General features: G+C 46.4%; 4 protein-coding genes, 2 long non-coding RNA genes and 2 pseudogenes across 23 annotated transcripts in view; 5 read left to right on the forward strand and 3 right to left on the reverse strand.

Moving 5' to 3' along the window:
• Window positions 1–17,442, forward strand: part of Laptm4a (lysosomal protein transmembrane 4 alpha) — a 23,819-nt gene extending 6,377 nt beyond the window's left edge. The window contains exons 2-7 of the mRNA XM_004839042.3: window positions 10,654–10,774; window positions 12,668–12,744; window positions 12,839–12,961; window positions 15,052–15,147; window positions 15,627–15,725; window positions 16,832–17,442. Of these exons, the coding sequence (XP_004839099.1) occupies window positions 10,654–10,774; window positions 12,668–12,744; window positions 12,839–12,961; window positions 15,052–15,147; window positions 15,627–15,725; window positions 16,832–16,906 (591 nt within the window). The 3' untranslated portion in view covers window positions 16,907–17,442. The remainder of the gene's footprint in view (window positions 1–10,653; window positions 10,775–12,667; window positions 12,745–12,838; window positions 12,962–15,051; window positions 15,148–15,626; window positions 15,726–16,831) is intronic.
• LOC147827087 (nuclear cap-binding protein subunit 2 pseudogene) lies at window positions 4,001–4,882 on the reverse strand (annotated as a pseudogene).
• A 23,335-nt stretch (window positions 17,443–40,777) lies between the features above and the next one.
• Matn3 (matrilin 3) lies at window positions 40,778–58,686 on the forward strand. Its single transcript, XM_021253889.2, has 8 exons — window positions 40,778–40,931; window positions 44,919–45,485; window positions 48,379–48,504; window positions 49,189–49,314; window positions 50,501–50,626; window positions 54,020–54,145; window positions 56,527–56,637; window positions 57,670–58,686. The coding sequence occupies exons 1-8, from the start codon at window positions 40,778–40,780 to the stop codon at window positions 57,723–57,725; spliced, it is 1,392 nt and encodes a 463-aa protein (XP_021109548.2). The 3' UTR covers window positions 57,726–58,686.
• Window positions 58,687–59,821: 1,135 nt separating this feature from the next.
• On the forward strand, window positions 59,822–156,410 carry Wdr35 (WD repeat domain 35). Of its 18 annotated transcripts, none has more exons than XM_087216653.1 (29): window positions 61,170–61,326; window positions 61,843–61,960; window positions 75,442–75,513; window positions 84,813–84,905; window positions 89,366–89,494; window positions 91,372–91,505; window positions 92,323–92,488; window positions 92,609–92,754; window positions 96,219–96,344; window positions 97,619–97,804; window positions 98,529–98,561; window positions 99,054–99,114; window positions 105,635–105,779; window positions 108,612–108,681; window positions 111,937–111,990; window positions 113,542–113,651; window positions 114,091–114,301; window positions 117,850–117,930; window positions 122,018–122,154; window positions 122,453–122,656; window positions 123,749–123,895; window positions 124,637–124,769; window positions 127,372–127,482; window positions 128,441–128,605; window positions 129,142–129,282; window positions 129,798–129,954; window positions 133,306–133,546; window positions 133,881–134,037; window positions 134,443–134,570. In XM_087216653.1, exons 1-28 carry the CDS (start codon window positions 61,303–61,305, stop codon window positions 134,029–134,031), a joined length of 3,546 nt encoding a protein of 1,181 aa, XP_087072779.1. In that variant the 5' UTR covers window positions 61,170–61,302; the 3' UTR covers window positions 134,032–134,037; window positions 134,443–134,570. The 18 variants fall into 18 exon arrangements, with proteins under 18 accessions (XP_087072777.1, XP_087072774.1, XP_087072773.1 ...); XM_087216652.1 differs by having other exon boundaries at window positions 133,881–134,027; XM_087216651.1 differs by lacking the exon at window positions 61,843–61,960 and having other exon boundaries at window positions 59,822–61,326; window positions 114,160–114,301; window positions 133,881–134,027.
• On the reverse strand, window positions 143,533–149,006 carry LOC147827088 (protein SYS1 homolog pseudogene; annotated as a pseudogene).
• Window positions 156,411–156,542: 132 nt separating the features above from the next.
• Window positions 156,543–173,790, forward strand: Ttc32 (tetratricopeptide repeat domain 32). Its single transcript, XM_004839041.4, has 4 exons — window positions 156,543–159,358; window positions 162,527–162,693; window positions 163,484–172,117; window positions 172,246–173,790. The coding sequence occupies exons 1-3, from the start codon at window positions 159,207–159,209 to the stop codon at window positions 163,633–163,635; spliced, it is 471 nt and encodes a 156-aa protein (XP_004839098.1). The 5' UTR covers window positions 156,543–159,206; the 3' UTR covers window positions 163,636–172,117; window positions 172,246–173,790.
• Window positions 173,791–188,651: 14,861 nt separating this feature from the next.
• Window positions 188,652–249,690, forward strand: LOC110347894 (uncharacterized). The gene is made up of 3 exons (XR_015453252.1): window positions 188,652–189,125; window positions 243,764–243,922; window positions 245,888–249,690. It is a non-coding gene; the product is annotated as an uncharacterized LOC110347894 (long non-coding RNA).
• On the reverse strand, window positions 202,743–204,560 carry LOC110347892 (uncharacterized). Its single transcript, XR_002392770.2, has 3 exons — window positions 204,443–204,560; window positions 203,493–203,770; window positions 202,743–203,114 (listed from the first exon to the last, which is right to left on the reverse strand). It is a non-coding gene; the product is annotated as an uncharacterized LOC110347892 (long non-coding RNA).
• Window positions 249,691–285,740: the final 36,050 nt, after the last annotated feature.

Raw genomic sequence — 285,740 nt, forward strand, 5'->3', positions numbered from 1 at the left:
TTTATTTCCATACATAAAAATAATTTGAATGGATCTATGAACCTAAATATGAAAGACTAAAACTAAAACTTTAAGAAGAAATGATAAGGGAAAATGTTCATGAATTTAGGGTAGGCAAGAACTACCTAGGATACAAAAAACATGATGTATAAAAGAAAAAAATTGATAAATGTGATTCCATCAAAATTTAGAACTTTAAATGACATCATTAAGAAAATGAAAAGTAGTCCTTAAACAGACCATATTTATAATACATATAACCTATGGCCAGGATATATAAAGAACTCTTACAGCTCATTAATAGACAACCCAATTAAAAAGTAGACACAAGAAGATGATAAATAGTATAGTGCAAGGAAAGATGTGCAACACTAGAATCAGAAAAATACTAATCAGTACAGTAACAAGATCATATTATACACTCCTTAGGGAGATGAAGTTAAAAGTTTCAAAAGAACAGATGCCAACTTAGGTGTGAACCAATTAGAACTTTTGAATACTGCTAATATGAATGTAAAATGATAAAACCATTTTGGAAAACAATATAGAAATTTCTTGTATTACTATTAAGAACCAACTGTTCTGTTCTTAAGTTTTTAGTTAAGAGGAATGAAAACACACGTTCACAATAGATTTGTACATACAAGTTGAGTATCCCTTATCTGAAATTCTTGGGACTAGAAGTGTTTCAGATTTTGGTTTGAGATCCACCTGATCTGCAAAGAGGATAGCTACTCCTGCTTTTTTTCGGGTTCCTGTCGCATGAAGTATTGTTTTCCACCCTTTAACTTTTCAGTCTATGAGTTTCTTTTTGAATTGTGTTTCTTGTATGCAGCCTATTGTTGGATCTTGCTTCTTGACCCATTCTGCCAGTCTATTTCTTTTGACTGGTGAATTGAGACCATTATCATTGATGGTTATAACTGATACCTATTGACTTATCATTGCCATGACTTTTTCTTTTTGTTGGATTCTCCCCCTCTGCTTTCATTTCTTGTTGTGCCTGATGGATTCATTCTGCTGGGCTTCTTGGGGGTTGTGATCCTCATTGTCTTTTCCTAGGATATTGTCTAAAATTTTTTGCAGTGCTGGTTTGGTGTTCATGAAGTTCCTAAGGTGCTCTTTGTCATGAAAGTGTCTTATTTCTCCATCAATTTTGAAAGATAGTTTTGCAGGGTACGTCAGTCTGGGTTGGAGGCTGTTTTCCTTTAGGGCTTGCAACACATCAGTCCAAGCTCTTCTTGCCTTGAAGGTTTGTGTTGAGAAGTCTGCTGTGATTCTGATGGGCTTTCCTTTGTATGTGATTTGTTTCTTTTCTCTAACTGCTTGTAGAACTTTGTTCTTCTGTTGGGTTTCTGGAATCTTAACTATTTTGTGCCTATGTGTAGTTTGGTTTTTTTTTTTTATCAAGGCTAGTTGGAGTCCTATATGCCTCACTTACCTGTATGTCACGTTCTTTTCCCTTACTTGGGAAGTTTTCTGCCATCACTTCCGTGAACAGTTTTTTAATGTCATCTGCACTCTCTCCTCTTTCTTCATTGACTCCAATTAGTCTTATGTTATTCTTCTTTGCATCGTCTAGCAGCTGCTGGATTGATTTCTCATGGTCCCTTACAATTTTAAAGCAGTTTTTATTTTCCTGGTCAGTAATTGCAATCTCATCATCTATATCTGAAATTCTTTCTTCACATTGGCTCATTCTGCTGCATAGACTTTCAGTGGAGTTTTTAATCTCCTGGAAATCTGTTTGCATCTCTTTTATGGATTCCATTTGTTTCCTATGTTGGGATTCCATCATGTTCCTCAGCTGCTCTATTTTTTTATCTGTGTCCTCTCTAGATTTATTAATCATGTCTTGCACTATGGGCACAATCTCTGTTGTTATCTGAGAAATTATTTGATTTCATTTTCTCCAGGTCCTCTTTTGTTGCCAGTTCAGAGCCCAGATGGCTGAGTATCAGATTGTTTCATCTCATTTCCCTTTGGGGGTGCTGTAGGTGATCTGGAAGTCTGGTTTTGAGGCTTGTTTATGTGTCTTCTCATTTTGAAGTGGGGGCTGCTGCTGGTGCCCTAGTGGCTCACCTCCTCTGCACTGGGAGCCGTGCTACGGTGGCCCGGAAGCCTCCTCCTCGGCGCTGGGAGCGGCTCACCTCCTCTGTGCAGGGGTGGGGTGGGGTGGGGGTGGGTTGTACAGCAGCCCAGAAGCCTCCTCCCCATGTTAAAATTTTGAGAAATAATTAATGATAAAGTATTCATAACTGAATACATTTCTTTTAATTTAATGAAATAAATTGTTGATTATTGTGATAATTGATTTGAATAGCTTTACTATTTATATTTTGGGTAGTAATTATTCATATTCAAGCAACTAACTAGATTCAGGGTACTTGTAGACTTTATTAGTAAAAAGACTAATGAAGTGATTACATCTGCTTGTACCACTAGTTGTCCATGCCGAGATTGAGGGGTATTGGTATTCGATCTTACCTGAAGGTCCTACAGCCGGTCGGGTCCTACGGTTTGGTTTGGGAAGTCTGCTGTCATTCTAATGAGTTTTCCTTCATAAGTGATTTGTTCCTTTTTCTCCAGCTTTTTTTTTTTTTTCTCCAGCTTTTAAGTCTGTTCTTGTGTTGGATTTCTATTATTTTAACTATGATGTGCTATGAAGTATTTCTCATTGTGGTTATTTGAGGTTCTATATGCCTCACTTATCTGTATATTAAATTCTTTTCCTTTATTTGGAAAGTTTTCTGCTATTTCTGTATGTAAACAGGTTTTTTGTGCCATTTGTGTCATCTTGTGACTTTTCACTAATTCCAGTTAACCTTAGATTAGTCTTCCTTGCATCATTTAGCATCTGTTGGTTCCGTTTTTCATGTTCTCTTGTTTTTTGACAGTAAGTTGGTCCAGCTTTATTGTAATCTGTTACAAAAGATAAATAAGAACCAGTATCTTTGGTTTTAAGACCTTTAGAAATCTAAGTTATGTCTTACTACAGAAGAATATAAATTAGTTCAAAGTACATACAAATGAATAGTGTATCATTAAATGTAATTGGTTTCTTCTTACTTCACAAGTATTAACAGTGCTTTAAAAAATTCCAATAACCAGTTTGAATTGACTGAGAAAACCCACACTTAGTCTGATGTGAAAAATGTTCACAGTAGAGTACTGCAGCCACAACCTTCACATACTACTGGATGTTGGAAGATGCTCTGGCTTTTTTTTTTTTTCCGATACTGGGAATCAAACTCAGGACCTTGCACTTGCAAGGCAGGCACAGCGCCACTGAGCTAAATTCCCGGCCCTTTTTGCTAGATGAAAACATTTTGTATTTTTTCTAATTAGGGAAAATTATACTCACACATAAGAAATCATCGCTTGCTTTACAAATGCAAAATAAATTCTTTAAGGGTCTCTGTGTTAGACTTTCTTTTTTAGCTTTAGGCAAAACATTACATCTTTTGAAAAAAATGTGTTTAGCAGAACTCAAGTCTTGCACTAAAGCACAAATGTAGGGCGGATCCTGAGACCTCAGGCTTCTGTGCCAAATACTTAGGAAGGACAAAGTTTGCTTTTAGAGATTAGAACTCAACATAGAGAACAAATGCAGTTGTCAGACAACTCTTCCTAATTACAGCAAAACTGTGCAACATAGCAAAACTCCATTTTACCTTAAAGAACTTTACATCGTGCAAACTTCAAATTTAAAAAGAATCATTCCAAGTTCCAGTGTAGATCATGAGCCTACTTAGACCCAAGCATCAGAATGTAAACTTTTACATTTTTCTAGTCTTCCTGTAAGTGTGGTATTTTTGGCTGACACATTAACATCCTAGGCTGAGTCTGCTGCTCTGAGGAACACACCTCTTTTTGCTCTACCACCGAACTCCATCCCCAGCCACAAGGAACACTTTTTGATCTGGTAACAGAAAATGGTTCTGGTAACTTCTTCAGAGGTCCGATGAAGCGAATCTTGCATTGATGGAGCTCTTGCCACTCACTGCTCTTGTGCGAGTTTTCCATAGCCCTCTTCCTGCTTCACAGTCCTCCGGTACCCATCACGAGCCTGTCTTCCAGACCGCACTCCCGCGCCCGTGCTGCCTGCCCTCCTTGAAGCCTGCGTCCCGGTCTGTGCCAGTGATCCTGTTGTCCAGACGAGTTCCGTTTATGAAATGCATGGCATTTTCTGCCTTCCACAAAACAGAAGCCTCATGCTGTTTTGTTCATTTTATCCAGACCCATAATAATCTTTATGTCACCACTTTGCTGAAGAGTTCATAAATTTGTTTTTGTTGTGTAAAAGGGAAGAGTCTGACATGGCATGTACAGCTTTTCTTCAGTAATTTTTCATGTTCTACGTTGTACCCCGAGAGTGCTGGTCCTGCTCAGCTGCACGTAGGAGCCACTGCGCACGCCTTGGAGGCCATCTGACAGGAGGCTGAGAGCCAAGGAAAGACTGCTACCCTGCGAACAGCTAAGGAGCTCTGGCCATGTTCTCTCGTTTCTAAGGTGTCAGTTGACCACAACCCGCAGCCTTGTCTTCTGGATCCGACACTCTGACCTCACATTTGCCACTTCTGCCACTGATACTTTCGTTTTGAGGCAGTGTCTCACTACGTAGTTCATGCTGGCCTAGAACTCACTGTGGAGCCCAGGCTGGCCTCCAACTCAAGGCGATGCTCCCGCCTCAGCCTCCTGAGTGTTGGGCTCACAGGCATGTGTCATCACTCCCAGCTGCCCATTCTTTTGATGGAACTTTCAGTAGCCTGGGTTTCTGATGAGTGGTGCTTACTCGCACTGCCTTAATCCTCTGTGCTGGGCACTCGTGTCGCGTCCCTTCCTTTAGCCCCTCAGCCTTGTCTGTGGACTTGCTGATCATTATCTACTTAGTTGTTTCTGAATTCACCAGGCACCTTGTTGGTCTGCTTTGTTACCTCCACTGTTATTCTTTAGATGATTTGGCTCTGAGGGTTTTTGATTCCCTCCCCGTTCCCCCTGGGTGGGCTTTGTGGGAGTTGGGAGTTGTTTGGATGCAGCAGGCAGCAGGGCAGGAGCTCGATGCCATCACCATTGGATGTTGACCTGGCACCCCCCCCCCCCACGGTGCCGGCCGTGTCTTCATGGAAGTGCTGTCTGGGTTGTGACTGTCCTGGACTGAGAACCGAGCGGACACAGAAGTGGAGATGACAGCGTAGATTTATGAGGAGGATGTGTTTTCCAGGGGGAGGGTGGGAGTCGGGCAGTGAAGAAGCTCGGCCTCGGTCGGGTCTGTTGTCACAGGCCGGGAGTCGCCCTCTGGCCTGGCACACAGTTCAGTCCGGTCAGGGCCAAGGCTGTCTCTTGGGGCAGTGGCTGGGTGTCTGCTTGGTCTTCTGAGGAGCTGCAGGGCGCCCTGAGCCCCTCCAGCAGGGCAGCATTTCTAACCGAAGTGTACGTGAGGTTACAAAATGAGGGCTTGGGCCATGTCTCCCAGCTGCCCAGGGTCTTCTGCAGCGCACACCCCAGGCAGAGCTTAGTCAGTCAAGGTGGGTGCTCTTTGTGGGGCCCAGAGAGTTCATCTTGGGCCACCCTGTGCCCTCGTGTCCTCCTGGCTGGGCCCAGTTGTCAGAACCTGCCATTCTCTGATGTAAGGAGAGCCAGCTCCCTCTTTTCCCTCTGGCCTTCGAGCCACTTCCTTCCAGGAGTTTCTCCTACCTCCTGTCTCAAGGTGACACTTCTTTACTTAGCCTTTAGACTGGTTTCCGTGTGTGTTCCCTGCCTGTGAAACCCTTATCATGATGCCCTGGAGAAAACGTACTGTTTTATGGATTGGGACAAAATATACTGTGGGAAATCTGGAGAATAGTGATTTTCTTCAGGATAGATTTTAAGTTGGGCCACAAACATTAAAATCATATATTGAGTAACTTTTCTGACCACAATGCAATAAAACTAGAAGTCAGTAATAGGCAGAATGGTGGAAATCGTGTAAATTCATGGGAATTAAATGACATTCTCCTGAAAAATGAGGTCAGTGAAGAAGTTAAAAGAACTTTAAAATTGTCTTGTAGCAGATGAAAATGAGAAAGAAACACTGCTTATTCAAACCTATGAGACACAGTGTTAAGATGGAAGTTTATACAGAAAATGCCTACACCAAGAAAGTAGAGGGCTGGGCATGAAGGCACACACCTATGATCCTAGTGCTTTGGAGGTTGAGACAGGAGGATTGCGGCAAGTTCCAGGCCAGCTTGGGCTACATTGTGAGTTCAAGGACAGCCTGGACTACACAGGGAGACCCTGTCTGGGAAAATCAGTAGGAAAGAAAGAATCAAGATCAGAGCAGAAAAAAAGGCCAGAAAATAATAAGATCAACAAAACAATGAAAAACAAAATTGACACAGTCTTAATTAAACTAATACAAAGAGAGGGCTCAAATCAGAGGTCAAAGGGAAACATTACAGTTAATACTACGGAAATACAGTAGATTTTAAGGGACTATTAACTATATACCAATAAATTGGAAAACCTTAAAAAGGATAAATTCTTAAATACATGCCACTGGTTGGACCATGAAGATGGTTCAAAGAAATCTGAACAGATCAATAACAAATAATGATATTGAATCAGTAATAAGTCTTCCAAGGGGCCGGGGGTTTAGCTCAGTGGTTCTGGCGCCTGCCTCGGAAGCGCAAGGACCCGATTTCAATCCCCAGTACCAAAAAAAAAAAAAGTCTTCCAACAAAGAGAAGTCAGGACCTGATGCTTCATTCACTACTGAATACTATGAAACATTTAAAGAAAAACTAATATCAATTCTTTTCCAAATTTTTCCCCCAAAATGGGAATTCTGCCAAACTCATTGTACAAGGACAGTATTATCCTGTTACCAAAAGTAGACAGAGACACACACACACACAAACTACAGTCCAATATCCCTGATCAACACAGATGCAGAAATTCTCAACAAAACACTAGCAAACTGCATTCAGCCCCATACTAAAAAGATAATTCACCATGATCGGGTGAGGTTCACCCCCAAAATGGGTCAACATATGCAAACCAATAAATGATAAATCTACAGTATCAAGGACAAAGTTTTATGACTTTCAATAGATGCAGAAAAAGTAGTTGATAAACTTCAATGTCCTTTCATGATGAAAAGTCAGCAAATTGGGTATATGAGGAAAATACCTCAGCACGTTAGGCCATGTGGGACAGACCCACAGCTAGCTACTGGATGGGGAACAGCTGCAAGCTTTTCCTCTGAGATTGGGAGCCAGATAAAAGATGCCTCTTACCAGTCCAATTTGGCATAGTATTGGAAGTTCTTCCCACAGCAGTTAGGGGAGAAAAAGTACATCTGAATTGGAGAGGAAGAAGTTGGATTGTCCCTATTTGCAGATGACACAGTTGAATATATTGAAAGTCCTAAAGACTGAGCAAACTTCCAGAGTCAAATTTAGTAAAGTTGCAGAACATGAAACTAACAGAAAAAGCAGTATTTCTGTATGCCAGTAGTAAACTAGCTGAGAGATAAAGCAGTCGCATTTGCAGCAGCTAACACGACAGACTTGGGAGCAGTTTATCTGAGAGGTGAAAACACTTCAGTAGTGGAAACTATGAAACGAAAGAAATTAAAGAGGACACAAATAAGTGGAAAGATATCCTATGTGTCTGCACTGGAAAAATTAGTATTGTTAAAATGTCCATACTACCCAAAGCCGTGTACAGATGGAATGCAACCCCTACTGAAATGTCAGTCCTTCACTCATACAAAGAAAATCTTGAAATTTAAGGGTCCAAATCCAAACTAATCTTGAGCAAAAAGAACAAAGGTAGAGTCATCACACTACACAACTTCTAACTAGGCAACAAAGCTATAGTGACCAAAACAGTATGATACTGGTATAAAAATAGACAACAGAAATGGGCAACAAAAGATCAGCCCTCAGCTGGGATGCCACTTCAAAGTATGATTGTCCCTTGTAGGTTCTCTCCACAGTTGAAGGATACTCGAGGCATACTACTGAACATACTTATTTAAAGAGCAAAGTGTGAATGTTTTACAGCTTTAAGTTTTGGAAAGACCTCAGGCAGGAGTCATTTAGGAGTGGTTGTAGGTAATCACACAGTGCTGAGAAGCTTGTCTTGAAAACCACATTTGAATCCTGGCTCTTCCTTCTGTCAGTTGAACTTAACACAAATTTATTTAGCTTTACTGAATCTTTTTTTTTCCTTCAAACATTTACCAAAGACAAACACCATTTTTCCTTTTACCCAGCAAATTAGTTTCAAATTAGCTGAGCTATTAGGACTGTCACTTGCCATGAAAATAAAAATGATTCTGCATGTCAAACTCAAATAGAAAATTCCATGCAATATATAAATCACAAATAGGCCTTCGGTGCACTCAACAAGTTGTAAAGTCACATGGGTGATCTGACAAAGTGCGTGATCAGCTGACATCACTGGTTTGTACACTGTGAGTCACAGTGAGTCACTAGAGCACAGCAGTGCACTCTACCTGGAGGCTGCGGAATGGGGTGTTGTATCACCAAGGGCAGTGTCTTCGCAGTGGTTAGCCAGGTCAGATTCTACTCCCCAGCTACGTTCCCCTGTCTGTAAAGACTGGCTAGGAATTAGTCGTACGGAATTGCGCTTTGCACATATGTTCATGGGCTTTAAAAGTATTTACTTTGCAAGTCATTTGGTAGGAATAGGTGCAGTTCGAAGTGCAGATATACTTGGTGTAGAGGATAGCCTCAGTAAAAATACTGGTTGATTTTTGATCTTGTGACATTGTTTAGATCACCTGACTTAAAGATAACATGGTCTGCTTGTTCAGAGAATATATGTGAAATGACTTGAACTGGTAAAGAGAAAAAGCATTTCTTTTTGGTTTTTTTTGGTACCGGGGATTGAACTCAGGACCTTGCACTTTCGAGGCAGGCGGCAGAACCACTGAGCTAAATCCCCGGCCCGAGAAAAAGCATATCTTGTATTTTCTTTATTATTCATGGTCAAAAAGAGAGAAGTACATAATACAGTTCATTTAAAATGTTGCTGATAGGGTTTCCATATTTTTGAAGGTATCAAATATTGTTATTTGTACAAAGGGGAGAAGGGGAAACTCTGTGAACCTTGGATAAGAAAGGCCAGCTCCAATCCTGTGGAGCTTTCTGGTTAAGTCTTTGACAGAGCTGTTCCCCAGCTCCTGAGGGCGGTCGTGCCTCCAGGGTCACTGCAGGGGTGGTAAACAGCTACAAGCTATAGACTGACCCAGTTTCCTTTTAGATGGATTTACCGCTGCCTTGGACTGGGAACATCCCTCACTTACTATGATGGGATTTCAGCAAGATGTTTAGCGGTCTCAGGCTGTGCTTCTGGACCAGATGAGTTTTATTCAGATTGCCGATTAGTGGGGGGCAGCTCCCGGTAGCTTTGTTTAGGTAGTGACTTAGACAGAGATACTGATTATTACATGCTGATCACATTTTCAAATGCAGGAAGCTGAGGGTAGAGATGCGAGAAGGGGGAAGGAGAATGAAAGTCTGCAGGATGTCAAAATCCAGATCCAGGGGCCGGAGATTTAGTTCACAAACACAAGGACCTGAGTTCGATTCCTGGTACCAAAAAAATCCAGATCCAGAAAATCTCATGAGCAAGAATGTAGTAAGATGCAATTCACTTACAAATACGTGCAAGGCCTATGCCTGGCCTCTGAACCAGGTTACAGGAGGTAGCTTAGCAGGGTTGAGTGTGAAAAACAATTCTTGTGTTCTAGAGTTGCTGTCATGTGACAATTCAGAAACTGTATAAACGGGCCAGGGATAGAGCTCAGTGGTGCCGCCACCTGCTTCGCACTCACAAGGTCCTGAGTTCGAACCTGGTACCAAAAAAGTATAGAGCCAGTGCAATTCTAGCTTGCATTAATTAAAATTTGTTAGCTAGAATGGGGATGCTGGGATCTTGTGTTGTGACCAGCCTGATCTTAACCCCATTTGAATAGAGTCCATTGTACCAGAGCCAGTATAGAGAGGAATACGAACAGAAGCCGGGTAGCACGCTGGCAGAGGGACGGTTTGAGGACTTGAGTGTGTGTATTCTAGGAGAGGCGGTATCTGGAAGTCCGTTTAGATGTTAGAGGACCACTTATTTAGGAAGGGAGCTAAGTGACATCACTAGGACTTTGGAAAGTCTTCTCAGCGTTTGAATCCAGCTCTAGAGGAAACAGTAAGAGTTCTCTGTCAGCGGTCTCCACTGATGTTGTGGAGGGTTTCAGGCATCTGAAGGATGAATGTATGATCAACAGCAGCTCCTCCAAAAACAAATTCTGAAATGGTTAGATGAATGGTTGTGCCATGGAATGTGAAGTTTTTAGTGACTCCTTGGTTTTAATTTTTGTGGCACAAAGTTTTTATTTGGTGTATTAACACAGGATTAAGAATCTTATCTCTGACATGGCTGATACTAAGCTTTAATTTTAATTTGATCATTTTATCATTTATCATTTATTTGTTTATTTTTAAAGTGTTCCCATGGTGATAATTATGCATTTTGTATCTTTGTTACTTCAGGTAAAAGAATATTAAATATGATAGGATCTAGAGATTTTGCTGGACTGTTCCTGAAAGTGATGAATGTAATTGATAAAATGTTCCTCTGCAGGTGGTAAACCTGCTGATGGCAATTTTGCTGACGGTGGAGGTGACTCATCCAAACTCAATGCCAGCTGTCAACATTCAGTATGAAGTCATTGGTAACTACTATTCATCTGAGAGGATGGCCGGTAGGTTTCTAGTTGAAACTGTGCTTTCCTAATTTTATGCATCTGAAGCCAGTTTATATTGATTAAAGTATGCCCAAATTATACTTCAAAGGGTTAAGTAAGTTGCATAATAAAGATAAGTGTTATTGCAGCTACTTGTATTTTGATGACTTATTTTTAGATTTTTTTTTTTTTTTTTTTTGGTACTAGGGATCAAACTCAGGACCTTGAGCTTTCGAGGCAGGCGGCAGAACCACTGAGCTAAATCCCCAGCCCTTTTGATGACTTTTTTTCAAACATATTCAGTGGAAATTACAATAAAGGATTTCTAGCCAGAAGAGGTAGTAGACTGACTGCCAAGCTTTTGAGAACTCTGTGCAATTGTGTACCTTGACACTGTCAGGTAACGGGGACAGAAGGGAAAGGGCAAATGAAAATGAAGAGTAGGGCCAGGGAGGTAGCTCAGTGGCACCATGCCTGCCTTGCAAGTGCAAGGTCCTGAATTTGATCCCCGGTACCACAAAAGAAAAAAAAAAAAAAGAAGTGTAAACCTTCGGGGGCTAGCTGACTAGTGTAGTTGGGGTGGGAGATTTGCCCAGGGAGTTAAAATATAAATTACTTGAATATTTGGTGTTATAATTTGTTCAGGATCATAATTCTACATATAGTTCAGTTGTTTGTGTTATATATAGACTTCACACTGGTATTAAAAAGAGTCAACCTGAAATGTTCATATAAATTGCCCTTTGAAGCCTTTTTATTCCTCAGTCTCTAAAATAAGTCCACACCTATAATCCCAGCACTTGGGAGGCTGAGGCAGGAGGATTGCTGTATGAGGCCAGCCTGGGCTGCATAGTGAGTTCAAGGCCAGGATGAACTACATAGTGAGCCCCTGTCTCACAAAATCAAAAAAATAAACGCACAGAAAAATTCCAGTTGAGATTGTATTTATTGTAAATTATAAAAGAACTTAGTACTTGGACAGAATTGTGCCCTAGACATTTCAGTGCAAACAACTTCTACATGGTTTTTAGTTTCACTTAAGAGAAATGTTCCCAATTCACATGTGTATTTATATTATAGGATCTCATTTCTCAAGTTTTAGATTCACTTTAATATGTTCTGAGCTTCATTACATTTATGGCCTTCTGTGATCCATGTATGAAGGTTTATATCTGTTAAATTTATTGTCTGTGGAGTTAATTTCATTTGAGTTTTAGGTTGTATTTTCTCTAATGCTGGAGCTGGCATCTATGGTTTTTGGTGTGAAATACATCTGTCTTTTAAACAAACAGTTTTTCCTTCCCATTAAACCCTATTCATCTCATGAGACCCAACTTACATCATTTTTTTCACATTTTTGTGATTGCCCAGGGCAGGCTAATTGTTACTGCCTATATTACAACCCTCGCCCCACTGGATTATAGTTACCTCTTTGAACCTGAAGGCTAGTGGACCCATCAGGGACAGGGACCGTCTCCCTAGCAGAGTACATGGTCCACACGCATCCTAAACAGTGACTTGCTGCAGCCATTTAACAAAAAAGACCTGTGTATGTATTTCTCAAGATTCATTTCTTTTTAATTTTTTCCGGTACCGGGGATCGAACTCAGGACCTTGCACTTGCCAGGCAGGTTCAGTGCCACTGACCTACATTCCCAGCCCAAGATTCATTTCTTTTGTTGTTTTTTGGGGGGTTTTTTTGGTACCAGGGATTGAACTTGGGACCTTGCCCTTGCGAGGCAGGCATTCTTAATGCTGAGACTTAGATGTTTTTTGCTTCTTGGTCTTAGATCTTTATATAGACAATTTTGAAAATGTATTTAAATATTTGCTACAATATTTTGTCAGGAGGAGTTATGTTCTTTTTGTTGTATAAGTAGCTTAATTAAATTTTTGTTTTTGTTTCCTTAGATAATGCCTGTGTTCTTTTTGCTGTCTCTGTTCTTATGTTTATAATCAGTTCAATGCTGGTGTATGGAGCAATTTCTGTAAGTATGCTGTCTTGTGACTTTAGAGTTTGACTGTTACTGAGTGGTAGCTAGTAATTTCATATATGTGCTAAAATGTTATTTTCTTTCACAGTATCAAGTGGGTTGGCTGATTCCATTCTTCTGTTACCGGCTTTTTGACTTTGTTCTGAGTTGCCTGGTTGCCATCAGCTCTCTTACTTACTTGCCAAGAATCAAAGAATATCTGGATCAGTTAGTAAGTGTGTATGCCAATTAAACTTTTTAAAATTTTTAAGTAAAATATTTTAATGGAAATCCTGAATCAGCCTTAGGTACTTTGTTATATTCCTGTCAAAGTACCTAAAATTACTACCATGTTAAAACCTGTAGGTGAAAGTAGTGAACATGTACTAATAAAAATTTTTAAAAAGATGAAAATAGAATATCTTCTTATCATACTGTTTAGACAGTCCAGGATTAAAAGATCCTGATATGGATAGTATGCAAGTAGTGCCTCAGCTCTTTGTTTTCAGTGAACTAGAAGTGGAATCGTGTTTGGGCTCATTAAATGATTGGCGTCTGTCTTTCCATCGTCCATAGTAAATAACTGAGTGCCTGCTTTATCACTTGCCCTGTGCCAGGCACCACTGGTGGATGCTGTGGATAGAAGCTCCTGGTCTTTCCCCTTTTTTTGGGTACCGGGGATCAAACTCAGGACCTTGTGCTTGGTAGGCAGGCATGGCACCACTAAGCTAAATCCCCAGCCCTAAGTTCCTTTTCTTTAGGGAGTAAACTATATGTTTGGGGCATCAAGTTATATAAAGATGTTGCCTTGGACAACAAAGTGCAGCTGTCGCAGCAGCAATAAATAGGGAAGTCACAAAATGCTGAATAGTGGAGGGGCAGGGAACACACTGGCCGGGGGCCTACGCAGGGCTTCATGGGGAGGTTTGTAGAGAGCTGTGGAGTCCAGACAGAAGTGGGAGAGGAGTCCTAACACTGTCCTTAGGGCTTTTCTCTCCGATTCCAGATTCCTGTCTAATCCGTTTTGCATACCAGCAAATGTACCACTTACTCATCCTGAAAATGTTTGTTGGTTGCTTCTTATGTGCAAGGCACTGCTGGTCCTCAAGATTCATTGAGGAGGAAGGAGTCCGAAGTAGGCAAGTGTGCGAGTGCGCATCACCTAGAAAGTGAGATTTCAGTTGCATTGAGGGATTTGAGTTGGAATTAAGAGACAAAATACTGAAGAAAATGTTCTAGAGAAGAGAGTGCCTGAGGCCCCACAGCATGGTGTAGTCAGGAAACTAAAAGGTGCCGAGGCAGTGGGCACAGAAGGAGGCAGATGGGAGGAGCTTGGAGCGAGGCCCGGGCGAGGCCTCTTGGCCCAGCTTACACACTGCTCTGATGGCACCTGGTGAGTCTGTCCGAGAATCCCCAGCCCAGTGGTGCCCCCCTGCCTTCTGCACGGTCTCAGGTCAGCATTGTCCATGCATACGAGTCACATTCATGAAAATGTATGTGAAGCACTGCAGTTCCATTAAAGGCCGAGGCTTTTAAGAAAAGGCTTCGTGAAAAAACTATCAAAATGAATTTGCTGTTCCTTTTATCCAAGTGTTTTTTCTGTTTGACTCAGTTAACCCACTCAGATTAGAAGGTACTCCCTTGGCTGGTCAGCTTATAGGTCCTAAATTCTTCTTTTCTAATGCCCTTCTTTTGTTTTTCTTCTTTCTGGTTCTGGGGATGGAACTCAGGACCTTGTGCTTGCCAGGCAGGCGTGGTGCCACTGAGCTACATCCCCAGCCCTCTAATGCCCTTCTTGACAAACTTAGCTCATTGCCTTGCCAACAATTAGGGCTAAATAAGTATGTCCTTCTCAGTAAAGCATGGTAAGTCATACGATTTTGCCTTGCGTATTATCCATCTGAAGAAGAATTTGGACCAACAGTTGCCTTGTAGAAAAATTGTTTTCTTTACGTAGGATTGAATGGCTTATAACACTTCAGTAGAACTCAGTACCTTCTGATTCATCGACCCAGCAACAAGTCTGTTTTGCCCCAGGCCAAAAGATAGAAAATAGTAGAAAAGAGAAAATTACCTCAGTTTAGACCCTCTAGGCAAACGAGAGTCCCCTTTAGAGGATGACATTCTTTAGAAATACTCTGGATATAGACAAGTACATTTTAAGTGATTGATGGCATGCATTGATGGAAATGAGGCCTCTAAAAGCACTTTGCCTTAAATCCTGTCTGCACAGTTTTAGTCGTCTTTTGTCTGTATGCTTGCCCTGCCCTTGGGCGATCACGGAATACTATAAACGTGCACGTGTACTTTGTGTTTTCATAGCCGGATTTCCCCTACAAAGATGACCTCCTGTCATTGGATTCCAGTTGCCTGCTGTTCATTGTTCTTGTGTTCTTTGTGACCTTCATCATTTTTAAGGTGAGATGGTCTTGGGTGGGTGCGGTTCAGAGTCAGGCCCTGTGCTTAGAACCTCCTCACAGGCCACAGTAGATTGAGGACTCAGGGGCGTGTTCGTTCTGGCACAGTAGCAGAGGCGGCTTCCCGGGAGTGGTTAGAGGTGTCAGGCCCCTTCCCCAAATTTTAAGGAGCGACTTTATGTTTTTTGAAAACAGTTTGTGATTTATCTTGGAAATTGATGATAATTCCCAGTACTCAGAAGTGGGCCTGAGTGGAGACACCAGCTGCAGTTTCCTGGGAAACCTGTGATGTTTACGTGGGGCCGGGGCAGGGGCCGGGGCCGGGGCCGGGGGGATGGGGAGGGGCCTGGACTGGGCCCAGCTTCGGTGTCAGGTCCTTTCCAGCAGGAACATGGGAGGCAGCACTGGAGTCACCTGCATGGTAGAGTGAGTCGTCTCCTGGATTCCTAGCATTTGTCAGTTTTGCTTTTGTCCTTCTAGGCTTACCTAATCAACTGTGTGTGGAACTGCTATAAATACATCAGCAACAGAAATGTGCCAGAGATTGCCGTGTACCCTGCTTTTGAAGCTCCTCCACAGGTAGATGCCATTTAATACATTAAACCTCACCGGCCGTGTACCAGTTGGTGTGGCTTGGCTTTCTGACATCTGCTAACGCTATGGTTTGGGGCATAAATACTTTAAATCTGTAGGAGTTAGCATTTCCCAGTTGGAGCCCTGGGTTCTCAAGCTAGAGAGTCTCACTGCTCATCTCATCAGTGGTCCCTTTGAGCATTGTGTTTGTGTAGGACGTAAAACTGGAAACAGCCATGCTAGGCTCGTGTGGCCTTGGCTGGGGGCAGGGTGCCCCTGACTGAAACTTGTATTATTTTCAAAAAACATCTCTATAGGGAGCCAGTGTGTCTGCAGCGAAATGGATGCAGTGGGTTCCCATGAATCTGTTGAGGGTCCACCTCTCATAGCCCCTCCCACACCGGGGATTGGACTCAGGACCTTGCACTGGTGAGGCAGGTGCGGCGCCACTGAGCTACGTCCCCGGCCTCTCATAGCGTTTGAATGCTGCCATGTCATCTTCGCAGGGTTTAACACACAGAACGTGTTACTCATACCAGGCCACGCGTGGCTTGTCAGAACTTCAGAGTGAGTCACTTAGGTTAGAAGGCCACTTTCCTACAAAGGTATTCCCTTTGCCCTAGAGGGCCTGACAGGACGCGTGATCCCTTCGTGGACTGTATCACACTGAAGCCTTCCTGTGGTGTGGCCAGTGGGGCCCCTGGACACACACCCTCAGCCCCGAGGTGTATTTGGCAAGGGTACTTTATCAGTGGGGAAGGGGATAAAAAGGGGAACGTAGGGAGTAGGGACACGCACGACCTGGCCGGGAGCCCTTGTAGCCTCGAGTTATCCCTGAGGAAGAATCCTGCCTGCCCATCCGCCCATGCCCTCCTCCCTCCCGCCATCCCTCCCCGGCAGTGGGATGCCTGTGCAGGGCAGTTATCTCACCTGCATGTAAGGCTCCAGATTACGGGGGCATCCTTACCCTCAGGAACTACGCAACAGTTGCTTCAGCTCTTCCCTGTAGGTTTGTACCACCTGTTTAGGACACAGAATCTGAAAATTGAATTATTCCAGAAGAGATTTTAAAGGAGAATCATCTTAAGTAATTTTGTTCTCTCTCTATTTAGTATGTTTTGCCAACCTATGAAATGGCCGTGAAGATGCCGGAGAAAGAGCCACCTCCTCCTTACTTGCCGGCCTGAAGACAGCCTGCCTTTGTCAGCAGCCCTTATACCAGCTTCTTGTCTTGTTTGTTTTACAGTATGCCGCAATACAGGGCTCTTCAAACTTGTTTGGTATAAAATACATTGTTTTTTGTTTAAGCATTTATTTTCAAACACTAAGGAACTCTTTGGACATTATTAAACTTTTTTAAAGTCTATTACATGTTAATACTTTTTGAAGACAATCTAGGTTAAGCAAGAGCAAAGTGCCATCGTATGCCTGTAATAGGGGGTGGGAACGGAAAGAGGGTATTCTTCACATATTTTCTTTTTTAACTTTGCACTTTCTTTATATAATGGTTTGCATTTTGGTTATTTGCTACCCTGGATAATTTCAGGAAGAATGAATTCAGTATTCAGGAAGAATGAGTTGGGTATAAGATTTGAAATTTTTAGCTATGAAAACAAAATATATAACACTTGGATTTGACTGTGGAAGATGACGGTTGCATGTTCTAATTTGTATTGTTTCCACCTTTGGGATAAGATGCTTTAATAAATCTCTTAAATATTTACTGTTCTCTTGTGTGTTTTTTTTTTTAACACTTAACCTTTTTTGGTAGCAAAAGCCTAACACTTTCTGTTCCAAAATAGTGATAACAGGTTTATATTCTGAGAAGCGGGCCGTTTTTCCTCTTGTGAACATCATAGAGTACACTTACTAATCTAGGTGGTTCCAATCTTGGTACAGTTGGGACATGCAGCTGCTGCCAGTGTAAATGCCAAGTAGAAGTGTGCTCTCAAACAGCGAGGTAAATTGTTGCTGCCGAGTGTTACGTACTGTGCACAGTGACATGCATTGTGCTTTTACCTGACTGGCAGCACAGCAGGTTTGTTTATACCAGCATTGCCACAAACATGTGACTACCGCATTGTATTAGGACGTCAGTATTTTTTAGCTTGTTGGGATTGTCTGGGACCAGCATCATTTATGTAATTTTCTGTCCTTGGCTGAAACATGTGGTGCGTGATTGTACCCAGACTGCTGTGGGGGTTTTTGCAATTTGAGAAACCGTAGACTTAGGGAGCACTTCTTTAATATAGTAGCTCAGGACTTTTTTGAGACGGTCTCACTGTGTAGTTCAGGCTGGCCTGGAACTCACTGTTCAGCCTGTTCCAGTGTTGGACTCGCAGTAATCCTGCCTCAGCCTCCCAAGATCTGGGATTATAGGCATGCACCACCGTGCCCAGCCTAGAACTACTAAGGTGAAGATACTTCTTGGATCACAGGCCAGCTATTTCTCCAATACTGATTTGACAAAAAGAATGTAGCGAGCTGTTTTTATGTTCTGATCATTTAGGTAATGAGGTCATGAAAAATAATTCAAATCAAAATGCATCAGTTGACCGTAAAAGGGGGACCAAATAAGTGTCTTTTGGAGTAAAAGTCTGGAGATCTCATGTGGCGTGGTCGATAGTGAATGGTACTGAACGCTAGAAATTGGGGATTTTAGGTGCTTTTCAGTACCCTCACACATGTACAAGTAACTAGAAGATGATGGATTATTCTGCTTGGCTGTCGTAGTTATTCCACTGCAGACATGAAGACAGCATGTTAGGTACCCGAGTTACGTTATTTTTAAAGGGGATAGAATAGCCTAGGAGCGAACTAATTTTGGGCACCACCCTCCCTTTCATCTCGATAGCGCAGCAGTGAAGGCTTTATACACACCACCAGACTCGTCACCTTACAGGTCTTTCAAAGAATGGTTTCCTGTGAACTCACGAGCACCTACCTCTGTCTGGGAGTGTACCTTTATAGTTAGACCACTGCAATCAAGGGTGGCTTTTCTGAACTAGATCTTACTTTGTTTCTGCATAAAAAGTGGAAGGAAGTGTCCTTGTTACTTTTTCACTGTTGGGACTAAATACCTGACAAATTATTTTAGCTCAGTTTGTAGAGGTTTCAGTCCATAGCTGGCTCCAGGGCAGGGCAACAAGGAAGATGAGAAACAGTCCCTGGCATGGCAGGTGGAAAGCAGCCAGCCTGCCCTATTTGCCTTTATATTCCACCCAGGCCACAAACCCTACTGGTTAGTGCTATGCGCACCCAGCATGGCCTTCCCTCTTCAGTAATCCCACCACTCACAACTGTGCTAAACCAGTCAGTGGACTAATCCAGTTGCCACACAGCCATAATCCACCATCATACACCCATGATCCAGCCACCTCCCAAAAGCCACATGAAGGAGTGGGGACATCTAGAGAAGCTGCATGTGAGATCAGTCAAGTTTTGTTACTGTTGATTTAATTCTGTCCTACACTGGACATGCTAAGCAACATTCAAACATTAGCCAAACTTTCCTTTTGCTAGTAGTATATGTGCTGCCGAAGCAAGCACTCCTTTTGCTAGTAGTAATGTTACATTAAACATTTAAATAGAAGGAGCCCAGCCCCAGTGCCCTGCACAAATGGAGGAGGAGCCCACCCTGCATGTGGCACTGGTGCCTGGCAGCTCTGCACCTGTGGATTCCACCCTCTGACTGTGGACATCACAGACTCCATGCCCATTACTGTGTTGTATCCCCTTGACACTGGGCAACTGAGGCATTCACCTACTGACCCACCTGATCATAGAAACTAAAATCAATGGCAAAAGGAATCATGCGAAAGCATGGAAGTTAAATGACATGCTCTCCAATAATCAGTGGGTTACAGAAATTAAGGAAGAGATTAGACAGTTCCTATAAGTAAATGATAATGCCAGTATAACATACCAGAACTTAAGGGACACAATGAAAGCAGTCCTATGAGGGAAGTTTATCCCTGTAAATGCTTGCATCAGAAAAACACCTCAAGGGCTGGAGATTTAGCTCAGTGGTTCCACTGTCTGCCTCACAAGAGCAAGGTCCCACGTTCAATCCCCAGAACCAAAAAAACCCAGCCCAAATAGCCTAATGATGCACCTCAGTGTCCTAGAAAAACAAGACCAATCCAAATCCAGGCCTAGTATAAGGAAGGAAATTGTAAAGATCCAAGTAGAAATCAGTGAAATGGACACTAAAAACAATCAATAAAGGAGCTGGCTCTTTGGAAGAATAAGAAAAATAGACAAACCTTTAGGCAATCGTACACACATGAAAGAAAAACCAATACAATTAGAAATGAAAAAGGTGAAATAACAGCTGACAATGCCAAAATTCAGAATATTAGCAACTTCGGTACTTCACAAACCTGTACGGCAATAAACGAGAACTCAGAAGAGATTCCTACATACATGTGAATTAGCAAAACTGAATTGAAGGAGTAATAAAAAAATCCACCAACTAAGAAAAGCCCAGGATCTGATGTATTCACTGCTGAATTCTATAAGAACTTCAGTGAAGATCTAATGCCAGTAATCCTCAAACTCTTTAATGAAGTAAAGAGGGAAGGAGTACTCCCAAAGCCATTCCTAGAAGCTAACATTATCTTGAATCCAAAACCAGACAAAGATCCAGCTACAGAAGAGAACTACAGCCCAATCTCTCCAATGAACATAGATACAAAAATCCGCAACAAAATACTGGCAAAGAGAATACAAAACATCAAAAAGATCATCCACATGAGCAAGTAGGCATTATCCCAGGGATCCAAGGATGTATCAACAAGTCCAAATCAATAAGTCACATAAGCAGAAGCGAGGACAAAAATTACATGATCTCTTACAATCAAACAACGGTGCCAGTGTGACATAGTGGAACCTAAGGGATGCAATGAAAGCAGTCTACAGAGGGAAGTTTATAGCCTTCAATTGGCATCAGAAAAACAGCAAATAAGAAGCCTAATGATGGCTTCTGAGTCGCCGTCCCACTGCTCCTGGTCCAGAGGAAGGGGCTTCCCAGCCACCATCCCTACTGCCACTCCCGGCCCCTGTCCCACCTCTCCCAGCTCAGAGGAGGTAAGCCACGACGCCAACAACAGCACCCCCCCCCCAGTTGAAATGAGAAAACACGTAAAGAAGTCTCAAAACCAGACTTCCAGATCACCTACAGCAACCTCAAAGGGAAATGAGATGGAACACTCTGATACTCAACCACCTGGACCAACAGAACTGGCAACAAAAGGGGACCTGGAAAAAATGAAATCAGAAATAATTTCTCAGATAACAGGAGAAATTGTGCTCCTAGTGCAAGACATGTTTAATAAATCTAGAGAGGAGCTGAGGAACATGATGGAATCCCAACATAGGAAACAAATGGAATCCATAAAACAGATGCAAATAGATTTCTAGGAGATGAAAAACTCCATTGAAAGTCTACACAGCAGAATGAGCCAACGTGAAGACAGAATTTCAGATATAGAAGATAAGATTGCAATTAATGACCAGGAAAAGAAAAATTGCTTCAAAATTATAAGGGAACATGAGAAATCAATCCAGCAACTGCTAGATGATGCAAAGAAGAATAACATAAGACTGATTGGAGTCAATGAAGAAACAGGAGAGAGTGCAGATGTCATAAAAAAGCTCTTCACAGAAGTAATGGCAGAAAACTTCCCAAGCAGGGGAAAAGAACTTGACATACAGATAAGTGAGGCATATAGGACTCCAGCTAGGCTTGATCAAAAAAAATCTACACATAGGCATGTAATTGTTAAGATTCCAGAAACTCAACAGAACGAAGTTCTACAAGCAGTGAGAGAAAAGAAACAAATCACATACAAAGGAAAGCCCATCAGAATTACAGCAGACTTCTCAACAGAAAGCATCAAGGCAAGAAGAGCTTGGAGTGACATATTCCAAGCCCTAAAAGAAAACAGCCTCCAACCCAGATTGATGTACCCTACAAAACTATCTTTCAAAATGGATGGAGAAATAAGATACTTTCATGACAAAGAGCACCTTAGGAACTTCGTGAATACCAAACCAGCACTCCAAAGAATTTTACACAATAGCCTAGGAAGAGACATTGAGGATCACAACCCCAGGAAGCAAAGCAGAATGAACCCATCTGGCACAACAAGAAATTAAATGTAAAGGGGGAGAATCCAACAAAAAGAAAAACTCATGGCAATGACAAGTCAATACATTTCAGTTATAACCATCAACGTTAATGGTCTCAATTCACCAATCAAAAGAAATAGACTGGCAGAATGGGTCAAGAAGCCAAATCCAACAATATGCTGGATACAAGAAACACACAATTCAAAATGAAATTCATAGACTGAAAGTTAAAGGGTGGAAAACAATACTCCATGCAACAGGAACCCGAAAAAAAGCAGGAGTAGCTATCCTCTTTGCAGATCAAACCAACACTGATTACGAGAGACAAAGAAGGACACTACATCCTTATAAAGGGAAGAATCCAAGAGGAAGAGATGACAATCATAAATATCTATGCACCAAACACTAGTGCACCCAACTATATAAAACAAATACTAACGGACATGAAAAGTCATATATGCACTAATACAATTGTAGTGGGGGACCTCAACACCCCACTGTCACAAATAGATAGATCAACTAGACAAAAAAATAAGTAATGAAATACTAAAACTCAATCAAACTCTTGAACAAATGAACTTCACAGATGTTTACAGAGTCTTCCACCCCACAAAATCAGAATACACATTCTTCTCAGCTGCATATGGGTCATTCTCCAAAATAGACCACATACTCATACATAGAACATGTTTAAGTGCAAAGGAATTGAAGTTATCCCCTGTATATAATCAGATGATAGTGTGATGAAATTGGAGATCCATAGCAAAAGAAACTGCAAAAATGTCATAAACACATGGAAATTGAACAACACACTTCTGAATAACCAATGGGTCACAGAGGAAATTAAAGAAGAAATCAGACAGTTCCTTCAATTAAATGACAATGACAATATAACATATTGGAATCTATGGGACACAATGAAAGCAGTCTTAGGAGGGAAATTCATAGCAGTGAATACACATATTAGGAAAACAGAACAATCCCAATTAAACAACCTGATGCTGAACCTCAAGCTTCTAGAAAAGAACAGGACAACCCCAGAGCTCATACAAGGGAGGAAATTATAAAGATCAGAGCAGAAAGCAATGCAATGGAGACTAAGAGAACAATACAAAAAATCAATGAAGCCAAGAGTTGGTTCTTCGAAAGAATCAACAAAATTGACAAAACCCTAGCCAACCTTGTCAGAAAAAGGAAAGAAAATGCCCAAATCCATGCAATTAGGAATGAAAAGGGTGAAATTACAACAGACCCAGCAGAAATCCAGAGGATCATCAATACCTACTTCCAGAACCTATACACCAATAAGATGGAAAACACAGAAGAAATGGACACATTCCTAGATACATATGAATTACCAAAGTTGAATGAAGAAGACCTAAAAGTTCTAAACAACCCAATATCAACCAATGAAATTGAAAACATAATTCAAAACTTACCAACTAAGAAAAGTCCGGGTCCTGATGGCTTCACTGCTGAATTCTACAAGACATTTAGAGAGGAACTACTGCCACTACTGTTTAAACTCTTCAATGAAATTGAAAGGGAAGCAATACTCCCAAATTCATTCCTGGAAGCAAGCATCACCTTGATCCCCAAAGCAGAGAAAGACCCAACTGAAAAGGAGAACTATAGGCCAATCTCACTAATGAACATAGATGCAAAAATCCTTAATAAGATACTGGCAAATAGAATGCAGAAGATCATCAGAAGATCATACACCCTGATCAAGTGGGATTCATCCCAGGGATGCAGGGATGGTTCAACATATGCAAATCAATCAATGTAATACACTATATCAATAGAGCCAAGGACAAAAACCATATGATTATCTCCATAGATGCAGAAAAAGCATTTGACAAAATCCAACATGGATTTATGATAAAAACCCTACAAAAAATTGGAATAGATGGTCTCTACCTCAAACTGATTAAAGCCATCTATGAAAAACAGCCAATATCATACTAAATGGTCAAAAACTGAAATTCTTCACACTAAAATCAGGAACAAGACAAAGATGTCCACTGTCACCACTCTTGTTCAATATAGTTTTGGAAACATTAGCCACAGCAATTAGACAAGAGAAAGAAATAAAAGGAATAAAGATAGCAAATGAAGAAGTCAAATTGTCATTATTTGCAGATGACATGATCCTCTATATAGAAAACCCCAAGAACTCCACCAAAAGTCTTCTAGACTTAATAACCAAATTCAGTCAAGTAGCTGGTTACAAGGTCAACACACAAAAATCAATAGCTTTCCTCTACACCAATGACAGACTCACTGAGAGAGAAATAGGGCAAATAATTCCTTTCACAATAGCATCCAAAAAATGAAATACCTAGGAGTCAACCTAATGAAATAAATCAAAGACCTCTTCTCTGAAAACTATAGCACTCTGAAAAGAGAGATTGAAGATGATATCAGAAAATGGACAGACATCCCCTGCTCCTGGGTAGGAAGGATTAATATAGTGAAAATGGCCATACTTCCAAAACTGCTATATAGATTCAATGCAATTCCAATTGAGATCCCAGGAGCATACTTCATGGACCTTGAGAAAACTGATAGGTCTCCCACTACCTCAGCAGCTATTATGTATAGTAACTGCCCTCTTCCTATCATGCCTTGCCCCCTCCCCTGTGTGACGTCATGCCAAGATGGTTGCTCCCACCAAAGAATAAACCCTTCTTCCCAGCATGCCCCTGTTCCCGCCTAGAAAGTAACCTACTACTCACTCACCTCCTACCACTTAGTGACATCACCGGCTCCTCCATTCCCTAGTCACTACCTCACTCAACCCCACCTCAGCCCCTACAAACCCCACCCCAGTCTCTATAAAAGACTCTCCCTGCCCCAGCCATATTGCTTTTTATCTCTCCTTTGTTCAGAGACAGCCCAGCAGATCTATTCCCCTAATAAAGGCTTGTTGTGGCCTGGTCTGGTCTTGGTCTTTGGCTTTTTACCTGACAAAAACAATCCAAAAATTCATTTGGAACAAGAAGAGACCCAGAATAGCCAAAGCAATTCTAGGTAACAGAGACATGGCAGGGAGTATCACAATCCCCAACCTGCAACTATAATACAAAGCTATGGTAATAAAAACAGCATGGTACTGGCAAAGAAACAGACCTGAGGACCAGTGGAACAGATTAGAAGATGCAGAAACAACATCAGACACACTCAGCCATCTCATCTTTGATAAAGGAGCCAAACATGCTCACTGGAGGAAAGATAGCCTCTTTAATAAATGCTGCTGGAAAAATTGGGTTTCAACTTGCCAAAGATTAAAACTAGATCTGTATCTCTCGCCATGCACTAAACTAAAATCAAAATGGATTAAAGGTCTAAATATTAAAATAGAAACTCTGAACCAGTTGGAACAGAGGTTAGGTAGAACTCTTGAAGACATCAGTGTAGGAAAAGATTTTATGAACAAAACCTCAGTTGCCCATGAACTAGCACAAACAATCAACAAGTGGGATCTCTTCTTATTAAAAAGCTTCTGCACAGCAAGAGAAACCACCAGCAGTGTGAAGAGACAACCCACAATGTGGGAAAAAATCTTCACCTGCTTTTCCTCAGACAAAGGTATACTATCTCGAATCTATAAAGAATTTAAAAAGATCAGACCTCCCAAATTTAAAGACCCAATCTGAAAATGGGCATCTGAAATGAACATTCATTTCTCAGATAAAGAAGTAGAAATAGCAAATAAATACATGAAAAGATGTTCAACATCAGTGGTCATTCAAGAGATGCAAATGAAAACAAGGCTGAGATTCCACCTCACTCCAGAAAGAATGGCTGCTATCATGAAATCAACCAATAACAAATGCTGGTGGGGCTGTGGGGAAAGAGGAACCCTGCTCCACTGCTGGTGGGAGTGTAGACTGGTGCAACCACTGTGGAAATCAGTATGGAGATACCTCAAAGAACTAGGACTGGAAGTCCCATTTGACCCCGTTATTCCACTGCTGGGTATCTTCCCCAAAGAATTAAAAGAATCATACCACAGTGATATATGTGCACCCATGTTCATAGCAGTGCAGTTTGTAAAAGCTAAAAGTTGGAAACGGCCCAAATGCCCATCATCTGGAGACTGCATAAAGGAAATGTGGTTTTTTAAATAAAATGGAGTACTACTCAGCCATAAAAAGTGAGAAATTAGAGACATTTATAGCTAAGTGGATGCACATTGAGGCAATACTCTTTGAAGGACCCTAGTTAGCAAGACAGACTCCATATTGCTGCTGAACAACCCACCTGCCTGCCCTTTAGATGAACTTAGAAGGAGGAAGCTTAGAAACCTCCTCCCCTTAGAAAGTCTCTTTAGAAGCAACAATTAGTCAACTATTGTTTTACAATGTTCTAACAGCAGGACGTTCTGCTTCTGTACCTTTTGCTTGCTTTGCTAGTTCTATCCCATAGGGGGGCCTAGAAACTGTTGGCCTCAAAGGTGTATAAAACATGTTTGTCTCCCCCCAGTCGAGGCTGGAGTCCGATGCCCGGCTCGGGTCCCAGCTGGTAATAAGCTCCTGTGTGGATTTAATAATATCAGTCTCTGGTTGGTTCTTTCTCACTGGGTGCAACACAAATAACCTACCCAGCAATTCCCTTCAAATCATATCACTTAGCCAGTCCCAGGCCTACTCCAAAGCATTAGCAAGTAAGCTGAAACAACTGAATAAACTGGAGACACAATAATACGCCTATACCATCCTGCTTATAACTCAAGTCTTCTGGGCTTTATCTATGTAAGAGTCAGTATGGGGACCAAAGGAAGAAAGTAATCATGAAGTGGGATCTTACTTGAAGAGTTCGATGCAAATAAAATCCAGAGGCTAAGAAAGCCAGTGTTCTCAGGGCAGAGTGAGTGTAATAAGGGAGTGCAAAAAGGCGCAGATACCTGTGCTTAGGGAGAAAAATAGTGAGTTCAAAGGGACCAGAGGTAAGAAGTATCTGGTTGCAGTGTCTGGAAAGAGAGCCAGAGAGGAAGGTGGAGCCTGACTGTGAAGGGCCAGCCCAGGAGTGGACTCTTAGGAAGAAGAGCGCTGCTAACCAACTAGGAGACTGGCAAGGGCCTTCCCGAGGAGCTGACACTGGGCAGGTCCCTCATCTCGCCCTCCGCTTCCCGTCCCACATTTCCTTTGCATGCTGGCCCGGAACATCCCCACAGCCTGCTTCTCTAACTACGTCATCATCTCACTTTAATTTGCTGAGCTAGGGGCCTGTACCTCAAAGGGAAATTTACGCAAAAGAAGCAAATGGAATACACTGGCATTTTAGGAACAAATGAGCCCCGAGCTGCCCCTTCAACTTCTCTTCCTCTAGCCGGGCCTCTTGACCGGCTCAGTTTGAAAAATGCAGGGGTGAATTTGCTGATGGGAAGAGGGTGTGGTGTTAATGGTGTTTGTTTTGACGGAATCTTTTGAGCCATTTCTAGAGGAAGAGAGAAGGACAGGGTGGAGCTTTCTGATCGAGAGGCTTCTATGAGACCCCTTCTGAAACTTAGAGAATCCAGTCCTCCTCCCCACCCCCTCCTCCTCCTGTGGTACTGGGGATTAAATCAGGAAAGTCCTAACTCTGATCTGCGTTCATAGCCCTTCTCCAAATTTTTGAAAATTTGAGACAAGATCTTGCTAAATTGCTCAGGCTGGCCTCAGACTTGTAATTCTTCTACCTTGGCCTTCCGAGTAGCTGGAATTACAGGTGTGCCTACCACACCCAGCTAATAGAGTGCTTTGCTATGGCTCTAAAATATCGTGTTTGTGAGTCATAAAAGTTCCTCATCCCTCAAGATATTTACAGATTAGGAAAGAATTCTTATTCCAAGCTGTTTGTAGATGAAGATAGATAGAATAACCTCTTAAAATGAGAGAAAGACAGTTCTTAAATCAACAGTTATCAAATTTTTTAGTCTTGGGATTCCTTTACACTCTTAAAAATGATTTAGGGCCTCCAAGAGCTTTTGTTTATGTGGTTATATCTACCACTATTTACTACACTAAGAATGCAAACTGAGCTGGGCCTGGTGGCGAGCCCAGCTACCTGGGAGCCTGAAGCAGAAAGATCCCAAGTTTGAGGCCAGCCTGGCCAGCTTAGTTTAAAAAGCCCAGAGGGCTGGAGTTGTAGCTCACTAGCAGAGCACCCCTGGATTTGACCCCCAGTACTGGCTGGGTGTGTAGGGGGGGTGAAAACTCAGAAGTTAAAAGGACATTCATCTATTAATCCATTTAAAATAATTAATCACTATATGCTAATACAAATAACTCATTTTTGTGGGAGGGAAAAAGAACTATGGTTTCCCCAAAGTGTTGAGATTGTCACATTACAGTTTTACTAATCTCTCTAATAATGTAACAGGGACTTAGGGACTGGTTTTGTCTAAGAGGCATGGAATCTTCACTTGGCCTTGCAGATATCTAATTGGTAACTAAAAACTTGACATCTCTGCCTTTACTTTACATCTGTCTTCTTTGCTACCTTAAACTTTGGGTCAGTTTCTTGGTCAGCTCTGCCAGTAGACATGGTAATCATCTAAGGAGTGTTCTTCTAAAGCTGGTAATCCTCTCCTTCCAAGACATCAAGTTAGAGTAACTGAGGGTATTTTCAAGATTTGCAAGAGTATCATAATCAACCGATTATCAACCACCAGCTTTTACAATGTTCACTGCCAACCAGCAGAGTCTCGAGTCATTGGTCCAAACTCAAAGGACACAATCATTGTCCTACCTCCATCTTGCCTTTCTGAGTCACTCTCTTGAGGTCACTAGCAACAACAGCTCTGATCAATAAACTTCTTGCGACAAGAATTAAAACTGCCCCCCCAGCACCGATGATTCCCTTGGTGCCAATAGGAATTTGCATGTGCAGCCCTCAAATAACAATCAACCAGACCACAGTTTAACCAAGACTGCTTGAGAATGCACACTTCTTGGCCTTGTTTTTCTTTCTTCCCCATATAACCCTAAAGTTCTTGTCAGTACCCTAAATATAGGACAGAGGACATTGGTCCCCATTTCCTCTCAGTTTGATGACAAAGACAAAATTGGCTTCTTACAAAAAGTGTAGATGAGTAGGTAAAGAAAACACAATGGAATACAATTCAGACTTTATAAAAAAGGAAACTGTGAAATATGCAACATCATGGGAAAACTTTGAGGTCATTATTGATAAGTGAAGAAAGCCAGTCATGAAAGACAAATACTGCCTAACTCCACTTAACATGGTACCTAAAGTTTAAAAAATCCAAGAGTGGAATGCTTGTTTCCAGGAGCTGGAGGGAGTAGTTACTCAAAATGAACAGACAGTTTCAGTTAAGCAAGATGAATAAGATGGTACCTACATTCCACAGTCAACAACGTATACTTAGGAATTGCTAAGAGGCTAGATCTCGTGAAATGTTCTAGAGGCAATAATATTTTTATCTTTTATTTTATTTTTAAAATAAATTTTATTTTATTTTATTCCAGTTCCCCTTCCCTATGTACAGAAGCTCTGTTTCCATTTTTTCCTTCTATTTTCACTTTTTTTCTTGTCCCTTCCTTTCTCCCTCCCCCCTCCCTTGTTCCCCTTCCCATTTGAACACTTTCTTCCCATTTCCCAACATCCATTATACATTTCAGTCTCTATTTCCACTTTCGGTTTCTCATACCAAAGAAACAATGTGGTATTTACACATGCATGTCCAATTTATTTAACTTAAGAGTATGGTTTCAAGGTATCCATTTAGCTATAAATGTCTGAAGCTCATGCTTCTTTATGGCAGAGTAGTACTCCATTTTGTAAAAAAAAAACCAGCATCTTAATTCTCTCACCAGTTGATGGGTATTTGGGCTGTGTCCAAGATTTAGCAGTTACAAACTGTGCTGGTATAAACATGAACGTGCATATATCATTGTGGTAGGATGCTTTTAATTCTTTCGAGAAGATTCCAAGAAGAGGTATAGCTGGGTCAAATGGAACCTCTATTTTTAGTTTTTTGAGAAATTTCCACAGTGATTTCCACAGTGGTTGCACCAGTCTACACTCCCACCAACAATAGAGAAAGAGTCCTTTTTTCCACAGCCCCTCCATCATTTGTTATTGGTTGATTTCTTGATAGTAGCCATTCTTTCTGGAGTGAAATGGAATCTCAGTGTTGTTTTAATTTGCATTTCACAAATGACCAGTGATGTTGAACATTTTTTTATATATTTATTTGCCATTTCTAATTCTTCATCTGAGAAATGTCTATTCATTTCTGATCTCCATTTTTGCATAGTCTTTAAATATGGGGGGGTCTGATTATTTTGAGTTCTTTATACATTCTAGATAATAGTCCTTTATCTGAATAGCCGGTAAAACATTTGCTCCAATGCTATGGGTTGTCTCTTCACCCTGTTGGTGTTTTTTGTTTTGTTTTGTTTTGCTGTGCAAAAGCTTTTTAATAAGATAAAGTCCCAGTTTTTGATTCTTTGTAGTATTTCCCATGCATCTGGGTTGTGTTCATGAAGTCTTTGCCTACTCTTATGTTAGAGGCAAAATTTTTTTAGATGACTTCAAAACATTTTACTGATATTTGGCCATGATTTTCATTTGTCTGGTTTGCTTTTATAGTTTTCCACCCACATCCTCCTTTTGCCTCCACCATCCTGTGCTCTGGTTTGGACTCTGGCTTATTTTCTCAGCTGTTACACACACCATCAATGAGGCCTCAAACTTCTTACAGAAAGTTCCAAATGTTGCTAGCCTGTCTCCTCCCAACCCTGTGCAAGCGCTGTTCACCAGTGCATATTTCCTCCCTGGCATCACTGGAGGATTTGGTGTAATGGAAATGGTGGCCTTAGGAGTTAGTTATCTATTGTGTTCAATAGCCAATTTATAGTTTTATTTAACATTGAGCCAAAATTCAATTCAAGCAATATATTTTGAACAGGTATGGGAGATGTAGCAGGGAGCAAAATAGTAAAAAAGGAAAAAATAAACCAAACAAACCAGTAAGTTAGTGATACAGCTCTGGGGAAAATCGAAACAACAAAGGGAAAGGATTGATGATGAGGAGGTGAGAACTTAATTGATGATGTTGAAAAAAGCCTCACTTGGGAGGTAACAAGTGAGTAGGAAGGAAACCAGAAAGGAAGAACCCCTCAGGTGGTGGGTCTGCAGGACCTTGCTTCGTGTGCTGGGACTGGGGGCAGAGGCAAGCCCAGAGAGGCACTGGGGTGGCCTGTGTCTGTCCCGCTGTGACCGCCTTTTGTCTCGGTGGAATGGGAAGTTACTGGAAGCTTCTGAACTGATGAGAATACTGAGGTGACTACTTTGTTTCTGTTTCTACTTTGTATCTGTTTTCATTAGGGAAAAAAGGTTCTAAAACCCCACAGAGTTGCAAATAATAAATGATAGAACTTATGTGCAGTCCTTCGGACAATGCCTTTCACATAATCAAAAACACTTAGACACTATAAAGCAGGCTATATAGAGGAGTGGTTGAGAAATCAGATGTTGGACTCAGACAAACTTGGCTTTAAATCCCAGTTCTTCCATTAATTTAGCATGTGAGGGTGGCCAAATTAACCCCTATAAGGTTTAATCTGTACAACAACTTCCTAAAATGAAGACAACGTGTAAGCTTAGTAGAATGGAAGACGTACTGAGTAGATCTATGTACATATTGAAATATATAAGAAAAGTTGTTTCTTTGCTTGTGGTGATGGGGCTCAAACTCAAGGCCTCTGCACTGAGCTACATCCCCAGCACTTTTCGTACTTTTTATTTTGAGACAGGGTCTCACTAAGTTCCTGAATTCCCTGGGATGGGCTTGACCTTCCAATCTTCCTCCTCAGCCTCCCATAGTCCTGGGATTACAGGTGTGTAGCACCACACCTGGCAGAAAAATTATCTCTTAAAAGCAGTTTTTAGTAATTGGGTAAATTCTGTAATTTGGCCATTTTCTCATTGGATCACATGGCAAATGAGTTTTCCATGAATTTGCTTTGGGAATGATTTTTTTTTGGTGAACTGACTGTTCTCTCAGTTTCTCCAGCACTCAGAACACAGCTCTCGGCAGCTCACATCCCTAGGCCTCGCAGTGCGCAACCTAGAAATCCAGCTGTTTACTCCTTTTTGCATCTACAGGACTTAACACAGGGACCACACGAGGCTGGGGGCCAGGGGAGTAAATATTTACTGAATAAAGGAATTTGCCTCCACAAATTTTAACACTGCTGATAGATTATCTTCAATGTGAACTATGAATGCACCAGCACACACACAGCAGCACTAACATTGCCGTTCCTGCCCTATAAAACAAAGGGCCCTTTCCCCGATAAGTTGTATCCCCCCAGCCATGATGTCCTTACCCAGCCCTCTGCTTTCACACCTTGATTAATTTTTTCGCAGTCGCGATGGAGCTTTGCGCTGGGTCTTATTGTTCCCACGTGCCTTGTAGGTAAGGGACAGATGTGCCATTGTTAGGCTTCCTGTTTGCTTTCAAAGAAGGAACGTGTTATAAATAAACCCGAAAGCTGACTGAGAGAAAGACTTTATCTTTACTTTTCCGAGGTTGCTTTATTTTCCTGGAAAAGTCAGGATTTCAGTTACGAGACAGTAAGAGAATCAAGGTGAAAGTTGCCCAATAATGTGGAATTACAGGCTCATGGGAGAGGCACCAGGGATGGTGTGACATGCACAGGGCCAGGGGCGAGAAGACCGAACTTCACATCTTTATCAGGCTGTTACTCTCTGCCCCTGCAAAATCTGGGGTGTGAGCTCCAATTTCTGCATTTGTAAAGCTAGGAAGATGTAGACCCCTGCCCTAAGTTCCTCTTTCAGTTGTTCTTAAGATCGAGTGAGGTAACGCACATGGAGGACCGGCAGACCAACACAAATCACTGTGCAAATCTTGTCGTGGGGTGTGTGAGAGCAAACCATGGCCGGGCCGGAGGAGGGGCTGGAAGGAGAGAAGTGTCTGACCTGGAAGCCAGAGAAAGACTAACTTTGATCCTTGTCTGTTAGAAAGGAGCCTTGTACCTGTCATTGTTCCGCTGCAAGCATCAGAAGCCTCATTGTGTTCCTGGCCCTCACCACCTGCATGACTTCAGTAAGCAGCTCAGGTTGCAAGTAAGATTACAGATCCCTTCTTTCTCCAGCCTTTCACGACTCTTACTTTTCGTTACACTGTCAATTCTCTTTAGAAAAGAAAAGTAATTTAAACAGTGACAGAGGCACCCATTTAGTTACTGTAGGGCAAGTGCTCCTCAGCAGAAAAAGATAGGCCAAAAGCCTCATTCAAACTTTATTAAATGTTAATAGGGAGCCTTACCGCAAGCAGCTTTTGCTTCTGCAGTTAGATCAGTTAGAAAGACAAAGGTAGAAGAGGAGAGAGAAACCAGACCTGGAAGGGTGCCAGGTAATGCCACTACCATAGGAATTTATCAGAAAGAGTCAGCAAAGCATGGAGGGAGCCAAAAACACAAAAGACCAAGGTAACCAGCCCCCCACCCAGCTCTGATAAAATGCAAAGGAGATGAGGGGCAGTCACCTAAAGACTCTTATTTAATATGCAAAAGACACACACACTTATGCAGGTATACATATATGTATATTCTCATTTTAGTATCACTGTATTACAGCACCAGATACACGCATGTCCCCTTTACTTAATAATTAACTCTAAAGCTACCTTTCTATAAGGCTTCTCCCACACACACACATGCGCTTACCCATCACAAAAGGCCAGGAAGGAATCAAATGGCCAGGAAAAATGTAGACAGCAGTGCCCAGGTTAGGGTCAAAGACAGCCAGAAAGCCAACCAGATTTGACAACTTCCAGGTGCCCACGCAGGGGATGGGAAGAATCACTAGTCCTAAATAAAAGGAATCAGAGACAAGAGCTCCAGGTGTTCACTTTTCTGATGTCCCCTACTCTTCCAGAGTAGCTATCTTCTCTTTCTTTTGGAACAAGAAACATGGGTTTGGAAATTAGCAATGTAGATGTGGTACCTAACACTACATTAGTAGAAGAAGTCTAAACTGTATTAGTCAGCTTTCCCATTGCTGGGCCCAATACCTGGCACCCACAGCTTAACTCATGTTTTCAGTCTACGATCAGCTTGCTACAAGACAGAAACATAATGACAGAGGGACATGAAAAAGCAAAGGTGCTCAGTTCATGGTGTCTGGGAAGCAGAGCAGGAGAACAGTGCCAGAAAGAAACAGGTGGGGACCAAAAATAGGACCCAAGGCCACACTTCTATGACCCAGCCAGACACACCCAAGAGGGTGGTCTGCTGCTCTGCCAGATGTTTCTTAATCTGGTAAAGTTGATGTGCCAAGGTTAATGGTCACAATTTACCCCTTGTTAATTTAACACCCAACGACATCGCCTTAAACCATACTTAATCTCCAAATAAAGACAATAGCAAGTTTACAACTCTGTCTAACATAACTATCTTGTATACAACTGGAAACACAATAATCCCTTCTCCAATGTCTCAACAGTTCCAGCATTTTTCAAGGGTCTAAGTTTCATCTGAGGCTCAAGGCAAATTCTTAGCTGTGAATCTCTGTAAAAATAAAAAAACAAATTACATAATCCCAAGATACAATGACATAGGGTAGATATTCTCATTTCCAAAAGGAGAAATAGAGGGGAAGGAAAGAAATCAAACAAAAGCAAGACTGAAACCCAGCAGAGCAAACATTAAGTACTGTAACTCCATATCTGGCATTCGGGGCACATGGTGGTAAAATATGAGTTCCAAAGGGAATAGGCAGCCCCATCTCTATGGCCTTGCCAGTTCCAGCCTCTCTCTTGGGCTGGGTCCAGTTATGGCCTGTACCTTTCCTTGGCAGATGTTGCACATTTCTGGCATCTCTGATTCCTGGGGTCTCCATTGCACCTTTGGCTGTATTTCCACAGCTTCATGCATTGCCTTCTCAGGGACTCCTTACCTGGCCTCCCAGATTTTCATTTGAAATCTCACTGGAAGTCTCCATGACCCTACAACTCTTGCATTCCATATGCCAGTAAAACCAGCATCACATGGACAATGCCAAGGTCTGCTGTCAGTGGAAGCAGTAGCCAGGCTCCTTTGAGCCATGGCTATGGTGGCCTCTCAGTACCTGGATGGCTGAGCAAAGTAAAATGAATCCCAGAAAACCAATTCCCTAGGAGGCCCTTCTTGATCAGGGATCCCAAGGACTCTTTTCTCAAATAAAAGATTTACACCCTTGAGCCTGCTATTGGTAAAGTCTTGTTAATTCTTGAGATTCCCTCAGGGCATCTTTCTCCTTTTCCCTATACAAAGTACTTGGTTTTTTTTTTCTTTTGGTATCAGGAATTGAAATCAGGACCTTGTGTTTTCCAGGCAGGTGCCAGAACCACTGAACTAAATCCCCGACCCATTTGGTTTCTTTTTAATAGTGCTAATCTCTTTATCAAGCACACCTCCATTAGCTCCAACTTCACAATTGGTTCCTTCTGGACCAAACTACAAGTTTTTCAAAATTTCGTGCTCTATCTTTTGCCTCTAATTTTCACTGTAAAGCTAAAAAAAAGCAGCCAGTTTAAGCATGCCACAGCCTGAATTTTGGACTGTCTTGAAATTTCCTTCCCCCGATTCATTAGTCAACTGCCCTTAATCTCAGTCTCCTACAACATCTTAGGACATGGGTAAAATACAGGTAAATTTTCTGCCAGAGTGTAACACACATGGTCTCTAGTTCTAGTGGCAATAGAGTCCTTATTCCCGATTTAAATCTCCTGAGCCTGGCCTTTACTGCCCACATTCTTGTCAGCATTCTGGTCTTCAGAGTTCTAACAAGAATCACCCATTCTACTCTGCTTATGGCGTTCTAGGGCTTTTCTAGCCTGCCTCTCCAAATCTTCAAACTCCTCTGTTAACCAGTTCCAAAGACTTCTAAACCACATGGTCAGATATAATCACAGAAATGACTCTGCTTATCTGGTACCAATTTTTCTGCATTCAGCTTTCCTATTGCTGGACACAATGTTCAATACCCACAGATTAAAGGAGGAAAGGTTTAATTAGTTTATTATGATGATGATGATTTGGTATTGGGGATCTAACTCAGGACTTTGTGCTTTCAAGGTGGGTGCAGTGCCACTGAGCTAAATCCCCAGCCCAAATTAGCTTATGTTTTCAGTCTATAATTGGCTTGCTCCAAGGCAGAAACATCATGAGGAAAAGACAAAGTGGAGTAAAGCTGCCTAGTTCATGGTGGCTGGGAAGCAGAGCAGGGGAGCAATACCAGAGAGAAATAGTGAGGGACCATATTTAGTACCCAAGGCCACACCTCCACGACCCACTCAGACACATGCAGGAGTGTGCTCTACTAATCTACTGTGTATTTCTTAATCCAATGAAGTTGACAAATCAGCATTAATGGTCACACTAAAAGATGTTACATAAAGGATCAAAGAAAACCTAATTATTTAGACCTTCTACTTCCAGAAATTTCTTCTAGGAAAATAAGAATTCACAAAGATCCACAAAGTAAGATGAATTGAAGCACTGTTTAGAGTTCAAAACAAGTAGAAGCTGAGCCTGGAGGCTTGTGCCTGTAATTGCAGCCACTGGGGAGGCTGAGGCAGGAGGATCATAAGGTCAAGCCCAGCCTGGGCAAAATAAAAAATAAAGTAAAATAAAAATAAAAAAGGGCTGGGGATGTAGCTCAGGTAGGGATAGAGGATTTGCCTAGCATGCAGAAGGCCCTAGGTTCAATCTCCAGTACTACAAAACAAAAACAACCAAGTAGAAACTAATTTTCCCACAATGGAAGATTGTTTTAAAACAGTGGAATATACAAAAGAGAATACAGTACAGCCATTAAAAATGATGTACTAGAATAATTTTTAAAATGTTATTACATTCTTTTTATAGTAAATACAGAAAACAAGTTATAGGACTGCAATCTATAGCATGATCTCACTTTGTGTGTATGTGATCTCATTTTTAATAAAAACATGAAAATACAAACAGACAAGGGGTAGCATCACATAGCTTATCTTTGGACTGTAGTATATGGATGGGCTTTTAAAATTTTTCACTTATCTACATTTAAAAAAATTCTCTACAGTAAGTGTATATTACCTTTACCCTAAGGAAAAGAATCTATTATAATTTTTCAACAGCTGACCTAGGAAAAAGCCTGTGGACTTGCACAGCATGGGGCGCAGAGGTAAGAAAAGAACGTGGGCCAGCCTGTGGAATCTGCTGTAGCATCAGGACTGTCCCACAGCCCAGCAAGAAGGGGCTGAGGCCAAGCATCTGCCAAAAACAAAGTGGCCCAAACTCTCCCAAGGGGCTTTGGACTTGGCAATCTGCACTGGTGAAGTGCTTGGGGTTGACTTTCCCTGGGAACAGGCGGAGGGTGGCAGTGCAGGGAGGGGGACTAGGAAGTGAGGGCTCTAGAGCGGGTGTGATGGAGAGGACGGAGTGTGGGCCCTCCTGACCACAGCTCCAGGCTCCAGCAAGGCCTGGAGACCCTGCCCCCATGTCTCCAGTGGGGCGGCTGCTCTCCCCCTGCTCTCACAATGGTTCCAGGACTGTTGCCAACCCCACTAGGGACAAGGATGGCAGCTCCAGCACGGAAACTCCCTCAGTGTGGCAGCTGCCTCCAGAGCCTGTTAAGCAGAGATCCCAGGCCAGTCCCCACCGTCTGAGTGAGGACCCTGGGGTGGGGGCCCAGGAATCGTCCTTTAACCCCCCAGGTGACTCTCCCAGGCAGTTCAGAGCTGCGGTGGGGCACACACAACAGGCCTCCTTCCCCTTGGGTTCCTTGGCACACAGTGTCACAGAGGACCGGATTCTGTTGGGAGCCTGTACATAATGCCTGCCTGCTTTTGTTCCAGAGGAAATATATCTTGGGATCCAACGTAGGACCCGGCTTTGCACTGTCCTGGGAGTATTTAGAACTGGGCAGCAGTATGCAGCCCCAGGCAGGAAAGGTGGGGCTCCCAGGAGTGGTGACTTGTTGCAAGAGGATTTCAGTCTTGCTTCTCTCATACAGCTCCCCACTTCCAGGATGCCGGGCCACAAGAACAAAGAGGCTACCTACTCACAAAGCTGAAAAACTGCAAGAAAGTGCTTAGGATCAGATCAGCCAAAGCGAGGGGGCTTTTGATGAGAAGCAGAAGCAGACCCAGGTTCACAGGGAACAGAGAGTGCTGTCATGTCTTCTTGCAGGGGATCTGGAGAAGTTACCATCCATCTCCATCCAAGTGGTGCGGAAAGGGCTGGGGATGTGGATCAGTGGCAGAGCACCGGCCTAGCGTGCACAGGCCCTGGGTCCAGCTGCCAGTGCTGAAAAAGAGGGCAAGTAAATTGTGCCAGGTTGTATTGTGCTTTCGAAAGGTCTGCTTGGCCTGTGGGAAAAGCCCTCGGGTGTCAGGCTTGGCCTCGTGTCTTGCCTTGGACACTGACACTGGGGTGGAGGTGCCTTGCTACTTCCTTGCCTGTCCATCTTCTGGTTCTGCCATCTCTCTTTTCTTTCCTTTGCCCAAAGTCCAGCACATCTCACATTGGGGCTGCTCCTCGTGTCTGGTGCAGGAGTGAAGGACACCTTGAGAACAACTGCTGTCTGACTCAAGAAGGACATGAAACAGAAGAAGAAAGATTTATGTCCTAAGAGCCTGAGACTGAAGTCACTAGTTACCACATCCTCACTGAGAGAGAGCCAATAAAGAAATAGTCTCTTAGAACTGTGAAAACATATAGCAATATGAAATAATTTTTAAAAGAACATATACCCATCCCATAGTATGCTCCTTAGCCTCAGTTGAAGTTTTAATTTTGAAGATGCCCTCAGGCACTGTGCTGAACTAGATCAGCGCATCCGAGGCCATCTTTCCCTGAGTGCCTTCCGCAGGAGCAGCCTGGCCGTGGCCAAGGACCCAGTGCCTCTGCTTGGGGAGGCAGAGGACAGGCCACTGTGGGAGCCAACGCCCGGCATAGAGCTGACCGATGGCAGTCAGTGAGATAAAGTGGAGCAGAGCTGTTCCTCAGCAGCGCTCAGCTCCTGGAAAAAGCAGCGCCAGGCCGTTTCCTCCGCAAACATCTATCCTGTGTGTTGACCACCCTGCTGCATCAAGGCTTGGCATCTGCCTTGCTCTCGGGTCTTCCTTTTCCTGAAGTCTCGGTCCTGAGCCAACTATGTGCAGCCCTCAGGGGGCCAGACTTTCTGGGAAGGAGCAGTGAACGAAGCAGGCATCAGCCTGTGCTCCTGGAGGCTCCAGGCATCGAGTGGGCACCACAGGGTGAGTCACAGCAAGCAAGCTCTGGCCTCTCCTCCTCTTCTTGTAAAGCTCTAGTGCACCATGGGAAGTCACCCTCATGACCATCAGCCTCACGACTCCAATCACAAATAATGTATACACCGTTCCATACCAGCTAACCCTAGTTACCCTGAAAGCCTCCAAATGCCATCGACAAATGACTTTCAGGATTACGGTTCCACCACTTGAACTTCTAGGAGACACATTTAAACTACAGCAGTGGGTTCACATTGTTGTGAGCTATGGCTTGTGTCTAGATCCCCCCAGCACAAGCCTCATGCGTACACAGGTGGGGCTTCTTGGAGCTGGCAGGATCTAGGGTGTGTGATACTGGGATTAAGGGTGCATGGTACTAAATGAGCCACTGATTGTTTTAGCACAGTTCTGTGAGTGGACAATGGGAAGGACCACTCTGGGTATGAGTGGCAACCAAAAGGCTTGTAGCCTGGATGGGATAAAAAGGAAAAGCAGGTGGCTGCTGCGGCTTCACTGTCTCCTGCCTACCCTGCCACAGACTGTTTCTCCCCTGCCATGCCCTCTGCTGTGCCACCCTGCCTTGGAGCCAGCTGACTAGGGACTGAAACCTCTACAGACTGTGAGTAGAAATAAACCTTATTTCCTTTAACTTGTGGGTGTTGGGTATTTTGTTTCAGCAATGAGAAAGGTAAGTAAGACATCGTACAATCAGTGTCTGGAACTTTTACATCATGCTAACCCGAAACTGTACCATTGGGCTACACCTCCCAATTCCTACCTCCTCCATTCCCTGCGAGGCACATTCTACTTTCTGTTTCTATGAATGGACTGCTTTGGATAGCTCATATAAGTGGAGCTACACAGTGTTTGTCTATCTGGACTGGTTCACTTCACTCAGCATCATGTTCCCAAGGTCTGTCCACGTTGTAATACAGGGGAGAATTTTCTTCCTTCTTAAGACTGAATAATATTCCGCTGCACACAGATACCACATTTGGCCTATCCATTCATTCTGGCTACTGTGTATCAACTGCTAAGAAGGTGAGGGACGTCAGAAGTGGTTTTCAGATTGCTGGGTGGAGGACTGGAGGAGGCAGCGGTGAGCAGAAAGAACAGGGAGGATCGAGGTGAACTCGGCTTGCATCCGGGCCCAGCGCCCGCCGTGCTCGAAGTCCTCCGGTCCGTGCTGGCCTCTCTTCTTAAGCCCAGCGCGTTCGGTTTGGGCAGACTCACTATTTGTGCGTATTTCTGTCCTGCAGACTGTGAGCTTCCCGCGGGTCTCCTGGGCAGGCTCCAGCCCTGTGCTGGTCCCTCTTCCAGAGAGGAAATGAGATGCGCACAAGCCTGTGTTCCAGCTAACCCGGCGCTCTCTCTGGGGTGTGCCTAAGTGTGTGTGTGTGTGTGTGTGTGTGTGTGTGTGTGTGTGTGCGCACACGTGTGCATGTTTGATTTTCTGCGCCCGTAGTGTAAGTCGGGGCGTGTATGGAGATGTGAGGCCTGGCATGAAAGCACCTCTGTTCGCGAAGCTGGTCTGAGGCCTCTTTCTTCACCCCTGGAGTGCAGGCAGGAGGTGCCGGGTGGGCCACAGGGCTCCGGAGCCCGGGGCGGGGTCTCAGGGCATTTAAGGCGCGACCCGAAAGGAGCCCCGCCCGCGCCCAGCGTCCGCACCATGCCGCGCCCCCGAGCCCCGCGCCTGCTGCTGCTGTGGCCGCTGCTGCTGCTGCTGCCACCGCCGCCCGCCGCCCCCGGGCCCCTGGCCGGCCCAGCCCACGCGAGGCTGGGGACCCTTGCACCCGCAGGCGGCACCGGGGGCCGCGGCACAGGTACGGGCAGGGGGCACCCGGGGCGGGAGGGCTCTGGGGGACTCGAACTCGGCCCCGCAGGGGAGCGAGGCCGGCCAGTCCCACCCCGAGCAGTCCGCCCGGCACCGCCCACGGCCCTCGAACCCCTCCGCCTCTGCTCCGGGCCGCGAGGCTCTCAAGCCCCTGAGCCCCCGGCCGCCCCGGGAAGCCTGGACCTGGAGGGGGTGCGGGGGGGGGGCGAGGCGTGGGGTGAGGCGCGGAGGGAAACCTCCCTGCCTCAGCCTGCTCTCCCAAGCCCGCGTTCTGTTAGAGCTCAGGAGCCCGGCCCGGCTCTGCCCTCTGAGACCCCGAAGCCCCGAGACTTGGAGGCGGTGGCGAGCGGTCGTTTCCCTTCCGGTCGGCAGTTGGTTCCCGGGCAGCTCCGAGCTCCAGGGCAGCGCTCCATCCGTGCGCCCACGGCTCTTCCGAGGGCCCCGCATAAAGCCCGCGGCCTGACGTCCCCAGGGGGCTCCTTCCCCACCCCTGCAGCTTTTCCTGGGGCTTCTGTGCGATTTTATCCTCACTGCGAACGTCCAGCTTCAGCCTGGCTGGGCGAGGCTGCGTCCACCCGGTTCCCAGGTCCCCCGCATGCGGCCCGCACCTGGGTGCTGGGCGCCTGGGTGCTGGACTGAGTGCTGGACTGGGTGCTGTCGCTCCCCCTGCGCCTTCCGGGCTCACAAGGGCTGGGCTTGGCCAGTAGCTGGCTGGTTGCTCCAGGCCAGGAACGGGAAGACTTTTCTAGAATTAAATCTGCTCTCCTGCCCGCCCTGGAGGGCCTGGCCTTGTGTACGGGGTGACGGTGCCCGTGCTCTCTGCTACCTGGAACCCAAACTTGGTCTCCTGTCATGAACACCGGGGCTCCGCATCCTTTCTAAATTTTCTTTCTAGTGCAAGGAATGGCTTAGCTTTGCTCTGGGCTTTTGTTTTTAGCAAAACTTAAAAAATAGTGATATTGTGCTCATGGAAAACTTAAGAGGCTAAAAATTTTCGTGTGGTAGTAGGGCTTGGACTAGAGATATGCTGTGCCGCTGAACTACATTCCTGGCCCCTGTTTATTACTTTTATTTTGAGACAAGCTAAGTTCCCAGGAGGGCCTTGAGTTAATCTCCTGCCTCAGTGTTTCAATTAGTTGCAATGATTTCTTTGCTTTTGAGAATCAAATGACTGCTGTGTACTATGTGGAAGTAAGAGGAAATCAAAAAAGGGGGAAGTAGCTCAGTGCAAAGGCCTAAGTTCAGTCCCAGTACTGCGACAATCACACCAGCATGCAATTAGTCCCCGGGCTGGGGGAGTACAAGTCACAGGGAACAGGGTGGCCAAGGAATCGCTTTCTGCCTGGTCAAGACCCCTGGACTGGTTTTCAGTTGCTATAACAACCAGCCATGGATTTAGAAGCTTAAGACAGCTCTCATCCTGGTGGTGCTTGTGGGTCAGAGCCGACCGGCCGTGGTCTCTGCAGAGTCTCGTCCTGTCCCTCCGGAGGCTGCAGAAAAAAACGCCTGCCAACTCCCCACCGTCCCAGAAGCCTTGTGCTCCAGGTGTGGCCTTATTCCTCCCTGCTCCAAGCCTGCAGCAGCAGGCTGAGTCTGCCGTCTTGACACTCAGACCCCTCTCCTGCCCTCTTCCACCCTTAGGGCCCTTTGTAGCTGTGCTGCAGCTGCCTGGATAATCTCCGTCTGTAATCCCACCTGCGAAGTCACTTTTGCCACATGCAGCAGCGTATCCAGGTTCCTGGGATTAGGACCCAGGCGTCTCCAGAGGGACTTTATCCTGCCCACCGCACACCTTGGTCCCTCTGGGACAGAGGGCTCAGTGTGAGGTGACTCGGGGCGGGGGGTGGGGTGGGGTGGGGAGGATAGATTCCCAGGAGGCCTGATTCCTGAGCACCCGGGAGACAGCGCTGCCACTTCAGGGTCTGTATCACCCTGTGTTGGGCTTTTACTCCAATTACCCAAAATACCCAGACCCCATCCAGGCAGGGTTTTCAGCAGCTCTTCTTCCTTGCTTCTGACCCATAGGAAACTCAAGGGATGAAGTAAAATTGGGCAGCTGTTTGAAAGAGGGACTTTTGATCCTTTAGACTTAGCTAAATACACAACATGGCGTATTTTGGGGCGGTGGGATGCTCAGTGGGCACACGAGATCTTGTTGATTTTTATGGTAGAAAAAGCTGCCTCAAGCAGCAGCCCCGGGGCGGGGGAAAGGCCCTGGCTGGGGCCAGGAAACCCAGGGCTGGGCACAGTCTCCTCCTGGCCCTCAGCAGTCTCACCTGTTGGCTGGGCATGAAGGGCTCCCGCACCTCCCCCTTCAGAGGGTTGTTGCTTTGGTCTCCTGTGATTCCAAAAGTGCTCGTTAGTAAAACGAAAAATCTTTTGTGTTTTCCTTCAGTAGTGGGGATTGGACCCAGGGCCTTTGCACTGAGCTACAAAACTAGTCCTTCATAAAATCATCTCTCATTTTGAGACAAGTTACTGAACTGCCAGGGCTGGCCTTGCGCTTGGCATCCTCCTGCCTCAGCCACCCAGGGTGCTGGGATTCCTGGTGTGGGCCACCTTGCCTGGCTAAATACTTTTTTCTTAATTAAATACCTCCTGGCAGTGGGATAAAGCCAAGAGGACAATTTTCAGCTTGGAAAGAAAGCGATGAAGAGCCATAATTTCTGTTCCAGATAAGGATTTTTCTTCCGTAAACGCCTTAGCCTAAGCGTTTATTTTGGATTCACCTTTTCTCCTACTGGCTGAGTAAATTGTTTTCTCAGCGTAGCATCAGCTTGTGTCCCTTTTTTCGGGAAGAAGGGCCTGGGGTGACGCTTCCTGAGGACCTGTTTTTAGTTAGGGTGCCCTGCGTGTGACGCCTGTGGGCGTGTGCGTGTTTGTCCAGAAAGGGAAATGACTTGGGAAGAAGGGTAACAGGGGTTTCTGTCTCATCTGGTCCTGGCCTGTGGACTTGATTTTGGTGGGCAGGAGAGAGGGTAGGTGAGTAGGTCTGGAAGGAACAGGAAAAAGTAGGAAGAAATAGATGAAAACTAACATTCATCGTATTACTACTGTGCCAGGCACTGCGGTGTAAAGAGAGGTATGAGGTACGGTTGGAAATGCAGCAAAAGTCTGCATTACAAAAGCGCTAAAGTAAAAGACACATTGCCATAACCCTCTAAAACGCTCACGCTTTCTTAGAACACACTTAAACCATCGGCCTTGCCGATTTCCGAAGCAGTTCAGGAAATCCTCTAAATGTTCCCTGCAGTTTGATCACCCCCGTAAGTGCCCTGAGGTGCAAAATCTGGCTTATTTACCTCTGTAGCTCCGGGACTTCATACAAATAGATCTTCAAAAGATCTTTTGGTGGTGAATGGATGTGTGGCAGACAGGTGACAGGGACAGTAGGACAAGCGGGTAGACTCGTAGCAGCCTAAGTTGTCACCCACTCTGTCCTCAGCTAGCCTGGGTCCAGCGGTCAGGTGCAGGGTGCAGGGCTGCTCTAGGGCAGTCTCACCCTTTAGAGGGGAGGAGAGGGAGCCGTCAGGAGAGTTCGAGGTGCCTTGCCTCAAACTCTGGCCCTGCCCAGGCCTGCAGGGGAAGGCACCACTGATGCTGGCTGGACCAGGGCCTCACACACCTCCGACAGCCAAGGTTCCCAGGAGGGCTGGGTCCCAGGCAGGTTGGACCCAACCCTCCAGCAGTGGGACCGTGGTGCGAAATGTCAGGACTCTCCCAGCCTGCAGGTGAGGGATCTGGGGACACTTCCCACCTCTAGAATTCCCACCAGGGGCCTCTGAGGCCTGGGTGTTTCAAGGGCTGAAAGGAGGGCAGTCTCGGGGACTATAGGGGCAGCAGTGGCACCAGGCTTAGGGGTGCTGTCCAGCCTGTCCCTGGAATCCCAGCATGCTCTGGGAATAGCAGTTGTTCTGTTGGTGCTTCTGGCCTCAGCCTGCTTGGTCTTTTCTGCCCCCTGCGCCCTTCTTTGCAGGTGTCTGCAGGAGCAGGCCCTTGGACTTGGTATTCATCATCGACAGCTCTCGTAGCGTGCGGCCCCTGGAATTCACCAAAGTGAAAACCTTCGTCTCCCGGATCATCGACACGCTGGACATTGGGGCGGCTGCCACGCGGGTGGCAGTGGTGAACTACGCCAGCACGGTGAAGATCGAGTTCCAGCTCGGGACCCACACGGACAAGCGGGCCCTGAGGAAGGCCGTGGCGCGCATCACACCCCTGTCAACCGGCACCATGTCGGGGCTGGCCATCCAGACGGCAATGGAGGAAGCCTTCACCCTGGAGGCGGGGGCCCGGGGGCCGGCCTCCAGCATCCCTAAGGTGGCCATCATCGTGACGGATGGGCGGCCCCAGGACCAGGTGAACGAGGTGGCGGCCCGGGCCCGGGCCTCAGGCATCGAGCTCTACGCTGTGGGCGTGGACCGGGCAGACATGCAGTCCCTGAAGATGATGGCCAGCGAGCCCCTGGAGGACCACGTGTTCTACGTGGAGACCTACGGCGTCATCGAGAAGCTTTCCTCCAGGTTCCAGGAGACCTTCTGTGGTAAGCTGGTAGTCTTTGGTTCCAACTAGGAAGGGCGTCGTGTTTTGGACACTGTGTACCCAGAGAAAAAGAGATTTATTCACTCTTTGGTGGAAGTTTTATGAAAAACTTAAATACATGCCATGCTTTTTTGGCATTTTTTAAACCAACTTAAATACACAGTGGTGGCTGACAAATATAAAGCTGTATTGTATATAACTTCATTTGCTCGTAAAATCTTCATGTTTGCATTTGAAACATGGAGGTCTGGAAATACCCAGGATAAATAATCCTGCTGTTCCCTGATGGGGTGGGGAAAACCCTAAAAATGAAACAAAAAATCGACTCAAGACACCTCTCTCGTACCCCTCCCAACCACTACCTTTTCTTCCAGGTATTTTCTTTGGCTTTGCCATCTCAAGAGTTCACAGAACTATGCCCATTTTCCTGGGGAGGACAGGCAGCAGTGTTCTGGGAGGATCAGCGGACTGTATTCTGGGGTCGCTGTCAGTGGGATTTGGTGGACACTTGTCACAGATGCAGCTTTTCTGGCTATTCTTCGTGGGTAATAGGGTTAGGCACCAGGAAGACTCTTTGGTTCATTTGGCAGATACAAGGACAAGCAGATTTAAAAAAAAAGAATCGTTCTGTTGCACCCTGTCTACTTCTTTCTTTATCAGGGTGGAGTTTGAACTTTGCAATTTCTGCATGAATTGGCCACTTGTGTCAATGTACATCTACTCAGTTCTGGGCTTCGTTTTTAATCTCTGAGCAGAATTATGAATTGAGGACTTGTGCCGTATCTTTTATCATCTTGGGATCATCTTTTGAAGCCCTCAATGGAATTATCCAAACCAGTGTGGACAAAGGTCTAGTCCAGGTGGATTTCTAAACATAGATCCCTTTTGGTACCTAATTTATTCCACATTTGTTTATTCAGTACATAGGTTTTGATCACTGGTGACACAAAAATAGCCCTTCCTGATCATTCAGCAAGTACCATTCTGGGGATGAGAGTGAGACTAGCTGGCAAGCCAATGATTACCCTCAGAAATTTCCAGGAGATTAATGCATAATTAATGTAAAACCCAGCGGCCACCGTTCTGTTGGGAAAGGGGAGGTGAAGCCTTGATCTTGGGGAAAGCATGGCTTCATCTCAGCCACGCTTGGCCGGGACCCCTGTCTCCCTGTCCGGGGACACTGTACCTTCACAAGTCCTCACTAGCTCTGGTGGCATCTACTTGGCATTCACTGGTTTCCAAAGAGAAAGTGGCTTTCTTTCTCCCAGAAAGACGCCCTGGGCTTGTGGGTGAGGGCTGCTCCACCAGGGTGCCAGACTGTGGCGAGGTGGGTGTCACAGCTCGCACCTGGGGTGGGCTCAGAGGCCATAAAGTAGCAAATTGTGAGTCTTTTCCATCTGGTATAAAGGACCTGCTGTCCAGGGCAATGTCCTCTCTATATGGAAGGAGACTGAGGGCAGCTCGTTGCTGTCAGGGTTGGAAGGGCTGTGAAAAGGCCCTTCTTGGGAAAATATTAGCCTTGTCCTCTTGCCAAGGGCACAGGAGGCTGGGTTACCTGCCCCAGGAGTGCCAGCCTCCTCCAATGGGCCTGCTTGGTTTCTCAGAAATGACTAAATTCATTGATTCATCTTCCAAAATGTGTGACTGGGGGGAACATTCCAAGGAGATATAAATAGCTCTAGGAGCAAAAAGATGAAGATGCCGTTTAGCTGATATAATCTCATTTATTTTGTTCTCTCTTTTCTTTTTACCTGTTTGCATTTAACATGTGAGTTCATTGCCCTGGTAGATGATAGTGCCCAGTGTTACCTATATACCTGGGCCCTAGGGACTACGCTGAAGATTCAGGAGGTGGATTACCTGGATTGCCACATTTGCAGGTTCAAGTACATGTCCTCAGCTCAGGGACAGTGGCTCCAGGCTTAGAGGTGCGAGTCTTGCTTGGGCAGGGACCATAGCCCCCTGGGAACCAGGCTGTGGCTACACCGGGACCCCAGCTCCGTGTTCACCTGGCAAGCTGCTCTCCCCCATCTGGCTGGGAAACAAAGATCTTCTTCGGTATGGGCAATAAGTCAATGAAACATCGAGTTGCCTGTCCAACGGAAGTGTTTGGCTTCAGCATCAAATTCAAAATTCCCTTTCTTTTTTGAGAAAGTCTAGCAAGAGCTGTAATTTTAAGTCAGTAACATTTTTCGGTTTCAGTGGGACAGTGATCCCTGGGTTGTCGAACTCAATTCATTCCAAATTTGTGCTCAGACACTGAAAAGCTCAAGAACTGAATGCAATTTTCCCAGAAGAAATAATGAAAAACCAAATCATTGGTACTGAAGCCCCAAAATTACACTTATAAATTCAGTTTTCCAGGAGTTTAAGCAATTTTGCAGTGATTTATTTCTTTAATTCTGTCGTGTTTCTCACACTTTTCCTCTTAGCTTTTCCTCTGGTATCACTAACTTTCTTTGGAGCCATGGTTGCGATATTGTATGTAAATAAAGCATGAAAAACAAAACCCCGGGCAGAGTGTTTTAAGGCACTGACCCAGCACTAATGCTGTCTGGGAGGGGCGCCTGGACTGCAGCTTCACCCCTTTTTGGCTGTGGTGAGGCGGATGTGTGAGTCACTCTCGGCCTGCACGGGTTTTGTCAGGTGTGCAGTTCCACTGTCAAGCAAAGTTACGAACACCGAGCAGATGTTTTGAACTTCGCTGTTTGAATAGCAGAAAGTTCGAGGTTAGAGCTGCTGGACAACTGAGGTATCGCTGTATTTCTAGTAAGCAAAAGCAAAAGACAATAGCCAGTTTTGACAGAGAAGTAAAGACGCGATCAGAGAGGAGCCTGAGAGCAGAGTCTTCCTGACCTGGGGGAAGCCCTGGTAACTGTGGCTTCCTCGAATAGCTCTGGACCCCTGCATGCTGGGAACACATCGGTGCCAGCACGTGTGTGTCAGCAATGGGAACGGCCAGCACCACTGTGAGTGCAGCCAGGGCTACACCCTGAACACGGACCGGAGGACATGCGCAGGTGAGGCTGCAGGCACTGCTGGCCCATGTTGCATTGCCTCTGGCTGCCCTTGGTTCATTCCCGGTGCCCCTTGGAAAGGCAGGAGGGGAGAAAAGTAAGACCACACAGAAAGCCCTAGTCAGATGTCACTTACTGCCAGGGTTAAAGAAGAGTTAGCAGGAGAACAGCCAATGAGGAAGGGACCCAAAACTCTTGGTCCTTTTGAGGATTTGGCATTTTCCTTGGATTTTGTTTCATTAAATATAAGCATCTCTTTCCTCTCTGTGGCCTGACATAAGGGTGGCCCTAGCAGTGGAGGAAAATGTAGAGATGTTCACTCCCCTGGTACCCGAGTATTCATGCAGAGGCAATAAGGGATGGGATTAGCCTCTCCTCCTCCTCCTCCTCCTCCTCCTCTTCCTCCTAGAAAAGAGTTCTGAGAGGAAGCAAATGTAGAGGTCCTTTAATTTAACATATTCATTTTATAGATAATGAAACAGACTAAAAAGAAGGGGGAAACCTAGCTTACCGGCAGGGCTGTTAGCAAGAGAGCCCAGACCAGACGGGAGAGTTGGTTCCGGGCTGCACTGGCCCTGCCCAGCCCTGCCCTCTTTGCCAGCGCCGAGTGTGTGAAAAGTGTGGCCCAGGACTTCTTTGCCGCCCACCTTCCTTGGGCTCACATTTATCCCACTGCTCTGTTGACAGCTGTTGACAGGTGTGCTCTTAACACTCACGGATGTGAGCACATTTGTGTGAATGACAGAATGGGCTCTCACCACTGTGAGTGCCATGACGGTTACACCTTGAACGAAGACAGGAAGACGTGTTCAGGTAAGTGAGGGAGGAGTCAGGCTGCAGGTGCTTTGCCTCTGTCTGCCTGCCTACCTGTGTGGTTCTCATGCACCGAGAACTTGGTCCGTTTTCTTCTCTTGCCACCCTGGGGTTTCCCATTTCTAAGTTAAAAAAAAAAAGAGAGAAAAGTTGGGAATGTTTGTGTGTATGTAGCACACGTGTCAATGTGTGCCTCGTTTCCTCTCTGTACTCAGCCCTCAGGCCTGGCAAATACTGACTTCCCCAAGGACAGGACGACACATGTGTGGTGTTCTTGCTAAAAACTAGGAATCACGAGGAAACATCAGACAAACCCAACCGAAGAGTCATTTCTCGTTCAGGAAATAATTGCCAGTATTTAAAAACGTGTCAGTTATAAAAGACAAGGACAGACTGAGAACGTGTCCTAGATCGCAGGAGACTCAGATGTGGCAACTAATGCAGTGTGGGACCCTGGACAAGAAAAGGGGCATCAGTGGAACAGCTGGCAAAGTTTGAATAAAGTGTGCAGATTAGTAAATCATATTGTGCTATTGCGATGATCTTACCAGGGTTAAGTAAGTTGCTAACATTTGAGGAAGCAGGGTGAAATAAGGAGGTCCCGTTTCGCACTGTTTTCGTGATTTTTTTCAAAAGTCTGAAATTATCTCTAAAAGTTTAAAAATTAAAAAAAGCAGTCCACAAATATATCTGTACAGGGAAAAGTTCATTGAAGGAAAATTTGGGTCTTGAACTCTGATGCTGCCCTGAGTCAATTCATCTCACTGGGGCTCATTTTCCTCACTTAAAAAACAGGAGAGGATTCATCTACAATTTCTTCAAACTCTAACTCTGTTTTTCCAAATCTAGTGCAATTAGATACAAAACTGTTGGTATTTCTCCAAGTTAGGATAAATATAATAAAGCTAAAAGAAATGCTTTAGAAAGTATTTATGAAATTCTTAGATTATAAAACCTCAGACTGATGATTCTGTGAAGGAATTGGAGAAGGGTGGAAAATAGTGACTGTGCAGGATTTTGTCTCATCCACCTAACTTCCACTTACAGCAAATCATGCTGAAGGCTTCTGAGTAACATCGATAAGTTTTCCTCTTATTTCTACCTTCAAGTAAGATTCCATTTTGAAATGTATGGGTGATAAAAGACTTCCAGTTTTCATTTCTGTTGTGGGACTTTTGTCTGACAGCTCAAGACAAATGCGTTTCCGGCGCCCACGGCTGTCAGCACCTGTGTGTGAATGACGGGCCTGGGTCTCATCACTGTGAATGCTTCGAGGGCTACGCCCTGAATGCAGATAAGAAAACGTGTTCAGGTAAGAGCTACTCAGCACATTCTTCCCTACTTGGCTTCTGTGGCAGTGAAATCAACAGGCAAGTGTGGAGGAGAGAGGCAATTTAAAGATTCGAGGTTCAAACCTTCCGCCATGCTTCCAGGCTAAGCTAGCGTTGGTTGCTCGGCAGGTGCTGAGCTCTCTGGCTTTTGCAAAGATAGATCGCTGCAGAAGAAAACTGTTAGGAAAGGGGTAGGGAGTGGGGGCCATGAGAAAAGCTAATTAAATGTGAGGTCCTTATCCAGGAAAATGTTATTAGCCCTGGACACTAGGGACTTTTAAAGCAAATGGGAGACTTTAGAGGAAGTCAGTTGGACAGTAACTATTTGATGTGATAGGCTGAACTGATCTTTTTCCAGTTAAAATTTGGCCTGGAGCTTTCTGTAGCATTCGCCTTATGAAGCTGGGTCATTCAGTAAAGGAGACCTTGTGAGTGCCTGAATTAGACCCATGCAGCTCTTCCAGGAAGCCTGTGGCAGGACGCCCCCGACAGTGCCTAGCTGATCGGTCTGCAGAGAATCTGAGCCTTGTGGTGTGGCTCTGGAGTCCTGGCAGGATTGCCGAGCCTCATTAAGTTGATTTAAATGCCCTGGCAGAACAGGGCGGCATTTATAAACGTAACAGCACTCCTAAAGGAGAGGATCCCTAGCTCTTTTTAAAAATTTTTAAAAATTTTTAAATTTTTATTAAAATATTTTAGTATTTTCTATTCTTATTTACTTTTCTTTTTTTCTTTTTGTATTAAATTCTTTTATTGGTACATTGTAAGTATACAACACAGTTACATTTCTCATTAGGAATTGTACCTTTACATAATGCATCTTGGTTCTTATTTTTTCCCCATTCCTAGCCCTCCCTTCACGCCCTCCACCCTTCCCTATTTACAAAGACTTTATTTCCATTTCTCATCATTTTTCCTTTCCCTTCTTTCCTTTCCCCTGCCCCTCCCACTACCCCTACCCCTTTGGACCTTTCCTTCCTATTTTACATTATCGATTATTCATTCTAATCATTGGTACATTTTAGGTATACAATATAATGACATTCATCATTGGAAATTTGCACCTTGAAGTGGGGCTTAGTCTTGGCACACCGAATGCTCTCTAGACTTTACGTGTCTCTTCTCTCCCTTGCACCTCATCAGGCCGGGGCAGGGGGAATAACCAAAAATATGAATAAAGAGCAAAATAAAAGATAGATGGCAGAAAGTAGGGAGACCTTTTCAGATGGGAAGAGGAACAAGAGATAGAGGAAGGGGGCGGGAGGGAAAAAGAGGAATAGGAAACAGATGGAAATAGTCTTTGCAAACGGGAAGAGGACCGAGAGTTGGAAGGGGCAGGGAGGAATAGGAGAGGACGAAGAAATGAAGATGTGTTATGTACATGCAGCAGCTCCCCAAGGTACGTACGACCACTGCACACTCCAGGCATGTACTGATGAAGATAACATTTAGAAATAAATTTAAAAACTGAAAAATACCCAGGAGATAAGCTTCGAGCCCCTCCTCTGTTCCCGGGATAGGCACCCGAGCACTGTGAAGATTTAAGTGCGCAAGTTCCCGCCTCCGGTGTTTACACCCTGGGGGAAGAGAGGAGAAACACAGCAGCCGGGGAGAGGCGCTGCTGAGAGGCAGAGGGGCCGGGGAAGGACCCAGCCAGGGGTTGCAGTGCGGCCTTCGCGGTGGAGGCTGCGGCAGGCTGCCGGGCTTGTGCAGGCGTGGACGGAGCCGGCCAGGGCAGGGAGGCCTCAGTCTTCCAGCTAGTTACAGGCACCCAGGGGTACTTTCAGCCGCCAGAGGAAAAGTGAAACAAAAGCACATTTCCTTTTAAATTAGCACACATTGTGGAAAAAGAAGAAACACTTTATTAAAAAATAAAACATCAAGGAAATTTTCCATTTGACCTTACACCCAAATAACTGTAACCAGCATCCTTCATACGGGAGCCATGCGTGGCGTAAAGCATTGTATCCGCCCAGGAACGCCGCTGGCCCTCCCAGCAACATTCAGAGGAAACAGAGTTATGGGCAGACTGAGTAGCTTGCCCGGGCTCCCTGGCTTGTGAGTAGCAGAGCCAGGGTTTGAACTAGGTCCCTACTCCCAGGGCTTTAAGCTTTAACCGCTAAGGACACTGTTTCACTGCACCAAGCACCAGAGAACAGAGAGGGTGGAGGCGAGAGACAGGTGGCAGGGAAGCCTGTGTCTGTGGTGTAAAGTAATAGTGAGCGCCACTGTCCCAAAGCCAGGGTCCACCATGGGCAATCGCTGTAGCCTCCCTTTCCCCTTGCTGGGTGTGAGGAAGGCTAATGGAGTAGACGTGAAGCCCCGGTCCAGGGTCAGGGCTGGAAGCGTGTCCAGTCGCTAGGTGTACTGAGTGCTACACTGGGCAGAGGGGAGAATGAAATATTCTGCTAGTAAGTATTTCGCTGAAAAAAAGCCTAAATTGGAAGGGAGTATGTATGCTAAGGTTGGAAAAGCAGTTTATGGGTAGGTTACGTAGCGCTTTGCATTTTCCTGCAAAGCCTATTCTGCAGGCAGTAGTGAGTCATGGAAGGTTTTTGAGCGTGGAGTGACACTTAGGAAGAGAGTCAGAGGAAGCAAATAAACTCCACTGGCCCCTGCAGGAGCAGAGGAGGAACTTGTGTTTCCCAGAAAGCCTATCTGGATTTACTGAAGGAGAGCTGCTGTTTGTCTTGGGTCAATTTGGACATGAGACTGTTAGAATGCTTTTCTCTGCTCTGTTATTTGGACTGACTGTTGTCCCTGAAATATTACTTATTTGACAGATAATCAATCCTTTACTGTCTAATCATACACACCATCATTATTGTTCTTATTAACATTTTTATTACTTTTCTCTCTGCCTGTGTTTGTGGGTGTGTGTATTTGTGTATGTCTCCAGCGATGTTTTCTGTCCTGCTTTGTAAGCTATCAAGGGCAGGTGCTTGGTGAATATAGTCCTTTGTGTGCAGCCTCAAGCTTAGCTCCATGTTCAACGAGGTCCTTACTAGATTATTTATGGTGATGACCCATGAATATCTGGAGATGTTGACAGTCATCAGAACGACTCAAGGTAAGTTCTGGGATATCATCGAAACTCAGTACCTTCCGGTGCTGTGGGCAGGAGAACAAAGTGAAGGGACTCTCAGAGAGCTGCAGGAGAGAAAGAGAAGAGATATCCACGGTCACAGGGATGTAAGTTGTGGAGAAGGAAATCGGGCCGCTCCTGGAACAGGGGGCTTGTGGCTGGCTGCGGAAGGAAGGATTCATTCTCAACACTGTTGGGACCAAGTGAAGCGTTTTCTCGCAGAGGTTTGTGTTTAGGGTTCTGCTTAATTAACACGCGGATGTTTTCTTTCCTGCTCCATGCTGGCCAGTCCGTAACAAGTGTGCCCTGGGCACTCATGGCTGCCAGCACATTTGTGTGAGTGACGGAGCTGCATCCTACCACTGTGACTGTTTCCCCGGCTACACCTTGAACGAGGACAAGAAATCGTGTACAGGTGAAGATTGGCCCTGTGAGCCTATTTCTCACAGGAGGAAAATGTCCTAGGAGAAAGCTCCTCTTCATGTCTAGCTGTGCTCCTTTCTCTGGCCAGAGCCTTCCAGGGGTTTCCAGTTGTCCACAGGTTAATAAGCCTCCCCTGCCAGTCTGCTCTCCTTGATCAGATCTCACATCTCTGCCTTTTTTCTTCCTAATTTCCCTGTCTAGTCTGGGGTTTTGCTGTGGTGAAATATAAATGACATAATGTACTCCATTCTGACCACAGTAAGCGTACAGTTTGGTGACATTCAGTACATTCGCGCCATTGTGCAATGTCCCCACTACCCAGCTCCAGAACAGTTTTGTCACCCCAAAATGAAACTGCTCCGTGAGCAGTACCTACCCATTCTCCACTCCTGCGGCCCCTGCTGACCTCTATTCTACTCCATCTCGTCTTTTCAAGCTCTTTTTCTGCAACGTTTGCCACGAGCTTCCCTCTGCTCACAGTGGACATTTGATATTCCAGAAACATGCTCTGTACCGCTGTTTCCATCCTTGCTGTAATTGACTTCCCTCACCACTTTCCAGGTGAAAGCAAACGTACCCATTCAGCAACAGCAGTGCAGGCAAGGGCCAGAGCCCAGATGGGGCTGGAGGGACCTGGAGGTCGGGAGGGCCCTGGGGGAGGCGCCATCTGAGAGCTGGCGAGCAGCTGTGCTCAGGGTTCTGCGGCGGGGCTGCGGAGGGGAAGGAGAGCAGTCCAGTCCTGAGCGGCGGCCTAGCAGGGGAGAGGAAATTAAGGGCGGCCGGTGCGAGAGGAATGGCCCTGGGAAAGGAAGTTGGGCACAGCCAGTCGTGTGTCCCTCTGGGCCGCCGGGCTAGGAGTCCATGTTTCGCTCTAACAGCAATGCGACTCCGTGGAAGGGTTCGAGGCAGTGACAAGGGCTGAGTCCATTCCTATTTTCAGAAGTCACCCTGGCTTGCCCATGAGGAAGGCTGGGCAGGATGAAGACCAGTACGGTGGGCAGGCTTGGGACAGGATGGTGACAGAAGAGACAGAAGTGAACTGACCGGGCCACGTGTTGGCCGGCACTGGTGTGGCTGGAAGGCTGAGAGGAAGGGCCTAATACCAGATTACGGGGTGCTCTGGCCACTGCAATTGTCACTTTCGTGTAACGGGACTAGGATTTCCCATTGTAGAATACCCTCGAGCGACCCTCTTTAGTAAGGCTCTGGAGTTTTCCACACAGTCTGTGGCACAACCAAGCTTACTGTCAGCCTGAGAGTGAACTCACGTCAGCCCTGTTGGAAGCCAGCTGACCGTAAACGTGAGAGTTTATTTCCGGAATCTCAATTCTGCTCCATTGATCTCCTCATCTTCCTCAATTACTGCAGCTTTGTAATAAGTTTTGAAAGGAGGAGGTCTCCAGTTTTGTTCCTCTTTTAAAGGTTGTTTTGGCTAGTTTTTCAAAGATTGTTTGGTCTCTTTCTTCTCCTAACTTGTCAGTTCCCCCCCAGATGGCACTGCGACTTTGATAGACACAGAATCAAATCTACAGATCTGTTTGGGCAGTGTTTGGATCTATGCTGATGCTCTTTCAACCCATTAGCATGGGTGTCTTCCTATTTATTTAGGTCTTCTTTAATTTCTTTTAACAATGTTTTATAGTTTTTTATTGTACAAGTCTTGTACTTTTTTTTTTTTTTTTGAGACAAGGTCCCACTGTGTAGTTCAGGCTAACCTTGAGTTCACTGTGTTGCCCATGCTGGGCTCGAACTTGCTGTGATCCTCCTGCCTCAGCCTCCTGACTGCTGGGGTTACAAGCCAGCATATCATAGATACACCTGCACCCTCATGTTTATTGTGGCACAGTATACAAGGTATGCTTGAAACATACAGTGAATGTTTAAATTAAAAACAATTTGTTACAGTAAAAGACACATTGCCATCCATCCCCCTCAAAATACTCCCCTTATCCCATGCCGGAGTGCCAAATCCCAGCCAATGGAAAGGCAGGGGCAACTAAAGATATTCATGAAAAAGGACTTCAGAAGTGCTTTCATGGGAGAGTATTCATGGGGAGCGTGTATCTTTCACTGTCGTACATTTGTAAAAATTAAAACACTCATTGTAGTTTTTGATTACACCACATACATTAGCCAAGATATGGAATCAGCCTCAGTTCCCATCAACAGATGAATGGATAAAGAAAATGTGGTATACATACACAGTGGAGTATTATTCAGTCATAAAAAGAACAACATTTTGTCATTTGCAGAGAAACGGATGGGTCTAGGGATCATCATGTTGAGTAGTAGCAGCCAGACTCAGAATTGTAGGGTTCCTGACTTGCTACCATTCGGAGACCGCTAACATTTGTCTGCTGTCATGGTCTGCAGCCGTTGAAGAAGCACGGAGACTCGTTTCCCCTGAAGACGCTTGTGGGTGTGAGGCCGCACTCGCCTTCCAGGGGAAGGTCAGCACCTATCTCCAGAGACTCAACGGCAAGCATATCCTTTCTGGAAGGTTTTCTGTTTCTGCTTGGAGCCAACCTAGGTACCACCACTGCGCCAAACGTTTTGGGATGTTCTCCAGGCGTGTGCCTTATTTATTGCTCTAAAATAAGCAGAAGTAATACATACACAGCTTTTTTTTTCTTCCAATTTTAAAAAGATGATTTAATAGGCAGTTCTCACCATTTCATACTCACACGTGAAAGCCACATACGATTTCTTTCCTGGGTGCTTTTCCACAGCAGTATTTCTTCTCCTGAGCTCTTACATAATGGTTGGAATGATTATACTATGATTCCTTAATGTGGTTCTCTAAGTTCGGAATCTGTATTCACACAGAACAAATCAGCTGATCAATGTGTGACATCTCAGATTACACGTGGTCCTACACGTGGCCAGAAAGTAGATTTTAAAATGTGACACGGACCTCAGAGTCAGTTCTTTAGTAAAACCATTAAGACAAAGCACAGCTTAAGTGAATAGCCCTGTTCCCCATACCTTAGACGGGGGCAGGCAGGCCGTGGTAGGTACGGCCCAGAAGCATGGAGGTCTCCTAGCTTCAAAGGGCTCTGTTTCCAAACTCTTCAGGTACCTGGAGTTAGGCTTGTCTTCCCGCCCCCCATTTCAGGGTTGACTCCCCTGACTACCCAAGAAAGGCAAACCGCTCACTCCCCCTGATGCACTCACACATATTTCCCGGAAAAGCAAAGTGTTCAGAGCCAAACAAAGAGACAGTTCAGCATTTCCTTTCATCATGACTGTGTAGACACTGTTCCCCTCACCCACCCCACGGGGGGATGTCTTTCCCCTTGAATTTTATGAGCAAAACATTGGCTACAGTGGTCTAATTCTATCCTGATCTCTAGGAGTAAAATTTCTGAATTTTAAATTAGGCCTTTGGTGAGCAAATAGTTTTGTTTTCTTCATTTACAATGGGACATGCTTCTTTTACCTTGTGTCGAAGTCTACTAAAGGCGCATTTATGTTTTCTAACGTGTGTAGATGGTGTTGGCCTTAACCATCAGCCACTTGATGACATTTTGGAGAAGTTGCAAGTACATGACTATGGACAAATACATCGTTAAGTGGCTCAAAATTTTCACTTGGAAATGTGGAAGCCTCAGTGTGATATTCATTGCACACTTGCGTCTCCCACGTCTCTGCTGACGATTTGCCATTGTAAATGCTTGAGTATTACTGGATAAACAGTATGAGGATCTTCTGGGGAATGAGTATTACTTTTCCAAGGAAATAAAGGTGCAGATCTTTAAAAGCAAACTTTATTGTCTTTAAGCTGTAACCGTAAGCTGTAACTAACTGTAAGCTGTAACTAACTGTAAGCTGAAATGGTAGGTGGGAAATAGAATGAAAAATTTAATGCTTCTGGCTAGGCATGGTGGCACAGGCCACTCAGCACTTGGGAGGCTGAGGCAGGACGAGTTCTGTGAGTTCTAGTCAGCCTGGGCTATAGTCAGTTCAAGGCTGACCTGAACTAGCGTAAGACGGTCTCAAAAAGCCAAAACAACAACCACAACAAGATAATGTTTCTTTCATTATCTACTAATTGAGCCACTTAAATTTAAATATTCATATTAGTAAGACAATGGTATTCGGATTGGAAACTTTAGTTCTATTTTCTTGAAAGTATTTATAATGTAAGCCAGTTTTATTACTGAGAGTGCAAATTGTACAAAGTACTTACATTTAGAAAGTTCATATAATTAAATTGAGAGGAAAATAGAACTGTAACACTTTTCATTTTTTACTCATCTTTGCTGGTTATTGAAGTTGTGATAAAAAGATTGTAAAACGTATCTAAAATCAGTCATCACAGATCAGGAGAACATTATATGTCATTTTAAACTCATTCTGGTCTTGGAAATGCAGATGCACTACCTGTGAATTTAAGTGTTAAATTTCTACCAAGGACAAAAAATTCTAAATTTACTTTATCATTTTGATTTAGGATCTAATCATTAAAATTAGGTATTATAAAATTGGTATAACAAGGAACAAAATTGAATATTGTCTTTCTTAATGTTAGTGATAAGCCTCATTTTTCATATACATTGATACATATACTTTTTCTTAGCTATACAGCTTATAAACTTTTAGAATAAAATAGTCCTTTAAATTGTGTACTACTTAGTTCTTTTTTGGTATTGTTTTAATAAAAAGTTATCTTTACATGTCAGTGTCATGACTGGTCTCTTAGTAATTCATGTCAATTTTGTGTAGTAATGTATTTTCTCATTTTGAATTGAATGATTATTTTGAATATGTGACATTTTCTTGCTAGTTAAAGGAAGCAATGTTGATATTCTTCCTATAATGTAATCTCACACTCTTGAGGCTAAAGATGTAGTACAAGTTAGATAGAGGGGTTTAATCAAGTACATCTGGGAGAGAGTAATATAAAATTATCTAAATTTAGATAAAATAATTATGAGCTTTACATTGACATAAACTCGTGAAAAGTAAATATAACCTACAGATATAAAATATCAACTTTAGAGAAGTAAAAAATAAGCTGGGCATGGATGGTGCAGCATGCCTGTTAATTTCAGCACCCGGGAAGCTGAGCCAGGAGGATTGCTGAGTTGAAGACCATCCTGGATTACCCAGCAAGACCTTGTTTCAAAAAATTGAAGAAAAAAAAGAGGGAAAAAGAAAGAAGTAAAAAATGAATACATGATGACACTATATATGAAACATTTGTTACTTTTCAAAAAATTTGAAAGGACATGATCGAGCTACAGTAATACAGAATCAGTAATATAAATATATATTAATATGTCACAGATAATTACTGGGACGGAGAAATAAATGAGAGCTCATAGACAGGAGGGAAAGGTAAAGAGAGGAGTTTTCAGGAGCATGAGCATGAGGAAGTAGCTTTAATTAATCATGCCTCAACATTAATACTGATGCGTTTCCTGAGTAGCCTATGAGCAGGTGTCAGTGTACCTTGGGCACTTACTATTTAATTCTTAAAAAATTAAACAAATAACTGAAAATGTATCAACTGAGTGGAACATACGTTAAGTTTGCAAAGAACTCTGGGACCTGAATTGTGCCAGTTTGGGTAAAGCGCCTTTTAGGGGCTATGTGAGGTGGCTTGGAAGGCTGGAACCCAGGAAGATGCTGTGCTGGCTTTCCCAGGGGAGGGCACCCCTGCAAGTGTTGTGCCCAGATCGCGATGTCCCAAAGACCACCAGGAGACCGTTTCCGATGTAAGCACACAAGGGTCGTTTATTCAAGCTTAAGCAGGGACTCTCAATTGTCACCGACGCAGCGGATCGAGATTGAGAGCCCCGAGCCTCAAAACTAGCAGGGTTTTTATTGAGTATACAACAAGCTTTGGTTGTTAGTAGCCAGGTGATTGGTTAATACTAAATACATATGAAGTGTAGGGTTTTGATTGGTTAGGCTTAGGGGGGGTTAAGGGGGTTACGTATAGATTTTTGTGAGGGAGAAAAGGGGCAAAGATTAACGGCCGGTTGTTACATACTGATCGTTAGCAGACCCACTAATGGCCGCATCTATCTTGTGTGGACAGTCAGCTCATTAACTGCTTATCCTACAGATAGTGTGCCTGGAACGCTCTCTCCCCGGGTACACAGGTGGTTGGGTAATAAACTCAGGAATTTCAAGTGGTGAATTCCTAGTTTAAGCACAAATTTGAGAGAACAAAGGAGACGGCTCCAAAATGGAGTCATTTTGGTCCCACACAAGAACATTTTAGGATAGAGGGAAGACCTGAGTATGGCTGGAGTTTAGGCTTGCCAGTCCTCGAAGGCGCTGGGTGAGACAACGTGTTTAGGTCAGAGGATTCGGCTGACACTGAAAGACTCCAAGTGGGAAGCTAACCCTGCTGCATAAAGTACACACCAGATTACGTAAATCAACAATGGGAGCCATCGGTCATGCTAAAAAGAAGAAACCAGAAGCCAAGATGGGCGAGACCAAATAATTACAGCGATGATGTGCATTCTACTTGGTTAATGCAAGAAATGCTCTACTACTTGCATTTCTGCCTTATGTCTTCGATTTTGGGGCACGGTAACTCTCGGGCATTCAAAAAGGAGAAAGAAGGGGGATGCCCCCCCCCCCCCCAGGTAGAAAAGAGAACGTGGGGAAGCCGCCTCCCGGGAGAAGCTGCAGACGGCGGCCGCGGGGCTCCGGTCGTAGCTAGGCTGACAGGACCGCGGCTCGAGCACCCGCTCCTGAAGGCTCCCCCGGAGGCTCCCGGCGGCTCCCGAGCTGCTCTCAGATTTCCAAACAGAACGGAAGCCCGACTCCGGCTGGCTCCGCGGGTTCTCCAGCCCGAGGACAGGAGGAGGCCACCCTGGAAGCACGTTCGCGCCGCGTCTGGCCGCCTGCCGAACGCGGTCAAGGCCCTCGCGCTCTCAAAGGCCGGTCGTGGGCTTCACACCCCCGGCGCCGGGACCCGCGCTCGGTCCCCAGCGCTGCATCCGGGCCGCCAGCCGGGTCGCGACCACCGCGCAGGCGCGGAGGCCCCCAGCCCCGGAAGGGCTCCTCTGGCCCGCGCGGCGGTTGCCAGGGCGACGGGAGCTGCCCCGGCCGCCGATCCTCCTCGGGAGACGCGGTACCGGTCGCCTCTTGCGGGCTCTGACCGCCGCGGTCACGGCGGTTCTCACGATGTTCTTCTACCTGAGCAAGAAAGTGAGTGTCTGGGCGCTGTGCCCCTCCCGCGTGCCCTCGGGCGAGCCCCGCTCCCCTCCCCGGAAGCCCGGCGGCGCAGCGCGCCCCCGCAGGTCCCGGCCCAGAGCCCGGCCTGGCGCGGCCCGCGGCTCCCACGCGACCCCTCCGGTGGCCCGCGGGACGCACCGGCCGGAGCTGTCGCGTCTTCTCGCCTCCTGCTGCTGAGCCGCCTGACCGCAGATCGTCACAGGCGGCCCGGCAGGGGGACCCGCAAAGAAAAGGCAGCGGCGTGTGGTGTCGGCACGGGACACGGGCGGGGATGTGGGCCCCGTCCATCCCGTGACTGCTCCCTGTCCCCCGCACCCCTGCCCTCCGTGTGCTTTCCCCTTCCTAAAGTGGGGGACCGTGGCCATTTTCAAAGCAGCTCATTTTTCTGCAGTTTTTCTTGCTGGAAGATTTTTTGTCTTCATCTACAGTACACTGACTTCTCCACTCTTCCGAGAAAAGTTGCTCGCGTGGCTGTGCTTCCTCTTACAGATTACCATTCCCAATAGTGTGAAGCTGAAATGCATATCCTGGAACAAGGACCAAGGCTTCATAGCCTGTGGTGGTGAGGACGGGTTACTGAAGGTTTTGAAGTTAGAGACACAGACAGGTAAATAAATGCAAGCCCCAAGGCTTGAAGTTGGCTGTTGATGAGATTTGCTCATGGTATTTATCAGCGTGTAATTCTGATTCTTTTAAAAAGAAAGAAAGAAAAATCCCCAAACCCAAACATACCTTTTGTAGTTTTCCCAGAGGTGGGGTGTGTGTGTGTGTGTGTGTGTGTGTGTGAGCGATCGAGCCCAGGGTCTTGTATATGCCAGGCAAACTGTCTGCCCCTGAGCTACATGCCTAGACTGTTCTAGAATATTTTTACAATAAAATTCACAGAATGTCAGTGAAAACATGTGGCTTTTGCTGAAGTTATTAATGGAAAATGAAAAAGAATGAAACTAAGTCACTGTATTTTTCCAGTTATTGTGCTGTTTTATTAAGAGTCCAATAAAAATCATGCAAATCCCAATTTCAGTAACATCACAAAATCTCCCAGTTGCCATGTCACTTGCAGACCTGTCTTATCTTTTCTCTTTACCAGGTGTGTTAATGACTCTACAGTTAGTGCCTCCAAACTGAAAGTGAAATATATTCTGTGTTTTTTAAATAAGACCTTGTCTTTATGGCTTGAATTTTTTTTCTAGTTCTCTTGAATCACAGGAAACAGATTGGGGAATCTAGGGAATCCCTAATCTGGTTTGGAAGTCTAGATGAAGAGATCGCAGTTGAATTCAGCTCTGTCCTAAGACTGAATGACTTTCACTCAGGTTGGTGAATATCTAGGTTTTAGTTCAGTTTTGTAAAACAAAGGAGTTCAGTTAGATTGCATTTTGGGTTCCTTACAGTGTTTCCCCCCACATTTTATCAGGTGTAAAAATCACTAGAAGAAGTTGTTAAAATGGATTTCTAGGCTGTACCCGGAGAAGGTCTGGGATGAGGCCTAGGAATTTTCATCTTTCCTGATGCTGGTGCTGCTGATTTTCAGGCCACACTTTGGGCAGTGCTGCCTCACAACTGTGAATCATAAGTACTTAGTGAATGCTTTTTATGTGCTGGATGGTTAACCTATATTGTTTCATTTGATTTTGCAATGGTCATCGCTTCTCAGTCTTTTGGCTAAGATCGGGTGATTTTGCAATGGTCTTTCTGAGGTGGGTATTCTAGGTGACAAAATTGAGGCACTGATCAGTTAGTAACTTACTTGCGGAAGGTCACACAGCCAGTAAATTGCAGAAGTGGGATTTAAAACTAAGTCTGTCTCCCTTTCAAGTCCTTATTTTTAACCATTACACAAAGGGTTTGTAGCCTAAGCAAGAGATTGTTTTGATGTGCTGCTTTAATCATGTGACACACTAAGGGTAGGCTTGAAGATCCATTTTGTATCAAAGTTTGGCTTTCCATGTTTTGTAATTTAACCTCTCAGTGTGTTAGTTTTCTTAACTGTGTTAGAATTTTTCTGTTATGTTTCTCAAATATATGTATACGAATGTATTTTGCTTAAAGTATGTAACAACTTTCAATTATATTAAGAAACGCATTCTTTTTATTTAGCACTGAAGTCCTTTTTGGGTGGGGCAGAGGTCTCTGTTACTCCGGCTGGCGGGGCTGAAGCAAACACCCAGCCGCTGGGACTGCAGGTGTGTGCCACCACACCTGCCAGGCTTTTCAAATTAAAACTTCTTTCTAGCTCTGCACTGTTGATGAACTGTAGTTAGAATGTTGAAATTAGAGTAGGTTCTTGGGAGGTTTAGAAAGTGGAGTAAATTATTTGCTTTGGAATTTAATGATTGTGGATTGTGCTGAGAGTCTAACTAGGCCGGTGTATCATATTTAATAATAATAGTGATGCTGCAGATCCCTCCAGTGATAATTACCATGTTCCAGAAATCTCAGAAAGAAATACACAGAGACACAGAATTTGGGTAAAATAATAAAATTTCTACTCACGAGTGGGCGGGAATGCCAGAAACCAGTCTGGTTAGTACCCGTGCCCCTTTATTCAGGGTTTCCCTTTTTATATCCTTTTTAGCCATTATCTCATCCCTAGTGGTCTGTGATGTGTAAATGCAATTCCAGTTCCTATTTACAAGTCACAGACACAAGATAGACACATATACATTGTAAATTCACCCTGGCATTGCAACTTTGTCAGGTTAATGAAGTTACTGGTTAAAGAGATTACCTTCACCTTAAACAAGAAGTTATGGGAAAAGCAAATCTTAAAAGAACACATTACTTATTTTGATTCTACAACTACCTTAATATTCAGTCTATTAAATTATCTAAAACTTTTCCCTGTCATTCCTCCCTCTGTTTACTTCAGGATAATTTTTCTATCCATTATAAGTTCTATCCAGTTTATCTACATTTTTTAACACTAGCATTTGGTAGTGTTGAGCTGCAGCAATGTGCTGCTGTATAAATTTTGAAATCCGTTGGGTGACACAAAGACCAAACATTAATATTAATATTATAACAAGAAGGGGACTCAGAAAAGGTCCTATCCAAGTTTTCCATCCTGTCCAAGTAAAATTAATCCCACAGGAGAGCTCTCCTATACCAAATTCTTCATCAAGAGCCTTGATCCGATCTTTCAGTTTGTCTAGTGATTTTTGTACTACACCAGATTTATTAGTGTAATAACAACACTCTTCACCAAGAAATAAGCAAGTCCCTCCTTTCTGAGCTGTGAGCAAATCAAGAGCGCACCTATTCTGTAATACGACATTGGCCAGTGAATCTAGTTGGGTTTCTAAAATCTGAAGTGCGTCTCAAATTTCCTCAAGATCTTTTTAAATTTCTTGTCCTAATGAAATATATTACTCCCTGTGGAGCTGGCATATACATAGATATACGATTACATTGACAATTGTTGACAATTGTTAAATTACCAGTGGCTCGTCCAATGCGGGAGCTGTTGATCCAAACTTGTGTTTTCTCTTTGCAATATAATTTTTCATTAGAATAGCCCCCCACAGTCAGAAGTTACCCCAGATCCCCCATAATGTTTTCTTGGGCAGGCATCAAAGAATATTGTAAATGGATAGCCTTCCGGTTCCCATTTTATCATTTTAAAAGTCACATATTGTTCATCAAACTTTTCATAACTAGGCCTAAACACCCACAGTTCGAAAACAGAGAAACTTAAGGCAGTGGTGATCTGGCACAACACAATAACCCATGTTGTCCTTGTTGGTGCTTCCATCCTTCGGCCGTGCATTGACTCACCAGTCTCCGGAGTGGTGAGAGCAGGGCTTTGAGTGCGTTGTCTTTCTCAGCTCTCAGCATCAGCTTTATTGTTACCTTGTGCAACGAAGTCTTTCCCTTTCTGATGTCCTGAACAATGTTTTACTGCGACTTTGCTAGGTTCCCACACTGCCTCTAGCAACTGTATAATTTCCTGTTTATTTTTAATTAGCTTCCCTTCTGCCGTGAGAAGACCTTGCTTTTGGTAAATCATGCCAATTTACCTTTTTACCCTCTGCCCATCGGAGTGCCTGTATGAGTGCCCAGAGCTTAGCACACTGCTGACTAAGGAAGGGGCCCTGGCTAGGACCACCTCTCATCCTTCATGGTTCCTGCATATCCAGCATGATGAATCCCATCTTCCACGAAGCTGCTCCCATCTGTGAACAGAACGAGGTCAGCATCAGACAAGGGTGTCATTTGTAGGTCAGGGCGGCTGGAAAAGAGCTCATCGGTGACACTCAAGCGGTCATGATTAGGAGGGCCTGTCTCTGTGGGCAAGAAGGTAGCAGGATTTAAAGCTTTTACAGGAATAAACCGTAAGCGGGCATTCTCACAGAGAAGGGCTTGGTACTGAGTAACTCGATTATTTGAGAGCCATCGGTGCCCTCTTATGTTCAATAGTTTCAAGACTGCGTGTAGAACCTGCACAGTCAGTTCCTGACCTAAAGTCAGCTTGTCTGCTTCTTGGATTAATAAAACTGAGGCCCCAAGGCCTGAAGGCAGGGAGGCCACCCTTTTGCTACTGGATCTAAATTCTTAGACAAGTATGCCACCGGTTGGTTCCCTGGGCCTACTGCTTGGGTTAATACCCCAAGGGCCACGTGGTTCTTCTCAGTCACATAAAGAACAAAAGGCCGCTTTACATCCGGTATACTTAAAGCAGGGGCGGCTGCTAAGGTCGGTTTTAGTCTCTTAAAAGCTTTTTTTTTTCTCTGTAGCCCAAAGTAAATGATTTTTTCCTTTAGAGCTTCATAAAGAGGTTTAGTGATCTATTTAAAACCAGGAATCCAAATTCCACGGAAGCCTGTCACCCCAGAAACTCCCTCAGCTGTCTCTTATCTCATTCATCTTTCCTCTTAGCCCATTCCTTCTCTCTTGTTGACTCTTCTCGTGCACACTTTTTTTTAGCCAATTGTAGCAACTGTGTTATATTCATACCCTCCCAAGTTTTGTTTTGTTTTGGTACCGGGGATTGAACTCGGGTCCTTGCACTTATGCAGCAGGTGGTGAATCCACTGAGCTAAATCCCCGGCCCATACCCTCCCAAGTTTATTGCTTTTGAATTTTCTTCTAATATCTTGAGCTGACTGGGTCACAAAGTCGTATTGATTAACTAACTGGTGGTTATCAGGAACAGCAGGATCAAAAGGTGTATACATTCTGTAAACTTTACAAAGCTACTCATAAAACCTGTCAGGGCTCTCATTGGGCTCCTGTCATGTTTCTAGCACTTTAATCATATTTGTAGGCCTTTTACTCCCGGCTCCTATCCCTTCCAGGGGGCGGTCTGATAATTGCTTAAGCTTTCCTGGCCTCCTGGGGTGTTGGGGTTCCAGTTGGGCCGCTCATTCACTGGAAATTGCTGTTCATGTCAAGCATCTGGATTGTGTGTGCCTGCGGGCATTCTAGGAGCATTGATCTTAAGTTCTCCTAAAACTTTCTGCATTTCTTTAGAGTTTAACAAAGTTCTACAAAGTTCTTTACAGTCCTCCCAATTAGGACAATGGGTAGCAAAAATGGAATCAAATAATTGAAGCATTTTGGAGGGGTCTTGGCAGAGAATAAATGACCCTCTTTTTCTCTGGACCTAGCCTCCTTTGTCTTTTTTAAGTCAAATCTCAAATACCGCACCTTAGTCTGACATATTTGTGCCTTTTCCCAACAGTCCTTTTTTTCTAACTCATTATAAAGGAGGAGATCATGCTGTAACCTGTTGGCTCTTAAACCCTTTGAAGATGACCAGTGTACACATATAGTAACATATTTAGAATTTAACCCTTTGATGACTACCAGTGTAAACATATTTAAACTTTTTATAACTTGAAGCCAACAAACATACATATTTTTGATAAATCACTTTCGCACATCTTGTGACATACCTAGGCCTTCTGGTCTTGTATATATTTTTTTTATCTTTCTAACAAGACAAATATACAAAATTTTTTATATCAAAATTGTATCTCTTTTCCTTATAGCTTTTTAATGTATATTTTTTATCTCACTATAGACTTGTCTTTGGCTATTAAAATTTTAAAGTGTCCCTTTTTTGTTCTCAGATTGTAACATTTTAAATTTGGTTGGCTGCCAATAGAACGGTAGTAACCTCGAGGTTTTTTTTTATCAACAAAGTACGGAAAAGAGCAAGTTAACCCTATAATTACAATTGAAGAATTTGCAATGTACAAGAAATACTTTAAGCACACCAATTAAATATCAACTCAAACTGAAATACAGATACATTTATCAATTAGCTAAAATTTGTAACTTTTTAAACTGAAACAGATACATTTATCAATTAGCTAAAATTTGTGACTTTTCAAACTGAAACACAGATACACTTATCAATTAGCTAAAATCTGTAACTTTTTAAACTGAAACACAGATACACTTATCAATTAGCTAAAATCTGTAACTTTTAAAACTGAAACAGATACATTTATCAATTAGCTAAAATCTGTAACTTTTCAAACTGAAACACAGATACACTTATCAATTAGCTAAAATCTGTAACTTTTTAAACTGAAACAGATACATTTATCAATTAGCTAAAATCTGTAACTTTTTAAACTGAAATAGATACATTTATCAATTAGCTAAAATTTGTAACTTTTTAAACTGAAACAGATACATTTATCAATTAGCTAAAATCTGTAACTTTTCAAACTGAAACACAGATACACTTATCAATTAGCTAAAATCTGTAACTTTTCAAACTGAAACACAGATACACTTATCAATTAGCTAAAATTTGTAACTTTTTAAACTGAAATAGATACATTTATCAATTAGCTAAAATGTGTAACTTTTCAAACTGAAGCACAGATACATTTATCAATTAGCTAAAATTTGTAACCCTTGTAAAATTTCTTACTTTCTCTGGCTTTGTTTTATGCCCTTCAGAGCTTTTTAAAGCTGTTTTTAATCTATTACTTATTTTCTCTTTTTATTTTTTATTTATTTATTTTTTTGTTCTTTTATTGGTACATTTTAGGTATGCAATTCATTTACATTTATCATTGGGTGCTTGCACCTGTACATGATGTATCTTCGTTCTTATTTTTTTCCCAATTACCCGTGTGCCCTTCACCTCCTCTGCCCTTCCCTATTTACATAGACATCATTTCCATTTTTTTTCTTTTCTCATAGTTTTTCCTTTCCCTTTTTTCTTTTCCCCTTGCCCTCCCTTCACTCCTTCATCTTATTTTCTCTTTTTATTTTTTTTTAAAATTTGAGTGTAAGCCCTATTCGATCCTCTCTGAGTCTGACCACAGCACACACCCTCTGGTGCTCTGAAGCCAAGCAGTTTTCATGATTTTGTCCCCACCTCCTCCAAACCTGTAAATTTAGCAACTCAAAAGGAGGGGGAATGTCTAAATTCTCTCAGTCCAGATCTGAAAGGACTGGTTACTTTTCAGCATTGTCCCCTTTCTGACAGAGGACCAGGATATTGCTTTTTGCTTCTGGGTTGCACATATGATGCCAAGGAGGCATTCTGTGGCACAATTTGAGCCCTAAATCAATATAGGGAAATTTATCTGGATGTTCGCTTCCAGGGGTGGTGATTGTTAGCCAGACGGACCAGATGAGACCCTCACCTAGGGATCTCCCAGTTGGCCAACCTGGGCAAAGCTTGGGCCATTCTAACTCACAAAAGGCTCTAAGTTTTGGGGTTTCATCTTAATACCATAATTTCCAGTAAAACCGTTCTTAAAATTCTTAGGCATGCTTCCAAAACAGTAGGACGGGATGTTTCTGTCCCCACAATCGGCCGATCAGAGTGTGGTGTGTGTGGGTACCCTTGTACGGAGACGCAAGACAGACAAAGGTGGGGATCACTCGCTCGCCTGCCTGGCTGCCGGCTTCGGCCACTTTAAGGTCCCTTCAGGCTAAGGTGGGCTGTCGCCTAAGCTCACCATTGTGCCTTTGTTAAATGCGACCACACACAAATCCTATGACTCGGGAGGACTCTTTAAGCCCAAGCGCTTCCTCCCTCTGTCTTGTTCCGAAGCTCGTTCCACACACTCTCCTGTCCAGAACTCTCTCACTCACACATTGATTCAGAAGTTATCACATTCCCTCCCGGTGACCCCCTAACCGTAATCAAAGCAAATGAAAGAAGCTACCTCCCCAAATGGCAAAGGGCAAGGGGTGATCAGGCCCCTGGGCTGTATTTGCCCAAAGTTACAAAATACAAATGCACGAGGCGAAACCGAAAGTTAACGACTAGGGGCTTTCCCAGGGTTTCTCACCGAGCAAAGGAAAGAGACAGAGGAGACAGCAAGAGCAGCAGTCTTCCTTCTGTCGTCTTCCTGCTCAGCTTTGGGGGATCCTCAGCCGGTGAGCAGGGGTGAGCGGGGCTCCGTGTCCTGTTGGGGAGCCTAGGAAATTAGTCCCAGGCGCGCGCCTTTCCTCTCGAGGAGACAGAGAGCCGCTCCCTCCGGTGGGGTTCGGGCCGATGCCCCAAAGGGCTATTTCATTCCTGATTCCCGGCCAACGCACCAAATATTCCAGAAATCTCAGAAAGAAATACACAGAGACACAGAATTCGGATAAAATAATAAAATTTCTACTTGCGAGTGGGTGGGAACGCCAGAAACCGGTCTGGCTAGTATCCCCGCCCCCTTTGTTCAGCGTTCCCCTTTTTAAATCCTTTTTAGCCATCACCTCATCCCTAGTGGTCTTTGATGTGTAAATACAATTCCAGTTCCTATTTACAAGTCACAGACACAAGATAGGCACATATACATTGTAAATTTACCCTGGCATTGCAACTTTGTCAGGTTAATGAAGTTACTGGTTAAAGAGATTACCTTCACCTTAAACAAGGAGAGTTATATGAAAAGCAAATCTTAACGCATTACTTATTTTGCTTCTACAGCTACCTTAATATTCAGTCTATTAAGTTATCTAAAACTTTTCCCTATCAACCAGACATTGCCTACCTGCTTCATATCAAGCACTGTATTGTGGCATTGTAAGTATTGTGTCATAACTCAGCTAATACAAAACAGCTTAACTCAACAATATAATTGAATAATTCTCTATGCCAAGACATTGTCTTTCATGGCACCATTTTAGTGGTATTTAGTATTCTTTTTTTTTTTTTTTTTTTTTTTTTGGTACCTGGGATTGAACTTGGGACCTTGCACTTGTGAGGCAGGTGCCGGAACCACTGAGCTAAATCCCCAGCCCCTAGTATTCCAATGTATTGGTGTCATGTACTTTGCTTCACCAATTGTATGTTGGATGTTTAGAAGTCTCTGCACACTTAACTATTGAATAACAATATCTTTGTATCCAAGTCTTTGCACAAACTTTTCAGTACTTTCTAGGATAAATTTCTAGACGTGACATTCCCTGCATCCAGGGTGTGTGTGTTTATTAAGGTTTCCAATATGTGCAGCCATGGGACCATCCAGAACGGCAGGCAGCACCACTTTGCAGCCCCAGGTTTGGGAGGAAAGGCCTCATTTGCATGTTCTCTTAGGGCAGCTCCCTTGTTTTTCGTGAGTCCATCTCCTCTTACCTGCTTGGGACTTCTCTCCTTTCTTTCCTATTTATTTAGTTGGCACTGGGGACTAATTGAACCAGGATTTTGCCTTTACTGAGCTACAGCCCCTTAACTTAGTTAATTACTTTTTAAAAATTTTGAAACAGGGTCTGGCTAATGCTCAGGGTGAGGTTGAACTTGCGATCCTCCTGCTTCAGCTGTTCAGAATGCTGGCATTATAGGCGAGTGAGTGGCACCACCCCACCTCCTCTCTCCTGTCAGTACCAGCTCTCTCTCCCTTGCTGGCCCTTACCGAGACTTGCATGTTCTAAAGCTAATGGACAGCTTTCATTCAGCCCTCATATGGGTTTCACTATTCTTTTATTTTTCCATTTAGTTTACTGGTACATTTTGGGTATACAGTACAGTTACAGTCATCGTTGGGACCTTGCACCTTTACATGACGCATCTTGGTTCTTGTATTTTCCCCTTCCCTTGCCCTCCCTTCACCCCCTCCACCCTTCCCTATTTACAAAGACTTTGTTTCCATGTTTCACCTTTTTTCATATTTTTTCTTTTCCCTTCTTTCCTTTCCCCTTCCCCTCCCACTATTCTTTTTATTTTTTAAACATTATTTTTTAAGATGGGGAACTCAAATCTTTTAAATTATTTTCATATTGAAACATATTATCACCCCCTTCCTTTCTGGGCAGTTCTCAGGCTCTGTCAGCTTCTTCTCTTCTAGACACTAGAATTCCTGAGAACTTTCTTCTGGGCTCTCTCTTCATTTGCTCTCTAGGTTTGTCCTTTCATTTCTGTGGCCATAAATGGCACCTGAAGGGTGATAACTCCCGTTTATATTTCCAGTCCAGTCCTGACGTTTCAGACTTGGGCAGCTCTACTGGAATCGTTCACAGACATCTCATTCTTACTTTCTGCAAAACTGAACTCTTGGTCTCCAGATCCCTTCTTTGCATTCCCTCCAGTTTAGCTGGTGCCCTAACTCACTCATCTGCACAAGCTGGGGACCCTTCTTCCTCTCCCCTAGCACCACCTCCACCCATATCCTCTTGCTGCTGCCTCCTGCGTGTGCCTGGACCCCACCTTTCCCTTTGTCTCCCTTGTGACTTCTCCAGCTCCAGCCACTGCCGCCTGACTTACCTGCTGTGAGAATGGCCTTTCTGCATGGTCCCGTGCCTCCTAGTCATTGTTCACTCCCCAGCCAGCGTCATTTAGAACAGGTGTGTGTGTGGGGGGGTGCAGCTCATGCCATTTTCCTGCTGAAAAGTCTAAAGGGCGGCTGGTCTGGGATGGAGTTGCTTGTGATAGCGTCTGAGGGTAATTACCCTGACTAGGGTTGAGGTAGTCAGTCAGTCTGTCTCCCTTTCTCCTCTGTCTTTCTCTTGAAGATGGGCTTGGCTATGGCATGTTTCCCAGGTTGGCCTTGAACTCCTGGGTTCAAGTGATCCTCCTGCCTCAGTCTCCCCAGTAGCTGGGGCTTGAGCCCAGATGAGGTGTCATCTCTTGCATCTCTACTGCCAATGCCAGGGAGGTTGTGAGGCCTGAAGCAAAACTTCAGATTAGAGGAAATGTATTCAGGGGCCATGCAAACCAAGTGTACCCACCTGCACTGACCTCTGCTAACCACAACAGTGAGGATAGCTCCGCCTTCCAGTGTGTCCAGGGCAAAAAGATTGATCGGAAACATCAGGTCCCGAGTCCACACCTGCCTGTAGCCTGGATGTGAGATAGTCCCTTGCGGTCATTCATGAGGAGAAGCAAGGTAGACAGGTGAGTACAGTGAATCTGGAGCAAATGGGAGCATCTCTTGCTCAGAATTCCACTGTCTCTTTGAGTGTTGCAAAGAAGTCTTCCAAATATTTGATTCTGGGTATCAAATTTCCTACACTGTCGACTTTTATAGAAGCAAACTTTTTTTTTTCTTTTGTCTTTTTTGGTACTGGGGATCAAACTCGGGACGTTGTGCTTGCAAGGCAGGCAGTGGAACCACTGGGCGAAATCCCTGGCCCAACTTCTTTTTTTTTCGAGGCAAACTTTTATAAAAGCACTGTCAGTAAAATTTTTCAAAGAGTTAATTTCTTAAAGATGTAGTGTGCTTGGTTACTGGTGAGGGAATGTCCTTACTCTTAGGAAAGATACTCTACACTAAAGTATTCAGGGAAAAAATGAGAAGAAGTCAGTTATTCATACAACCCAAAGGGTTAAGATATATTCCGAAGTGTATTATTCTTGAGTGGAAAACAGAAGAGCAGTTATGGGACACATCAACCCAAAACAAACCAAAAGAGCAGGGCCCGGGCATGGCGTCCTTTGGAAGTGATGACCCTGAGAGCAAGAGTGACTGGAAAACCATGCTTCCGTATGTTCCTGCCATCAGATGTGGACATGAGGCAGATGTCTTTGCAGATGCGAAATACAGACAGATATGAAAAAGAAGATTATATAATGTTGTAGAAAAGTAATGATTTCAGAATATTTTTGAGCAATGTTAGCAGAATGTTCATTTTCCTACGTTATACCCTTCATTCTGTCACTTTATTATACTGTAGTCTTTTTACATGCTTCTTTGGACTTTTGAAGTACTTGGGTTGTTGGAACTACTTATTTCATTAGAAATTTTCTTCATGGTTTTAAGATGCTTTATTTTTTGGCCCCTTCTTTCATCAGGTTTTTTAAATCCAAGGGTTATGGGAAAGTGCTATTAAAATTTTTTGTCAATATTACCAAATTTTTGTTCCCATGCCAGTTTGGTTTTGCTGCCTTATTGGCTATGTGGAGTTTCATAATGTAACTAGATAAAATCTTGGGGTATTGCTGAATTTGCTCAATCTAAGTTAAAACATTTGACCTTTTTATATCTGTGAACCTTTAGGTGGGTGTTATGAATATTCTTTGCATTTTTAAGTTGTGTAAGAGACATGTTCAGAGCTGAGTGACATTTGATCGGTATTTCAAGGTGAATTTCAAAGCCCGATACTCTTACCTGTCAGCCTGTATTTTTTTGAGAGTATCCTATCTTATGGTTCACTGAAAGGCAAATACTCTGCTATGCAGAACTGTGATTTGGGGGCACATAAGCAAGTGGAGAGATGGGCCAGTTCATCATTTCCCCAGCTCTGCTGGGTCCTGGAACCTTCAAAAACGCAGCACCGTGATTTTACTTGGATACTGTGACTCTTGCTAAAGGCATTAGAGTGGATTTTTCAGGGCTGAACGTTAAGGACAATGCTCCATCAAATATTTTTGGAATATTAGAATAAAGTTTAAGCATGTTACAGATGAGTGAAAGAACACTTGTTAAAACCTAACACATGTCAGCAGCATTCATTCCATCTCAACTGTTTGACAGACAATTAGAGTTTTAAATTGCACCGTGTACTCTTGTGAATGATCCCAGGACAGCAAGTGGGTAATTAGATTAGTGATTTTACAGAATTTCAGGGATTTTTCACTGGTTGTGTTTTCAGAATAAAGAATATATTTCAAAATGTCTAAAATACTTGTCATCTGAAAATGGAATTTTCTTTGGTACCAGTTTTATAATTGCCATTCTCTCAAATTTGTAAGATCATAAAATTTGTGTTTTTAAATGAAAGTTTTAAGTGTTCTATTGAACAATCAGATTTTCTAAGTGAAGATTAATTTATTGTGATGACATTTTAATATCGTATAATTTTCTGTAAGATGATTAATAATCAAAGAGAATAAATTTTTAAAAAGTCTTTAAAGGCTCCTTTTGCACTTTGCATAAAATCTTTCTTATAATTTCCTACAAAGACTCCTCAATTTTTTCCATGCCTGTTTATCACTCTGGCCTCATCTGAGGGAGTTTCCGCCATTGTTTTCCTCCACAGAGACCTGGACCTTAGCATTTGATGTTGCCAGCCTGGAATGCACCCCTGAACCCACATTGCCTTGCCATCTCTGTCTCAGCTTAAATATCATTCTTCAGAAAGCTTCCCTGGTCCCAGTCCGAATTAAGCCCCCTCTGTTGCTGTTTCTTGTTAGGCCTTTACTTCTCACCTTACAATGACATTTACATGTAACTCTGATCTCTCTCATAGATGTCAAGCTCTCAGAGGAAAGAGAGGTAGTGAGCATGTTGTTCATTTTAAACACTGAACCTTCCATGGTGCCAAGCACAGCGTACACATTCAGGAAATAATCGTTGAATAAATAGATGCCAGGAGAATGTGAGATTCTGTGAAATCTGTTTTCATACTCTTTGCTATTGGCCTCATAAGCTTTAGCGTTTTCAGTCTATATGCCACAGGCATTCCCAGTGGGATCTTTTGGGAAGAAGAGATATGCAGCAGTGATGATTATTCTTGCATTGGACACACCACGTAAACTATTCTTTTACGCATTTTGCTTTATTTTACTAGAGTAGTACCTTTGCAAGGGTATGTATTATTGTCACGTTTGCACCACAAGACAGAGATGGGAATGAGATAAACTTCTGAAAATCATTCTAACATCTACCAGGTACACAAAAAAGAAGTATATATCAAGGTCTTCTGTCACTTTTCTGTATTTACTGAGCCCCTTGTTTGTTTCAGATGATGCAAAACTGAGGGGTCTTGCAGCACCCAGTAATCTTTCCATGAATCAGACGCTTGAAGGGCACAGTGGTGAGTGATGCAACTTTTGGAATCATTTTTGAGAATTATTTATACATTTTGAAGCTGTTTAACGCAGAAATGTCAACACTTAAAATAGCTGTCATGTTTAATCATTTTTATTGAGCCATATCTAACGTGGCCTAGGTCAGTGGTGGCAAACCTTTGGCACGTGTGCTGCAGCAGGCTGTTTGTTATCATTGAAAGGTCTAAAAGGTTTGCCATCACTGGCCTTGAGTCATCTAACAACTTTTCCAGGATTAAACAGTGTCTTCAATAAATCTGAAAAATGTACTATTATTTTATTTTAAAGAGTAGGAAAAATTTAATGAGAGAAAGAAAGCTTCTGCCTAAGAGAGACAGAAGGGGGACTGGAAGTGGGTTGCCCACCCACCCCACAGTTCAGAGATGTTTTATACATCAAAGCCCTGTGGTGAGGTGGGTACAAAGTGGGACAGAACTGTAAGACCCAATGGAAATTTACAAGGTGGGCATGAGGTGGGGCAAAACCATGACCAACCAATGAGATTACAAGTACAGTCACCCAGGTAATATTGGTTAAATGGGGATCAAAGAGGGGGAAGAAAGTCATATAGCAAGCACACCAGGATTTTCAGTAAGGGTGGGTGGGGGATATTTCCTGGAGAGGCTGGGTTAAGACCTTGGGCCGACACCCAGGTGATTGATACCTGTTTAGAATATCAATCACTGCTATTCATCCTACATGGGTGTGTAGTTTCTCTCCTTTTAAGATGTTGGCCTTCAGTGAATGTGTCTTCACTGGCCTCCATGTTGGCTCCTTGCTGTGTTTGCTCCTCGAGGGCTGGTGCCTTAAGGGAGGCCCCGTCTAACTTCCTACAAGATATCTAATTAACTTACCTATCTGCAGTGTCCCCTCTCTGAAGAAGGACCCCTAACTGCTGTGCAGGGGCAAAGCGTGAAGACCAATCTGGCTACTTCCAGCTGAAGAGGGTCGTAGTACTGATCAGCAGTCAGAGTTACTCTCCAGAGTCTATCTAAAGGCCTTTGATAGGTGCCAGGCATTGTCATCTTGGGTAGCCTTATACCTTTCAGTTTGGAGGAGACAAAGCCAAAGAAACAGTTAAGAATACACGGACCAAATACTAAGGTCAGCAGGACTGCTGTGAATAAAGCCAACAAGGGTTTCCATAGGGAGGAACTAGTAACAGCCTCCCACAGAGGATAAGGAGAAGGTACAGGGGACTTCAGAATCCAACAGAGAAGTAATTTAGCAGTTATGAGCTCATAACTGTTTACAAGGTAGATCTGGTGGTTCCCAGTAAAAAAAAGTCTAGCACATTTGTCATTGGCTCCATTTGTATGACTGCTTGGAGTTTGGCAGCGTCTAGGCAAGAACAAACAAAACTTTTAAGAATTTAGAGCATGCATAATCTAAGTATGAGCACACTAGAATGGAAGGGCAGGTTGGGGAGAAAGTTACACTTAGAAATTGAAATAGTGATTGTAACCTGCTGGCTTTTAGATTCTTTCATTGATAGAAGTTATCTATAAGTCTGATACTTTTAAGCCTCTGATACTATAAGCCTCTCTACTTTTAGTTGTAAGAAAATAAGAGACAATATGAAGAACAAATTTCACTAAGAAATTTAAAACTCTAGCTGAGCTCTTAGAGATTCTACCATAGTTTTTCCTAGTGATCTATAACCATGGTCAGCTACTGGTGTAGCTGGAAACTGCCAGAAGGAGTCAGCGACTGGAGCCCCTTTTTATATCTAGCTTTATTACTATGGCATTATTTTATACCTCTTTTGGTTATTCTTTTCTGTTGGGTGCTTAAGACCAAGTTAAAGTGAGACCTGTGTCAAATCAGTATGAACTTCTTGGTATCTATCAAGGTCAATTAAGTCTCCTCGGGCACTACTTTGGAACTATGGATAGAGCCTCTCAGCTCCTCTGTCAGTGTCAGCTGTCAGCATGGGTTACAGCCTTGCTTGACCATGTTGCTTTCAGTGAAAGTGTGGGAGATATTTTTCTTCTTTGTCATCCTCTTTTGGCATATGGTACATTTGCCCTCTGGTGCCCAGCAATCTCCCTGCTCAAGAGGTTGGGTGACTTACCAAAGACGTAGGATCCTGTAGGAAAGGTTCCTTTGTGTCCTGGGTCTTTGTTGACCTTGAGGGGCCAGGGACAAAATATTGGCTGTCCTCATAGCCCAGTTACCTTTCTAGTTTTGGTCTCCAAACGTCAGTTGTTGAACACCCAGAAGAGAAGATCAGTGACATAAGTATTTCAGTAGGAGCAGTGAGGTAACTATTATAATAGTTAAGACATCAAGCACTTTTGAAGTATAAACCACAGCTGGAGGGCTGTTATTTCTTACCAACCATGGTTGTTTTAGTAGTTGAATCCCTGCAGAATGTTAATGGAAAACAGTTATATATTATAGAGAAACTTAAGATCAAGAGCCACCCATAGTATTTTTTTTTTTTTTGGTATAAAATACAGTTACATTCATCATTGGGATCTTGTACCATTACATGAGTCTCTTGGTTCTTATTTTTTTTCCCCTTCCCTTGCCCTCCCTTCACCCCCTCCACCCTTCCCTATTTGCAAAGACTTTGTTTCCATTTTTTTCCTCTTCTCATATTTTTTCCTTTCCCTTTTTTCCCTTCCCCTACCTCTCCCAATTCCCCTGCTCTTTTAGACCTTTTCTTCCTGTTACACAATATCAGTTATGCATTTTAAAAATTACAATATTAAGATTTAGGAGACATTACCACAGATTTTACAGAATTTAAAAGGATATAGAAAGCATATTACAAAAATCTTTTTTGAAATAAATTTGACAACTTCTAAGAAGTAACTTAGACAAATTAATGAAACTAACTCTGGAGGAAATATAAAATTTGAATAGCACCTATTAAAGAAAGTATATTCCCAGCTTGAAAACCTACCTATGTGACAACAGCAGGCTCATAAACATTTTAACTGATAAATTATATTAAACATTTAAAGCAGAAAAAAGAAGGAACACTTCTCCCCTCATTTTAGGAACTCAACATTGTGCTAATCCTAAAACTGGATAAAGATAATAGAAGAAAAAGGTATGAACATAGATAGAAATTTGTTTAACAAAACAAACTATTAGAAGTCAGATCTGGCAGGATGTAGAAAGTGGTTTTATTATAGGGATGGCAGTGTTGGTGCAGCATTGGAAGATCCACCCCCAAAAGTAATCATTTAAACAGAGGAAAGGAGAAAGCCATATGATCCTGTCACTAGTTGGAGAAAGAGTATTGGACTAAATTCTACAGCTGTTCATGGTAAAAGCTATCAGGAGACTAGAAGTAGAACAGAACCTTCTCAACAGATCAAAGACATGTACTCCATACTTCCAACAAAAACTCCTTCTATGAATGGAGACAATACAATGCTTTCTCCCTAAAGTGGGAAACAAGGGCATATATGCCTACTCTTCATCTGCCCATTAGACTTTGAAACATAGGTCTAAACCAAAATAGTCTGGCAATAAAATGACACAACTAGGATAGGATTGGCACAGCAGAAGCAAAATCTTTATCTGTAGATGAAATGATCATCTACAGAGAAAATACTAAGAAATCTCTAGAAGCCCCTAGAACTTGAACTTGAATTTAGCAGGATTAGAAAACACAAGGTATATATAAAAATTCAGGTCTGTATATACTTGCTATAAATGAAGAACTGGATATTGAAATTTAAAAGTTATGTAGGAGTACAAAGGACCCAGAAAAGCCAAAAACAAAAACAAAAACAAAAACAGTGTTGGAAGATGTTTAGCACCCAATTTTAAGACTTCTTCTAAAGCTACAGTAATCAAGGCAGTGTTGGTGTAAGGAAAGACATATAGATCATTTGAATAAAACAGAGAATCTAGAAATAGAACCACGCATATGTAGTCCACTGAGTTTTGAAAGATTATTTAACATTAGCATTTTATAGAATATAAACTCAATTCAAGAGCCAAGGAAGAGATAGTGTTTTCAGCAAATGGCACTAGGACACCTGGTATCTGTCTATAAAAAATTAACCTCAACCCTTTATTTCCATATATGAAAATAACTTGAAGGGATCTAGGAACCTAAATATGAAAGCCTAAAAGTATAAAACTTTAAGAAGAAATTATAAGGGAAAATGTTTATGAATTCAGAGTAGGCAAGAACTACCTAGGATACAAAAAACATGATGTATAGAAGAAAAAAAATTGATAAATGAGATTCCATCAAAATTTAGAACTTTAAATGACATCATTAAAATGAAAAGTAGTCCTTAAACAGACCATATTTCCAATGCATATAACCTATGAGCAGAATATATGAAGAATTCTTAGAGCTCATTAAGAGACAACCCAATTAAAATATAGACATGATAAATAGCCAATATAGCACAAGGAATGGTGTGCAACTCTAGAATCAGAAAAATACTAAGCAGTACAATAATAAGATTGAATTATACACTCATTAGGGAGATGAAGTCAAAAGTTTTAAAAGCCTTGTCATGACTTTTTCTTTTTGTTGGATTCTCCCCCTTTGGGTTTAATTTGTCACGCCCAATGGATTCATTCTGCTGAGCTTCCTGGGGTTGTGATCCTCATTGTCTTTTCCTAGGATATTGTCTAAAATTTTTTGGAGTGCTGGTTTGGTATTCATGAAGTTCCTAAGGTGCTCTTTATCATGAAAGTATCTTATTTCTCCATCAATTTTGAAAGATAGTTTTGCAGGGTACATTAATCTGGGTTGGAGGCTGTTTTCCTTTAGGGCTTGAAATACATCACTCCAAGCTCTTCTTGCCTTGAGGGTTTGCATTGAGAAGTCTGCTGTGATTCTGATGGGCTTTCCTTTGTATGTGATTTGTTTCTTTTCTCTCACTGCTTGTAGAATTTTATTCTTCTGTTGGATTTCTGGAATCCTAACTATTGTATGCTTATGTGTAGAGTTTTTTTGATTAAGGCTAGCTGGAGTCCTATATGCCTCACTTATCTGTATGTCAAGTTCTTTTCCCCCTCCTTGGGAAGTTTTCTGCCATCACCTCTGTGAAGAGTTTTTTTATGTCATCTGCACTCTCCTTTCTTCATTGACTCCAATCAGTCTTATGTTATTCTTCTTTGCATCGTCTAGCAGCTGTTGGATTGATTTCTCATGGTCCCTCACAATTTTAAAGCAATTTTTCTTTTCCTCCTCACTAATTGCAATCTTATCTTCTATATGTGAAATTCTATCCTCACATTGGTTCATTCTGCTGTGCAGACTTTCAGTGGTGTTTGTAATCTCTTGGAAATCTGTTTGCATCTGTTTTATGGATTCCATTTGTTTCCTATGTTGGGATTCCATCATATTCCTCAGATCCTCTATTTTTTTATCTGTGTCCTCTCTAGATTTATTAATCATGTCTTGCACCATGAGCAAAATCTTTGCTGTTATCTGAGTAATTATTTCTGATTTCATTTTTTCCCAGATCCTCTTTTGTTGCCAGTTCACAGAATCCAGGTGGTTGAGTATCAGAGTGTTCCATCTCGTTTCCCTTTGGGGTTGCTGTAGGTGATCTGGAAGTCTGTTTTTGAGGCTTGTTTATGTGTCTTCTCATTTCCACGGGGAGGGGGGTGCTTCTGGTGCCCACGTGGCTCACCTTCTCTGCCCTAGGAGCTTGGGATGGCAGTGGGGGAGCTTCCTTCCAGGTGCTGGGACCAGCTCAGCTTCTCTGCCCTAGAAGCTTGGGATGGTGGTGGGGGAGATTCCTTCCGGGTGCTGGGACCGGCTGAGCTTCATTGCACTAGGAGCCTGGGATGGAGGCGGGGAAGCTTCCTTCCAGGTGCTGGGACCGGCTCACCTTCTTGGCCCTAGGGACCACACATAGTATTTTAGCATGACAATCATGATGACATCATCTTTGTAACACATGTTCATCTTAGTACGGAATAGTCTTTTAGTCAGTCACCTCCATCTGATCACAAGACATTAAATGACATAAAGAAAACTCTTATTTGTTATCCTTTAGTAGGTTGCCATCTAAAGAGAACATACATATTGGCCTATAAATGTACCTTAGGAGTTCATAATGTCTAGCCTCTAATTTTAGTGTGACATTGTTTCAACTGTTTTGTGACTGAACATCCCTAAGTATGGTGACACATATACATCACATAAGTTTTTTTTTTGGTACTCGGGATCGAACTCGGGTCCTTGTGCTTGTGAGGCAGGCAGCAGAACCACTGAGCTAAATCACTGGCCCCATCACATAAGTTTTTAAGAAAACTATAATTTGACTCATTTTCTCATGCTGGCTTGACATGTACCTCTTATCACAAGTAGCTGGAGTACGGCTGGGGATTTAGCTCAGTGGTTTGACCGCCTCCCTCACAAGCGCAAGGACCCAAGTTCGATCCCTGGTACCAAAAAAAACCAAACAATAAACAAAACCCCAACAAGTAGCTGGAGTGTAAGAGAAAGGCAGATACCTGAGTCAAAAAAGATCATTACCATAAATAATATCCTAGAAGACACCTGGAAGGCATGGATCTATACACCATGAAATAACAATGAGTATCAGTTATATAAAACCCTTTGTCCCTTAATTTTGTTTTGTACCAAGAGCATTTGAAATAAAACATTATTGTTTTCCCACAGAAAACTTAGACTATGACCAATGTATAGCTATCACAATGATATGTTTAGCGATGTATTTCTCACAAGGCTATGGAAGTTATTGGGGTCCCCTTTGTGAATAAAGGCTGGAATAAATTTTTTCCAGGCAGCTGCTCCTTTATTTACCAAGGGGAGTCCTGTCCAGTAGTTTTCCCAAGCCCAAGAGTCTTTATTTAATTATCTTAACAAATTTTTAGATGACCTGAGAGAGCCAGATCATAACAATTAACACATTATTTTGACCAATGAAAGATTCTCAAGTTATACATAAACAGCAATATATACTGTATTTGTAAAACCAGTTGACATTATTTGGATCATCTGGCAACCTGGGGGAAGCATGTCTTTAATTATATTTATCTGTAACTCACTAGCAGAGACAAAAGTCCAAATAAAGCTCAAGTTGGTTAAACATCCAAAAAATCACCATATAGCATTTTATAAGTCCACAGTCAACATTCCAAAGTCCATAACCTATCAGAAAAGCCATTTTTCTCCCCTACACACATAAATGATGAAGACCATGCCTAGGTGGGACAAAAGGTTCAGGTAGTTTTTGTTCTATCAAAGATTTGTTTTATATATTTGTCTACAGGTCTGTCTTATTAATAATAGAGAAAGCAGTCCAAACCTGTAGCTCAACTCTTAATGGAGGCTTAAGAAAGGGCTCTGACAGCATCGTTTCAGATCACTCTGAGACAGAGGATATCTGATGATCACTGACAGAGTTCCCCTTTCACCTCACTGAGGAGTCCAGATAGGGACAAGATGTGGAGATTTTCTGCTGATTACCCAGATGGGCTGTCAGGAGCTAGTTTCTTCTGAGGGACCTTCGGGTATCCACCAGAGAGTTGCCCTGGCCATGACCCTTCAGTTGTCACCTCAGTTTCTGCTAGTTCCATGCAGAGATCTGTCTCCGAAAGGAACCCAATGGCCTATCTGGTCAACATTCCACCCACCATTGGTGTCAGTGGGAGTGGAGATTCACCAGAGGACAACTGAAGAAACTCATCCTCTGCTTTGAGAGTGGCAGCTGCCCTAAAGGCAGTTACTAGCTGGCAGAGTAACACTGTTTGGCATTCTGTAAGGAACAGAGAAAAACCTGACTGTCTTCATCTGAGACGATTTCATAAGAGACTCATTTTACAACATTTTTAAGCAACTAAGTCCAAGTGCAACACATACAAAACAAGAATAAAAGGTAATTTTAACAAAAGACAATGCATAAGAAAAACAAATTTGTGAACATTTAAAACACACAGCTTAAAATTAAGACACTTTTGAGACAGCCCAAACGAAGGCCAGAATTTATGGAACAAAAACCAGAATCTGTGAGACAAAAGTTACAATCTATGAAGCAAGAAGACCAAAGTTAGAACCTGTGGAACAAAACCAAACTCTTACCTCCAGCCAGTAATCTCAGTGGGACCTCCAAAATGATATAGGGGAAGAGATGTAACTCCCACACCTGCTAGATATCCAAGACATGAGTTTGTGTTCTCTAAAATCAAAGAATGAATTCTAGGAACAATGGAGGTTAAGAGTAGGAAAAATTTATTGAGAGAAAGAAAGCTAAGAGATTCAGAAGGGGGACTGGAAAGTGGGTTGCCCTGTAGCTATATTATATATTAAATAATCTTAAAAAATCTGTCCTGTGATTTCAGAGTAAAGGAGACTAAAGAGATGTAACAATTGAGTACATTGCTGTGGTCTAAGATGAGAGCCGGTGGACTAAACAAGTACAGCGTCTGTAAAGGATACTGCTTGGACATCTGATAAAATTTGAAAGTGGGCCTGTGTTAGATAATAATATTTTATAAATGTTAAATTTCTTAGTTTGTCATATGGTCATGAAAGAGAATGTCCTTAGGAATATCTGCTGAAATATTTAGGAATAATGCTTATTAAAAGAAAGCTGGGCATGGTGGTACAACCTATAATCCCAGTACTCTGGGAGGCTGAGACAGGAGGGTCACAAATTCTAGCCTAGCTCAGGCAATTTATTGAGTCCCTGTCTCAAAAAATAAAAGACTGGGGATGTAATTTGATGTGAAGGCCCTGGGTTCATTCCCCGGTACAGGGGCAGGGGGATTGAGAGGTTTAAGGTATACTTAGGAGTAGAAAACTGTAGGGCAGAGGGAGAACGGATTATGGGACATAGCAAGCCAACCGAGAAGCAAAAGAACAGCTTGGTGTCCCTCGGACATCATCCCCTGTGAATCAGGCTAGTGCCGGAAATCACAGCTGTGCTTGTCTGTCGTCAGATTTGTGGTAGCTCTTGCAGGTGTCCATAGGAGGTGCCTTTGTAAGTGTAACTAGGGACAGGCATGAACGGGTCTTAGGCACTGCTGTGAGAAGTTAGTGATCTCAGTAAATATATACCCTATATATTTTTTTGGTATTTGTAGTTTTAGACTTTATTTTATTTTATTTTTTGTGGTAATGGGGATTGAGCTCAGGTCCTTGCACTTGCAAGGCAGGCAGCGGAACCACTGAGCTAAATCCCCAGCCCAGTTTTAGATTTTAATATGAAAGACTGATACACAGAAACTGGTTGATTTTAACATCCTCCAGGTGTTTATATAAAGATACAAATTTGAAGTTAATTGTTGCCCTTTTGAAGTTTCTAAATTGTTTCTAATATTCTAGGTTCTGTCCAAGTGGTCGCATGGAATGAACAGTACCAGAAATTGACAACCAGTGACCAGAATGGGCTTATCATTGTGTGGATGTTGTATAAAGGTACATTAGGAGGGTTGCTTCATCTTTCATGCACTGGGGTCTGCCAGTTCACAGTATGTGGATGGGGAAATGGGATCTGAGATTGACTCTTTGTAGCCTCCTGATCCAGTTGTGGCATTTCTGGATCTATTGCTGCCTTCTTTGCTGTTCACTTTGTTTCATTTTGAACAGTGACCCTGTATTATGAAATGATTCTGGCTGCACAGTGGTACACAGCCGTAACCTCGCACTCGGGAGACTGAAGCAGGATTGTGAGCTGAGGGTAGCCTGGGCTATATAGTGAGACCCTGGCTCAAAAAACCAAGGTGGAGGGCCGGGGATTCAGCTTAGTGGCTTTGCCGCCTGCTGAGCAAGCATAAGGACCTGAGTTCGATCCCCGATACCAAAAAAAAAAAACCCAAGGTGGGGGAGGAAAGTGAATTTGCTGACTGCTGACTTTCTCCGAAATGAATTTAGACAACAGAATAAATAATTTCTACTCAAGATAGCTCCCCTCCCCCAATTTCCTATATCAATTAGTTCGTGTGTGAGTGATTGCGGAGTTAGTTTACTAAATAAAAAACATTTATGAAGAAGTCAGAGGCAGTAATTCATTTCCTGTATTGGGCCAGGTAGCTTCCTTTTCTCTCACACATACAGACTGTATCATAGTCTCACCATTTGTGCTTGTTTTCTGTGAGGGGCAGAAGGGGATGCATCACTGTTACTAGAAATCCACTCATAATACATGTTCTCCTGAGGCCTGTAACTGTCATCTTCCAAAGGGAAGGGTACCTTAGTTTGCGTGTGCTGTTTTATGAAGGTCTAGGCTAGGCCATTCAGAAATTGTTAATTAAAAAAGATGTTGTGGTGGGCCAGGGATTTAGCTCAGTGGTTCCGCCACCTGCCCTGCAAGCGCAAGGACCCGAGTTCAATCCCCAGTACCAAAAAAAAAAAAAAGATGTTGTTGTACTTGAACTTTTAAAGTGTGTGTGCACATGCGTGTGTGTGTTTTTTAGGGTGGGATAGGGTATAATGCCAAAGTACGGTAGATTGGAGTAAAGTTCATGTTTCCAAGGTCAGCCTCCTCTGGGTCTCAGTCCTGATTCTCTTTATACCCCATTCTGACTGTTTATTCTGTTCCAGAAATCGTGGAAAGAAATACACGGAGACACAGAATTTGGGTAAAATAATAAAAGTTTACTTGCAAGCAGGCAGGACTGCCAGAAACTGTCAGTGTCCACGCTGATGTTTGTTCTCCTTCCCCTTTTATACCCTTTTTGGTCATTATCTTATCCCTAGTGGCCTTTGTTGAGTAAGTAAAAATTTCAGTTCTGGGTTTAATGGTTAAACACTGGAGGTTTCTGTTAATGGTTACAGCCATAAACACATGACAGTTAAAACACATATACTACAAATTAGCCCAAGCATTGCAACTTTGTTTTTCAGGTTAAGATGTTATCTATAGTAAAGCTACAGAACAAAGAGTCACATAACCTTCACTTTAAACAACAAGAGCAACGGGAAAAGCAAGTCTTAAAGCGATACACTACCTATTTTGCTTTTACAATTACTTTAATATTTAATCTAAGCTGTCTAAAACTTTTTCCCTATCAATTTTACATCATTGATTATTTGCCTGGCTGCAGGCCAGAGTTTGTCATATGAGGATGTGGTAAAACCTTAAAAAAACACAGAAATAAAGACAGTATAGCCTTGGTTTTTGCTGCTATTTTGGTTATAAGACAAATCACATCTCACTCTAACTCTGTATAGTTAAAATGTTTTTGTCATTCAGCATTAGTGACAGTATATCATCAGGGTAATATGAGCAGTTTAAGAATTTTTTAAAGTGGGCTGAATTTTAGCTAATATGCTAATATGCTTAAAAGGAATCATTGGAAAGTTTATGCATAGATACAAAGTTGTTGTTATTCTGATTTTTTCCCTCGATTATTATCTGAAGTGTATTCAAGTAGGAAAAGTTAGGGTTTCTCGAATGTCAGTTTTTTGGCTCTGCAAAAGCAAATGAAATTTGAGTGTTTTTTTTTTTTGACCTTCATATTGTTGTTATTGGTTTTTTTTTTTTGCTTAAATTTTTTTATTGGTACATTTTAGGTATATAATATGTTATCATTGGGATCTTGTACCTTTACATGATGCATCTTGGTTCTTATTTTTTCCCCATTCCCTGTCCTCCCTTCACCCCCTCCACCCTTCCCTATTTACAAAGACTTTGTTTCCATTTTTCCCTTTTCTCATAATTTTTCCTTTCCCCTTCCCCTCCCACTTCCCCCACCCCTTTAGACCTTTTCTTCCTATTTTAAATTATCAATTATTTGTTTTAATCATTTTAATCCTTATTTACACTTTCAGTTTCTCACACCAGAGAAACTATTGGTATTTACACATGTGTGTCCTATTTCACTAAAGAGGATGACCTCAATATCCATCCATTTAGCTATAAATGTCTCTAGTTTCTTGTTCTTTATGGCTGAGTAGTGCTCCATTTTATAGAAAAACCACATCTTCTTTATCCAGTTTCCAGTTGATGCGCACTTGGATGATGTGCGTTTACAAGCTTTAGCTATTACAAACTGTGTCACTATGAACATGGGTGCACATATATCGCTGTGGTATGATTCTTTTAATTCTTTTGGGAAGATACCCAGCAGGGGGATAGCTGGGTCAAATGGGACCTCTAACCCTAGTTCTTTGAGGTATCTCCATACTGATTTCCACAGTGATTGCACCAGTCTGCACTCCCACTAATAGTGGAGAAGGGTTCCATTCTCCCCACATCCCTGCCAGAATTTGTTATTGGTTGATTTGATAGCAGCCAATCTTTCTGGGGTGAGGTGGAATCCCAGTGTTTTCATCTGCATCTCTCGAATGACCAGTGATGATGAACATTTTTCCATGTGTTTATTTGCTGCTTTTACTTCTTTGTCTGAGAAATGTCTGTTCGTTTCAGATGCCCATTTTTGAATTGAGTCTTTAAATTTGAGGGGTCTGATTTTTTTCAGTTCTTTATATATTCTAGATAGTAGTCCTTTGTCTGAGGTACAGCTGCTAAAATTTTTTTCCCACATTGTAGGTTGTCTCTTAGCTCTGTTGGTGGTTTCTCTTGGAGTACAGAAGCTTTTTAATAAAATGAGATCCCAATTCTTGATTCTTTGTGGTAGTTCCCATGCTACTGAGGTTTTCTTCATAAAGTCTTTTCCTATGCCAATGTCTTCAAGAGTGCTACCTAATTTATCTTCCAGCAAGTTTAATGTTTCTGTTTTAATATTTAGATCTTTAATCCACTTCGATCTTAGTTTAGTGTGCGGTGATAGGTATGGGTCTAGTTTTAATCTTTGGCAGGTTGAAATCTAGTTTTTCTAACAATAGGCTATCTTTCCTCCAGTGATGGTGGTTGGCTCCATTGTCAAAGATGAGGTGGCTGAGTATGTCTGGAGTTGTTTCTGCATCTTCTAATCTATTCCACTGATCCTTGCATCTGTTTCTTTGCCAGTACCACACTGTTTTTATCACAGTAGCTTTGTAGTATAGTTTCAAGTTGGGGATTGTGATACCTTCAGTCATGTCTCTGTTGCCTAGAATTGCTTTTGGTATTCTAGGTCTCTTCTGGTTCCAAATGAATTTTTGGATTGTTTTCTCTAGTTCTGTGAAGTGTATTGTTGGAATTTCAATTGGCATTGCACTAAATCTATATAGTAGTTTTGGAAGTATGGCCATTTTACTATATTGGTTCTTCCTACCCAGAAACAAGGGATGCCTTTCCATTTTCTTATATCCTCCTCAATCTCCTTTTTCAGAGTGCTGTAGTTTTCAGTGTAGAGGTGTTTTGCTTCCTTTGTTAGATTGATTCCTAGATATTTCATTTTTTTGGATGCTATTGTGAAAGGAATTGTTTCCCTAATTTCTCTCTCAGTGAGTCTGTTATTTGTGTGTTTTTTGAGTGTTGACCTTGTATCCAGCTACTCTACTGAATCTGTCAATTAAGTACAGAAGTCTTTTGGTGGAGTTTTTTGGATCTGCTATGTAAAGTATCATATGGTCAGCAAATAATGACCGTTTAACTTCTTCCTTTGAAATTTTAATTTTTAATTGACAGCATAAAAAGAGAAAGAAAGAATAAAAGACAAGGGTGTTTGTTGTATTTCTCTGATAATCTTCTTTTTTTTTTTGGTACTGGGGATTGAACTCAGGTCCTTGTGCTTTCAGGGCAGGCGGCAGAACCACTAAGCTAAATTCCCAGCCCTCTCTGATAATCTTTGAAGCAATTTTTGGTTAAGGCTTCAGTTAACTTTTCATTTTGTTTACTTTGGATAAGAAGCTTTTAAAGTTTAGGGTCCCAGGTTGTAGAAAACTTTGCAGTTGTTTACCCCACATATACTTCATGGAATGTTATCAACTCTTAAGTACCATTTACTAGATAAGAAAATTTTGACTAGTTTTCTGATTGCTGGAAACAGGCTCTTGGTATGAGGAGATGATCAACAGTCGGAACAAATCAGTGGTTCGCAGTATGAGCTGGAACGCCGACGGCCAGAAGATCTGCATTGTGTATGAGGACGGGGCTGTGATCGTCGGTTCTGTGGATGGTAATGCATTCATCGGAGGACTGAGATCAGCATTTAGCTGACTTTTACCTTAGAGGTTTAGATTATCATATGTTAGCATTCCAGCTGAAAAAGACATAAAAAGAAAAAACCGTTGACATAATCTGATGACATCTGAGAACCACTATAAAATTATCTTTTGATTTCCTATAATAGCACTGAAAAAAGTAAATTATTTTCACAGCATTATTTTAAAAATTGTTCATTATATAATTTATCTTTATATTGGTTAGATTATATAAATCTTGGGAGGCCAGTGAAAGCTTTTAAGAATGGGAATAATGTGATCAGATTTGTTCTTTAGAAACATCTTTGTGACAGTAATAGGAAGAATGGAGAAAGGAAAGATAGTGGGCAGCTGTAGCAGTCAAGAAATTGCTCTGGTTGTTCAGATGAGGGAAGATGCTGGATGCTCCTGAATCAGGGTAATCAAGGGAGGTGGAAGGAAGTAGACCAGAGATACTCAGGGGGTGGCATAGAAAGGAAATCATCCCAACTGGGGATGGGAGAATGCAGGTGACTGTAGGCCTGTCTGTAATTTCAGCTTTGGCAGCTGGGTGGTGGTGATGCCTTTCATTGAAGTAGTAGGGATTTTAGGGTAAGAGTGAGTGGCTTTGAGGTAGGGTTTCTGTTTTGGACACGTTCATTTTGTTACCATGAGACATCCAGGTAAATATATCCAGACCGTAGTTAGCTCTGTATGTCTGCAGCTTGGAAATGTCCAGGCTAAAGGCATAATTGTGGGACTCACCAGCATATGCATGGTAATTTAAACAGGAAATAAATGAAGAGATCTAAGGGCAATTTGTGAAGTTAAGAGCCAGCAACATCTAAGAGATAGGCAGAAGAGAATTCTGTAAAGGATACCAAAAAGTAATAGTATTGAGGTAAAGGAATCCATAGCCCAGTGGAAGTCAAGAGAGCTTCGAGAAGGCGGGGTGGTAAAAACAAAAAAGTAGTATCGATAGGAAATAGCAACAGGCAGTGGCTGAGCTCCGTGAAGGTGGATTCCGTGGAGTTGTGGAGAAGCTCGATTGGGAGGGGCAAGGGGTTAAGGAAGTGGCGAGGCAAATGGAAACTCAAGGGGTTTGGTGGGGGAAGGAATGATAGAAACAGGAGGATAGTATCTGGGGGAACACAGGATCAAGGGAAGTGTTTCTTGTTTTGTTTTGATTTGAGGTGGTGATTGAGCTTTCAGTGTTTATATGAAAGGACCCGGAGAGAAGAATTTGATGAGAAAATCAGAATAATTAATAGAGGGAGACCTTTGCAAAGTAGGAGGGAGTTAGACCATAGAATAGGTGGAGGGATGTGCTTCAGCTGCGGGGGAGTGTTTGAGGAGATACCGCTTCCTTTGGTTAAGAGAGCAAAGCCCAAAGGATATGTGTGGAGCAGCTATGAAATTTCTTTTTAGGGAGTTTATTTTCTTTCAAAGTAGAGGGTGGGCTTATCTGTTAATTGGGAAAGAGGGAGAGAATTTGAAACAGCTGTTATTGAAAGTGTCTCTAAGGGTATTCAGTGTACATAAATACTCAGTGAATGTTCATTAACTAAATAAATTGAAGAGCCGAGTGTGGTGGCACATGTCTGTAATCCAGCACTCAGGAGGCTGACACAGGAGGATTGCTGTGAGTTCAAGGCCAGCCTTGGCTACATAGTGAGTGTAAGACCAGCCTGAACTACATAGCGAGATCCTGCCTCAAAACAAACCAACCAACCAACAAACAACTGAATAAACTGAAGACTACATGAATGCTGTGAAGACTGTGATAGCTCTTTAGGGATAAAAGATTTTGAAAGCAGTTGTTGGAGGATCATGATTCTGAACTTGCAATAACTATGTTTGTGTTTTGTTTTAGGGAATCGTATTTGGGGTAAAGAACTGAAGGGTATACAGCTATGCCATGTAGCATGGTCCACAGATAGTAAAATCTTACTTTTTGGAATGGCAAATGGAGAAATACACGTTTATGATAATCAAGGAAATTTTATAGTAAGTGTATATATTCATTATTTCTGTTTATATCCTTTTATATGATTATATTATTATATATGCTTCATATATACACATATTTATGATGGTTTATGTAATCTTCGTTTTTTTCTTTTTTCAGTCATCAAAAATTACTATTTTTTAAAATTAAAAACAAGTCTTGTTTTCTTTAAGGCAATTGCTGTGATGTTAAGGTTGTAACTTTCAGTTCTGATTTTCTGCTAGTTGCACAGGGCAGGGTGTTAGTGCTTTGAGGACAGTCAGAAGGGTTACATCAGTGTGAGCTTCAGTGCCCTCTCATGCCTGGAGCCAAAGTTTCCATGCAGATACCAAGCATATTTTTGGAGAAACTAAGAGGTGTTGAAGAAAGAGTGGGAGACAAACTGTAAGGAAGAAAAATCCATTTCTGGAAAGAAGCTAAAAAAGAGTAGGCTCAGGTAGCATGATCCAGAGAACAGTTTTGGCTCTGCAAGATTTGGCTGTGGCAGTTCTGGCTTTAGCGAGGATTAGCATACAACATAAATTTACTCACTGGTGGAAGCAAAGTCCGTAACTTTTCCTTGACACTTTGCTGTTTTCAAAGTACTTTCATATACTTCTTTTTGTTTGAGTCTCATAAAAACTGAGTATTTTTATTACTTTACACATGAGGAAGATGGAATGTTAGTGATTTGTTTAGAGTTGGTAAACCAGTAAGTGATGAATCTTGCATTTGCAACGCGATTTTGAGATTCTGTTTTCAGTGTTTTCCTACAATTCTGCATTCATATCACTCTGTTTTCAAATGCTAACATTAAACCTGGCCACTGTCGCCTAGATTAAGATGAGGCTGAGTTGCTTGGTGAACGTCACCGGAGCAATCAGCATTGCTGGGATTCACTGGTACCATGGCACGGAGGGCTATGTGGAGCCGGATTGTCCCTGCCTTGCCATTTGCTTTGACAATGGGAGATGCCAGATAATGAGGCATGAGAATGACCGAAGTAAGTGAGCTGTTTTTTTTTTAGCATTGGAGAATTAAAAAATATTTTGAGAATTGTTCTTAAGATCACAAAGTGCTCTGGGCTGAGTGTGTTATTATCTCATTGTTTTGGTGCTGATAGACCCTGTTCTGATAGATACGGGCATGCATGTGGTCAGTATCCAGTGGAACCACACTGGCAGCGTACTGGCGGTGGCTGGCTCCCAGAAAGTGGTCACTCAGGACAAAGATGTAAACACGGTGCAGTTCTACACTCCGTTTGGTGAGGTAAATGTTTTAAAGTTTTATCTTCTTTTCATTTGAAGGTGTACTGGTAAGGGGGGGGGGCAAAAAGAACAGAGGAAAATGGTATACATTTGTCCTGTTTTCTTTAGGAACATTTTGAGTAACAGTCTTGAGATACCAAATGTATGTCTGAATAATGTCTTCATACTATAAGTCTTCATTGTATTTTATCATAGAATTTTTTATAGTATGTCCATTTAGAAAACTGAAAGGTGGACATAATAAATCACTGTGGAGTGGTTAGTGTACTTTTTTCTGTGATCTGAATGTGTATCTCTTTTCTTTTCTTTCCTTTTTTTTTTTTTTTTTTGGTAATGGGGATCGAACTCAGGTCTTTGCGCTTGTGCCGCAGGCGGCGAAACCACTGAGCTAAATCCCCGGCTGTATCTCTTTTCACAGCTGAAGTTTACATGGGTTTTAAGTGTAATGTATTTGTTACAAGTTCATTTTTCTGACTTTTAATGTGGTACTTTAAATGTGCTTAGATAGTAAACATTTATCTATCTGTCCTTCCCCCAAAACTGCCAATATTTTAATTTCTTGCAGGTTAATCAATTATTTTAAGAATACCTGACAATAATCAACCTTAAATGATACTACATTAAAATATAAACATTGGGCCAGGGACTTAGCTTGTGGTCCTGCTGCCTGCCTTGCAAGCGCAAGGACCGGAGTTCGATCCCCGGTACCAAAACCAAATAAACAATGTTTTCATAAGTGTATACAGTGTTATTCTTCTAATGGTATGATTAATAAATTTAATTTTAAAGATAATTTTCTAAAGAAACACTGGAACGTTCAAATAGAATTAACATATTCTCATATATATATGTGAACTTTAAAAGACTTAGAAAATGAGAACTTATTAATAACTAAGCTTAATATATTTTTACAAATCTTGTTTTTCAGCCCTAAACTGTATTTTCTTCCTTTTGTATACTTTGTGGGTTTTTCTAAATTCACTGAACCTACAATGATGTGTGTTTTTGGTGAGATGAAAATGTCTATACCAGTTGGTTTAATATTTTAATGTGGATATTTTAATTCAGTGTTCGTATTTTATGTATTTGATGATTTCTGTCGGGAAGGAACGGCGTCGTATCGTGCTTTTGAATCACCGTCTCACAGTTTCCTCGCGGAGTGTGCTGTACAGAGTAGGTTTCTGTGCGCCGTCGGCTGGCGGTATTTCTGGTAGATGTAAAAGCTAAGGAAAGCAAAGGCATGGTGTTAAGGATCCCTAATAGTTAGAAATCTGGATTCCTGTTGAGCCTTTCTCGGTTATTTGGTTGGTTGATGTCTTTCTCTTCCCTGTTCAGCCCTCTCCGCGTAGAGAAGCGTGGTGCTCGGGCCTGTGTGCGCCGCCTCCGAGCGGTGTGCACTGTGAGCTGAAGCCTGTAAGCAGTGTAGTGCAGCTGCAGCCAGGAGTGCCAGTCAGTTCCATGCGCCAGTGGGGGCTTCATTTTCGGATCAGGGAGCGTGAAGATAGAGAAGACACTTGACGGAAGGTACCTCAGCGGGAGAATACGCTTTGGTCCCGGCCCGGGATGTCCTGGTTCCCGGTGTTTGCGCCATGGGCCTGGCGAGCACAGCGTATGCAGTCAGGTCGACCTGGCCTTGAATCGCATTTCCAGTGAGGCTTGACTTAGAGAAGTTATTTAACCCGAGGCGCAGCTTTTTTCTGAAATAGGGCTCACACCTCGTGGTGGGTGTAGGGACTAATGGCGGTGAGGCTGCTGAGGGTGCACTTGGCCAGTGCTGGGCCTTTGCTGAATGCTTAGGAAAAGCGAGCTCTGTGTCCTCTCTGCTGCCACCGCCTGGCTGGTTTGTGCAGCCGGGCGCTGCGCCTGCCCTCTGCGCAGGGGTCGCTGGCAGGGGCACTATTACTGGGGCTTGGCTGGTCCTTTTTGTTCCATTTAGGCAGCAAGATAGACCCTGCGAGGTTCAAGTTTGGTTTTTTTCCTCCTTTGGTTTCCCTGGCCCGAGGACGTTTAATACATTTGTCTTGCACGTCACCCTGCTGCAGTGTAGTACCGCAGAGCGGGTAATTTACAGTGAACGGACGTCCACTTGCGCCCAGGTTGGGAGGCCGAAGCGCCGCTTATCCCCCGGCGAGGCGTCGGGTGAGCGCCGACTTGCTGCTTTATCACGTGGTACAAGGTGAACGGGTAAAGAGAAAGGGCGAGAAAAGGACACGAGGGGCTGAATTCACCCTTCCGTGGTGACGTTACTCTCACTCGCCTCTTCCAAGTCAGTTCAGCGTGAATCCGTAGGCACCAACGTGCACAGCATAGCAGTATTGGATCTGCCTTAGAGGTCATCTGGTTAGGAACGGGGCACCGGTGCACTTAACGAAATGCATAGGACCATGCTGGTCAGCCAGGTAAGAATTTCGGGTTAAAAACATTTGTGCTTTGTATGGCCACATTAAAAAGTGTATTCATATACTCATTCATTTATCAAGTGTTAGCGTAGGAAGAAATTAGTTTGCACGTGCATTGACTTGCCAATCCGTGTGTACTGAACACCTGCTTTCCAGTGGTCTCTGGTGTGGAGTGAGAGCTCTCGGGAGTCGGGGCTTGATGTTCTGGACACTTAGAGGGCGGGAGAATCCGGGCTCATTGAGGAAGCACCGCTGGGGTTGGCGCGGGGGACAGGGCGGGCGGGGCGAGGACGCCCGATCCAGGCTCAGGGCCTGGGGCTCCTGAGCGCCTCGCGAGTCGCACACAGAGCCGTGGCTGGATAGGGGCGCTCAGCCAAGAGCAGTTTGGGGCACTGTGTCCCATGCTAGAGAATGTGCTGATTGTGGGTAACTATTGGTTTTAAAGAATTACTAAGCCTTATTTAAAGCAGAGGAGATGTGGTCAGCTGTGTCTCCATAAAGATGGTTGTGGCAGCAGCGTAGGAATGGCACCTGCGGGTGGAGGGGGAAGAAGGAGAAAAATAGACGGAAAGCTGTCTGCCCCTCCCCCCGTCCCCCCAGTCAGGGGAGAGACAGCTGTGGGGAACCGAAAGGGGCAGAGGATCTGGCTTGGTGACTAGCTGTGGCGGATGAAAGGGAAAGGCGTGACTTCAGGAGTGAATTTATAGTTTACTGGCCCTATAAAAAGTCCAACTTTTTGCCACTCTAAAATTGGGGTGTATCTTATAATCAAAGTTGTCATACTTTAATTACCAGTGTGTTTTCTTAGTTGTGCATAAAAGAAAAGATACATAATTCAGTCTAAGGCATCTTAGATTTGATCTAATGTGATATTGAATTTTTTGGTTATAGGCTGTAAATTTTTCTATTATATGCATGTTTTCCTTTATAAAATTAAAAGAAAATGATTTTCAAATGGCAGTAACTCTTCACAAAGTAGTTTTCATGCTATTTTTGATCTTGATGAAGTGTTTGGTGGTAATTTGCTGACTGTGAGATGTTAGAGTAAACATATATTCTTTTCCAGCATCTGGGTACTCTGAAGGTTCCTGGAAAGCGGATGTCTGCACTCTCGTGGGAAGGAGGTGGGCTGAAAATTGCTCTGGCTGTTGATTCCTTCATTTATTTTGCAAACATTCGACCTGATTATAAGGTATAAGTGTAGTTATAAAGTGTTTTAACTAAATAATTTTGTTATAGCTCAAAATATATTCATAGCTGTTTTGTTTCATAAACTAGCAGAAAGGAGGCTTTCTCTGTGTGTTTGTGAAGAACTAGTATAATAGTATAATAGCAAACACTTCTCGAATACGCTGCATAGTTACATGCATACTCTGCATGTGTCAGGACCTAGGAGGAAAAGGTCGATGACTCTGGGAGCAACTGAAGGGTTACTAGAGAAATATAGCCTGGGCTGAGGGATACAGCAGAGGAGATAAAGCAGGCACCCAAGGCTTGCAATGTGAGATAGCAGCACCAGCCCTGAGTCCAGAGGGAAAGATGAAGGACCAGTGTTCCCAGAACCCGCGAGAACTATGGCTGTGCCGAACTAGCCAGGCAGGGAGGGCTTGGGGGAGCGAATACTCCCAGTCATCTCTCCGCGGCTGTGCCTTCTGCATCTTTTCTCTAAATCTTAAACTATTTTAAAGACACAGTTTATTTTAGAAAGTAATTGTGGTATGAAAGCTAAACACAACTTACTATTAATAGTGAACATAATCATTTTATCAGCAATCAACACTGATTTATTCAAAACCACTTACATATATCCTTGGAGAACGAGCAGGGGAGGCTCTGAGTGTACAGATCACACCGCAGTGTGGAGATGAGTCTAGAACAGTTACAGCCAGGGGATTTGTGCAGAGCTGCTCATGAGAGGAAGTTGGTGGGAGCATAAGCATGGTTTTCTTCGTTTGTTTTAAATAAGCCATGAGAAAGATTTAACTTTGAAACAAATCCTATTAACAAGAAGATAGAAAAGCAAAAAGCAAAGCACTTGTCTTTTGACTTTGGCTTGGGGACCTGGAATTTAGACTTTGGGCGGGGATCATTCTACTTATTGTCCTTCCCCAAACCCCTTCCTGCCAGTCCCAGTAGCTGTAGTAACTACTGAAAATTTTCTCCACTGAAGCTTAAATTTTACAAATTAATGTAAGAAATTAATTTTATTCTTACAGCACATTCTTTGTTTTAAGAATATTTTTATTATTACTTTAAGGTTTGTTATTTTAGTGATAGAAGATATTAAGCTGTAGGTGCAGTCCTGTCTTCTATTTCTGAAGAATATATTTTGTGAAGTGATAAATCACCTAACTGAAATATTTCCAAAATAAAATAGAACAGTACGATTTTTCCTTCCCAAACTAAGTATTCTGTCCTCCTTTCTCTCTCCTCCCTTCTTTCCCTTCCTCCTCCTGTTCTTCCTAGTGGGGCTATTGCTCAAATACTGTAGTTTATGCGTATACCACGCCGGATCGTCCTGAGTACTGTGTTGTCTTCTGGGATACAAAAAACAATGAGAAGTATGTTAAATATGTGAAGAGTCTCATTTCTGTTACCACCTGTGGCGATTTCTGCATTTTGGCTACGAAAGCTGATGAAAGCCATCCTCAGGTAGGTATTCTTCAGTGTACTGAAGCACAGGTAGGTCAACAATTGGCAGGACTGGGCTGGAGTCACCTACTGTACCAAGCACGGCCTGGATGCTGGGAGATGCGTAGCTGAGCGTCGGGCCTGGACTGCAGATGCTGGGCCTTGTGTCCTCCAACCCCCTCTCTCCCCAGTCAGCCAGGTGTTGGCAGTTCATGTGACTGGGTCAGTTCTAAAGTTTTTGTCTCTGAAATATGTAAAAAGCACCATATTCTTTTTCCAAGTTAAAATTCCTCAAGGAAATAGAAATAAAAAGTAGCTTACAATTATTTGTAGTATTTTTGTAAATAAACTTATTTTAAGTAATGGGAGGATAAATTATATCTAATATATATTTATATTTATCATTTAGTTTATGAAATTAGACAAATTTTAATTGAGATGCTGAAAAAAATCTATGAAAATAGACAGAGAATTGCTTTAAGAGTGATATTCAGGATTCAGAAAACCCTCTTAAGTAGGAAAGTATTAGTCTGAGATACAGAAAAAGTGCCTAAGTGTGAGAAAAATGAAGTGATCACCTCAGAATCATATGATGCAAAGTATGCATTGTGCTTGATCATCTTCTCATGCAGTGTTAGTTACTGCTAATTGCTTATATGTGTTATTTTTACTGTATCGGATCATATCCTTTCTAATTGACTGAATTTCTCTGAATCTCTCATGTCATTTATATATTGCTTCAAAGGAGGAGGATGAGACGGAGACCCTTGGCGCAATGGTAACACGTTGTTAGCTCTTCTACAGCTGGTCGTGGGTGCAATGAGTTTTGATGTTGCATTTGATCAGGAGCTGTGAAAGTGTAAATGCTGGAAAGTATCCAGTGTAGTGGTGTTTCTTAAACGTCCTCTCCAAAATCATAGTGTTCCATTGGGTTAAGAACTCTGCCTTAGGGCCGGGGATGTAGCTCAGTGGTTCCACCGCCTGCCTTGCAAGCGCAAGGACTGGAGTTCGATCCCTGGTACCAAAAAAAAAAAAAAAAAAAAAAAAAATCTGCCTTGGTTGAATTTTAAATTATGTTTTTTTAAAAAATAGTTAAAGCTATAGATTATTTGTCTGCTATTTGTCTGCTATTCTTTGCACCTAAAATTTGTATCAATTATTTACCAGTTAGTGATACTTGCAAAAAATAAGCACAATTATCTACTAAGCATATTTCTTCATTGTTCATAAGCAAGAATTCTGATACCCTTTTTGTGTTATTTGTCCACAGTTTGTGCTAGTTCTTTGTAACTCCATTGGCACACCCTTGGATCCCAAGTACATTGATATTGGTAAGGAAATGCTAATGTTTATCTCCTATCCAATCAGGTTTCATCTGCCCACTAATTAAAAAAACCTAACAATAGTATCAGTTAGAATGGTCTCTTTAAGGTGAGGTTGACTGTTTCCTGGTTGTCAGGTCTAGTGCCCATTTATACCTATTATCATGGTAGAATTGTTATTATTATTTTTTGTTACCAGGGATTGAATTTAGGATCTTGCACTTGCGAGGCAGGTGGCAGAACCACTGAGCTAAATCCCCAGCCCCTCATGGTAGAATTATTAATGCACCATTTCACCCTCAAAAGCATACTCTTTAAGATAGTAAATTATGTTTGTGGTATCTGAAATCCAAATAATTTCATAACTGTCATTGCCATAATTTGCTTTGAATGGGAAATACAATTGTATGGGAATTGGTATGTGATGTAATGATTAGTAGATAATAAACTGAGGATTAAAGAAAGAATTTTGCTATTAAATTACTTTTATTATTAATGAACCACTTGTAAATACCTCTCTTCCATAAAACTTGCTTGTAAAAGGGAGTTTAACCTTTCCAGTTTTTTTTTTTTTAATGAAATTAGTGTATTAATAGGGATAGCTTTAAAAGTTTCCCCTTTCCTTTTCAGAGGAGATTGGTTGGTTTGGCTTTGTACCTTTCCCTCTGTCCAATAGCTATGAAAGTCACCCATGACAAAAATTCCAAGTCTCATTCTAAGAAGTTTGTTAGAAATCATTAACAAATGTGTTGTCATTTCACTGTAATTTCTAAAAGTGATGGTTTTCTTTTAAAGTGTATAGTGCTATGTTGGATATGGTATGATGAAAACTACTTGATCTAAAAATTAAAAACCTGTTGAATTTTCTGATCCTGAGAACTAGTCATTTTTTTTTCTAGATTGGACATTTAGTCTTTAATAATGTTAATGTCGCCATCTAAATTTTTGCAGTTTGCTAAGCTCTTGGGGTGATTCAAATAAATGTGAGAAATATTTCCTGGCTTCAAAGATTTTATACTCCATGTTTAGTTTTAGTGTCTTGGTAGCTTGATATATTGCCTTATGTTCATTGTTGCATATCTATGTCTCTATATTTTTATATATACATACATATATTACTGTTCTTCATTAAAAGGCTTAGCTTAAAGTTATTATAACCCTTGTCATATCAATGTCTTTCATTTACTAGAAGTTAACAGTCTTTAGGGGGTAAATCCTGTCAATTTTTAGATCTTCTTCTATTAATATAAAAAATTTTAACATAGAATCATATGATAGGGTTAGCTTCAAAATAATTTTTATTACAAGTAGAGTAGTTTTAGAATAAAGCATAATGTAAATACCCCGGCTTCATAAAACAGCGAGTACTTAAGGGCATGATTGTTTGTATATTTGAGTCTCAAAACTTTTTTTGCACTCTTGCTGGCTGGAAATTTAACAAACAGTTCTTTCATTGATCTACAGCACACATAGCCAAAGACTCAACATTTTGTTTCATACATATTCTGTTTCTTTTTAAAGTTTCTATGCCAGATTTTCAGGAGGACTAGAGGCTAAAACAGCAGTAATGAAAAGCATGTGTGGCTGGCACGACTCTGGAATATATTATTTTTGTTTTGCCATCTGCTGTTCCTCCTGACCGCCCGTGTCGGGGCTCTGAAAAGAGCTTGCACATCATCATGGAGGATGCCGGCGGGTCTCTGTGGCCCCGGGTAGGGTTATGGGGCCCTCTTGCTGCTCTTCTGTGGAGCCCTTTAGTATTCTCAGGTATGCTGCGGGGTCCTGTAGGTATTCTGTCTGAAGAACTTCTTACCGCGGGCTGTAATGGTTGATTTTCTTGTTGGTCTTTCCCTTTAGACTTCGAACTTTTAAAAGATCTGTGTGTAGTTAGCTTCTGTATTCCCAGTACCCGGTACTTTGATTGGCCCATAATAAGCACTTATTGAATTTGTTGAAAATATTTATTTTCTCTCCTATGTAGAACAAAAGTAATAATTTCAGGTTGGGAAGGGGATGTGGCTCAGTGGAAGAGCCTGGAGCAGTGATGGAGAACATCTTAGAGAGAGCACCCAAACTGTAACTGCAAACCCACTCACTCATCACAAAGCCAGCACTGCAGTGAAACCTGCTGGGCGATGCTGAGCAGATTGGCTTGTGTGCTGATGGAGGGCCCTGTGTGCCCGCTGCAGCGTGCCTGCCGTAGGTTCGCCCCACTGGCCTAGAGTGTGTGAGGCCTCAGCACTTACAGAAAGTGATTATTTGTTTAACAAACCATTAACAAGTATGTACTGTTTGAGATAGTATAGGGGCCACTGGAAGGCATAAGAAATGATGACACTTCTTACACATGTCCAGACAAATAATCAGCGAGATGTAGTCAGTCAGTTGAACAGTGGCTTAGTGGTGACCTGGTACAAGCCAGGATCCTGTAAGGTGCTGTGTAAACTGATGTTGGCTCATAGGAACGTGTGCTTAGAGAAGGCTGCTCTGGTCCGAGCTTTGAGGGTAAGTGTTTCTTCAGGCGGCGTGTTAAGGAGGCAAGCCAGTGCTGGCCAAGGATCGAGGCGTGGAAGTGGTCAGAGGGCCAGGTGGTTCGTGCCCCAGCACTGGCGCAGCACACGGGCCGCTTTCTAGTGTGGGTCTCCAACCCCTGCTCTCAGTTTCCACATTGCAGAGAAGGGTAGTTTGATGAGAATGTTTCAGTGCAGTTTCAGTTTACCAGCTCTTTTTAAAGGGCTGAGAAATTAGTAAGTATGGAAGAGGGGGAGGATTACAGGTGTAGGCATTTATTTCAGGCCTCAGCATTAAAGTGTGACAAGCAGGTTTTATTTATATTTGAATTCCTAAATTGTTTTAAATTATTTCACATCCTGCCTTGGCTAGTAACTACTACTTATTAGTGTCACAAAGTTCAATTAATGAAAGGATAATTATTTAAAACTTTTTTCCTAATAATCTTTCTTTTTCCTAATAATCTTTCTGGATATTTCAAATTCTTTCTTTCTAGATATTGAATAGTTGGAAGGATATGAGGTGCTTTTATTCAGGAGATGTTCCTTTCCTAAAAAGTTCTCGTAGGATTTGGTCATCTTTTTCCTAGAAGATTGGTCTGCTGGAATGAATCTTTTACTAAAGATCTATCAAAATTTATATAGATGCCCTTATGTATCCCTGTGAATTTACTGAAATTACTACTATATTGATTTAAAAGAACATGTATTTCAGATTTTGTTTTTGGTTTTTGTATTGGCTGGAGAATTTCCATATAGATTGTATTACAAAACCTATGTAGATTATAATTAAAAAGTTGAAACAATAAGAACAACCAAGCCGAATGCACACCCTTGCGAGTTCTTCATGAGGGGCTATATGCTGTCAGGTCCAGAGCACTGACCTGGGCCAGAGGAACTGGGTTCGTGTGCAGTTCTACAACTGTTTAATGGCTCAGTTTCTTCATCTGCCACGTGGAGAAGATGCAGTAATGCCTGCCTGACAGGGTGGTTGTAAGCCAGTATAAGTACTGTACTGTGTTTAGAAGAATGCATGGCATGAACTTTAAAAATATCAGTAAATACTGACTTGTACAGTCATTAAGAACTGCCAGGCACGGTGCTGTGCTTTATATATTTTTTTCTCTTTTAAACCTCAAAATGACTAAGTTTGGCATTATCATTATCTTCAATTTATAAGAAGTAATCAGGCTCAGAGATGTCTTACTTTTCTCATTGCTGAGACAAAACACCTGGCACCTAAAGTTAAAGGAGGAAAGGTTTATTGTTTGTTTGGTTTTTTTTGGTACCGGGGATCGAACTTGGGTCCTTGCGCCTACACAGCAGGTGGCAAAACCACTGAGCTAAATCCCTGGCCCAGGAAAGGTTTATTGTAGCTCACAGTGTTTAGAGGTTTCAGTCCATAGTCAGCTGGCTCCTAGGCAGGGAGTCCTGGCAGTGGCCATCACAGAGGAGAAGAAAACAGTTCATGGTGTGGAAGGCGGGGAGCAGGAGGCAGCAAGCAAGGGCAGCAGCCCTCTTTCTGTCCCTTACATTCTATCCTGGTTGCACACCCTTAGGGTAAGTAGCAGCCACACCCAGGTTGAACCTTCCCATAATCCACACCCAGAACTGTGCCAAAGCAGTCAGGGGGCTGATTTAGTGATCACACACCCTTGATCCCAGCATCACCTGCTCTAGATCCAGGCTCCTCTGAAAAGCCCCCCTAGGACCATCTGCATGAGGCTTTGGGGGACATTGAGTCACAGCCATAACAAGAGAGAGCAAATCATTTATCTGATGTCGCAGTTAGCAGATGCCTGTAATTTGAATCTAGAAGTCTCTTGAGCCACTAATGTTTTAATTTTGAATTAATCAGGCCAACGATAAACTTGTAACTATGAAGGTTATATAAAAAGAAATGGGGCTGGGAATTTAGCTCAGTGGTTCTGCCGCCTGCCTTGCAGGCGCAAGGACCCGAGTTCGATCCCCAGTACCAAAAACAAAACAAAACAAAAAAGAAATGAGTATAATTTATAATTGTAGTTAAACAATGGTTGGAAAAATGCTTTTATATATGCTTAAGAAAAACTATATTTAATTAGAAAGCCAGAAATGTCCGAAGATTTACTTCATATCCAGCTAAGAGCATGATAGTAACCAACGTCAGAATATTCAGCATTTTTTTTTCTTCTGGTACAGGGAATCAAACTCAGGGTCTTGCACTTGCCAGGCAGACCCGGTGCCACTGAGCTTCCCAACCCTTCCCGCCCTCCCAACATCCGAATATTCATGGTGGGACTTTAACTGTAGTAAAGTTTCAGGGTTTTTTGGGGGGCGGGGGGGTTGGTAAAGAAAGCTGGGGAAAGCAGCCTGAGCAGGGTGTGAGCGCCCCCTGGAGGCCCGGCCAACATTCGCCTCGGGGCTCTCGCTCCCCCCAGGAAAGGCCCCTCCCTCCCTCTAGGGGTCGTCACTAGTACGCATTTGTGTAGGCAGTCTTGGAGCTTGAAATGAAAGCAGTGTGTAACTATGACTCAATGAAAATGGGTTGTTTAGTATATAAAATGATTGAATTTGAATCCTGGAGTTGTTAACCTGTTCAGGCAACATCACACCATCGGACTGGTCTCTAATTCTCTGTTCAGTTTACTGGCTTAAGTGTCCTTTGTTTGGATGGTGATTACTCCTGTTAGCATCAGACTTTCATTCTGGGCATATTAATTATTGCTTTGTATAGTATTTATAAGTAGAAAATTGTTTTATAACATTTTAATTAAATTTTAAAAATGAAAAAAAAATTTAAAAATGGAGATTAAAAAGACTGGAGGAGTAATTTTGCTCTTAAATATTTTTGCATGTATTTAGCTTTATATTTTCTGTGTTTTGTGACTCTGGGCAAGTTATTTTACTGCTTTAGTCATCTGGTTTTTTTCAATCCTTAATTGGATTTGATGACACTGTTTCATTAAAGGGTACAGAGTATTTGCTCAATGAAATGTTTTCTAGGAAATAGAATAGATGAAAAATTTGCTTAGACTATATTCCTAAATCAGGAAGGAACTTGGGAAATTTGTTTTTCTAAGTTAGAGTGGAATATAACACATATGAAATGAGGGAAAGGGATGAACCCTGAATCAGACCATAACTGGCAGTGGGGTAGGGAGGGGGCTGGGTCAGATCTCCTTTCCGTTTATCAGCTGAGAACATGGGTTGTTTCTGGTTTTTGGCTATTGTGAGTAATGTTTCAGTGAACGTTTGTATGTTAGCTTTTGTGTGGACATGTTTTAATTTCTCTCGAGTATATGGAATGGAGTTTCTGGGCATATAGTAACTATATTACATTTTGAGGAACTATTATACTGTTTCTCAAAGTGGGTTTTACATTTCCACCATTTCTCCACATCCCTGTCAACACTTGTAATTATCTGACTTCTTGATTCTAGCCATCCTACTGGTTGTCGAGTTATATCTCTTATATGGTTTTCATCTCTGATTGTTAATGATGTTGACTTTTCATTTGGCTAGTGGCCTTTAAGAAATCTTAATTGGAGAAGTGTACTCAGATTCCTTGCCCACCTGTTAATTGTGCTATTAAAATTTTTTATTAGTATATATTTGCAATACATAGGAATATACTCATCATGGAGAGAGTGAGTACATATCATATCACATCACAATGCTTTTTACTTCCCCTGCCCCTCTCCTTTCTCCATTGCTAGATCCCCTTCCCGCCTGTATAAGACACCAACCATTCCCAAACTCAGTCACAAAGATGGACTCCTAAGATTTCATTTAAGTATTCCATAGTTTTAGCTCTTGCATTTAGGTCTTTGAACCATTCCGAGTTAATATTTTTATGGTCCTACAAGCTTTGGATTATCTTCTGATTGGAGAGACTATATATGGGTATTTTGAGACTGTAGGTATTTTGCGACTCTGTAAAATGATGGATTGGACTCAGTGAATACTGAAGTGCTTTGGAGCATATTCTGTGATTCTGCATAACCATACCTTAATTGTCTTTATGTTCTTTTTAATAGTACCACTATTTGTTACAATGACCAAAACCCATGTTATAGCAGCTTCGAAAGAAGCATTTTATATCTGGCAATATCGTGTGGCAAAGAAGCTCATGGCATTGGAAATTAATCAGATCACACGACCTCGACGAGAAGGGAGAGAAAGGTATCTTTTCTGATCTGTTCTCTAATAGGTTAATCATATCACATTGAAATCCAATGTGGTTAATTGTAAATTGTCATGCTTGAGAAATGTAAATTGCCTTGATCAGTAGAAATATTTTTCCATTAATTTGAATATGTTTTAAATCAATCTGTTTAAATTTCTCAAAATAGAAGGTAGCAGAGTCTAAGAAAAGAAAGCCATTGCAGACAGGAAATACGTGTGTTTCGTAAGGAAACGCTGTCCTCATTCCCTACTCCGACACAGTAGGGTCAGGAAGTCACTGAAATGCTGTTACTCGGCTGAGGACTGAGTGGCTAAGTGAAGCTTCCTTTCTGAGGGTTAGGGTCTCCAGGAGGGCGAGGTGACCTGGCCCCAGCCACCAGAGGAGATGCAGGTAGGGAGAGGCCTTTAGGTGGGCTGACCTGGGGCTTGGCTTCTTTCTCTTGGCCTGTCCCCCAGAGTCTGGTGTTGGAATGACTTCTGGTCTGGTAAGGGGAGTCAGGACGACGGCTGCGTGGAGAGGTGAGGGCCAGCCGGGCGGGACTCAGGTAGGACGTCTCCGGTAAAGGTGTGTGCACTGTGCTTGTGAGTTATTTTGTCTGTGTGTTGATACCCTGTGTTGTTGTTTAGTTGTTACCCAAGCCCTCAAGTGAAGCGCTGGTGGGATGTTTTAGCCTAGTGATTCCAGATGAAGGCATAGGCCAAATGGTTAGTCAGGTCAGAAACCCAGGTTTCCTTTTCAGATCATCTTCCCTTACACATACCATTCACCACACGGGACATGCGGGTTCTTTCTGCTTTTTGGCTTCATGCAGCCCCCAGGTCTTTGGCTCCTTCCTTTCCCTTCTCTTAAGACTCATTCCTGTGTGAACTCATGTTGAAGTGGAAAACAGCTATTGGGAAATGATAGCCAGTTTTCTCAGGGGTGCTGGAGGACCAATTGGACAGCCTCAGGCCAGTGTGGGGATAGCACATGCGGTCCTGCTGCTGCAGGACTTGTGCAGCAGAGACCCGCAGTCTTCGGGGAGAATGGGGGTCTCAGGCCGCAGGTGAGGGAGCTGGCCTGGCCTCTGCAGAGCAGGTGCCTGCCTCCTTGGGATTCTGGCCTTTGTTTAAATCAGGAAGGTAGCCCAGTGGTAGTGATGTGGAGCAGGCTCTCCCTGGGTCTTGTCTCATCTGTCAAGGGCGGTAGGTGATGGTGTGAATAGCCGGTGCTTACGGAGTGTTTCTTATGTGCCGGGCACCTCAGTAAGTCCTGTCAGTATCCCCGTGATTCGTGTGGTACCCAGGAAACGGACACACATAGCCTTCCTTGTCTGCCAGGGTCTTCAGCTGCATGGTAGAGATGGGTGTAAAGCCGGGTCTGCCGGACTCAGAACTCCTTTGCTCAGAGTGGCCTTTCTTGTTTCATGAGAGGGACATGAGAGGGACGTGGCCTCTTATCTAGACGCCCCTGCCCCCGAGCTCGGGTGCTCACTGATGGTGACTGGCCTGGGGAGCCCCTTTCTGACCTGCTGTTAGGAGGCAGGGTCTGTCACGGGGGTGCCCTGGAGGGTTTGTCTCCTTTCCAGCTGCGCCGCGGTCCTCTGCTTCCTGACCACCATGAGGTGAGCAGCCTCCCTCTCCAGGAAGGCCCTCGTCAGTGCCCTTCTGTCCTGGAGCGAGCCAAAGTAAATCTCCTCCTCCAGGCTCCGGTTGGCAGGCGCTGGGTCAGCTATGAGCAAAGTGCAGACCACATCATTTCCTGGGGGGCTCCTAGTCTCGCCTTTGACTTCTTTGGTGGTAACTAGGTAGGACTGCATATGTTTAATAGGAATGTATTAAAATACAGAAATGTGTACCGCCTTGGACATATCACATGTTTTTGCATTCATATACATTTCTATTAGACTTATTTAATATTTCCCTGTTACATTGATGAGAATGTAGTTTCTAATTAACAATTATAAAATTCATGGTATTTAAAGTAGAAAATGGCATGATTTTCCTGTGATTATTTAACAGCTACAATGTCTTGTGTGTGTCAAACTCCGTGTTTATACGCTTTACAACTTCCTTTTAGTTTTGCTTTTCAGAAGTGCTGCAGAAGGGGGATTGTTATCCTTATTTTACGAAGGGACCCATTGAGGCTCAGAGAAGCTAATTTTCCCAAGGCTTCAGAGTTACTGTGTAATCTAGAATATTATTTTAGCAATTCTTTAAAAAATTTCCCTTCATTTTGGTAATAATTCAGCAGACACTCTGGAGCCCTTGAGCACGGGTGGCACTGTGCTGGGGCCTGGAGAAAGGCGGTCTTTGCCTGGAGGTTCACCCCCTGAGAGTGCCTGAGCAGTGGCCAGAGCGATGCTGCACTGCCAGGGGCATAAGCTACAGTGCAAGGCACAGGGGCAGCGACTGCGACGCAGGAGGGCTAGGGAGGTCTCCCCTTCATTCCCTGGTGCTTTCCTAAGGCATAGAAGGGTTGCGTTTATTAAACACATCGATAGGGGGAAATCATGGAGAAGCAACAGGGAGCGTTCGTACGTGAGACGTTACTCCTGACTGATAGGGTAAGTTAAACCATTTCTCCCAGTTCATGAAGTTCACTGGGAATGTATGATTCAAAGTTCAGATCGACTCGGGGCACAACTTTCACAAGCAGATAAGCTGGATTAGTAAACGCCTGTTTCTACCTTTGTGAGATTCAGTTGTGTCAAGAACCCTTTAAAATAATCAGTATTTTTTATTAAATTGCAGTATTCATTGGAGTTATTCAATCCTCTAATTGTTTTAGAAATCATGAAGTAGTAAAACCTTTAACATTTTTAAAATATTCTGTTTTTTTCTTTACAGAGTTTATCATGTTGATGACACCCCTTCCGCATCAGTGGATGGGGTACCTGATTATAGTAAAGCCATTCAAGTAGGTAATTTTATTTTTGCCAGCAAATGTTAATATCAGTAAATTTGAAAATATTGTAATTTTATTTTGAGATCTGAAAAAGAATTTATTTCTTGTGAATAGGATACCATTTTAGCAATTCTTTAAATTTTTTCTATTCTGAAATAACTTATTTTTTTTTTGTACCAGGGATCGAACTCAGGACCTTGCGCTTGCCAGGCAGGTGCAGCACCACTGAGCTACATCCCTGGCCCCCCAAACTCATTTTTAAATCTTAGAAAGTCTCAAACTAAATAAAGGTGATAAGTAATCAGTAGGATACTACTTAGAAAAGCTTGTTATCTAAAAATGTCAGGGAACCTAATTCCTCCTGCCTTTCCTGCCTCTCCCCTCTTAGCATCCATCTGTCCATCTCTATCTGGCCACAGCTTGGGTTAGTCATCTCTGGCATATTAGTGAGCATTCTTATTTTCATAGATAACACAGTTCACTGTACCTTTATGGAAATATGCTTTTGTTTAGAAGCAAATGTAATTCCTAGTATTTTAGTAAGCTGTTTTTTGGTACAATCTTTCTGATCGTGTTTAAAATAGTACCTGTTGGGCTGGGGATTTAGCTCCATGGTTCCGCCACCTGCCTCACAAGCACAAGGTCCCGAGTTCGATCTCTGGTTACCCCCCCCCCCCCCCCAAATAGTACCTGTTGTTGACAAAGCTCTTTTGTGTCCAGGTCCTCATCTGATTCTCACGGTCCCCATAAGTCAGACAGTCTGGTGTCTCCTTTTCACCTTACAGATTAGAAAACAGAGGGGAGGTCACCAGTGAGCCCTCAGATCCTACTGCAACTGAGTAGCAAGGCGAGGCTTCACGTTTGCATCTTCTCGTAGCAGATCTTGTGACTGCTCTGCTAGAACATGTGGAGGTCCCTCTGGTCATCTCCTGCCTGTCCGTTTGCTCAGTAGGGCTTCATGCGTGTCTTTGATGTGTCAGACAGTGGAGTAAGTGCCGCGAATCTACTGGTGGATAAGAAACCGTTCCTCCCATTAGGAAACTTATAGGAAACTTAAACCTGATTCATCATCAACCATCCGTTTCCCCCATCCTCACATAAAATCTGTCCCATCTTAAAAATGACAACAGGGTCCGGGCACGTAGCTCAGTGTTCTAGCACTTGCCTTGCAAGTGTGAGGTCCTGAGTTCGATCCCTGGTACCAAAAAAAATAAAAATAAAAAAATGACAATAGAAGTCTCCATGGGCAACTGCGTGCATGTATTCTTCTGTGTACTGACTTGTTTCTTTATCCTTTCAGAGCTAAGCCTCCTGAAAGAACATTATTCATCATCTTTCCCTCACCATTCATTCCATTTTTGCTCCATTGCGTTCTGGTTTCCAATTCCCTTGACTGGGAAAGTCTGATAGGAACTTTTCTTTGTATTATTTGTTCTGTATATGACATTAACATTTTTTAGCATACTTTTCTGCCTGGCTTTCATGAAACCATCTTCTTGGCTTATCCCTCGTTGACCTTTCCGTCTCAGGCGTCTTTGTCCAGGGCACATCGCCACATCTCTGGTTGAGATGGTCCCATGTTCAGTCCAGGCCATATGCTGGAGCGTTCTTATTGAAATCTACTCCTGGAACTGTGTGCCAGGGATCTGATACCTGTCTTTCCAGTGTTGAGCTTTTCTAATTTCAGAGAGATGTATTTCTTGCTGTCTGGATAGCAGGAGAATAGATGGCTCAAAAGTACCCAAATGTAACCTGTCTCAGAGTGAACTCTTTTTGCTTCCATGTGTATTATGACTGCATCTATTCAAGAAGCATGAGAAGTCCTCTTTCTTTCTTTTTCTCTTTTCTTTCTTTTTTTTTTTTTTTGCTTTTCATGCCTAGCAAATCACTGAGTCCTGTCGATTCTGTCTTTGGCCTGCCCATCTGTCTCTACCTCAGTCCAGTACCATTGGTTGATCAGTTGCTGTCTAGGTCACTACGGTAATCTTCCATCCAGAACTCCCCAACAGTACCTTTTGTGACAGTGGAAATATTTCACATCTCTGATGCTTGGTGCAATAGCCACTAGCCACATGTGGCCAGTGAGTGCTTAGATGTGGCTAGTTTGGCTGAGGAGCTGAATTCCCAATTTTATTTTACTTTAATGACTTGAAGTTTACATGTCAGTAGTGATGTTGGGGAGGGGCAGTGGTGTGGACCAGCACAGCCAGCCTCTGTACTTCGTCTTCCCCATCCCTGCAGTGCCAACCCAGTTTTACACACTGCCATTCCTGACCTCCGATGGACCCCATAGCGTCCCAGAGTACAGATGTGCACAGCCTCTCCTCTCCCTGCCACTTCTCTCCCCTGCGCATTCCTCAGATACCAGTGTGCTAAATAAAATAACTTAGTTTCCTGAATGCTCTGTGCTTTTTTCTTTTGATTTTAAAAATATTTTATTTTGAAATAATTATAGATTCATAGGAAGTTATAGAAATAGTCCCTTTACTCAGCTTCCCTCAATGACGACCTCTTATGTAATTGTCATATGACAGGAAACTAGGAGATTTACATTGATCTCATTCTGTTAGGCTGCAGCCTTGTTCCTCACTCGGTGTCCACTGCTGTTCTACTTACTTGTGTGTGTGCAGCTCCATGTCATTTTATCCCCACAAAGGGACTTCCTGCATGCCACTTCCTTTCTCACCTCCTCCCAGCCCCAGCCCCAGCCCTGGAGAACCCCAGATCTGCTCTCCGTCACTTTGAGGGTTCGAGGAAGGAATCCTACAGTAGGAAACCAAGCACAGTGCCCCAGTCATTTCGGGGCCTCGAATTTCAGCCTCTGCCCAGTGGGTGCTGGGCCTTCTGCAGTCGGTTCATTGTTTAGAGCTAAGCTCAGCATCTTGCCTGTCCTAGTGTGAGTTCCGGGCCTCGTCCTCTGTTCTCCTAATCCTGCTGTACCTCTTTCTTTTTAAAAATCCTATCCTCATCATTAGGTGTCTTCCCTCGTACACTTCTGAGTCAGCCCGAGGGTAAATATTGCTCCTGAGCATCTCTGCTCCGTAGTCCAGTGCCTGGCACATAGTCAGTGCTCAGTAATTACGCCTCTGTTAGTAAATATCTTCTTGTCTGCTCCTCCTCCTCTTCGCGTTCATGCTAAGCTGTGTCTACTGCAGAGCACACTCCCAGCCCAGACATATTTTTTTTTTTTGGTGAAGTGCATGATACTTTGTAAAGATTAGTTGATAGATATTTGTTAAATAATAACGATTGATTAATTTATTTTAGGGCACAAGAGATCCAATTTGTGCAATAACTGCATCTGATAAGACATTGATTGTGGTAAGTTGTAAAAAAAACCTTATTGTTGGAATAATAATTTGTTTTTTGTTTTTTTGGTACCAGGGATTGAACTAGGGACCTTGTGCTTGCGAGGCAGGCAGCAGAACCAGAGCTAAATCCCTGGCCCTGGAATAATAATTGTTTATAAAACTAGGATAAAGCAATGAGTTTTGGGTTTGAATATCATCTTATAACCATCCCACATTTTACTAAATCTAATACACAAATTCAGAAAGTTTTAAAGCTTGTCTTACCAATTCTTAATCATTTGCAAAAGTAGCTGTTGATAAAAGCAGTAGAATGGTGGCTAGATGAGATGATAAAGTAAATACATTTAGAGCTTGACCCCAAATTGGAAGAGGCCTCTATTAAGGGTTGAAGGCTGTGGGGCAGATTGCATGGTGGCAGTAGGGCCTAGAATGTTCTTTTCCTGATATTTTTATATTGAAAAAGTGCTTTGGCTCAGCTACTTTCATAGACTTAGAATGAAGAGGTGATGTGTTTGCTAACCATAAAATAGAGAAAACCTTGGCGAATTTCTGTTGAGTTTCTCAAATAGAATCAATGGTATAGTGTGTTTTCCTGAGCTCTGGCACTTGAAAATACTAATTTAAAATGTTTACTTTAATACAGTAATGCTGGTGGCATTGCATTTGAATTATGTGAACAAAGGCGTAATAGCGTATATTTCCAGTTCTAGTTACATTCTGTAGCTGTTAGTTGATTTTATGAGGGAAAATCCAGCCTTCTGAGCAGCCCTTCTTGAGACTCATGCTGCAGGAGCACTGCTTAGAGGAGTAGTGGTATTCCCACTGCCATGCGCCAGGCACTGAGGAGCTTGGAGACCGCAGCCCTTTCCTGTCTCGTGTGCTTGGTGCTGATCCGCCTACCTTGGTGCTTGTCTAGAGTTGCACAGAAGTGTGTATTGTCTTAAATTTTAAACGTATTTAAACTAGTACTCAAGGTGTCACTGCTTTCAGATCACCTTTCTTCTTGTCAGAAACTAGTATCAGATAGATGACTACAGGATAAGCATCTAGATGTTTAGTTACAGCTATTTCATTTTTAAAAATTAATTTTAATGGTACACTTTAGATATACTTAAAGATTACATTCATCATAGGGAAAGGTATAGCTATTTCATACCGTGGTCTTCTATTGATTTTTCATATGAAATTTAATTCAATAAGTGCTTTGTATTTTAGCTTTTAATGTACCCTGAATATTAAACTACACAATTATAAACAACCTTAGTTATATATTTCTTACTTGTAAGAATGTATTACCAAAGACCTAGGATTCTTGAATATTTTTTTCTTGAATATTACATGAAAAATATAAGCTACTTCAAGCACTTTAAAAAGGTTTAAATTAAATTAGGAGCTAAACATATAGTTAATAACATAATTTGCTGTCACCAGAGTTGGGAACTTGCTAGGACACCATCACTTCGGTTTTAAAACAAATGTCCAGATGTACCATGAGACCTGTAGTTGTAGTGTGATGATAGTATGGTTAAGATGCTTTGGTAATCAGATGTAATTTTCACAGGGTCGTGAGTCTGGCACCATTCAGAGATACAGTCTTCCTAATGTTGGGTTGATTCAAAAGTACTTTCTTAATTGTCGAGCCTACAGGTTATCTTTGAACTGCAACTCTAGGTAAGGCTGAGCGCGCTCCTCAGGCGGGAGGTAAAGTTATTGATTGGGATTTTTGATTTATGTAATACTTGTGAAGACAGATGTGCTTGTTATGAACTTGTCTGAAAGTGCAGTGTGGTTTTTACTCTCCTGTATTTGATTTTTCTCTACTGGGCATATGAAAATCCTGGTAAGATTTTATTAAAGCTTAAGAGTATCGAGACTATTTTATATTTTCATACTAGTTGATGTAATCTCTTTGGATATGTTTTCCTTACAAGGAAGCAAAATGGAGACTAGTCTATATCTTCTGTTAAATTTATTTAAAAAAATTAAAATTTGTTTCTACCATATTTCAAGTTTCTGATAAAACAATTTTGAAGAATGGTGGTAGGTAGTTATACTCACAACACTGATAATAGTTTTATAATTTCCCCTTCCCTGCTCGCATCATTTCTAGCCGTCTTGCTATCATAGATATCTCAGGAGTTCTAACTTTCTTTGACTTGGACTCTCGGGCAATGGACAGTACAGGACAGCAAGTAATTGGCGAGCTATTAAAACTGGAGCGGAAAGATGTTTGGGATATGAAGTGGGCTAAGGACAACCCTGATCTCTTTGCAATGATGGAGAAGACAAGAATGTATGTTTTCAGAAACTTGGATCCTGAGGTAAAATAGGAAATGAGTGCTAAATTTTCACAAATAATGAGCCAAATAGCAAAACCTGGACGTATCCTCTTTGTTTCTTTAAGGGGTTTGTTGGTGTTGGCTGCATACATTTGTCAAAGTAAATGGAAAGATTTTTGTGGAGTTTAAAAATATTTGGTCTCGACTGGGAATAATACTCATCTTTTAAGTATTTACTTCCCCTTACAAGTACTTTCTGGGCATTTATCTGTTCTTTTTGACAGATGGAATCATGGTCACTAGGTAGTCTTTTTTTCTTCCTTATCAAAGTTTCAAGAAAGCAAAAGAAATTATTTTTATTTACCAAAATTCCTTAAAAGAATCTAACAAAAAATGTACTTTTGAAATTGCCTCTTCCTTTTGTTTTCTTCTGCCCATGCCTACTTTATCTGGCACTTAGATTGTCTTAAGCATACATTTACCATATCACCTACTAATTCATGTTCTTCCACCCAGACATGCTTACACATGCACTAGTGTGGATTGCGGTTAGTCTTCTCTCTCAGGGATCAGGAAGCTCCTTTCTCATAAGGTTACATTTTTCACTTGTGGTTCACATTAGTTAATTTTTATGCTCTGGATTTTTCTGTCACTCTATCTGTTCTAGACCAACTGTTAGCTCTTTTGTTTAGAAAATACACAATAATCTGAGTTGTGATTTAATCAAGAAGATAAATCTCAAACTGTGTTCTAATTAACAGAGATTTTCAATTTGGAATTTTCTGTTGTACTTCACTAGTGTGAATAATAGCTTTATATCATTAATTTTTATTTGTTCGCACCTGTAGCCTTCTTGGGACGAAATGGCACACTTAGGTTCTTGAGGTGCCAACAATTTTTCTGTAGTAATTTGTTCGATGATAAGCTGCTTGTCACTTTAATACCGAAGTTATTTTTACGTTTTTCCACTTGAGCCCTGCTTAGAATCTTTGAGTTGGCAATAACCTGATGTAAACTGGCTCTCAAAAGCCGTGAGAACGTTCAGGAGTCATAAGGTCTCTAATTCCTAGATCCTGAGAAATGGTTCAAAGGAAAACGTTCAGCAGGCGTGGGCTTCCAAGGGGAATGTGACCCTTGCCCCAGAACAGTGCGGGAGGTGGATGGGCGACCGCAGGACGGGCTCAGCACGGACCAGGCCGGCGCCCACCCTGCCCACTCCCACAGCCAAAGCCGCTGTGAGTGCCGGGGAGAGAGTGCTGGTGCCGCCTGGTGTCTCGCCCGTGCGCAGCACCAGCAGCAGTCTGCCTGCCTGGTGGAGTGTCCTTCCGGAGGTCTGTCAGAGCAGTCCTTAGTTTTAAAAATATTATTTTCTTTATTGGAGTTTGTGTTCTGATTTGGCATGTAGTTCAAATTCTGTTAGCCTTACAGCTTGGTAGCTTGTTTGGACAGCACTCCCACTGTCTAGACTTCTTTAAAAGCATCCTGTCCCGTTCCGTTTCATCCATGGGGACGCTGCCCTCTGTGGTTAGTTTAGTTACTCTGCTGACCATTCCTGTAGCCGCTCATTGCTCCTCCAAGGACGCGTGCTTCCACACAGAAGTTACTGGGTCTGTAAAACTATGGAGTGGGCTGTTCCTTCAGGACAGGCACCTACACTCCCCCAGTGAGCTGCTGTTCAGTTGGTAACAGTCTATTTTGTCCATGTGAGGACAGATGAGGTTGTCTTTGTTTTCACACTCAGGATTGTTGGGAGTGAGCAAGGAGCCCATTCTGCTTCATGTTTGCTCGTGCCTGCATTGCCAGCATTGGCTTGAGTTCACACTCTTTTCAAGACAGTTTTAAGCTACTTGTCCAGGAGTGAGGAGTAGCTGAAGTTAAATAGTGTAATCCCTCCATGTACTTGCTTAAGTGTTTGCAAACTTCAGTCTACCACAGTGTGCAGAGACTGAAAGGTCAGTAAAGGCCCTTCAGCATACCTGCTGGAGCCCACATGTTGTAAGGCCTCTGACTGTGCTCAGTAAAGCTACCAGTGATTCTCAGAGTAGTGTCCATAGTAAAGCTTTAGATACTTTTTTGATAAAAAGAATTATCTTGCATAGTGCTTAGGTGAGTGTATTCTGCCTTGTAGGCCATTGGTCTGAAACTTCATATTCAATTAAATATCTTTGAATTTTGGAAAATAAAAAAATTGATTAAGATAAGTTGAGCAGAAATTGAATTTTAAAACATGAATTATATAAATATTTACTTATATGCCAATAATCGTAGATTATTATTATTATTATTATTATTATTATTATTTGGTACCAGGGATTGAACTCAGGACCTTGCGCTTGCGAATCGTAGATTATTTTTGAAACTCTTAGTTTTTGATCTTTGTTTCCACCTTTACTTTTCTCCCTTTCTCTTTGTTTTTAATGTTTTTTTAATCCAAAATTATCTTTTGATTGCCTTGCTTTGTTGCATTATCTAGCCAAAAATAAAATATTTTTCTACTGATAAACATGTTTTATACAAGTATATTTTATTTACGTAAAGTGTCAAAATGAAGTATATAAAGCCTCCCGTAATGTATAAGAAATACTCCATTACATATGCTTTTTTTTAATTGAAGTATGTTCTGATTCTTTTTTTTTTTTGGTACTGGGGATTGAACTCAGGTCCTTGCGCTTGCGAGGCAGGTGGTGTTCTGATTCTTTATGTGTACTTTTTGCTCAGGAAAGAATATTATTATTATTATTATTATTATTATTATTATTATTATTTTGGTACCAGGGATCGAACTCGGGACCTTGTGCTTGCAAAGCAGGCGGCAGAGCCACTGAGCTAAATCTCTGGCCCAGAAAAGCATATTATTTGTCTTACACAATACAACCTTTTTAAAGGTAATAGAAGCATCTTATAAAGTTGTCTCATTTTGACTATTGCAACCAACAACTTACGATATTTAATAGAAAGCAAACAATTACAAACCTGTTAGACACATTTATTAGCATACAGGAGCCTCATAGTACTAAAATAACAGACATATATCAGACTCATATATTTACATATTGGCAAATAAATCTGATGTAGGAAGTCTATCAGTGACACTCCTTGGCTCATGTTACCGAGAAGAGACTTTTTAATATGGTGTGGGATTCTGTGTTAGATGTACTTAGATACAAATATACTGCTTATCAGTTTTACTAAGAATTAAGTTTATGATGTGGGCATGTAAGAGAATGTCCTTATCTTTTAGATAAATGGCCTGAAGATTTTAAAGGTTGAAACATCATGATATCTATAATTTATAATTTGTTAGCCACAAAATTAAATGAAGCAGGGCTAGAGATTTAGCTCACTGGTTCCACCACCTGCCTCGCAAGCACAAGGACCCGAGTTTGATCCCCGGTACCAAAAAAAAAAAAATTAAATGAAGCATATTTAGAAAATGTTGACAATTTCTTAGGTAATGTGTACATGGCTCTGATGTCATTCTGTCTAGTTTTTAGTTTATTTGAAATTTTGATATAAAATTTAAAACCAGGATTTCTTAAAGGAAGGGCTATTTTGCAAGATGGAACATAACACTCATTTTTGTCTTTAAGGAACCCATTCAGACCTCCGGATATATTTGTAACTTTGAGGATTTAGAAATTAAATCTGTTCTTTTGGATGAGATATTAAAGGTAATTGTCTTAGTTACTTCCTCATTCCTGGGACAAAATACCCAACACCCACAAGTTAATGGAAGAAAAGTTTATTGTAGCTCACAGATTGTAGAGGTTTCAGTTCCTATTTGGATGGCTGCAAGGCAGGGTGGCTTAGCAGAGGGGCATCGCAGAGGGGCATCGCAGAGGAGAAACAGTCCACGACAGGGTGGAAGGGCACCGCAGAGCAGGCAAGAGGCACTGGAAGACTAGCAGCAGCAACAGAAGCAGCAGCAAGAGATGACAAACCAATCAGTGGACTAATTTAGTTACCACACACCCTTAATCCATATTCATAACCCTCAATCCAGCCATCTCCAAAACCCCCCACCTATGAGTACATGAGGCTTCGGAGGACATAATGGTAATTCTTAAAACCAATCATATTTCTGTTGTCAGCTTGACCGGAATTGCTCTGGGACCAGGCAGTGTGATGTCTCACTTAGGTGTGTAGACGCAGAGGTCAGATAGCTCTTGGGTCCAGCCCTGCTCCGTGACTTGTGCTGTGGTTCCCATGAAGGCTTTAGTGGCTTGACGCTCTGGCTGACCCCAAAGGAGGTTAGCCCTGGGCTTTCTCATCAGCTGGCCCTGAGGAAGTCAGAAAGGGACAGAGAAGTGCAGCTCACGCTGTCAGAGTCCAACACCAGGGTGGACTGAGATACCCCGGGGCAGTGATAGTGAACCCTTTAGAGACCAAGAGCCCCAACTGCAACCCCAAACACTGATTTATCACATAGCGTCGGCACTGCAGTTAAATCTGAGTGCGCCACTGCTGCAGCAGTGCTGGGGGAACTCAGCTCGCCTGCCCCAGAGAGGGCTCTGTGTGCTGCTGTGGCACACGTGCTACAGGCTCACCACCGCCCTAGGGTGATGTGAGCCCGTGCTGGTTGTTTGGCTCTTCTCTGTGTGGAGAGCACTCCTTTAAAGAGTGAAGAGAAAACTCTTGTCCTTGTTTAAGGCATCTGACCTGTAAAATAAAGGAGCACGTCTTTTTTTTTTTTTTTTGAGACAGAGTCTCGCTATGTAGTTGAGGCTGGCCTTGAACTCACTATGTAGCTCAGGCTGGTCTAGGACTTGTGGCAGTCCTCCTGCCTCAGCCTCCCTAGTGGTGGGATGACAGGGGTTTGCCACCATGTCTGCCAACGAGCGCCCCTGTTGACTCACGTACAGTAATGTCACAGAGTGTCCCCTTTGCCTCACAGATCCAAGAAAGTAAGTTTTCATTCCCTGTGTCCTCACGGTCACAGGACTCAGGTTGTGAACACCTGAGCGTCCTTTTAAGAACAGTTGCCAGTGGGTAGAGTCCAGGTAGGGCTGTTGCAGGGCCCCGGCTGTCCTGGGCTCTTCATGTTTTGTCACAGTGAGCTGCCTGAAGCGCCAGTGTCCAGGGAGGGCCTGCTGTGCTGGAGATTCTCATGAAGTGTTCGTTACATTGATTTTTCAAAATAAATAATGACTACAGTGCTTCTTAAAGGGTATTAAATAGTTACATAGGATTCGGGCCGTACAGAAGAGTGCTGAAAACAAAGTGAAAATAGATACCCAAATCCCACCATGCAAGTGTTTCAATCATTAGCTTTAGATAAACGTCAGAGTGCCATTTCATCCAGCTAAGCTGTGTGTGAAAGACAGATTCACTAGATTAGAGAGGTGAACAGAAGTAACTTCGTAAAATGGGCCTCAGTCTCAGTCTCTTCAATGTTAAATTCAATTTTAATTAAATAGTCCAAATTTTAATTTACAGTGGAGAGCATTTCTCCAAAGAGCGACTTTTAGTTAATTTTTTCACCACAATGCCATTTTCCTGTCTTAAGAGGAAAAGTGATGAAAAACTAAGCATTATCACTTTGAAGTACATTTTAACTTGTAATAGTAATGGCATTTTACTCTAGAAGATAACATTCTTATATTTACTCTCTCTCCTTTTTTTGGTTAGCCATATCATTATTTTTACATTGTCAAGATTTAGGACGTTTTAATTTTGTTTTCTAACTCCAATTTTCAGTTGTTTCATCCTTTTTGTTGTTCTTTTGTAATGGTGCTGGGGGTTGAACCCAAGGCCTCACATGCTGGTTAAGTGCCCCGCCCCCAGCTGCACCTTGCCCTTAACTGCTTAGTCTTACACGAGGTGGTTCAGAGCTACTCAGTCTTTTTATTGCATTTTCTCTGTGCCTGAGCCCTTAATTTTGATTCTCCTTTCAGTTGGCTGGATTTCATCATCCGTGGTATTTTTAAAGAGAGGCTCATGATCGCCTTCAGGTTTTGAATGCTTGAAAACACCTGTGGCCTCTTGCTGTAACTGATTGAACTGACTCCGAAACCCTTTGGGAAAGTACTTATTTCCAGTGGTCGGCTGTAGTCTGAGACTCCTGATACACCTGCAGTGTGGTGCTCGGTGCATCGGGAAGGGGTCAGAGTGGGTGAGAGTTAGGCTGTGACAGAAACTAAATTCTCTGTGACAGTTTGTTATCTGCTGACTAGTTACGTGCAAAGTTTATTAAAGAAAAGGATCTATCATGCTCCTCTCTGGGGCCTTAGTGATCCAGGAAATGTTTAGCTGGACTGTGGACTCCTTCAAGCATAGGATTGTAAGGAAATGACATGAAGCTGGCTGTAGCCTCACAGACCTATAATCCTGGCATTCAGGAGGCAGAGGCAGGCAGATCGCGAGTCAAGTTTCTCTTGGGCAACTTAGGGAGACCTGGTTTCCAAATTTAAAAAACTTTGAAGAGAGCTGGGAAGGGAGCCCAGTGATAGAACACCCCAGGTTTGAGCCCCTGTACTGAAAGCAGAGACAAAGAGAGAGAATAAGAACAAGGAATTTCTCAGAGGATTAGAGAAGAAATACAAAAGGAAAGAAAGGAATGAATATTTACCGAAGTACTTTCCTATGGGGCATTCCATGTCTCGTCACCTCGACCCTGCCTGGTAGGTCTTCCGAATGCCTTTCTTCAGATGAGTAAAATGATTTACTCAGAGTTCATGTGTTCATTGATTCAGCACGCTTAATTGAGAGTCAGTAAAACACAACCCCTGGCCTTGTGTGGAGGAACTGGGGAGAGAGGAAAGTAATTCAGCAGCCAGGGGAGAGGTGGGGTGCCCTGACTCCGTAAGGGGGTGGCCTAGCCTAAAGCGCTCTGTGACAGGCATGGCTGGGCATCGTGCCCATGTTAGACACGTTCTGTCTTCAGTCCTCACAGCTCTAGGAAGCAGTTTGATGATTTCTTCCACTTTGTCAGGCAAGGACTCTGGGGCGTGGAGGGAGAAGTTAGTAATTCGCCTCTGTGGGCCAGCTAGCAATAGGCAGAGGAATGATTAGGCTCCAGAGCTGCTGGGTGTGGTTGGTAGCACTGGCAGAGATGAGGCTGGGCGTGTGGGACTGGGCGGGCTGCCGTGGACTTCGTGCTTTCTCCGGAGATGGGGCGGGGGGGGTCCCTTCACATGGCCAGTGAGCAGTTCCTTGGGTTAGGTCAGGCCTCCCCCAGCCCAGGCCTCACACCGTCAGCACTGGCCCCTTCCGCTGCACACAGGGCCCCTGGGCTCCACACTGAGCTCCAGTGCTGCTGTAGCCGGGAGAGGAGGGGGTGCTTGCGGCTCCGTTGACCCCAGGACCCACCCACTACTGTCTCACTCGTGGGCTCTACTTGTTCAGTGCTGTTGTCATGAACGGTGGTGAGGAGAGTGTGGCCAGGCTGGTTGTGACTGTTCGTTTCCTTTCTTTGCTGGTTTATCTGGCCGTTTCCTCAGATAGGCTTCCAGGTGTTTCATTATCTTAGTCAGCCGCACAGTCACGACGGGGTAGCGATGCTGCCAGCCCCTGCTCTCGTCTTTCTGCTGCTGCCTGACAGTAGGGGCCAACAGTGCTTCGCCCCTGGTGGGGAAAACGTGGATGAAGGGGCGCGGGAGCGGGGCTGTGGCACCTGGGTTTCTGCAGAGGAAGAGGGTAGCCCTGGGAGGGACCCTTGCACCCCGTCTGCTTCTGCCCATGCACGCCTGACTGCTCAGGAGAGGCTCAGCACTCTGCAGGGGACCATTCGAATTCCTTTGTTTTCATCTTTACTTTTAGGATCCAGAACACCCAAACAAGGATTATATGCTCAACTTTGAAATTCGGTCCTTGAGAGATAGTCGAGCCTTGCTTGAGAAGGTTGGGATAGAAGATGCATCTCAGTTCATAGAGGACAACCCACACCCCAGACTGTGGTATGGAACCCCCCAGCCTTCCCCAAATGCCTGGCGTGTGCCCGTGAAAGCCCAGCTGTCACCCCGGCTCCTGCACTGACCTCCTGAAGGAGTGTGCTTGTATTCTGGAAATTCATTTCAGATTTGAAGGTTCTCATTAAAACACAGTGTTACAGTATAGGAAAACATGCCGATGTGTGCAGAAATAGTCACTTCCCACCAGGATTTACTAGAAGCAATAAGCATAATAATGGAATTCTGGCTCAAGACTGGTTTATCAGTGACTTGCAGAGGCTTTCTGTTTCTTTTCTAAATAAAGGCGCCTGCTGGCGGAAGCAGCTCTTCAGAAGCTGGACTTATGCACTGCAGAGCAAGCATTTGTGCGCTGCGAAGATTACCAAGGCATCAAGTTTGTAAAGCGCCTGGGGAATCTGCAAAGCGAGGCCATGAAGCAAGCTGAAGTTGTTGCCTATTTTGGCAGGTTTGAAGAGGCGGAAAGAATGTATCTTGACATGGACAGAAGGTAAGTTAGGAAGGGGCAGGCATCTGTCCTGCCACCAGTTCAGACTGGGAAGGTTTGCTTGAGATTTGGGCAGCCTGGAGAAGAGACGTAGAGCCCTGGGAATACCTGACATGCCTGTAGCAGCTCAAGGGTTCAGTGGCAGTCCAGCTCTTTAGCTGCACATGCACACGGCAGCCCAGAGTCACAGTGTAGTGCATAACAGTGGCTGCGTGCCAGTGTCCCCTAGGTGATATAAGTCACTTACACCGAGACCACGAGGCACACTTGCCCTGGGTCCTGGACTCAGGACGCGTGCCCCGAATCACCCCCTGCCCCACAGCCTGGTGAAAAGAAGCGATGATTCATGACTGTGCTAAATAAGTTGAAAGTGCATGAAAACAAAAGACAGAAAATTGTTTTCCTTTTCTGGTGTCTCTGTGCTACTGTAATAAAATACCAGAGGCTGTGTAATTTATGAAGAATAGAAATTCTGGAGGCTGGGAAGTCCAAGATCAAGGGGCCACAAAAACCAGGTTCGGTGTCCCGTGAAAGGCCCGTCTGTGTTTTTAAGATGCTGTTTTGAAGTCTACACCTTCACATGGAGGAAAGCAGAAGGGCAAAAAGTGGTGCACTTTCTCTGATGTTTCTTTTATGAAGGTGCTAATCAGCTCGTGGAGGAAGGCGGTCAGTTCCCCAGAGACTCCGCCTTTTGGCACCTCCATAAGGAGGATGAGATAGCAACATGAGTTTGTTTGTTTGTTTTGTTTTTTGAGACCGGGTCTTGCTATGTAGTTCAGGCTAGCTTTGACTGCACTGTGCAGCCCAGGCTGGCCGGAAGTCCTCCTGTTTCAGCCTCCTCAGTGCTGAGATGAAGGCATGCAGCACTACAGCCAGCTCAACATGAATTCTGGAAGGGACACACGATCAGACGGACACATCCCAGCCCCCTCCCCCGACCCATTGCCTGTTACCTGGTCAGGCTGTTTCTAAAGAGTTTGGAGTTACCTTGTCTGCCTGTGTTCTCAGTACCTAGAATAATACCTAGCACTTAGTAGGCACTTGATAAATATTTGTTGAATGGATGAATGAATGATTGGATGCCATTATTTGTAGGGACCTTGCTATTGGCCTCCGGCTGAAGTTGGTGGACTGGTTTAGAGTGCTCCACCTCCTGAAAACTGGATCAGGTGTTGCAGACGACAGTCTCCTTGAACAAGCTCACAATGCCATTGGAGACTACTTTGCTGACCGACAGAAGTGGTACGGGGTCACTGTGCATGTCTTGTGCATTTCCTCAGTGCTTGGGTCGGCTGCTGCCTGAATATTTCCCTAGGATGTGATGCTGGGAGAATGAAGCCCATCCTCCTAAATCCTAAAATTCACACAGCTCTGCATTCACATGGGAGAGGAAGATCCTTGCAGTTGTACTGCGAGCACTGTAAAACTTTGAAGTTTCAAACATAAAACTTGCACTTAGCTCTGGGCAGCTTTGAACTGTTTGAGATCACAATGTACAATTCTATGATGTTACTTGATTTGCGTCTGAACAAAGCACAAGCATATGTTTGCTTGTTTTGTTATTAGAGATTATTTTCGGAAGTCATTGCTTTTATTCTTAAATTTTCAGTTTGATCAATACACTTACACGTGTCAGTAGGAGAAGTTCTGTGATATATCTGATTAAAACAGTGTTTCATAAGAATACTCAGAGTCTGTTACAATTAGGATATGCTATGTAGTCTTTAAGACCTTTTCCCATTGAATGGTGCTGTGTGACCGAAGATGATGAATTGGGTAATGTAAGTAATCACTATCGTCATCATCACTGTGATTATTACTGTGCTACGATTGAACCCTGGGCTTTACACATGTGGACAAGGGCTCTGCCCCTGAGCTGTATCCCACCTGGTGCCACTTCCAGTGAAGGAGCCTTTTGGATGAAAGTACTTATCAGAGATTCATTTAGGTTTAAAAGCTTTTCTTTGTTTTTTCTTTCCATAGGTTGAATGCTGTGGAATATTATGTGCAAGGCCGGAACCAGGAGCGCTTAGCTGAATGCTATTACATGTTAGAAGATTATGAGGGATTGGAGAGCCTTGCCAGTTCACTGCCAGAAAACCACAAGTTGCTTCCGGTAGGCGTTGCACATTTTGGTTTCATCGTGAGGTTACTTTATAAAATTTTTATGCTATATCAGGAAATAACCTCTATAATATAGAAAATTAAAAATCTTAAATTCATAGTTTTGTAGACATGGAATGATGCTTGTATTTTACTTATAAAACAATATATTAATATACTGAGGGGAAAATCCGTCATATTGTTACTATTATAATGTGTAGTCTTGTATAGTTTCTGCAGTTTTATAAAATTGCCTTTGAAAGTTAGCTTAATACCTGAAATATTTACAGATGAAATACTATCTTGTCAGGAATTTGCTTCAAAATCTGAAATTATTTAAAATTTGCTACAACTGAAGTTTAAAAAGATTGCTCAACTTTTATTAAGTTAGATTAACAATAAAGTAGTTATGTTAAGAAAGAAAAACTAGGGCTGGGGATTTAGCTCAGTGGTTCCACTGCCTGCCTCACAAGCGCAAGGTCCCAAGTTCAATCCCTGGTACCAAAAAGAAAGAGAAACTAAAAGCATGTTCTATTCACTTGAATGTTTCTTTTAGTGTCTTTTAATTAATTGTTGAATTTTGCTAATGAGTTCGTGTTTTATTTTTTTATCTTCTGGGTAAATCACTGAGCTGTACCATACCTGTGGAGTTGGTAGAACTCAACTGCAGGCTTGGGACATAGTATAGATGTGAGTTGCACCTCTAAAATTGTGTCTGTTGGTTAATACTTAAGTATAGAATTCTGATAATTCAGTTTTCTTACTGTGAAGTAGGGTAGTTGTCCCTGTAATAATTGCATTTTTACTCACCCCTGTTCTTAACACTTGTGTTTTCTTGAGTAGGAAAGAAACTGAAATTACTTAGAACCCTGGGTATAGGGAACAGTATCAGTGATGGCGAACCTTTTGGAGCTTTCAGTGGTAACAGCTGGCTGCAGCATACGTGCCATAGGTTTGCCACCACTGGTATGGCCTATTTTAGTGTCGTCCCTTAGGTGTGTTTGATGAAGCAGAAAAAATTTTGCTGTTGGGGATCCAGAAGACTAATACTACTGAGTAAATGCTAAGTAATTTTAACAGTAAAAATAACTAACTAAAGTAGTAAATTTAAGTAGTACTATAAATATAAGTTTTAGAGAAATTTCTCATAAGGTGGGAAGAGGAACATAATACTTGCATGGGAAATGCAGGGCACCAGATTATGTACAGTGCGACCACAGTCTGCACAAACGCGCACATCCGTGTGTATGCACAGCACAAAGAAGCTGGGGAGTCAGGGAATATTTACGGAGGTCTCTGGGAGTGTTTCGAGTATGGGGAACATTGTTTCTCCTGGTTTATAATTCCTTACTATTAAGATGCGTTACTTTATGATCAAAGAACATATCCATGTTTTGAAAGGTAGTTGGACAGAAAATGTACATTTATATTTGCAAATGTATTTTGGAAGTAGGAAGGTGGGGAGACAAAAAGTCTGTCTAATTAGTTACCTGCGCCGAAAGAAACAGAAGATTGATTCTGTGAAAATGGAGAAGGCAGCACAGTGTGTGGCAGCTAAGCCTGGAAGCAGCCAATGCCCGTCAGCTGGAGACTGGGTAAAGAAGATGTGGGGTTGAAAACTAAAATGGAGTGCTACTCAGCCATCAAAAGTGAGAAATTAGAGACATTTATGCTAAATGGAGGCACATGGAGGCGGTACTCTTAAGTGAAATAAACAGGACACACGTGTGTAAATACCGAATAGTGTCTCTAGTGTGAGAAACTGAAAGTGTAAATAAGGACTAACTAAAAGGTATAATAGATAATGTGAAATAGGAAGAAAAGGGGCAAAGGGGAAGGGGAAGTGGGAGGGGTAGGGGAAAGGAAAGAAGGGAGTGGAATCAATATGAGAAAACGAAAAAATGGAAACAAAGTCTTTGTAGATAGGGAGGGGTGGAGGGGTTGAAGGGAGGGCAGGGGAAGGGGAAAATAAGAACCAAGAGAGATTATGTAAAGGTGCAGATTACAAAAGGAAAAAGAAAACGGAGAAGGCGGCCACCAGGCGGCCTGGATCTGGTGGAAGTGGCTCTCCCGCTGCGCCGCCCTGTCGCCGCTCTGCCGAGTCCGGCTTCCCCCTTGCAGGAGCGCTGCGGACTTGTCCAGGGTGCGGCTGCTTTGCTCCGGGTGTTTAAGGTGGGCATTTCGCTCTGCTGCCCAGGCTGCTCCGGACTCCTCCCCGAGCGACCCTCCCGCTTCAGCTCGGGTGCTGCTGTGGCCACGCAGGCTGGCTTTTCCTCACAGAGCTGTTTGGAGGCCGCTACGCCACCCGCCCCAGGGCCCTTGGCAGCCACTCGCGCGGGTTTGGCTCTGGCGCCCGACGCCGCTGTGCACGCGAGGCTGCACTGAGAAGAAAGGACTGCGGTGAAGTCGGGTCTGTGCCCGAGCCTGTGAACGGCTGCTTCTGTGCAAAGCGCTGCCGTACGGCCGTTCTGATGTGTGGCCCCTGCTTCTGTCTAAAAGAAAAGCCACGGTTACCACAGCCAGCTGAGTGTCCCCGCGTCCCTGGGCCTTTCCAAGTTCAGATTACGTGGTTTCCTGGGCCTGTGAAGTCTGATGGCACTGATTTGTCCCCGCAGGACATAGCGCAGATGTTTGTGAGAGTTGGAATGTGCGGGCAGGCCGTGACTGCCTTTCTGAGATGTAACCAGCCGAAGGCCGCTGTAGATACTTGCGTGCACCTCCACCAGGTAGGGCCTGGAGTCGCTGTCGGTGGAGTCTGTCGCCTTAGGGATTTTAAGTCAAAGCAAAATGAAAGTCGCCGTCGTGGCCCTGCGAGGGTCGGAGGCTTGAGGTGGACTTGGTGGCAGGGGCCAGCCAGGTTTCTCCCTGGGAGCGGAGGGCTGAGCGCGCTGGAGCTTGCACTGGGCCCTCGAGGGCCTGCGGGGAGCGGGGCTGCGCGTTCACAGTGGCTCACACGGCTCACACGGGAGCAGAAGCTGGCCTGGCTTTCCCTCTGGCGAGCTTTTGTCTGGAAGTAATTTCGCAAATTTCTGCATTTTATTAGGGCTGGGTTTTGATTCCAGAGAAGGACCAGTTAAGCTTGGTCATTGCCTGAGGGAGGAATTGAGTTCCTTCATCAGTGTTTATTTTGGCAAATCTGTTTTCCTTCTCCTCTCTGGAAAACATGCATTTGATATTTTTAGGAGTTGAAGTTTAACTGAAATTAAAGAGAATTATTTTAGAAACTGCTATCAATGTATTTTTGAAGTGTTTTCCTTAAAGTATTTTATAAAGCTTCATTTAGCTTATAAAAATTGTTTTTAGAGGTTGAACCAGGTAGTATTTTCTTAACCAAAAGTGCATATTTTGTTTTATGATAAAAAAAAATGAAAAGGTAAATCTTTTTCTGGCTCATAGCATGGACAAAAATAGAATCACAAGGCTAATGTGATTATGAACTTTGAAATTTTCTTTTTCGAATGCACTTGTTAAGTAAGTCTTAGACTACTTAATCGTCTGGCACACATTTAGCTTATAGAACTTAGAACTGCTCTGATTTTAAGGGCTTTTAAAAAGCATACCAGTCTTCTGTTTGGAAGTACTGTACTGCTGTCTGTTATTGCAGACTAAAGTCTTACTGTGTTATTGTGACATGTTAATGTGAATACTCAGGGAGTGAATGATACAGGTTTTTTTTTCCCCTAGTGGAACAAAGCTGTTGAATTGGCTAAAAGTCATAACATGAAAGAAATTGGATCTCTGTTAGCTAGATATGCATCGCATTTACTGGAAAAAAATAAGACTCTTGAGGCCATAGAACTCTATCGAAAGGCCAGTTACTTTTTTGATGCTGCTAAGCTGATGTTTAAGGTAATGTAATAATCTTGGTGAGTAGCTGGTTTTGTTGTAGTTACAATGTTTTCCATATATATATATATAAAATCTGCTTAGAACTATATATATAGTTCTAAGCAGATTTTTCATTTTCTTTGGAAACAAATGTTTACTCCAGCAAAACCCCTCTGGTTTTATTACTGCTATTAACATTTGTTATTTTGATGTTATTATCTTTTACTAACAGGGCTATTTATTATCAATTTATTGATACCTAAACAATTGTAAATTTGGTACTGAAATTAATAAAGAATTAAAGAATTTTCTGGAATCACCAAGTACAAATTCTCTTAACTGGAAATTAAGAGTCCTTGTAGCTGTACAAATTTTTGAATATTACATTTTTCATAATGTCCATCTGAAAGGAATATAACAAATACCATATTAATCTATGCAAAATTTATATTTTGTTCTGTCATTTAGAAAATTAAATTTCAGTTAATTTTGGAAATGATTATATTTGTACAAATATAGATTCAGAAATATCTTCCCCAATTTTTTAACTGTTTGAGATTGCCGATGAGGAGGCGAAGAAAAGAGCTAAACCGCTGCGAGTGAAGAAGCTCTACGTGCTGGCAGCCCTGCTCGTGCAGCAGCACCAGGAGCAGGTGAAGAGCGCCCAGCGAGGGAAGGCCGGAGGGGAGAGTTCCGAGGTGAGGGCGGAGACGGGAGGCGCCGGGCGGGCGTCACTCCCCTCCTCACAGAGCGGCCCTTCCGCCCAGAGCCGGCACTAACGTCTCTGAATGGTACAAAAGAAATGCCCGATGTAGGGTTTCTGTTCAAATTCAGAAATTTCTACTTAGAAGTAAGGAAAAGTATTTTTAATAAAAGACTAATATGTAATCTTTGTTTTCAAATTTTACTTTTGGTAAAATTTTTACTACCTTGTAAATCTTTCTTTCCAATTAGAGAATTTTGAAAACTTTGTGAGAATATGAGTATTGGCCTGTGGAAGTAACATGTATACTACTTCACAGTGTGAACTTCTCAGAGTACCTTGAAGTTTAATCACTTCCGTTTTAAAATTTGATTGTAGCAGTGTACCAAAATATGAGTTATGATGTGTGTCGTGACGCTAATGTGTTAGGTCTCTGAAGTCACTTTCCTGGTAACCACCCTGGTGGCGTGGCAAGTGACAGACACGCGTGCGGGCTGGCTTTCCTCCTAGGCCGCTTCTGCTTTGGCTGGTTTCCTGGAAGAGGAAGTCCTGCCCACGGCTGGCCGGTTCACAGACAGCGCGTGGAGAGGGGCCGAGGCGTACCACTTCTTTGTGCTTGCTCAGCGGCAGCTGTATGAGGGCTACGTGGACACTGCACTGCAGACAGGTAGGCATGCCGCCCGGTGTGCACGGTGTGCCTGGGAACCCCCAAACTGCGTGTGGAAGGCCTGCTCTTTCAGCTCGCTCTTATATTAAGTTCAGTAGCCTTTTCCCTGTGGATTTATCTTCATATGTTTGAGATTACGCCGTGTGAAATTTTTGTACATCCCCCTTTTGAAACTTAAAAACTTTTTTCTAGTACATAGTAGTACATGTAGTTTACAGAAATATCAGAGCTTTGATATAAGCGGAAAGAAGGTATATAGGGTTCATGTGCTGTCCATCAAAGTTAAACACATAATAGCTCAGTCCCTATCTTTCTGGAAAGCTATATCTAAATCTATACTTATATCAAACTTGGAAAAACTTTTTTCAAACTATAACGGCATACTTTGTATACTTAAAAAATAACATTATGAAGTATTTTCATATTGCATACATTTCTATAGCATTTGTTTTATTTTTTTTAATAAAAATGATTCTTATAATTTCAACCCAAACAAAACAAATATAAAGAAAAAGATAAAATAATCTTAAAACTCAGAGATCATCATTGCTAGCCTTTGGGTAAACTTCCTTTTAGATATTTCTCCATGCTTGAGCTTGCTTTTTCCCTTCAACAGTATGTTGTGATTATCTTCCCTCATTGGTAATCATAGATCTGTATCATTTTTAATGTATATAATATTCCATGATCTTCATGTACTATGATTTATAGATTATTTACATACAGTATCTGGATCTAGATATCTTCTGGGTTATCTATATTTTAGAGCCTAAATATACCAACGCCAGAGAACATAACTGAGATGAGATACATCATGTTACAAGCTGGAGCAGCACATTACTGCTCCCACGGCGTAGCCCTGTCAGTTCCCCTCCCTTCCATTCACACTGTGGGCGACCCTGCGGTTCTCCATCTGCTGCCTGGGTTGTGCTTGGACATCACTAAGTGTCTGTCACACCTGAGTCCTGATGGATCTTGATCTGTATTCTTTTTTTTTTTTTTTTTTGAGACAGGGTCTCACTGTGTAGTTCAGGCTGGCCTCAAACTCACAGCGATCCTTCCGCCTCACCCTCCTGAGTGCTGGGATCACAGGGGTGCACCACCACAACTGGCTTGCTCTGTATTTTAACAGGATTATTTCAAAAAATTTTTAGATAAATTCTTGTAATTGAATGTCTCTAGAATTCTGTAAGGGTGATTTTTTTTTGTTATTTGTATGAGTTCTTCAGGGATTATATGTAATCTCTTTTATATATTGATTCCCCCAGCATTTATAAATTACCATTACTTAGCCTTTCCGTTTCTTTTTTATGAAAAGTGAATATAATGGTATCTTCTGCATAGAACTGTTTTAATGATTAAGTGAGAAGTTCCTGAAGAGAAAATTGACTTAGAATGGTGCTGGCCTTGTGGGCCCTGAGTGAACTCTAGCTGTGATGGCGATATTAACGGTGTTTTAAAAGGTCATGTCCAGCAGCCCTTTGCGTGCTTCACTTAGGAGTCTTTCACTTCAAGGTTATTAAGTATTATATTTTATAGTAAGTTGTCTTGTTATCCTAAAAGCATTTATCAAAATGTGTTCTGCCCTTACAGGTTTGAAATTCTACCTTCAGAAAACTCAATTTATATATATGCTTAATTCCACCCTATATTATTATTATCTATTCATGTATTTCTGTGCTGGTATTTTCATCTTATTATTTTTATATTTAATATCTGGGATTTAAGCTATTTCCCTGCTTTTTGAAAAAGATTGCTGGGTATTTTCTCATATTTGTTCACCCAGAGCAACTTAGTCTTTTAGAGAGTAGGAAGAGTCTCTGTGAGCTCCCATTGGGTTAGAATTGCATTAACTTGATATATTAATATTGGGGTCCTTGGTATGTTTGCAAGTGTTCTCACCTAGAACACCAGTTTTAAAAACCCATTTGTGTGTTGCCTAAAGATTTATAGTTTTCTTCTTTTATGCTCTAGACATTTCTTTTGCAGCTTATTCCTGTTCTTGTTTTATTGGTGCTAGATCTGTATAAGAGCTTCTCTCACTGATCCGTTATATACAAGAATTATTATATTTTTATAACTGACCTTCATTTAAACTAGCTAATATGTAAGTAATTCACTGTGAAAACCATATTTTATACAATGTCTAGGCTTATAGCAAAAGAAAAGTTAGACCTTAGAGATTCTTCACCAAGAGGTGAAGATATCCATATACTTCAGATTTTTTTGTCTTTCAGTGATAAAATTATCTGAACCAGTATATGGCCTATAAAGTATTGCCTGTGAAGCCGTTATGTTTCAGGTATGAAATTAGACAGTAATATTTACTGTAATTGAATATATTTCTACAAATGTCTTCCACTAAAGTTTACTGTCAACACTTGAGCTTTTGAACCACTTTATGGTAATCTAATTATAAAGTACATGAATATATTTTATACTTACGTGTTGTATGAAAATTCCAACATACCAAATAAAATATTAAGACTGCAAGGTGTAAAGAAGAAAAAGAAACAAATTAATTACAAATCTGGTATTAATTCTGCAGTACATTTTTAAAGAAAGATAGCATCGCAAGTATAGAAAAATTGCCAATAAGGGATAGCGGCTGTCAGAGTGGAACATGTGAGCTGGCAGGGTAGGGCTCATTTTCACTTCTTTGTCTTACAGGTGTGTTGTTCACTGCAACAAACAAGCATTAGCCAAGTCAAGGAAGCACAAGTGTATGGTTCCATGTTGCTTTGCCTTTTTAGAAAAAGAAATGTGATATTGAGAATTATGAATAACACTGTATTAATTTTTCTGGAATGACACTGAAATTTCTAACTTAAATGGAATAAGAGATGGATGTTTCAACACTAGAAACTTTTTTGTCTGTGTGTATCTTTTTAAGTTGGCTCAACCATGTGCATCATTTGGTGGTGAATTAAACATTTTAAAAAAAATTTTTCAGTTTTGTGGTACTGGGGATTGAACTCAGGACTTTGTGCATGCGAGGCAATCTCCCACTGAACTACTCCCGCAGCCCTTTTTATTTTAGTTTGAGACAGTGTCTCCCTAACTTGCCCAGGCTGGTCTTGAATTTGTAATCCTCCTGTGAGACTCGGAGTAGCTGGGATTACAGTGTGCACCGCTGGTCCTGCTGTGGTGGTCGTTATTTTTAGAGGACCTGAGGGGTTAGTTGGCTTCACAGAACCTGGAGATCATATATCCTACCAGTGTACCAGTTTCTCAGTGTTTTTCTCTTGAAGTTTGTTAAAGTTTATGGAAGTTAAACTAGAACACAACGTATAATCTTTCCTTGGAGAATTCATGATCCCATTTCAAAGCCTCAATTGTCCTCTTTCCTAGCTTTTCACCTGAGAGACTATGAAGACATTATCCCTGCCGTTGAGATCTACTCTCTGTTAGCACTGTGTGCATGTGCCAGTAGAGCTTTCGGCACTTGTTCAAAAGCTTTTATTAAACTGGAATCTTTAGAGACCCTGAGTTCAGAACAGAAACAGCAATATGAAGATCTTGCTCTAGAAATCTTCACCAAGCATACTCCAAAAGATAACAGGAAGTCTGAATTGGACAGCCTTCTTGAAGGGTAGGCTAATTAATCAGTAGATATCGTTGTACCTTACTAGAAGCTTAGATTGCTGTATGTTTAATGTGTAATACAATAATGAAAGCATGGAATTTTGAAGTAACTTACCTTAACAATACACTCTGTTATTTATCTTAGAAGTCTGTTAATGCTTTATTTTCTCATTGTAAGTAAAGTTTTTATTTGAAAAACACTTTTTGAGGTAACAGTATTTCATTTGAACTTTATCTTGAAATATTTTTCATTCTTCAGTTTTCAGATATATTAAATAAATTAGGTGAGATTGCATAGAGATGTCAAAGTGTAATCAGATTTTTCCCGCTCATGTTTGCAGTGGAGAAGGGAAGCTGCCCACGTGTGTGGCCACGGGAAGGCCCATCACCGAGTACCAGTTCTGGATGTGCAGTGTGTGCAGGCACTGTGTGCACGCTCAGGAGATCAGCAGCTGTGCCTTCTGTCCCCTGTGCCACAGTGCAGTGGGGTAAGCACAGGTGCGTTGTGCATAACTCACATACGCAGAGCTTGTAGACCTGCCTATAGCTGTCTGTGTAATAAGGTTGATTTCCATTGGTTTTATTTTTTTATTTTTATTTTTAAATTTTTTTTTGTACTGGGGATCGAGGATCGAACCCAGGACCTTGTGCTTGCGAGGCAGGCATGGTGCCACTGAGCTAAATCCCCAGGCCTCTATTGGTTTTATATGAAAATCAGCTTCATTATTTTGTAGTTGTATTTTTGCACAAAATATGTATATGAAGATAAGAGGTTAATTTTTGTACGGGAATACAATTATGAATTAATGAGGCTAAGTAATGTAAAACTTAGGAAGCTAACCTCATTTTCTTTCTTTTTTTTTTGATACTGGGGATCGAACTCGGGTCCTTGCGCTTGTGCAGCAGGTGGAGAAACCACTGAGCTAAATCCCCGGCCCACCTCATTTTCTACCTAGCTATCATTTGTATGTTTTATGATTGGTTATATAACACTGAAAATATTCCAAATAAATATTTTTCTGCCATGTCAAGGTTACTAATTCATTATAAAATATTGGGGAGGTAGATGGGGGATGGAGGAAGCATGTGAGTGAGCAAAGTTGAATTTGGAGAATTGACACTAAACCTGTATTATAAAGAGGTTGACTAATAGGAAATGAACTCTGACTGGGGATATGGCTCAGTGGCACTGCGCCTGCCTGGCAAGTGTAAGATCCTGAGTTCGATTCCTGGTACCTAAAAAAAACCCAACATAGTGGAAATGAGCTCTGTCTCTAGCTGTGTTTACTTAAAACCAAGGGGCATTATGGTGGGTAAAAAACACCCAGACCATATTTCTCTAATGGAAATGCATACTTTAGCATAGTGGTAGCCGGCTGTGCATCTCAATAGCTGTGCTGGGGAAATCAGAAAGCAATCTTAGTGTTCACCCACGTGGTACAAAGAAGAGCAAGGTGTGTGCATGTGTGTCAAAGTGTAGATGAGTGAGTTTACCCACATTATGCACCATGTTACATTTTTGTGTATTTATAATTTGTTTTACTAGGTGTTTTCTTGTGATTTTTCGTGTAGAATTAGCCCAGTTCAGTCCAACATCACATTAAAATCTGCTTTTACAACTTTGGGAGGAGGTTGAAAGTGAGTCATCAGGTGACTCGGCTACCAAGGATGACTTGGATCCTGTAAGCCAAAGAAGTTAGCAAGGTATGAAAGTAGACAGGTACAGGATGAAGACTTTTATTCAGATGAGGTAGAAAATAGTAATGTAAATAAGTATTTGACTAGTCAAAATACTACAAAGTGGTAATGTATACTTGCATGATCCAGTGTTAGAACTAGGTTGGAAAATGTTGTTAGGTTCTTTTGGGGAGGAGGGGATACCAGAAATTGAACTTAGGACCGCTTGCCAGGCAGGAGCGGTGCCACTGAGCTACATCCCCAGCCCAGTTATTACATTCTTGCCAGGGTGAAACCTATTGGTCGGAATGCCAGCACTGCAATGCAATGTTGGCAGTTGTTTCTAATGGACGATATGCTACAAGATGTTGTGAAATACACTAATAATGAAATACAAGTAAAACATTCTATATGCACCAATAGTAATACTCAAATATATTTATCATGACACATCCCTATCTGAACTAAAAGCTTTCATAGCAGGACTTTATCATTCTAATCTTCAGAATCTAAAGGATTTATGTGTGGAGAAGTGAGAGATGTAGCATTGAGATTTTTAGAATAGTAATGACACTCGAGATTTGGTTTCTTTCAAAATCGTCTACATTTTGATGACAAAAAGACCCTCCAAGAAAGAAAAAATGTGACAGTTTGGCTGCTATTTGCTCATCTTTTTCTTTGTCCCGAACTGTCAAGCAATTTACGCACCATCCGAATGCATGACAATGGAACAATTTGCATCATTTCATGGTTGTTGGAGTTTTTGGCAATATATGTCAAATGAACCTTCCAAATATGGTATAAAAAATACGCCCTGGTAGATGCGAAGACATTTTACACCTTGAATTTAGAGGTTTATCCTGGAACTCAGCCACCAGGTCTGTACTGGTGCAGTAATAAGCCGTATGATGCTGTGAACAGCCCTGTTGCACCTACTTCAAAAAGTAGCCCAAATGTCACATTCGACAATCAGTTTACTGGTTACCCATTGATATTATATTTGCTAAAAGAACACCAGTTGACCAGCGCAGAAACTGATCACAAGAACAAAGCGGAGATTTCCAGAAAAAATGTTGCAAATTCACAATAGAGAAATGTATAGTACAGTCTTTGGATTTCAGAAAAATGTAAGATTGGCCTTCTAGATGGTGAAGAAAAACAAAGCAGTAAAGTTTTCAGCATCACACCATCATGATGATATTGATAGTGAAGCAGGGCATGGGGCATGGTGGTGCACTCCTGTAACCCTAGCACTCAGGAGGTTGAGGCAGGAGAATCCTGTGAGTTCAAGGTCAGACTGTGCTACATAGTGAAACCCTGTCTCAAAACAAACAAGAAAAAAAAGATTGATAGTGAATCCTCAATACAAATGAAGCCAGAAATGGTCACATTTTACAACAAAACGAAAGGCGCAGTAGATGCTGTTGGCAAGTTACGCGGTAGCTATGATGTTGCTTGAAACACAAAGCTTTGGGCAATGGTTGTGTTTTACGCGATCCTAAACGTCAGGCATAAATAGCTGCATAGATTACAAAGAAAATAACAAGCACAAAATATCACGGAGAAATTTCCCAAAGGATTGGGTCTGGAATCGATAAATGATCAATTACAAGAGAGGAAGAACAGTATGTATCTGCCCAGAGAACTCCGCAAAGAATTCTGGAGAGACCGGTGCACAGACAGGCGAACACGGCCAGGGCCCCTAAGGAAACAGGAAGAGCAGCGAGACGTCAAGGGCGTCCCGCCAGGGAAGACGGGAAAGCAGTGCACACGCCACGCGCTGTCAGTGTCAGTGCGACTCGTGTACGCACGTGCTGTGTCATAACTGAAGCAAAGATTATTTCTGAGGTAGAGTTTTGTTTGTATTTTCATTGTGGTTCACATAGGTATTTATTTCTGCTGTTATTTGTTAGATCTTGTAAACAGTTGATGTTTGTTCTACACACTAATTACATATTAAAATTTAATATTTTATTTTCTGGTTAAGTACACATGGTTCAATATAATAAAATTTTTAAAGTTAAAAAATTAATAATTCACCAGTAGAAATACTCCTAAAAAAATAAACATGGGTGTTACCCCCATAATGATGTTCCTTTTCTAAAAATTTATTTGATGCCCCATAAACTAAACAAGTATTAAATGTTTTCTACGTTCTATTTTTAGAAATGAGGAGATGGCATTTTAAGACCCTTTTTATAACTTGAATTGTTTTTTAAATCTTATTTTAAAGAAAAGTCATTTGACATTTACTCTTATACTATCGTGTAGAAAGTTTGGCTGCACTGATGAGATTTGACACAAACATACCTTTTTTTAGGATTTTCATAGATGCTATTTACTTAATTTCAATTTTTATTTTTTTAGTCCCCTTCTGCAGTACACAATGACCACACTCCTTGTGGACAGGACACAGTTCAGTTCTATTTTCACCCTCCCCCTTTCCTCTGTCCCCCTCCCTCATCTCCTGGTCCCCTTCCCATTTGAGAATGATCTGTCTCCCTACTTCCTAATATCTATGTTCTATTTTGCTCTTTATTTATATTTTGTGTTTCTCATATAAGAAACCATGTGATATTTAATCTCGTGTGTCTGATTTATTGCACTTAACACTGTGGTACCAAGATGCACCTACTTTCCTACAAATGACTCAAGCTTATCCTTCTTTATTGCAGAGTAATACTTCGTTGTATATAAATACCACATTTTCTTTATCCATTCATCTGTTAACATATAGGCCACTTCCAAGATTAAGCTATTATGAATTGTGTTGATATAAACATGGGTGTGTCTTTAACTCAGGAAGATACCTAGATGGGGAATAGCTGGTTCAAATGGAATTTCTAACTTTAGTTTATTGAGAAATCTCCCTGCTGTTTTCCATAGTTGTACTAATTTACATTCCCCTGAACAAGGTAGGAGGGTTTCTTTTTTTCCACAGCCTTGCCAGAATTTATTATTTGATTTTTTTTTTGTATTAAATCCTTTTATTGGTACATTGTAGGTATACAACACAATTACATTCTCATTGGGAATTGTACCTTTACATAATGCATCTTGGTTCTTATTTTTTCTCCATTCCTAGCCCTCCCTTCAGCCCCTCCACCCTTCCCTATTTACAAAGACTTTATTTCCATTTTTTCCATTTCTCAGCATTTTTCCTTTCCCCTGCCCCTCCCACTACCCCTACCCCTTTGGACCTTTTCTTCCTATTTTACATTATCGATTATTCATTCTAATCATTGGTACATTTTAGGTATACAATATAATGACATTCATCATTGGAAATTTGCACCTTTACTTAGTCTCTCTTGGTTCTTATTTTTTACCCTTGCCCAGCCTTCCCTTCAACCCCTCCATTCCTCCCTATTTACAAAGATTTTGTTCCTATTTTTCCATTTTCTCGTATTAATCCCATTCCCTTCTATCTTTTCCCCTAGCCCTCCCACTTCCTTCCCCTTTGCCCCTTTTCTTCCTATTTCACATTACCTATTATACATTTAGTCCTTATTTACACTTTCAGTTTCTCACACCAGAGAAACTATTCGGTATTTACACATGTGTGTCCTATTTATTTCACTTAAGAGTATCACCTCAATGTGCATCCACTTAGCTATAAATGTCTCTAATTTCTCATTTTTTCTGGCTGAGTAGTACTCCATTTTATAAAAAACCCCACATTTTCTCTATCCAGTCTCCAGTTGATGGGCATTTGGGCTGTTTCCAAGTTTTAGTTATTACAAACTGCACTGCTATGAACATGGGTGCACATATATCACTGTGGTATGATTCTTTTAATTCTTTGGGGAAGATCCCCAGCAGTGGAATAGCGGGGTCAAATGGGACTTCCAGTCCTAGTTCTTTGAGGTATCTCCATACTGATTTCCACAGTGCTTGCACCAGTCTACACTCCCACCAGCAGTGGAGCAGGGTTCCTCTTTCCCCACAGCCCCTCCAGCATTTGTTATTGGTTGATTTCATGATAGCAGCCATTCTTTCTGGAGTGAAGTGGAATCTCAGCATTGTTTTCATTTGCATCTCTTGAATGACCAGTGATGTTGAACATTTTTTCATGTATTTATTTGCTATTTCTACTTCTTTGAGAAATGTCTGTTCATTTCAGATGCCCATTTTCAGATTGGGTCTTTAAATTTGGGAGGTCTGATCTTTTTAAGTTCTTTATAGATTCGAGATAGTAGACCTTTGTCTGAGGAAGAGCAGGTGAAGATTTTTTCCCACATTGTGGGTTGTCTCTTCACACTGCTGGTGCTTTCTCTTGCTGTGCAGAAGCCTTTTAATAAGAAGAGATCTCATTTGTTGATTGTTTGTGCTAGTTCATGGCCAACTGAAGTTTTGTTCATAAAACCTTTTCCTACACCAATGTCTTCAAGGGTTCTACCTAACCTCTGTTCCAACTGGTTCAGAGTTTCTATTTTAATATTTAGATCTTTAATCCATTTTAATTTGAGTTTAGTGCATGGTGAGAGATACAGGTCTAGTTTTAATCTTTGGCAAGTTGAAACCCAATTTTTCCAGCACCATTTATTAAAGAGGCTATCTTTCCTCCAGTGAGGGTGTTTGGCTCCTTTGTCAAAGATGAGATGGCTGAGTGTGTCTGGCGTTTCTGCATCTTCTAATCTGTTCCACTGGTCCTCAAGTCTGTTTCTTTGCCAGTACCATGCTGTTTTTATTACAGTAGCTTTGTAGTATAGTTGTAGGTTGGGGATTGTGATACCCCCTGCCATGTCTCTGTTACCTAGAATTGCTTTTGCTATTCTGGGTCTCTTCTTGTTCCAAATGAATTTTTGGATTGTTTTCTCGAGGTCTATGAAGTATGCTGCTGGGATCTCAATTGGAATTGCATTAAATCTATATAGCAGTTTTGGAAGTATGGCCATTTTCACTATATTAATCCTTCCTACCCAGGAGCAGGGGATGTCTGTCCATTTTCTGATATCATCTTCAATCTCTCTTTTCAGAGTGCCATAGTTTTCAGAGAAGAGGTCTTTGATTTCTTTCATTAGGATGATTCCTAGGTATTTCAGTTTTTTGGATTCTATTGTGAAAGGAATTATTTGCCCTATTTCTCTCTCAGTGAGTCTGTCATTGGTGTAGAGGAAAGCTATTGATTTTTGTGTGTTGACCTTGTATCCAGCTACTTGACTGAATTTGGTTGTTAAGTCTAGAAGACTTTTGGTGGAGTTCTTGGGGTCTTCTATATAGAGTATCATGTCATCTGCAAATAATGACAATTTGACTTCTTCATTTCCTATCTTTATTCCTTTTATTTCTTTCTCTTGTCTAACTGCCATGGCTAATGTTTCCAGCACTATATTGAACAAGAGTGGTTATAGTGGACATCCTTGTCTTGTTCCTGATTTTAGTGTGAAGGATTTCACTTTTTGACCATTTAGTATGATATTGGCTGTTGGTTTTTCATAGATGGCTTCTATCAGTTTGAGGTAGAGACCATCTATTTCAATTTTTTGTAGGGTTTTTATCATAAATGCATGCTGGATTTTGTCAAATGCTTTTTCTGGGTCTATGGAGATAATCATATGGTTTTTGTCCTTGGCTCTATTGATATAGTGTATTACATTGATTGATTTGTGTATATTGAACCATCCCTGCATCCCTGGGATGAATCCCACTTGATCAGGGTGTATGATCTTCTTGATGATCTCCTGCATTCTGTTTGCCATTATCTTATTAAGGATTTTTGCATCTATGTTCATTAGTGAGATTGGCCTATAGTTCTCTTTTTCAGTTGGGTCTTTCTCTGCTTTGGGGATCAAGGTGATGCTTGCTTCCAGGAATGAATTTGGGAGTATTGCTTCCCTTTCAATTTCATTGAAGAGTTTAAACAGTAGTGGCAGCAGTTCCTCTCTAAATGTCTTGTAGAATTCAGCAGTGAAGCCATCAGGGCCCAGGCTTTTCTTAGTTGATAAGTTTTTAATTACGTTTTCAATTTCATTGGTTGATTTTGGGTTGTTCAGAATTTTTAGGTCTTCTTCTTTCAACTTTGGTAATTCATATGTATCTAGGAATCTGTCCATTTCTTCTGTGTTGTCCGTCTTACTGGCGTGTATAGGTTCTGGGGGTAGGTATCGATGATCCTCTGGATTTCTGCTGGGTCTGTTGTAATTTCACCCTTTTCATTCCTAATTGCATGGATTTGGGCCTTTTCTTTCCTTTTTCTGACAAGGTTGGCTAAGGATTTGTCAATTTTGTTGATTCTTTCGAAGAACCAATTCTTGGCTTCATTGATTTTTTTTGTATTGTTCTCTTAGTCTCCATTGCATTGATTTCTCCTCTGATCTTTATAATTTCCTCCCTTGTATGAGCTTTGGGGTTGTCCTGCTCTTCTTTTTCTAGAAGCTTGAGGTTCAGCATCAGGTTGTTTAATTGGGCTCGTTCTGTTTTCCTAATATTTGTATTCACTGCTATGAATTTCCCTCCTAAGACTGCTTTCATTGTGTCTCATAGATTCCAATATGTTGTATTGTCATTGTCATTTAATTGAAGGAACTGTCTGATTTCTTCTTTAATTTCCTCTGTGACCCATTGGTTATTCAGAAGTGTGTTGTTCAATTTCCAAGTGTTGATGAAATTTTTTGAGTTTCTTTTGCTATGGATCTCCAATTTCATCGCACTATGGTCTGATAATATATGGGGGATAACTTCATTTCCTTTGCACTTACTTAAACATGTTCTATGTGTGAGTATGTGGTCTATTTTGGAGAATGACCCATGTGCAGCTGAGAAGAATGTGTATTCTGATTTTGTGGGGTGGAAGACTCTGTAAACATCTGTTAAATTCATTTGTTCAAGAGTTCGATTGAGTTCTAGTATTTCATTACTTATTTTTAGTCTAGTTGATCTATCTATTTGTGACAGTGGGGTGCTGAGGTCTCCCACTACAATTGTATTAGTGCATATATGACTTTTCATGTCTGTTAATACTTGTTTTATATAATTGGGTGCACTAGTGTTTGGTGCATAGATATTTATGATTGTCATCTCTTCCTCTTGGATTCTTCCCTTTACAAGGATGTAGTATCCTTCTTCGTCTCTCTTAATCAGTGTTGGTTTGAAATCTACTTGATCTGCCAAGAGGATAGCTACTCCTGCTTTTTTTCGGGTTCCCGTCACATGGAGTATTGTTTTCCACCCTTTAACTTTCAGTCTATGAGTTTCCTTTTGAATTAAGTGTGTTTCTTGTATGCAGCATATTGTTGGATTTTGCTTCTTGACCCATTCTGCCAGTCTATTTCTTTTGATTGGTGAATTGATACCATTACCATTGATAGTTACAACTGAAACGTATTGACTTGTCATTGCCATGACTTTTTCTTTTTGTTGGGTTCTCCCCATTTACATTTAATTTCTTGTCATGCCAGATGGGTTCATTCTGCTTTGCTTACTGGGGTTGTGATCCTCAATGTCTGTTCCTAGGATATTGTGTAAAATTTTTTGGAGTGGTGGTTTGGTATTCACAAAGTTCCTAAGGTGCTCTTTGTCATGAAAGTATCTTATTTCTCCATCCATTTTGAAAGATAGTTTTGCAGGGTACATCAATCTGGGTTGGAGGCTGTTTTCTTTTAGGGCTTGGAATATGTCACTCCAAGCTCTTCTTGCCTTGAGGGTTTGCATTGAGAAGTCTGCTGTGATTCTGATGGGCTTTCCTTTGTATGTGATTTGTTTCTTTTCTCTGACTGCTTGGAAAACTTTGTTCTTCTGTTGTGTTTCTGGAATCTTAGCAATTATATGCCTATGTGTAGATTTTTTTGATCAAGGCTATTTGGAGTCCTATATGCCTCACTTATCTGTATGTCAAGCTCTTTTCCCATGCTTGGGAAGTTTTCTGCCATTATTTCTGTGAAGAGATTTTTTATGTCATCTGCACTCTCTCCTGTTTCTTCATTGAGCCCAATCAGTCTTATGTTATTCTTCTTTGCATCATCTAGCAGCTGCTGGATTGATTTCTCATGTTCCCTTATAATTTTGAAGCAATTTTTCTTTTCCTGGTCACTAATTGCAATCTTATCTTCTATATCTGAAATTCTGTCCTCACATTGGCTCATGCTGCTGTGTAGACTTTCAATGGAGTTTTTCATGTCCTGGAAATCTATTTGCTTCTGTTTTATGGATTCCATTTGTTTCTTCTGTTGGGATTCCATCATGTTCCTGAGCTCCTCTCTAGATTTATTAATCATGTCTTGCACTAGGGGCACAATTTCTCCTGTTATCTGAGAAATTATTTCTGATTTCATTTTTTCCAGATCCCCTTCTGTTGCCAGTTCAGTGGGTCCAGGTGGTTGAGTATCAGAGTGTTCCATCTCCTTTCCCTTTGGGGTTGCTGTAGGTGATCTGGAAGTCTGGTTTTGAGACTTATTTATGTGTTTTCTCATTTTGACTGGGGCGGGGGGCTGTTAGCACCTGCACGGATTACCTCCTCTGAGCTGGGTGAGGTGGGACAGGGGCTGGGAGCAGCGGTAGGGATGGTGACCCAAAAGCCCTTTCCTGTGGGCTGGGAGCAGCAGGAGGGATGGTGGCCAGGAAACCCCTTCCTCTGGACCAGGAGCAGTGGGATGGTGGCTCAGAAGCCCCTCCCTCTGGGCCGGGAGCGGTGGGAGGGATGGTGGCCTGGAAGCCCCTTCCTCTGGGCCAGGAGCAGCGGGACAGAAGGTGACCCAAAAGCCCTTTCCTCTGGGCTAGGGGCAGTGGGAGGGATGGTGACCAGGAAGCCCCTTCCTCTGGACCAGGAGCAGTGGGACAATGGCTCAGAAGCCCCTACCTCTGGGCCGGGAACAGCGGGACTCAGTACCTTGGTCTGGTGGTCTGGTGTCCTCTGCATCTTTTTAGTGTGGAACCAGGTGGCTGCCTGTCTGCAGTGGGGTGATTTGGTGTCTTCCACATGACTCAGGACCTCGGTAGGGCAAGCACAGAGCTACCTGTCTGCAGCAGGCTGATTCAGCATGTTCTGTGTGACTCAGGACCTCGGTAAGGCATGGGCAGACCTGCCTGTCTGCAGCGGGGTGATTCGGCGTGTTCTGTGCGACTCAATATTATTTGATTTCTTGATGAAGGCTATTCTTGCCATTTTTATTTCTTCTGAGAATTGTTGATTCATTTTACTTGCCCATTTTTCCCAGCATCATTTATTGAAGAAGTTATCTTTATTCTGGTATGTAGTTTTGGCCCCTTTGACCAAGATATGTGCATATGGTTGTCTCTGCATCCTGTAAGCTGTTTCATTGATCCATATGTATTTTTGTGCCACTACCATGCTGTTTTTATTACTATAGCTTTGTAATGTAACTTCAAGTCTAGGATTCTGATTCCTCCTGCTTTACAATTGCTACTCAGGATTGTTTTTGATATCCTGGGTCATCTCTGCTTGCAAATTAATTTTGTGATTTTTTTCCAGTTCTGTAGAGAATGCTCTTGGTAATTTGATTGGGATTGCATTAATGCTGTATGTCAGTTTTGGATGTATGGCCATTTTGACTATATTGGTTCTTGCTATACAGGAACAGGAAATATTTTCTGATGTCCTCTTTGATCTCTCTCAGAGTACTGTAACTCTGAGTACTTTTTGTTGTGAGTTCTTTCACCTTCCTTAGTTTGGTTAATTGCTAAGTATTTAATTTTTCTCGGTGTTATTGGAGTGGTAATTCTTTCCTAATTTCTTTTTCAAACTTACTACAGGAATGTTATTGATTTTTGTGTGTTGATTTTGTATCCTGCTACATTGCTGAAGTTGCTTATCAATTCTAGGAGTCTTTTGGTTGCATTTTTTTTGGTCTTCTATGTAGAGGATCATGTTGTCTGCAAATAATAATATGACTTCTTTTCCTGTGAGTATCCCTTTTATTTCTTTTTCTTGCCTAATTGCTCTGGCTAATGTTTTGAGTACTATTTTGAATGAGAGTAGTAAGAGTGGACATCCTTGTTCATGATTTTAGAGGGAAAGATTTCAGCTTTTCCTCATTTAATACACTGTTGACAGTAGGTTTGGTATAAATGACTTTTATTAGATTGAGATAAAGTTATATACCTATTTTTTAGAGTTTTCAAAAAAATCGTAAATGGATATTGGATTTGTCAAAATTTTTTTCTGCATCTGTGACAGGATGTGATTTTTGTCCTTGCTACTGTCTATGTGGTGTGTTACATTATTTTAAATTTTTATTTATTTATTTTTATGGAAAATACTATATTTATGTGTATAGGAAGGACAGCTCCAAGGCCCTCACAGAGGAAATTCTACCCCAAAGAATTTGGGGAAATTATACCCTAAAGAAAAAACTTAGCAGCAAATTCACATCTTTCCCAGCACAGCCCAGGCTGGAAAGTTGAGCTTCTTATTTCTGGACACCCATCAGCCCCTCCCTCCAGAGAATTGCAGATAGGTCAGGAAAAAGGAACTCCTTCCGGAGCAGTGGGAGCCTGTTTCCTAGAGAACAAGGAGTGGCTCTGTTTGGAGGGTCAGATGGGAGTCACGCTGGGGATCTTCTCTGGGTTCTGTGGCCTGTGTTTCGAGCTGGCAGCATGACGGGGACCCAGCAGAGGACTGGACAGCAGTTAGTCATGGATTCTTAGGTGCACACATGAAAGGGCACAGATTGTCTGTCGTCCTTGTAATGATGTCTCCATCTGCCATCCTTTCCCTGACAGCACCCTAGTACTTTGCACCTACATTTCTTTCTGTGACTAAGGATCTGGAAATCAAGTTTTTCTCGAAAGAGAATCACTGTAGTTCAGCAACGTGGCAAAGGTAACAGCTGTCCCAGGAGGGTAAAGCAGATGACTAGAAGAGTGGTTTGCTCCCATCAGATGTCCTTGATTTTTTTTCTTTTTGAAAAAATAATGGGCTGGTGATAGGAACGATGGCTCAAGGGTGACATCATTCCGAATGTGTTGGTATTCTCAGGGAGGTCCCTTTCCTGACCAAGGCTTCAGAGACAGAGGCCATACTTGCAGCTGTGATCCCGACTGCTGCCTGCCTTCTTGACAGAGACTTCGTATTTCCAGGGTTCCTCTCAGACCGGGCCTGGACCTCATCTGGAAAGTCTGAGCAGCCCAAGGTGCTGGGGGTCCCAAGTGCCAGCTGAGTGTTCACAGGGCCCAATTCTAGACACTGGATTTAGGAGCTTAGTTGAGGGGGATCTCCTTGCGTTCCATCCGCATACGCAGGTACTCCCCGATGATAGCCATGAGTGCAATGCACACGGCTTGGACCAGCCACCAGGTCAACGCTGAGGGAAAATGGGAGCTGTAGAACCAGCAGCCCTGGAGGTGAAAGAGATGAAATCCAGGCACTGCTTCCCCCACTGGATGAAGCACAGCAAGCCCAGGGCAGAGGTGAGGGCGCTGAGGATGAAGGACATCATGGAGAGCCGGCCTCCAGGGGTGGACAAGCCCAGGATCTCGGCGTCAACCATCTGGCCCAGCGAGGGGCTGCTGCACACTAGAGCATCCACCAGCGTCAGCCAGAGACCCAGTGAGCCATAATAGACCGTTCGTGTCAGGATGATCTGCGACAGGATCAGCAACGGGTCCCACATGGAGCTACGGAACTGGCCTGCCATTCTGGCCCATGGGGTGGCCACTGCCCGCGCCTCAACGTCGCCGTGCTGTGGGCCTCCGGCTCCCTGGCCACCTGAGGGGACACACGCTGGGCCTTGGCTGGCTGTCACCTTGACAATGCCACCCTGCCCGGGGGAGGGACTGGGCTGCACGTATTGATTTGGATATGTTGAACCATCCCTTCATCCCTGGCATGAAGCCTTCTTGTGCTTGATGCATGATCTTTTTGATGATTTGTTGCATTCTGTTTGTAGAGATGGTACTTGTCACTGCCTCTGCTAGTGTGACAGGCTCATGGACATTTTGCTCAGAGGTGTGATTCTTGGTCCATGGTCTGATGCCTGGGTAAATGCTTGTTCCTCCCTGTTTCCTACCCAGGAATCCTCAGAGAACTCATTAGGTTGTTACAGCTCTCTGCCTTATGGAGGCCTGTGGATTACACTCCCCTTTCTTCAGTTCCAAATTCAACTGTTGATTCCTGAAGCCTCCCTAATGTGTCTTTTGGAAACTCTCATTTGCCACTTATTCTGTGCTGCTTGATCCTTAGAATTTTTCCCTGTACTAATTATTTTAGATAGATCCTGAGTTGCTGTCTAATTGAACTTTTTGTTCATCTTGATTCAAAACCAAATCTCTAAAAGCAAACTCTTATAGCTTATGAGTCTAATTTCATATATAGATACATACACACAGGTATATAGACATATCTTTTCTACTATTGTAAAAGCTTTATGACTCTTCAGAATCCTTCTGTGGAAGTTTTAATAATCTGCCATAATGTCTGAGAATATCTTGCTTGAAAATGGTATGAGAGAAACAACCCGTAGTATGAATTGAATTGATCCATTTTATTTAACAAGAAGGAAACTTCAAGATAATAACACTTAACAGGGGCCGGGGATTTAGCTCAGTGGTTCTGGCACCTGCCTTGCAAGCACAAGGTCCCGAGTTCGATCCCGTTACCAAAACAAACAAACAAAAAACCACTTAACAAATTCTCCCCCTCAGTGAAATGGACAAAGATAAAATTAACCATATAAAACAACACTCGGAGAGAAGTTGTATGGACAGGATTAGGTAGTGTACTGGAGACAAGATAATGAAATGAATTTTTTTTTCTTACAAATAAACATGAACTGACTCATTTTGAATAATGCTGAGATATTATCATCAAACTTGGCCCAAATTACATTATATTTCCAAGTAGTATAATAGGCCCCAGTATTGAAATGATGGAACCAACTGATAAAGCTGTAAAAATAAGAGCCTGACAAGCAACATACCATTGTTGACCTATTGTCATTCAAAAATGCTAACTTCATTGTAAATTGTTTTGTTACAGTACACTTTGAAAGTATCTTTCTGTATTTCCAGAGCTGAGATCTTAGGTTTGTATGAGGTATTATGTTTACAAATAAGATGATACTGAAGGAAACTATGTTTATCCCAGGTTATCCTTCTGGATAACATGGTATTTGCTTTGTCTTCATTTAAATATTTTAGTTTTGTTAGGAGGGAGTTGTGCTGTAATTGGAGAAGGGGAGAAGGGTACAGGAGGGATAGTAGATGTATTATAGCATTTCTGTTCTCAAATGAGGGAAACCCAGCAGTCTTCTAAGGTACCAGACAAACGTCAGGTGGTTAGAAGTCCATAGAGTGACCCTAGAGGTCACACAGAGTTCTCATTTAGAAAGGAAGGAAAAATTATGTTACCAGACTTAAAAATCAGGGGTGCTAAATTTGCTGATGTAGCTCCACGATGTTGCTACTGGGATTTCAAAATGAAAACAGCGGTATTATATTGCCCTCTACTGTCTATTTTTATTATTATTTTCTCAATTCATTTTTTTCCACTTTATTAAATTCTTTTATTGGTACATTGTAGGTATACAACACAATTACATTTCTCATTAGGAATTGTACCTGTATATAATGCATCTTGGTTCTTATTTTTTCCCCATTCCTAGCCCTCCCTTCACGCCCTCCACCCTTCCCTATTTACAAAGACTTTATTTCCATTTTTTCCATTTCTCAGCATTTTTCCTTTCCTTTCTTTCCTTTCCCCTGCCCCTCCCACTACCCCTACCCCTTTGGACCTTTTCTTCCTATTTTGCATTATCGATTATTCATTCTAATCATTGGTACATTTTAGGTATACAATATAATGACATTCATCATTGGAAATTTGCACCTTTACATAGTCTCTCTTGGTTCTTATTTTTCACCCTTGCCCAGCCCTCCCTTCAACCCCTCCATTCCTCCCTATTTACAAAGATTTTGTTCCTATTTTTCCATTTTCTCATATTAATCCCATTCCCTTCTATCCTTTCCCCTAGCCCTCCCACTTCCTTCCCCTTTGCCCCTTTTCTTCCTATTTCACATTACCTATTATACATTTTAGTCCTTATTTACACTTTCAATTCAATTTCTTTAAGAAGCTGACTTTTTTTGGAGGGGGGTGGGTACCAGGGATTGAACTTGGGTCCTTGCGCTTGAAGAAGCTTTTTTTAAGCATAGAAGTAAAAGGTTCATGCTATAAAATTTTAAAAATACATAAGAATGTAGATGAGAAAGTAAAATTAAGCGTAAACTTTCTAAAAATAAAAAGGATTAATTTATATTTTAATATTAATGAATTTAAGAGAACCAGGAGTAACTGTTATATTATAAAATTTTGTATAAGAGCTATTTGATCTTAGATCTAAAAATAAAGGAAAAATGTGCATTGAGGCTTAGGGTTATTATTAAGAAATTTCTCATTTTATGTAGTTTAAATTTCTAGTGAAGTTTAGAGAAATGTAGAGATACTTCTACATACCAATCCAGTAGCTAAAATTAAAACTGACAAGTGTTGGTGAGAATATAGAGCAATTCTAAATCTCATGCATCGCTGATAGAGATAGAAAATGAAACACTTACTTTTTTTTTTTAAATGTTTATGATTTGGTTTACTATAGTGATGATTTTCCCCTTCCCTTCCAGAAATAATAGTAAGATTTCCTTACTCTAGGAAAAGTTGTAAATAAACTTGCTTTGATCATTTCACTTATTAGTGTTTTAGTGGGGAATATTAACAACATTAGCAAATATAGATTTCCTGTAGTCTATATATTAAACATAGGATCCAAAACGCTCATGGTTATATAGGAGAGTGCCACCAAATAAAGTTAAATTTATTGCTCAATTTTGGACTACCACTGAAAGAAATATATTTAAATAGAATATATTGTGTTTTAGTTACAGAGAGTTGAAAGATGTTTCTCCAAAAATATTATAATTTGTTACAAGAAGGCAAGAAAAAAAATTGTTTTCATATGTACTGGGATCACATACCAATCTTCCTGGACCACTTTCACATGACAATGCACAAGTGGATTGGCTTATAGGATTTCTTGGTGCTTTTGATCAGGCTAAGGAATCACATAGCTATTTCCATCAGAACTCCAAGGCCCTACATGATTTTCAGCTATCTCGAGCTCAGGCACGACAGTTATGGCCTGTGCTAGTTGCCAGCAGATTCCACAGCCCATTCCCCCCGGGGGACTAACCCTCGAGGCCTAGCCCCTAATATGATTTGACAGATGGATGTGACACATGTCCCCTTTTTGGAAAGCTGATTTGTACATGTTTCTATAGATACATTCTCAGACATGACGCGTGCCATGTGTCACACTGGTGAGAAAGGGCACCATATTCAACAACACTGCTTGTCTGCTTTTGCTGCCATGAGACTGCCCCAAAATATTAAGACTTACAGTGGTCCATCATATGTTAATAAATTTATCCAAAAATGCCTTCTTGTTTGGCATGTTAAGCATAGTACTGGTATCCCATATAATCCACAAGGAAGAGCCATAGTGGAAAGAGCCCACGCCACTCACAAACATCAATTGCTTAAACAATCAAAAGGGGAAAATCAACTGCCTCCACCAGCCTGTTTAAATATGGCTGATTTTGTACTTAAGTTTTTAAATCCTGAAGCAGGTTTCATACAACCGCCTCCTATGCTCCATTGGCATATAGATACCATGGCTAAGACCCAGAAACCACAGTCCTTCGGAAAGATGTCCAAACGGGTAAGTGGAGCAGCCCCACTGCCTTGATAACGGGGGAGAGATTTTGCTTGTGATGGCGCACTTACTTTGGAAAAGATTGGACCTTTCTCCTGCATTTCAGCATATAGTTACGCTTAAGACTCAGCAGTCTTACTCATATGAATTTACTTAGGAGAAATCAAACAGAAAAACTTGCATGCAGATGAGTTTTATTTATAATAGCCAAAAATTGGAAAAAAGCCCCACTTGTGTGAAAGAAGCCATCAGTATATGAATTTGTAGCACACTGTAGTATAAACACAGTGAATTACTGCTGGGCCATAAAAAGGAATAAACTGATACATGTAACAGTATGAATAACTCTCAAAAGCACTGAGACAAGTGAGAAAAGCCAGGAAGAAATGACAACTGATTTTATGATGTTATTTATATGAAATTCTAGGAACAAAATCACAGTGATAGGAAGTAGTGCCTGAGGTGTGTGTGTGGGGGGAAGACTGATTCAGAGGGTGCAAAGGAACACGGGGGATGGAAAGGCGCCTTGGTCTCGGTGCACCTTTGTCACAACATCAGAGTGGACGCTGAACAGTGGGGCTTTTCATTCTTAAAGTAAGGCATTTCTATTTTAGTGGAGTTTAAGAGAAGGAAAAGAAACAGGCGAAACTGAATAGAAATAAACTGCTCTATTATAAAAAGAACTCTTAAGAGAGTTCTCTAAAAAATAAAAGCAGTATAAATCATACCTTAATAAAGCTGATTAATAAAACAAAAATGAAGTTAATAAGGAAAAATGCCATAATAACCACCTAGTTAAAGGAATGCAGAAAAAGAAAGCATAGATGAGATAACTAGAAAATAGAAAAGTGGCAAACTTAAACCCAGCTATACTGATAATTAAATGCAGAAGGACTAAATAATTTAAACACATTTTTCAAAATAGATTTTGAAAAGCAAAGATAGGTTAAAAGAGGGCTGGGGATTTTAGCTCAGTGGTTTCGCTGCCTGCCTTGCAAGCGCAAGGACCCGAGTTCAATCCCTGGTACCAAAAAAAAAAAAAAAAAAACTACACACACACACACACAAAAACAAAAACAGGTTGAAAAGAAAGAAATTGGGAAGTAGGAAGAACATGTTTAGATGGGAAGGGGGACAAGAAAGGGGGTAGGGAGAAGGGAAAGAAGGGCAAAGAAAAAAAGAAGGGGAAAATGGAAACAAAGCTTTTGTGAATGGGGAGAGGAAGAAGTGCTGAGGGGGAAAGGGAATGGGGAAAAAAGTTACAATATGTCATGTGCAGGTACAAATTCCCTATGAAAATGTGATAAATGTGCATGACAAATATGTACTAACAGATAAGAGTTAAAAAGGATGAGAGAAAACATATTAGGCAAATAGGGTAAGAAAGCATTGTGGTTCTATTAATAACAGACTTCAAGACAGTGGCTGTTAGTAGAGAGAAAGAGAACTATAGTGATAAAAGGGTCCATTCAGCATGAAGACATGACTCTAGTTAATATACCTAAGTAAACATGTGAAGCAAAAACTGACAACTAAAAGGGAGAGACAGACACATTTACATTATAGTTGGATATCTTCATACTCCGTCTCTATAATAGAAATGGTAAAAAGTCAGTAAGAATAGAGAAAATAGGTTGTTTATGAAATTATTCCTTACCCAAGGTCATGAAGATACTTTACTAGGTTCTAAAAGTTGTTTATTCTGTTCTCTTTTCACATTTAAAATTTAAATCTACTTGGAACTGATTGCTATGAATTTGGTAAGGGTCAAATTTAATTTTTACCATTTGGATCATTAATTGAAGTCCATCTTTTCCAGTATGCAGTTACATAAAAAAATCAAGTGGTACATGTATATGTGTCTGTATATAGCAGGGCCCCCCACCACTGGTCTCTTTGTCATTTTTGTGCCCAAAACATAATGTCTCAGACTTAGAGATGTATAATACCAGGTCTTGCTATCTGGTAGGGGAAATCTTATAATTGGTGTTTAATGACTTTTTCTTTCCAATTATTCTACCTTCTATATCTTTTTCTCATCTTATAATAGCTAGCATCCCCAACACACACAATGTTGAATAATAGAAGTGATGATTTGGGGCATGGTTATCTTATTCCTAATCTCAAAGGAAAGTTTTCATTATTTTAGCACATGTACTATATTCGCTATAGTCTATTGGTATGCTTTAATAAATTCAGTGTGCTCCCTGGTAGTCCTAGGTTGCTAAGGAGTTGAATTTTATTAAATGCCTTTTCTGAATCTATTGAGTTTTCTTTTAATTTGTTTGTATGCTAAGTCACAATCAGGAATACTTCTAATGCTAAAAGCTTTAATTCACAAAAATATGATGTTTAAGAATATTTGTGGACATAGATTAACATTATACAGGGCTGGGGATTTAGCTCAGTGGCACCGTGCCTGCCTCACAAGTGCAAGGTCCTGAATTCGATCCCCAGTACCGCAAACCCCCCCCCCCCCAAAACAAAAAGATAACATTATACAGTAAGTAGGGCAATCACTTTTATAAAGCAGAAACTACAGTAGATTAAACAAAGGAAAGAGAAACATAATAATAACTTCAACATAATGTTGCAAGTATCTCAAAATTATAGCAGTTTGCCTGCTAGTTGATTATTTTTTTTCCATTTTTAACAATATGACAAAGCACACTGCTAGCAGTTGGAATATGTCTCTCAAAAGTTCCTGTGCTGGAAGCTCTGACTCCAGTGTGGCAGTGTTAGGGTAGTGGAACCTTGAAGAGGTGGAGCCTAGAGAAAGGTAATTAGGTTACTGGGGGTGCCACCTGTAGAAAGGGTTAGTGCTGGGCTCTGGGATTTAGTTCCTGTGAGAGCAGCTGGTTGCAAAGCATGACCCCCTACACACTGGGTTCCGTCTGCATATTGCTATTTGCCTTCTGCTCCTCTGCCATGTTACGAGGCCAAACTGATGGGGCTGTTCAGTCTTGGACTTTCAGTCTCCAAAACTGAGAGCTACACAAAATCTTTTTTCTTTGTGAAGTACTCTACTTCAGGTATTCTGTTATAGCAACAGAAAATGTATTAAGTCATTCATATAACAAAATTTACTATCTTAACCATTTTCAATGTATAGAGTAGTATTAACTACATTAATTGTACATCACCACCATCATTAGCATCCATTTCCAGAACTCTCTTCATCTTGCAAAATTAAAACTGTATATCCATTAAACAATACCTCCATTCTCCTTAAGTGTAGCGCCTGTCTCTCTGAATTTGACCACTATGGGTACCTCATATAAATGGAATGATGCAGTCTTTTTGTGAGAGGCTTAGTTCACTTAGATAATATAATGTCCTCAAGGTTCATCTATGTTGTATCTTGTATCAGAATTTTTATCCTTTGAGGCTTTCATCCTTTAATTTTGTTGCATGTGTATAGTACATTTTATTATCCATCTGTTGATGGACAGTTAAGGTATGAGCACATTTTACCTATTGTGAATAATGCTGCTACAAACATAGGTGAACAGATAGCTCTTTATGATCATGCTTTAAATTTTGGGCGGTATATACTCCAAAGTGGAATTTCTGAATAATATGATAATTTTATTTTTAATTTTTTGAAACTATCATACTGTTTTCCTCCGTGGCTTCCATTTTACCTTTCCAGCAATAGTGCACAATTTTGTTACATCCTTACCTACACTTGGTATTTTTTTTTTTTTAAAGCATTGTCTCCATTCTAACAGATGGTGTGATGTGTTATCTGAGCGTAGTTTTGCCTATCTTTCAAAACTGATGGAGAAATAAGATACTTCATGGCAAAGAACACCTGAAGAAATTCATGACCATGAAACCAGTACTCCAAAGTGTTCTGAAGGATATTCTAGAAAGAGACAACAAAGATTACAACTCCATGAACCCCAACAGAATGAATCTATAAGGCAAGGCAGGCAATTAAACAAAAGGAAAGAAGGAAGCCAACAACAGGAAAATAACATGACAGAGATAAGACAATACATATCAGTTATAACTATCAATGTTAATGGTCTCAATTCACCAGTCAAAAGAAACAGTGGCAGAATGGATCTAGAAGCAAGATCCAACAATATGCTGGACACAAGAAACACATTTAATTAAAAAACAAATTCATAGATTGAAAGTCAAGGGAGGGAAAACAATATTCCATGCAACAGGAACCTGGAAAAAAGCAGGGGTAGGTATTCCATTTGCAGACAAAGTGGATTTCAAGTCAAGACTGATTAAGAGAAGCAAAGAAGGTCACCGTATCCTTGTAAAGGGATCAATCCAAGAGGAAGAGATAACAATCATAAATATGTATGCACCAAATCACAAATATGTAGCACCGAATCATAAATATGTATGCACCCAACTATATAAAATGAGTATTAATGGATATGAAAAGTCAAATAAGCACTAATACAGTTGTAATGGGGGACCTCAGTAACCCACTATCACAAATAGATCAACTAGACAAAGAAAATCAACAATGAAATATTAGAACTGAACCAAACTTTTGAACAAATGGACTTAGTAGATGTCTACAGTGTTCTGCCCCACAGCATCGGAATACACATTCTTCTCAGTTGCACATGGGATGTTCTCCAACATAGACCACATACTAGCCAATACAAAGGAATTGAAGTTATCCCATGCATACTATCACACCATGGTGCAATGAAATTGGAAGTCAATGGCAAATGTAACCACAAGAACTTCATAAACACATGGAAATTAAATAACACCATCCTGAGCAACCAATGGGTCAAAGATGAAATTAAAGAAATCAGTTTCTACAATTAAACGATAATGACAATAGAACATACCAGAACTTATGGGATGCAATGAAAGCAATGCTATGAGGGAAATTTACAGCTGTGAATACCCGTATCAGGAAAACAGAGCAGGCTTAAATAAACAAACTAATGAACCTCAAGCTTCTAGAAAAAGAATAAGTCAAGCCCAAAGCTCATATGAGGGAGGAAATTATAAAAATCAGAGCAGAAATTAATGCAATGGAGACTAAGAGAACGATACAAAAAAATCAATGAAGCCAAGAGTTGGTTCTTTGAAATTAAATAAAATTGACAAACCCTTAGCCAATCTTACCAAAAACAAGGAAAGAAGACTCAAATCCATGCAATTAGGAATGAAAAGGGTGAAATCACAAAATCCTGAAGAAATCCAAATGATCAATACCTATTTTGTGAACCTGTATTCTAATAAGATGGAAAATACAGAAGAAATGGACAGATTCCTAGATACATATGAATTATCAAAACTGAATCAAGAAGATATAAAAATTCAAAATAAACCAGTATCAGCCAATGAAATTGAAGACGTAATTAAAAAACTGAGTAGTTCTGCATTTCTCTCATGATTAGGATACTGGACACCTTTTCAGGTAATTATTGGTAATTTGTGTATTTTCTATGGAGAAAATTCCATTCAGGCCTTTTGGCCATCTCTGTATTGTTCTTCTCGTTTTCAGTTTTCATGAAGTAAAATTTTCTGTTGTACTGATTTTTATATTCTTTGTGCTGTGTGCCTTTGGTGTGATACCCAAGAAATCACTGCCAAATTCTATGTGGCAAAATCTTTGCCTTATGTATTCTCCTAAGTGTTTATAATTTAAGCATTTATGCTTAGGTCATTGATCCATTTGAAGCTAATTTTTATATGATATAAAGTAAGCCTCCCAATTCATTCTTTTGCATGTGGGTATCTATTTTTCTCACACCATTTGGTAAAAAGACTGTTCCTGTGTCAATGCCACATCATTGTTTTTTAAATTACTGTAGCTCTCTAATAAGTTTTGCAGTTAGAAGTGGAGTCCACTAACTTCATTCTTTTTCAAGATTGTTTGAAATTCTTTATAAACTTTAGGGTGGATTTTTCTGTTACTGCAAAAATGTCATTAGGATTTTGATAGGGATTCTATTGAATCTATAGATTTCTTTGGATAGTATTAGCATCTTAGCAATATTAAGTTTTCCAGTCTATAACCATCTTGTGAGAAGGCATGTCATTTATTTCTTTTCATTTTTTCATTGTACAAGTCATTCACCACTTTGGTTAATTCCTAAGTATTTTATTCTTTTTGATGCTATTATATGTAATTGTTTTCTTAATTTTATTTCTGGGTTGTTCATTGTTAAAGTGTGTAGAAATACAACTGACGTTTGCATGTTGATTTTTGTATCCTGATACTTTGTTGGATTAATTCAGTAGTTCTATGTGTGTGTGTTTCAGGGTACCTATATAAGATTGTAACGTGTGAACAGAGATCGTATTATGCCTTCTTTTCCAGTTTGGATGGCTTTCATTTATTCATTTTCTTTCCTGATTGCTCTGGCTAAAATTTCAGCAGTATGTTGAATAGAAGTGGTAAAAGTGAGCCTTGTTGATTTTAAGAGGAAAAGCTTTCAGTCTTTCATTGGTGTTGACTATTTTTTCATATATGACATATTCAAAGTTGAAGTAGATTCCTTCTATTCACAGCTTGCTGAGAGTTATTTTGAATCATCAAAGGATTCTGAATTTAATCAAAATGGTTTTTCTACATCCACTGAGATGACCATGTAGTTTTTTCAGTTTATTTTGCTAAATATTTTGCTCATATGTTGAATCATCCTCAAATTCCAGGAATGATTTCCACTTGGTCATAGTATATAATTTTTTAATATGCTACTAATTTGACTTGCTAGTCTTTTTTTGAGGATTTTTGCATCAATATCCCAAGGGATATTGGCCTGTACTTTTTCTAGTGCCTTTGTCTGGCTTTGGTATCACAGCAAAACTGGTCTTATAGAATAAGGCAGAAGTGTTCCATTCTGTTCAACTTTTGAAGTTCGAGGACTGGTGTTGGATACTTTAAATGTTTGGCAGAACTTATCAGTGAAGCCCTCTGGTTTGAAACTTTTTCTTTGCTGTTTTTTTTTTTTTTTTTTAACTTATTCTATCTCCTTACTAGTTATGTCTTCAGATTTTGTTTTTTCATGATTCAGTCTTGGTAGGGTTTCTGTTTCTAGGAATTTATCCCTTTCATCTAGTTACCCAGCTTTTGGCGTATGGTTCTTTGCAGTACACTCTTAGAATCCTCTATATTTCTATAGAATTGGTAGTAATATCCTCAAGGCTTTTTAGACTTAGATAAGGACATCTGTATGTTTTAATCTTTTGGGGAAAGATATATCATTAGCTCGGGAGAAAAGAAGGATTTTTGTATTTGATCGTGTGCTGTTTTCAGTCCTTATTAGTTCAGTGCAAGGCAGAAGTGGATTATCAAAGTTTGGGTGCTGAGAATTTTAAACCTTTTAATTTTGTTTTTGGTGGTAGTCTTGCCAATCCTGTAATTTCTACGAGTGTGTTTTAAACATCAGTGTACTACATTTGTATTTTTCAGTCGTAGTCAGTGAAAAATAATGAAACAGAAAAAGTGCACAATTTACATAGTATTGAGGCTCTCTCATGTAAAGATCACTCCTATATATATTTTTCATTTTTACTTTTTCTTGAGAGATGCGCAAGTAGTTTGAGAAGTAAAACAAAATCGAGGGACCTCAAGAAGACACCGAGCAGATACTCAGTGTAGGATAGTTAACAAAGTTATTTATGTAATTTTAATTTGGATCACACAGTGTACTTCTAAGTTACTATTTGGGTTTCTCTGCTACGAACAGCCAGAGAATTTAAGCTGATCTTAAAACCCACAGGAAAACAAACCAACCAACCCCAGACTCTACACAGTACGCTGCTTAATCCTTACACGATCCTGGCGGGTCAGTAGGCTGTTTGCCGTTTACGGTGTTGGAGCTAATACAAGGGCCGTGGGACAGCAGAGCTCACAGGACTTGGATGCAGAGCGTCTCAGCGTGACCACAGCCTACTCAGGACTCCTAACTGCGGTTCTTCCCTAAGCATGGAGCCGTCTCGGGAGGAGGCTACAGTAGGCGCAGCCCAATTAGCCGTTCACAGGACTGTGGTTTCCTTCCTTCTCTTCCAACACAATCAATGCCTGTCACAAAGGACAAGCGCCTCGCGACCCTAGGCACGGACTTGGAAGCTACGGGGACCACTCGTCGGCTGTTTTCCTGACCAACGAAGGACGAACACAGCACTGTCTACTCAGGCGTGCCCGGAACTCCCGCGCTACGCCGGCAGCGGACCAGCTTCTCGCGAGAAGACGGGTCCTCAGCAGGCACAAACTTCCCCCTTTCGGAACGCCGGTACTGTGGGCAAATTTCAACATCCGGGCGCGGAAGTGGTTTTAGTCGTTCGGAAGTCAAAACCCATTCCACACCGAACGCTAAGCCTTGGACAGTTATGGAAAGGCAGCAAGGGCAAGAAAGCCAGGCAGCGCTGGCAGTGGCTCAGGCGCATTTCGAGAAGGGCGAGTTCGCGGAGGCCGAGGCGCGGTACTCGGCGTACATTCGCCAGTGCGCCCATGCGGCCGCCGTCGGCGCGAGCCCCGGGAGGTAACTGTCGCGAGACGTGGGGCCCGGGGCGGCGGGCGGAGCCGCGTCCTGCCACGCTGTGGTCGCGGCCGAGGGGCTCGAGACCCGGCGAAAGCGCACGCCGGGGAGGCCACGCCTCGTTCTCAGCCCGCCGCGAGGCGACTTTGTGTTTCCCTGTTGTGAGCGGCGTTTCAATATGTGGGGAAAAGCCGTTAACTTTCGGGTGTCCATTGCCGGGCTTAAGAGCTACCAGTTCATCCAAAGGTCCTGTTTATGGATGTTTCGGGCCGGTTTCCTAAACACCAGGCTTCTTGAAAAGACAGCCCTGCTGTCATGTCATCGCAGGGCTCTGAGGTCACACGTCCCGTCAGTGTTGGAACGGCCCTGGTTGACCAGCAGAGTGTGCCGGTGTTACCTGGAGGGTTGGCGTGCGGCTTCTGGTTCAAGTCGGCATGCGCAGCTGTGCTGTCTTCGGGCTCCCCGCCCTTTCCTTGTAGTTGGGTGGAGGACACGAGCTTGTGTGTCCTGAGTTCCCGTAGTCTGGATTTGCCGAATGCGTCTTTCTGCTGTATTTTAGTATGGTCATCTGCCTCCTACAATACTTGTGAGCTGGTGGCTAAATCTTAAGGTTTAGACCCAAGTCTAACCCAATATTATGGCAGGAATGTAGGTGGGACTGAGTGCTTCCACAGGGAGGCTGTAATGTCTTGGTTTCCTTTTTGCGGTGTTAGCCTCAACTGCTCGTATCTGAGTGTCCAAAACATCTCCGGGGTTTATGCTCGGATCTGTAGCATTTGTTGTTACTTCGGGTATTTCCCTTGTGCTTGTTGATGGTGCGCACGGGCCGTGGTGGCGGTGGCTTAAAGGAGAGGGTTGGTTGGACTTCGGCAGTTGTGAGATATCTGCATCACCCACTTCTCCCTTAGAGGATTCGATTTTTCTTGATAAAACGCCAGTTTGTAGTTTGCATAAGGCTTAACTGAACACTAGGGGCCTGATATTTATTGTTTTTGTTAAACTCCTATGGCATTAAACTGGAAAGATGAACACGCTTTCACATTTCAGTGATACACCAGACTGACGGTTAATAGAAGTTTCTGAACAGACAGTAGGCTGGTGCCACCATGCTTGCCTCAGTCCCCCCTCCCAAAGATTAGTAAATGTAGGAAACTTAGTGTCTTTGCTTCAAGCTCTGAGAATAGAGGGCCTCTAGGAGGTTTCAAAAAATACTCATCAGCAGCAGGTATGTGGATGCTTTCCAGTCTTGTTATTCTTCTGCACATCAGGCTAAGAACCCAGCTGTCCATGTAAATGTAATTTCTGCCCTTTGCCGGCATAAACAAATAAAATTTGCCATGGGTCAGTTGGAGGGAGCTCAGCATGCCTGCATTCTCATCTTGGCTTTGCTGTGTGACTGGTACCTTTTCTCATCTTCATCTGGTGTCTTTCTCATCTGTAAAATTAACCTTCAATTTCCTTACAGTTGTAAAATTCTCCTAGGAATTCATGGATTGAAACTGAATTTGGTCAGTTAAGTTTTCCCCCCCAAATATAATCTTTTGGAGATTAAATGTGTTTTTAAAAGATTGGGGCACTGAATCATCTTGAAGTAGTATTTACAGTGTTTAAATATCTTTCACTCTGAATGGTTTATCACATTTTCTTTTTAATATCCAAAGGTGGCAGCCTTAACCATAACTTAATTTTCAAATATTTTGTCTTTGCCAAAGCCAGCAAATGCTAAAAATCCACATTAGGTAACTTGGTTAAAATCTATTACCAAAAATACTAGCCTCAATATAACAGAAAAAAACACTTCAGTATAAACTGTTGGCCCATTGCTTTAAAATCGGAAACAAAATTTCTGCGTGAAAAATAGGCTTTTAAAATTTCTTGTAATGGGACCTAAGTCTAAATCTAACATACTGAGTATAAGAATTTATGAGAAAGTCTCAAAACTTCAAATTTAAGGGCTAAAACCTTACTGAAGTCCCTAAGCTGCTTTTTTTCTTCAAACTCTTCATGGGTAGCAGATCAGCTGGTGTCCCAACAGACAGATGGAGGGCATGGGGCTCTTGTTCTCTAGCTTTAATGCTGCTCTACTGGCATCTGAAGTATCTTTGTACAGGTCTCTCTCATTCAGGGCTCACAGAACAGAAATTTTTCCCAAGTTTGCAGTAACTCCTCTCTGCTTAGCAAACTCCACTGTGAGTGCCTTTGCAGGCCAAAGCAGTGAATAGTCCTTGTCTAAGATCTGAAGGATCTAGATGTTAAGGGAAGTAGCTGACTGCAGCCACGAATCTTTTCTGAGGACTGCACTCTGCACCATGGGGTATAACAGAAATGTCAGATAAGTCTAATTTGCAGGTTTGAGAATCACTTTGGAAAAATTTTGCCCCTGACTCATAGCAGCGGCCCCGAATGCTCTCTGTGTAGGTGATTTGTCCTGTGCAAAGGTTCAGGGCAGTGAGTGGTGGGGCTGTGACCTGTTACAGCGGTGGCTTCTCATGTGGCTGGGTGTCCAGTCCTTTGGGGAACCTCCACTCACCTCACGTTCTTGGGGCAGCCTGTAGAGCTGTCAGGGACAGAGCTGATTCTGCCCTGGTCTGCAGGGTGGAACAGAGCTCACCCTCTGATGAGGAAGCCAGGCTGGCCTTGGCTGGAGAGTGGGCAGGTCCCGCCCAGCTCACTCTCTGGGGATCAGCTTGTTGAAGTTTCACCCAGGGCTGACTTGAATTTCTTTATCAGTGGAATACAACTTCAAATCTCATTGTTTTAGGTTTCGAGAATGACCTTAACAGTTCAGTGTCTGACATGTCCATTGCAAACGTGAACTTTGGGCTAGCTTTCCTTTCTGTGTCTGATCTTTGCCCCATAGTGTGTGCTTAGAAAATGAACAGTAATTTTAATACTGTATTCAACAAAACGTGGCAATGAGCAGGGGCTTTGAACACACTGTAAAATCTTGTGCTTTTCCGATTGGCATTGTGGCGCTCTAACCCCATGAAACACATAAACAAAAAGTGATTTCAGTACCTTATGTATTTCAGCTTTGTTTCAGCTTGGTTTTTCAGTGTAGGACAGCATGTTCCAGGCTATGAAGTTTTGACAGTGCTCAAAAGAAAATGAAAGTGGAAATGAGAGGAATTTGGTAGCAGGGTGTTTTTAATGTGAACTTTTTGTTTAAAGCAAATGCAGCCCTGAGGATTTGGCTACTGCCTATAACAACAGGGGGCAGATCAAGTACTTCAGGGTTGATTTTTACGAAGCCATGGATGACTACACATCTGCCATAGAAGTCCAACCCAGTTTTGAAATTCCTTATTACAACAGAGGGTTGATATTGTATAGACTGGGTAAGAATTTATATTTGATTTGATGTTATGCTTTTCTCATTGATTATGTTCTGTTATTTCAGAGCTATCAGCTGTTGTAAAATGAATGTAGTGATGATTGGGTTTTAGGGTTAAGTGAAATTTAGGTTTAGCACTTGGAACAAAGGAAGTGTACCTGGGCTTATTTTAGGCGTTGGCAGGCATTATGATCACAGCGGAGCGCCAAGGTGGGAAGTGGATCTGGGCACAGGCCTGGGGCCCCATCAGGCAGAGCCTGCGCATTGAGGGTAGTGCTGGCAACCTGTGACACTCCGTGAGTTAAAATCTTCGGAGATTTTTGAGACAATCACAGTGAAGCTTACATTTCTGTATTAGAGGGACTGTTTTTTGTTTCCCAGTTTTACTGCACTTATGTAAAAGAGGTGATATGCTTATTGAAATGTCATAATTTTTGCTACTTACCCATTAAATCTTCTAAACCCACAACTAGATTGATTGATTTAATTTTTGTGGTGCTGAGGATTGAACCCAGGGACTCACACATTTATTTACTAGGCAAGTGCTTTACCATTGAGCTACACCCCAGCCCTGCAATAGCTGATTGGGGCATAATTATTCCATACGGGCACATAACATTTCTTTGATGTACACAGCTCTATATAGTTACTAAGAAAAATAAGCTTTCTTTACTAGGAGTGATTGAAAGCTCATAAATACAAAGCAAAACTATGTGTATCTAAACTTTGCTGTGAATAATATGTAGAAATATTCAGCATTTTTTCCTTTTCCATTGTTTTGGATTCTGGCACAGGATATTTCGATGAAGCTTTGGAAGATTTCAAGAAAGTATTAGACTTAAATCCTGGATTTCAAGATGCTATTTTGAGTTTAAAACAGACTATTCTAGACAAAGAAGAAAAACAAAGAAGAAAAACAAAAAGAAATATTGAAAAAAATTATTGAACTTTTCAACTTAATTGAAATACTAATTTATGATCCTTACACCTGCACCTAATTGGCTATAATTTAAGATAGATATTGAGCTCTTTGTATTTAAGGTAAGAGATCCATGCATTAGCACTGAAAGTTAAACAATGTTTAAGATTGTTAATTTCAGGTTGAAAACTATTTTGATTTGGCTGATTTTTAGAGAGTGTACATAAATAATTGCAATGTATAAGTGTGTATGATTACAGTGTAATATTTTAAATAAATGTATTTTCTTCAGTAAATCTTATTTTTGCTATTTTTTATTTGAAAAAAACTTCACCTACAGAAAAGTTGAAAGTATAATGCCATCAACATTGAGAAACTACTCGCTTAGTTTCATTGGTTGTTAACATTGTGCCATATTTGCCTTTTCTCTGTATTTAAAAACAAAACGTTTTGCTGAATCATTTGAGAATAAGATACAATTATCACAGTACTTCACCCCTAAATATTTCAGCCTGTATCTTTCAAGAATAAAGACATTCTTTTTTATTATCATAATACCATTATAATACTTAGTAAAGTTAATAATTCTATAATGTCCTCCATATCCAGAGTGTATTCAGATTTCCCCAATTCAAAATATGTAGATTTTATTTTTGGGTCTGTAGACTATCAGGTTTCATTGCTCTGTTATGTCTTTGAGTTCTTTTAATCTAGAATCATTGTCGCCTGTTCATTTTCTCCGTTGCAGCATTTGCTTTGAGAGTAAAGCTAGCTATTGTGTGTAGCTGGGCTTGGAAAGACAAAATATTTGGGCTTAAAAATAGGCACATGTCATACAGGAGAGCAATTAGAATTCAACATACACTTGATTTTCTCTAGAAATCACTGATAGGTTAAGATTTAAAATTACTGTATATTGAACGTAGTTTTCTGTGGGTCATGAAGTTATTTTCATCATTACCATTTTTGAATGCTGAAGCTAAGCATTCATACTGTAGCTAAACATTCGTAGTCTAGCGAAGCATTCGTACTGTAGCGATTTACGGGTAGTGTGGGGTGGCCAGGAAGGGACTGATAGAAACACACTGTGGATGTAAAGCTTTAAAAATTCCTTTTTATTTGGGTGCAGCCAATGAGCGATTGGGCTCTGCTGAGGCCTCAGCACTGGGGAGGGCGGGGAGAGAAAGCAAGCAAGCTGACGCCTGAGCTCTGTCCACATCTTTGAATCTTTATTGTTGTGGTTTGGCTTTCAGACATAGGACCCTCAGCTTGAGATTCCCAAGCTAGTATATCACTGCTGCAGCAAACTGTTCGGGGTGGACGCGACCCTGTGAGCAGGAAGACAGTGGCCGGCGTCTGAGAGGCGGGCGCAGGGTGCTCCTGTGGCCTCAAGCCGGTCGCCCCCCTCAGCCTTAGCAGGGCTCTATTTTATTTTTATTTTTTTGAGTAAAAGTGAGCTCACAAAGCAGACAAAGTAATTGCCGTGTGTGTAGTTCATATATAATATCTGGCAAGAATACATGGGGAATTTGTACTGCAGGTGAATGAATATGAAGAGGAAATTAAGTTTGATGGCCAGAAAGAAAAAGTATATTTCTGGAATTATTCACATTTTCCAGTGATTTATCTCTCCATTGTTAGAAATGAATTTATAAGGTTGCATGAACACAGAAAAATCCTTTTTTTAAAAAAAAACCCTTTTTTTAAAAAAGTGAAATCTGTAGATGTTAGACCTTAAAACCATTGCACCCGAAGAACCCAGTACCTAAAAAATACTTAAATGACTTTATATTCTCTTGGCACATACTCTTTTTTTTTTTTGGTACCAGAGATCGAACTCAGAACCTTGTGCTTGCAAGGCAGGCGCCGGAACCACTGAGCTAAGTCCCCCAAAAGACATTTTTAAAGAAGTATTCTTTTTTTTATTGTATCTGATCCTAATAAAGAGTAAAGAGAAGAGGGCCGGGGATTTAGCTCAGTGCCTGCCTCACAAGCACAAGGACCCGAGTTCGATCCCCGGTACCAAAAAGAAAATAATAAAAATGTCTATTGGTTCGCTGGATTTTATTAAAAGTTTCTTCATTAAAAAAAAAAAAAGCCACTGAAATGGAAATTGGAGACCCAGGCACTATTTTCTCATTTGTAACTGGAAGTAACTGAAGAGTAATGCATTTATCTTTGAAAGTAGGTATTGTACATTCAGATTCTGGGCTTCTGATTGGCTAATACTTTTGATACTTTGCTTAAGGATAGTCTTTGGTTCAGTATTATGCATCTTTCCCACATTTCAGTGTTTGCTTCATCCTTTTTTCTGTTAGAAAAATACTCAACTTGTATTGTCTTCTAAGTTGTTTTCTCTGCAAAAATAAAGTAGAAAACTGTGGTTTGATACCAGAATTTTTTCCCCAAAGTATAATAAAATAGAATAAATTGATTCATGTTTTGTTTTTGGGTTTAGAAAGTTACCTGTTTGCCCTTTTGGAAAGTCTGGAGCTGATGCAGCCGTGCACTGTCTGTGATAGCAAACTACAGTGCTGGTGGCAGAAGGAAGAGCAAGCTAAACTTGCAGTCAGATTGAGCCAGGCTGGTTGCTCCTGTGTCTTTCCTGGATTTTCTCCTCTCTCACTGGTGTCTTTGGCTGAAACATAACCTTGGCCTCCTATTACCATCTTTCCAAGTGGGCATACTATATTTTATCTCTGTCGGGGCAGATGAGTCCAGCGTTTACACTGATGCTCATCTGAGTGTAGTTCTCTTACAAATTTTAACTTCAAGGGTCAAATAATTAAACCTATCTCTTGCTTAACAACTTCAGTTGGTGCCAGAAAATGCTGCTTCTGAGTGAAAAGCCATTACATGAAAAAATACTTTTAATTGGAAAAATTCCATTTTATCCCACGATACCCTCTTTTCACAGTAAGAAAAATAAAAAATGAAAACAAGTGCCTGTAAGTGTAACAATTTGAAAGTAACTAATTTGCACAGACTGTTATGAGTGCTTACTTGTTTTTTTCTGGGGACACATAGGGAAACAGCTGCATTGAGATGTGATTCACATACAGTTCATTTATTTGAATTGTACAGTTGGATGGTTTCTAAAGTATATTCCGAGTTTCTGTGCCATGTTTTAAAACCAGTTTTTAAGTTTTTTGAATTGCATGCAAACAATAAAGTTGTTACACAGAAAGGTACCTTTAAGCAAATTAAAGCAGTAGTAATTTTTTTTTTTTCTTCTCGGTACCGGGGATCGAACTCAGGACCTTGTGCTTGCGAGGCAGGCGTGGTGCCACTGAGCTACATCCCTGGCCCCTAGGCGAATTAAATACTAAATGTGAGATGCTTCAAAAAATAACAGTATGTGCATAACACAGATCAAAGATGTCACCTCTTCTGGTTTTGTCAAAATACATAGCACGGTGGTAATTTGTTTCATGTGCTGTTCTCTGAGTAGAAACTCATGCTATGGAGATGAGGGAAGGTGTCTGTGCTGGAGCTGTGATGTTGGATTATTTAGGGTGTTTGGGCGAACACTTGTTTTTTTAAAACTAATTGTTGATGATCATGTGGCGTGGGCTTTGTTTTCAAGAGCCTAGGGAAACAGACCAAACTGTTGCTGTGTGAGCTAAGTATGTCTTTTTAAAGGCTTCCATACAAGTTCAGATTTTAGCGTTCTACGTTTCTTAAACTGTGACCATAAATTAGAATAGGCTTCCAAATTAAAATGGTATTTGTTAGATTACATTTCACATCTAACATAAGGGAACTTCAGAACTTCTGCATAAAGAAAAGAAGGATGATAAATACAATTTAATTTTTGTTTTTGAAAAAATAAAGCAAATGATAAGATGAAAAAAACATAGTTCATGCTTTTCAAATTTTTAAGAAAGTAAAAGCACAAATCCATGTAGCCAGACAAATGATAAAAAGAGAAACCCGTAAGTTATGAAACTTATGACTTTGAGTCCGCATAGAACAGTAACACAAGGGTGTGGCTGCATAACCCTTGTTCTGTGTGGGTCATCACAGGCAGCGAAGAACTTAATTTTCATAAAGGAGGAACCTGAGGCTAAGAAATGCACCTTGCCCAGCTACATCCGAAACCCCTATTAACCTTTAAAGCTGCAATTAGTATCAGTTGATTGGGTGCCAAACTGATATCAACTCAAAGCAGATTTTAGTTTTTCCTGATAAAAAATTTGTGCATAAATTACTCAAAAATGTTTTAATATAAATCAAGGTGAGTATCAAAACAGTTTTAAAATATATTTTGTTAACGGAACATTATTGCAATGCTAGAATCGCTTGTTGGTCATTTTCCTTCCTAATTGAAAACAGACACACAAGCTGGTGAAAAGCAGATGAATATTAAAGCAAACTGCATTTGGAAACTTGAAAGCCACGGTTGCCAATATGTAAATTTGTATCTTATGTTAAGAAAAAGCATCCAACACTTAGCAGGAAGGCAAAAGGAAGACTACACGTTCTTTCAGCATCAGAGTGAACCCAGACCAAAAGACCCACCCCAAACTGTTTGATTCTACTCTTGGTTAGGGCCCAGACTGAGGTTACACATAACTTGTTAAGTTTTGTCTAGAGAAAGTACAAATGAATTCTGTCTGGTAGGAAAGATGACCCTAAAGCTCATGGCTCTATTGCCATAAAGAACACTAACCATTTTTGTCTCTAACTTGGCAATTTTATTTCCAAATTCCTCCTTCATTGCCTGTAAGTACTGTACTTGGTCTTCCAGTGCTTACTGTTCTGGTTCTTAATGAGTCAAGTATTTGCCATGTTTTCATTCCATATTCTTATGAGTCATGCTTCACTTTTAAAAATTTGTATTTTAACACTACTATTGAAAGAAACAAACACCTTAAATAGAGGTTATCATTATGTGGTCTCATTTTTAATAGGAATAAGAATGAAAGTTTCTATTTTGCTGACTCCTATTTCTTTAAAATATTCAATGATTTCTGTTTGGGTTATGCAGACGTTTAATTGAGATCTGGCTGAAGCAATGTATAGGAAGGACCTTCACCCTTAATAAAAACACCTAGAGTTAAAACTACTTTCAAAAGTAGTAAAAACTGCAGAAGAATACATAGTAAAAGCTTGGATTGCAAGTAACTTGTTCTGCAAGATGAGCAAACATTTCTAGTAAGTTTTAACTTGATAAATGAGTGATGTTTGAAATATGAGTACATGATCACAACTGAGCCAGTGGTTCCCCCACCTCGCCTCAAGATTGTCCCCCAATGGGCTAGGGATTTAGCTCAGTGGTGCCACCGCCTGCCTCAAAAGTGCAAGGTCCTGAGTTCAATCCCTGGTACCAAAAAAAAGATTGTCCCCCCAGCAGCAAGAGGTTATGGAGAAGATCTCATCTGCAGAGGAGTAGAAAAAAGCAGAGAAATCCCTCAGTTCAAATGAGATTAGGGAGATGTGTAAAATGTGGGAGACTGCATCAAGTTTTGTAGAAAAGCACCACCCGTACAAGGCTGCAAGCGATGAACTTGTTCAATCACAATGCAATGTCACATTTTTGAGAAGTCCTCTACAGGAGGCAAAAGCAAGTGTCATTGGAGAGATTCCTTGTTTCAGCTGCATGAAAAGAAAGACTCCAGTGAGCCAGCAGATAGCAGTGATTGCCCAGGGAGTCATCTAGACAGTAACCCTCCTCGCGTCTCCCTCACAGCAGCTGAAGCTTTTCAAAGGTAAGTGCAGGTTAATTTGATTTTCCTTATGTTTTGTATGTTATTATTTTGTATGACATTACAGGATTGTAATCATGTTTTTATGAATATTTTTGCGCTGTGGAACAAATCATCTGAGTTTCCATTCTTTCTTATGGACAAATTTGCTTTGAATACCAAGGGCTTTGGATTACACACATGTACCTGGAACAAATTATGCTCACAAACCAAGGTTTTACTCTAATGTAGAAAGTTTCCTCATTATTCACGCACTTCCTTGAGGATGGTCACTGTGCATATCTGTCCTTACAGACCTTATTCTTTGTTCAAATCCATGGACATGTGTCCTCATATACATGCACAGAATTATGTTTTATATCTATTATTCAGCAACTTCAGTCACTTCCTGGCCATTCTTTCATGTACGAACATAGAAATCTACCTCATTCTGCATTGACTCGTAATTTTTTTTAAGGAGGAAATATTTACTTCTTTATTGGTACATTTTAGATACCCCATTCATCTAGGGGACTTGTGCCTGTACATGGTATATCTTGCTTCTTTTTCTCCCATTCACCTCCTCCCTTCAACCTCTCTTCCCCTCTCTATTTACAAAGCTTTGTTTCTATTTTTTCCTTCTATTATCTTTCTTCCTGTCCCTTCCTTCCCTCCCCCCTCCCTCCTCCCTTGTTCCCCTTCCCATTTGAACACTTTCTTCCCATTTCCCAGTATCTATCATACATTTTGGTTCTTATTTCCACTTTTGGTTTCTCACCCCAGAGAAGCAATGCGATATTTAAACGTGCTGCGACCAGCGCGGGTGAACCGGAGACCCGAGCGGGGCAGGGGAGATAAGGAAAAAACACAGACACACACACGTAAAGAGAAAAGCTCGGGGTCCGGGCATGTAGCAGTGGCACCACGCCTGCCTGGCAAGCACAAGGTCCTGAGTTCAACTCCCGTACCAGAAAGAAAAGCTGGGGCCAGCCGGGATGCAGCTCTCGGATGGAGAAACTGCTGCCCAGTGCTTGCTCAGCGTGTTTACTTCAAACAGTTGCGAGGGGAAGTGTCGGGGCGGTTTCAGAAAGAGCAGGCGCTAATCTGTTAACATGGAAAGTAGGACACTGAAAGCTAGCTAGTTGAGCTAGGTTAGTTATCAGGAACACGGAGCTTCCTGTGCTGCTCCCCTTCCACCTAAGCTAAAGGTCAGGAGCTGAGCACCGCCGGTGTCTTTGACCGCTTCATGTCCCAGAGCCAGACTTCGTACATTTCTCGGGTTCAGCTGGAGACCCTCGGCTCAGTCGCTTCCCACGGCTCCCTACGAACATGTATGTCCGATTTATTTCACTTAAAATATTTGACCCATAATTTAAAAAGCCACATTAATAATGACTGCCAGTGCTTTGATATGGCAGTAATAATTAAAGTGGCACAGAAGGCATACATGAGAAATACCATACCACCCCGTGCTCCTCCAGGGTCCACCTTTAACCAGCACGACTGGAAGCCAAAGGCTCGAAGCCCCCTCCCTATTCCTGTGAGCCATCTTTGAAAGCTATTTTTAGTTCTGTTTCCTACCTTAGTGTTGTTCTCTCCAGCTAGTTTTAACTGGTTCACACCAAGACTGTCTCTGAATGTGTTCTTTTGTCTCCACGTTTGTTTGAACCCAGTCTCGCTTCGTGCTGAAGCTCTGTGGGAGGCTGCGGAGTTGGTGCGGCACGTGCACGTGCTCCGCGGTTCGAGGCGCCTGGGCTCTTGGTCCTGCCGCCCCCTGGCTGACGTCTGCTGCCCTGCTTAGGGCTGACTCCGAGCCAGTGGCCCTGGAGCAGCGTCCCGAGTCTCGCTTGCAGTCCATCTCGTCTGCCGCCACCCCAGGCCAGAGGTCACTGGCCGAGTGCGAGTCTCTTCGCCCTCGCCCTGAGGCCTTCTCAAGGCAGCGTCCAGAGGGCCTTCTTCAGGAAGAAGCAAGGATCTCGCGGAGGCTAAAGCTGAAGGCCTCTCCTCCCTTCCTCGCTCCATGGCCTTCTCCCCGCCCTGCTCTGACCTCGGGGCTTTCACATTGCAAACCCCTGTTACGCTTTACGTCCCTTTATTTTTCTCCCAGTACCCACCGCATGTTTTATTCATCGCCGGCTTCCTCCCCCTGGCAGGCCGTGTGTCTGCTTGGATCACTGCTGTGCGGCAGCCTCAGGACTGTGCCCAGGGGACAGCAGGCCAAAGCCCTGCGGGGGACCAGGGCAGTGGTGACGGGAATCTTCTCATGAACTTGCAACTCGGATCTTGTGGATGCATCACTGGCTAATAGGTAAAGGGCAGACGAGCATTTGATCCCTTCTTAGTTGACCTTGAGGATAGTTTATAGTTAGATTTTCGTTTTTATTTAAGATAGTTTACTCTCCCCGTTTAATTTAGAAGAAGAAAGCCTCCTAAGGGGTCAGATCACCAGGAGCTGTGTTTTAACATCACTTTATAGCAGGTGTCTGTGATGGGCTCACTTGTGCCCCCCAGAAGGCTTGTTGAAGTCTCAGCCAGATGGGAGCTTCTGGGAGTGGAGTCTGCAGATCTTCTTCATGAGATGATGGAATGGAGCAGGTGGGTCCTTAGTCCAGTCTGACGGTGTCCTTATCCACGCCACCCCCGTGACTGGTGTCCTCCCCCAGGAAGGAAATCTGGACGCAGACGTGGATGGGTGCCTTGGAAGACGGAAGCAGAGGTCGGAGTGATGCTGCCCAGGCCTGGGAGTCCTGGGGCTTCCTGAACTGGAAGCGGCGCGGAGTCTTCTGCCGAGGCTTGGGAGAAAGCGCAGCCCTGCAGACACGGTGAGTGTGAACTTTCGGGCTCCCGGACTGCGGGGAGGAGGTTTCTGCTGTTACAAGTCGTGCAGCTGGGCGTGCTTTAGTGCGGCCACGCTGAGGAGCTGCGTGCTCGATACTGGTTCCGTTCTCAGGTGATGGCCTCCTGCACCCACCAAAGGGTTTTGAAGAAAAGGTGGGCCTTCTGTCAGAATGGGCCTGTGAACCAAGATTCCTGGGGTATAGGAGGGCAAGAGAAGGCTGTTTCTTTATTTGGCCGTGACCCTGACGATCAGGAAAGGAACCAATGACTGAGCGCCATACTAAACATGCTGCCTGCAAGAAATTCATGGCCACCCTGTGTGCCTTTGAGACACTCAGCTCTTGCAAAACCAAGGCTCCTCTGATTTGCGATTGGAAAAGCAAAGTGGGACTCACTGCAGACTGCCAAACAACAAACCGTTACTAGCAAGCCGGGTGGAAAAGTATCCACGTTGGCCAAGCAGCCGGGACTGGGAGCTGTCAGCCTGGGCCTGCAGGACAGAAATCGTTTCCATCACGAGTCCTGGCAGCCAATAGACTTACCGGGACTGGACCAGCTTCTTGCATGGGGAGAGTGGAGGCTCATGGGGGAGGCGCCTGTGTGTTGAGAGCCACAGTCTCCGTGTCCTGCCAGCACACGGCAAGGGCAGCGTCCGCCTCTCTACCTGCACTGTTCTGCCCCTCCCTGCCTGTGTGGTGTTCTCTCCAAGAATATCTTTTTCTCTTTTCCTGATTTACTTCACTCTTGCTCATTCTTCAAGAATTGGCCAGTTTCCACCATTACCTTTAATCTTCCCCTCCAGGGTCAGTGCCTGCCCCTGCCTCTGTCTAGCTCCACTATGCTGATGCCTCATAGCTGGCAGCCTTGGTGTCCCGGGCTTTGCAGGAAGCAGACTTGTGGGCTTGGGGCATAGCCGGGTGGTAGAGTGCATGCTTAGCCCATGTGAGCCCCTGGGTTCGATTCCCAGCACCGAAGAAAAAAGAAAAAGGAGGGTGGGTTCTTTGCCCTGTGCAGATCTCCCGGCCCAGAGCGTGGTCTCCCGGCCCCAGGTGGTTTGGGTGCGCTGTGGCTGCAGAAGCCCAGCTGTCACATCTCTGGGGTGACCTTTGGAGCAGCAGCATCAGTGGCACCTGGAACATGTTAGAGGTGCGGGTTTGGGCCCTCCCCCAAAGCGGCCGAATCTGAGTCCCTGGAAGCTGCCTCCGGTTGGGGACCGCTGCTCTTGTCCTTTGGCTTAGCGTCTGTCATGGGCCTTCATTCTGTGGGTGTTTGCTGTCCCCTTCAACATGGGGGCCTGCCTGCAGAAGCCATATCAGTCAAGGTCGAGTGTGTTTCTGGTGCTGATCCAGCTGTGCGCATGTGTGACATGTCCCGTGACCCCCGCACTTGGCCACCTGCAAGGCTCTGAACAAGGAGGTGGGGTGTGGGGAGGGGTCGGCAGCTGGGGGAGGGCCTCCCTGCACCCCTCTCCAGGGCTGAGCTCTTGGGGTGTTACGTGCGCTTCCTCTCTCAAATGGAGACCGTCAGTACCATGTGATTTTGTTATCTCAGCCTGACTGGATCCAGAATTCGGTCTCCCATAGTTTTATGTGGTTTTCCTTCCTGGAAAAAAGTCATTTTTATTTGCTATTAAAATAAAGCTGTGCTGGTGAATTTCCTTTCCTGGATCGATAAGTCCTTCATCTGGGCAGTGGCTGAGTGGGCTCCTCAGGCCTGCAGTGTGAGGGAGAAGGAATCTCAGACATGACTAATGCAGAGCCTCCTAGGGCTTCCTACTCGGGGACTCTCATAAATCGCTGCTGTGTTCCATCATCGGCAATTATCGCCCCAGGGAGCAGCACACTGGGCCGGAGCAGCCCGCCTGGCCCTGAGACTCTTCCTCCTCGGCTGGCTGCCTGCATTCACACTGCCAGAACCAATTCCTTTTGAGTTGCTCAGTGGGCACACAGTTTTCACCAGTCATAGAACCTTGAGCTGGATGGAACAGGGAAAAGGTGTCTGCTTTATTTCACAGGTATTTTATAGGGGGGGGGGGAGCCTGGGTCAAGTGTTCTGCAGTTGGTTAACAACAGAATTCTCAGTTTAGGGGATACTTACTGTCATTAATCCTGACACCCAATCTTAGACCCAGGCCAGGATCCAGGTACCTGTGCGGATCGGAACCCACGACCCAGTCCTGTGAGATCACACAGAGGCCGCAGGAAAGGACGCTGGCAGAAAGGACTTTGAAAGAAACTTCGTAGACATCACCATGTTTCCACCCGCTGCAATGCTGGCTGTCAGCTGATCTACACGTGTGGGAGGGAGGAGAAGACCTTCACATTCGGGGAGGCAGGGAGTGGGAACTGGGAAAGAGGTTGGGGGCTCACTAGGGAGCCTTCCGGTAAGAAAAATGCCCTCCATTTCCATGTGTTTGCACTGACGCCGCTTGATAACCCATTAATAAGTAACATTATTTCTATTTAGCAAAAGTGACGGAGTTTATTAGGCTACAATCAAAGTGAGGAAACAGCTTCAGATTCTTGGCAGCCAGTTGCCTTGAGGATGACCAGCCTGTCCTGGTTTGCCCAGGGAAACCTTCCTCGGGGAAAGGAATTCTTGCCAGGAGCTGCCCTGGCCTCAGAGGCCCTGATCAGGACCTGTTTTGTGGAGCAGATGGGCGCCTGGTGCCAGGGTAGGGTGTGAGGATGGAGCCCACAGCCCGAGGCAGCGTCACACTCCATTAACCGGGGTCCGCTGGTCACTGCCAGGGTGACAGCCTGCCTTGTTCTCTAATTCACACCAGAAGTTGGACAAGGTGGAGACCAACAGGAAGATGAACAACTCAGGCTTCAGGGGGCCAATCCTTGCTCCTTCTGCCTTGGGACACATTAGCCTCAGGGGTCAAAACCTTAACCCAGACTTAGCTCAGGCAGAAGGGATCTAATGTGAAGGCGACAATCTCCTGGAAACCGGAATGGGTTCTGAAGCAACTGCTCAGGTGGACAGGAAGCCCTGGAGGGGATGCTGGGTTTCTCTGGGAGGGGGACCGGGCCAGGGGACCCTCTGGGCAGCTTAGAAGGGCACGACCCCCAGCAACAGCTTCCCAGAGAGGACGAGATCTTGGACAGTGGCAGGCGCTGCCACACCTGGAGGGTGTGTGCTGCTGCCGTGGCCCAGGTGAGGTTCACAGTGAGGAAACAAAACGCCTGGCCCGAGAGCAGGCCCCCGCAGGAGAGTGAAAGCTGCACAGTCCTCTTCCCACTAGCAGGGGTCACTGGCCCTGGGTGGGGACGGAGCGGGCAAGGAGGTGGGGGACTGTCAGCACTGTCACAGCGAGTGGAGGGCTCCACGCGCGCGGAGGAGGCAGTGTGAGGGAACACGTGTGTCTCCTCAGCCCAGGCCTGGCTCCAGACTCACTCGGTCCTGCGGGACCACAGGTGTTGCGTCTTCTCCTCAGGCTCACGAGTGCTCCTCCTTCCAAGGCTTCGGGCTGCTGCTTCCTTTCTGATGCTTCTCTCTCCTCGGTGCTGTTTTCCCTTCTCTAGATACTTCGGCCAGTCAGATTACACCCACTACTGAAAGCCATTTGCTTTTGATATCTATCTATCTATCTATCATCTAAATAGGATCTCACCGTGTAGCCCACGCTGGCCTTGACCTCACAGACATCCTCCTGCCTCAGCCTCCGGAGTGCTGGGACCACAGGCTTTCACCACCACAGCCGGCTCTTTTGCTTTTTAGAACAGTTCAACCGTTCGATAAATGCCAATACACAAATCCCATCTTATTAGGCGCCCTTTAGAAGGGTCTCCTTTCTGTAAGCCAACACTTGGCATTGAAACTGTCCTGCTCCGTGTTCCATGCAATCAGTGTTTCTAAAATCCTGGTAGTGCAGTGCGTCCTCAGTGGGGGAGAAGCCAGCATCTCAAATCCTCCAGGGCCCGGCAGGGACTTAGGCAGCCAGAGTTCTTCAGCACCAGAGCCAGCAAAGTCCCCAGCCTAACAGCCAACTAACACCTGATTCTCGGCTAGGTTAACAAGGCGGACCACCCATTTTTACAGCGAGAAACATGGCCCTTCAGAGACGGTTCCCGGGCCAGGAAAGAGTGGCCGAGCTGAGCCCGGTCCATTACGGCATGATCTGGAAAGGAGGCCGGCTCCATAACTGGGCTCGAGGGGAACATTCTTGCTGCCCTCCTCCAAGGCTGCTTCAAGGCCGGCCAGGAGGGCCCCAAACAAGAGGCCTACACTAAGGCCGTCAGTCCTGGGCAGATCCCACTGTGAACTCTCACAGTTGAGGCGAACATGGATCCCGGGGGTGAAGGTGGCTTGCAGACTTCACCGGGAAACACTCGTGCAGAGAAGAGGAAGAAGCGGCCACAACAAGCGCGAAGCAGGACAGACAGCTCCTCCGAGTGGTGACCCAGGCAGACTTGTGAGAAGGAGGCAGATTGGGCCTCGAGGTGGGGCTGGTCCTGGAGAGCTTGGAGCTCCCGGCCGCCCTGAGGGCTGAGCACCGTGTGATGGCCGCTCCTGTGGCTGCGTTTCCTCCGAGCTCACAGGTCTAGACAGCCTCACTGAAGTCAGTCCTCTCCTCCTAGTCAACAAGCCCCAAGTCCAAGGGTTTGAGCGTCTCTGGGGTGCTGGGAGCCCTTCCTCCTTTGGGAAGGATGAGATCCCCAAAGCAGAGCCCAGCAACTGCTCAGCAGGGCGGCATGTGCCTGCCTAAGTGGGTTTGTTACACTTGGAACCCACTGTCATTCGTGGAATGAGCTAGAGGTCACCTTAGCCCGTTACAGTGGTGCCGCGTGGAGCAGGAGGCGGACCGTCTCGGGCCACGTGCTTTCTTCAGAATTCCCACCTGGATCCTGACGGCCAAGCACGCACCCTGGTTGCGTTCCGGGGGTGGGCCCGTGGGGGGAGGAGTCACGGGGCCGGAAGACCATTTCTGGACTCACACGGACTTCCTTCTTCCAGAAAGACAATCGGAATTGTTAAGGTCTCATAGAGTCCCCGGAAACTAGCACAGCTAGGCTCTAGACAAGCTTGACGGGCGAGTTAGGCATTTTCAGGCAGAGTCTCAGGACCCCCCAGCTCTGCATTCAAGTTCTCTTCTAGCCGGAGCTCCTCAGGCTGGGCGCACAGGACAGGGCCTGGGGGAGATACAGCTGCGGTGCACGAGGTGCTGCTAAGGGGACCTGCAGGAAGGGCAGAGCTGCCCCATGGTACTGCTCCCCAGCTTGGCGATGGGCTGCTCTCTCCTGCACACCTGGAGGAGGCAGGTGCAGCAGACTCTGTCAGGCAGAGGACCTGCGGATAGATGCGCTAGTCGCAGACTTTCAGGAGAAGAGGGCTCTCGAGGACCAGCGAGCTGGGACTCCCCCAGCACCAAGCTGTCTGTGGGCAGAGCTTCCTGTCGGGCAGGAGCACACATTCCCAGTCAGGGCCTCAGGAAGCCAAGAAGGACCCAGTGCTGACTCTCCTTGCCTCTCTCTGCCCCAAGACAGGGCCTTGTGCGACTTCCTCTCAGCTGGCTTTGGTAAGACCGAAGCTTGCTCCAAGGAGACAGGAGCAGGAACGGGGGAGGAAAAGCCTGAGAATGGGATGAGCAGGGCAAACTTCCTCTTTTAAGGAATTCCTTTCTATCAGTACACGTTTGTAATGCGTAAGGGCTATGTTCATCATGGGGAGCTGATTCGTGTACATAGCACAGCTTAATTCCTTTTCTGTGTCCCCTCCCTTCACCTCTTGGTCCTTCTTCATCTAGGCACAAAATGGGGTCATTTGGGGGTGTTGGTTGGGAGCGGCAGAGTTCCCCTCCCTGCAGAGAAGGATGAGTAGTGGATGCTTTATCAACAGTTCTGAAGTCTTCGGTTACTTTGCTGACATCTGTGGCCTCATTTGGTAGCAGAAGTTGAAGTTCATAAGGAGAACAGACCTGTCCCGGTCACACAGCTAGTAAGAGAAGGGTCGGTCGTGCTGGCTACTGCTGCACAGCCCATCTGGCTGTCAGACCCGGCCCTGAGCGAGTCATCGGGTCGCACGTGCTGGGAGACCTCTGAAGAGACACTCTGGAGCTGCCCTCCACGGGCCTTTGTGTGGTGTCTCCGAGCTGTCTGCATACTGGGAGTCTAGCTCCTCACTCGGCATTTCCGGCTCTGAGAAGTCATCTCTTTGGGTCTGTCACCCCAGGAGACGGGCTACTCTTCCCTTCTGCAGTTGCCAGGAAGGCTTTGCAGGCGTGGTGCGAGGTGCCTGGGGAATGCTGGCAGCTGCCTGCGGCGCGTGAGTTGCCCTGGGAGAATCTGGGCTGTCACTGTTGGGCTGGGTCCTGGGCCTGCCTTTACAGCTTCCGGCGGAAGCCCCTGACGATTCACAATGCCGCTGTAGCGGCTGCTGTCAGGATCTGGCACGCATGCCTGACCCTCGTCAAGAGCAGCTTAGCAGAGGCATGTGCTGGCCTCTGTAGGCCCAGCTTGGGGCACCTTGAGTCCAGGAGCTGACGGGCAGTGGCCACTCTGCTGTAGAACTTGGTGAGTGACTCATCGGAGGGACAGAGTGTTTGGTGTCCTCGTGCAGAACTTCCTTCTGGTCTCCCTGCCCCTGCACTGCACTCGCTGCCCTGAAATACTGGTCCTCATTCTGCTTTCTGGGGTCAGGGACCAGGACCGGGCCTGCACAAGTGTCCACGTGGGTCTCACCTTGCCTGAGTGTGGAAACCACCCCAGGGACCCACTGTTTTGCTCGCCCTGTGCTCAGCCTTCACAAAGGCCAATTACAGAGCATCTGCCTCTTCCTTGCTCTGCCAGGAGGAGAGGGGTGGGCTCACCTGGGGACTTTAGCCTCACTGCTGCAGCGGGGTGAGCACAGAGCGCCTGGTGCTGCCAAAGCTGAAGCCCAGCCTGACTGCTGTGCCCATGAGCTCCTCTGTCAGGCCCGGCTGGCGCAGCACCACCTGGCAGAGCTGGTAAGCAGCTTCCCGGGCCGGGCAAACTCAGCCTGGCAAAGGACAAGCCAGGAAGGGGCCTTGGGTATCACCTCCCACGTGTGCTCTTCCTGAAGAGGTAGAGACGCCTGCTTCGCCCACCTGCTCTCAAACGCAAGGTGATGACAGGTGTTCTCCTAAGCTGGTAAGGAAGGTAGGCCCCCATTGTGCTGGGCAGTACTGGACACCCTCAGCCAAGAGGGAGGTCTGGCGGACCCCTGGCGAGGAGTGCGGGAAGGGATTAGGGCTGGAGAGCTGCCGTCTAGTCTCACTCTGTCCAGCAGATCCCTACATCCGGGCCCCAGTGCAGCTGCACTGCCCACCACGCGGCCGGGCCGCCAGCCTTGCCGATAGGAGGCCCCATCCCTGATTCCCGTTGCCTGGGCACCACTCCCACATCATCGGCTGAAGCGCCAGGGAAGACTGACGAGGCAGGAAACCCGGGCATGGTGCAGCCACAGTGCAGGCAGTGGAGGTCCTCGGTGTCCGCCCAGGGACGCGGTGCTGGCTGTTAGCTTCGCAGGTCCGGCTGGAAGTCCAGGGTGGAACTGGGGCCACCGGGGCCACTCTGGGTCCCCGAGCCCTCCGTCCGAGGGGCCCGTCTTCCTTCTGTGGTTTCACGCTGAGCACCTGGACGGCAGTCCGGGCTTCGGGCTCCCAGTTCCGGGTCACCTCGGAGGCTGCCTCCCTGGGGACTGCAGGCCAGGCCCTGACACAGGGACAGGCACCCCAGCCATCTGACGTGGGGGACCCGGGCACCCTCAGGGCCGAGGCCAGGACCTGCGTAGGGTCCGGTCCAGGCTGGTCCAGGGCAGCAGGCTGGCCTGGCCCTAGAGGGTGGCTGGAGGGCAGACAGGGAAGCGCTCACCGAGGCCGGCTGCCCCTCAGTTTGGCTCCATGACCCCTTCCCCAGGGCAGGCCAGCCCTGCCGGTTTGGGCAGCAGGGCCGGAAACGGCGCTGGGGACCCTGGGCCCCCAATCCCGCCCGGATCCTTGCCCTCTCCCCAGGGACCCCAGGCCGGACTTCACCTGCAAGCTGTCCAGGGCAGCTGCTCTCCCAGCCTGGGGGCCCCTGGACCCAGCTGGCGCTGAGGACTCCGGGGCTGCAGAGCGTGGACTTTGGGCGAGGACAGAGGTCGGGAGGTCAGAGAGCAGGCCTGGCCTCCAGGGGCCCACGCCCTGGCCGTGTCCCCGGTGCTAGGACCCGAGTTCCACCGCCCAGGACTTTATGGAAGGGCGGGGCAGAGGCCGCCTTAAAATCCAGCTTAGAGGCCCGGGACCCTCCAAGGTTTTGGCCCAGAAGGACTGGGCTTCTGAGATGCGTAAGTGCCTGGACAGCTCTCGGATCTGCCTCTTAAAAAGAAAAATGCAATCTCTCAGCTATGTGTCTATTTATGTAGAGCAGACTTAATTAGAGGAAGCACATATGGCAGGTCCCCAGCCTGGACTCAGGCAGCGTCTAAAGGCAGAAGCGCTGCTGGGTGCCCAGGAGCCCTGCCCATCTCCCCCATCTGGATCGGTCCATTCAGCCGTGTCTGTCTCCCTGTTTCTCACCCCTTCACGGCCATGGAATGTCTGCACGAAGTCCCCATTGTTTTGAATGTTTCGGTTATTTGCAATACTTAGATGTTGTACATAAAATACTTAGATGTTGAACATAAAATGCTGAAAAACATTGGTTCATATGGATGACTTCCTTAGGATAAATTCCCAATGGTGGGGTTTTCAGCCAATGGACAATTGACACCTTCATTTTCAAGACCCTCGGAATAGGCTGCCCGAGTTTTCTTCCAAAGAGTTTTGCCAATTCACACACACCCCAGCAATCTGAGTCAACAAGAGCTACGGTGAGCCAGACCTGGGAATCAGTGTTCGACGCAGGCGTAAGTCTGCTTCTTCACACCCTTGCCAGACATGGCTTTTAGTTTGCTAAGTCTGCACAAAGCTAAGATCTGATTGTTTGCGTCTGTCTGACACAGGGGCCCGAATGTCTGCGACTCTGCCTGCTGATCGGAGCATGTCATCATAGGCTTGCCTGCCTACTCGGCAGACTCTTCAGGTCCTGGGTAGTTGCCCTTCCTCATTTCTGAGTCAGAGGCTGTAGACCTGAGTCGTGGAGTTCACTTGGTACACAGCCCTCTGACTGGTTGAATGGCACAGTCCGAAAGATTGGCAGCCCCAAAAGGCCTGACCTCTTGGACCCAGGAATGTGACTTTATTTGGGAAACTGGTCCATGCGGACGTACTTAGGGTAGGGACCTGATGCAGAGATCCTGTGGATCATCCGGGCAGGCCCTGATTCCCACTCCAGGCTCCTTTGAAGAGAAAGGCAGAAGGGAGTTCAAGGCAGAGACTGAAAGTCCCTTCGAGGGGAGCCCTGGAGCCACGGGAGCTGGGGCCAAGGAGGGGTCCTGCTCTAGAGCCTCTTGAGGGACTGTGGCCTCGTTAGCCCCTAACTGCAGATTTTTGGCCTCTAGAACTGGAGAAAGTGAACTCCTGTTGCCGGGCTCGGCTCCAGCCTCCCTGAGCAGGACCTCACTCACCCCGGCTCCTCTAGGCACCCTGTGGAGGGCCACATGGGCTCCACGTGTGTAAGAGATGGGGTGTGAACTCAAGGCCGAGCGAGCAAGGACCTGCTGCTAGTGTGGCTCTGTCCTGTGTGAGCTTCTGGATCCAGAGAGGTGAGCGTTTGTCCTGGGCCCGTGGCAGGCTGCCTGCATGATGTTGCTGCCGTCCTGGGGCCTCCTAGGCCCTCGCTCTGGGGCAGCGGCCGCCTGCCCAGAAGCTGCGTCCTATCTTCCTTCCGGATTGGGCCGCGGTCCAGTAAGATGACGTCTGCAGGGCAGGTAGAAGACACGCGAGTCCTACGCACTCTGTCTGGGTCTGGTCTCATTTCCGGATCATGCAAAAGATCTAGAGCCACATCCTCCACGTTGGCAGATGCGACTGCTGAGCTCTTAGCGGGTCACTAGTGGTACCAAGGACTCGAATTTCTAATTTTCCTTGAGTCGATTGAAAGTAAAAAATTACTTAATTCAGTTAGTGGAAAACATTTGAATAGCAGCATCGCATGCTAGAGCATGGGAATCTCAAGCGGCAAGTGTGACACCTAGATACAGAGCCAGCATTCGTGGCAGAGACTGCTGTCCCAGTTGAGAAGTGCGGCAAGTGTTACACAGATGCCAGACTTGGGAGCCTTATACAGATGGAAGAATGTAAAACATCCCTAATGCGTCTATATTGACCATGTGCTGGGATGATAATATTTTGGATTTGGTGGATGGAATGAAATCACTGCAGACTCCCACTGCCCTGCCTCTTCCTTGCTCTGTGGTCGGGGCAGTTCCGCCAAGCCCTGCGAGCCTGCATTTCCCTTTAGCCAGCGTCTCTGAGCAGAAAGGCCCTGTGCTGGCTGCAGAGCCACCCCGGGGTGGGAGGGAGGTTTCCAGCCACAGGGAGGCTGCGCCTCAGGCAGCCTGACAGGAGGCCCCAGCAGCAGGAGAGCGCGCTGGAGACTTCTCAGGGCGCAAAACTAGCAGGCTCAGCACTGCTGGCTCAGAAGCAGACGCTGCCCTTTGTCTGTTGGCTGTGGTAATGCAGCAACAACCACAACTTTTGAGGTCCCAGAGACCTGCATTCCTGCTGAATGCCTCTGGGGTGGGCCGGGCCCACCCTGTTCCCTGTCCCTGGGCTCTGGGTCTCTGCCTGGGGCCAGCCTGGGTGGCCAGGGCCAGAGGACCTCCCTGACCTTCTATGGGCCTTTCCAGTCCACTCCAGGCAGCTTCGGGATGGGGACGAGGGCCCTGCTGGTGTGGGGGTCGGGGCTGTGTGAGACCCACAGCCCGGGATCGAGGGAAGGGCACAGAAGGGACGCGGCCTGCGTCGCCGCTTAGTTCCATGCAGCAGCTGCCTCGAGCTGAGCCGTGCAGGGCTCCTTAGGGGGAGGCACTGGTGTCACTGGATCTTCAGGAAAGGAGAGGTGGGAACGGGGTAGAGTCCGCAGCTGAGCCAGGAGAGGCAGGATTGGAGCCTAGCTCTGACTGGCACCAATAACAGATCTTGAAAACAAGCTTGTCACAGAGACCCGGAACTGCAAACGCCCATGGGGCGGCTCCCTGGACCCCGGGCGCGGGCTGGGGCCTGGGGCCCCGGCTGAGGTTCGGCTCCCAGTGCCTACTGTGGCAGTGCTGGAGCCCGCGCGCCGGGGAAGAAGCCTGTTCCCGGGCCAGCAGGCGAGGGCGCAGAAGCCCCCCTCGGGCCAGCTTTGCTCTTTAAAAGTTGTGCAGGTGACAGGCGTTCTGTGGCGGAGGTTCTGTCCGCGCGAGGGTGTGGACAGCTGGACTCCGACGTGACGCGGGTCCCGCTCGCCCGGAGTGCCATTCCCCAGACGGCCACTGGGTGTCGCCCTCGCTCCACGAGCGCGCCGCCCTTGCGCGGCCTGAGGCTCCGAGGCCCACAGGCGCTGCCTGCAGGGGTGTCCCCGCCCCGGGCTCTGCTCCGAAGGCCGGGTTTGTCTCAGCCAGCACAGGTGCTGTGGCCCGCGCCGCCAGGATCTTCCGGGGCTGTGCCTGGCCTCCGCCTGCAGAGGCGCGGGTTCGCGGCCCCCGCCGGCCGAGTCTGCGCGGGGCGCCCACTACGCTCTCCGGCCTCTCTCCCCGGCCCGGCCGGCCCCGCGTGCTGGAAGTCAACCGCGCGTCCCACCCGACGCACGCGTCGCCTCACTTCCGGCCCCTCTCTGGGCCTCCGCTTGCTCAGTGTTGGGGGTCCGCGCCCCCAGCCTGCGGCTTGATGCTGGGCCAGCGGCGTGGAGTCCACCCGGCCGACTGGGAAGCCGGGGCTCCGCAGCGGCCCTGGGCACCGGCCCGGCGTCTCCGGGGCCCTTTCCCGCTGCGGGGCCCGGGCCAGGCGGAGAGCAAGGTGTGGAGCGGTCACGCTGGCCTCTTCCTGCGGCTTCCAGGCGCACGGGGCCGCTGCGGTGCTGCCAGGGCCTGGTCCGCAGAACCTGGCTTCGCGGTGCAGGGCCAGGGCTGGCAGAAACAAAATCCTGTTTCCCACAAGAGCTGGGAATTGAGGCATGCACGGAAATACAGCTCATAAATGGATGGACTTTATTTGTGCTGTTCCCAGGCTTTAATTTCCAGAAACAAAATGTCAGTGTTGTGGCTGAAGTTCTCTTAGTTTTGGGAAACACGCCATAATCTGGCGCGGTTTATGCAGAGTCCAGATATTATATGACCAGTGTGTTTGAGAGGAGCGGGGGTCGTGGCACTATGCTTACGCCGCAACAGGAGGATCGGAGTCGGGGCCGCTACTTCTGCTACTTCTAGTATTTATGTTCCAACCCTGGCCTTACGCTGCTGCTAGGAAAACGCAGGGAGTGAAGCTTCGTCTGGAAGCCGAGGCTGCGGGGAGCCAGCTGCTAGTGTGCCAGGCCTGTCACTCAGACAGGCTGAGAGAGTGTGCGTGCATGTGTGTGCGTGCACTCGCACGCGTGTGCATTCCCATGCGTGGGCAGTGTGAGGCGGAACGAGGGCTGGTGGGAGGAATGGGCACTGTCCTGTCCCCTGCTGGCCAGCGAGACCTGCGACCCCTCTGGCACAGGTGGCCTGCCCGTGCGGGGAGCTCCTGGCACGTCCGGGCAGAGTGCACAGGCAGAAGGAAGCCGGAGCCCCGAGGGCGGGCCTGGGGATCCGGAAATGCACCCCGGGGGGCTGGGGTCGTCTGACGCTGAGTGGGTGGGGTCCTGGGTCCTTCAGACGGACTCTGGGGTCCCGGAGACGGGTGGGGCTGGCTCGCGGCGTGCAGAGGGGCGGGGGGGGAAGGTGAGCACCGCGTGCCCCGCGCTCCTGTGGGGTGGCCGTGCTCTGGAGGATGCCTTCCGGGGCCACCTCACAGCCTCCTTACTGAGCACAGTGTCCCTATCTTTTCACGAGACTTTCCGAGGTGAAAAGGAGCGCTTCATTCATCCCTTGCAAGAAGAGAAGTAACTGGCTGCCCCGGAAGCAGCTCTGGTGACTCTGAACAGGCCCTCGTCCTGGGCAGCGGGGTGCCGCCCCCTGCCTGAGGCTCTGCTGTGCACCCGAGCAGGTGGGTCCGACCCAGCCGGCCATCAGCATCGCCTGCCTGCACTAGAATCCCCCTCAGACCCAGAACCAGGCATGTAGAAGGCCGCCGCAGTCAGCTCTGCGGAGCATCCGAGGTGGACCTGGTGTGTTCTCGCCGAGCGGAACTGGGCTGCCTTCCTCTGAGCTCTGGCCCTGTCTCGGAAGCCTCCAAGGCCACGTGATGCAGGCAGATGGAGCCCGTGCTGTAGTGGGGCTCGAGGTGGTGACAGCAGCTGCCCTGTGCTGGGTGCCTCGGGGAGGCATCTTCCTGGTGCACAGCACTGGGCAGGTAACGTGGCTTCCAGCGGGTGCTGTGTGTGGGCCGATGGAGATTTCTCGGTTCCTCCTAGGAGCTGTCCCGCCATGGGACAGCCAGGGCCTTGGAGCCTGAAGCTCTGCGATGGGAGAGAGGACAAGGGATTCCCTGCTACTCACGCATTGGCAGGACCTGACCTCGGGCCCCTGTGCCTGCAGCCAGATGGGGCAAGAAGGAGCACAGGAGGAGGGGAACCTTGAGGTCACCAGGGTCACCTTCTGCCTGCAGTCCTTGCTGAGGCAGTTCCCTACACCAGCCTGTGTGTGGGCTCTGCGCCCACCCCCTCTGCAGCATGGCTTCCTTGGGAAACGGGCCACGCTCGTGGTGACGCTTGCTTTCTTTGTCCTGAGTCACCGTGACTGGCATTCTGCAAAGCACGGACATAGCACGGCACACTCCCTTTCCATGGGCGACGTGCGGCCTGTGAAGAGGTGGCCAGCATTTGGGGTCCGGCCTCTCTCTGAGAAGCACGGAATGTGCATATTTTACAATGGCAGTCACATTTCGACCCCCACACGGGCTTTCTGGATGCCTGGACACTGGGCAGCAGAGGTGCGGGGTCGGGAGGTACATGCTCCACAACAGTTTCTTCCAAATGTTCTAGAGCCAGTGCCTCGAACTCTTGGCAGGAGACCAGGTGGAGGGCAGTGGTGCCTGCGCAGGGCCTGCACCCTGCTGTTGTCCTGAGGGGCAGCCTGTGTGTCCCCCACAGTGGGCTCTGGCCGCGTGGCTGGCAGCTGGACTTGCTAACACAGGTTACCTTGCCACCGCGGAGCGGGTTGGTGGTATCGGAGCCCACCCAGGGCCCAGCACAGGGTGCTCCTCACCTGCCTCGAAACTAACCGGCACCGCATGACTTCAGAGAAAAGTGAGCCTGAAGAACCCACACTTTAAAAGTTAATGCTCAGAGGGGAGACAGACGAAGAAAATACTTTTTTTCATTTTTCCTTAAAAGGTAATTTGAAAAAAAATTACCCTTTGAAATGTTGCCAGCAGTGTGTAAACCAGAGAAAGTTCAGGAGTCAGAGCCCGACTCTGGTTTCAAGAGAGTACTGAGGGATCGTTTACCATCATTCAGCAAGAATCTGTATCCCCAAGATTTCTCCAGAATTTGATTTTGTTCTCCATTTCAAGGAAAAAACGTGTCGTGGGTACTGTCCGCTCGGCTTCCTCGGCTAGGGCAAATTCTCTGACCGATGGCCCAGAATCGCATCTGGAGGGGACTGATCCCACACAGCGAGGTGACTTCTGGGACGGGGCCTGGGAAGGCTGCGTATAAATTGGATTCAAATATAATTGATATTTAAGTCTCTCTCTGGCAATTTAAACTTTGATAGTTTATATCTCCGCTTAATAGCATATTAAATCATTTTATAACCCTTAACAACTGTTTAATCTTTTCATGGTTGAAAAATGAGGTAATCGATCTAAACCATGTTGGAACATGCCAGGAAAAGCTTATTTCAGGGTACCCCCTCGCCCGCACTCGGGGCATCCGGGGGCCCGTGGGCACGCAGGACGCCCCCCAGACCCGCAGGGGGGTCTCCCCAGGATGGGCCTGGCCTGGGCTGGGGCTGGGGGAAGACTGAGGGACTGTGGGGCCCGAGGCTGGCCCCCAGAACCTGCCCTTCTGGCCGGAGGCTCGGCGTCCTCACAGTTCAGCAAGCCTTGGGCCGCCGCAGTGACGGCGCTCAGGGCTGGGAGAGAGGGAGGGAGAGCAGCAGAGGGCTCTGTTATTCCCAAAACAAGCAAGCTTTCTCCTTGGGAATGACACCAAAGAATACCTTCTAAGTGAAGTATGTTTCCCTTCAGAGATTACAGCATCGAGTGATCAAAGTCCCCTGGAAATACCTCTGGCAGCTCTGGGTTTTCTGCAACCCTTCTTCCGGCTGGCCACGGAGCAGCTGCGTGGCTGCGTGGCTACGTGGCTGCCGTGGGCGTGGCCTGGGCTGCGTCGCCGGATCCTGGGGAAGTGGGGGCGAGCGAGGCCGGAGCCCAGACTCGCGCACAGCTCCGGGGCCGCTGGGGGCGTCGGGCCGCGACCTTTCCGGCTGGGGCCTGGCCGAGCCGTGCCCCGTCCTCCGCCTTTGTACACACGGTGTGGGCCGATTTCCACTGAAAATGGCCCGTGAATTAAATACAGATTTTCTTGGAACATCTTTTTTACAAAGGAGCCGATTCGGCCCGGCTGTGTCTGGTGTCGCAGGTGCTGTGGCCCGCGGAGGGGCTGGTGGGGCTCGCGGGTGGACCCATCTGGAGCAGGCCAGAGGGACCGCGCTGTGCTGAACCGCACTCCGCCGCCCAAGGCCTGGGCGCGGCGCAGCACGCGCGTGCGCCGTGGGTGACTTCCCCGGCAGGTGTGTCCCCAGAGTAATCTCTTGCTTTTACCGAGCGCCAACCGGCCTTTACACAGAAATGAAAGCGGATTCCAGGCTGGTCTCTAAGGCACCTCCCAGCCACCTAAGCGAGGGTGCCGGCGCTGGACCCGTGGGCTTGGGCCTGGCCCGAGGCCCGCTCCGTGGCCTGCTCGCCCTGCGGTCCGCGTTGTGGTTCCTCGCTGCCCTCGCCTTTCAGGTTTTCGCTCAGGGACTCCGCCCGACACAGTAGCTGAACAGGTGTCTCAAGCACGCCTGTCTCTTCCTTGATTATTTAAAACTTCATGTCTATTTAAGGTACCGTATATTTTACTTATTATACACAGTAATAAAAGTAGGGTTCACACGACAGGATTTTTCGTCTCTTCCATCTGTTCCAGTGCCCAACACCCAAGGGATCACTAAGCTTTTATTTGTGTCCCCAAACTGCAGGCCAAAACCTTACCACAAAGTGCCAACGCTGCAGTTAGACCTGAATACTGAGGTTTGAGTTAAAAAAAAGAAAACCAACTTATAATTAGCACCTTTAAAGAAAAACAGATAACACGCATGCCATAGGTCTGCCACCACTGTGCAGTTTGTTGAATGAATGCCCGAGGATATTCATTTACAGGTCGTTGTGATATGTTAGAGAAGAAAAAGTGTTGCGTTCAGACCCTAGAGTCGAGCCAGTTATCAGCAATTACAAAAAGGTAGATTTCAGCCTACATTAAAAAGGAAGCCTTTTGGAGAAACAGTGTTGACCGGAAGTGCGCAGTGACGCAGAGGCTGGACTTCCGGCCAGTGGGGGCCGTTGCCCTCGGGTCTCCGTCCGGGGCGCCCTTTCCTTCTGCCCAGTGGCTTGGCGCGTCCGGGTCACATCTGTGCTCTCGCAGAGCGGACCTCTGGGCCTCTTCTGCCCGCGACCCGAGCCCCGATGGGGCCCTGGCCTGGGGTCTCCAGCCGCCTTCCCAGGGTCTGTCCCGGGCTTCTCCAGCGCCCACCGTGCCGCGATCTTATGTTGCCACAGCGACGGCTTCATTTCTCTTTGCCTCTTTCAAGCAACCATACCGCCAGGTCTCCCCCCCCGAGTCTGCTGCTTGTAGGGCCAGGTCCCGGGCTCCGAGCGGACTCTCGCCCCGTCCCAGCCTCCTCTTCCTGCCCGGGTTTCCCAGAGAGGGCTTCCGGCTCATCTGTGACTTGCTTGCCGTGCAGCTGCCAGGCTGCAGCTCCAGGGCCTCAGGGGCGAAGGTAAGAGCTCCTCCTAGTCAGGCTGCACCGGGGGAGCTGAGAGAGGGTGGGAGGAGCGCACACGGGGCAAGAGGAAGCCGCCTGCAGAGGGCCGGGCTGCTGGCCAGGAGCCCCGGCAGGACCGTGGCCACCTGCGTTCTCTCCTTGCTCTGGGGCGGGCGGGCATCAGGGCTCAGGAGCGCACTGGGCCACTGCGGCCCTTCTAGTGCTGGGTCCCAGGCACAGTGAATGCAGGTTCAGCGCCCGGGTGGCAGAGGGCCTGGGCTCCCTGCCAAGCGCTCGCGACCCTGCATATGCCAGCCAACCTTTCTCCCCGCAGCTTTCCCAGCCGAGGAGTGGGCGCTAGACTCGTGTCTTAGAAAATTCCTTTAATGCTTGGCAGCAGATGTTATCTTAGCAGATAGCTTTCTGTGCTATTTGAGTTTTTGAATCTGTGGGGCATCCCTTTGGTAATAACAGTAATAAAGCAGGTAGTTAGGAAAAGCTAAATGTCATGTGCACATCCAGAGTCTCTCTGCCACCCAGGGTAGGGACTGACGACATTCGACACGGGGCTGCTGTGCTCCTGCCCAAGCCCGCATCCTGGGCCCGCAGCACTCGGGCATCCAGAGAGGCCTGGGCCGGAGGGAGCCAGCTCGGCTGGGCCAGGGCTGGAGGTGCGCTGTGCCAGCCTGGGGCCTGGGGGAGGCTGGTGGGGGATGAAGTCGTGCTCACTTGGGCTTTATAAAAGGTTCTGTGGGGTCCATTAGAGCTGGGCGGGGAGCAAGAGAGCGATTTTTATGGGGAGTTTACACACAGCCTTCCCTGTGCTTTGCCAGCTGGACAGCGGGCCCCTTGCTGGCTGTTCCTCCAGCTTGGCCCGGCCTGGAGCAGCTCCCAGGATGTGAGATCACACCTCACCCGGGACACTCGCTGGGCAGGGGCGCTTGGACCCCCCAGGGCGGCGGGCCTCGGAAAAGCCAGGGAGCCAGGCACCCGCCCCAACCTGTTCCAAGGGACTTGAAGTCCAGCCTCGCTGAGGCTGGCCTGCCTTGCCCTGCCCTGCCCTGTCCTGCCTGGAAGGGCCACAGCGGAAGAAGCAGGCATGGCTAGAAGGGGGTCCCACAGGAGGTCAGAGGTGGGGAAGGCTGGACCTCCTGCTGTGCGGCATCTCTAGACCCAGGAGAGGAGTCCAAGGGGGCGGCAGGGCCGAAGCAGCAGGCTGTGGGAAGACGCTGTGCTTGTGTGTGGGGTGCAGGGACAGTCAGTCGCATGCAAGCCCAGCCCGCGCCTTACCTCAGCTGCCTCCAGCACTGGGCCTGGCCCTGACCAGTGCCCGGTGCTCCCTCTGAGGCCGCTGGGCACAGTGCTGGGTTTGCCCGAGGGCAGCGTGTCTCAGGCTGCCTTGTGCTGCTGTGACGGAACACACAGACGGTGACCCAGACACCATGGACGCCAACGCGGCTCAGTTTGGGAGGTGGGAAGCAGAAGGAAGAGGGGCCACGTGTGCATCGCACAGTGAGTGTGCGAGTGGGGGAGGGATCCAGGCCCAGGGTTCATCGGGAGTTCGCTCCAGAGGCAGCTGCCCATGCGGAGAGAGGAGCAGCAACGACTGACCGACTGACAGACCAACCGACCGCTGCAAGGCGCCACCACTCAAGCTTGCTTTCAGGGTTAACTTTCCAGTCATGGCTGTCGGGGCGCAGGAACCAGAGCAGAGTGGCGCTGGCGGCTCTGCTGAGGCGGCAGCAGCGGGCTGCTCCTGCCTGGACCTTCCAGTGCCAGAGGCTACACTGCTGGTCTCAGCACCCCGCGTCCTGTCCAGGGCCTGGCTTGGAGGGGAATGTGCGCCACTCACTTCCAGTGACCGTGAGGCATTTCTGGGGCCACTGCTTCTCCTGGGGGCATTTTAGGAGCTGCAGGCGGTGACGGGGCCTCCACTGTGCAGAGAGCCCACGTGACACCACCGTGTCTGCCTCTATTTGTTGCCCACCCACTCTGTTGGCATCCCTACTTCGGAGGGCTGTGTGTTCTCACCATCTTGGAATCAGTTTTGAGAGCAGATGTGTATTTCATTTTGCACTCGGCAGCCTTCAGCCTCTACTCCTTTCGGCCTCTCTCTCCCTGTCCTCGTTTAGGCTGTCCGTATTCTGCTCCTTTCTGTTTGGGGGACAGGCTTTATGCCCTGGGCTGTACTAGTAGGCTGGGCTGGGCTAGGTACCATTTCCTGCAGAAATCCCAGTGGTTTAATGCAATGCCGAGTTCGTGCTGGTGTCTCCTGTTCCTCCGCGATCGGGCCGCGGGGATTTTCCCCAGGTGGTCTCTCCAGTTTCTTGCCGGTGGAGCACCATCCTCACCGAGCTGCACAGCGGAGCTCTTCATTGCTGGGGCCGGAGAAGGGAGCAGAGGAGGCCCCCAGCTGCCTTTCATCGCTCCAGCGTGGAGAGACACGAGGTGCTTCTGCTGGGCCGCACTGGCCAGTTAGTCCTGTGCTCACCTAACAGCCGGGGTCTGCAGGGGCCGATCAGCTCCCGGAAGAAGAGAGCTGGGCATAGCGAGCACTTGAAGTGTCCACCACAATGGCCCCAGACATTTTGTTGAGTAAGTGAATGAACAGAAGGAAGGGAAGTGCCATGCCGCTTACTGTCACCCGGGGAAAGCCACGTTTACTTCTTTCTTTGGGGCACGTTAGTGTTTCTGGGTGAATCACCAAAGGCGAAGCCCTCAACCAGGCTTTGGATTCCCTGGTGACAGGAAGGTCTCTGCTGGTGCTCACAGACCAGGCAGAGTCAGTGAGTGGGGCCTTCCGGGTGTGCGGGGCCCCGCTGGGGGTGGGGGGAGACCCGCAGCAGAGGAGCAGGCAGGTGTGAACTGCTGCAGATTTTCAGTCTGATAAATGTAACCAGTGTGACTTGGATGCATGGCACTTACTTGAGTTTGAGAAATATCGTATTTGTTTTCTAGCTCAAATCTCCCGGAGCCCCTGGCCCTGGCTGTGGGATGGACCCACATCCCTGTACGCATCCTGTCCTCCCCTTTCACGAGATGGGCAGGAGTGGGCTGCAGAAACGCAGGCTGGCTGCCGTCCCGCCCTTTCCCCCTGCCAGGACTGGGTGCTCCTTCGGGAATGAGGAAGCCCTCGGGCTGGGCTCAGAATGGAGAGTCCAGCGTCATCCCAAGACGCTGTCAGCCCCTGCCCAGGGCCGTCTGCTGGAGACGAGTCCCTCCCCTTGCTGTGCTGCGGGCGGCTTCCCCAGGCTCCCCAGTCCTGGGCCAGGCTGAAGCCCCGGGAGTGTGAGCAGACTGGCTCTCAGGGCTGCCCGCTTGGGGCGTCCTCAGCCTCTGTCTGTCTGCAGCACGCAGAGCTTTGGCCGTCGGCTGCAGTGCAGCCAGGGGCCTGAGTTACCTCATCTCGTCCACACTCGCGTGGCCAAAGCCTGTCGCAGACAAAACACCAATAAATGCCCGGGCCCGGGAAACAGGGCTGAGGAGTGGGAAGCAAGCTTGTTCTATGGCCCAAAACTGGTGTCTTTTTTTTTTTTTTGGCAAAAGAGAAAACGAAATAAATTTAAAAACAATGTACGGTCCACATTTGAAGGCTGTAGAGTATGTATGGCCTTCAGCTGCTTCCAGCAAATTATTCATGATCTATCTGAGCACTGGCTAAATAGACGCTGACACCATGTCTCCCCACAGTGCCTGGCCCCACATGGGCCCTGGCTGCGGCCTGCTGGCCTGAGCCTGCGTGGGTTTCCATACCTGAGCCAGGTAACCCTCAGGACGAACTCTTGGCCAATCCCACAGGCAGCTCAGCCGGTGCAGCGTTCCCAGTGCTTGCTTGTGGCCTGCAGCTGGGCTTCAGTTTGTCTCGGAAGAGTCTAGCGCAGGGCACTCTTGCTAAACCTGGGTTGCATGTGATTTCCATCCACAGAGCCGTGTTGCATTTCTTAGGGTTCACAGCGAGGCAATAGCCTCCCTTGCGTCAGTCCCCCTCCATGCTCACCAGCTCGCTGAGTGGCACTGTTACCCTTGTGTGTCCCCGAAGCCTGGATGGGAACTTCTGCAGTGGGACAGTCGCAGACTGAGGCCAACTGTTCTGTGGCCTCTGTCAGCTGCCCTTTCTCCTTGGCTGGGCTTTGTCTTCTCTCAGCGGCCCACATGACGCTGACACAGCTTAGTGAGACAACATCTCAGAAACAAGGAGGGAGATGAAGCTCAGCACTCCATGGGTTCAGTCCCTGGTGTGGGAGGTGAGTGGGTGGGGAGCAGCACATCCAGAGAGCTCTGAGAGAGACTGTCTTCGCACAAATCCCCATCTACCTCAAAATCACTCTTCCTAGGGCAGGGAGAGGAGAAAGGCAGAAAGCTGCAACACGCCTGCCCTCTAATCCACGTCCTGTGTCCCTTAAAGGGCTCTGTGCACCCCACAGGGCTCCACCAAACATAGTTTGAAAACCACCAGGGTGAGTGTAAGGAAACAGCAACGCCTGACATTTTGCAACAGCAGCAACAACAAAGCAACAACAACACAAAACCAAAGTGGCAGCAGAATTACGCAAGAATGAAGGCAAGGCAGAGGCAGTGCAGTCCCCTCTCTTCTGTGTAGTTGGAAGCACCATCTACTGACCGCTTGGGTGCCTTGACTCCTTGGGCTTTCCCTGCTCAGCCAGGAGGGTTTGTGGTGGGTCCCAGGGAGCCCGGCTCCCAAACCACCCTAACTGAAATGTGCTAGCAAGGCCGCCCCAGCTCTGCAGAGCCCCGGCCCTCTATAGCAGGGGTGATGCAGGCGGAAATTCTGGAGGGCATAGTAGTTCTTGGCAGGTGTGAGGGTGTCTGCGCAGTGGCCATGTCCACTTAGTGCACAGTGGATGATTAAGAAGCATTTCTGAGTGAACAAAGGCTCGGCAGGAGAAAATAGCAATGGGAGGGCACTTCTGAATTCTAAATGATTCAGGAATCCTGGTTGCTGGCTGCTGGTACAGTGCCCACCGTCCTGCTGCAGAGAAGCTCCAAGGACAGGCCGCCGATGGGGCTCTGATTATAGAGGCCCTCAGCGTTCCTCGAACTCCGTGTCCTTGTCACAGTCTCTACCCCAGACCAGCGTGGAGGTCTTAGGGTCTCGAGAAGGAGGTGGCCCACTTTGGCTATGGCAGCTTCCCAAGCAGAGTGACTTTCTTTGTCTCAGGGAAGTTGCCTCCTCCTGCCCAATGAGCCTGGTGAGGAGCAGTCTAGGGAAATCTCCGCTTGTTAATGGTGTGGAGACTGAATGGACAGAGATGTGTGTGTCCTGGGAGGCCCAGCCCGGAATGCTTCATTTGTAGGCACCGATTGCAGGCAGCCCCCCTGTAGGGCGGCCTAGTTTCCTCAGTGGGTCAGTGCTGTACAGATTGCTTTGCCAGCCTCAGGTGAGTTCCGGTTTCTGGGTTGGGGAGGGAAGCCAGGAATTGCAGCTTGACTTCTGGCTGGAGAGTTGGAGCTAAGTTATCGGAGGATACTGGATGGATCAAACTCACACTTGGTCAGAGGACAGGAGGGGTCTTCTGAGCCCCATGGAAGGACTCAGCTTCATAGTATGTGATGTTTGGGGCTGCCCATTTCATGCCTTGATCTAGCCCTCTGGTGGCCTCATAGACACCCGAGTCCTGAGGTCTCCTTCTACCTTCTTCTGCTAGAGAGATTTTCCTGTGATCTTGGTGATCTTTGGTGGTTGTCCTCTGCTAGGATGCAGCTGGAGGTGCCATCTTTGAGATGGCCTAGTGCACTCAGCCTGGAAGGATCTTGTGATCGTAGATGCTCTGTAGATATGCGGTATGATATCCCTAGGACCTCCTGGTCCCCTGGCCTGTCCTGGGTCCCAGCTGCCTTCTCAGCCACAAAACCTGTGTTCTCCCTCCACCTAGAAGGACTTTTCTGGATCCACAGACTGCCAGGGACTGCATGACACTAGGCGAAGCAGGGTTCCCTTCGCTCATCACAGGGAGGGCCACCCTGGGTGCCGGAGGAGGAGGGTCTCGAAGTCCTGCTGTTCTGATGGATCAGAGCTCAGGGGAAGGGGAAGTATGCTTTGGGCCCTAATCAGAGGCTGTGTCTCCTGCAGTTCCTGGAATGTTGGCTTCTGTGGCAGGTGCCACCTACGATGCCGACACCATTCAGCTGTGGTGGCGCAGGCCTCTCTTGGAGATGGCTGTGCTGTGGGGGACAGATGTGCTTGCTTTCACTCTACCCCTGACTGGGGCAGGAGAAGAGGGACAGTAACTTGACATAACTAAAATGACTTGCATGCCGATGGGCTTCCTGGGAATGTGTGTGTGGAGTGAGAGTCCACACTCGGGCTCAGAGTTGGGCTCACGGGGACTGTGGAAGTCAGAGGTGCTCCAGCATTCAGCAAGGATTGGATGTGCCTCTTTGTGTGCATGTGTTTGTGTGTGTGTGTGTGTGTGTGTGCATGTGCATGTGCAGGTGACACCCTTAGGGAGGCATCCACACTGCCATTCACACCCGCCTGCACATTGCATGTCTATCACTCTGAGCCCAGCGCTGAGGCTTCCATTTGGACCTTGACCCTGTGTCATGTGTCACTCCACCTATGTCGCCCATGACTTTCTGCAGAGCTTTCTTCTGGTTTAGTGGGACAGGGGACCCAGCAGTGTCCCTTCTCCTGGTCCCTGGCCAGCTGAGTCCGGAGAGGAATGGATGCCAGCCTGATGAATGAAGGCGTAGGTTGTGAAGGCCACGTGGTTGCCTTCCCCTCGAGGTGCTCCTTGTTTAAGAAATCGGATGGTGGAAAGCATTGTTGACAATCAGCCTGCAGCTTCTCTTACATCTCTTTTGTCTTTGCTTTCCAATCCCCAAATGAAAAGAAGACAGTGGTTTATTCTAAAAACAGAAACACCCTGGACTCCCCTGTCTCAGACAAAAGCATCTCTTCCCAGCCCTCAGGTCCGCCTGGGAGCAGAGGCAGCCCTGGAGCCGCGAGGCGGCTGGAGGATCAGGATGGGCAGAGGAAGAGGGGGTCATGTGCAGTGGTCAGGTGATGCCAGACGCCCAGTGCTGGAGCGCGGCGGTCACGGTGAGAGCAAACAGCTCAGCAGAAAGAGGTGCTGGCTCAGGCTTTGCCCCGTGGCGCTGGGCCCTGGGCCTGGCTCTCTTGCTTCCGGTTTGGGGTTTGTCCTGTTGAGGAGTCTGAGAGGTGACTGTTGGATTGGGTCTTGGTCTTGGAAGAAAAATCTTAGAGAAAGAAGTGAGAGGAAAGCGCTTAGACTATGAGGGGCGAGGGGATTCTGGGACGGTGGTGAGGGAGGTGGCTTCTCGAGGACCATGGTGTGTGGTTACCAAGCTTGGGACAACTGCGGGAGCCCGGCTCTGAGGAGCTGGCGGGAAGGCAGGTGAGTCAGGAAGTGGGTGGCCCCTGTCTGGGGCTTGAGGACCACACCCTCACTCCAGCGAGTGGCTGTTTCTTGGAGGGACGGCTGTGGGGGTCCCGGCCCTGCCCTGGCAGTTCACATCCTGGCGAGCCTGGAGCCGGGTGCTCACGCTGGGGGTTCCTGGGGTTGACAGGCGTATCTGGTCTGCGCGCCACTGTGCAGGAACGCACTGGACTTGACCATGCAGAACTGGCAGCATGGACTTGTAACCTTTCCCCGCTCCTCCCGAACTGTGCCCAGCTTCCCAGCGAAGGAAGTGGGTGAAAGGGGAAGCACCCTGGACCCCAGGCTTGAGTCAGCCCTGCGCCTTGCTCACCCAGGGGCCACCGGGCACTCTCCCCTTCCAGGCTGTGATGATGCTGGCGCTCCCGCCCTGCCTGCCCCAGTAGGTGCCGATGCTTGTTCTGCCCTCTTCTCCTTGGCCCGCCTTCCTTAGGGGTGACCTCTCCTCCGAGTTAACTGAGGGGTCTGGTGGGGGCTGTGGGCTAACCCCCCCCCCTTGCCCGCAGTCATAATGAGATCCGTCTGTTCACCCTGCTCCCTGGCCACAGCCATGTTGTGGGTGGACCAGAGTTGTTCCTGGCCTTGTGGAAGACACTTGCGCCAATAGTTAATGAGTTCCTCTAAGAAACACTGGGTAGACTTGGAGCTGAGTGCCTGAGTAGTGATGGAAGCTAGCACTGTGCTGCTACCAGCGTGACCCGCTGTCCGGGAGGATATCGAGCCACAGTAGGATGTATACATTGGGGTTGTTTGCTCTCCAGGGATAGAAACCCCAACCCAAAGTAACTTAAGCACAAAGGAGACCTATCAGTTCCCGTCCCTAAAGGGCAGAGGTCAGGCTGGCTGTGGACTTGGCTTCAGACAGCCCCTCACTCAGTCATCACCGCCAGGGCCCAGCATCTCTCCCGGCTCTTCCCATCTCTCTCGGCCCCGCCTCCTCTGAGCTGACTCCACTGGGAAGCAGGAGCCCTCCCCCAGGGCCCTAAGTGGCTGCATTAGCTTCTGGCCTGGTGTTCCCTTAGACTCGAGTCTGCCTGGAAATAACAGCTGTCTTTTTCTTAGAAACTTTGGCCATCATCTCATTGCCGCTGATTGGTTCTGTCAGGGTCTCGTATCCACCTCCAAAGTCGTCACCGTGACCAGAGATCTGACAGTGTAATTGGTGTAGGCTCACACTGTGGGTTCCAGTTCTGAATGTGGAGTGAAGCCCGATCGACGCCCAGGATTTAAGAGCAGAGGAGAGGACACAGTTATCAGAAGGGTGAGTCACTGCCAGGGGCACAAACCACAGATGTCTCTACTGTTGGCCTTCAACACCCAACAAGGTGTCCAGAGCCTGCAGTTCCCATACTACTCACTACCATGAGAGCTGTAAACGTCACGCAGTGACTAAAACTTGGTTCTTATGTGAGAAATAATGACCACTGAAGAATGCCAAAAGCTACCACTGGCGACAGATGTGTAGAGAAACGGAAGTGGGTTAAGAAAATGAGTACTCTTAGATGTTTTGGACTAATTAAAGGATGGAATGTTGAAGTCAGCAGAGACTTGCACCAATGGTGTAAATGAACCCACCACGTGGTCTCTAGGAAAACAAGATCAGGCATTTCCTGAAGCCATTTCTCTAACAGCCTGTCTAGCTGGCTTGGAAAGGCTCACCAAGTGGGACAAAAGTCATGGAAATTGGAACCGCAGCTACCTGCGTTTCAGGAGGAAGCCAGAATCCAGAATAGACACCTGAGGATGCAGCTCTCATAGGCCCAAGGGCCCAGCCTCTTTCCTCCTCCTCACTGCAGAAGCAGGCGAGCAGAGGGCAGTCAGCTCTCATGCACAGCGCTCCTCCCCTTCCTCTGCATTCTTCCAGGAGGCACTCCTGCCCCAGCCCACTCCTGCAGTGCAGCTGGAGCCCACAGCCAGGCCCACCCCAACATCCGGAGACCCCCAGGATGAACACTCAGCCCAGGGCTGGTTCATCTGCCGACTCCACCTTCCGCAGCAGGACCTGGTTCAAGGATGGGCAAGCAGCCCAAGCCAGTGAACTGGAAGTGACCTTGGGACTTGTATTTGAGATACCCGGAAAGAGTCATCAGGTTGCTGAGCTGTAGAGTGTTGGCTGAGGGCTCCTGGTGGCTGCACTGTGACTTCAGGCAGTGCCTCAGAGTGAAGAAAACACAGAATGAAGCAGGGCCAAGGTTTGATGCCCACAGCATCTGAGGGCCTGAATTCAGCCGAGTCTGAATTCAGCCCCAGCCCTGGGAATTTCAGTTAATTTGTTACAATGAATTCTCTGTTTGGACCTCCTCTTCCTCTCTCCCTTCTTTTCCTCCTTCTCTTCCTCTTCCTTCCTCTTCTTCAAAGGCCGTCCCTTCTCCATGAGTTACCAGAGCTGCCGTGGTTTGTGTAGGTGTCAGAAGTGAGTGGGCCACTACCTCTCCTCCTAGACCTTGCTAAAGCTCTGCCCACCCTGGGGCACAGCACACCCCGAGTCTTCATGCGGGGTTTTCTTAAAACCATCCTCGTGTGGGTCTGTGGCTGAAATCAAACCTTATTCCTTTCTCTCTACCCTGTTCATAGCAATACTTCTTCATAAAAGCACTTGCATCCAAGTTCCCCTCTCAGGGCCTGCTTGGGAGAATCTGACCCGTGTCACTGAGCTGTCCCTGTCTCTGTGGACAAGGAGTGGCCCTCCAGGTGTGGTCAGAGCTGGTCCGCGGCTTCCATGGACTGCTGCCAGCGATTCTGTGTCATCTCACCACCCCTGGCCTGGCCGAGGGGGGGCCAGGGCTAGGTAAGGTCCAGAGACTCTGGTCTGAACTGTGCCACGCTGGGGCCCCAACTCTGCGACCGCTCTGCCTCTGCAATTGTTCGCTCCACTTTCCCTTCTGGTGATCCAGCATCTGTGGCCACAGCAGGACCCATCTGGCTGGCTCCTGTGAATAAATCTGTGTTTCTTTCTGTGCACTTGACAGTCTGAAGGAGTCTCAGACGCCGTGGGAGGGGCTTTATGGTCATGAACCTTTTCGGCTGGCTAGGCGATTTCATTTTCTGGACTGGGCTGTATTTTTTATTTAGTCCCAACACTGAGCCTCATAGACTCCAGTTTCGGATCATCAGCAGCAGTTCTGCCAGGTTCCTGCTGCAGTAGGGCTCTAGTGCCCTGGAGCTAAGAACCCAGTGGCAGCTCCCTTGCAGGCCTCCTGAGCAGTGCTCACAGGCTTGTTGGTAGAAGGCAAAACTTTTCGGACAGACTCGGTTCTTATATCGATTCAGTCATGACTTTCCCAAGGATTTTTGAAAGGCATCTTTGGTCTCGGTTCCTCCTCTGCAGGGGGTGGTGGTGGCTGCCGCAGTTTTTGTGGATGTTCTGGTTCTGACTGAGGAAAGTGCTGGAAGTGAAGGATTGTCTCGGGGCAAAACCTGGGCATTCACGGCTGTGCATGGGGCACTCAGGGAACGGGGTTCCTGGCTGGCAGTGGGTTGGGCAGCGGTGGCATGAGTGTTGCCAATAGGTAGAGATTCTAGTCTGGGATGGGAAGTCAGCAATGCAGAAAAATGGACTGGGAGCTTTGAAGCCATGTAGTGTTGATAGAAGAAGCATGAACCCCCCCCCCCCAGGGGCTTTTGGGTGACTTCCTGGAGGAAATAATGACGATCACTTGAAGTGACCAAAGTTGACTGTAACTGGAGCCCAGAGGCAGCTGCTGGTGATTGAAAAGTGATGATCATTGAGAAGAGGATGGAAAAGCAAAGGCAATCAGATCATGCCGGGCCTTGTAAAAGACACAGGAAGAACATCTGCGCTTCAGGGGATAAAGCCCTGTGAGGGCTTTTAGATGGTAGGATGGTGTGATCAGGTGCATCTTTCAGGAAATGCTGCAGATTGTTCTGGCTGCAGCACAGGGAATGGACTAGGGCCATGACCAGGTGGGAGGTGGTCACTGAGATGCAGCTGCATGGTTGCAGTAGGAGCTGGGCTAAGAATGGGTGGAGAGAAGTGGGCAGATGTTGGAAGTTAGGAGGATGCAGGGATGAAGGCCATTCAGTGCTTCTGTTGGACTGGTGGATGAGGGAGAAGGACCCAAGGGAATGCCGGGATTCTGAATGGGATGACCAGGCACAGGGAGGCACCAGTACCGAGACAGGATCAGGCTTGGCTGTGTGGTGGGGACCTGGGGTAGAAAAGGTGTGTGGACACAGCAGGTGGCTACCCGAGTGGACTGTTGAGTTTGGGTGTGTCCCGTGGAATTCGTGTATTGGAAACTTAACTTCAAAGTCATATGCTCAGTGGTATTGGAGGCGGGGTCTTTGAGAGGTAACGGGTAGAAGTAGTGAGAGCGGAGCTTCATTATGACATTAGTGGCTTTACAGGAGGAAGAGACCTAGACTAGCAAGTTTGCTCTATGTCATCATATAATGCCCGGCTCCATGCCATGACCCAGCATGACGGCCTTGCCAGATGACACGCAGAAGCCAGTACCATGCTCCCGAACTGTGAGCTAGACTGGCTTCTATTCTTTAGAAATTATCCAGTAAGAAGAAATGGGCTGTAATACTGATTTGAGACTTACTAGCATATACATGAACTTCAGCCATGAGGTGGGCGGTGCAGGGCAGACAGAGGGGCTGTAGGAGCAAAGTTTTCAGAGAGAAGGGGAAAGTTTCCAGAAGCCCTCCACATCTTAGGACTGCAGCACTTGGGAGCTGGGGTGAGGAGGACTAGGGTGCAAGGAGGAGTAAAAGGAGCACTCTGATGGGTGGAAGCAGGGAGGAGGGCGATGCATGGACACCAAGGTTGCTGGGAGTTCCAGGAAGAAAGGAACGGCCAATCATGTCAGTATGGATGGCGACGTGGAAGTACCTTTTGCCTGGGTTTAATTCAGCTATTGGGAAGAATACTATCAAGGGAGTGGAGGTGGTAGAGTTGAATGGGCCACGGATTGCTTCCACTTCACTGTTCCCTTTCCCTTCCTTCTGTTGCCACCCCTTCCTTGAAGATACTCTTACTGATTTTTGATGAACGAGGAGACTGCGCAGGAGGGCGGTCAACGGCAGTGACGGAGTGGTGATGGGCAGTGTTGTTTGAAGGTGTGGCCCCAAAGACCCGGGATTTAGTGTGAACATGTATGGGTCTAGAGGAGGTTAAGGAGGACACAACCCCTCTTCTAGAACTCCCCGAGCTTCCTCTTCAGGAGGCGGCAGGTGAAGCACTATTCCTGGGGGTGGGGAACCATGTGCCCCAGGACCGTTCCCAGATGGCCATGGCCTTGGAACGAGATACGCTCCTTGCACAGCAGGTCTAGCCAAATGCGGTCAGCCCTGTGAACATCTGCCATGGATATCCTGTTCCCCGCACCTGCCTGACGTCCTCTCTGTGCTCATGCCATGGCCAGGCCCCCAGAAGTCTCTGCACAATGTTACTGCACGTTTGATGTCCTTAAAGAAAGAGGGAACACATAATCATGATTTAAAAATGAATAGCAGAAGACAGAGTATTTTGGTTCTTGGCTCTACCCTCTGCCAGTGAGGTCATCTCTTCAAGTGGGCTCTGGCCACGGTGCGCTTGGAGGGCTTTGAGGTTTGGCAACCCCTGGGCTTTGTCTGTAGGGGCTTGGATCTGTTCGAAGCCGACAGCCCCCACCTACCCCAGCTGTGGCCAGACTGGAGCAAGACCCAGAGCTGGCCGAGCCCTGCCTGGACCTTCCCTGGCTGGTCTGTCTGCATCTGTCTTCCTGTCCTTCTGTCTCTCTGGAATTCCTGTCAGAACAACTCTGTCGTCAACTGGAGAGACGCTTTAATGGGTCACCCACCCATCCAACAGACCCAACCTTTGCCACAGGTCAGTAGTTCTAAGGGTTATTCTGACAAGTGGAAGACTGCAGAGGCCTAAGTTCCAACAGTAACAACCGACCCTGTGGTGTGTGTCACGCTTAGGACCCAGGAGCCTTGGAAGGGACAGTACCACGGATGGCTCCCGTCATGCTTCAGTGAGAGCTTCGGGGTCGAAAGGAAAAGGCTGAGAAGGGGAGAAGCAGAGACCAGAGGCACAGGGTCGCTGGAATGCATTCCATCGCCCTCTGGTTCCTTGAGAGCTCATAGCCTTGCTCCTGGGGCGAAGGTGGGATCCTGTGTGGGATGTTCACACACGTGCGTGGAGAACATGGATCTGATTTAACTGCAGCATTTAATTGTTGAATCAGAGGAAAACCATCTACAAGTTCCTAATATGTGAATTTTATTTAACAAAATTAAAAAGCATTTGCCTTGTGAAAATTCTATTAATATTTAAAGCCAAATAACAAACTGGGAAAGATGTTTGCAATATTAATGGCAGAGTTAAAAAACCCAGTATACACAAGGCCTTTATGAAATGAAAGGAGAGCAGCTCACATAGACTAATGGACAAATGAAAAACTTGCAGAAAAGAAACAGTGTGATCAGCAACGTGTAAAAATGTTGCTAATGTTAATGACTGTGAATTAAAAATGACGTGTCAGTCGTGCTTCGTGGTGCACGCTTGCGACTCAACAGGCAGATGGATGCAGGAGGACTGAGAGTGTGAGCCCAGGCTGGGCAACTTGAGACCCTGTATCAGAGTGAAAGATAAAAAGGGCAGCATATAGCTTGTGCTAGAGCTCCGGCCTAGCATTTCTGGGGCCCTGGGTTCAATCCCCAGTCACACACACACACACTTGTGTCTTACCTAATGATGAAGATAAACAGATTGGTTAAAGAAAAATGACAGTACTAGTTAAGGGCTATAGAAATGCCTTGTTAATGGGAGTATAAATTAGTAGAAGTAGTTTGGTAACAAGTATCAAAAAAGTAAAATGCCCATATTCTGTGAGGGTGAAGGCCCAAGCAAGCAGCCAGTTAGAAGCATTTTCAGAAAGAGAGGCATGTATGAAGTGTTCTCAGAGACCAGGGGGACAGAGGGGGCTGCACAGACTGGGCTGTCACACACCTGGAGAAGATGCAGGCCGGTCCAGGTGAGGGGTCAGGCATCTCCGGCCCCTGGCTCAGTCCGTCTGGGCTCAGAACCCGCACCACGAGTGGTCTTGTGTTCCAGCCCAGTGGCGGACATGCCAGTGTCCCGAAGGGCCTGAGGGCAGTTGTGGGGAGGTCCCGTACTCTCCATACACCCTGTGTGAGGGGCTCAGGGCGCTGTCGGACCCGCACTGCCAGCTTCCGATGCCAGCCTTCCCGCCGATCACAGGGCCGTGGTTCAGTCACTCCATCTCCCTGGAGTCCGAAGGGCGGCGGAGAATGGGGGGATGGACCCATGCACCGAGGCTCGCCAGGCATGCAGAAAGCTATACAAATGCTTCTGCCTTCACTTTCTTCCCGCCCTGGTCTCTCACCACGCCCCAGGGCTTCCACTCTGTTGTGGGTGGGGTGGCCTGACTGAGTCCTGCTTTGCCTCGGGCACTTCCGGGTTTGCCTTTGTCAGCGTCACCTCCCAGTGCCAGACAGGTCCCCTCTGAACCCTCCACGGCTCAACTACCCCAGGCTGGCAGCTCCTGGCCTCCCCAGGCCTGGCCTCCAGGCCACTGTGACTCCACCAGTCTGCAAAGGGACCAGGCCTTCTCTTCCTTTTGATTTCCTATTTCTAACAGACACTTCCTACACTTTTATAGACAGCGGCTTCATTCTCTGGTTGCTTAGCCCAAATCCTCGACTTCTTCCTTCCTCCCAAAGCCCACATCTGAACCCCAGCAAACCCCGCGGCGAGTTTGTGCTGCGGAGCCTGAGCACGAATCAAGCTTTCCTCCGCCTTCACTCCCGCCGCTGGGCCTCCCTAGAGCAGGGGAAGGAAGCCTCTGGCCGCCCACTTCCCACTCTCGGGACCCTAAACTTTGCTCTCCCGCAGCAGCAAGGGGGCTTCGTAAAACCCGCCCCGCACACTCCTCTCACCTCTGTGCGGCTTTGCAGTAGTGTTTGCACTGTCTCTGCAGTAAAGTCCCCTCCCTGTGAGTCGGTCCCCGAGACGAGAGGAGACGCAGCCCCTCTGCCTCCGTGACTCCGCCTCCTGCTCACTGAGCTGCACCCAGCAGCAGGAGCCCCGTGCTGTTTCTCGAATGGGTGTGCTCGCGCCCCAGGACTCGGGCACCTCCTGCTCCTGCGGCCTCGACTTCTCTTCTTCGATTTACACGGCAGCGCATTCTTTCGTCGTCCTCCGCTCTCGGCTCAGAATTTCTCTCGCCAAGGAGGCCTTCACTAGCCGTTTTATAAAGAGCCACCTCGCATTACTCTCTGTCCCCTCGCCTGGTTTCATCTTTCTTCATGGCTCTTAGCAGTACCTGATATGTTGGAAGCCTTTTTTTCTGGTTGCTTGCTTTTTAAACTAGGACTTAAACTTAATGAGGTCAGGATTTTAATTATTTTATCTCCAGTGACTAGAAGAGGGCCTGGAATGTAGTGGTTGGTCATTAAAATTTATTGACTAGATTTAGAAAGTACATGGCAAACACACAACACGTTCTTTTGATATTTATTTAGGCTTTCCTTGATTTATCTAAGCACAGCAATATTTTTAAATGTACATTGAGATGTTTTGCATGACTATTGTTAAACTTGTTCCTAGGTATTTTACTTTTTGATATAATTATAAATGAAATTGTTTCTTTAATTTTGTTGCCTAATTATTTGATACTGATACATACAAATACAATTGATTATATGTATGACCTTGTAAATGCTCTGACCTTGCTAAATTGACTTATTTCTTCTAGTAGTTTTCTCATTGTTCTTAAATCTTGATAAATAATCATGTCATCTATAAAAAAGTGAACTTTATCTCTCCTTTTCCAGTCTTTATTCTTTTTATTCTTTTTTCTCGACTTATTGAACGGCTGAGGACCTTCAGTGTAAGGCTAAGTCTATGACGTTGGAAATGGGAGAGCCACCGCAGGGAGGGAAGAGTTCATTAATTGTGTATGAGCTGCAGGTTTGTTTCTTGTAGCTGTCCTCTAGCAGATTGAACAAGTTCTCCTTGTAGCCCTCACCCGCAGAGAGTGTGTGTACGTGTTTAAAGCACTGAGTGGATTTTGCACTTTCACAAGTGTTTTTTCTTTTTCCTTAGAGATCATCGTGAGGGTTTTCATTTTTATTCTGTTAATATCGTGAATTTCTTTGATTTTCAAAAACCAAATCAATCTTGCATTTCTGTAATAAGTCCACCAGTTTATGATAGGTTATCCTTTTTATATATAAATAAATTGGATTTGCTAATATTTTGCTAAGGAATTTTGTACTTGTGTTCATGGAGAAATTTGCTTGTCATTTTTTTACAGGGTTTGGTACGTCAGAGTATGCTGAGCTCAATAGAGGAGTCAGGAAATGTTGCTTTCTCTATTTTCTGAAAGAGTTTTCATATGATAGATGTTATTTCTTGATTAACAGAATTCAGCAGGGAAATCATTTAAGGTTGAAGTTTCTCTTTTTTAGAACATTTCTGATACATTCAGTTTCTTTGACAGACATTTTCCATTTCAGCTTGTCCTTTTGACAAGTTGTGTTTTTCAAAGAAATTTTCTATTTCACCTAACTTGGCAGATTTATTAACAAGGCACTGCACAGTGCTCCATCATCAGCCTTTTGGCTTCTGTAGGACCTGGAGTGGTCCCCTTCATTCCTGGTGTGGATCTCTCTTTTTCTCTACCCTTCCTGTGGGCTGGTTATTAATTCTATTAATCTCAGTAACAGTGTTTCTGGCATTGCTTTTCTATTTTCTATTTGATTAATTTCTGATTCTAATTTTGCTTTTACTTTGATCCTTCTATTTACTTTGGGTTTAATTTGTTCTTTTATTTTCTAGCTTAAGTTGAAATCTATCACTGATTCTGTGCCCTCTTCTTTTCTAATATAAGCATGTAAACCATGACATTTCTTTCACACTCTAACTGTATTTTGCAGATTTTGGTATGTTGTGCTTTCATTTTCATTCATTTCAAAAATTTTTCTGATTTCCTTTTTCAGTTCTTTGAAATTTATTTAGTATTTAATTTTCAAATATGGGGGTTCTAGCTTTCACATTATTACTGATTTTTTAATTTAATTTTGTTGTAGTCAAAGAGCACACTCCATAATATTTTAATATTTTGAAATTCACTTAGACCTGTGATGGCCAAGCATATAATGAATACTCCAAGTGAATCTGAAAAGAACGCGAAGTCTATAGTTGCTAGTGCTGACTTGGCCAAGGTATTTGATAGTGTCACCTGGCTCTTTTATGTTTGTGCTGATGTTTTGTTTAATAGTTCTGTCAGTAACTAAGGAGGAGTAATAAAATCTCCAATTCTGTTTATAAATTTGTCTACTTCTTTTATTTCTGTTAAGTTTAGGTTAATTTATTTTAAAGCTTTGTTATCACCTGTGGGCACTTTTAGACTTGTTATGTGGAATTGAACCCTCTGTCATTGTAAAATTTCCCTTCTCATCTCTGCTAACAGTTTCCTCTTGAAGTCTATTTTATCTGACACAAATTTAGCCACTCAGCTTTTTTATGATACTTGTTTACATAGTTGGTCTTTTTCTTCCCTTTTACTCCCAAACTATTTTATCTTTGTGTTTTATTTTGTGGATAGCTTATAGTTGAGACTTCTTTTCTTTTCTTTTTGGGTCCATTTTGATCATATTGGCCTTTTAATTGCAGTATTTGGTACATTTCCACTGAATATATTATTATTCTTTTTTTGGTACTGGGGATTGAATTCAGGACCTTGTGCTTGCGAGGCAGGTGTGGTGCCACTGAGCTAAATCCCTGGCCCCTCAATGTATTATTGATACAGTAGAGTTTATTTTTTTCCTCAAAAAGTAATAGCAAAGTTTACTTAAGCAAAAATGAAGAGTGGGAGAGAAACTGCCTCTGCAGAGAGAGGTTGGGCCTAGTAAATAGAAAAAGAGAGAGAGAGCAAAGATAAAAGTCTGGGAAACACAGCATGGGCTATCATGGATAGTTATGATAGCACCAGCTCCTCATGGCTGCCTTTCTTTTATGCTGTCCAAATCTTGAGGAAATCCGTGAGAACTTCTACATCTGGGTCCTGAGATTCCACACCTCAGGCTGATGTCAGGTCGAAGTCGTTTGTTGAAAACCTGGTCCAATTCTTGCAAGGAGTCCATGTGCAGGGCTATGGGAACTGTTCTGTGTGTGTATCTGAGCTCTTGTAGTTAACAGGCCACACCCTCTTCCCAGCCTCCTTTGCCATGCCCTAATCTCCTGCCTCATTTCCCCTGAGAAACACAAATCCCCATAACTCTTTATAGGGTGCTGAGGGAGAGGAGGTTTCTGTGTTCTGTACCTTCTTCAAGCTGGAAGGGGCTGTAGACCCTACCTATTAGGGATCATGTGCTCTCCAACTACCATGGGGTGCTGTGGCTCACTGGCTGTGTTGAAGAAAGGAAAACCTGTCAGGAAATAAGGAGAAAAGAGTTAATGACCATTGACCTGCACTATTAGCCCAAACATGAGGGGCAGGTCAGATTTCCACACTTCCTGTAGCAGGACAGGAGTCTTGATTTTTGAAGAGAAATCTTAAGTCTTCCAGAGGCTCACAGGAGTAGCTTTTTCCTCTTGTGTGATCTTGTGCTTCAGACAGTTCAGATGAGACTGGCTTTATAATAAAAAGATGAATCCAGTTATCTATCTCTGCCACTTTTACTGTGGTGAGTGTGGCAAGGATCACCGAGAAGGGGCCTTTTCATTTTGGGTTCCCTCTCTCTAGGTTTTTAGCAGAGGTTCCTGGAGGAAGAGGTCTAGCTTTGATTTTCTGTTGTGAGCTGAGAACTGCATAACCTGCCTTTTGATGTCCTCCTTGAACAAAGCTACTTCTGTCAGTGTACTATACCTCATCAGGATCTTGGAGGTGCAGATCACTGATGTCCTGCCTACTTGTGTATGTCTGAGAGATGACTTGTTCACATGAGTGGCTGACTTCTGGGCCTGTAGGCATCAAAGAAGCAGGGTTGATAGTAGTGCAAGTTTTTATAATAACCTCAGGGTATCTAAGAGTATGACCTGATACTTAGTGAGCTGTTCCCCTGTTAGCCACAAGTAACCTTTCATCTCTGGAATAGCTCTGACCTGATGGGGAGTCAGAACTTCTAGTCTCTGCTCCAAAGTTAACTTCATAGCTTCTTCTGTTAATACAGCAGTAGCTGCTACTGTTCTCAAGAGGGGCGGCCACCCAGCAGCCATTCCCTCTAATTAGTTTGAAAAGTATCCCACTGAGCAGGGCTCTTGCCCTAGCCTTTGGGTCAAGAGCAGGAAGTAGTGAAGCTGCTGTTTGGTGGAAGGAGGCCTAAGAGCACACATAGCCTGGATCCAGTCCCTACATAGCTGTTGTTCCCAGGTGTAAGAATGTATGGTGAGATAGCTCCTGAGTTGGGCTGCAGACTAGAATGTCATCTACACACTGCAGGGTGACTCCTTGCTCTAGCGTTAGGCTCCTCAAGTCTTTGCAAAGTGCCTGAGCAAAAGGGTGAGGGCTGTCACTAAAGTCTTTTTGGAGAACTGTCCAAGTATATTGCTGTTTTTCTCTTGAAATGGGATTTACCCATTCAAAGGCAAATAGGAATTTGGAGTCTGGATGTAGGATGACGGAGGAAAATGCATCTTTTAAGTCTAAGACTGAGAAACAATTAGTGTCCCCTGGAATCTGGGAGAAAATAGTATGTGGATCTGCCACTAGGGATGGATTGGGATTCCTCATTAACGAGGCGGAGGTGCTGTACCACCAGTATTCTCCTGAGGGCTTTATTACAGGAGAATGGGAGTATTGCTAGGGGACTGACAAGGCTTCAGAAGGCCACTCAGGAAACTTGCCTATGAGAGAATGGAGGCCTTTATGTGCCTCCTCCTTGATTGGATACTGTTTTGGTTAGGAAGCCAGCTGGGGTCTTTCAGTCTTATAACTATGGGCATAGCTGGATTTGCCCTCCCAGGTATTCGTTATACTGTTCCACAGGATCCACCTGTTGGCCAATTTGGTCAGGGAGACCTGGTGTAGTCCCAACAGGTAAAATCCATTTTGGCCTTGACCAAATTTGAGAATTCTTCCTATTTAGCTAAGAAATCTCTTCCTAGAAAAGGAGCAGGACACTGTGGGACAATTAGAAACTCATGGTTAGACATTTGGTCTTCAAAGTGACATCAGAGGAGGAGTAAAGATTCTCTGACTGGGTCCCCTGGACCCCAGCTATGGCCGTGGACCCAGAGGAGTCTTCCAGAGAAGGAAGGCAGAACAGAGTGAGCTGCCCCTCTATCAATCAGCCGTTGAATTGGCTCAGCCATGACACTCAAGATTCCCCAGGGTTCCCCAGAGGAGATGGCGATGTCCATGGATGGGGCATTGCAGGCTGCTAGGGGCCTCCTCAGTCAACAGAGCAGCAGTGAAGGTTTGGCTGGCCTGGCCCCTCTCTGGGAGCAGGAACAGTCAACTTCCAGTGCCATGAATCAGGCACATTAGGTGCCCTGTGTGCAGAGCAGGGCCCAGGCGGAGGCTTGGTGTGTTCTCTTGCCCTGAGCACTTCTTGCACTTGAAGCAGGAACTCTTTCTTTGGTTGTCCCTGGGTTTTTCCTTAGACGACCTGGGTGGGTTTAAAGCATCACCAATTGCGACAGCTATAATGTTAGCTTTCTCCCTTCTCTCTCCTCTGGGTCCTGATTGTTGAACACAGATAAGGCCATGTCCAGCACATGGGTCATAGGTGTCTATGGCCCCATTTGAGTGTTTGTAGCTTGCGCCGAAAATCTGGGGCTGACTGGCAGATGTAACACTGTCCCATCAGTGCTCTCCCTCCCTGGAAGATGCATCTGCATTTATGGAAGACTCAACATACCTCTTTATCTCCTTGGTAGAGCAGCTAGCATACTAGACATCATTTCTAGTCCACAACTAGTATTATAGTCCCAGTTTGGCTCTGTTGAAGGGCAAATAACCTTTCCCAGGTGGTTTCTTCTCTTTTTAAAGCACATTGTCCATCTGCATAGTTCCTAGCCTCTTGTACATCTGTAACTGAAGAAGGGGCCTGATTTATTGGCCCAGGGACTGTAAAGAGGAGGCAGAAGAGACCTCCAAGTGGAATTGAGGCCTGCCATTTCCCATTTGTTTTGTGTTTCTACCATCTGTTTTATATTTTGCTTTTTCTCCTTTCCTTTTAAAATTTGGGTTAATCAAATATTTTTTAGGATTCCATTTTGATTTCTCTATTGGATTTTTAGTTATATGTTTTGCATTACTATTTTGAGGGTTGCCCTTGGGACCGCAATGTGCATCTTTTACGTATTAGTTTATACTTAGCATTAATAATGTACAAGTTCTCATAAAATGCAGGCTCCTTGCTCTAGAATAGTTCTAATTACTCAGCTACCTTTCCAGACAGAACAGAAGTGACATCCTCCTGTTAAGGACAACATGCAGGGTGTTACATCTTGCTGGCACCGCAGAATGCCCCTGGACCCTGGTCTGGGTGGTGATGGTATAAGGTGAAGTAGTTGAGCTCTGACAAGTGCCTCATTTATTTTTGCTATGAGTCTTTATTCTCTGCTGATGCTGTTTAAAGAAGTGGTAGCATATTCTCTATGTTACATGAGTTAAAAGCCTCAAAATGCATGCTGAAAAACAAAATTAAGAATTGATTTTTGTTACTTTCAGGAAAGCTAATGGTTAATGTCTGATTTGCAAAGAGTGTTTGTCGATCCCTGTGGAATACCTTTGACCATGCGGGATCCAGAAGAACACAAGTCCATTGAAGAAGCACCAGGATCTCAAAAATTTGTGGTTATTTTAAGTCGGTGCCCAAAGCTAATTAGGATGAATAGCTGCAAAAGGTGTTTACATATTGTTTTATGACTCATTTAGTCCCAATGACTGTTCTTCTATGTTAATTTCACTCATGTTCAATTCCAAATTTTCCTGGACAAGGATGGAAAGTGAAGTGATAGCAGCAGACGTGTTGGCTCTGTCAGGAGAAAAATAACTTCTCAAGCAGTTACATGAGGCCAACATTAAATCAGTGTCATAGGATTTTTCAAATAGAATATCCATTAAGGTAATTTCAAGCCTTGTCCAGTTCATGGAACCAGAGCAGTGCTTTTGTAAGCTCATTCTGTCAAAGGTTGAACTGCTGAAATGATTGCAACTTAACTTGTTAAGAATTGAACATTGAGGATTTTTTCAGGGACAATAAGGATACAAATTTTTGTGGAACACAGTGTTATAGAGCAAATGATTTTCTTACTAAATTAAGATGTTTGTAGAGTAAGAATGTACTTGGAGTTGGTTGGGTACATGCATAATGAATAACTTTTTCCAAACAAACTTTTTTTTTTTTTAAATCAATTGTATTGGAAACTGCAGTTGCAAATATTTAGTAATTTTACATGTACTCAGAAGACTGAACTACAAAAATTTTGTGACAAATCTGATTTTGAGTACAAAATAATATTTCAGCCTGGCACTGTACACTTTCTTCCTTTAATCTTCATCATTTGGATTTTAGGAATCTTCAGACTTTTAAAGAATTATTTTGTGGATCAACATAAGTGTCCTAAAACACCAAGCTTCTGTGTAAACAAATCCACCAAGTCCTGGTTAATTTTATGCAAAACAAGCTAAGAATATTTAATCAAAGTTAAATGAATGACTCACCCCAAGGCATCAGTTTTTGAATCTTTTAGTGAATTGCAATTATTGAGAACAAAGCTTATGGACAGGAATACTTTGAAACTGATCTCTACAAAAGCAAGAGAGGAGCTGAAAAAATTAAGTAGTGAGAACTTCAAGGGTGGACAGTGTCTTTGATACTCCAGTTCCCTAAGCACACTTTGGGAGATGCTGCTTTGTAGGAAGAATCTTGGGATGGTGCTCATATGGCAAGTCAGTAAATTATATTCTGCTCTGCAATGGGATGAAGTTGAATAGGCCTGTGATTTTGAGCATCTAAAACTGGTGAGCCATTTAAAAGACTCGTAAACAGAGGCAATTTGTTTGGCATATTTTGTCAAATAAAACTACCCTGAGGCAAAAAGAAAGTATCTGCAAATATTTGAAGTGAAATATTTATTCATTTCAATATAAAAATGATTAAAATTGACACTATCCTCAATTTAACTGAATTTTCTCCAAGTTTACTAGTTTTCTCAGCACCAGGAGGTAGAATATTTTCTTAATTAAAAAATTATAGTCTGCAAAGAAGGGCTGATTGGAAGAATCAATAATTTCAAATTTATTAATAACATGCAATGCTGAAAAAAATGCAGGCAGCTTTATGGAAAAATCTAAAATTATAAGACAAGGTTGAGAAACCTACATTCTTTACAAAAATTCAGTGGTATGATATTTGAGAGCAGTATATCAAGAAATTGATGAAAATACGTGAATTTACACAAAGAATAAGTTATGTTTACATTACTTTTTTCTTTTTTTAAAAATTTTATTTTATTGGTACATCTTAGGTGTACAATGTAATGACATTCATCACCGGAAATTTGAACCTTTACATAATCTCTCTTGGTTCTTATTTTTCCCCCTTCCCCTGCCCTCCCTTCAACCCCTGTTTACATTACTTTTTAATGTTCAGATTATCAACATGAAGTTTTTTTATCTGAGATATGGTGATATTTATTATAATTTTAAAAAGAATTTTATTTTTGCAATTATTTTTGAACAGGACAATTTTGTGGCCCATCAATAAAATCAATTTGTTGATCAATACATAAATATTATACAAATTATGGAACTTTTCTTAGCTTTGATCCTTCCTGTACTCTCAGAAAAGTCCCAATTTGAATGGTATGTTACCTCATCACTCTTGCTATTGGGCTTGCCATAGGCAGAACTCACAGGTACTCTGGTGTCTGAACAGAAGGATGAAGTTGTTTTAGACTTCCTGTATTTTTTGTATTTGCTCATGGCCACGTGACTTGCACTGGCCAATGAAAGGTGAGTGGAAGCAGTGTCTCAGAGCCAGGAGAGCTTGCCCTCTTTGTCCTGATGCAGGAAGCTGATGTCAAATGAAGCTCTGTCAGGCTGCATCTTGAGTGTTGGTACCTGGGCTCTGAGCAATAAAATGTGAGAAATTAGTGGTAAAATGTGATAAATAAATGCTCACCCACATCCTTATACTCTTAAACCACTGAGATCTTGGGATTAGTTATTACTGTAGCAAAACTTAACTTACTCTAACTGATAAAGCTATTTAGTAAGTTCACCTATTAGCTTATCCCTAGGCAGCTTATAAAGAGTAGGATTAAATAAAAAGATAAGAGGCTGGGTCGAAGGGAAAAAAGGGATCCGAACACGAAGGCCAAGGTGAGGGTGGTTCTCAGAGTGCATTCCTGTACATTTTGCAGAGTTGGGCTGCCACGTGGTCTGCAGTCTTCTGAGCGGCCAAGGCAAATATGGAAATTTGACCAGAAACATTCCTTGTAAGATAGCAGTGAGCAGGATGCTTAGCAAAAACCTTAGAGCAAAACGGGAAAATACTGAACAACTTTCCTTCTGTAAATAAACCAGACTCTAACATGGTTCTTTCTTATACCAATTCTCAATGCCAGCACAAGACACATGCAATGTTCACCTCTGGAAAACAAATGAGAAATGATACTTTAATGCACACCAAGAGCTCCTGAGGGCCCCATCTAATCCAACATGAGCTTTGGAAACTATAGCATGAGTGTGCGGTCCTCGCCTTCCTTCCTCACAAGGGCTCTTTTAGTAGAGCTTAGATTGGAGGGAGGTTGGTTGCTTGTGTATCTGACAAGGTCCTGGTGCAGAATCAGACTTGGCTCCTAGCCTCAGAAGACCACTCCAGTGCAGGGCAAGGTATGGGAGGAGACACTGTAGCAGAGTAAATACGGCGAGACGCGTCCACTCAGCCTGCCCGAGGAGGGCGATGGCTCCCCCGAGAGGCCTGAGAGTCCCGATTGGCCCTGGCGGGCTGTGCCTTGGCCGCTGCCTCAGGGGCCTGGCTGCCTGGCATCAGTGTCTCCTCAGCTTCAAACCCAAGAACCATTTAAAGGCCCGAGGGAAGAACGTGCTATGTCGAATAAGCCACCATGTCAGTTAAACCAGCTGTGCCTGCAGCCACAGTCTCCACTGAGCTCAGGGAGAGGAACCTCAGCCAGGGCTGGAAGAAGCCTGTGAACCCGTGACCCCAACCCTGGAATGTTTGCAAAAGTCTATTTTTGTTTCAGATAAAACCAGAAACAATGAGCCACATGGGGAGCCAACCTCCTGGAGATTGTAGCAGCTCACTGGGGAAGTATGCGGGCTCTGAGCTCATGGAGGTATTTCTCAGCAAGGCAGAGGCTGCTCCTTGGGGACAGGCAAGGGAGGGCAGTTCAGGGTCCACCGAGGCCACGTCCCCTTCCACAGAGTGCCCGTGGGCATCACATCTGTCCATCTGCTGTGTCACCCCACTCCCAAGCTCCAGCAGCACCCAGCTGGCACCTGGTCCTGGACTTGGTTAAGAGGGGGCAGGAGAAGGGCTCAGCCCTGCTCCCTGGATGGGAGAAACCCCAGGCAGAACACATGGAAGGATGCACAAATCAGAAGCGATTTGAAGACAGGTCCTGGGGATTTCCTCCGCTGTCAACTCACCAGCAACTGGAGAGTAATGTTTTCTCTTCAGAAGCTTTCTCTTGGGCAGCCCAGAGCCATTGCTGGAATGTCCACCTGAGGGTTGGGTTTGTGCTGTTAGGGCTTGGAGGGTGAGGAGCAAGAGGGAACAGTTCTCCTGCTACGCGGTCCTGCACCTAGTGGTCATGTGAGAGGTAGATCCCTAATCCTGGAGTAGAACCCAGCCCCATGTAGTGTCCAAGGTCACCTGCCCTTCATCAGCTCCCTGCACTGTTCAGGGGGCTTGCTGAGCATTACCCAGAGGATGAGGGGCAGACTGGACCCCTAGTGTAATGGGGGGCGATGCATGCTCCTCCCATCCTTGAAGCATCCAGAAGTCCGGATGGTACGGGGAGATGCCTCTTCAAACTGTTCCCCACCCAGACCCTGCCATCGACTCTCAGCCCTGGGGTTTCTAAGATTCCAGTGAGCAAGTCTGGGTGTTGCTGGGGACACTGGGTCTGTCCTCAGCGAGAGAGAGCTGTCTGCTCTCAATGGCGTTGGCTGAGGGCACACAGCTGAGTGTTTCATGCGCATGCTCCCCACCTAAGTCTGAGAACTGGGACATGGAACTGGGCTCCCAGGGGCCCTGCTGGCACCAGTCACAGTGTCTGGGGAAGCACTGCAGTGCCCAGCTGGGGCGGGTGCAGGGGTGGAGTGCCTCGGCCAACGGACTGCAAGTGATGAGGTGTCAGACGCCCCTCATGTACAGGATTTTCATACTGACAAGCAGGAAGAAGCCAGGCTCTAGCCTCAGAATCTGGGCTGGGGTGAGAAGAAGGACGATCCCCACCCCAGGGCTCAGAGCTGGGGTTCAAGGTGTGGCTATCAGGATCCCCCAAGAGCTTCCCTTGTGCCCCCCTGAGGGAGGGTCAGCAGGAAGCCATGGAGGCGAGGTCCCGAGTGAAGCTGTTGTTTCTACGCTTCTGTCACTTCTGTCTCTAACGGGTCTCACGCGCGCCTCGTCTCCCTGTGGAGAAATTCTGCTCTGTAGACTCGCATGCTGATGAGAAGAGGGTTTGAGAGAAGGGAGACCCTGTCGGGAGAGAGCGGCCGGGCCCAGTCACTGAGCTCTGAACATCCCAGCTCCTTCACCCGGCAGTGTGCACTGAGCCCCCTGCAGGTTTGGGCTGAGCAGCAGCCCTCAGGATGAATCGGGAAGATTCTGCCTCAGGGTGGGTGTAGCCAAGCAGGGTAGATGACACCATAGCACCCAGGAGGAGGGGACGGCAGAGCAGAGGAAGGATGTGCTCTGAGGATGCTCGTAGGGTGGCACTGAGCAGACTGCTGGGAGCAGGTATTATGATGGCTGCTTTTATCGCTAACTCGACTAGGCTCCCATGACCAAGTGGACGGCGAAAGATTACTGCAGCTGCTTCTGTGAAGGTGCTTGAAAATGATGATATTAACATTTCAATCAGCAGGCTTAGAGGAAAGCGGATCTTTCCTAATAATGTGCTTGGGCCTCATCCAACCAGTTGGAGGCCCTAGGTGCAAAGCAAGAAGGAATTCTGCGGCAGGTGGCTTTGGACCACACTGGAACTCACCCCCAGGTCTCCTGCTGCTAGCACGCCCTGCAGAGTTTGGATCACTGTTGCTCCAGCCAGTTCTTAAATCTCTCTCTCTCGTGTGTGTGTGTGTGTGTGTGTGTGTGTGTGTGTGTGTGTGTCTTAAACTCTGTCCAATACAGGCATCGATGGCTGAGGAGGCCTTAATTGTTCATATATGCTCATGTATTGTTCCTACACGTGAATTGCTGGGCTACCCTTGAGCAAAGAACATTCTGGAATGTCAGGATCCCCCAGACCCCATGTGGGGTTTTGAGGGCATAGCGAAGGCTTTTGTTCAGAGATAGTGGACCGTGTCACAGATAAAAGCTTTTTCCAGGGGAAGGTGGCAGTCACAGTGGAAGAATAGCTGGAGGGGTTTGGTGCAGCTGCAGAAGGTGCTGAATCTTAGAACCAGGACAAGTGACTTGTAGTTTCCAGTGAGAAGAGTTAAGAGAAAAATTAAAGTGAAATGAGCTTGTGAGACAGAGCAGCACTGTAAGATTTTAGGAAGCCACAGTCTTTCTAATCCTGAGATCCTAAGTACACAGATATTTATGTCAACTACTATGCTTTTTGCTTTGTTTATTTGTTTGTTTGTTTGTGTTTTGAGGCAGGGTCTCACTTTGTAGAATGGAGACATATGGGTGGACACAGCTGAATTAGCTTGTCTCTGCTGACTTTGCAAACCTCCTGTCTCACTTTGCCATGAGAGGCAGCCATCTCCACCCTCCGGGGAGCTCCCTCCCTCGACTGAGAACCTGGTGGGAGGATGCTGCAGCTTCTTACGACATCATCAACCTGCCTGGGTGCCTCTCTTTGCTTCCAGGCCCATGACCAAGTCAGATGTTAGTATGCCCAAGAGAGATGAGAACAGCATGGCCCTAGAGGAGGAGGCATGCATGCCAGAAGAGTTACAAGGTGGTGGAGTAAAGAAGGAAGCCACTTGGGGTTGGATTGGACCAGTTTATCAAGATGAATGTACTTATCAGAGATCCTTATCTTAGGCCCGAACAGCTTGGAGTGACTCCAACACTTTGCTTTTGTTGTGACTGAAGCCTGGGCTGGACAGTGGCTGGCACTAAATGAAACCAAGTAGTCAGACCCTCTTTGGTGTACTGCAGACAGAGGAGCCCAGAACCAAAAGGGTGGGATTGTTAGAGTGGATCCCCCTGACATGTGGACACGCATGCACGCGCGCACACACACGCACACATGTGGATTGTCTAGTGCAGCAATACCCTCTTTACCTACGTGATTCAGACACAGTGGCTGGTCCACGTCTCCCATCTGGTGAGAGGCGGAGCTGGGACGTTGAAGCTTAGCCTTCTGACTTCACATCCGTTGTCTTTTTCAGGTGTTGCACAGTTGGTTGGGGTGTGACATGTGCCTATCCAAACTCCTCCACCTTTTCTGGTCTAGTTGAGGGAGGCAATGAGCAGCAATAGCATCGCAGGGAAGAGCAAATAAAGCTCTTTATGGCCAGCGGGTAGTCCCAGCCACCTCTTGTCATTCAGGGCAGCCATGGCCATCTGAGGGCTAGTTCCAGATGCTTGGCCTTGTGGCCAGAGACTGGACCAGTCAGTGCCTGCCAGGAGGATGAGGGTAGGTCCGTCCTCTTTCAGTTTAGGCGATTCATAGACCTTAGAGAGGAGGTGTGACAGTCAGTGCTTCAGGCTCTGAGTTTTGATCCCTAACCCTCAGAGGAGTACAGTCAGGGGTGGAGAAAATGGAGCAGAGAGAAGCCAGGGGAGCAGGTGGCTTTGTCCTCGGCCACGGTCCTGACTCAGGTCAGCAGGGGAGTTTGGGGAGATGTGAAAGAGAGAGCGAGGTGACAGGAGAACACAGGGTGGGGGAGAGGAGGAAGATGAGAGAAGGATGGGAGGAAGAACGAGGAGGAGGGCTCACCAGTGAGACTGCTTTTCTTCTAAGTTAGGGCTGTTTACGAAACAAACGCTCTTGTCATTTTCTCTAGTACAAAATGGGCACATAATCATTCCACGGAGTTACAGGATTTTTAGTTACATAATGACCGAGAGCAGATAAAGATCCAGCCAGAGTGCAGCAGACCATGGACTTGATGTTCATAAAGCCCGCAGCCAGTCTCAGGGCTTGGCTGCCAACCTGCTCGGGCGGTATGGGCGGACAGCGCCAGGCTCGAGCAGGCTCCAAGAGATCGGAGGTGATGGAGTCGGGGAACAGCAAGGGAGGCCAGCCCGGCTGCCAAGAACAGCAGGTTGTAATGCTTAATGTCCACATGCATGCCAGTGTGCTGAGGAACTGTTGTTATTTTTATGAGAAAAATGCAGAAAGGCTAATCTGTCTATTTATGTCTGTCTGGAAACATGTAATTACTGAAGGGTTATTCTGGTGCCAGGATTCAGCTGCTCTTCCTCTCCCGTGATGGCTCTGGAGGTCTGGGCTTGATGGCCTCACTCAGGAGCTTGCTGAGGGTGAGCACCAGTGGGACCGACAGGCCGTCGGAGGATACTTTGAAACACCAAAATTGCTGGATCAAATACTCTTACCCATTTTAGTGTTTTTTGTTTGGCAGTGGTAACTTTAAGATAGCTTCATCATGTCTGTGATTGATGTCAAATGTAGTCCCATCCACCCATCCACCCACCCTTCCATCCACCCATCCACCCATCCACCCATCCTTTGAGCAAGCGTGTCCTACTAGGTACTTCCTGGGCTCTGTAGCTACAGAACTGACTAAGACAGCATCTTCCACTTGAGATTCTGAAGGTGTGCATGGGAGAAACACCAGCCACAAAGCCAGGGAAGTGCCACAGGGGTCACAGTGGCCTCCCACAAGGGGGACTGGGAAGAGGCAGGGGAGTAGAGAGCGGGTGGCCCGTGGGCTGGCTGCTGGAAGCTGAGGGCATTTTCCTAGCTGAGCCTGGGTAAGTTTCACCACCTCTCCAGGACTCAGGGTGGCCTGAGTGGCTACAGCCACAGTCTGCCAGGCTGGGGTGGGTTCCATGGCAAGGACGTGTTCCTCTGCTACGTGTCTGGTGACCTGGCCTGAGCTCGTTCCTGTCCCTCTGCTGCTGCTCCCCCCAGAGTCTAGGCAGGGCCATGCTGCGCTCCGAGCCCTGCAGGCTCTGGCCTCCTGCCTGTGCCAGGTTGGCTGTTGGCTCGGGTTGCTCCCTCCTGCTCACCCTTTTGGTGTCTTCCCCGGGGGCTCAGTGGTCAGAGGCCCTGGGTGTTGAAGAGCCTCTCCTGAGCCCAGCCTTGTTTCAGGGAGCTGCGTTGCCAGGCTCTGGGGTGGGCGTAGGCCGTGGTGGTAGCCTGTGGAAAAGCTATGAGGCCGGCGGGGACTGGTGATTGGAGGGGAAGGTGACAGCAGGTCACTCACCTCCTTCCACAGCACACAGCGCAGTACTGAGATTCCACATACAGTGAGGGACTCACCAGCTGCAGGAAGCTAGGCCAGACGAGGTCACCACACCCTGCCCTCCTCGTTTTGGGACTCCTGAATCTGCAGCTCTGGTCTTCCCCCCGGTTTGGACTCGGGTTTCAGCCTCCCTCCCTGAACTGCTGGGTGTAAGCACCATGGTTCTGAGGTGCCTCTGAAGGGAAGGTGCCCATTCCTTGGTCAAGGCCTTGGGGACTGGGCCCTGGGTGGTGGGACAGGGATCGAAGGCAGGCTCGCTGCTGAGCGGGAGAGTGAGCCCTCCAGTGCCTGCAGTGCCCCCTGCCCGGGCCTCAGCTCTCCTGCCAAGGGGTGAGGGTGGTCTCCGAGTCCGAAAAGGCAGTCTCACTTCAAAGGGCTTCGGAGAAGGGGGTGGTCCCGGCAGGAGCACTGGGGACAACTCAGACGGGGTGAGGAGACTCCGACAGGGCTCAGGCATCACCTGCCCTGCCTGTCCAGCTCCCCGGAGAGCCATGACAGTGTCAGGCTGGCCCCGGGCTCAGGGACTGAGGTGAAGGGCAGGGAAGGAGGAGCAGCTCAGCTCTTATTTATTGTCCCCAGGAGCCTCACTCTGTGTGCCCTGGGGCACCGTCCGCCTCCCGTTGGCACCTGCTCGTCACATGTAGCCCCGTGTATCCCGTTCTGGCCCTCCTGCCCAGTGGACCAAGGTTCTGTACTGAGGAGGGGCAACCCCATCGCTGCCCCAGGTGGCCCAGGAGGCCAGGCCCGGTGGGGAGGGGCCCAGCAGGTGAAGCAGGCCGGGAAAGCTTCCTGGATGAGGCGGCAGCAGGGCAGTTTAGCCAGGCAAGGGGCGGAGTAGCCAGGGAGGGAGAAGGCGCAGCAGGTTTCTCTGGGCTGGCAGAGGACAGAAAGGGCTGCGAACTGCGCTGTACGCGTTTTCTTTGTACCTCTGCGTTGGTGGGGAAACTGAGTTGGAAGTGTGTTCTCGCTGGCTGCGTGCTGAGCCCGGAGAGGGCTCTCTGTGCAGATGACGACGTGCCAGTCTCTCCACGCAGGCGTCAGTCCTGGGCGCTGGTGCTGTCCCAGGGCCTTTTGGGCGAGATGGGGAGTCTGAGGCCTGCGGGGGTTGCGGCGGCAGAGGCAGAGCAGGGCGGCTTCAGCGTCTGGACGCTGTCCTCTGCCCAGTCGCATGGAAGTCCTTCCCGGGGCTTCGCCTCTTCGCCTTTTGGGCTTCAACTCTGACCGCTTCCCTCGTTCCCAGAGCCCGGAACGGCTGTCCTCATGCACACCGCACACGTGACCTGTGCCGCTTCCTTCTCCGAGGCGCCTGTCTCTGTTCTCCACCCGGGCACCCCTTCCCCTTGGTCGGGGGTGTGGACTTTTGGGGCTCCCTGTCTCTGCTTCCCGTGTCGTGGAGGCCCACCCTCTCCCTCAAGGCTCACCCGGTAGTACCCAGGAGGAGTCTCCCTGCCTGCACTGAGACTCTTGGCTGGGAGCCCAGGGTGTTACTCACCCCCATGTTCCCAGAATGCACTAGGGCCCAGAGAACTCGGTGAATGAATGAGGGAAGGCAGCTGTCCTGGCCACATGCTTCCATGTCCCTGCCTTGGTCTTCTGCTACTCTTACTCCCCCTAGCCGTGTTCCAAGCTGGAGCCTGATACCAGGCTCCCCTGCCATTTCCCCTGGAAACAGAGACCCTGGGCTCTGCTGCCCAAATGGCCTAAGATCTGCATGGGATACATTACAGTCACAACAAAGGTGCACTAAAAGTGTTGTGCGAAGTCACCTCCAGTCTGTTTATAGGGTGTATACAAAACACAAATGAATTTCATGTTGCCTTCCTCAAGTTATCTCATTATGTATTTGCAAATGTAGTATGTCAAGATCTAAACAACAGCAAAAAAATCTCAAATCTGAAACACTTCTGATTCCAAGGATTTCAGACAAGTAACACTCAACCTGCATAATTATCTGTGATTGTTAAGCTTAATTGTCAGCTGGATTGGCTTGGGAGCTGCATGGGTAAAGCACACCTCTGGGGGTGTCTGGGTGGGCATAGAGGGGTGACCTTGGGTGTATATCTGGTCCCTGCCCCTTCCTCTCTGGCTCTGTTTCCCTGCTCTGCTTCTGATCTCCATGAACTGAGAAGCCTTCCTCTACCACACTCTTCTACGATGACGTTCTTGCCCTGGAATCACCTGACCATGGACTGAAACCTCGGAAACCATGAGCCACATTAAGTTTTGGTGTAGGTATTTGGTTCCAGCAATGGGAAAGTTATTATTATTATTATTATTATTATTATTACAGCTCCTGGACTTGAGTTAGCCCCACTTCTGGGTTTTGGGACCCAGGGTGTGGGGTGCCATTCTGGTGTCCTGAATATGCCAGCCAGGCTTGCAGTCGGTGTCCTTTAAGGGTTCCTTCCTTTGAGGGGTCAGCTGAGTGCTGAGAACAGGGGGAGGCGCCAGAGAAATGGTGGCCATGGGGCCTCTACACTCAGGCTCTGATGCTTTCTTCAATCTGCCATTTGCCACTTCTCAGCCTGGACGCTCCATCTCTCTGAGCCTCAGTTTTCTAGCCTGGTATACGGGGCTTCTTCCTTGTAGGGTTGATAACAGGCTTACCTGAGAGCACGTGGCTGGTGGTTACAGTGATTCCCCTCTCCTGAGGAGTTTCTGAGCTGTCAGGAAATTGTTGTGACAGGTGTGGAGGTGCAAGCCTACAACCCAGCGCTCTGGAAGGCAGGAGGACTGTTTTAGCTCTGTCTGGGCACCTTAGTGAGACCCTGTCTCAAACAGACAATGATGAGGCCGTAGCTTAGTGTGAAAGCCCTGGGTTCAATTTCCTGCACCAAATTTAAAAAATGAAAGAAGAAAAGGAAGTTGTAGCCCTCAGCTCATCTTCCCCAGATGGGACTGGGTCCCCAGGGTCCCCAGGACCACAGGCATGAGGCAGAGTCTGGGTGCGGAACAGGCCGGTTTCTGCTGGCTGGTGTCCTGGGTTCGTTTCATGAAGCAGAAGGACGCTTGTGAAAGGGTCACAGGGGCTCTCGAGGCCAGAGCTGGAGGCAGTGCTGAAAAGCCCGTGATTCGCCGAGGAGAAGGGGTTGGCTGCAGCCCCAACCTGCCTCCTGACCTCTGACCTTGGGGTCCTTACTAGTCATGCGCTTTTTCCTGTGGGGAGAGGACAGCGCTATTGCTCTCTGCCTCCGCCCTCTTCCAGGCTCTGGAGGAGCAGGTCGGGCCCTGAGCTGCCTGCAGCTGGTGGAGAGGGTGCGGCAGCCCTTCGGCTGGGCTCTAGGCCGGGCGGGACCTGTGGTTTCCCGGCCTCCCCAGCACCGTTGATAACCCCTGAGCTCAGCTGCCTGGCGCACGCTGCCGGCCATGGCGTCCGCGGTGACTCACTCGCTGCAAACTCCCCTGGAAGCCCTGAAGAAGGTGAGTTCCAGGGCCATTTTCAATTTTATTTCCAGTGGTAAAACATTTGGAGTTTGTCTCATGCTGCTTTCAAATCCCTGGCTTCCCAGTGGAAACCACCTCCCTCTAGCGGGCAGGACCTCTCCCCTCCCTGCGCTGGCTCCCACGGAGCCGACCAGGAGCTCTGGAGAGCCGGCCTGTCCTGTTCTTTTCTTATCCCAGGCCCAGCAGGGCGTTCCAGGGCCTCGGTCCTTGACCTCGGGTGCCTGCCATCCATCTGTCCAGCGCCTCCCTCGGTTCACACACGGTGGAGGAGAGGCGGGCTGGGCCGGCGCTGAGCGCCCAGATCTGCCTCCTGCGGGGAGCCCGCCTCTGGCTGTTTCTCCTCTCATTCTTCCTTCGCTGGGCCCTCCGGGCTGCCAGCCCGCGTAGCTCTCATGATTCCAACCCGGTCATTTCTGCCTCTGCTCAGCCTCTGCGGCAGTCTGAGAACTCCTGGGTCAGATCCCCCCGCCCCTTTCTCTTTTTTTCAGAGCTCTTTGTGCTCAAATAAGGCCCAAGGGGAGAACGGGCTATGAGCAGGACAAAGCTGGGAGGCTTGCGTCCCCGCTGACGCTGCGCTGGCCCCTTGCACAGGTGGAAAGTCCTTCCTCCTGCTACGTGGATGTGTGGCTCCAGCGACAAGCCCTGGCGGCTTCGGTCCTGCCCTCTGGGACTCCAAGCAGATGCCATACCTTGCTGTCCCCAACCTGAGCCCCCAGGCAGACTTGGAGTCCTCTTCTGACTGTGCAGGAGGGCTCTGCTCCGGCTCCTCACAGGACACTTCAGGGCGGGGCCCGGGTCTGCTGGCTCTGAGACCCCAGCTCCCAGCCTTCCACTTCCTCTGTGACAACCTCATGAGGCTGAGGACACCTTGAGCCAGGGCAGGGCTCGGACTCGGTGAGCGGAGAGGGGCCAGAGCTCTGCTCTCTGCATCCCCACCCAGCGCTCACTGTCTCCTGCTCCCTCAGTGCAGCTCCCACTGCCTGGTACCAGACAGAGGGGCCTTTCTGACGAACCTGCTGCTGGCAGGCTCTGACTACGCGCCTGTGAAAGGCAGGCCTGGTCTGATCCTGTCCTTGGCTTCTCTGCCCTGCTGAGCTTTCTTTCTGGCTCTTGCCTCTTTCTAGTTTCTGGCCTCCTATCTGCCCCTCCAGTGTTATTTCAGCAGCTCAGATCCAGAAGTTAATAAATTGTTTGGAAGTGTTGTACATCACGGGTTACCAAATGCACGTGGCCCCCTCCCTGTGGTCTAAATGCTCTGGGTCACGAGGCCTGGGTGACCTCTCCTGGGACCTCTTCCGCTCTGCAGGAAGGGCACACCACACCTGCTGGCAGCCGAGAGCTGGCCCCGCCTGGGGCGTCTGACTGAGGTCAGTCTGTCCTCCCCAAGCCTCTTTTTCTCAGGAAGCTCCTGTTAATTTGTTCCACTTCTTGTATCAAGCAACTGTCTTGCAAATGGTCTTCTTGGTAATTCATAGGGACGGCTGTTATTTTTGGAGACGGGTGCCTGCAAAGACAGGCCTAACGCCGGCTGCTTTTTCTTTTCTTTTTCAACTTTTCTCATATTATTGTAGAAATTAGAGAAAAATATTTGGCTCGTCACGCTGGACAATACATACGGCCGATTCCCTTTCGTTGTGTTAGTCCTTGGAAAGTAGGCCTTTGGCATCTTGTGGATTTCCCTGTGCATGGGGGCCTGCTGACGCCTGCTGTGCAGTACTCTGTCCGGGAAGACCTGGGCTGGCTGGTTCGAAGTGCTGGTGTGTCCTGGTGACCACGGAGTGTCAGGGTTGTGTCAAAGCGGTCCAAACCCTCAGACCCAGGGCAAGACCCAGATTCTAAGCTGACAGGGGCCTCAGGCAGGGCTAGGATCATTACACTAATCTGAGCCAGAAGAGAGGAAGACGGTCGCTGATAAGGTCACTCCGACACTTGCACCTGCGGCGGGCCACCCTACCGGGTGACTTTTGCTGGAATCTCGAGGCAGCCTCATGTCCCTGTCTATCAGCAGTGAGAGAAGCAGGGCAGTGTGACTGTGCCCAATTTGTGGATGAGAAAACAGACGTGCGGGAGGGAAGATCGGCTGGCCAGAGCCACTGAGGGGCTGAGCAATCAGGCGGAGGAGGAGCAAGCCTGCCCGACTTGGCCGCCCCTCCTCCCCCATGACCTCTGCCCTTGATCTGTACTACCGACCATCATGGCCCACGGACGGTACCCTTTGCCCTGTGTCCCGGCTCGGAGAGGCACCGGTGAACACCTCTGTCCTTGTGCACCTCTTCTGCCCACTGATGACCTTCGAGCTTCTCTGGGCATCAGGTGCCCCTGCTGCCAGGCCTGAGCCATCTGCACCGGCCCTGGACTTGGGGAGCTTGGCCCTTGCAGCCTGTAGCCCAGAAACATAACGCTTATTTCCTGGCTCCATGGCCTATCTTTTGAAGGCAAAATTGCTGTTTTCCTCTTCGAGAATCATCTGCACCGAAGCTGTGTTTCAGTTTATTGACTTAGCTTGACCATAAAATCACAGGTGGGGAAGACACAACCTTCCTGGCTCAGGGCTCTTTCCTTTGGGAAAATGGGGAAGAAAAACTGGCCTTTCCATGGCCACTGCCCTCTGCTATGAAGGAAGACACTGTCAGGCTTGACAGCTGACCCAGACTTTCCTTGGAGCCATTTGTGGCTGACCAAATTGCAAGACTTTCCTTCAGATGGCTGTAAAGTTCCTTGGATTTATGGCCTGGGGTGCTCCCTGGGGCACTGTTCTCTTGCTGCATTCCCTGTGTGATCCCCACATTGTCCTCACCTGCCATCTGAAGGGCTCTGTGGGGTCAAGCAGTGTGTGCTCTCAGGCTCTGGGAGTTCGGAACTTGGCTTCCAAACCGTGGGCCACTCCCCAAGGTTTTGTTTTTGTGGCTCATTCATGGAGAGAGAAAGAAGCACTGGGAGCACCTGTCTGGTTTTCATTTATCTCTGTCACCCATCTGTGCACTCAGCCCCATCTCCCATGACTCCCAGCAGCTCCTGCTACACTGCCCCTCGGGGGGGGGAGGTGAGTGGGGTTCGTAATCCCCAAATTAATGGTAACTACACAGCCTGAAATCAAGTCACTTCCACTGAAGGCAAACAGGTCACAGTGTAAACGAAAGCCTGCCCTCGGGTGCCGAGCAGCATGTCCTGTTGGTGTCTCTGTGACGGGAGCACCCTGAATGTGCGTGCGCACAGCCGTGGTGTTGGGGCAGCTCTGAGGTCCAGGCCTCTCCCCGCAGTCCTTAGGAGTGGACAGCCAGGGAGCAGAAGCTGCCCAGCAGAAACACCTACCTGACAAGTGAACAGCGAGTGCATGAGAGAAGCACGAAGACCCCCCACTGTGTGCCAGCTGCACTGGGACAAGCTGTGGCAGCAGCCTGTGCTCATCTCACACTTCTGTCCTGAGTGACTGCAGTGGGGTTGGGACCTGTCGGGAGCGGGGAGGGCCCTGAGGAGGTGTTAGTGAAGGGGCTGCTTCCTGAGGGCGAGAAGGCCAAGGCCATGAGCAAGGGTTGAAGAACCCCAGGCAAGGCCCAGAGGGCCGGCCAGGGAGGCTGAGCAGCAGCTGCAGCTGCCCGTTTATCTGTCTGGCTGTGTGGCTTGGGAGAGGCTACCTGGGAGGGGCAAGCTCTCCCCTGGTCTCATCTTCCACCCATAGTTCCAGTGCTAGCTCCTTCCACCAGCCAAACCTAGCTGGAAGCCAAAGGGCAAAGGAGCCTGTTCATGCTGCCCCAGGTCTTCCTGCAGGCATAGGCCAGAGGGAAGGGTGGCTGTGCGGGGTGAACAGGCCATACTGGGCATACTGGGCAGTGCCCACCTGGCCTGCCATACTTTGGCATGCTCACCCTCTAGGACCACTGGTGCTCAGGAGGGCCCTGTTTGGTCCTAGGTGGGATGCTGCAGGATCTGAGTGGAGCCTTGCAGAGGCTGGACTCTTCCCAGGAGGCCTCATGGCCTGACCAGTGGGCGGTGCCCATGGCACTGGCTTTTTCCCACTCTTTGCCTTTCCCTAAGAGGTGCAGCCAAGCAGCCTTAGCCTAGGAGCTGGGGGTGTGGGCGCGGTGGGAGCGCAGAGCTTGGTCCAGAGACATGGGGGACAGAAGATCTGCTCAGCAGCTGACAGCTGTGAATGAGTTGGGGGGATGAGCAGCTCTCAGCTTGCATGTGTTGGGGCTGGAAGGGCAGCTGTGTGGTTTGGTCACGGCGCGTAAGCTCTGAGCCTGGACAGACCCGAGCCTGAATCTTGGCTCCTATGCTGAACTTTGGGCAAGTTGCTCAACCACTCTGAGCTTCATTGTCCATGTCTTCAAACAGGGATGCTGTTCTGACTTTGCAAACTGTGGTAAGGACTGGAGCCACATGCGTTTCTGTTAACACTCGATCATGGCCTCTGAGAAAGTGTTACCTGTGGCCTCCCCCTGGCGGAAGACCTGGGGAGAAACCAAGGGAGTTGAAAAGGTTCCACAATCTTAGGCCCCAAGATGGACTTGTTTTTGACTTTTCCACCAAGACACACCAGGAAAAGTGGTGGAAAATTTGATGCAGAGTTTACAGTCCCAAGAACATGAAAAAGCTCTTCTGTCAATTAAAACAAAAGAGATGGATGTTGTTTTTGGGAGAAGAAATATCGTGTGGTGGCTCGGAGGAGACAGTGAGCCAGACGTGCTGAGAGCTGGGCCATGCAGTCCCCTCCGCCTCTCTGTGCGTCAGTGGCTCGCATGAGGCCTGGCGGGCAGGGGGCCCAGTGGGCCACGGAGCTGGGTGGCTGTGCACTGGGGTGCTGACCAGTGACCTCCCCAGGGACATGGGAGGGTGTGTCCGGATGCCAGTCCTGTCAGCGCGGCAACGTGGGCAGATGTGACAAGGTCACTTGCCCGCCACTCTTTTCCGTAGGGCCCTGCCTCTTAGTCGAGCCCTCAACTTCCCTGGCCAAATTTACCACACACCCCTCAACCCGCCATAAGTTTTTCTCCCAGTTTTGATCACTGGGGCTCTGCTGGTGATGGCATTGAGTCTGGAAGAGCTGTGTTAGGAGAGAGCATTCTATTTGGGGGGCTCTGGATGTAGCTCAGGCTGATCCCCCAACTCCCCCAGAGGGCTCCGTACTATAGAAAACGAGGATGCAGGAAACCAGACCCTTGGGTAGCGAGAGGGAGACGGCGTTGAGGTTGACCAGATGCCCGGTGGCCTTGCTCAGGGGACATTTTGTCCTGCATGCACCGGGGAGTGGTTAGAGCAGGGGGTTCCGGGCCCTCAGGGGTCTGGCGTCACCCAGACTCCCCGCTCACTGCCTGTGTGGCCTGCCTCTGAAGTGGCCTCTCTGATTCTGTTGTTGCTCAAGTCCAAAGTGAGGGAGGCAGTTGTTGTCTTGTATGTGTTGTATATAAAGCTAAGCCAAAGAAGACAGTTCACGTGAAAGCACACCGACCTATAAATTGAAAGAGTAAGTGTAGGATGACACTGCTGTTAGCTAAGGGAGGGAAGGATCAGAGAACTCGAGACCTGCCTGACGTCCCGTGACTGGCACTCTGAGGCCGGGACCCGGTGCGAGCCTGGCCTTCCCAGTGATGTCTTGGCTTCCTCCTTTTGCGAGGGAGTCACTGGCGCAGAGCGTATAATCAGTTGGCCCCTTTGCTTGGGGTACCGGCCTTTTGTTGTTTGACCAGGAACCTTGGCCCATGGCTTGCAGGCTCTGACAGCAGGCAGATGCTGGGGTGGCCTCTGAGTGACCTGTCACCAAAGAGGGTGCAGTGACACGGAGGAGCTGACCCCAGAGGTGGATGCGGGTGGTGAGTGCCTGCTTGTCCCTCCCCAGGGCCTGCAGCTGGCCTGTGCCGGTGGCCCTCTCTGCCGTGGGCAGGCATGCAGCTGTTCAGGAGAAGTCCACCTGGGCTGGGTCATCCCGTTGGTGGACAACGGAAGCCCCTAGCTGGGGCTAGCTGCAGCCTGGAGGCCCCGGCTGGGTGGCAAGGGGACCCCTGTGGTCCCACAGCCAGAGGCGAGCGCTTGCCTTTCCCTGAGCACTGCACGGAGGCAGCTCGGGGCGGAGACACCCAGGAGAAGGGGAGGCCTCCAGGGAGCAGGGCCTCCAGAACATGGACCTGTTCCAGTCCTGCTCCAGGTCTTCTCTGCCAGGCCCTTCTCTGGACAGCCTTCTGAAGGGAGCAGGGAAAGGGAACATTACTAGAACCTCTGCAGCGAGTTCTAGTCTCCTGTGAGCCACGGCAGTACATGGCGAATTACAGGAAAGGTTAAAAAAAGACTGAGAAGAAGCTGAGCTTTGGGTCTGATCAGTGCTGCTCTGGGCGGCAAAGATGAAAGCCCCCAGCTTACTGTACCTTTTATTCAGTACATCAAAAAACCCAAATATAACAAATAACTTACGAAGAGTTCAGTACATCCACATAAACAAGATGTAACAATACAAGAACAATGGGGAACTGAGTAGATGTTTGTTCCTCCCAGGATGTCTTCAGCTGGTGTAATCTTGTCCTGGAGAATCACAGCATCACCACATCATTGAGGTCTCAGTTGTGACCGGAGGCCAAAATAAAATTATGTCTCAAAATTCCATAGCTGGACTGTGACAAAAAAATTAGACTAACCAAATGATTTTATCCTAAAATTATATAATATTGCTCCCAATAGCCTTCCACCCTCCTTCCCAGTCTGAATTCCCTGTGGCAAAGGAGTATGGGCTCTGGGATAAGATGAACCTGGCTTCTGATCCTACCTTTGAACAGATTAGGAAACCAGGAGCCTGCTTCCTTGCCACAAAATATAGTTCAGTTTTCCTTCCTTCGGGGTGGCTGAGGAGGGCATAATGCAGGCACCACAGCCTGCACAGCAATCTGGTGCATAGTCGATGCACAGTGAGCAGCAGCCTTCCTTTTTATCCTTCAAGGGCCAGCCCCAGTCTGGCCTCCTAGAGCCCCTCTGAGGCTGGCCATACCGTGCCTCTGACCTACGTTTCCTGGCTCGGGGCTCCAGGACTCCACTCTGGTATTGCTCGGCTTCCTTCTTTCTTGCCCCCACCCTGCGACCCATTTTCCTCTATCATACCACCCGCCATGCTGGACAGCAGCCCTGGGTTTTTATCAGACCGTGGGAGCGGCTCCCATCCTGCTGCTCAGAGGCCCTGCAATAGCTCCCTCTGTGCTCTTTCCCAATCAGCATCCAGGCCACTTAGGGTCACAGAGCCCAGGAGGTCAGAGCAGGGTCACCTCAGGATCTGATCTTTCCCTTGGGACCTCAAAAGGAAGGGAGGGGCAGGGTGTCTCCCCTTTTCAAACTGGACACCTCTGACTTGTAATGGGAGTTTGGGGCTCTGGTGACTGAGGAGAGGCCCACCGACCCAGAGATCAGAAGCAAAGGGAGAAGTCAGCTCATGGTGAGTGGGCACAGAGCCAGGGCCAGAGTGCGGTGGCAGTGGCTTTGCTGCTTAATTCTTCGGCACTTCGTTCTCGTGAGTTCCCTCTGGGGAATGGCTGGAGGCCCAGATGGACAGATGGAGGGGTGGGCAGAGCCCAGGTGCCGAGCAGCCCAGGTACGCCCTCCCGTGGCCACACGTAGGGATCCCGTCAGCCTTCACGCGAATTTAGTTCAGCTCCATGTGCAGCCAGTGGGATGGGCTTGTCGCCAGAGAAGCAAGGAGCTGAATCACCTTTCCGAAATCCCATGCTCCCTGATGAGGGGCAGGAAGGCTGGAGGAGCAAGGAGGAAGGGGCTCGGGGGAGCATGAGCTGGGTTGCTCCATCACTTCTGGGGTGCTGCTGGTCGGTCTGGGGGTGTGCAGCATAGCCAGGCTGCCCAGTGCTGGTTATCAGGGAGTGATGCTATCAGAGTGGCAGCAAAGCCTTGGCCTTGTTGTTTCTGAAGGCAGGAGCTTGGCCAAGGGCAACACTGTCACTGGCTGGGATCGTGGTCTTTTCACCCCACGTGACAGTGGGGCACTCAGCCTTCCGCACAGCCTCCTCTCTGCCCAGGACCAGAGCGCAGTCTGCAGGAATGCTGCCCTTGGGGAAGAAGTGGGGCGCTGCTCTGCTCCCCAGCAGGGGGGCATGGTAGAGCCAAGCTCAGGGCACAGGGCGGGCCTCCTGGTGGGCTAAGGATTAGGAGTCTGGTTTCCTCGCTACAGCATGCGTGGTGACCTGGATTCCATTGTAGACATGCATGGAGGCTGCTCTGTGTGAGGCAGCCTGGGGAGTGAACAGCCCTTCTCTGAGCTTGGAGAGCTGTTGGTCCGAGGGCTAGCAAGGCAGAACTGCACTGTAGCCTACCGGGGAGCTGGAAATGCAGCTCACAGGCTGAGCCCACGTCCCATGGGCAACCCAAGGACACCTTCTCAGAGGCTGGGAGAATTCAGATTTATCTGTCTGGGGTGGCGACCCAGCTCGGGAGCCGTGGAGATGGATTGGTGTGAACCCCGAAGTAGGAATTAGATAGTGTGTGTGGGGACAGACTGGGTTCCGGATGCACTCGCAGCTACCTGGCCCCAACCTGCCATTTATGAGACAGTGAAGTTCACCAAGAGCTTGCTAGGGGTCGGTAAGGACTCTCTGGGGCGTTCACAGCATTATTTCTGCTTTACTGGCAGGGAGACTGAGATGCAGGGAGCTTAAGCTGCCAACATTCCATGACAGCGTGTCTGCAAAGCATGGATTCCAACCCAGGTGTTTCAACTCCTCTGCCCCCAATCCCTTGTCCTCAGAACATGCTTGCTTCTTTGCTTCCTCCTGAATTCAAGCTCCTTGGTCACCCAGTGCTCGCCAGCATTCCCACATTCTGTCCTTTGCTTTGTGACATAGTGCTCTGTTCCTGCGAAGCACTGGGACCCTTGCTCCAGGTTTCCACACATCCCTGGGGGACACATGGGCAGGAAGAAGAGCTGAGTGGAAGGGACAGATGGCCGGCGTCTGGCCTTGGCTGCATGTCCAGGTCCTCCGGGTGTCTGGCTGTGGGCTTCTTTGTTGCACCCCTCCGTCCTTGCTGGGTTCACAGCCTTGTAGATCACTGCGTGGGCAGCAGGGATCTGGCCATTGTTCTAGCTCCACCCTGACCTAGGCTGGGACCACAGCGTGGACTCAGTGGATAAGTGCTGGGTAAACAAATGAACGGTCATGTGACTGTCCACAGTTGTGCCCTCCAGCAGGGTTACGTGGTAGGTAGCACGTGGCTGTCACTCTTTTCGGGCACAGGGGTTATGTTCCTGTCCTCACGGGGCTCACTGGACTCCAGTGAAGTCAAGGTCTGACATATGCTCCATGGACCACACACGTCTGCTTCCTGATTCATCTACTTGCGATGCAATTAATTTTACTTAAGGTCTCGTGTACTCACAGCGGTGGAAGTACCAGGTTATCACTCTATTCAGAGAATATTTACCCCAGTCCTAAAGCATTCAGTCGCTGCAGAGATACTTTTCTTATGCAGAAACACCAGAGCCACCCCAGCATCTGTGATCCATGCAGCTCGTTTCATGGGAAACAGGGATTCCTGTGGAAGAAGGCAAGATGGTTAGATCTGGCCCCGACTGATGTACATGTTAGGGCCGAAGCCTCAACGCAGTGGGGCCAGAGCAGAGAAAGCCATTAGCGTATTCTCGACGCCCTGGTCTTCTATTTGTAGGCCTGTTTTCAAAGCTAATGATTCTTCGGCTTTCATGAAATCTTCTAACTTACTGTACGTTCCTGCTGTAGAAAACATGTGAAACCCGAGCACATCCTGGGATCAGAGATGGTAACATTTTTAAATTCAGCAGGAGCTCACCAGGAAACGGAAACTCCAAGCCACGACCTGCGTGTTGTTCTTCCCTGCTCTTCACAATTGCTTGTGTTTGGTGCTTAACTACGGACTGTGAAACCAGGACTTTGCTTTTCATGTGTGGCCTGGAAAAACTTCCTTCTGATGTAAAGTCATTATATTTTTAATTTAATTGTTCCCCTAGGCAGCTAGGAGGGGGTGAAGGCATCCAATTTCACCAGTTTTCTTGGCGTTGCCTGCTGGGGAGTGGCTGAGACGCTGTCAGCCTCGGTGGCAGACAAGGGTCTGCACATTTCCCAAGGACACGCTGATTTCTGCTCGCTGATTTGAGCTGTGAAGTATTTCACGAAGCTTTCTATGTAACAATCGGGACTCTTTTAAGAGAACAAAGACATCCCCTCTTCCCCTAATAATTCATTTTATTAGTTGTTTGTGCCTGTGGATTGCACATGCCCACCCAGGTGCTGGGTGGTGCTCTAGGAGTAGGTCTTAGCTCCCACCTCCTAGGTCTTGGCTTGGAACATATCTGGGGCCTTCATGCTCTCTCTTCAAGGAGAGCTGCAGCATTTTGCAGCTGATATGTTTGGAGTAGAAATGTTTATAGGCCTGGAGGAACATTAGCAACATTTGGGAATGCTTTTTATTAAGCCCCAAATTGGAGCTGCATTCTAACTGCGTGGATGGAAGAGTGTGTGAAAGTCTTTGATCCTTAGGGTTTTGAGGACTTCGACCTTTCTGTTTTGATTTCCTGTATGGTTGGAAACAGAAGCTTAGTTCCTAGTTAAGGAAAGTACGGATGCTACACTGTTTGATGTTTATTGACCATCAGAGCCACGAGATAGATACAGAGGAAACTCTTCGGGGATTCGTGGAAAAGATGGTCACCACACCAACAAGAGCTCTTGGGAGAAGGAAGCATTTGATGGTGTGGAGGATGAGCAGGAACTCAGCATTGGGCAGAGGGCACGGTTCTGGTGGAGGAAGGAAATCCCAGGCAGGAGAGAGCTGCCCTCTGTGGCTGTGCACCGCTCTGTGATGTGGGGCCGAACAAGTGGGTTGAGCTGAGATTGGGGAAAGGTTTGCCAACGACTGGACATTAAATTTGTAATGGCACTGAAGAGCCTGTGAGATTTTGTATGAGTCAAGGTTTTATGCTAAACCCAGAGCTTTTACACTGAGTTACATCCTCAGCCTTTTTAAAAATTTTAAATTTTGAGGCAGAGTCTTGCTATGTCACTGAACAACCCAGGCTGTACTCAAACCTGAGATCTTCCTGTCTCAACCTTGCAGAGTGCTGGGATTACAGGCATAATCCAGGCTTTAAAAGAATAAATTGTTGAGTATCCCTTAGCTGCTGTCGCCATGTGCCTTAACTCTCTGTTGGGACCAAGAGTGTAAAGTACACAGGGGCCAGTTGGCTCAGCCACTACCGGACTCCGGGGTTGGACCCTTGTCATGAGCTTAGTCCTTCAGGGTTGAGGAGTTTCGGAACAGTGCTTTTCAGTGAGTGATTTTGGGCCAGGTCCACAACGAGAACAGCCAAATGAAACCAGTGAGGCGGGTGGGGTGTATTCGGAGCTATTTACCAGTAACTCGGGCCCCTCAGTATTTTCCCAGGCTGTGGGTGAGATCAAGCTGTTGAGCAGGTGTTTTCTGGGATTTGCCCCACCCCACAGCATACTCTGAAGTCATTCACAGACTCCATCTGCCTTTCTTGTCTTCTCTAGAGTTCTGCTCCCCATCGCATTTGGGTGAATGCAGGAGCATCAGGAAGGTTGATGGGACATACAGATAGCTGTCTACTCTCTGTACATTGACGTGAACATCCCTCCGTATCCGCTGCCCGAAGGACCCCCAGGTCTGCTGGGATGGTTCTGGGGAGGAGGTCTCTTCCTTCTTGGGGGTCTGGTGAGCTGAGCCCGCTCCCAGGACCAGCACCTCAGTGGGCTTCTGGGAGGGGAGCTACAGCAGTGGGCTGCCACCCCGCGCCTTGGGCCATGTACACCGGGGAGCGGCCACGGAGCACCAGCTGTCAAGTGAAAGTCATGCCTTAGGGTTCTGGGTTCCCTCAGGGTCCTCGGTTTGGCTTGAAAGCGTGAAGCAGGTCTGGATGTGACCATGCGTGAAGCAGGTCACATGCGTGAAGCAGGTCTGGATGTGACCCTCAAAGTGGCACTGGCTGCAGCCGGGTTTTGTCTGGTTGGGTAAACTGTGAGGTGCATTTTTGTTAAATCGTATACTGTTCACAACACTATTTGTGTAGGAAAAGTGCCTGGGTGGGGTTATCATACTCTGACCTACTTGTAGCAGTTCTTGTGGGCGAGGGTGGACCTTCCTCTGTGATATAATTAACTGCAGAGCAGCGGGAAGACCACTAGAGGGGGGACCCACGTGCCATGGCCACCCACGTGCCCAGGGACGTGGAATGAGCTCCACTCCTCAGGTGTTTAGTTGTCCTCATGAGAACCGTGTGGCTGGGCCAGATGAGCTCAGAGGCCCCTCCACCGTGGAGGGTGACAACTCAAAGTGCCCTTCTTAGGGAAACTCGGAAACAGCAGGAGGAGATTTTTGATGCCCCTTGCACTCTTGGGGTCTGAGGTTTGGTGTCACCATTCTGTCTCTCGCCAGACTACGCATTGGAATGTCAGAACATGTGCCCTCTGCTGGGCCTGGAAAACACGCAGGTGGTGTAAAGGGGGCCTCCCCATTCCTCTTGGAGGGGAGAGACTCTCAGCCTTCTGCTGTGTGGATGAGAAGAGCAGAGCGAGTGGGCTCTGACAAGCTCAGCACAGACTTGAACATCGCAGGAGTCATTTAAAGGAAGGAAACTGGGAGCAAAAAGATGAAGACAGGGAAATGAGGAGTCAGGCATGGCAGGAGCCTGCACGAACCGGTCCACTCCTGCAGCTGTGCATGAGGAGACAGGAGATGCGTGTTCTCAGAATTACAGGTGTGAATCTGAGCACCTTTCGTTTGCAGCTCTGGGCTTTCTTTGAGAATGTCAGTCAAAGAGCTGTAGTTTTCTCTTGGACCAGCGCCTGCCCTCTGCTGGAACACGCGAGGTGCCTGATGGAGGGTAACCGTCAGTTCTCTATGAGGTCACTCTGATTCCAACCTGGCCACGGGGGAACTTTGACGAGTGTTGTGGCCAGGAGCTGGGTGAATACAGAAGCTGTTGGAGGTGCTTTCCCCAGAAGGTTCGGAAAGGAAGACATCGGAAAGACCCTGCTCTGCTTTACAGTGGAGAGGCTGGCAGACACTGCCTTGGTGAAGCGGCTGAGGCGTCAGCATTGCTGGACATCACTTTAACAGAGTGAGGCTGGCTGTGCAGCACTGAGGACACTTCACTTCTGAGGTATTTGTCCCTGAAGCCCGCGGCCCCAGTGTGATCACGAGAACACCCCAAGACAAGTCCAAGCTGAGGGATGCCCTGCAGAATACCTGACCAGGACCTCTTAGAAATGGTAACGTTACCAGTAAAGAGGAAAGGCCGAGAAACTACTGCAGAACAGCAGAGCCTAAGGAGACACGAGGCCTCTGTGCCCTGTGGCACCCTGGAGCGGACCCTGAATGAAAAGGGGCTTTAGAAAGACTGAGGCCATCTGAAGAAGAGCTGGGATTCAGTGCGCAGAGACCATGCCGAGGGTTCTTAGTCTTATCAGGTGCACGGGGGAGATGCAGGATGCTGTCAGGAGGGGAAGCTGGGTGAGCTTTTCGGGCTACCTTTGCATCTTTTCTTGTAAATTTAAAATTACTGGAAACTGAAAAGTTTATCAAAAGTGCAGGTGCTTTGGGTTCTGGGGTGAGTCTGTGTGCCCCTGCTCGCTGCTTTCTACTCTTCTACCCATCTTCTCATCTTTGCTGTTCCTCTGAGGGTATTTCTTTTCTCTGAAGTCCCCTTAGCAGGACTCCATCATTGAGAGTGCCAAGCCAGTTTGCTCTTGGAAACACTCTTACTTTTCTTAGAAACCTGATGTTAAATGTCTCATGAGAAAACTCATATACAAACCTCATGATTAAATGGTTTTCCAAGCTGTTTTGAGTGGCTGTCACAGAGTCAGGAACAGACATTTGGATTTCGGGCTGGACTCTTGGCCGTTGGCACTCTTAGAATTCGGTGCCCACTCGAGTCCACTCAGCCTTTCCATGATGAGGAGAGCGAGGAGCAGAGGAGCTGAGGGGCAGACTTTCTGAGGCAATTGGCGGTTCCTCATGGCACGCACACTGTGTGCCCAGCCCTCTGCCGGGGTCTGAAGATGAGCATAATCTCATGGGGGACAAGGCAAGGCAGCCCCTGGAGCAGCCATGGGCACTGAGTGTGTGCTGGGAGACTGGCAGGCCGGGCAGTGCCTCCTCCAGCTGCCCGCTGCTGTGAGTATCAGACTGTCCTTCCACAGCCAAGGTGACCGACTTTTCCTGGGATGTGTGACTCTGATGCTAAAACTGGGGTGACCCAGGGAAACTGGATGGTTAGTCACCCTGCCTGCAGCTGATTTAGCTTAGAAAGAACCTTGACTAAGGGACCCATGGAGCATTCGTGACTATCTGTGGCCTGTCCTGGGGCTTGATCATCAGTAGACAAGAAGCTAGAAATCATGATTACATGGATCTCTTGGTCTAAAGGGAATCATTGTGGAAATACTTACAGACAGAGGCTCTTAGCCTGGTAGTGACTGGGTACTGAGCATGAAGCAAGGAGCGGCTGAGTCCGTGGGGCTGAGGGGCTTCCTGATGTCCCGTGGAGGTGGGGCTGAGCTCTGGTTGCCCGAAGAAAGTACATGGGTATTCCCTGCCCAGCGGCTCCCCAAGTCTCAGCCCAAGGATGACCAAGCATTCCTGAACCAGCTACCTGATGAAGACCGGGCCAGGTGTCAGGCCAGAGCCAGGCGGCAGCCCTGCAGGCGGCCCACAAAGTGCCACGCGTGAGGGAGCATCGCATGAGCTTCGGGGGCCGGGTGGAGCGTCTCCTCTGTGCTCTCACCGTCTTCTGCCTGGTGGGATGTTTTCTTTGGTTTTGAATTGTATTTACTCGCCCGCTACAATTTCTTCATTTTCTCTTGTGGGTCCCATTTCCAGGGCACGGCTCCAGGGGATCAATCCTGTCGCCACAGACACCTCGCGCTCTGTCTGTTGTCCCCACCTCAGCCCGCCCCAGCGGGGCCGGCCCACAGCTGCTCCTCTTATGCACTCGGGCTGCCAGTCCATTGTCCCGGGCGTCTTTGGCCTGCTCTGCTCTGGGCCACAACTCCTCCTTGACGTCTTCCAGACCAATGCTGACTTCTAAGGCCACGTGGCTCCAGCCACCTCCCTGTTCCTCTCACACTGCCCTGTGGATGCCAGGTGTCTGAGGGCCGGGCCACTGGTGCTGGAACTGCCGAACCCTGCCAGCTTCGGGCCCTGCCCCTAGCACGGATGGACCTGACTTCCAGGGCCTGTCATTTACACACTAACCTGAGCCCGGAGCAGGTCCTCTTGGGGACAGGACAGCCCAACTCCAGGCACCGGTATGGACGCAGACTGGACTCTGCTTAGGGTCAAAGGGTCACTGAGAGAACCAGGTTCCCCCTCTTCTCCCCGTGTGTGTGTCAGCATCCTTAGCCTTACCGGGCACAGCCATGTCGAATGTGGCCCTTGGTAATGACCAATGTCCTTGGAGTGTCTGGAGATGTGTCCTGTGCCCTGTCCCGGATCATGCATCTCCCTCTTGAGACCTGTACTTGAGACCTGAAGGTCCGCTGTGCCAGGCAGTGAGGCCTGTCTGAAGCCCCAGGCTCCTGCCCTGACCCCCGCCAACCCTGAGAGCCCGCATTTGGGTTAGGAAGGCGCAGGGCTGACCACTGTCTGGTCAGAGTTGTGCTGAGTGCTGGCCCAGGAGGGAGGCTTAGGAGGCAGCAGAGAACCAACAGTCGCCCGGGGAGCTGTACCCCCAAGCAGAGCCACAAGTGTCTTGGCAGAATGTTTTATGAGCAGGAACATCCTGGAGAAGCAGCAGACTGTTCATTTAGCCAGAAATAAAACATACCGAATAGAAATAAGCCCTGACTCCTAGTAGGAGTGTTTGTGCCCACCTAGGGCCCAGGGCGATTTCAGCCCCAGCTAGCAGCCAAGGCAGCTGAGGCCGGAGGGGTGAAGGCCACACTCAGGGTGCAGTGCGCTGAGGTGAAGGGCTCCGTACGCCGCTCCGTGCCCTTGGGACTGGAGGCTGACTCTGCCCCAGGGGAGGCAGCCCTTCTGCTCTCGAGGGGACGGGGACGTGCGTATGTGCGTGAAGGAGAGGCAGGGACAGCAGGGAGATGAGGAGTAGGTGCAGGAACCTGAGAGGTGGTGGGCGTGCTCTGCGGTGAGACAGCAAACTAGGGGAGGCGACTGTGTGACAGGGAGCAGAGCCCAGGGGTCCCCCTGAGCCTGCGTCAAGTGGGTGCCAGGTGCATCGGGATCGGGTTTGGCCCCACGCAGAACTGCACGGAACTGAACAGAGCTGAACCGAACATGATGGTTGGTTTAGGAAACCAGGGCTCATTTGCTCAGTGAGGCCAGAGCCGAGAGGTAGCACAGAGGGGTGTCGCCACTGTCCGGAACTGGGCTGCGTCCTGAGTGGTCTCTGTCCTCCCGGGCCCTTCTTGGTCACAGGGAGGCGGCTCCAGCCCAGTGCCCGCCCGCATCGCCCCTGTGTCAGGAGAGGACCCTGCATGGACTGCGAGGTGAGCCCTCCTGAGATCTGAGGGCAGAGCTGTGCCGTGGCCCTCTGCTGTGCTGCACGGAGCAGTGCGGGGCTTTTCAGCTCTGCCTCTGCCAAGCTGGCTCTCACTCTGTCCAGACCCAGACCCCGCTGGCTCCTAACACTCAGGTGTCGAGTGGCCCGTCAGAGTCCTGCCTACCCCGCCTCCCTCTTCAGTCCTTCCGGTCCAGCCTCTTCACCTGACCCCAAGGAACCCCCTTGGTGCTCCCTTAGCTCTCAGGCTCTGCCCCACGCCTGTGGCTTGAGCTCACCCACTCACTCAGGCCTGGACTGGGCTCCAGACAGGAAGGTGAGGCCAACCCGACACAGCCCTTGCTCCTGGGCTCTCCTGCTGCCCTCCCCCACGTGCACATCCCAGCAAGGTGCGGTTGGAGCGTGTGCTCTGGGCTGGCCAGGAAAGGGACAGACGGCCTCTGCGGTTCGCACACCGAGCTCAGAGAGCCCAGACCTTCCTGCACACGGGGAGCAAAGCAGCCGCCCAGGGATAAAGGGTAAGAGCCCAGAGCAAGCCAGGGCGACCCAGAGGCAGGGAAGACAGCGCCTTCTCCCAGGTGACCCGGAGGAGGGAGAAGACATCCCTCTAAACCCGAAGGTCAGCACGTTTCTGCTCACTGAGAGATGCCCACGCCTCCGTCCTCGTGGGCCCTCGCCTCAGCCGTGCCAGCTTGCCCGCACCATCAGTGTGCTCCTCCACGGCTGCTGTTTCTTCTCTGCCTGCTAAACTCTTCCCCATCCCTCAAGGCTCACGCAGCCCTGCCTTTCTCTGGAAGATTGTCCTCACTGCAGGCAGAATCGATCCCTCCGTTCCTGTGCTTTCTCACAGTCCCAACTGTGCTTGCAGGACGACCTTGTGCCGGGACCCTGCATGTCAGGTACACGTCTTTTCTGTCCCAGGGGGCTTACTGGGGCCTGCCATGGAGTAGTCCTCAGGGAAAGATGGAGCTTTTAACCAAAGTGTTCCTGCCTTCAGTTGTGTGCTAGCTTCCCTTCACCCACAACCCCGGGCTGCCTCAGGCTGGAGCTCACCTGACCCCTCCTGAGGATCTTGCTCTGAGCTGCTAGCAGCCTCTGGCCGACTCAAACACCAGTGGATGCCCTGAGGGGCCATGCCCAGCCGGGAAGGAGTGATCCTGATACGGCGCAGCCAGGGTTTCCCGTCTTTGTAACCCGACATGCAGCACTCCTAATTGTCCTCTGAGTGAACCTGGCTCAGCATTTAGTGTGTCCTATAGAATAATACTGAGAGAATGAACAAATCAGTGGCAGAACCTTCTGAGACTTGCCTAATTGCAACTCAAATTGTTCCCATATTGGAAATTACATGGCTAAAATGCCTTTTGGGGAACTGAGTATTAGGAGCCCAGGGAGGTCAGCCAACAATGAGTTGCTGGAGTCTTTTCCTCCATGGACTCTTATTGAGACATTTTCCTGCAATGAGACATGGATAGGTTGACTCAAAACAGATTTCACAATCGCTTTATCCAATTTTGGACGGCTTAATTCAGCAATTCACATAACCCTCTTTAATCAGCCTCACGTTCAGGGCTTATTGTGGACTTTGACGGTTAGATGTCACTCAGGACGGCACCCCTGGGTGGGGAGGCCGTGGTCAGTTCCTGCGTGGCCCTGGGAGTGGGGACTGTGTTTGGGACTCCTCGGAGCCCTGGGTCACTTCAAGGGGTCCAGTGGGGCAGGGGAGCTGTGGTTCTGGTTCCCAGGTGTGACAGTACCCTGTCCCTGAGCAGGATTATGTCCAGGATGATGAGAGCCACAGTGCTTTGCACATTAAGGTTGCTGCAGTTTTGACACTCTTAGCAGGGATGTTGAGGTCTTAGGGGTTTGACTCCAACAGTAAATAAAAGTAGATTGGCTATGTGCCTAGTTCAGTGGCTTCAGGGAAAAAGTCATTTCCTGTCCATCTCTCTTTATGGCTTTGGAGGAACCATGTCCCTGGAATTGGAGGGGGCAGTTACTTAACTGGTGGCCTCTGTCGTGTCTTTTAGGCACTGAGGGAGACACAGAGATGGAGAGTTCCACCAGGGGGACTTCTGTTTGTCTGGCTTCATAGCTGCCCTGTGACAGGGCCCGGGGAAAGAACACTCCATTTCAGACTGGGCAGCCGAGGTCTGGAGGCCAAGGGACTTGTCCAAGGTGATCCGAGCCAGGGCAGTGCCAGCCTCCTGCTCCAGGCCAGAGGCTTCTTTTGTTGATTGCTTTGTTTTCATTAAGGAGCCTGCCTCCTCTTCACCTGGATAAATACTGTGCGCATGGAGGCTGTGCTCAGTCTGAAGGTGGAGCCTCAGTACCTGGGTGAGAGGCGTCCTCTGCAAACCACCGCCAGATGTGTAATCTCCCAGTTACCCTTGTCGTGCGCGTGTGTTATTCTCTGCCCAAAGCCCTCTGGCACTGTCTTGCTGGACAGGCTTAGCCCCCATTGTAGAGCAGGTCTGTGAGGGCCTGGGAGAGGGTGGGGCCGTCCATGTGCCAGGTCCTGTCCAGGTGCCTTGCAGGCATCATTGCTGTAGGGCTGCCGAGCAGGAGTGTGCTCTAGAGGAAGGGCAGTGAGTGTGGCCGCACGCTGGGAGAGTGCATGTGCGGTGTGCTTATGTGTAGTGTGTGGTAGACGATTTATGTTGTATATACGGCACATAATACGTGTGTAAGGCATGGTATGCATGTAGTGGGAGTATATCATCTGTTCTGTGTAGTCCGTACAGTACATGGTGTGTTGGTGTGCATGCACGTGGATGGTGTATGTGTAGATGTGTTTGTGTAGTGCATGGTATGTGTGTGGAGTATGTAACAGTGTACGGAGTGTGTGGGGCATATTTACCTATAATCTACATGTGTGTGCACAGTTGTACAGTATGTGTTGCATGTATGATGCATGTATGTGTATGCAGTATATGTGTGTGTAGTAGTGTGTGTGTTTGTGTGTGGTGTGTTTATGGTGTGTGATACTCTTATCTGTAGTCTGTGTGTATGTGTACCCAATATGGACAGTGTGTGTCTGTGTTTACGGCGCGTGTGGTCGATGTATGCCTGCACAGTGTGTGTCGTATGTATGGTGTGTGTGTGTGGTGTGTTTGAGTCCTGCGTTTGGCATGTGTGGTGCATTTATCTTGTGAGTGTGTGTGCGTGCGCACATGTGCGTTGGGGGTGGTTGGGAGGGCTGCTGAGGACTCGGTGGCCTGGGCAGCACTGCCCCTGCATGTATGTGTCCCGGGAGGTGGCAGTGGCCAGGAGGGCGGCTGAGAGGCCCAGGCGGGGCAGGCAGGCAGGGAATGCAGGGCACCCGCTGCGGTGTGAGGTCAGACTTCCAGGGACCCCAGCCTATCTGCAAGTCCTCCTCCTCCAAGGCCAGCGTCTGACCCCAACCATCTGCTGCAACTGGCAATTAGAGGGCAAGTGGAGACCCATGTGGGCGGGAGACTGGGAGAAAAGAGAAGAAATTTGGAGGGCAGGAAAGGGAAAGGAAGGGCGTCACCATGACGAGGAGAATGCTAATTGGCTAATTGCCTTACCTAATCCCACGTGAGCCACGCCTGCTTGGGTGTGTGTGTTTGCACGTCTGTCCCACTGACGGGTGTTCAGGCTCTCTGGGTGCAGAAGAGTTCAGGAGGGCTCAGGTCCCGTCCCCCACTAGATCACCTTGCATTGGCCGAGGCTTGTGTGCTGAGTGCCGGCCACGCTTTGCAGTGCATACAGAAAGGAGGCGCCGGCCTGGATGGGAAGACTGAATCTGTCGGCCCAGAAGAGTGTGAAGAATCACAGCCCTCCTTCAGGACTCTTGTTTCCAGATCTCGGGGTGGCGGATGAGGGCTCTCCATGTCCTTCCTCAGCAAGTGGACAGTAAAGGTCGCCGCGCCTGGGCCCGGGGACGCCACAGAAAGGGAGTGGTGGTGCGGCCTTCTCTGTGGGAGCAAGGACCGCACCTGCCGAGGGAGGACTGGAGCTGGGCGCTGAGGTCGGAGCCCGGGGCCCTGGAAGGACAGCGGTCCGTCCGTGAGCTCAGGGGGACGGGGAATGCGGGCAGCAGCAGGGCCAGATGGGCAGGAGTCCCTGCTCCGCCCTGGCCTCCGGAGCCCAGCGTGGAGCCCAGGTGGTGATGCCCGCTGACAGCAGCGGACGGCGCCCAGCCCTCGGGGAGGCCCTCCTCATGCAGGCAGGAGCCCTCGCCTGCCTGGCCCGGCAGGGGCCTTCCGGACTCACCTCTGCTCTGCTCTGGGACCTCAAGCACCCTCCGGGGAAGACTTCTGGAAACAGAGCCAGAGCCAGCTTTCCATTTATGGGTGGAACCACCTCGGCTCTGGCCTTTTCGCCCAACTCTCTCTCTCTCTATTTTTTGATTCCCCCTTGGTTGCATCGTAAGTTTTCCTAGTGTTTCTCCAAGTGCAGTTTACTCAGGGCTGATTTTGGAAATGAATTGTTTGTTCAGACAAGGTGCCTCAGCAAAGGGAAACAGAGTAGTCTTAAAGTGTGGCTTTTTCTGACCACGTTTTGCCTAGGAAAACTAGCTTCATTCTGCCCCCTCCTATCCATGATCAGAGAGCCATCCTGCCCTGCCGGGCCTCCGCTACCCTCAGGGTGGCCTCGGCTCTGCTGCCCAGTCTTCTTAGAAAAATCCTCTTTAAAGGAAGGAGCAAAACAAGTTCTTTTTCATTTTTTATATTTACTTATTTTAAAATATTTATTTATTCAAAAATACTTTATCGGTATATATTTGCAAAACATAATAATTATCTTTGCTTTGGGGATGGGCACTCACACGTCTGAAACATCTCGATCATTTTCAGTGTCTTTTCCTCTCCCTACCCACCCATTTCCTCCTCTCTTCCTGTCCTCCTTCCCCATCTCCAAAGTCTGCCTCCCTGTTTCCTACCATCTGTCTTTATTTTACTCTTTAATTTGCTTATATTTTGGGTTTCTCATATAAGAGAGACCATATGATATTTAACCTTCTGTGTCTGATTTCTTTCATTTAACAGTAAGGTCTCAAGATATGTCCATTTTCTTACAAAAGATGAATTCACCTTTCTTCATGGCTGAATAATATTTCATTGTGTGTATACACACCACATCTTCTTTATCCATTCATCTGTCCACAGATAGCTTGAGACTGTCTCCGTAGTTTAGCAGTTCTGAATTTCACTGCTAACAATGTGGGTATGCATGTACCACTATAGTATGGTGTCTTTAAATCATTTGGAAAGAGACCCAGGAAAGTTGTAGCTGGGCGAGTGAAATTTCAATTTTTAGTTTTTTGAGGAGTCTCCCTATTGATTTCCATACTGGTTGTTCTAGTTGCCATTCTCAGCAGTAAGGTAGAAGAGTGCTTTTTCCTCTACATCCCTGCCTTTTTTTATTGTGAGCTTAATGACTGTCATTCTTACTGGAGTAAGATAAAATCTCAGCGTTGTTTTGATTTGCATTTCTCTAATGGCCAGTGGAGTCGAACATTTCCGTGAATTTATTGGCCACTTGTACTTCTTTTTTGAGAAGTGCCCATTTTTTGACTGGCTCTTTTGCCTTTTAGGGTCTAATTCTTAGTTCTTTGTATGCTGTAGATGGGAGTCCTCTGTCAGATCAGGGCTGCCCAGTCTTCTGCCCTTCACCGAGCGCACCGCACTGTGCTCTGCCGCTCCCTTGCTCTGTAGCGTGTGCGGAGAAGCCTAGGAAGAAGGGAGAAGGGTGTGGCCGCCTGCGCGGACAGGCGGGAGCTGGCTCGCTGGTGCAGAGGCTCCCCTAGTGCAGCAGGGAGCGGAGGACGGTCAGGGCCAGATCCCGAGGCCTTGCCTACGAACGCCAGACTTTACCTTCTAGGTACCAAGGAGTCCTGGGACCTTCGAGGGGTGGCGTGATGAAAGCAGAAGCGCGTTGGGGCTGTGGCCTCTCGTCTGCAGGGACTGCCGTGGGATCCGGCGGCCATGACATGAGAAGATACCCTGGAAGCTTCAGCAGCCCACTCTGGCCCGGCGGCCACCGTATGCGGGCGGCTCCCACCCTCTTCTCCGTCCTCTGAACTTGTAGCTACACAGCAGCGTCTCCCCAGCGTCTCCCAAGCGTCTCCGCTCCCAAGTCTTACGGCTCAAGTTCGGCACAAGCAGACCTGCTGAACCTGCCTCAGCCTTGGTAAATGGGACCCCAGGCACCATGACTCCAGCTGGAGACGGAGCCACTGCGGTGCCCCCTGCCCCGGGCACCCCATGCCCTTTCATCAGTTCTCTTGGTCCCGTCTTTAAGTATTTTTCAGACTTGTCCACTTCTTTACTACGGGCTGTAGGCTAGTCTGACTGCCCCAACCCTCTGCTGAACTTAGCTGCCGCTTACTGCCCTTGGTTCCAATGTACAGCCCTCCCGAGCCTGCCGCCCACAGCCTGCCTCACCTTCGCAGAAACGCTCGGGATGGTGTAACTGCCCGTGCAGAGCCCTGGCTGGCGTCCATCCTGCACCAGGACCCCGATGTGCACTCCCTGCGGCAGCCGGGTCCAGGGTCCTCCTCAAAGCCCTCCCTCCTGCTGTGCTTAGCAGGAGGGGCCGGCCCTGGGACCCTTCTGGTCCTGTACTGGTCCCAATTCCTCTGCTCCTGCAGCCCAGCTGCTGAACAGCTCCCAGGAGTCGAGACTGTGGGTCCCTCCCAGCAGCTGGTGGAGAACAGCTCAGCCCAGACTCAGCCGTTTTCAAACAGATTCCCATTTTCAGACCAGGACAGTAAGGCCACAGGAGGCCCACCTTGGTTTTCAGAAAGGTTGCTCATCAACTATGCTGTTGCTTTCTCTTACAACTTGGGATTCTATCAGTTTCCAAACTGTGCATACAAATAAATTCATAATAGTAGCAATAATCAAAATTTTACCCCCTCCCCTACCTGATTTTTTTTTTTTTTTTTGAGACAGTGTCTTACTATGTATTTCAGGCTGGCCTGAGAGTGATCCTCCTGCCTTGGCCTCCTGCATGCTGGGATTGCAGGCATGTGCTGCCAGGCCTGGATTCCCCATCCGTTTATGGAGTTTTGACTCTTATGCAGAGTTCCCTTTGGTACTGCTGGATTCCCCTGAGGTGGAGTATATGCTCCTAAGCATGTCTGCATCGAGGGTGTGCCTCTCCTTCTAAATCTTCCTTTCCTCTCCTGGAGCTCACCTCGAGCCGCAGAGCCCTAGTGTGCTGCCTGCACACACCTGACAATGCTGATACCTCCTGTGGCTCCCAGAGCCTCCTGCTGCTCTCCTCACTGCCAGCCCCTCCCGCCAGAAACTGTGGTCCTTGCCCGTTACAGCAATGATATGCAGGGACTTACTGCCTGAAGCTGAATGCTGCCCTGTGGCCTTCCAGTTACAGCTTGTCCTAAACAATTTAAAGATGATGGATGTGAATCTATAGACTAGACAGAGAGATCTGTGGGTCAGAGCAGAGGACATTCAGAATCCCTCCTTTACTAGGTGCAGAAACCTTATACCCAGGTCTCCATTGTTGAGTCTGCCGTAGGACGAGTCCTCTCCCTGAGGGCAATTTAGTTCTCTGTGAAGTTAGGTTTCTGGGATTTCTGCCCAGATGTGTCTGGATCCCTACACCGGTATAAGCCAGAATCTCTGCTTTCACACTATGGCCCAGGAAGGTGGAGCTGCATGCAGTCCAGGGCATTGAAGGTAGTTTCTATGCTATGGGCTGGGAAGCTTGCCCTGCCTGCCTGCTATCTGGGGGAAGACACCATGCAAAAACTTCAGTTCCTCTGAAAACCCTCAGTTCTTGGCTTGAGCTGCAGGAATCAACCTGAGGAATGGGATTCTGTGGTCTTGCTTCTCCTTTTGCACTTTAGCGTGTCTGGCTGTCTTCTGGTCTCCCTTTATAATTTCTCACCTGGACACACAACATGCATGGAATCAAGTATTCCAAGAGCAGGTTGGAATGCCCCTTTGGGAGTGCGGCAGGATTCCAAGAAGATGTCATGGATTTTTGTCCTAAGTAGATTAGAGCCGAGAGCCCTGCAAGTTGTCTCTGGAACTTCAGCTGTAAGCATCTCCACACCTTGATCTCACACAGCTATCCATCCACGGGGAGCCCAAGACTGGATGCCTGAGGACTGGCAGACAGCTTAGGGCTCACGGGGACTCCGGGATTCAGCCGCACTGCTGGGGGCAGGCTCTGGGGTTCTGTAGGTAGTGCACGGGCGGGCAGCCTGGCGCTCACAGGCACAGAGCCCTGCTTGAGTGAATCACCTGCTGCAGTTGGCACCGGATCTCCTTCCTCAGGCTGGAGGCACCTTAGCTTGGCTCCATTTCCTTGGCAAAGCTGATGCTCCAGGAATGTTTCCCTTGGAAGGAAGCGCTGTTATCTCACTAGGAGAGAGCCAAGGGCTTTGTCGGGGTTTCCAGCCCCAAGAGCGAGCTCCTCAGGGCCCTGCTCCCATGCTGCTGGAACGATGCCGGGCTGTGGCTGATAGTTCAGTTCATCAGGTGTGGAACTTCCTCCTCAGTGCCACACGCTGAGCAACACCGGGGAGACAGAGGCAATCAGGGTGTGATTCCTGCCCCAGAGGGCTTCTTGGTCGGAATAGTTATGGGGAGGGAGGATCACCCTGGAGCGTGGTACTGTGTGATCCTCTCTGGGCCAAAAACCCAACGAAAGATGTTTCAACGAAAGCAACAGATTCACTTGTAATCATGTCCCCCCCCCCCATGGTTTTCTATCTGCCGGTGCAGGGGACCCCTTCAGTTGGTCCCCACTTTGACAAGTTCATCCCACAGGACAGGTGGCGTGGGGTCAGCTGGGACAGCTTCCCTTGGGCTTCTGTATCATCACATGAAGGGAGAAGCTGGCCCAAGAAAACAGTGAGGACTGAAGGAGCAGCCATGGGTCAAAGGATGTAGACGGGCAGAGAGGATGGGGCAGGAACAGCCAGGCCCCCAGTCTGGATGACTGGATAAAAAGTGCTGTTGTTAACTTGGAGGAGACACAGCTTCTTCTCCACAGAGTGACCAGGAGCGGGGACACTGCACAGTCCGGGGGACACAGCAGGCACCGGAGCAGGGACGCTGGGGGCCATGAAGGAGAGGCAGATGCAGGCCTCCTGCTTCCAGCTGTGCTGGCCTGGCGGAGGTGGCCTGGCCCCTTGGGATGACCTGTGATCTCCACGCTCAGCAGGGGAGTTTGGTTTCATCTCTGATGTGCACCTGTGGTGTAACCAAGGGACCTTCACCAGGTGATGTCAGCTCACATCAAGAGAGGGCCGCTTTTTCACCCGGAGCAGTGTTAAGTTCTGCTCAGGGACCCACTGGCTGTTAGCCACATAAGAAAGCTGGGGAACTTTTCTAACTCATCCCGCCTAGGCTCCCCAGGGTCTGCTGATCGGTACTGTCTGGGGTGTTGGTTGGGGCCTCTCATTTAAAAAGTTTCTAAGTTGATTCTGATGCATGCTTTATTTAGGAAGAACTGGCCTGCCAGCCTGGACCTTCCCTTCCTTTTATAACTGAAGCAATGGCGATCTTAGGAGAGGGAGGGTCAGGGCCCAGATCTCCTGCATGTGGTGTGGCTGGGCTCAGCTTTCTTGAATTCTGAAGCACCTTTCCCTGGTGCTTCTTGCCAGGGGTGAGACTGGGATCTTGGGCTCCACCCACTAGGGGCACAGTCTTCTAACTGCTCCCAGTTCTTCCGTGGAAGGCCTAGGGGTGGCTAGGTTGGCTGGGTTGGGTGGGTTGGGAAAACAGCAGTTTTCCATGGAGTCCATACCAGGAAGTGGGGGCTGAATTGGCTGTCTTCATGGCCTCTAGGGACACTGGGTCCCATCCACATGGGTGCGGCAGGTCCTGGCAGGTGCAGGGCCCTGGAATTCTCCCCTGAGGGCATCACAGAGCCAGTCTGTTCTGTGCTGGCTGGAGGCAGCCCATGTTCCACTTTCCAGAGGGCTTTTCCTGGCTTCCAGAGGGCTTTTCCGTGGGCCACTTGCCAGAGGGCTTTTCCTGCTCATGGTCTAGCTTGACTATGAAGTGGGGCTGCCAGGGCCCAGAAGACCTCCTTCCAGGCTGGGAGGGCAAGGGTGCTGAGGACAGATGTGCTGGCCCTCTGTGAGGCTGTTTAACACTGGCGATACTCTCAGGGCCCGTGAGTGTAGCTTCATACTTGGCACATTCTAATATTAAGAGGATTTTCTAAGAGGATCCAGCCTGGGCCACTTCCCTTAGTCCTGAAGGTAGGCCTTGGCTCATATTCTTTCACTAGGTTCTGAAATGGGAATGTTGTTCAGGGATGGGCAACTGGTGACATTAAAGGTACAGCCATGGGCCACATAGCAACATTTCAGTCAATAGATCACACATGTGACAGTGGTTCCCTAAGATTGTACCTCCTGGTGATGTCTCAGGGACTGAAAGTACACTCCATGTGTGAAAACCAACCCAACTCCCTCTTGAGCCTCACCACCATTTTGTGCTTGTGCTGGACAAAGCACCCAAACCCCACATCCTGTTTGGCAGAAAACTTGCTGCAGTTGCAGGATGTTTTGTAGCTCACCTAGTGTGTGAACTTCCTCTTGCCCCACTAACCTGGCATGGTTCTGCTTTGGTAAAATTCTGCTTGCTCTCCCCTGAGCACTCCCCAACTGAAAGCATGGTTTAAAGGAGAGAAATCACATTGCTCCCCGGTGCCGAGAGCTCTTTCCAGGCACCAGCCTCTTTCGGACACTGGCTTTGAATAAACGGACTCAAATCTGACTCAGAGTGTGGCGCATCTCTATAGTTCCAACTTGATTGCCTATAACAGATGGTGTTTACATAATGGTGAAACTGCCTGCCAGTGCAGCTGTCGGAACAGGTCCCCATGTAGCTGTGTACACAGCAGGACTACATAGCAACACCCGACGAAGCTGTGTGGCCACATGGATGTCTCTGAAAGTGAGGAGCGTGTGACTCACGTGGGCAGGAGGTGGCTCAGGAAGGAGGGGATGCTGGATAGCAGGAGAGGCTGCTTCAGGCAGAGAGACTCCCAGTGACCACTCTTGCAGGGACGTGACAGTGCGCAGTGTGTGGCCCCTACAGAGTTGTGTGCTCCGTGTGGGGTTGGAAGCAGGGATTGGTGTCTGATCACACAGCTGGAACAGTGGGAATGCAGCACAACAGGGTGGGGATGTGAGACAGCAGGGCTTGGTCTTTCAAAACTCAGAGAAGGGGTAGACTGAGGTGTTGGTCAGATGGTTACATCAGCCCCCAAACAAGGAAGGGACCAGACTAGGCTAGTGCAGGCAGGGACGTGGGTCAGCACGAGATGGTGCAGTGGCCGGAGGCCTGTGTGCGTGCAGCGGGGGTGGAGGCCAAGGGTGGCAGGGAGTGGCAGAGCAAAATAGGGCAGATGGCGCCTCCTTCTGCCTGGCTCTGACTCTCATCTGTGGCCCACAGAGGGAACTTGGTGTGCGGACCGGAACCTGGTGGGTATTACTGCATGCAGACTGAATGGCATGGTTTTGATTGGAGGCCCAGGGCATGTGGCCATTGCTAATCGTATTCAGAGAAGAGTGTGAATGAGATTCATTTCCACACTAGAGTGGACTGTGAACATTCAGACATCAACTGTGCTGGCCTCTCACCATGTCTTCATGTACACTGTTGCTCTCTGTTTCTCACAACACTGGAACACTTGAGGAAGAGGGGTGTGTGTATGTGTAATAGAGTGCATAGGAGGCACAGTCTTATATTATAGTCCAAGTGAGTGCCCCTCCTGGAATTGCGTAGTGTATAACCTGCACACTGCACATATCAACTCTGACTTAGCTACAAATAGAACTTCTGAAATGTGTAGACTATTGAGCTTAACACTAGCATGGCTCTGTGATGTGAAAGAGTCCACCATATGCTTTATCAGGGGAATGGAGAAAGAATTTGGTAACCTTTTTCAGGGAATGCTCCAACTGGGAGAAAAACTTGTCTCTCATCGAGTGAGAGATAAAACTCCCGTGAAAGTAAAGAGATGGTTAACCACATTGTGAAGATAGGGTGCAAAAATATGAGCTGTGCTGAGAAATGTCATGAAGTAGAGAGCCAGGGCTTTAACAAATGCCTAAATTTTTGTATTTGTGTATTGTTGGAGGTTTCTGGGATATTGAAATGTTATTTACAAAGACTTACTGTGCATGAGATATACAGAGCTGTGTGCATATGAACAAGTTCACTTGGTCTCCAATTGTCTATAGTGAACTCTCATTTTTATGTGCATTTTTGTTACACACTGGCTTTAGACATTAAGATACAGCTTCACTGTTGCCTTCAGAATTCACCACAACAAACAGACCTGGACATCATTAAGTTGGAGTTTGGGGCTTAATACGGGGACAGAATGGGAGAGACCTTTAGATCAGTGAGTATTTTCTACACAACTTCTAGTTACCTGTAGGAAAGTGATGGTTATTTATTTATTTATTTATTTATTTTTTGTGGTACTGGGGATTGAACTCGAGACCTTGTGCTTTCGAGTCAGGTGGCAGAACCACTGAACTAAATCCCTGGCCCTAGTGATGGTTATTTTAAAGACAGAACATTTAAAAAATGTTGGCATATAGCATGCATAAGAAAACATATGGCAAGGGAATGCATACTCTTATCTAACTAATGCTTACAAGAGTAGCTTTCTGAGCCCTTCAGAAGGCCCCTTGCACTCTGCCCAGTCATATCTTCCTCCAGACAAAACTGATATCCTAACTATATATTTGTTTGGCCAATTTTGAACTTTATATATACAAAATCTTTACATACAAAGGATGTCATAGGTATAGAATGATGTATGTTGTCTTTTGTGCCTGTCTTTGTTTGGCATTGTGTTTGTGACATTTATACTACATAGATAGTAGTGTATTCATTTTATACCTGTTCCATGCATATGTCACAGTTTATTAATTTTACTCCTTGTTTTCTTTTTGACACAGGGTGTCACTGAGTTGACCAGGCTGGTCTTGAACTCATGACCCTCCTGCCTCAGCTTCCCAAGTAGCTGAGGTTAGAGGTGGGCACCACTGTTCTATCATTGATGGGTGGTGCCCAGTTTCTGGCTCTCATGAAAAGGAAGAAGCTTCAAAATGCTCTAGGACTTTGTGTAGTCATTCTTATTTTGATTTTCTTTAGTTTAGATCAATCTTTGTGGCAGGCCCCCTGACCACAGTCAGAGCAGGCTGTAATATGGAGCAACCTCCCCCCCCCGCCCCCCCATAATTGGCTACAATGTACTCGGAGCCGTACTGAAGCCTACATGACTCACAAGAGCATGTCGAATGGCATGCAGGCTAGTACAGCTTCCCTGCCAATGGCTGCCATGGAGATCTAAGTCCTGATCTGTGAAATTGCAGCTCCTAAGTGAGATAACTGTGGCCGAGGACTGTATGGTTACAGACCACATTACATTCCTAGAGCTACCTTGTTTCAGTAGCTTACTAGTTAACCACAACCTACCTGTGGTCTTTTGGTCTTTTCTGCTCCTTTTTCAAGGATGCCTTATCCCCCCCCCCCTTTTTTTTGATACCAGGGATCAAACTTGGGAACTTGTACTTGCGAGGCAGGCACTGAAACCACTGAGCTAAATCCCCGGCCCGCCTCATCCCCCTTTACTAGTCTTTCCTGTGTCTGCTGATAGCACTGGATGCCACATTTATCTCCCTGCCCTATTCTTACCCATGCCTGTGTACTCAATAAATACTGGTGGTCCTGGTTGCTTGGGGTCCTTGCCACATGCTCAGTGTGGCCCATCCCAGTTCCCTGTTTTCTGTTTAAGTCTTGTTTCCATGTCTTTCCTTTGCCTTGAGTAGTATTGGCTTGCAGGAGATTGAGACTCTCAGACAGGGTCCTCGATAAATCTTTCTAAAAGAATTGTGCATATGCAGACAAAACCATTAATATGGTGTTTTATGGGCTCTTGAAGACATTTTCAGGGATGACTTAGGTCAGTACCACCCACAGTCTGGTAGCCAGCTATTACTTGTCTGCAGTGAGATAAGGAGATTATACCAGAAGGAAAATCAATATCACCCACAGTAGAGCTAACATTTTCATTTGTTCATAGTAAGACTTTCTTGATGAAGGAAGTAGTATTTGATTTAATTTCTGGCAGAAGATTCTTATCTTGTTACAAACCAGTAGTAACAAGCCCTTCACAGACTGGCTATTTTGGGTAGCACTGAGGATAGACTACTTAAGCTTTTAAATTTTAACTGTAATTGTGATGATTATGGAACCTATTACCCTCCACTCCCAGTCTGGTAAGACCCTCACTGTGCAGTTCTCATAGTGCATAGAATTGCATTTTCTTTTGGGGCTTTAGCAAGTTCTGATTTGCTGAGGAGAGAGACAGACTTGAACAGACATACCACCAGGCTCCACAGTTCCAGTCATTTTCTCAGAGGACTAGGACAGCAGCCAGGCCAGGGGAGACCGTCCTGGGCAAGCAATGTCTTCTCAGTTGGACAGGACATCACATAAACTGCTCAGCTAAGGGGCCTGATTTGGAAGTTAAGTCTTGTGTTCACAACCGCCCCACCCCCAGCTGTTCCACAATCTTCTCGCACCATCCTCCCTGCACACATGAGCCTGTTTTGCATCTTCTGCCTGCAACACCCCATCTCTGCAACACTACCCTGCCCACCATTCGAGCTCTGTTTCCAACACCACTTTCTGTTTTCAAATGATCTACTGAGATGAAGTTCACACAATATAAAGTCAACCATTTTGAAGTGAACAAGTCTGTTCTACATTCATAGTGTTGTGCAACTATGTGTGCAACTACGTGGAACTTCTCTCTAGTTTCAAAACACTTCTATCACCCCAAAGTAAATCCCCTTACCCATTATGCTGGGTTGAATTTTATCTGTTCTGAACTTCGTGTGCTGAAGACCTAAGCCCTAGGGCCTCAGGGTGAGACAGATGAGAAGCACCACTTGACTCTCTCACTTTTTCCTGTGCTGGTTGGAGGGGGGCTTGGCTGTATATGGCACATGTACTCCCCTTGCCTCCCCTTGCTCCCCCTTGAACCCCAGTGGAATGGGGCATTTTGCTTCAGTGTCCTCCCTGGCTATCAAGCTGCCATTTTCCACTCCAACATGAGTGCAGCCAGTCAGCATGGCGCCCCTCCCAAACTCCAGCCACTTTAGCCAACACTGTCACCTTTTAGAAGAGTGGAGGGGGCCCCTGGGGTGGCTAAGATCAGGAAGGGAGGAACCTGGTTCCCTTTTTTTTGCATACCTAGCATTCACAGCAAGCCTTCCAGAAGATTCCCTGGTTTCAGCCCTCACTGTCACTGAAACAGCATTGGAAGTTACATCAGCAGCACTTCCAGGCATTTCTGAGTTTTATTCTAGGAGGGCCCTCCTGTGTACTGACCCCTTGTGCTGCAGCACAGGTTCTGTTAAAATAAAGATTTGCTTTGGTCTTCCTGTAAACCTGCTCATGATTTATTTCTTGAGTAACGTGGACTTCAAAAGTCCTGTAAATCTGTTTGAAATGTTTATCCTGAATAGTCTGGACAGAGTGGTCATTTCCAAGGAAAGGCAAAACTCAGAATTGTAAACACCAGAGAAGCCCAGCAGTCAATGTAGACCAGGAGCAGAGGCAGTGCCTGGTAGCATTGACCTATGGTGCTCAGCACAAGCTGGCATCAGAAGGCTGTGGTCAGCAATGGCAGAGACCAGTGCCTGGCAGAGCCCAGCCATGGTGTTCAACACAAGCTGGCATTGGATGGTGACAGCTGGCAGCAGCAGTGACGAGCAGCTGGCACGTCCGTTGTTGGCATCCAACTTTACCTGGTGTCCATTGGTGACATCAGGACTGCTAGCAGAACTGCACTCTGCCAACTCATGGTTTTGATCTGAGTTGAGCAAAAGAACCCTGGGCCAACTGGCAACAAGGGCATGGGACTTTTGGGAAATAGGGCCTTTGCAGATGTACTTAGTGAAGATGCATCCTTTGAGAGGGTGCTAATTCAACATGACTGAAGGGGAAATTTGGATACAGAGCCACATGTGCAAGGAGAAAGCCATGTGAGGGTGGAGGCAGGGATTGTGCTGGTGCAGCAGAAGCCACGGAACCCCCAGATGGCCAGCAAATACCGGAATCTAGGACAGGCAGGAGACAGATCCCCCTCTCGGCCTTCAGAAGGAACCCAACTTTCCAAGACCTTCACTGTGCTTCTGTCCTCCAGAACCAAGACATGCAGGTTGTGGTATTGTTATGATGTTTAGGAACCTTAGATGTCTGCTGGGCAGTTTCTCCCACTCCCACCACTGCAGTTGATTTGTGTGTGAGCTTGGCCGGGCTAAGGCACTTGGCTTTTGATCAGAAATTAATCTAGCTGTAGTTGGGAAGGTATTTTCTTTAGATATAATGAGCACTTAGATCAGTAGACTCTGAGTAATGCAGAGTATCCTGCATAATATGGCCAGGCCTCATCTGATCAATCCAAGTTGAAGCTCTTAAGAGAAGCAAGACTAACACAACTCGAGGAAGAGGAAATTCTGCTTCCAGACTGCATTTGGTCTAGAAGCTGCAGTGTCAACTCTTCCTTGATTCCACACCTTAGCTTGCCATGTGAATTCAGGTTTGCCTGGACCCAGTTTCTTAAACTAACTACCTCTCTTTCTGTATGTATGCACGATAGATCTGTGTTGTATCTCTATAGACTTACCTCTTTTGGATATGTCACATAATGTGGACACTTTGTGTCTGGCTGCTTTCACATAGCATAATGTTTCCTAGATTCATCCACCAGGGCTTCATTCCTTTTTGTGATTGAACGATACTCTGTTGTATGTATAGACCACAATCTGTACATATATTCATCCATTGCCGAGCATTTAGGCTATTTCTATCTTTTGGCAATGTGAATAGTGCTGCTATGAACATGCATATAAATATAGATGTTTGAGATTTCATTTCTAATATTTTAGATATATATCTAGGAGTAGAAATGAAGACTTCTGTGGTAATCCTATTTCACTTTTTGAGGAACTGCCAATTTCCATGGCATCAAAAATATTTTATGTTCTCATTAACAATGTATGAGGATTCTAATTTCTGTACATCGTCACCACTGTGTTATTTTCCATTTTTTATATTGTACTCATCCTAGTGATTGGGAAGTGGCTCCTCATTGTGGTTTTTATTTGTATTTCTCTAATGGCCAATAATGTGGGATATTTTTTCTTGTGCTTTTAGCCATTCATACATCCTTTTTGGAGAAAGGTCTATTCAAGTCTTTTGCCATTTTTCATTTGTGTTGTTTGTCTTTTTGACCCCTGCCAGATAAATGAGTTGTATTTTTTCCTCATTCTGTAGGCTATATTTTTGCTTTCTTGGTAAATGTCTGTTCATGTATAATGTTTTTATTTTGATGAAGTCTAATTTTTCCATTGTTGCTCATATGTGAGAATCTGTTGCCAAATCCAAGGTCATGAAGATTTGCCCCTATATTTTCTTTCAAAAGTTTTGTGGGTTTGATACTTCTATTTAGTCACTGATCCATCTTAAGCTCAGTATGTTTATGGTGTGAGGTATGATCTAGCTGCACACGAATCTAATTGTGATAGAACTGTTTGTTCCAAGGACCATTCTTTCTCCATCACGTGGTCTTAAACTGTTGTTAAAGAATAAATTGGCTATAGATGTATGAGCTTATTTCCGGACTCATTATTCTGTTGCATCAATCTCTATGTTTATCTCTTAGTTTATCCTTTGCCAGTACCACACTGTCTTGATTTACTATAGTTTTATAGAAATTTTGAGATAGGAAAATGTGAGTCTTCCAACTTTGTTCTTCTTTTTTAAAATAGTTTTGACTATTTGGAGCCCCTTGAAATTCCATATGAATTGAGAATCACTATTCTGTTATTAAAAAAGACTTACAATTTTGACTGAGATTGAATTAAATATGCAGACTGCTTTGATATCTTAACAATATTGGTCCTTGTAATCCATGAAGAGAAGATTTAAAAAATTTATTTAGGTCTCCTTTGATTTCTTCCAACAATACTTTGTAATTTTTTGTGTAAAAATATTTTTCTTTTATTAAATTTATTCCTAAGTATTTTATTTTTTTGGATACTATTGTAAATGGAATTGTTTTCTTAAGTTCCTTTTCAGATCATTCATTGTTGGTGTATAAAAGGACAACTGATATTTATGAATTGATCTTGTACCTTTCCACTTTGTTGAATTTATTAGCTCTGGTAGCTTCTTGAGAAACCTTTCGAATTTTTCTGTATATAAGATTATGTGTGAATAAAGACAGTTGTACTTCCTTCATTCTAATTGGGATGTCTTTTGTTATTTTTTTTTTCTAGCCTAGTCACTAGAACCTCCAGCATGATGTTGGTTAGCAGTGGTGAAGATGGGATTGTTGCCTTGGCCCAGTCAATGGCTGAGAGTTTCTGGTCTTTTACCATTGAGTGTGATGCTAGCAGTGGGTTTTCAGTAAATGACTTTTGTTATGTTGAAGAAACTCCCACTCCTTGTTTTCTGAGTGTTTTCATCATAAAAGGGTATTGGATTTTTTGTCAAGTGCATTTTGTGCATCAATTGAAGTGGTTGTGGTTTTTATTCTCTGTTCTCTTAATGTAATGTATTATATCTATTAATTTCTTAGTTGAACAATTTTTGCATCCCTGGAATAAATCCCACTTACTCATCGTATGTACTCCTTTAAATATGCTCTTGTATTTAATTCACTAGTGTTTTGTTGAATATAGTATTTTTGCATCTGCATTTATGAAGGCTATTGACTTGTGATTTTCTTTCCTTTTGACACCTTCATTTGGCTTTGATATCAGGGTAGTGCTAGCCTTATAGAATGAGTTAGGCTGTGTTTCTTCCTTTTCTATTGTTGAAAGAGTTTGGGGAGGATTGCTTCTAATTCTACTTTAAATGTTTGTTAGAATTCACCAGTGAATTCATCCGGCCCTGAAATTTTCTTTGTTGAATGTGTTTTGATTACAATTCAATCTCTATTTGCTATAAATCTGTTCAGATTTTCTATTTTTTCATGAGTCAGTTTTGGTAATTGTGTGCTTCTAGGAATTTCCCTACTTCATCTAGACAATCTGATTTGTTGGCATACAATTGTTCATAATAGTCTCATAATCTTCTATTTTGTTAGTGTTGGTAGTCATGTTCTCACATTCATTCTCTACTTTATTTGCATTTTCTCTTTTTAAAAAAATCAGTCTATCTAAAGGCCTGTCAATTTTGTTGTTCCTTTCAAAGAGACAACTTTTGCTTTTATTGTTTTTTTATTTTGTATTTCCTTTCCATGCTAATCTTTATTATTTCTATTGTTCTTCTAGTTTTGGGTTTAATTTGCTCTTATTTTCCTGGTTCCTTAAGATCTAAAATTGGATTGCTCACTTGCAGTATTATTATTGTTGTTGTTGTTGCTGTTGTTGTTTTCAGTACCAGGGATTGAACTTAGGACCTTGTGCTTGCCAGGCAGGTGCCATGCCACTGAGCTAAATCCCCAGCCCATTCTTATTATTTTTAAATGTAGTTTTTACTGCTACAAAGTTCCCTCTGTGCACTGTCTTCACTGTAGCACATAACTTTTGAAATCTTGTGTTTGCTTTCATTGACCTCTATGTATTTTATAATTTTCCTTGTGACTTCTTCATCGACCCATTGGTTGCTTGAGTATATTGTTTAATTTCTACATTTTTGTAAATTTTCCAGTTTTACTTCTGTTATTGATTTCAGTAAGAAATGGTGCTCTGTATAATTTCAATATTTTTACTTTTCTTCAGACTCATTTTATGGTTAACTGTGGTCTGTCTTGGACAGTGTCCCATGTGCACTTGAGAAGAATGTGTAATCACTCTGTCAGTTTTGGGTAAAGTGTTCTACATTGGTTTGCTATTAGTAGTTGCTTAAAGTGTTGCCAGAATGTTTTTCTCTGTACTGATCTTCTGTCTAGATGGTCCCTCCATTATTAAAAATGGGATATTGGACTCTCCAACTGTTATCATCCAACTGTCCCTACCCCCTGAAATCTATTGGGTTTCTTCCCCTGCTGCGGGGCTCGGATGCTCAGTATGTAGGTTTGTAATTGCTGGGTGCTCTGATGATGTGACACTTTATCAGTATATAATGTCTGTGTGTTTCTTCCTCTCACTTTGGTTGGTAGGTATATTATATTCCCATTACCCTTAGAAGGCCAGTGCCTCTAGAATTAATCTCCTATTGTCCCCGATCCTTCCACTGGACGGTGCACATGGGGCTGCTGGGCAGTTAAATCAACTCCTGTGAACGCTCCTGAGCCCTGGTCTCCCCTGACATTGACAATACCTGGCTTCCTCTCATGGTTGGGACGCAGCTAAGCTGGCGACGTGGGGTTGATCCTTTGCTGGCCCTGTGTGCCTGCTGCAGGTGGCAAGGGGGCTGCTGGTCCTTCTCGCTGTCCTCTTCTGTTTCTCCCCACAGGGTGTTTCTCTCCAGAGAAGGCTGGTCTCAGAGGCTGGGCGCTGGGCTCTGGCTGGCCTGAGGCCTCCTCTTTCACAGTAGTCCAGCAGCCCTCATGCTGGTTTGGCGTCTGTGCCAGTGAGTTTGTATCATCACAAAGACAGAATGACTTGAATTAGGTTTTAGTTTAAATAATGAATGAAATCCCAGAGCAGGCCCTTTGTCACTCGTGGAATTTATGGCTGTTTGAGAAGCCAACACCCACTTCCAGCCACTCCTGCCCTTACTTTTCGGTCAGCTCGGCATCCCCACTGATCAGTGAGGGTGACTTCAGGTGCCGAAGCGGAAACTCGGAGCTGCCCTCTCCTGCCTTGGAGTGACAGCGCTCCCCTCCTCACCTCCACGTCTGCCTGGACCTCCAATCTCAGCCTGGACGCCTGCTCCTGAGGGCTGGGTGTGGAAAAGGCACGGGCAGGGTGAGGACAGGCCTGAGCTCTGGGCAGGCAGTGCCCGTCTGTCATCCCCATTAGAGAGGGTCCCCAGGGCAGGGAGCTGGGTCCTCATGCACTGAGTGTGATGCCCGAGTCCCTGCCCCATGAGCACACCCTTCGCCGTCCCCCTTGAGAGAGACGCCCACCTTCCCGAGTCCCCGCGGTGCGTGCGCATGTGTGTGTGTGTGTGTGTGAGAGGCCCGTGTCTTCTCAGAGGGTGAGCAGGGCTGTCCTGCCTGTGGGCGTGAGGGTGACACATGCGCTCACGAGAGGGAGCGCTTCGATGGGCTCCTTGTCCCCTCTGCCCAGCTGTTCCCAAACTGGTCCCACGAGAGGGGCTGGCTGGCTGCCCTCCCCGGGGCTGTGCTTCGGGGGTCTGGAATGCGCCCAGCGGAGGGGCGGGCAGCACCCCGGTCTGGTCGGAGGGTGGCAGGAGCCAGGGCTGTTTGGTGCCCCACTGTGTGCTGTGGCCCGGCTGTCATCATGATCTCCTGGCTTTTATTGTCATAGCATTAATCATTCTGAACCCACTTGGCATTAGTGAGGACCTAATGTGTATTTGGAAGGGAATTTCTATTGTAGTGCAGCATTAACTAACCGGCCTATTATACAAAGTGTTACCAGACCCGGTATGTACAAATGGTTCACTTTGCAGTCTCCAAGTGTTGAAACTTTGTATGGTTTGTGTCAAGACAACATGAATAGAGAACACAAAGGAGGCAGGGGCTGAGATAATGTGGGCCCGTCCTCCGGCTGGCAGGGGCCAGAGCACCCTCGAGGAGGACGCCTGCTAGGCAGCCTGGGCAGCCCACGGTGCCTGCGGCTGCCGCCCCCACGCCTGGGTCTGGGCCAGAGGCCGGACATGGAAGCAGGGTGTCCTGAGGGGCTTCTGAGTCAGCGCCCTGAGAATGAAGAGAAACAGGGTAACAGGGTTTAGAAGCGGCCAAAAGCTGCAGTCTGTGTAGCAGATCATGTGCCCTCCGGGTTCCCCTCTCCACTGTTGCTCAGTGGCGGCCACAGCCCTTGTCCCTCTGCACCTGCCCAGCCATAGGTATCCACCCTTTCCTGACACACTGAGCCCGAGCCACACTGCCCGCCCCACTGAGGGCCACCCCACCCTCCGGGAGGCCTGGCCTTTGCACAGGTCGCTCCTCACCGGGCTAACACCCACTTCTCTTTTGAGGCCTAGCTCAAGCAGTGCATGCTCTGTGACGTTCCTAGTCTCCCCACGGTCACGGTGTGTTCAGGTGCCCTTGCCTTGCGGACCCTGCTAAGGGACACACGTGCTGGCACACAGGGAGACAGCTTGGATGAACACGAGCTAATTCTTGCCAGTGTAGTGTGGAAGGCAAGTCACATGCACTCACACTCACACACACACACACACACCCCCCCTCGTTTAGCCAATGAATAGGCTATCAGTGCATAAAGCTCAATTGCTTTAGAGATAAAGTGCTAAACTCTGCAGTCCTGACAACTACAGAGAAGTAAATCAATGGACCATTAGGGTAACAGTTGTTCAGAAGAGGGGGAAACTAGTTTGTGTTGCTTCTTGTAGAAGAGATAAGCAGAAGTACCTTTGAGGGTGTGGGAAGGGGCGCCCTGGGCTGGGAGGAGCTCAGTGATGCCTTCATGCAGATTAGTAAATCTGACTCCTGTCCTTTCATTACCAAAGCAGCATTATTATTATGCAGAACAGCAGGAGACCAACGTGGAGACTTAGCTGGGTCAGCTGACCTGGAATGGCTCCCGCTGACAAGTGGAAGCAGGGATTTCTCGGCTGCCCCCGTGCAGGGAGTGCTGGTGGATGTAACGGATTACACTTGATTTTTGAGTGCAAATGTGACGCTTGCTATTTCTGCTCCACACCGACTCCAGTTGGTGCCTTAAATGAAAGGAGTACTGCACCTGGCCTTCGTGGCCACGTCAGAAGGTGACAGAAGGCAAGGAGCCAGGCGATGCTAGCTGAAGCTCTTGCCTGTACCTGTGAGTTTGACCGGTGCCTCTCAGGAAGAGATGAGGAACATTGGTGTGCGGTCAGGAAACAGCATCCCATAGACAGACACCAGTTCCACAGGACACATCCTCTGCCAGGGGAGCACCCGGGGCTCGGAAGGCAGCTGTGGTCTGGCCAGAGGCACAGATATAGGACCAGTGAGGTCTGTCCTGATGGAGGAAGGACTCTGGGGAGTGGTGCAGTCTGGAGAGGACAGGGCCAGGCATGAGAGAGAAGCTCCTGCAGGTCTGACAGCAGGACAAGCGCCATCCACTCTGGAAGTCAGGCTAAGGCACCTGTCCTTTGGGGGTCTTCTCAGGAATCAACGGTAAGGGTGATAGAAGTTAGAGTAAATAATATTATTAGCAGTTGTGTGGTCAAAACATGTCCCCAAATCTCAGTGCTTTATATAGAAGAAAGCCCATTTCTCACACACACAAAGCGCAACGTGATGTTCCTGGTGTCTGTCCAGGTGGCACTAGCCCCGTTCACTTCGGGACACTGGGCTCCTCTGTCTTGTGGTTCTGCTTCCCTTGTCCTAGGGCTGTGGATTGCTCCACTAGGTGTCTGTGTCTGGCAGGCAGATGGGGAGCAGAGGGAAGACGCCACATGGAAGGGTTTAATGGGCCAGGCCTAGGAGCGGAGCACAGCACCACGGCTCACATTCCACAGGCTGTACTGCAACGCAGGGCCACCCCTAGCTGCAAAGAAGACTGGGCCTGTGGTCTGCTTTCCAAGAGGAAGAGGAAGGGGGTTTCAGAACAGCAGTGTCTGCCGTGCCTCGAATTGGTGGTGCAGTCCTAACTCCTTCGTATGTGTTCTTACCATGTGTTGGGCTCTATACCAGTCTCTGCCTGTGCTATGTGAAATTCGGAGCCTGCCCAGACCTACTTGGCTTAGGACGGAATGGCTTTCGCTTAGTGAGGGTGGGGCCTCCTGCACAGCACAGCCTCTTTCTCATTGTTCAGGGTCAGCCTGAAGTGGGATGATTTTAGGCCCTTGGGTGCCTGTGACTGATAGGAGCTGGGTGGGCAGATGGGGGCCCATGAGTCTGGCGTTGTTGGTCCTGAGACACTGCTGCCAGGCTGGTGCTTCCAGATTTACTGGTCCAAGTGGGCTGGGTGAGGGATTGGGACTTCACCTTGGCCAGACTGCGGATACCGTTACCACGAGTGACACTCTCTCAAATCTTTTATCTGCTGTCTTTTCTCCTTCTGCTTCTCTGCTCCTGTTTTTTTCCCCCATGGTTTCTCCTGATTTCCCTCCTAATTGGCTCTGTGGGCAAGGTCTGCTGGTAAGCTAAGGGTTCATCCAAGCTGATACCCTATAATTGACAGTTGACATTCAGCTGTAGCAAGGGCCTTCCATTCTTGACCATGGCCAGTGTGTTCTCTCTGCGTGCTTGGTGCAGGGTTGTTCAGAGCGTGGAAAGCAAGGGTCAAGTCTTCCATGGATGTGATGCTGATGCAGCCTGGTCTCCACGGGACAGGCGTCTGGATGCCACATGCGGCTGTCTGCTTACTCCTTCATTATCCACAAGTAGCAGCACCCACATGACATGCAAGGAAACCATCCAGGAGTTGGGGCCTGCAGGATTAAGGGCTGGGTGATTCCTCCAGCTAGCCATGTATGACCCTTCCCCTGTCTCTAATCTTGTCTTTATGATGCCTCCAAATTATGATGGGGCTGGGTGGGAGCACAGCATTCTCCTCCTATTCTGAACAGCTTTGGGTGAGTCACTATTTCCCTTTTGACCTCAACTTCAACAACCCCATGGCAATGACATCAGCGAAGATGTTATTTGAAGTACCACTCAGCTCTGAAATCTTAATTTTCTTTGTAACTGGTGCAGCTCTCTTGGGGAGCATGGCAAACAGAAAGGCTGTGTTCTTTGAGGCTGAGCGTTTGTGCCTTCAACCTGAAGAGAAGACCTAGTGCTTTGTAGGGCTTTGTGAAGCTCAAGTGAGAAGATGTACAGGAGGGCTGAAGGCGGTGCCTGGCTTGTGGGTGCTCACAAAGGTGCCATCTGCTGTACATGTCACCAGGATTCCATGTGGTCTGTGGCTCTCTGGAAAGCCCAGCCCATCCTCCTCACAGAGAAACCACGTGTAGGAGGTGGTTGATCAGCCGTATGGGGCAGTGACCCAAACTCCAAGACCCGGAGCCACCCATGTTAAGCCACAGATTTGGGAAAGAAGAGATGTTATTTCTGGAGTGAGTACCTGGCTTTGTCCTCTAAGCACAGGAGAAAATGCAAACAGGCCACAGAAAGGGCAGGCTCCATGCAGAAGCACATGCAAATGTGTTTGTCATTAGGCCTTCCATGCCAATAATCCAGATCTCTCCTCTTGCCTTTGCTGCTTTTTTTTCTGGTGGCCAGAAGCCAGACAAAACACACTGTCTTATGAGCTTCAACAGCCGGTTTTGCTCCCTGGGGCTGGAGTGGGGGCCACTTTCTAGGCCCTGGAAGTTCAGGTGCTCTGTGAATTGGGCTGGAATTTGCAGTCAGTCTCCAAGCTCTCCTGGCCAGCCATGGCCTCCAGTTGTCCCTCAGCTAACACACGATGGTCATACCAAGGGCCAGAACATGCAGGTCAGGATGCCCCCAGGTATGGATGCCCAGGCGGGCCCTTGGCTCTCTGAGGACAAATGGCTGGGTCCATTCCACTTAGCTTGGCCCGACAGTCCTCCATGGAAGGGCTCATCTTTCTTCTCCTGGTTTTTTCTTGGCAGCTTCCCTACCCAAAATATTCGGCCCCTTGCCCCCAAGCATCTCAGACCTGCTCACCTGTGTGTCTCGGCACACACAGTCCAGTTCCTAGAATTCAGATTCCCTCATGTTTCACAAGCATCAGCCCGCTGTGAGGCCTTCGCTAGTAACTTCACTAAGAATGATGTCCCCTCCTCTTCCCTCTGTGTCCCACCTCTCAGGCCCATCCCTCCATTTGAAGCTCAGCCCAGGGCACCTAAAGGTTATTTTCTTGACTATTGCACTCCTTGGTGACCTTCAGCCCTCTCCTGTGACGTTGCTTCCTCCCTCCTCACTGCAAAGCCACGCGATACCATTCTTCATTGCTTTATACACCAGTGACTGCGCTTTTGAAGAGTGTGTACATTGGAGTTCACTCTCGTAAAGGTTTTTATGTTTCCTATCGTTACTTTCAGTGACACCACCTTGGGTCTCCTTTTCACACATAATAGCGGCTCCAGATACCACAACTTTTCCACCACATTTGGTTATTTGAGCAATCTTATTTTGTGATTTGACTTATCCCTAATAATTAATTCAAACATGCTTTAGTCTCAAATTTGACTCTACTCCTTCCACCCAGAAATTTCCAGCACGCTATTTCTAACTTCTTGGCTCCAGAGGCTTTGAGAGAATGTACATGTGGGTGTGTGTATGTGTGTGTATGCGTGTGCATGTGTAAGCGCATGCATGTGCGTGTGCATGTTTGTGTGTACATGCACACATAGGTGGCATTCGTCCCTTGTGTGCCTTGGAGGTAGAGAGAAGAGTCCTGGTGAGGGAGCGCCTTCCTTGCCTGGCAGGCTGTGGTCTTCCTCCAGCTGGCGGGAGCTGCTCTCCTGGCTCCTGAGCTCGGTGTCCATGCAGCATCTCCATGTGCTCTGCTGATGAGGCCTCACCAGACGAGGTCCCTCAGGGATATGCTGGCCCGGTTGGGCTCTTCCTGTGTGCTAGGACCCCGGCTGCCTCCCACTGACCACAGAGCTTTCTGCTGGTGACAGCAGGTATTCAAAAACGCATCCGAGCTCCGTAGCCAGCCTGGGCTGCAGGCGTCCTCCATACCTCCTGGCAGTGGGAAGCCAGGCAGAGAGCTCTGGCCCTTCCATGTGGCATCTTCGCACCACTCTGGTGCTCTCATTTTATTCCTCCTTGCCCAGGTAACAGAATTGCAAGTCAGCAAGTCTGATGCCAAAGCAGACACCAAACAAGGGAATGAAATGCAAGTCTTGTTTGTGTGCATACCTTTTTATTAGCTTCCTAGGACTCTCCTAACGAACTATCATGGACTGGGAAGGTAGGGCGTGGCTCAGAATCGCAGAAAGTTCCTTCTCTACCAGTTCTAGAAGCCAGCAGTCCGAAATCAGGGTGTAGGCAGGCCCAGGCGCCCTCTGCAGTTGTTAGGGGATAGTCTGTCCCAGGCCTCTCCCACCTTCTGGTAGTTTCTTCGCTTGTGCACCATGGCTCCAGTCTTCCCGGCATTCTCATTGCTAAGGCCAGCAGTCGCACTGGACGAGGGGTCGTCCTACTCAGGGTGACCACATCTTCACTCACTGCATCGCAGTGTCATTTCTGGGGAAGGTCACATTCAGAGGCACTGCTACTTCAGACTTCAGCACGTGCATTTGGGGACACAGTTCAACCCACAGCAATGGTGATACTTCTGATCTTCACAAGTGACTCTTGGACCTTTTCTCTTCCCTTGCTTAAAGGACATTTCTCTTTGACAGTTTGCTCTGAGAGTGTAGAGCCCCTCCCAAGGCTTCTCAGTTCTCTTCATGTGGGCAGAGGCTTGATGTTCATGTTGGTACAGCTGGTTCTGGTATCTTGAGTAAAGAGTGAGAGGGGACAGTGATTCTGAATTTAGAGTATGGGCTACTCAGCACCTTTCTACGAGCACTTTGGGCCTTAGCCACAATTCTGAGACGAGATCAAGCCTATATTTTCTCCTGTCAGTGGGCCATCTGTCTTAGGTTGACTCTGTCAGGGAAAAAAGCAGCCCCTTGTGGGCCTGAGTGTCTCTCAAGCCTGATGGAGTGGCTGCTTTTGGCTCTTTAGTCACCGAGCCAACAGCCAGAGCATGCGGGTCGCCCTGGGCTGAGCCTTCAGGAGGCAGAGGTGAGGACCTGTTTTCCCTCCTGTAGTCACCACTGTCTTGTGGAGACACCGAGAGGAGGCTGGGAGAGGTGCAGTGGGAGTCTGAGGGAGCAGCCCACAGAGCCACAGTGGAAGAGCCTTGGTTCTCTCCGGTTTGCCCTCGAGGCCCTGGGTCTCACCCTCAGCATGCGCAGCATCTGGCCACCACCGTCCTATCAGTAAAGCACCAGAGAACAAGGGTGCTGGGGGCCTCGAGAAACATTTACAGCATGAGCGATGCTACAGAGGCGTTTGAGACCCATCGCTGCCTAGGGAGAGGGAAAGGTGTAGTCAGAGCCGAGGGCTCCCTGGAAGACCCTTAGGTGCTGCCTCCTGCAGCCCAGGCCCTCTGTGACGTCCCTGTCCTGGGAGTGGTTTTTGCAGTGAGCAACAGGGGGAGAGGGTCAGAATCCTGGGGCTCTGTGGGGGTGGTCCTCACCCACAGAGATCCCCATGCAAGGGCATCTGGAAGGGACACTGGTCTTTACCGTTCAGGGTGGCAGCGGAAGTCGTGCGACCCCACACTCTGACTCACGCTTCTTCTACCTTTCTAGTAAGAACAGTTCAGGTCTGTCCCGGCGCTACGTATCTCTGACATGAGCTTTTTAGAAATCTTTTCTTAGAACTTGGAAGCCGGGCCTGTGTCTGCTGTCTGCCAGGTGAGGACGCAGTGCGAAGATGGCAGCCTGCGAGCCGGAAAGGGGACTCTCGCGAGACTCTGAGCGAGCTGGCATCCTGACCTCAGACTTCCGGCCTGCAGACCTGGGGACGTCTGCTGTTTTAGCTGCCTGCCTTGGGGTCTATCCCTGTGGCAGCCTGAGCTGAGACAGAAGTCATTTCCTAAGGTCAGAAGCTCAGAATAAAGAACCATTTCTACCTAAGTCCAGCGCAGTTTTCCACTCGTGGTGCCTTTTTTGAGGTACGTGTTCATTTAGTTTGTTTTGGCCAATATTTATTGCGTGTACTAGTGAAAGAGGCCTTCTGTTTTCTCAGTTCTCCTCTGTTCTTTCTTTTTGTGTGTCCCTGACCTTTTTCTTTCCCCCTTCTTCTATCAACTCTTATCAGAGCCCTATAACTGTTGTACATTAAATGTCCCCGACCACCCCTAGTAGCACATATAAGAGGCGCTAAATTGTGATGCCCACCTCTTGTTCGCTGTGCCCCCATGAGGCAGCAACTCTGTTTCTCCTAACTCCTGGGTGACGGCGAGTTCCCGGGATGTTAGTGCTCCTGTATCGAGCACTCACAGGTGGTACCTTCCATTCATGATTGGCCTGATTCTCTAGAAAACTCACGAGCAGAAACAGCTGTCACCAAGGCTCACCTCGGCCCACTGTCACTTTTGGTTACCTTGTCCTCAGAGGAGCTTGCTGTATTCTCCAGATCCTGTGCAGATTCATGTCTGGGGCGGTAAATTGGCTCGATGGGATTGATGATTTATTTAGCTGAGTTGTCCCAGCTCAACTGGAGTCAGTCAGGTAAGGAGTGGGTCAGTTGGGGGATTAAGGCATTATATATGCTTTTAAAAGGTTCAGGAACCAGAAGCCCCCAAATGACAATCTGGGAAGCAGGAGCCAATAGTGTTTTTATTCATTTTTCAAGCTGAGATGAAGACAAGCATTTTATTGGTTTTTAATTTGATACCAGTGAGCTCTCCCACACCAATCAAGGCTTCCCCTGCTTATGACCTGGGAGGGCTTCTGATCTGAGAGGCTATTCTGAGAGATGGTTAGGGACTTGGGCAAACACATGGGGACATGGCATCAGCTCCTTGCACGAGCAGTAGTTCTGGCTTTGAACTGGTCCCCTAATGTGACATGTAGCTCTGCATGCGTGTGTATGTGTGTGTGTGCATGTGCTCGTGTGTGCTACCATACGAATATACCTATGGATCTGCCCTTTTAGTTGGGAGTCGAATTGCCTTTCTCTGATGGCGAAAATGATACCTGATCCTAAAGGGTTGACATTGGCCCTGTTTTCCCAGCAGAAACTCCCAGCCTTCTCAGGTCTGTCTGCTCCACCAAGCCTGTGCGCGACCCTGGGGCCTGCTTGTTTTGCCTTGTTTGGGCCTCTGCAGGTCTCCAGGAATGACTCAGGATCCAGGATCTGTCAGCTCTGGAGCAGGGCCAAGCTCATGCCTTCCTTTCTGCTGTCTTCATTAATACTGGGCTTGCGTCCCGGCATTCCTGAGAAATTGATAGAGACAGAACATCAATTGTAGTTTAGCTCTACAATGGAGAAACTCACGGTGACAGGCTGGGGGATTTTGTTGCCAGGGAAGTCGCTGGGCCCTTTCCTGGAGCGGCCCAGTGCTGAGGCTCACTGGGCCTTCGTGAGGTCATCAAGTGGGACACAGGACAAGAGCAACAAGCCGCTAATCTGCTAATTGCAGCCTGGCTAAGTGATATTACCTTTGTGCTTGGCTTTCTCAGACTTGATGAATGGCTATGTCCGTGCAAGAGAACAAACTGAGGCTCCCTCTCTCAGGCTGCCAGGAGGCTCAGTGGACCAGATGGAGGCTGGGCCGGGTCGCCACAGTCCATTCTAGAACTCAGCTCCAAGGGTGGGCACAGTGTTGGGGCAGGAGGGCGTGGCCAGGGCAGTGTTGGCAGCAGTGGGCCCACTTCAAGGTTGCTCAATTCCTCTATCACTTTCTTGCAGTCTTTAGCAAAACATGTGCCTGTTTTCCCCATTTAGTTCTCTTGGGGCCCCCTTCTGACGGGCCATTTTTGAGGAGGTGTCTGCAGGGGCTGGTGATTTTTAGGGGGCACTTCCAGAGAGAAGACACTGTGGCCTTTGCACGAGGGCCAAGGGACAGAGATGGCGGGTCCTGCCCAAGCTCACCTGCTGCCACTCTTGTGCTCTTCATCTTAGCGAGCAGCAGCACCTGCCTCCCAGCCACCGGTCCAGAGGCCGTGGGGTGGTCAGAGTCCCCCCCCTTGTGACTTCTGTGCCGAGAAAGGGCCACTCTCTTTCTCTAATCTGTCTGGAAGACGTCCACATGCCTCCCACTGCCTCCCTCACCAGGGCCTCCGTCTTTCCCATGCTGGGCCACAGTGGGCTCTACTTAGTAACTGGCTTTCCATCCTTCAGCCAGAGTGGTCTTTCCAAAGTGACTGGGTTACTCCCCTGCCTAGCCCTTCCGGTGGCTCCCCATTGCCTTCTGGATCAAACACAGGCATTTGATTTCTTATGTAAGGGTACGATTTGGCCTGGCCTCTTCTTCACCTTCATCCTGGCCCATCGGCTGGTAGTGCTCTTTCCAGCCTCAGTAAACCTCTTGCAGTTCCCTGTACATACCGGGTTTTCTCTTGCTTGTAGGCCTTTGCATGTGCTTTTCCTGTGCCCGAATCTCTTTCCTTCTGCCCTTGTTCAATTCTGCTTTTTCTTTTTTCAGAGCTGAGCGTAGGTGTTGCTTCTTTGGGATATCTTGTTTGTTTCCCTGATCACATTGTGTATCTTTTCTGTGTACTCAGAATAGTACATGGAAACTACCCATTTATTCAGAGGAAGATTTTTTTTCTTACTAGATGGACAGAACTTTTCTTAAAGAAGGAATTGGATTTGTTTAGAAAAATATCTCGATTTGGATTAGAAAATGAGATTCAGACTTGGTTCAGCAGGAGATTGGGAAGCGGGAGGGAAGTCTGAAGTCTTGTAAGTGAGAACTTGATAGGAGTCTGGGTCTCAGTGAGAACAGAGTTGGGGAATTGGGTGGGGGAGAACAGTTGAGCCCCAGGTGGGGTGGTCAAAGAATTTTCAAGAGTAGAATAACTCACATTCAAGGTTGTGGGCATTTTGGAGACATGATCATTTATTATCAACCTAAACCAACAGCAAAATTACCCTGTACACTAAGGTGTTGTGTGACATAAACCCAAGAGGGGAAGTGGCTCGTTGTCTGGGTCTCTTGTGAGGTGGAACTAAGGAAACAGTTGTCACACACTGAGGTAAAACCATGGATTTGGAGGAGAAAGGGTGTCACAGGTGCCCGGCCTGACGCCAGGAAGCGTGCTGACCTTGGAAAACAGGGATGCTGAAGAGCCCCTTCGGACCTCCTTCCCGAGCGTCAGGGCTTTGGACTAACTTCACTTCGATTTACTTGGGGGAGAACCCAGTTTTCTCTCTGCTTTCCACTACCTTGCCCTACTTCCTCGCTGAGAGAAAACCACACGAAGCTAAAAATGGGTGTGGGATAAATGGAGGAAGGAAAGTGATTTTAAAAGGTGAAGTAGCAGGTCCTTCTCAGGAGCTATTCTAGGTTTCAGGAATATTCTGGAGCAAATTGGGCTCCCAGGAGGGAGTGGGAAGGAGACTCAAGTGCACATTGTGCCCTTACTGACCAGAACCATGGCACAGAGGTTCCTCCTGCAGGGGATCTGGGCTTAGCAGGACCAGACGTGACACATGGGGGAGCCCGGGAAGCTGGCAGGCCGGCTGGCAGACGAACCAGGGCTTCCCTGGGAGTGCACCTGAGGTCTCCTGATCAGAACTAGGAGGCTGCAAACCCTGGCTTAGCTCCCTTCCACAGTCACCCGAGAGTCACCTGGGAGGTCTGTGTGCTCGAGGTCCTCACGGGAAGCAGGTCCTGGATGGGAGAAAAGAAGAGTCGCCTGGGACAGGGCAGTAGACTTTGGGAACCCAGAAGAGGGCTCTCCTGTCCTGCCAGTGCCATCAGGGGCACTGACTGAGCTGGAGGCTGGAGCCAGCACCAGGTGGCCTCAAACCCTCGAGGGCTCTGTTCGCTCGTGATTCATTGTGCTTTCATGTCTGCTGCATTTGTTTTGTTTCCTTTAATTATCCATATTTGATTTCATCTTTCATAGAATAGGATCATTCCCAACATAGATTTTACCATGATTTAGATATCACAGATAGAGATGAATCTGCTCTTGCCTTTCCAGGTATGAAATTGCTGGGTTTTCTAAACCTGCAGTCAAGTGAATGCCTGTGGCTGTCTTAATAAGTCACCGTTCACCTCGCTCTGGGGTTTCTTCCCTCCATTTCAGACATGTGCCTGAGCGGCCTGATGTGCTCTCCCCGCTTTAGCTGCCCTGGAGACAACCTCACAGTTGGTGGACGTAATGAGATTTCCCTTCCCTGTTCCCAGCGCAGGGTCCCCGGGGCTTCATCCCTCCAAGGCCAGTGTGGGAGCAGCTCTTTGGAAAGCTGGTCTGGGAACAGCTATAGGAAGTGTGTTTGTCTTTTTGTCTCCGAGGAAGGTCACAGGAAAACCTCTCCTAGGATGAAGGTTTTGGAGTTTAGTGAGAGCTGCCCTGTCTGGGGAATGGGGTGTCAGCGGCCGTGGGGAAGGGAAATGTCACCACTGCTCCGTCAAGGGATGAACCTGCCTTCGGCCTCGTGTGCATTTCTCTTTAGGAAGAGTTTGGCCCTGGAAGGGCTCCCTGGACCCTCCCTTGCTCCCCTTTTGTGCTTCTACAGCTGGGCAGGGCCACTCTGTGTCACCTGCCTGCAGGGGCCGTGCTGCTGGTGTCCCCAGCTGCCTTGCCTTGGCTCATGTGATTCCCTGGCCTGAAATGCCCTGTCCTCCCTCTTTTCCTGGCCCTGTCTTACTCCCCCTTTAAGACTCAGCTCCATTACCAGCTTTTTGGGGAGCTCTTCCTTGGCCCTTAGATTGGAGAGGATGCCTGCTTTGAGCTCCTGAAACCTACCTCCATCCCTGTTCTGTTTGTGATCTGTGGAAATGAAGTTTTTCCTTGTCTTCTCTAGACTCCAACCCTTGAGAAAGGGGTACTGTCTGAGTGAGTACTGAATCCCCCTCAGCAAGTCTCTAGAGGAGTGGGTGCTGACTACTTGTTGAATACAAGGAGGGAGACAGAGGATCAAAGGAAGGGAGGGGAGAGCAGGAGGAGGAAGGCAGGCTGGGGGACAGGCGAGTGGGGGAGAGGGAGAAGGTGCCATTGATTCGCGGGCAGCTGGAGGGGTGGGGTGTGACCTCGGTACTGTGTTCTCACCCGTGCCACTGACCCTGTCCATGCCAGGTGGAGGTGCTGAGCCAGGGCTCAGGTGCCCTGGCTTGTCAGGTTACCCTCGGGCTTGGGTCCCCCGTGTCGAAGTGGGGCAGACTCCATTCGCCACCGATTGGGAAGCTCTGCCCTAAGCGTTCTGTCCTTCTCCTCTCTAAACTGCTGACTCTGGCTCTGCTCATTGTCAGCTCCTTCCCCCAGCACATCTTGTATTTTTTGTCTCCTTTGCTTGGAATCTTCTGCCCTGTTCTCTGTGTGCACTCTACCATTTTCCAAGCCCCTACGGCAGCCCCTATTTTGAGGAATCCTCTACTTCCACCCACTCATCTCCTCTGAATCCTCGTGGTCTTGACTTGGATCCTCTACACCGCTTCTTAGCATTCACGACTGGCCCAGATCTCCCCAGAGAATGGTAAGTGAATCGATCACTGAGGACCCGGCTGCATCTGCTACCCCTAGGCCTGGTCCCTGGCCAGCATTTAGGGGACACTGGACTCTGTCTCTCCTTGACCCGCAGCTATGGGAGGCTGTGCCAGGCAAGTGGGGCCCAGAGCTGCACGGAGGACAGGCTGGGTACCCAGAAGCAGAGCAGGTAGGTGTGGGACCGGGTGATTTCAGGGCTCTGCCACCTGACAACCCAGCTTCCCCTGCAGAGTCACTGGAAACCTTCGTGACATCGGAGGAGCAGCCAGAGCAGAAGCTCGTGCTGTGTCCTGGGGCCTGACTATGGCTCAAGGATGCCCACAGGGAAGGACCAGACAAGAGGGGGCACCAGGAGGTGAAGGCCTGGTGAGGACCCTCTCGTGACCTCTGCTCTGTGAGGGCCACTGGGCTGCAGTAGGCTGGGGTGGGAAATCCGGAGGGGCCTCAGCGCCCCCTTTCTGGGGATGAAACTGGGCTCCTCCTCCCAGTCTGGACGGGCCACTGCAGTGAGGTGCCTGTTTAAAAGGTCCCCCAGAGCCATCCTCATGGGGTCAAGAAGCAGAAAATAGCGTAACGAGGACACAAGCCCGCAGGTGCACTGTGCTAATTCTGCAGACAAAGGCACTAACCTGACAGCTCAGAGCAGAAGGAACCATTAAGCCTCTTCTGGGAAACATCAGTACTGCAGGGCGGACAGAAGCGCCTCACTGGAGCTGGAGGTGGATGGGAGGACGTCCGAGGACGCTGCCCCCACCCCGCTCCCCCGGCTGAGATGCAAGCTGCTCCATGACAGGCTCTCCTGTGTTTGCTGCTTGGCAAATCGGGGCAGCACGGGACCCTGGTGGGGGTGAGGAGACACCTGTTGCATGGAAGGTGGGGAGAAAGGGTTAGAAATTCCCTCAGGGGGACTCTGATGGCAGGGGAGAGTCCAGCGCAACAGCTGTGAGAGAATTTAAACTGGCCCATAGCAAGAAACAGATCTAACACCATGTACCTTTGCATCCCCTCTGTGTATGCACCTCTGCATGTATGAAGCAAAAATTTCTTGAAACAGCGCCTACTCCTACTATGTATGATGATTCTGGACATTAGGTCCATGCTTGCATTTAAAAATGCTGTGACCCACTGTAGCTTCCTGAAGTTCATTCAAAAACTGCGAATCAGGGAGATTGAAATTGAGTGGCGGGTAAGCCAGGCTTCAGGGCAGGGGAAGGGGACACAGCCTGGGCCTCGGTCTCTGTCCAGTGGGAAAGTAATTGTGCCTGCTTGGGAGGTTTGTGGCCAGAGTTCCATGAAACAATCGTCATAAGCTCCTCAGCACAGGGTTTGATGAGAGGTGAGGACGACAAGGGCGTCACTGATTCTATTTCCCGGAGCAGGAAAACACGCTGCTGCCCGCTGTGGCTCTGCCTCTCCCCACAGCCATCACCACTGGATTCAGCTGCCAGCGCGTTTGTAATGGTTTGAAGGCTGCAGCTGCCCACAGAAGAGAGGCACTCACTGGGAAAGGACAGGTGGAGCTGGCTGGACACCATAGCTGCTCCTCACAACAGGGCTTGCAAGGAGCTGCCATCCATCTGACCCCTGTGATGTGCTCGGCACGGCAGGATTCTCTCTCTCCCACCGTTAAACAGGTGGAGACAAGGGACAGTTATGAGAGAAGCTAGAAAGGTGTTAGTCAAGAATGGCAGAGAAAACATCACTGCATTGAAAGAGGCACCTGGAGAAGAGTGGTAGACCAGAAGTCAGAACAGGGAGTAGCAAACAAACTGCTCCACCTTTTGGATGAGTTTTTCTTTTTGCAGTTTCCTGGCTTTTTTGTGCAGTGAGAAGCTCTGAGTCTTCTCTGGCCCAGTGGCACCTGTCTCCCTTAGCCCCAGTGTGGGAGGAAGTGACAGGATAGGAGGGAAAGTTGCACTTTGAGAGCAGTTGGCCCCGAGCTGCCAAGACTGGGGTGGACAGTTGGAAAGGGACCTCTATGGCCTGCAGGGGAAGGGGCTGGTCACCTGGCCTGGGGCTGAGCAGTCAGCTGTCTGGACACAGCCAGGGAGGAACCTTTTTGCAGCCTTCAGCTTACGTGCTGGGGCTTGCATCGTGGAAACAACGGGCTCCTCTTCCATTCCCCTTCCTTTTCCACACTGCTCGGAAGGTTCATGATTTCCTCTCTTCCCTAAAGGGAGTGTTGGAGGGAGGAGAGCCATGCTGCTGAGCCTGGAAACCTGGCTGTGTCCTGCTCTGCTGGGTAGACTAAGCCTCAAAGGGTGTTATGGTTTAGATCTAAAACATCCCCCAAAGTCTCACATGGCAGAGGTGGGGCTTTTGGAAGGTGATTGGATCAGAGGGGTGCTGTACTCATCAGTGGATGAATCCTTTGATGAGTTTATAACTGAATACGCTGTTAGGAGGTGGGGTTTTTTGGAAGAGGCAGGTCACCCAGGGCATGACCTGAAAGGTGTGTTCTTGTTCCCAGCTGCTCCCTTTCCTCTCTACTTCCTGGCCACCATGCTTTGAGGAGCTTTCCTCTGCAGTGCCCTTTCACCATGCTCTCTCTGCCCTGGAGCCATTTAACCATGGACTGAACCCTCTGAAGTCAGTGAGCCACAATAATTGTCTCCTCCTTTAAGTTTTGAGTGTCAAGTATTTGTCCTAGTGATGCGAAAGTAATTAATTGAGGGGATATGTATGTCTGCACATCTGAGGTCCGTGCAGGCCTGGCTCAGCCTGTTGAACTTCTAGGGTGGAGTTCCTGGCTGGCTCTCTCTGACCTTGTGGCCAGTAGTGGGTAGATGCCCCTGCTTTCCTCTGCAGTGTTCGTCCCTCAGCTCACAGGCCAGCAGCTGCTCCCACTGGATCTGAAGGACCTGGCTGAGCTAGGCTGCTGCCCATGGGGCTTGCTGCTACACCTCACTGGCATCCAGATGGCCTGGTGGGAACCTGACCACGCCAGGAATACCATTTTGCAGAAGTGAAAGCCCAGTTCTTCTTTTGTTAGGCTTAAGTCTCTTTGTGAGATGCCCCTCTTTTCTACTCTACGAACAGCCACTCAGAACGGTTGCCATACTTGAGCCACTGTTCACCACTCAAGCACAGTGGCTGCCCCTGCCGACCAAGCATGCAAGGCAGGACTTTGCTCCGGAGGTCAGAGGTTGTGCGCTTCCCCACTCTCTGTCTGTCCCTCTCTCCAAAGGCCCTTGCAGTTAGTTGTGCAGAAGTGCAATGAACACTTGCTAGTTCACAGAATCTTCTCTTTGTCCTGTCACATGCAGTGCCCAGAGCAGGGAATCTCCCAGAGAGACTTGGGCAGTAGAAGCCCTGGACAGCCAGGGTGCCCTAAGGAAGGGTTTTGGGGAAGAAGGTTCCTACCTGCCTGGGGCTCAGGGCAAATTTTAGGAAGAGGCCACCCTGACACCTTGAAGATGGTGTCTCCTTGACAGGAGGAAGTACTGTCTCCAAGCTGTGGCTGGCCCAGCAGGGGAAGGGCTGGAGGGCCCTGTGGAGAACTGAGGCTGAGCTCCAGCTCCTCAGAGTCTTTGCTCTGGGAGCTGAGGGAGGCACTGGGCAGGCTCCTCCTGCGCACTCAGGAAGTAGAGGCAAGGACTTGGGCCTGGGCTCTGCAGTGTCAGGGAGGCACAGGCAGCATCTTTTCGCTTGTGGATCTGGCTGGGGGCTGGGGAGGGGACAGCGTCCACTGGAGGGCACTGCAGCACCACCGTGCACCACCTCTAGCAGCCCCTCTACCCTTAGGGACGAGACCAGCTGGCTCCCCTACCCAGCAGTGATCCCCTGACCCTGCAGGGCTGGGGCTGCAGCAGTGCGGTCACCCCGCACCTCTGTACCTTCACTCACGTGTGCAGACGCACTCAGGCCCACGTGTTCACCATCACTCACATGGGTAACACAAGCATCCACGCACTGCTGGTGCCACACACGAGCACACACCCTCGATCAGCCATGTGGATGCACCCCACTCAGTCACACGTGTGTGCAGCCCCGCACACCCAGCCCCTGCATTGGCGCAGCACACGCTGTAACGTGACCCCCTGCAGCCATGTGCCTCCCACATGCTGAGGGCCTGGTGCAGCTGTTTGTGTGGTGGAGCTGATGTAATGTCAAGAAATTCCGTGTTATATTTAAAATGACACCTGTGAAAATAATCTTCAATTTGTAATTTAAATACTGTAATACTCAGTTATGTGAACGGACAGGAAGTGCCCCAGTGGCTTTGGAGAACAACATTCCTGTGTGCTGCCACCCTGCAGTGTCCCGGGAGCCTTGAGGTGGGGACGAGCCCGCCCTCGTTCCTGAGTGGCCGTCAAGGGTGCTGTGGCCCGCTTCCCAGTGGCTTCCGCACCCTGAGCTGGCGCTGCTGCTGCTGCCCGGCGCACACACACCCTGGCCTTCCCCTCCAGTGGCTCCCAGCAAGGACCCCTGCTGGGGTTTACTCAGCAGCCAAACCAGTGTCGCCCCAGAGGGGTGAGGCAGTGAGAGCATCCACAGTGTCTCAGCTCGAGGCCCAGGCTCACTCAGCCCCACAGTCCCGAGGCCCCAGGTGCTCCGCAGGGCCTCACACACAGTGGAGCATCTCTGTAAGCACAGTTCTGCGGCCCAAGGTCCTGGCCGCAGGACACTCAGCTCCATGACTTTCCCAGCAGCACAGTTCACCACAGAGCGAGTTACCTCAGCCTGAGCCCTGCCACCCACTTCTCTTCTTGTGTCCCTTAGCTCAGTCTCAGCCTCAGCCCGGAGCCCAGCCTCTAGCCATGTGCCCCCACCAGCCTCCAGTTTAGCCCGGCTGCAGCCCTGCAGGGCGTGAGCCCCAGGGTGGTTGATGGGCACCTCACAGCCAAAGCTTAGAGTGTCACTCCACACCCAGCCCGCTCCCCTGCGAGAGACTGCTGGCCCCCCGGCCGACTGTGCCAGAACACAGGCCATTGCTCCTGACTGTCTTAGCTCCTCTGCACGCCCTGTCCTGCAGCCAGCTAGTTCCCAAGCCTGTCCCTTCTCCCCTAAATTCTCGCCCACTGCATCTGCCCTCTTGTCTACATTCGACCCGGGCTGGCGTCGTGCTTCTGGGCGCTTGACTGCCTTGCCTCTGACTCATTTCCTTTCCCACAGAGGTAGAGGAACTGCTCCTGGGCAGTGCTGTCCAGCCTACCTTCCTGTGATGGTGGAAATGTTCAATATGGTTGCCAGCAGCCCTTGTGCCTGTGTGCATTGAATTGTGGCCAGTGGCTCTGAGGAACGCGTTTTACTTAATGACTATGCAGTTTAACAGTCACAGGCAGCCTGTGCTCTCGCCTTGGCATTAGGAGGAAAGCCTGCGTGGCCCCGCTCTGCCTGTCGTCCCCCAGGCCCAGTTCACCTGCTTTCCACTCACTGAGCTGCTGGACTCCACAGGGTTCCCTACGCTGCGCACCCTCTTTGCCACTGTCCCCTTCTCCCTCCATAGGTGCAGTCCCTGTGGACCCTGAGACTGCAGGGTGCCCGGACCAGGCCCCTCCTGTTCCCCAGGCCGCCCCGTCTGCTTCCTTAGGACCTTGGGTAGCCGTTAGTGTCCTGCGGTTCTCTCCAAGGAACACAGACGCCGCAGGGGCTGTGACCTCACTGCAGTGAGTGTGACCTAGGCGTGTGGTGTCCCAGGGCTCACCCATTCCTCTCATGTTCATGTCGCCTCCTGGCTCCACTGAGGTGGGCAGGGTGGGCCCCGATTCTCATCTACAGATAAGGGGTGAATGCTCCTCAGGTAAAGAAGTTCCTTGATGTAGGATTTAGCTTTCTGGGGGTAACGGGCCCTGCGGGGCACTGGCTGTCAGATCTCCTCCAGGCAATCAGTGGTGTCCAGAGATCCCCCCATCAACCGTGGGTGCCTGGGTCCTTCCCTCCCTCCGCAGGCCTCTTCTCTTCATGGCACACTCAGTGGGAGAAATGTTTTGGACCTTGCCTTTCGGATTTCTGCATTTTTTCCTTATTCACACCAGACCCAGCATCTCTAGAACTTGGTTATTCTTGGAAGGGCTCCCTGTGAGAATAGGCTTTTGTTTGGATTTCTCCTCTCCCTGAGGGGGAGGTGGGGGAGCTGGGAGCCAGCTGGGCAAGGGCCCTCCCTCCTCTTCCTGGGGCCTCTCTGGCACTGCGGACAAGGCCCACAGCCCAGGGAGAAGTGCTGTGCCTTTCCTGGGAAGGAATGGGAGGAGGGGGAGGGGGAGGGCAGATTTTTGCCCAAGGGCTCTGGGCGTTGAGGGAGAGCCCGGTCATCCTCACCTGGAAGGCTTCTTGCCAGCTACTGTGGGCAGTGGTACAGTGCTGGAGCTCCGCATAAGCCGGATGTTTATGCGCTGCCATGTACGAGAGACCCAGGGCAGCAAGAATCCAGCCCCGGTTGCTTCTCTCTGTGTGCACGCATGAGTGTGTATGTGCGCGTGTGCAAGGAACAATTGTGAAGGCCTACATTTCAATCACAAGAATGCTGAGTATTTGGAAAATCAAAAGGCTGTTCTTCCCCGTTCATTCTTGAGAGAGAGGATGCAAACTGTTTACAGCCACATTCCTAGCCCTAACCGAAAGTCCAGTGCATAGAAGGCATTTTGTCAATAATTATTGAGCAGGTTTTAAAATTTTTATTGTTCCTTCATAATTGAAGTATTATTGCATGCTATAACATGCACAGTTCGATGAGTTTTGATAAATGTGCTTGGCTTGAAGATATGAAATATTTTAATTCTCTGAGAATTTCCCTGGACCTCCTTCCTGTAACCACCCCCTCCCACAGAAAACCACTATTCTGAATACCACCCTTGTAGACTCGTTCTGTATGCTTTTGAAAATCAAAAGCTTAGATCTAGCAATAGGAACGCTGTTCCCTGCCTGCCTTAGGTTGGCACACTGCTTTTAGGGTTTACTCACGTGTATATGAGCAGTCTGCTTCTTTTCATCGTTGCATACTATTCTATTGTTGTATCCACCCCAGTTTGTTTATCTGTCTTCCCTTTGGTGGACTTTTTAGTGGTTTCCAGCTAAACACCTGGAGGTTTTATGGGTATTGTTGCTGGGAGTATTTACACATAGATCTTTCTGTGGACATGGGTTTTCCTTTCTTTTGGATAATTACACAGGAGTGAAGTTGCTGCATCCTGGGCAAATGTACTTTTAAGATGTTTGGCAATAAGAAGTTACCGGTTTCCACAGTTGGTGTACTATCTTACAATTCTCTGAGCCAAGGATGAGAAACCCAAGGGCTCTGGTCCCCTTTCAGTATTTGGTATCGACGGTCTTTTCAGTCTGGACCACTCTAGTGCGTGTGTGTGGATGTCCATAGTCATTGTGCTTTTAATTTGCACTTCTCTGATTACTAATGATGTCGAGCATCGTTTTGTAAATTTATTGGCCATTTGTGTTTCTTCTTTGTGAAGTGTTTATCCAAGTCTTTCTCTGTTTTATGTTCTGTTTAAAAATGGGTTTATGGGAATTAAAAGTACAGTTCTTTGTTGGATGCATGTATTGTGAATATTTGGTGGCTATCTTTGCATTTTTATGTGTTTTTTAGCGAACATAAATCTAACTTATCAATATTTTTGTCCTTGGTGCCTTTTTTACCTCTATCTGGGAAATCTTTGCCTACTCTTTGTCCTAAATTATTTTCTGGTTTTCTTGATGCTTTAGCTTTACAATTTCGGGTGTAAAACATCTTGAGTGAGTTTGTGTGCCCGGTGAGAGGCGTGGATCAAAGTTTGGTTTCCGAAGAGGACGCCTGTGGCCTGGCACCCACAGTCCTGTGCACCATCTCTGGCGGCAACCTGAGCAAAGTGCGGGTCCTCAGCAGCCTCTGCCTTGGGGAGCATCCCCATGGCGACCTGTGAGTACTTGTCACAGGGGAACCTCGCAGCATGTAAGGAGGAGGAGTCCTCTCCCTTGAGACCCAGGGAAGCTCTGTGGGGCAGGGGGTTCTTGACATGGGCTTGGGAGGATGAAGAGGAACTCGGCCAGCAACTGTAGGAGATGAATGTGCAGAAGTCAGCAGCTGGTGCCTGTGTCCCTTGCTAAGGGAAAGGAGCTCGGTGGAGAGATGTGTACTGGTACACGTGCACACACACGCACACACACACACACACACACACACACACCCTACATTGACATCTATTCTGTGTTTATATCGAGTCTAAATTTAAATCTAAATCTAAGCCTTGTCTGTGTCAATGCCAATGTCTGTCTGTGTCCGTGTGTCCAGAAATCTCTAGGCTTAGGTGTAACTAACAGACTTAGGTGTTCATACAGTTTGATGGTGAGTGTGAGCATGTACATGGCCAGGACAGTTCTTCTGCCCTCTAGCGGGTCTGTCAGCGCTGTCCGTGTCTAAGCCTCTCAGAGGAGTACTGAGCAGGCCTGCGGGCCATCACGCAGCCAGACCTCTCCTTGCATGGACGTGGGCACTGGACCCGCAGTGGGGAAGGGACTTGTTACAGCCTGGCAGGTCACTGGCAGAGCGTGGGGTACAACACACATTCCCTGGTTGTGAGACCTGGATCTTTCCATCTTTGCTCTCTTCACTCTCTTGTAGGCAGACAGCCTTTCATCCCGCTGCATTTCTGAAATCTCGCAATGCTCTTCAATGCTTCCACCATCTGTGGGGTTAGAGGTAACAGAACATCAGCCTTGCTAATCTTCCTCTATAGACATGCAGTTGTTGAGCCACCAGAGCCTCCTCTTCTCTTTAATCATTTATGGGCCATTTGAGGACATGGCTGTGTGTAGTGACCTTGACATCCCTACAGGTAGTGAACTGCCAGGTCTAGCCCTGCTCTACATGCAGCAGAACCACAGGGTGCTGAAGTTCTGGCCTGATAGGAACTTGGGCCAATTTGTCATTCTGGGCCAGCCAATAGCTTTCCAAAAACCCCTCCGGTGGAGTAGCTTCCACTTTTCTAGTGGCTTTGGTGCTTTCTGCATTGTGATTTCTTTTCAGGAGCCCACATACCTTTGCACAACCCTCAGATCTGTGCTTGTCACTGAGGCAGAGGCTGTGCCACCTTGGTGTAGAATAGTGCCTCCAAGGCGTGGGTTAGTCTGTCCTGGTATATCGCTTATAGACCTCACCAAGCACTAGTGGAGGGAAGGCTGAGTGTCTGAGCACAGCAGACAGGGCAGGTGGGCATCCCCTGCCTCTGATGAAGCTGATGGGGTGGGATGTCCATGGAAGACAGAGGACTGTGTCTTGTGGCTTGAGACTTCCGGTCATGGCAAGGCTGGGGTCCTCTGGCTTCTCTCTTGGGTTTCCATCAACACATCCCTAACTCCGAGAGCTGGTTTCCCCAGGAGCCTGAGCATGGCTCTTTCCATCACTGGCAGTGAGTGCTGCTGATTTGGCTGGAACCATAGCTGTGAGATCCCCCACAACTCAGCATGCCCTGGAGGGGAGGACGCCCATCTGTCCATGCTGTTCTTGGAGCCTGAGTGTCCCTTGAAATCAGAGTCCCCATGTTTATTTTCTCAGTGCCTTAGTGAGGGGCTCCTGCTGACTAAGAGGGAAGCTATGTGTCCTGTGGAGGAGGCAGTGAGTAGCTATTTTTTTATTCCAAATTTGGGGATGTCTCCATGGCTCTGGAGCCTTCCTTGGGGCATGGGCGTTTGGCTTCTATCTGAGGCTGGAGGCTCCTGACCACTGGGGAGAACTCAGGGCAGGAGCGAGAGCCCTGAGGTTCTGCCTGGCTGACCAGGGTCGGGGGCTGAAACCAGACCCTGGGTCTCCACCATGGCCCCATGACCTGCCCTCTAGAAGCCAGCGTGGACTGTCCACAAACCAACAGCCAGCTTAGGCTCTGTGGGCCTGACCTCCACCTCTCAGGGCTTTTGATAATTCAGATCTTACTCACAGAGGCCAAGCCCATGCTGCTGCTTCTAGAAGGTTCTCCTAGACTACCACTGTTCAATTTAACTCATCAGTCATACTATGATCTCATTGTTCACCAGTGTTCGGTTTTTTCTTTGCTAAGGCTTCTAGTAATCTTTCCCATTTGTTTCCCCAGCCAGGCCCTTCCTTTTCTATGATGTCTCCCAATGAGAGTGGGGCCTATTCATCCCTGATTTTCCTGGGCACTTAGTACCCAACAGGAGCTCAAAGACAGCTGAAGGTCCATGAAAGCTTCTGCTGCCTTTAGGCAGAACCGGACACTTTCTCCTTTGTGTCCCCAGGGTCCAGATGTCTCTCAACACCACACAGCGGGACACTTGCTTATTTGCAGAACTCTTCTAATAACTTCTGGGCCATTTGTGGACGGCTGTGTTTTAGTGACCTCAGGATCTCCATATCTCACAGTTTACCCTGAGAGCCACTTCGGCAGTGGGTTTGTTTACATACTGACTGTCCCAAGCATCGCTAGGGCAGGTAACAGTTCACCCAGTTGATTCTTGCATTGAATAAATTTGATAAAATTGTCATATTTATATTTCCTGTTATCTTATAAAATTAACATAACTATGCAATTTTTGGTCATCTTGTATTTAAATAATTGAACTGGTAAGTGGTTAATGAACTGATAGCTTGGCCTATATGCCACAGTCAAATGCACCAGCAGGCTTCTGAAGGCCCATTTCAGCAGAGACTCTCTCGGGCCAAGACATCGTGCGGAGGTGAGTCAACGGTGCTGCCCAGATGCCAGACAGTTGCCACTGCTGGAGCCGAAGGTTGTCCCGAATTTGCTGCCCCCTGTGCGGGTCTAGCTGAGCTTGGCTCCTCATGGGAAGCATAGGCAGCTCTTCGAGGTGGAGTAGAACAGTGCACCTGTCTGTCCAGAGCTACCTTGTGGGTCTTCGAGACACACACATCTCTCCTCACCCTGGGTTGCCGGGGCTGGAGCACTGAAGGAGGAGGTGGATGTGCAAGTGCTCAGCCTGGCGCATGGTGCAGAAGAGGAGCTTAACGACTGCTCATTCCCTTTGTGTTCGCCTTGAGGGAATCAGAGGAGAACACGCAGGCCTGGTCCCCTATGGGTGGTGACTTAGGATTGAGCAAAGCAGTGAAGCATCACACAGCTTAGTAAACTGATCCAAATAGCAGGTTTGGCAGGGTCTGAAGTCAGTAGACTCTCTCTTCATTTATAGTTCTCCACAATCCCTTCTCTCACCCCTGCATCTAACTGAGCCCCGACACTCATGGTTTGGGTCAATCTTGCTCCCCGCTGTAGTTCGGATCTGAAATGTCCCCCAAAGGCCTGTGTGACGAGGGCCTAGTTCCCAGGATGGCCCTGCTGGGAGGTGGAGGGGCCCAGTGGGTGGTTTCAGGTCACGGGGACAGGACTTTGGAGGGACAGTTGGAGCTCCCTTCCTGTCTTTCGCATCCTGGTCACATGGTGAGCTGCTTTGCCACGTACCTCCACGGCGAAGTACGCTGCTGGCCACAGGTTCAGAGCAGTGGGGCCGGCTGACCATGAACTAAAGCCTCCAAAGCTGTGAACCTAAGCAAACCTTGACTCACTTCAAGTTATCTCAGGTTCTTAAAT

This window comes from Heterocephalus glaber, unplaced genomic scaffold (assembly GCF_053883595.1).
Source record: "Heterocephalus glaber isolate CG9 unplaced genomic scaffold, H.glaber_assembly_v1.0 deba00001457, whole genome shotgun sequence".
In the NCBI taxonomy this organism is placed as follows: domain Eukaryota; kingdom Metazoa; phylum Chordata; class Mammalia; order Rodentia; family Bathyergidae; genus Heterocephalus; species Heterocephalus glaber.

Excerpts from the sequence above, each read along its gene's own strand:
- Ttc32 (XM_004839041.4), top strand. The coding sequence starts at position 159,207 with ATGGAAAGGCAGCAAGGGCAAGAAAGCCAGGCAGCGCTGGCAGTGGCT. Across the intron at positions 159,359-162,526 it reads GTCGGCGCGAGCCCCGGGAG|CAAATGCAGCCCTGAGGATT; the intron begins GTAACTGTCGCG and ends TTTTGTTTAAAG. Across the intron at positions 162,694-163,483 it reads GTTGATATTGTATAGACTGG|GATATTTCGATGAAGCTTTG; the intron begins GTAAGAATTTAT and ends ATTCTGGCACAG.
- Wdr35 (XM_021253523.2), top strand. The coding sequence starts at position 60,567 with ATGCTAAAAAGAAGAAACCAGAAGCCAAGATGGGCGAGACCAAATAAT. Across the intron at positions 111,991-113,541 it reads CTGATAAGACATTGATTGTG|GGTCGTGAGTCTGGCACCAT; the intron begins GTAAGTTGTAAA and ends TAATTTTCACAG. Across the intron at positions 128,606-129,141 it reads CTGCTAAGCTGATGTTTAAG|ATTGCCGATGAGGAGGCGAA; the intron begins GTAATGTAATAA and ends TAACTGTTTGAG.
- Matn3 (XM_021253889.2), top strand. The coding sequence starts at position 40,778 with ATGCCGCGCCCCCGAGCCCCGCGCCTGCTGCTGCTGTGGCCGCTGCTG. Across the intron at positions 49,315-50,500 it reads AGACAGGAAGACGTGTTCAG|CTCAAGACAAATGCGTTTCC; the intron begins GTAAGTGAGGGA and ends TTTGTCTGACAG. Across the intron at positions 54,146-56,526 it reads GGACAAGAAATCGTGTACAG|CCGTTGAAGAAGCACGGAGA; the intron begins GTGAAGATTGGC and ends CATGGTCTGCAG.